At 41.3% G+C, this 288358-nt stretch overlaps 6 protein-coding genes across 7 annotated transcripts; 1 reads left to right on the forward strand and 5 right to left on the reverse strand.

The window, feature by feature from the left end:
* Positions 1-17088: 17088 nt before the first annotated feature.
* kcnma1a (potassium large conductance calcium-activated channel, subfamily M, alpha member 1a) lies at positions 17089-141979 on the reverse strand (the record flags this gene model as incomplete). The annotated part of the gene is made up of 30 exons (XM_079229511.1): positions 17089-17240; positions 20450-20478; positions 21590-21814; positions 22604-22722; positions 23179-23373; positions 25543-25673; positions 28674-28787; positions 32399-32591; positions 33131-33355; positions 34555-34681; positions 38774-38867; positions 51931-52007; positions 52106-52192; positions 55061-55072; positions 56453-56521; positions 56695-56804; positions 57327-57482; positions 58229-58298; positions 58380-58462; positions 58693-58798; positions 59018-59128; positions 64269-64360; positions 65924-66094; positions 67383-67458; positions 68050-68125; positions 74932-75043; positions 75636-75729; positions 86838-86899; positions 113170-113325; positions 141689-141979. 30 exons carry the CDS (start codon positions 141977-141979, stop codon positions 17089-17091), a joined length of 3615 nt encoding a protein of 1204 aa, XP_079085637.1.
* Positions 141980-148190: 6211 nt separating this feature from the next.
* On the reverse strand, positions 148191-182815 carry dlg5a (discs, large homolog 5a; the record flags this gene model as incomplete). Its single annotated transcript, XM_079230048.1, has 34 exons — positions 148191-150278; positions 150392-150501; positions 151021-151130; positions 151370-151497; positions 152528-152671; positions 152786-152976; positions 153499-153669; positions 154365-154513; positions 155501-155684; positions 155809-155973; positions 156539-156672; positions 157666-157828; positions 158834-158911; positions 159514-159682; positions 160252-160341; positions 160495-160595; positions 160878-161022; positions 161111-161231; positions 161777-162814; positions 162997-163089; positions 164309-164412; positions 164518-164693; positions 164781-164908; positions 165062-165194; positions 166022-166147; positions 166625-166809; positions 167129-167359; positions 168055-168367; positions 168650-168909; positions 169874-170057; positions 170952-171095; positions 171911-172085; positions 173093-173161; positions 182506-182815. 34 exons carry the CDS (start codon positions 182813-182815, stop codon positions 150175-150177), a joined length of 6126 nt encoding a protein of 2041 aa, XP_079086174.1. The 3' UTR covers positions 148191-150174.
* A 3414-nt stretch (positions 182816-186229) lies between these two features.
* On the reverse strand, positions 186230-196242 carry anxa11a (annexin A11a). 2 transcript variants are annotated; one of them, XM_079229421.1, is made up of 15 exons: positions 196132-196242; positions 194149-194484; positions 193625-193707; positions 192671-192865; positions 192472-192559; positions 192063-192157; positions 191707-191820; positions 191357-191447; positions 189821-189900; positions 189681-189737; positions 189457-189550; positions 189137-189232; positions 187796-187854; positions 187556-187678; positions 186230-187241 (listed from the first exon to the last, which is right to left on the reverse strand). In XM_079229421.1, the coding sequence occupies exons 2-15, from the start codon at positions 194480-194482 to the stop codon at positions 187182-187184; spliced, it is 1569 nt and encodes a 522-aa protein (XP_079085547.1). In that variant the 5' UTR covers positions 194483-194484; positions 196132-196242; the 3' UTR covers positions 186230-187181. The 2 variants fall into 2 exon arrangements, with proteins under 2 accessions (XP_079085547.1, XP_079085548.1); XM_079229422.1 differs by having other exon boundaries at positions 192671-193012.
* A 1825-nt stretch (positions 196243-198067) lies between these two features.
* Positions 198068-229696, forward strand: zcchc24 (zinc finger, CCHC domain containing 24). The gene is made up of 4 exons (XM_079229354.1): positions 198068-198457; positions 201781-201981; positions 222008-222172; positions 225182-229696. The coding sequence occupies exons 1-4, from the start codon at positions 198218-198220 to the stop codon at positions 225293-225295; spliced, it is 720 nt and encodes a 239-aa protein (XP_079085480.1). The 5' UTR covers positions 198068-198217; the 3' UTR covers positions 225296-229696.
* A 1236-nt stretch (positions 229697-230932) lies between these two features.
* On the reverse strand, positions 230933-233138 carry ppifa (peptidylprolyl isomerase Fa; the record flags this gene model as incomplete). Its single annotated transcript, XM_079229865.1, has 6 exons — positions 230933-231310; positions 231415-231490; positions 232426-232522; positions 232596-232684; positions 232826-232856; positions 232995-233138. 6 exons carry the CDS (start codon positions 233136-233138, stop codon positions 231148-231150), a joined length of 600 nt encoding a protein of 199 aa, XP_079085991.1. The 3' UTR covers positions 230933-231147.
* A 5208-nt stretch (positions 233139-238346) lies between these two features.
* On the reverse strand, positions 238347-267648 carry zmiz1a (zinc finger, MIZ-type containing 1a; the record flags this gene model as incomplete). The annotated part of the gene is made up of 22 exons (XM_079229413.1): positions 238347-238454; positions 238686-238973; positions 239478-239668; positions 240030-240307; positions 240384-240452; positions 240553-240620; positions 240735-240895; positions 241062-241167; positions 241331-241541; positions 241801-241942; positions 242052-242217; positions 242317-242385; positions 242577-242756; positions 243420-243701; positions 243849-244050; positions 244143-244363; positions 244473-244587; positions 246162-246297; positions 252287-252322; positions 261795-261900; positions 264725-264838; positions 267580-267648. 22 exons carry the CDS (start codon positions 267646-267648, stop codon positions 238347-238349), a joined length of 3318 nt encoding a protein of 1105 aa, XP_079085539.1.
* Between the last annotated feature and the right edge of the window lie 20710 nt (positions 267649-288358).

Consider the following 288358-nt stretch of genomic DNA (forward strand, 5'->3'; position numbering starts at 1 on the left):
CTGGCATTAAATTGTATGAGCTGGAATCCTTCAAGTGATTAAAACTGTTTGTCTGACATGTGTCTCTTGTCAAATTGCTCCAGAGTTTCAAGATACTTCCTTCACATCAAGTCTTTCTGCCACCGTAATGTACTGTATTCCTAATGATCAAATGTCCAACACATTCATATTTTGACTGTGTACAGCCTACACAGCCAACAGAGCCCATCAACATTGTAATAGCCTTGTGTGACTCATAATTACAACCTTCAAAAGTGGTTATGAAAGATGTCCCTGACGGACATCTCGGTTCAAGTCATGAGGCTTGATTACACTACCTGCTCCTATAGAGGTGAAGTACCTGGACAAACCATAGTGACGAGATCGAGACGAGATGTTTGCTGTACATGTATTTGGAATTTGAAAGAAGCCATGTTGAGCTTCAGTCCTACACGTCAATCATCCACAGACCGATAAAAAAAGGTCAGAGATAGCCTCATGCAATGTTTGTTCACTCTGTCTGTTTATTTCTTGCTTGTATTTGCTTAAAGATTGTATGCACGTGAGAGTATGCGTGTTCGCTCGCCTGAGCTTATGCCCTACTTCCTTCGGGACTGTGTGACCATATTCCAGCTGACATGCCGTTCAGGAGCCTGGTCACTAGTGCCGGCGTTTCAAAATGACAAGGTTTATTTGTCTGTGTTTTGATATGCTCAGAGGAAACCGGGGCTGACAGCCGGAGGAGGTAGGAAGAGGGGAGCCACAACAAGTTCCCCCCCGCACGACACAAAATGTCATCCTTCCCCTGGCTGCGGCGCACACCCAGCCATCCTGCTGAAAAGAGCAGACATTTAAAACTTTGTGACATGTGTCACAGGCACTGCCATTGAGCCAGTGCCACTGACAGAGCTGGAATTGACAGGCCCCGAGCCACCAGAGCTGGCTGGGGGACACACCGAGTTTGGTGCGTGTCACTTCTCATCCTCGTCAGGGACGTATCCTGAGCTGCCACACCAACACAAACTGCATTATGGGATGGGCGTGGAGTGCCAGAGCAGGTTGACATATGCTTGACGTGCACTTTTGTGCATGCGAAGGTATGAATGGCATGCCTGGCATCACAGAGAGAGGCTTAATTAAGGTGTGACCCACAGCCATCTACCTGTAGGAAATGACACCCTTGACCCTCCGCTCACTGCTGCTGCTACTTGGGAACTTCCTGGCTGAACCAATGGCACGCCACTTCATCAGAGCAGATCAGTGACATTCTGGTATAGTAGCCCTGCAGGCTATTCTACTAGTCACTGTACTATGTGTGTGCACGCTCTAAATGAAGGTATAATTCTGTACCTACATGTTTTATATAACCATAGCTGGCTGTCTGAGCACAGATGTAGTGAATGTTGGTGTTGCTTTTAATACGTTTGTAATATCTTATATGATAAAATATGACACAATGAAACCATTTTTTTTATTTGATTTCATACTACACACTAATTATAATCAAGTTTTAAGTATGCAAGGAATTCATATTAGAAAAGTGAAGAAAGTAACACTCAATCTGCATTATTTTTGAGTGTAATGTTGATGGGCACGGTTGTCTCGCAATGTATAAATCAGACGATTAGTTTGTACACAATGATAACATAAAAGTGTCCCAAGTATTTTTCTATAAAGTGCATACACTAATTCTGGACTGAAACTGTGACAATATCTTCAGATTTTGGATATGTTTAAATGTATCTACATACTGTATAATCTGAGCTCTCTATTACATTGGTGGCACAGCACAATTCACCTCCCCAAAAGGCACACTATTGTGTGACTCACTGTCAAAGGAACTAAGGACCAATCACCCTGTCACTACGTATCACCCCGCAGTCTGATGACTGATTGGCTTGAGCTAATGCAAATGTACAAGGAGGCAGAGGGAGGAGAAAGGGACTTGTCTTTATGAGTGACAACTGGCCACTGATAGCAGAGCAGCAAACAGGACGTGGTGAGATTTAGATTTAACTGTCCCCCTGGCTCTAGACCCCCGCGACATACAAACTCTTTCCCTCCTACACCTGAAGACATTTGGCAACATACCGCTGTCTCACTTGATCCAGAGAAGCCAAAGGAGAGGGGAGGTTGGGGGTTGGAGTGGCCCTTATTTCCGGGCCGGTCTTAGATGAGTAACATTTGTCATTCAGGGTTGTGCTGTAGTAATTAGCTTGTCAGTGGGCACCAGGCTGAGCTGGCTTTTTTCTGCTAAGAAAGATGGACAGACTGACACAGGAGCTGACAGCCAGTCGATAATGTGGCAATTAATGTCATAAATAATTCCACTGCCAATTATATCAAAATGGACTCTGTTCTTTCACCTTGCCCGGTACTCCCTTATCATTTCCTCTGATAAGGGGAACAACCGTCTTCATCCTCCCTATAATTATGGGGCTTTTTATATGGAAATACAAAATGGCCTCACTCTCCCCACATGTTTATTGCACAGGGGTGAAGAGTGGAAAGAGGGAGACATAGACAATAAATGTAACATGCTAATGAATCTGTGTTTTGTGCCCTTTACATCGGGTATTTCTACGGGTCATATAGCAAGACCTTGAGGCATTACAAATGTCATTGAATGCACAAAGGAAGAAAAAAAACTTGATTTGAAAATTCAGACAATTATGTGAGAGAAATCGATTGGAGCTGATATTCTAAAGGTTGAAAAAGCTTAACCAACAGTGAGAATATTGATCCTGACGCCCCATCACTCGGTGGGAAAAATTATATCCATTCTCTGTCTTCAAGATGCAGGTCAATCAATCGCAGCAGGTGAGAATACACGATGAGCTGGAATCAACAAGGGTTCACTGAATAGTAAATGTGCCGTATATTGAAGAGAAATAAAATGGGAAAAGTGTGAATTTGCTTTGAAATGGTTATTATCCAGCACCTCGGCCCGTTTCCTCTGGCTCATTTGTCTCGACAAGTGACTCAGTCACTGCGAATGGTCCCCATCAGCCTGACACTAAACTCTTCCTGTGAAATGTATGAGCAAATAAAGTGAGCTCAGCACATGTAAAGCCCTCCTAATGCATTGTAAAACAGCCTTAAACACATAAGATGTATCTTCGGGATGGGAAGGTCGCTCGGATGGTAATATATGGCCTGTGCTGAGAAGTCTCAAGGTCGTGTCAGATGTGCCTACATAATGCATGATTTCCCGTTACTCTTACAGACTCCAATCATGCCTCACAAGCCTTGAGATGAAAATTTTACTAAGTAAATCAACCACCTTGCTGGCATTTCTATTACCCCTCTGTGTGCACTGACAGAGAAGATGAATAACGCTAAATAATAACATGTGATAACAAATCATATTTACTACTCATAGAGAGAGAAGTGGCAGTGGATGTAAAACCGTTAGCTGGGTTTTGTTATTCTTTCATCTTGCCTGTATGGATTTTACTTCAGTTTTTTTTTTTTATGTGTGCGTGTGTGTAAATGTGTTCTTTGTACTTTATGGAGATGAGTGTGTCACTCCTCCACTTGTCACTGTCCTCTTGTTAGATTGTGTGCGTAATTATTGTGTCATTTATTGCACGAGGATTGCTTGCTTTGAATAAAGCAGTTAAATGACCCTGTTAGCATAATTAATTTAACCATCCTGAGGGGCTGCAAAGTCAGAGTCTCATGAATATTAATTATTGTCAGTGTCAGTGCTAAATATTGTACAACAACAATGCAACATGTTTTTGTTTTGTTTTTGTTTTGAAGTGAAACATTGTTTGATGCAGTTTTTGACTGAAATTTTGACAGTTTGATCCAGAATCACTTTCTCTAAATTTTCTTTTAACAATAACACATTCATGTGGAAGAAACATGTAAAATACAATATGTCCCAATGGTTACCAGATGAATATGAAAAGAGACACTTTCTCTTTTTTTTACATCAGCTAAATCATTAAAACTGTATTAATTTGCCAGAAAACATACAGTAATTATACAGAATGGTCTGGCAAAGGATATGCAATGTTGGTATTTTAATATACAGTATGCCCTACAGCTAATACTTAACATGACACAAAATGTCAACCCTTGATTTTATACGCTTGACTTGAACAATCAAACCTTTCTATTAAAAAGTCCTGGAAATATTGGCATTTAATTATTTTCTCTACCATCGTCCTGAGGGTGTGTATGTATGCTTGTACGTCCGGTGTTTATCTGACAACTGGACATGAACAACAACCAGGAAAAAGCCCTCAGGAAAGACAATTTTCACACATGGGCAATTCTGTATGACTCCATTGAGGCACAAGAGAATACTTGAACAAACAGTGTATTGTACATTGAGCTCAGTGATGTGTACCTACCAATGATATCGCACTCCATCGTGCAACTGGCTGCTGCAGTGCATGTGACTGCCATCGTGCATCACCATGGAAGCAGAAATTACTATTCAAAACGGAAAGAGAATATTTCCCATGAATGTCTTTAAACTGTAAACAATGTTCATACATTTCATATGAATAAACACTTTATGGGCCCCACAGTGGTGTGGCCTGAGGGAAGAGTGTGCTGTGTTGCGTGTCAGACTTGGTGGTATTTCCTGCGGCGCTCCGATCCTATCTACGGGGTCCTCTGGAGGGCAGCCTTTCAAACGGCTCAACTTGGCCTTGGCCGATGACAGTGACGTACAGAGGCAGTCGATTTTTGACACATGGCTGTGACTAATTGTGAGGAAAAGGTAAGGGACATCTGTTCTGGGGCCATTCTTAAAGACATGGAGATCCAGCCCACCTCCCCCGGGTATGGCTTAGCACAAATGAAATCCTTGAATCATGAATACTCTGAAGGTGAGCAGCTATTTACTGCAGCCAATCTTGCTTTTATGGGAGTAATATTGGTGGTCAGCTGTAGAGAGCTCATGTTTTAAGTATATGTGTCCTCTCTCTGTGTAGAGCATTTAAAGGAAGCTTAATGACTTTAATTTGTCTTCTAAAGTACAGCAGTTTGGCTTCCTGTAATATGTACAATTTTTGCAATGCACATCATTATTATTGGGAAAAAGGTGGTTAAATAATGCAGTGAATTTGAGGTACGGACTGGGATCAAAGGATTTGCTAAAAATAAAACAGTACAACTATAATGCTAAACATGGAATCAAACACCTATCACATTGAAGTGCAAGATCCGAGATTATTTTGATTTCCTCTCAATGGCTCTCAACATGACAACGGAAAGCTCGTGGTTCTTAGCTAAAAGTGCTAACAGCGCTAACAGTGTAAACTAAAGTGAAAGTGCTGAAAGAGTACAGTACCTGAGGGGGAAGCAGAGGGTGGGTATTCTTACGTGACGACACTGTTGGTAAGGAAGGCAGCTGTAACCGCCGTTTGAGAGCAATTTCACATCAGAGAACAACACACAGATGGAGAGCGACTTCATTGTCCAAGTACTTCCAGTATAATGTATCTTCATATGGGAAATAGTTGTTTGCTGCTGTTAATGTAAAGCAAATGTAATATGTACATCTCCTTTGAATTCAGTCAATCAAATAACAAGTCCAGTGGTTATGTCTGTATGTGAAGCTTCTGATAAGAAAGTGAAAGGCCCAAACTCACTATTGATTTACATGAGGCTATTAAGAATTAAAAAAAATGAAAATCAGTCCTTTGTCAACTTGTGTTAATCCAATAAGACTAACAAGACTCTTCAGTTATTCTAGCAGCTCTGTGAGGCTGTACTTGTTAAAAGAATTGCTAAAATGGACATCAGCTCACAGTGGCAATGCTAGCATACTGACGTTTAGCAGGTCCAATTTGTACCATGTTCACCGGCTTAGTTTAGCGTGTTAGCATGCTAAAATCTGCTAAATTCAGCACTAAAAAAAATCCGAATCTGATGGGAATATCATCGTTTTGAAGGCATTTTGTCCTAAACCAAAGAATTAGACAATGTCATCATGGTGGCACAGGAACATGAATGTCTATACAAAATGTCATGGAAAAAGGTATTTGTCTTTGTACATAGACAATCATTTGTGTGCTGATGTAGAGGGTTGAAAGAAGCTAACTTCAAAAATAAGTTAAGGGAAGGATAAGTAAAATATGTAGAATTAATGCATTTATGTATTTATATTTGACTTCCTGCCATGAAGTAAACCGCAGCTGTGTGTGTCTCTTCTATTTTTTTGGCCCATCGTGTTGACTGCTGGCCCAGGTTCCCAGAGACCTGAGAACGGCAATACTGAAGGTCTGTGAAAGCAGAGTTGTTCTCATATCAAACTACACAAATCATTCACCATTTCAAATACGCATATGGTGATTTAATGCCAATAGCAGAACATATTGAATTTCTCACAAGAGTTAGCTTGAATATCCCCGAGCTAAAGGTTTACTGGGCGTTCTTCTTCTTCTTCTCTATGTGTGGGTAAAAATCAGCCGTGAACCTTCGCATTTGGGTATTAGCAATGTTTTTGTTTTTTTCTCATTCTCAGACAGGCAGATAGGCCTAACCTTGTCTGTCTCTCCAAATATATTGATTAGCCTGTGAGAAGAGAGGCTGTGAGATCGACTGCAGAGGCTAAACTTGAAGTAATTGCTCACTACTAATAGCATTCCATTATTTCACAGAGAGGGTAAAAAGTTATTGTTGTACATGACTTTGAAGATGGCAAAGCAACATTTAATTGTTTTGAACAAATAATGAAATGAGTGTATCTGTATTATTATTATCAGTATCAGGATGATGATGGTGTGCAACATGACAACCCAAACTAGCTGATTTGTGAACATAATCTTGATTTCATGATACCAGCTACAATGACAGCCTGCTATTGCTTGGGTGTCAGAAAGAAAATCCAACCATCAGCGATGGGTTTAGAGAGAAAGACTCACCAACTTTTCCAGAGGAAAACAAATTGCAAATGGCAGTGGCAGGTAGAAAAAAAGAATAAAGGCAACCTCTGCGCCTTTGTTGTTCTCCTTTAATTCGGTTAATCGCCCCCAGGTAAAGATTAACTGCCCTTGCCAATTTAATTCAGCCTCAAATGATGCTGCTCCAAGATCACTTTTTCTTTTCTTCCTCTCTTCCTCTGTCTTTATTCACTTCCCCTTTGACCAAACCCCCCTCGCGTCTCATCTCCCCCTCTCCTCCAATTCTCTTCCGTGAGCAGGATTGAGTTGTCATGTAGTTCTAATAGGCAGCACAGGGAATCATTAGTCTACCTCGGCTCCCTGACTGATGGGTATTTCACTCCAATCATCTGAGTAACGTGCGTGTTTGCGTAGGTGTGTGTTTGTGTGCGTGTGGAAAGAGCGGGAGTAAACACCCCTCCTCCCTCCACCAGAGTCATCACCCCCACACTCCACCAATGCTTTGTGCCCCTTACTGCTATTGACGGAGTGTCAGAGCTGAGGAGAGATGTCTTAATCAACTTGGACACACTGGGCATTGATTTGACAAGCTGCTGTAATGACCTTCTTGTTTGCGTAAAGGATCACTGTTTATCTGGGCCACAACTGAAGCGCTGAGCATGCCTCATTGTCATGGAAACTATTATCACCGCTGAATTCGGATGGGTCTGTCTCTGTCCGTCTCCGTCACACGCACAAACACACATGCAGCCACATACATTGATATATGTTTGAGGTAACTAGATGTGTGTGAGTGTACGTGTATGTGTCTGTGTGCGTTTACGTGTGTGTGTGCATGTGTGTGTGTGTGTGTGTGTGTGTGTGTGTGTGTGTGTGTGTGTGTGTGTGTGTGTGTGCGCATAATGTACATGTGCTTGTTTTTGAGGGTTAACACTCCCCGTCGAAATCGTCAGGGGTCAAAGGGAAATGCTATAATTGGTGTCAACATCTTATACATCAATGTTATGGAAATCATTACAAACTGGATGGAGTGACCGAGAAGGCTCAATAATCCCAAGACAGTTGTTTTATATACCTGCCTCCCAGCTTTTGGAAAATTATTTTAAACGTTTAAGCTCATTGATTTACTATATGACCCATTAGGACATTTAAATGGACAGTTCATTCTCAATGTGAAAATTAAGAAACAAATACATATTTTTTTTACGCTTCTAGAAAAGGTCTGTTTGTAATTCTTTATGATTCTCCTGTTTGATTTGATGTCAGGCCTTATCTTTGAGGCGGTGTGAACTTGATTTTTATTTTTCATATGAATTATGATCTTCTATCAGCGAGTGCATGTTTAAAGATGAAGAGAAAGATTGCCTTTGTTTGTGTTCAGGCACTAGCACATAAATGGTGTTGTGCTCCATCACCTGGTTCATGGCCACAGGCGCAGCCTGTTGCCTTAAGAAGAAGACACTCTGCTGAGTCGATTTGCAGGGATCTCAGGTTCGGGCTGCTGTCAGCTTCTGTCAGTGCAATCAACAACACTCAGCCTCCCCTGAATAGCCCGCACAGCAGACGGTAAATATTATTGGCATTCTGACACCCTCTTGCTGCGACCAAGTGTGTAAAATTGTTAATAAGGAACATGATGGGGCCACTGCATGCTGTCGTGAGAATGGAAAAGCTTGCTCTTGTTGGCAATTATCCAAATAACAGGATGAGGCGTCTGCGGACAGGTGATTTAAGTCCTTAACAGAGTGGTGAAGAGGTTTGTTTTGGCAGGGAGGAAGTTAGGAAAAGTCAGAGAGGGCACATGGTAAACATTGTCCTTGTGCTTTACCCATCAATACACCTCCTTATAAAATGTAAGCAAAGACCCTTGTATGCACTGTTTGGAAAAATTGCTAAAGACACCGTCCATAGACGAGACACTTCAACACTTGAGGGCTATTCGACATTATGTATGATAGTCATCTTAACAATATTAAAACAGGTAAAGGTGGCTGGTGTGTCCGCTTTAAGAGGCTGAGAACGAGCTGCTTGTTTACTGAAATCCACTGTTATTAGTTATTTCTATGCCTCCCCCTGAAAGTCTCAATGTGACACTGCGATAAGGCGAAGCGTATTCCCTCCCTTGCATAGAGCGCGTAAGTCATTACTTTTAAAGGCATATAGTATCTACAAGTCACAGAAGGACACGTTGATAGCAGAATAAAGTACACAATCGTAAACGTTTATGCCAGTGTTCCTCACTGTATGATTACATTTTTATGGTTCATATTCTGATACGGCTTGTTTTTGCTGCCACTTTTAAAGCAATGAGACAGGCCCAGAGGTGGCATTTCTCCATTGCTTTATGGGGGGAGAGGTGTCGAGAGGAGAGTCCTGCTCGGTTTCGTTCGGTAAACACACTGCCAAGCTAAATGGCTGATCAATCAATTTCAGTGGGATCGATCTGCATCAGTTCTGCCTGCATGCACACACCCGGAGCCACTTTATTGTAAATCAATCATTTTGAAAACAACTCACATAGGGGCCCGTCCTCACTAACAAGCCATCAATTTCAGCACCCTTATCAGGCCACAAATCAACAGCCACAAAAACATCTGCTCCATTTCCACCGCTTTCCCCCTCTGCCTTTCTCCGTCTTTCATCCCCGTTCCGTCCCTGCCGCTTGTTGTGTTTTGATGGTGTGTCTGGCAAAGAGAAGAGAGGAGAGGTTGTGAATCTTCACCTCGCCACTTAAGATAACCCAAGGGTAATAGTGTTTGCACATTTGAGAGAGAAATGAGAACAAATGCCAGGGTGGGTCATACATTCTCCTTCTGACCGGCTGTTTGACGTTGGAGTGTGAAATTGCACACTTCGGCTGAGGGGCCTGTAGGAGGAGGAGCGGGAAGGGAAGGGCCCAGAGACTTACGAGATGTCCACTGATTCCTAGCTATAGGAGAGGACTGGTTCAACATCTGAGAAGTCAGCCGTCCCTCATCATAACACCTCAGAATTGGTGCTGCGCATGATGTTTAAAGGGTTCTCGGGAGATATCTCAGTACCCTTGACACAGACGACACAGTGTATCCAGAAGCCGATTATTTCACTTGAAAAAATTGTTGCGTTACATAAAGGTTAAAAATCAGCTTACTTTGATACTGTTTTAATGACATGCTTATCATGTTAGAATAACAGTATCTGTAAACCCAACCCACATTAAGAAGCTACCTATCCCGATGTAATGCACAAACATTCACAGCCCTGACATGACAGCACAGCACGATACCTGGTATGATGTCCTTTGCTCATCAGCTGTCACCGTCTCCATGGAGATTTACGAGCCAATGTGGAACGCATGTGATTCCAATGCTGTTCCTCCACATCACTTAGGATCCCTGTTGATTGACAGTCTGACTGGTGAAAGTGATGGAGCAGCTAATAGCATGTCAGTAAACATAAATCAAGACGAGTGCCAGTGGATAGGAGGATTGGCGGTGCGACTTGGGCCGCGGGGTCACTGCCCCGTCCGCAGATGGGGATTGGTAAAATACAATATACATTCATCTTAGGCTTCACATGGTGGTAGTCAAGGTCAAGCAGTACCTTTTTTTATGTATTTAAAGTGTGAAATGGTGAAGAAACATGGTGTCAATCCCAGAGGTGGACTGAAAGTACGTTGATCTGTTACTGTATTCTTCTTCTTTACTGTTTTTTTATTACTGTTACTGTTATTTATATTACTTGATGTTGTCTTACTATGTGTCTCTCTTGTGTACAAGGCTGCTGTAATCCTGCAATTTCCCCACTGCGGGACTAATAAAGGACTTTCTTATTTTATCTTATCTTATCAGCTTCTTACTAAGAGCAATGGGGTCCTTCATCAATAACAGTATGGGTAACGGTTATTATTGTTATTCTAATTAAGATATTTTTGCCTGTGCGGTTTCCCTGTGCTCTTCATGTATATACGACCACCTTTGTACATATATCGCCGTATGTATAGTGTTTTCATATTTTATATTTTGTATAGTGTTCTCATATTTTATATTTTTTCTCTTTCCTGTTATAGTGTGTTTTCTTATTTTCTTTTCCAAAACTGTGACTCAGAGAGCCCTGCACGAAAAAATTCAAATGTGTCTGGACTGTTGGTCTAGGCACAAATGGCCAAATAAAAAACCTTGAACCTTGATTTTACTTTATTTTTTAACTTCGGCTCTTCTATAACTGCCTTTACTATAACTTTTTCATGACATGCTATACTTTGACTTTTGCAAGAAACTTCTTGACTCTTTTTTTCCACACACTATACCATGACCTTTTCAATATACTATACTAAGAATTGTTATGGTATTCTATACTATGTATTTTATTTAAATAAAATACTATACTTGAATGGTTTATGACATTCTACACTAAAACATTATAATGGCAACTATACTAAGAATGTTTAATGTATTTTTCATGACGGTCTATACTAAGATTACGTTATTACATATTGGACTGGGACATTTAGTAGCATACTATACAATTGCGTTTTAATTGTACGTTTTATTGACATGCTAAACTATAATTTTGTTCTGGACTACTATGCTATAACTTTTCGAGGAACTTTTTACAACTTTTATTATGTACTAATACTATAACTTTTTAGGGCATATATAATGACTTTTTTTTATGATATGCTATAACAGGGCTTTTTAATGACATGCTGCTATGACCCATCCCTTCCACTAGGGGCCTGTGTGCTGTGGCCTGTTTGATGTCTTCCAGGATGTTGATCATTAGTTAATGAGCCACACCTGAGCCCTGTGCGTTCCAGCTTTAAAGTCTCTCAACCTGAACATTGACGGCTCTTCCTTGGCGAACACGCCTGCTGTTTTGTTTTGGTTGTTTCAGATATTTTAACATGGAGAGTCATATTACTGACTCTCCATGTTGATTTATTTTAGTTTATGTATGCTTTAAATAAATGTGTTAATTTATTACTTTGAACTCGACTGGTCACCCATTCATGTTGCAGCCTTTGAGTTTGGTTGTAATAAACTATGATTTATGTATGGCATAGTATACTATGATTTTTTTTGACATGCTATACTATGACTTTTTATTGCACATGTTTTGTTATGCCATACTCAATAACTTTTTCATACTAAAGTGTATTTTAAATGACATGTTATATGACTTTTTTAAGAAACATTAAACTATGAATTGTATTGTCATGCTATTTTATGGAAAGTTTTATTGTATTTTCTGTGACATACTATACTATATTTGTATGACATACTATGACTATTAAAATAATAATAAACAATGACATACTATACAATTAGTTTTTTATGACATCTTTCATGACATTTGTCAGTGACATAGTTTGATGTCTAATTTTTCTGACATATTATGCTATGACAGTTATTATTTAATGACAGTTTTTATGGCATACTATGACTTTTTTATGGCATCTTCTTCATACTATGACATTTACTTTAAGTTATTTGTATGACATTTGTATGATGTACAATACAATGGCAATTTTATGACATACTATACTTTAGTATGACATTTTTATGACATACTTTACAATGCATTGTTATGCTTATGATGGCCCATTATGTTTTTCATGGCCTCTTTAATGCCAAATATCTCACACAATTGTGGGTAGTTTAATTTATAAAAAAATTAACTAATAAGGTAGGAAGTTAATGATATATTTTGCATGATGCATCTTAGTCTGCAAAGTAACTATATAAGCTATAGCTGCAATATATATTATATAATTCTTTTAAATGGAAAATATAATATCATAAAATAATATTAAATTAATGAAGTTAAATATAGGTATAGTATAGTATATGAATAATCAAAATACTCATACCTCGAATTTGTACAGTAATTAAGTAAATATATCTTGTCTCAGGAATAAAGAGTGGTGGAAGGTGACTGAGGTAGTACAATAATAGAGGAAACATTTCTTTGTAGTTGAAATAATAAAGAGGTTTAGAACACAAATACATCCATTTTAATTTGAGAAAATACAAAAAGAAACCATGTACAATCTATGTACAAACTTTTTGTACAAGACAGTAGATTTATCAGCAGATTATATTTGACAGAGTCAGGTAGATCAACTCAGCACCATCAAATATTCAATGTATTCATCATATCGAGAATGCATACAAACTAATTAGACAGCTATGTCAAACTCCTGTTTGCTGCAATGACAATGTGCCAACAAATCCTTTCTGAGATATGCAAGAGCAATGTCCTGATTCTTCCTGAACTGATATGCAGTCAAAAGAAATTAACAATATTGTTACTTTTCTCAAAAAAAAACAATTGCTGAATGCAATTTTAATGTATTGTTAAGACTTGAGACCCCACCTCCCATTCCCACAAGTATTATATGTTCTATGATATCTATTACAATTCCCAGCAAATAATTTATCTGTCCATCCTTTACAGCAAAAAAAATAGATAAACAAGAATAATGCAACATACTGTAACAATTACGTATGACGCATCATAGTCTTTGATTTGTTCAGTGGACAACAACACATCTGACGTTACAGGCATGTGCCTCTACGTGCATCTTTCAGTCATCCATAACTAATAACACTACACAACATAAACCGTTAGCCTGTAACCAAGCACACATCAGAGACGATGTGTGTGGTTTAAGGACTAGCTGCCCCTCAGGCCTCCTGAATGCCACTTTTCGCTATAGTAGGACTTAATATGGGCCCTCCACTTGACCCCCTGCACTGCCTGGCACTATACTGGCATGAAGGCAATGATGGCTTGGATGTTCTCCATGCCAGTACAAGACACCATTCTCACAGTAGAAAACACTTGGACTTAGCTCCCTCAAGGCGAGCGTACGTCCCTGAATGACTGAAGGATGCTTGCTCAACAAAACTCTTCATGGCACTTCAAAAAAACACTCTAAACCTTTAGAGGTATACAATGCAAAGACCTAAAACATCTAAGAGACATATGACAAGGTGTAGGAAGGAGAGACATCTCAGTCCACTGTTGTGAATAACGCCAGCCTGAATGAGTCGCACAATGAGGGTTCAGGTAGAGAAAGCACAGTAATCAAGTGTTTTGAAAACACAATGGGGCATTACTTTGTGAGTTTATGTTAATGCCAGTTTGCAATATGTACCGTTTTATTTCTGAACAATTCTATGTTTAAGTAGCTCATAAAATACTCTGTAAACAAATAATAAGCAGTTGTGACAGATGACAAGCTGACAAAATGGAATGTAAACCCTGTAATAACACAAAGTAATAAAAAAAAGGAAAAATTAAGGATGTTGTCTCTTTTTATCCCCTCTGCTAAATTGGAGCTACCTTCCATCATTGTGATGGCTGATAAACCAGATTAAATTCCACCTGACTTTTCCCACTTGATCTTTCATTTTCAAAATACACATTTGTCTTTTTTTTTCTTCAACATAACAATCAGTTTGTCGATTGTATGTCTAATGAGTTACTGCCATTATCAAATGTTAATAGTTCCTTATTGTTCAGGCTAGCAAGTATGCCTTTAACAACCCAATTATACATACATTTTACTCACATATTTTTTGAAAAGAAATCTATTTGCTACAAAGTGTGACAACAATGTAATCACAGTTCAAAAGTTCACTTCAGGACAATGTGTGAAGCTCCAGTATAGTTGCACCACAACCAATAGACAGACATTGAAGCTCAGATCATTTTGTTTGAAAAAGAAATGCGGTTTATATAATGGGTTGAATTTACACAAACATTTCTAGAAACAATGTTTTTTTCCATATTTTATATCTCTTTTTTTGTGTGATTACTATTCCTTTAGAGCCAATATAAGAGAATAATGTCATCGTCTTCTGTCGTATTTTGTGGAAAACATCAGCACACTCGTTCTCCAAACTTGGAACCTAATTTAGGTTAAACACATTTAATGAAAGTCATTCAGTTCTGGCCTGACCACAGAGGGCTTCCTGTTATTATTACCACTCTGATCTGCTCTCCATCTAAACTACAACATCCACCCCCAAAATATAATTTCTTTTTACTTATCTTTCCATCTACATGTTTGCAGCTAGAGTTACTTAGTAGTAGATGCATTATTTAGATACGGCTCATCTGTGCAGCTAAAACAAATGAGCCTTAATCAATTTCTATAAGCACTCAACGGAGCTGAGCTGCCAGGCTGAAGATGGTGGTTTCACAATGCAAGTTAGCCTCAGCTTTATTAGCTCCAGAGTGATGCAGTTTTCTTAAAGACGGGGCATGGCAGATAAAAAAATATGTTTTTTAGTACAATATGAAATTAATGATGATATAGTCAAACACAAAATTAAAGATATTGAGTATTTGTATCTCCTATATAGTAGCTTTCACTTGGTTCTTGTCTAGAAAAATAATTATGTTTATGAAGACAAAATAGCTATGCTTAAATGTATAAATACAACTACACATTTGCATGAAGTTTATGTATTAGGAAAACAAGGCTACCACCTCAATCCTCCTCTCCTCCATCACAGATGGATTTGGATCTATCAGTGCCTAAACATGTGCAAAATACTGTATATGCAAACATCGCACACAGGCTAGCATAAAGAACACTGGTTCCTCTCCAGTATCCTTATTAGCAGTCTGTGTGGCATTGTTGCATTTACATCCAACTATGTTTGAGCTTTCCCCACGTTAGAGGACCGAACATAGCAGCTTAACTCCTAAGAGTTTTGAGGCGTGTGACATCTGGATTGGCAACAGAGAACATCCAAGCTCTTTACTGCCTCTGTGCCAACCCTGTGCCAGGCAGTTGCTTTGATCAATGGAGGGCCCATTATTGCCCACTTTTATGCAATATGTGGCATTTTTTTTACAGACAAAACATTCAGAAAATGCACCACTCTTCTTTGTGATCCCAAATTCTGCCGCAGTTATAACGGCAAAGCATCAACAGCGGGCACGCAGCTGCTGTTTGTGTTACCTTTGCTCAATCATAGTTGGAGATTTAGTTTTGATGCAACATAGTCATTTAGTTTATAGATCCAAACCCTGTAGATTTTTTGACAGTTTCTTTTTCTACCATGACTTCCACTTTTAGAGTAAAGATCCCCCATGTTGCTGCTTCAAAGGTGTACCATCACATACACGGCGATGGAGCAGATGACAGCACTGATCAGGATGCGTGGCTGCGATGCACGCACGCACGCGCACGCACACAAACACAAACACACACACACACACACACAGCGTGCACATAACGTAAATGCTTCTGAACACATGAAGGACAGGGTAAGTTGTTTTTCATCCGTCTCATGTCCTCGGGTTGATCAACAGCACTGTATCTGTAATAGAGGTGGCTCAGGCACATATCATGCAATAGGAGCTTAAAACAGAGTCACAGGCTTGATGATCTGACATATCAGCAGAAGACATTTAGGTACGGAGTTCTCTTTCAGCCTGCATACGCCAACAGTGCACCATTCTCTGTTTATAGACAACTGTTTTGCAGGATGACTTTGTTCTGCAGGTTTGGAATGCTCTCACTCAACATGACGAGTCGACGGTGAAGTAGCAAACTTTAAGCAATGACATGATTTATAACAACCTAAGAACAAGATTAGTATGCCTCCGAAACCAAGCAGTTCTCCCTCTTCCTTCATCTCCTCAATGACATATTATTGGGGGAGAATCTGAGGGTTCCAGTTGTTCTGTCAAAAGAAACTTGTCCAGTTTTAGTGCAAATAGAACAGAAGCAGACGGGGGATATGAAGTTGGTGAACCCAGTTGGTTTGACGTGAGGCCTCTGGGTAGATCTTTGGGAGATGATATGATCAGTTTATCGCTGCAACCTTCATCCTCCAACAACCAGTCGATGGAGTCTGGCCACAAAATGAGGTGAACTATTGCAAAGAATTACAGGAAGTACTCTTTTTTTTTGTCAACTCTTAAAATAATTCCAAAAAGTGCTTGGAGGAAGGGGCTGTACAATCCTTAGTTGATTGTCATTATGTACATCACTATGGATACATTAATAAATAAAACAATGTCCAAGAGCATGGAAGTAACATTAAAGGTATACACATAGGAGGTCCCTTCCAATTTGGGTTTCTGTCCAACCCTTGGTTAGAAGAATGAGTGAAGAGAAATGTGTCAGTCTTCAACATCCCTATCATCATCATCATCATCAATCCTCCATGGGTGATCTCCCATCTCTTTTGAAAGAGCGTATAGATGTCTGTTGAGTCAGCAAGAAAATGCTGTGCATTCAGCATTCATCTTCAACTTCTCTGATTGGCGGAATCAGACTACTAGTGGATTTGTATTGGTTTACTTGGTTGGCCATGTGAGTGCTCATGGGCTTGATCTGAATGTTCCGTGGGTAGGCATTTTCTGGTTCATCTGTAAACCATTTCTTTTCTGAAGGCGAGAGAGAAGAAGAGAAGACAGAGTTAGTTTGAAAACATATTCAACATTGGATTACTTACAACCATACTGCCTCAGATTAAGTGGTAGAGTTGAATGGCATTAACATCAAACCATGAGGTCCAATTTAAATCAGTTTTCAATGTCATGGTGTTGACATGGTGCCATTGTGTAATCAACTACAGCTGTGAAAGAATTATAATCTACTGTGCAATTAAATATTCCATTTTAGACAACAGAAATATCACGATGAGCTCTAAAGTGTTTCATGGTCGGGTCTCTCAGATTACAAAAACATGTGTCACTTTTTGGTGCAATCTAGCCATGCAAATACTTTTATTTACTTCAAACTAGATTATCTACCAGGTGCAAAGCAAAGCACATTTTTAGAAGTGGTGCCATTGCCTAGTAAGTCAATGCAAAGATGCAAGTGGAGGGCAGGAACCACAATGAGTTCTCCTGGAGCTGAACTGAGGTTGAAATTATTAGAATGTATTTTAAATGGGCTCCTGACTTAATTTAGTGCAAGTTTAGAGACAACGGAGAAATACTGGAGGAAAATAAGTTTTAAGAGTTTCTTGTGATGTTTGAGATGACACAGACGTCAAATGTTGTGTATGTTTCTGGCAAACTACAGGTAACGTCTGTACAGTCATTGTGCATGAGCTGATCCTGTGGTGCAGTTTATTTGCCCCTAAACACTCCAGCTATCAAATGTGTGGAGTCTTTGTATTCTCTCCGACACTTTCTGGGAAGCGATGTTGAAGAAGATTTTTTATTTATTTTTTAAACCTATTTTTTTAAATACTCTGAACACACACAATTCCACTCATATGAATGATGTTGTGGTGGAGGCAGAAATCTCGATACCACTACAGCTAATAAAGAAAGTTGAATGGCCTGACCCTTTAAACTGTATAATAACTTAAAAATATATATATTCTAAAAAGGAATATTTCATGGTAAGCTTTACTTTCATGCTGTCATTATGGGCTGGAAGAGATTTGAAAGATTTGGATAAGTCATTTTGAAGATAATCTCTTCATGTTTAAGTAGGCTATGAGAGCAATGTTTCTGAGCGGTGTGAGGGAAGGGAGAGGTGTGTGCCAGCTGTCAGAAGTTTGTAAACTCGCTCCTAGCACTTCATAGGCATCTGCAATGCCATTCAAGATGTCACTTCCTTTTGGGGGAAGTTGTAATGTAAAATTGTACCTTGGCTATGTGGAGCAAACTGTGTGTGTGCCTGCCGGTATGTGCGCGTATGTATGTGTGTATATGTGTGTTCATGTACATCCGGGCTTGCATGTGTGGAGATTCATTTGTGCAAGCTTGAGTGTGTGTCAGCAAGCTGAAGGCTGTAGGGCCGTGTGTTAAAGCAAAGGCATTTGATGTGTAGAATTGTGCCTGAGGTGAAGCAAGATGTCTGCCATCTCTCTCCAGAGTCTGCTGCTGATACGGTGAACTTAGTGATGTCGCCTCAAACCAACATATCAGGTGCACAGGGCTACAAGGAGGTAACTCGTATCCCCCTTCAATTTACACTTTAAATTAGTCACACCTCCCACTTTCTTGGTGTGACCGATGGCACAGGGCTGGACACACTTTCTTAAAGTTCTGTGAAGAAGTAAGCAATTGGCTGCATCAGGGGGATTTGAATCAGCCTGACCTACATGTGAGCTGGGATCTGGGTTTCTACAGTCGGACAACGTGTTGTTACTCTGTGATGTATGTTGATGCCGTGACAATAATAACCAGCGGTTCTCAATGAGAGCATAAATACAACATGTAAGGGTGCTTTCACACCATGAGTTTGGTTCATTAGGCTCAGAACAAAGGGGGAGAAAAAGATACATTGTTGCATTTCGGTTCTGGTCCGGTTCCCGTTCACCTAGAATTTTTACAAACAAATCAGAGGAGTAAACATTAAGTAATAGAGACTGACAGGTCACTCGTTGATTGGACAGTTTTGGCTATTGTCCTCCTTCATTATCAGGACCCGCGTGGGGGAATCAAATTCCGGTGACTGACTTTAATGCTTCTGATGTTTATATTAATGTTATTTGGTGTCACAACATCCACAAAGATATAAGTGATTTCAAGCATTACGGTATTAGTATTATTAGACTGCAAATCGACCATGTTTTATGATGGCTAATGACTGACAGGTAGGACCAGGACTGTACAAACGCCCCATTTGCGAGTTCCAAAATGACTGGTGCAAGCGTCTGGGAGCCCAAGGAAACGCGCATGAGGCGTCTCTACAATAATTATTCAGTCCTCATTACAGTGGTTTCACTGTCACACACTTTTTTTATGGTCTTAATGAACTGACAAAGCGCACTAAGTCATATTCAAGCTCAGCAGTTACAACATCTTTTGACCTATTAATCAAGGAAAATACCCATGCTGACTTGCATAAGTGTTCATTTGAATAAATAAGTTATGGTCTTATAAAAATCAATAGATTAATTCCTGAACAGCTGTCATGATCAGGAGATGAATTTATTGGTAGTGTAGTATTAATCATGCTAAAATAATGTTAGCTATCATAAAACCATATGGGTCGTTCTTTGGTTTACAAACCAGTCGCAACAGCGCCCGCTTGGAAGCGGACAAACATCCACCTTATCAGGCGGTCATGTTTTTTGTTGTTTTTTTGGACACACCAGCACAAACAAACTGTACCAACCAGGCAGGCAGACAGTTTGTTTTAATTAAACCAAACAGGTTAGGTGTGAAAGCCCCCTAAATGTCTGCTACAGTCATCTGTTAGCATTCAATAGGAGGGAAGATGCACAAACACACAGACCTCTCACACAATGCAAACCATCTCAAGTTGAAATAAATCATAAAAAGGCATGATAAATGACAGAAAGAAACTATGTGAAAAGGGATTTGCCAGGACAAAAAGAAAAGTCATATCATCATGTGAATAACTGAGTAAAAGCACAATGAAAGGGGGGTTTTGTCTCAACCTCATGCAAGATGGAGATGGACCTGATCATGGATCAGGCAGGAGCAGCAGCAGACATCTTGCTATCTAGGTGAAGGCAAAACTTAAACTGAGGCATGGTTTACTAAACATCTGAAGAACGTAATAAATAAAACAAACTCCCCTCGTCATAACAATATCCAGAGGACATGGTTATGATCAGAACCCCAGGATAGGTTGCTAAGTCATGCAGAATCGTTAACTTGCATACCTTGGCCCATTCTATTCATCCTTGTTGCACTTCAGAAAGAGAGGTAAGTAATCTACTGTAAGTGAGTAGTATTTACAGTCAATACACATCTGACAAATTTGCTTTTCACCACTAAGGCTTACATATTGTTACCACTACAGTATTTAGGCTATATCATACATCTTAACTATAAGATGTATTGAAGGCTTAACATCTACTATTTAAAAATGATTGAGTACGATCATAACAAATCTGCATGCTTTTAGAATATGTCACAATTTCAAAATTCATATTATCATATATGTTTATTTATCTATTTATTTTTCATTTCATTTTTTATTTTTTGGTGGGGTTACGAAATATGTAACATGTTGGTCAAATGTTGCCAAATCTGAAATAATCGTATAATTGTATAATAAACAGAACAGGAAAGAGTACTAGCAATATGGACATGCAATAAAGCGTTATAGAAGCACCAACAAAATATCAACACTGCTAATAATGGATGATGCTATGAGTCAAATGTGCCTTATAATCCATATCAGCTGCAGTAGGTAAATAACACATCATCCATGATCGATGCATAATGATCACATCAGTTAAATGTGCACAAATATCCAAAAACAACAGTTAAACAATACACAAATATTGAGAGTTAGACACAAAACGACCAAATATTAGACAGTACAGCGGGTAGATCAAACAGCATACTGAATGTGTGTTGTGTTGTATTATGTGAATTTGTTAGGTTGCGGTTGAGGCCTTTACTGTCAGCTTGCTTCCAACCACAACGGCTGTGCCGTGCAAGTGGTTTTCCCATTTACAATGCAACTGACTAGATTTGTAAAAAAAATAAATACTTTACAGTCTTTGACTATAATGAATGAGCGTTCCATAAAGCGAGTTTAACCATTGTGCTCATGTCACGTTATGATCGCTATGATGTGAGAGTGAATACCACATGCAGGTGATTATGAAGGAAACACACAAACACGGAGCATGGACACGGAGCACAAATCACACAAACAAACCACAAGCACACAATACACAGTAATTATCAATGAATGTGTCACCACAGTCTACATAATAACACAGAGACAGCTAAAAAAAAAAACACCAGGCATGCAGATAAAGCTCTAAAGGACAGCTGAATGTACATACTTCTGTTTATCGCGGGACTCCCGGGTCTTACTGCTGCGGTTCTGCCGGTTGGAGGGCGGGATTGAGTGGACGGAGGAGCTCTTTTTGCTGGAGGAATGGGAGGAATGGGAAGAGTGGGACAAGCTTGTCCGGGACTGGCCTGCATTGTGGTCAAACTGCATGAGGCAGAAGATCAGGTCTGTGGGCACGAGCTCAAACTCATAGGGTGGGTTCGTGATCACATACCTGCCCAGAAAAACAAATGTTAGATTAAATGTTTATGATCCTTGTCGGGAAGCAGCAAATACAGAGTGAAGGATATGTCAAAGGAAAAAAAATGCAGAGACTAATTCAAATGTATTTAATTTAATAAATAAAAACATGCATATGCATGTTTATATTTAAAACATGCGTGATGCGTGATAGTGTGATTTAAGAAGAACAAAAATAATGTATATATATATATATATATATATATATATATATATATATATATATATATATATATCAAATATACTGCAATGTTCAATCCATTCCATTTACAGATCAGAGGATTTTGGCTTTGAGGAACCATATTTTAATAGCATTGCATAGGCGTATGCATCATAATGAAAATGTATGTAATTAACAAGAGGTAATGTGATATTACATGACAAATGTCTTAACAAGACATTCAATTCTGTTTAATATTCAATAACCTTACTGTAGAGCTTTGAGCCATAAAAACTTGACTTGCACTAATGTACATTTTACTATCATTGAACATTATTTATTCAGTGTATGTTAGAGTTTAAATTATAGCCTTATCTTTAGTGTCTTGAATATATATTCTATTTTATTTAATCTATTTCAATTATTGTATGTTATTTGGCCTTTTAATTGTACTCATTATTTTTATTGATTTATGTGAAGACGTGGCTGTAACACTGCCAATGTACCCTTTGGGAGAAATAAAACACTCCATATATAACTCTAATTGTCCTTTTATCACGTAAAAATATTCATTTTGACATGGAGTGAAAGCAGATATTGTACCGTTTTGTACACGGGCTCGGTGCATTTAGGTGAGCGTCTCTTAATCTGTAGATTCCAAAACACAACATGTTGTACGTCTTCAGTGCTTTACAGAATAAATCCCCGTAGCATCCTCCATCCTGAAGAACAACAGAACAAAGACACCATCAGTTAGTTTGTAGGTCAGCCTGATGATCTCAACGTTGTTCTCTGTAAAATTGTAGTAAACATTCTGCATTGCTGAGGCTATTTTGCCTGCAAGGGAATACCAACTGTTGGCAATGCAGACTGTGACAACCCGCAACCCTTTAAATATCATGCCATAATTCTTTCAAGAAAAACAAACAAAATTCCTTCGGAATTGGAAGTTCGGAATAAACAATGACAAACACCTGTAAAAACAAGATTGGAACCAATTAAACTTGGATGCGTTCATTGTTCTTTCTAAAGTCCTCTTCCCTCTCCACCCACTAAGACCTGCTTTGCGTGATCACTGTTCTTCACATCGGATTAAGGGCCGCGAGGAGCGGAGGCGACCAGATGTGTGCTGCTGGGTAGTGCCAAAACGTGTCATCTTCGCTTAAACATCCACTTACCCCCAAGTCGGCAAACGGCCCGTCGTAGAGGGCTAGCTGGGCGACGCGACACCTGTCTCTATTTGCCAGCGTCTGAGGTGTGCTGTAGCCACCTCTGAGGGCGTTCTCCTCAGCCAACAGGGCCTCCAGCTCTGGTGTGGCTCCCCCTGTAACCAGTGTCCGAATCAGCGTGAGGATGTTGTCATTGAAGTATGTCTGGGGAGAAGATACATATCTGTAAGCAGATGCCATTTGAGTCACAAGTAGGGGGGTGGCAGATGTGGGAAGACAGCACAGCCTAGTATGTCAACCCACAGCCCGTCTCTTCAGATATAGAACTGACTGGAAGCTACGGGGGAAAGCCAAAGAAGTCTGCAGAGCACTCTCTGTCTAGTTCACCAAATAAAACGGATGTTGTTGGTGGTATTTTTAACATTTATTAGGTATGTTTCAACAAAATCTTTTAATTCAACAGCTGCATGTCCCATCACTTTGGATAACGCAAATGAATCGTTGTGTTAAGTTTGTGTTGTGCCTGCTTTCTACAGAAGCAATAGCTACCGTGAAAAACCCAAACATAGTAAAAAAAATGCTATGAAAAATGATGCTGTTGAATTTCATAAATGTCCGTTCCCCTCCATTGTTTTAGATGTTTTGGGTAACGCTCTCGAGTTGTCTCTTATCTATCTACATGACTTAATATCACTAGAGAAGGAATACATACATTTTAATATAAATAGGTTTAATAACTCTTTAGTTATTCACTATAAAAATGATCTCACAAGGTTTATTATACTGTTCATCAATGTTTCATATTTGAGAGAGACATGGAAACATAGACATTTTGAAAATCATAGCACATGTTGGATCATCACTTTAAATAAAACAGGTGCATTTAACATAGCACTATTCTTTCCTCTAGAAACACTGGTCCACACACGGCAGGGTATCTGCTTCTGAAACAACGATTCATTTGACTGCGCTCTGCGGGTGTCAGGTTCTCTTGTCCTTCAAGCCAGTCAGGACCTGCTTTTGCCGCGTGTGAAGACAGCCGATGTCACTCGGCAGCCGGGCCAGAGTGGCAGCTCCTCTCCCTGGGCCCCTGACAAGCCTGCAGAGCCTCATGATGGATGAGCACTGTCCATTAGCTGGCTTCACCTCTGACCACTGTCAGACTACAGCTGACGCCTGCTCTACTCCCCGCTCAGCTCGGCTCTGCATGCCTCTCTAACCCCTAACTCACTGAGAGGGCTGCTGGAATTAAGCCATCACAGCACCAAAGGGAAACCACAGTTGGTCATGAGAGGGAGGGGAGTTGTTTTTTTTTACCATATTTCCTATGAGTGCAGCAAAGACATTGTCGAACGCTGAGAGTGTGTTTTGCCTATTACAGCCTGTGTCATCGCCATTACACTAACCTTCAACACTTACTTTGTTAAAAGATCTCATAAAGCTCTTAAAAGTTGAATTCATAACACTTGAGATGAGGAGCGATGCCAACACTTTATATTTTGCTGTCAATGGAGCTGGCAGGCATGTGTGATGAATATACTGTACCAATCCGTTGACCAACTTCTGCCTTCTTGAAATGCCAAAATATTGCATTGCTAAATTCACCCTCCTCTTCTCTACTGGGGATTTAATCTCACAGTCCGAGTTTAGCTACTCTTTAACGGTAACGGAAACAAATCTGTAAAACCATCAAAGAAGCAAAAAGAAACTGCTAAATTTAGAGGCACTAAAGCAGTGGTCCTCAAATGGGGGTACTAGTACCCCTGGGGGTACATGAGATTTAAAATATATATATGTATATATATATATATATTGAAAATTAGCATAAATTAAAAAAAATCCTTTAAAAATAGTTATATATTAAATATTCAATAATATAAATGTAAGTTCATAACCAGTTCAACCCGAGGGTCTATAATTGTATGTATTATATATTAAATCAGACACTGATGGCACAGCGCTGTGTATTACTTTGTTTTTTTCAACCAGAAATGCTTAGTGCTAGTTCTGGGGTACTTGGCTGAACAACTATTCCACAGGGGGTACATCACTGACAAAAGGTTGAGAACCACTGCTCTAAAGTATTCTCAGGTCCATCTTTCGAGTCTGACTCACTTCGAGGTTGCTCACTCCTTTCCCTCATCTTGACGTTTCTACCATTGCAACAACATGCAATTGTTTACCAGTGGGCGCAGCATTTCCAAGTATTGTGTCAAACTTCTCTCTACTTTCTCTTTTTTTAATTCTGAATAAGACTCAGTCATAGCATCCGAACGCATGACACACAAATTATAAAAATGTGTTGCAAAATGTATGATTTTGAAAAGTGATTTTGAAAAAAACACAGAGGGTAAAGTGTGTTTGAGAACTCACTGCACTCATCAGGGAGTCGAGTACACTGACAGCAAAGGCAGTGCCGCAGGCGAAGGGCTGAGTGAGGTACAGCTCTGTGTCTGGGTCGTCATCATCATCTTGGTCCAGGAACTGAACATTTGAGTCGTTCACTGAGAGAGGGGAAGCAGGGAGTTAGAGACGGGCACTGTGAAGAGGCAAAAGCCAAACAAGTAGTCATCAGCACACCAGAGAGTTGAGAAATAAATACGTTTTTGTTTCGTTAAGTTACATTTGAAAACATTTGGATATATTATGGTAATGTAGCAGAAATGTCTTTATGGGTATCCAGGTTTTTAATATAATGTAACATTTGATGCACATTATATTTTGCATTTCTGCACATACTTTTAACAACAATAATTCAACTTTATTTCTTTTCCAGAGGTGAAAAAAGAGTTGTAGTTTTTTTTGAGAAATTATTCAGCATTTTGAATATAGAATCTGCTATATATCACATGCAGGGTGCATTTAATACATGAAGACAAACTATGACTCAAGAAGGAAATATATTGTATTATGCAAACACAGAGATAACCATTGTAGAAGTCACTATTTCTGAATAAAGCATACATATATCCTGCATAAGCCATTAGTACCTCAGTAGCCACTGTGTCTTTATATGTTGTAACACACACAAACAGACACACTCTCAGTCAAGAGACAGTGACCAGTCTGTGGACTGTGTAGCATAACTAGTTATTTTAGATATTTCTTGTCGTATTTAGTAAATATGGTAAAACAAATTGAGACTTCAACAATGGCTAATATGTCACATGAGAAAACCATGCACTTATAAACTCATGCTATGTTTTTCAGAGTGTTACTTGATGAATGTGTTTCTCACATCATCACCTTCAGAGAAATACATCACACATATTTACCTTTGCCCTGAAAGTCAAATTAAAGACAACACACATTTTTTTATCTCATGCTTAATAATACAAAATAGGTCTGCTAAATGAACCAAATCACAGTGTAAATGAAAATCACCCAAAACTGAAATAAGACATCTTTTTTTTGTCTCTGAAGTATGGAATAATTGGAACAGTAAAAAACTCAAAGTGCTCCCTGTAGTGTGTGCCTTGTTTCTCAGATTGTGTTTTTAGCAGCAGTGGGCAGTGAAGGGTCTATTAACCAGCATCACACAAGTTTTAGCTCGACTCCTCCGATATCTCAGCTTCAGAGATATGGTCTGGAGAAGAAACAAAGAAACTGGAAAATACATTTTAAAAATACAACTTAAAAGATGGTTTGATCTCAAGTTTTATGTTTTCCAAATCAGATTTCTTCCCAGGCTTCCTGTGCACTGTGGAACAGAAATGTCAGTCAAAGAGAAAAGGGGCTGATGCAAACAGGCCTGGGCCAAAGGAGTGAATCGTGGGGGGGCATATGTGTGTGTTTGGAGGAGGAAGGGGGATGAGCGGCAGGGCAGTGTTGCTATGAAAACAGCCACAAGGACAGACTGAGCATGATCAAAAGCCCAGCAATGCTCTGCAAATACAACTGGAGGGGGAGAAAAATCCCCCCTCCAAACAAACAAAAAAAAACTTTTAAAAGGGGCCAAAACAAGACAGTCAATTTCAACCAGAACTAAGAATAAAAATGTGTTCAAAGTGAAGTCATGGGAGCAGCAAAGGGCCTTGACTGCAGCCATATAAATCAAGACAAGCTGATGAGGAGCAGAGTGGCGGCGCGAGGGAACGAACGGCAGCAGAGGACAAAGGCTCGGCTTAGCCAGCTCTGTTATCATTTCTATATTGGTTCCACTTTTTTTTTCCTGACTGAGTAAAACCAAAGGCAGTAGTTTGCCAGGTTTAGCTAATGGTGATGAGGCAGTGCAGGGGAGAAATGGTGTTGTTATTGAAACAGTTTCAAAGACTGCAGTAAAGGCATTTCACTGCCTCAGACTACTCGTGTCATCCCCGGGATTTACTCATTCATCGTTGTCCGGTATCTAAAAGTAGAGAACCCTGGATTAAAGTGCACATTAGAGTGCAGAGTAGATACAAAGCCAGAACTGTCACGCTGCTGTACCACTACAACAACAATAAATAATTTCACGCTAAGACAGTGAAAGGGATAAACATGGTCTTATCCATAAATGCACCTACTTTACCCGCTATGCAAACATAATGGATCATGCAACTCAAAAGAGCTGTGTTTTAATGTTCCAACCAGACTTTAATCTGCTCCTGGCACTGTACACTGAACATATGACAATGTAATTACAGTATTTGGTTCCAGTGAGACATGCAACCACTCTCTCCTTTGCACATAACACTGGAGCTTCTAGACCAACCGATGACTCCAACATGGGGAGCATCTAGTTTTGGTGATTACGTATGCAGTCAACAGTCTAATGGGAGAGCCTCTCTATACAGGTAATGGTTGGCACGGGTACAAGTAACATTAGGTAGCTCTTTTCTCCTTCTGGCCTTTTCTTAGCTGGCCTCATGCTCCATTGCTCCCTAATTGGGTCAGGGGAGACAGAGTAGCCAGTCTCTGGTGCTTTAGAAGGCCCCTCAGAGATCTGAAAGTTTCATGAGTCCCCAACACCAGTGGGAATACAGCCACTGCCATTGTTATTAATAAATGGACCCATTTTGCAACCAGGGCATTTTTTCCCACTCTACCTTTTCACTTTCTTCCCCTTTCTACCCTTTCCCACCCTCCCCATCCGGCTGTGTTTCTTGTGTGCATTAGTGGACAAATGCAGGTCATGTAGCTATAGTCTTCAAAATGCCTGTCTGACATCCTTAAGTTCCAGTTGTCCACTCTGTCCTCTGAGCAACGCTATTTTCCAGTCCTTGCAGCTAACATTATCACCACTTGACAAAAGTGAGCCAGATCCAATAATTCACATATGAATATAAACTTGAGTAGGGCAGAAGCTACTAGCATTGTGAAAGGGGAAACAAAAATTCCACACCACACATTCCTCAAGTCCATTTGACCTTGGATGTGTTGGAACTTTTGGTAGCAGCATGATTTTTTAAATCTTGGATTATCAGCTCTATGTGTCTCTGTCTGCCAATGAGTAATGAGTTGATCTGAGGTTATTGGGTATGGCATGCAATATTTGCATTTGAAGTGGGTGTAAACAGCATTACCTAGTTCTGTGATGATGGGGATGTTGGCTCCGGTGGTGACAGAAGCCTGACGCACAAAGCCATGTACTGGACTGCTGTCTGGAGATGACCTGTCCATTCCAGGGGGCGTGAAACCTGGACACCAAAAACAGATGAATAGAGATCAGCAAATAACATAACAGGGTGGCATGAAGAAATATCCTCGGCCTGACAAAGGCAGAGAGCAGGAACGAAAGAAAGCAGTGGGGTGGAGAAAAAAGGGTGTTCAGGCTGGTCACAACCTGTGCAACAGAAGTAAAGCTTGTCACGGCGTCTTTTGCCTTTTTATACCCCAAAATCCATTATCATAAAACCATACATAATACCTAAAATGACAATTATTGCACTATGCATTCAGAAACTGTGGGAGGAAAATAAAGTAGCCAACCTAAAAACTTCTTTCTGATGTACACCATGTAACTAGTATGTTTAAAAAAAACATATTTGTCTTACTATTAATATGTATGTTGAATGTAAATACATTCAAAGTGTGGTATTCCCAATAGAGTCAAAAGCTGAGAGGGCCGTTATATAAATCAGCTGAGGTAGTTAGTGTATCTTAGCCATTGTGATTGCACTTAGCTACTGCCTCATTTAGTTATGTGGATAAACTACATGACATACCACGATGTCAGTTCATCATCAATTTTAACAGCTAAAGGGAAATAAAGCTGGTTTAGCTGAGCTAGTTTTAACTTGATATAGTTCTTTATTGTTTGGGAGTTATAATATGGCAGAATAATTTAACTATCTTATTTGTACATGTTTTCCTCTGTGTTGACTTTGGGGACAGTACTGTGTATTGGATTTTTTTTAAGGTACAGAAAATACAATCTAAGCAAAAACCTGCATGTCTGATAAGTGTGTTTACGACAGATGTATCGTAAGCATGTGGAAATGGAACTCAGTATCAATACCATTAGACATAGTGCATGTCAGCTTGCTCAGCATGAAGTTGATGTGCCATTCAAATGTGTGGACTGACTGAAAAAAAGGAAGGAGGAGGAGAAGGCTAAGTGAACACGGCAGCTGCCTAAAATTGCAATACGGATATTGTGCTTTTAGGGGTCAGCTAAGACATATTTAGCATTCACGTCCCTCCATCAAGGGGCAGGCATAAATTTTATATGTTGTTCATTTTGTCACAATAAAATTGGTGAAGTGGATCCTGAAAACCTTTTATCGGAAATGGCGTGGCTCAGGATCATGAAATACAAGTGCAAGTGACAGGAGGATGAATTCACATGACTTCACATTTTTGCATTTCTTCAAAGTGACAAGTAAACACCTTAAATCTGTGATGCTATATGCATAATGCATCAACTGTGTTTTGACATCCATCATTTAGTGCTGACTACAGCAAAATGCTATCTTATAGTGCCACCACCAAGGAAACATAATGCAGGGAATATATTCAGGTCACAAAGTTTTAAAAGGATTGCAAATTCTCTACATTTTTTGAGAGCGTGTGTGCCTTTCCTGTCAGAAACTCAATGAGCTGCTTACATTACAAAAGAGATCTCGCAGCCCTTTGCAACAGAAAAGACACCAAATAGTTTAGTACACAGCAGGAAGCACACACTGAACTGATGCATGGATAATCAGAACTCTTGTTATACCAATTATTGAACTTGGAAATAGCCAAGGTTTGACACTTCGAGTCAACCAGGGAGCACCAGCTCAGACAGTGCGAACATCATTTTGTCGATGTCCATAAAGGATGATGTTCACTCAACTGGAGAGTGACGGCAAGTTTTACAATACAGCCTCTAAAACACTGCTCTTATTGTTTCATAGTGAACATGAAGACAGCACAGAGATCTAGAAGAATAGCTTACGTTTTGCACGGAGAGTACAGCAAAAAGTGACTGTTGGTGAGAACAGCAATATATGAGGCCTGCTGCTGAGCTGCTTTCAAAACCTGTTATGTTACAAACAGCTCAAAAGTTGCAATGTGAGCTGGAGAGCTGCAAACAGAGAGCTGTATGTCTTCCTGAGAAACAGCTCGATTACTGCAAAAGCAAAGGAGCTCAAATGTGTTTAGCTACCTAGTTTGACTCAAAAAATGTATCTATGACATGCTGTAATATTCCTGTTTCGCTTTATGTAATTACTCCATAATTAAACCTTCAGCAAATATTGACTTTTTTTTTTTTTTTTTAATTGGCTGTCATAATTGTTACACACTTATAATGGAACATTTAGACAATTAGAGTAGAAGTTCCTTATTGGCAAAAAATTGAGAAACCAGAGTTTGAACTGCATGCCTGATCTCACACACACACACACACACACACACACACACACACACACACACACACACACACACACACACACACGTTCTGGCTCGCTGCTATTGTGAGGCTGTAACATTGTCTATCCTGCTCCAGTGTACAATAGGCAAGTGAGATCTGGGTTACATACCCCCTTATCCCTGTAGCCCCCCAGGCACCGCTATGCTCTGTGGTTGACTACATGCTACAGCAGCCGTGAGAAGCTCTCCCCCAGGAAAGCGCATGTTTACTTATTCATTTGCACCTTCTTGTTTTAAATTTCACAGGCAGTCTCTGAATGGGAGCATCGGTAGGAGGAAGAAATCCCCAAAGCAATACCTATGATACAATAGCAATATCTACAGTATGTGCTTGTGTTTCCTTGTGCATGCATGATTGCTTGCCACTCGGGCGTGGGTTTTCTAAAGTGAAGTATTTATCACTGAAATGGGTGGTTGATGTAAGACCCAATTATTGATGACAATAGGCTCCATCCATCGACCCTGGGAGAGGATATAGGCTAGGGGGTTTCCATATTGAGGTGGCTTTCTGTGAATACTGCTCCCCAGAGGGGCGTGCTCTAAGATTTACCCCTGCTTATTGTTCCTCGGTGGCACGGCTATCGACAGCAGATCACTCACTCAAGACTGGAGAAATAACAGCATTGGCATTCTCCTAAAACATGTGAAAGGGCTCTGCACTAAAACATAATGGCCTCTTGGACCTTCAACTTTGATTTGTATTTACAACAGTCACTATGGTGGCATTAAATAGTACTGAGCTCAAAGCATGTCATGCCTTTTGGGCATAAACTGAGGATTACCCGTTCCTGGATGTGCGTGGATAGATCACATCTACATGGATGTCTGCTATACTCGTGCACTGCACACACATTCAAACACGAAGGTGTGTGCGTGCATATGTTGCTGTTTTGTTGTGACTAATGAGGAGCAGCTGAATTGGCCTGCCTGGTGATTTGTACTGGCTGCTTAATGATGATGAGGCCTGATGGGATGCCAGGTTCGTGTGTTTGTCTGCAAACATCAACAATCTGTTCCAGACAATCTGACAGACACCAGATCAGGGGGAACACCATCGAATGACATAGTCATGTTGATTACATCATTAAAAAGTATTATCAAGGAGGTTTAGCAGCATGTAATTACCAGGGACAAGACTGAAATCATCAGAAAATCATGTGTAGTAAACACTCTTCAAAGACTTGATGAAGCATTCAACACTACACAGCATTGTGTGTAGACTTCTTCAGTACAGTAAAGTCAGTCATAGACATCACTTACCACAAACTAACAGTATTTCAAGAGTACTTAGCAGACACTGTGCATGACAAACTCCATTCACCCCCCCAACCCTACCCACCCCCTGTCACCTTTGGGCAGCAGTGCACATGGAGAGTAATAGGACACTCCTTACCTTGTGAATTAGCCTGCAATACCCCAATGCTGTCATCAAACTGCATAGATTTGATGTTGAGTGATGCCAAGATGCATTCTTTATCCTGCAGTGAGGTATCTTCGATATTGTTCTGATTGGCTGACAGTATTACGCACATGTCGCAGAGGTTGATGTTGACAGCCCTTAAATCTGCCCGACTTAATGGCGTACCCTTCAGGGTGAGGAGAACAGAGAGGAAAAGCAAGATGGAGAGAACAGACAGACATAGGGGAGAGAAAAACAAATTGAAGAAGTGAGCAGAGTGGAGCTTTGGGAAATTAGTTAACAAGTATTCTTGTTTTGAGGCGATGACATTCCACTGATCTAACTGGGCATTGGAGAATCAGATACATGGACTTTCTAAAGGCTAGCCTTCGCTGAGGGCTGTGTTTGTGATTCTCCTCTGATCATCAGTCAAGCCAGGCCTAACAAGCTCTAAGGCAGCAAGCCACGCCATCTGTGATGGGCACTGCAGCTGCAACACACATAAACTTCATTTTGGATGTGCAGGATGTGTCACTGCTCTGGATGAGGGGGGCTGACTACGCTCTCATGCAGTGATCATTCAATTGAGTAATGTGTGATCAAATCAAACTGACAATCCCTCTCAGGATTTCAATGTGCATGTAACTCAAAATGTCAATGCCTTGTTAGCTGAACAGAGAATCTGGTTTAAATGTATCTTCTATTGCAGTGAACTGTTACACTCACGGGTAAGATGGAGACCTTGGGGAAGTTGTGTAAAGTCTCCCACTCTCTCCGCAGGTAATCCAGCGAGCCAACAAAGACAATAGGCTTTAGCTCGTGGTAATGGAAATTGCTGGCTCTTAAAGGCATCACCAGGTTTCGCAGCCCCACCAAAGCAGACGTGACATCCCCAAATATACAGACCACCACATGGCCGCTCAGTACTGTCATGGAGGCTTCACTCCGGGTCTGTAGGGAACAGAGGGACACAGGGAAAGGGGAGAAGAGCAGAGAGAGAGGGATGAGGAAGAGTGGAAACAGAGAAGAGAGGAAGACATAAAGACAAAGACATAATTACAGAAAGTCATGAGTACTGGGAAATGTAAACAAAGTAAAACATTCTAGATTTAAGCGCGTTTAAAAGTTATAAACTGTTATAAACCTATATTAAATAGTTTGTTAACCAAGTGTTTGCTGCATTCAACATTTAATCCATCATAAAAACAGGGTTTACTATTTACACATGTACACTAGTTTGGTTAAGCACTATTCTGTTTATAAACAGTTTATTGGATAACCAGAAATAGGAAGTTTACAGAACAAAAACCTAACATTTGGTCTTTTCTGAAAGGACAGCTGATGCAATCAGGCTGAAAAATGCAGTTTGTAAGATTTTAGGCACATACAGTGTAAGACGAGGACCCTGTCATGAATCAGAGGTATAAATAAACAAAGCTTCTCTATTGTATGACATTTGAGTTGAAAAAAAACAATGCAATGCCCTGCTTTTAAGATCTGTCGCCTGTCGCAGCAGCTTGATGTGCATTTGATTGCAAGTTTGAATGTACGTTGACTAAACTAAACGCTACTATGATCCCAGTGGGTTTGAAGATAAAACTGTATCTTTCTTTACTGGAGACATACGGTGAAACTAAGAAAAACTAGGAACCACTGCTGCAAATTTGCTCATACCCTCAGATAATCTGATGGATTAAACATTTTCCATTATCTACATGTATAGAATTTTTTTTGGGTGACCCATCTCATGCAGGAACATCCTTCAGCCCCCGTTAAACTAATTAAAGCAACAAATAAATGTCAACTATATCGATGAATGCGTCTTCTATGTTACATTTGATTTAAACAAATTGTGCACTGACATAAATGCTTACAAACTGCCTTGTTAGAAAATCTGAGCAAACCCATGCGTGCTGTGTTGAAATACTGTTCACAGATCCTTGGAGGACAAATAAAAAAAAATCAATAAACTCACCTTGAAACAACAGAGAGGCAGTGAGAGAAATGTCATTACACATTAGTATGTGATTGTGTTACTACAATATTGAGGGGAAACTGGCTCCTGACAATACTTACTTTAACTTTTTTTTTATTGCGTATGCTATTATATTTGAGAGGTTTTGCAGTTCCACAGTTATTGTCCTACTCACCAGGATGACTTTTTCGATGTCTTTCGATGGGCACCAGTGAAACATCCCTGTCGAGTCATACCTCTTCACGCTCATGTCCATGCTCTCGATTTGTTCATTTCCAGGAATGAGAAGGGGGTCATGTCGACTGGAAAAACAGAACAATTTATTTATGTTAGACCATTTTGTTAAATGACCGCAGCTTTGTAAATGAAGTGGTAACATGAAAGAGACAAAAGACCACCTGGGTTTCTGGAGATCTACACTGTCTATTTATACAATGTGTCAAAAGTCCATCACATTCTCAGAATGTTGGACTTTCTATTGCACTACATACTGTAGGTCCCATAACTCCATTCACCATTCCTTCTTGTCCTTGATGTCAAGTCATCAGAAAACTCAAAGACCCTGGTGCTCGTAGTGGTACAGAGAACAGCACGATTTGAGTGCTACTGACTGAATGGCATGACAACACAAGGCCAATTACCAGCTTTTACCCTCTCCTCCAGCTTCTGACGCCATGCGGCGCAAATAGTAAAAGCTCCAACAGCCTCACACTTTAAATATTTCAGGAATTTGCCCAATCACATTTTGCTTTCCCAACTGATGGCCATTAATGTTTCAACAGCATGTCACAACCAAACAGGCTAATCCACAGCACTGGGCTGCTGAGTTTTATCCGGTGTAACACTGACCATGAAAGGGCTCTTGTCATTCCTGTTATACTGCCTCTCTTGTCCTTGCATTTATCCTACAAGACACGTTCTCACAGTTCCTCTAAAGACAATCCATGAAATGTCATGCAAAACACTGAGTCAGGACAACCTGTAGACATTTAGTGACGTCATTAAAAAAAAAAAAATGCTTGTTTTATAGCAATGCAAATGTAATTTATTTCCAATTCAACCCAAATAATGAAATCCTTGGTTCCATCCAGCGCTATACAGACTCCAAAAACAGGGAACTGCAGAGAGAAAGAGACATTTGAGTAATATGGGAGAAAACATCCCAAGAATTTGACATACATCTTTCTCAGTATCACTCTCTCTATCCTCTATCAACACTGTCATTCACTGACAAGGCTTTGATGTTGTCTCTTCCCTCAACCTGCATTTGGGTTGCATACCAATGCAGGAAAAGTTAAAAAAAAAAAAACACACAAAAAACTGTCAATTAGCCACGCTCTCTCTCCACCTCTCTTTCCCTCTTTCAGTTAGTGCAGGTGATAATAACACTGACAGCATTTAGTGTTTTTACACTCAGCCTGAATCTTTCATCCAGAGCCGCGTGTTGCGCCAATCAACTCCACAGAGCCCCCGTCACTTCAATCTGCTCAGCTCTTCTCGCCTCCACACAGGGGCTGACTGGCGCATGCAGGCGGGCTGCTGCTCCAGCTCTCTCTGCCAAGACAGCTATCTTTCACAGAGCTGTCAGCGGGGTGACTGGCAGCCTGTCACAGGCTCCACACACCTCTCTCTGCCTTCTCCCTGCCTCGGGTTGAACCTACCACAAGACTAAGGGAGAGCAGACATGATGTCTGTGCCACAGTGCCACGCCCAAGGGATATCAGCTGCAGATAATACTGTGACATCTTCGGCGATAGGATGCGTGTCGTCAGGCCTGACCCGTCAAGAAGGTTTGCGGGAATGGTGTTAATGTCATGGTGGCGATGCATCTCGTTAACATGGTGACACGTCATACTGGCAACTGGGGCATTTACAACACAACCATAGTACGGAGATTGCAGCCAGGATGCAAAGTGTGATTACATTTTACACATAGTGTTGAACAATATTACTCAGTAAATATGCAATGTCTGCCTTTAATTTGTGTTGATTGTTTGGGAAGTATATTCTTTATTAGAAGGTTCCCCACCAAAACTACATTCACTATATTTCAAAATGTAATAAATGCACAATTCAGATTGCAAAGCAAACATTCTCCCAGGGTGAGATACAGTATTTTATCTGATTCACTTTTATATAGGACAAATATTTCCCTTACAGCATGTCTCACTCCAGTGTCTCACCCTCTCTCTTTCTTCCTCCCTCCCTCAGTATATATTTCAAACAGAGTTGAGTTATTCCAGTGTATCACTCTGCAGTCACAAACTGGGGATGGGCCTGCTCCCCCAATCCCTCTCTGCCAGACTACGAAGGCAGCCTCTTGCTTTGAAAATTTTCCCCATCATGCAAACTGACAAAGGCATGCTTTTCAAAAGCCCAGAGCCAATCTGTTGATCATTATTTATTTACAAAGGCCTTCAGGCTGCAAGTCCTGTAAAAACCACACTTGATACGTAGGCGCGCTTCTTGCGAGCTCTCTACTGTGTTTTCCCCCTCCTTGCTTGTAGAATAAAGTATCCCTAAGGCTACCTCAAACAATCACTTTTCATTGTGCATAAAATCCACCTTGTAAAACTGTTTAATATATATGGTGTTATTTGTTGACGGGGGCAGCTGTGAAGGGGGGCTGTGGACTGTGATGGGTAATTTGATGTTTTGCTGAGGGCTAAGACTGAGAAAAAAACTACACCTATAACAGAGGACCTGTCATCCCAGTACCCAAGAGCCAGCAGAATACAAAAGCACCCCTAAAGCAGAGAAAACTTTGACACCGCTTTGAAGCGTTTTCAAAACTGAGTAAATAACTCGCAAGAATTATTATCACTGTGAGATCAAAGCAAAGATGCATATATTACATGGCAAACAGGGACCATCTCCTAAGCAAAAAAGGAAGAGAAGAAAAGGTTTTGTGCTCTAAGTTAGGCAAACTAAACAGCCTTTTAAACAAGCAGTTAGCTGGAAATGTGCCAATGTGTAGTTGTTGTTGTAACAGTTTTCTCCCTCTGAGCAAGGGCATCTAAAATGATGCTCTGTTGCAAACTAGACTGAAGGGTATGACTTTGTGTTGGGCTAATGGTTCGGCAAGTGTGAAGGATTATTAAGTGCTTGTTTTGTGGAGAACTGAGGGGGAGGCCGACAAGTATACTAGACAAAATCACAGGCATTGCAGTTCATAAGGAGGAACTCTGCCTGAGGGAAGCTAGCAGGACCAACATACGAAGAAATCGAGTTGAATGTAAGGAACATACACTACAGTGAAGAATAAAACAACACGTGATAACAGAATAAATAGTTAAAGGATTAAAATTGTATTTAATTTAAATTCTATTTTGTATGGAAATATAATCCTTTTTAGCAGAAATGTCCATTATATGTGTCATATATTGTATTTGTTGGGGTGGGGGGGTTGCTTTTTGGGATTTAAATTCTATACAAAATAATGTATTTTCCCACACAATTCAGATAAGGAGTTTCTACTGCAGTGCAGCTTATCCTCGTACATAATAACAGTGACAAGTGTTTGTGACAAAAACCACACAGCTCTCTCTTCAGATTTCCCGACTGTAAAGTCATAGAGATGACAACCATAACACTTACTCTCATTAAGAGTTGGGCAGCGTCGCTATGAATGTTCCTGTCCTGTTAGATCTTCGACGTCACTCCTTTATCCTGCCGTCCCAATCCGCACAGCTCGGCCTCCCTGTATTTTCCACGCTGTCGTGTTGCTAACCCCGCCTCGCAACCAGAGGAGCACATAAACCTACCCCCTTTTATCTTTCAAAATCAATTAACAGCAATTTAATTCCACAGGACAGGATAAAAGGAAGGTAATATTTGAATTCATATTTGATTGTGATGATACATCTCACATATGGCCTTAAGTACCAGAAACAGTACTCACAGGGGTTCCCACAATAGAGGAGTAGCCTGAGGGCAAAGTAACCGTGCAGGTCCCTCTGATTGGTTGCTGGTGTCATTAGTGCCAGCATTGTTTAAGGAGCACATGTGGACCAGACCGGAGGAGGTGACAGCTGGGACTTTAAAGCCAGAGGAGTTTTCAAACGACTGCTCACAGCTGCTTTCCATGACAGAAATATTATTTCAGCTCTGTCATTAACAGCTGACAGCATGCCATCCTAAACAGCCACTGCCTAACAGGGCACTTCTCTCTCTTTCTCTCACAGTTTCTTGCCTCCTTCTTCTGCCACCCCTAATTTGCCCCCTCCCATCCATCCAAACACCCATCATCTCACCATCAGCAGCATCCACCTCTGAAGTATCTCTCACACGCATCCCTCCATCCCTTCCTCTCTGCCTCCGTTCTTCCCTGTATCTGACTTCTTCTCACTCCCCATTTGAAGTGCTGGAAGGAGAATAAAATCAGCGTCTCTTACCTCATCATTTTAGGCGAGTTGTTGGGTGAGTTTCGCATCCCTCCGTTGCGCTGCTTTTTTTTGGGCGAGAGAGTGGATGGATGCTCGTCTTCGACTGCGAACACATGCAAAGAATGTCAGAATAGAGACAGATAGTTGGGAAAGTGTGCAGGACCTGACAGGATAAAAACATTGACAACAACCAATCAATCATTGCAAACAAAAAACTGAACAGAAAAAAAGGGGAAATTAATCATTCAGTGTGAAATTGAGGAAATATAGAGAAAGCATTAGTAACGGACAATGGTAAATCTGCAATAGGTGGGAGAAAAACACGGAGAAAAAAACAATTTACGAGCTAATAAGGTTACGGAAGGCTCATATCCCCAAACCCCCATATTTAGGCTCTTCAAAGGTGCACTTTTACAGGGCTTTCAGTAATACACTACTGCATCTGCTCAGTACACCCGCTAAAGTGTGCAGATGGTTGGACCTCTAGCGGTCTGCATCAGAGTGACCATGCTTACCTACACAATTAATTGCCATGTGATGGTACAGACTGTCATTGTCAGTGGGCCATGGGCAAAAGCAATGACAATGAGATCAATTAAGGTGATGGAGATGGATCTTGAGTGGGTAGTTTATTTTATTTTTTAACAAAACTATCTGAACCCCACCCCATCATTCCAGTTAAAGCGCAGAAACTTGCTCTTCTGGTCTTCCTCCATGCCAAGAGAACACTCAACACACATCACTAAGGACAGGCCACGCGAACAGAGTATGAATGAGTGAACTTTGAATATCGAAAGCAGCTAATAAATAAACATCATCCTCCAGAAGGAGGTCAGAAGGACTCTTAAAAGTTTAAATGAAAAATGTATTATTTATGGTAGATTTAACAGTCCATTTTAGATTTGGACGCTTTGGTCTTAAGCGTTTGCAGGACGCTGAACCATAGCCACAATGTTTCTTACGATTTTTTTAGTAGAAGTTCAGCTTCCTGTCAACTATACTTGGATGTGCTGAGAAATGGGGGGGGGGGGGGGGGGGCAACACTATTTTCTAACTTTGCTTGAGTCCCAGTCAGACAGAGGACGAGAAAGAGCAGCCAGATTGAGGCCAGGCCCAGTCGTCTGAAGACTTCAGGCAAGCGAACAGTAGTCTGATCTTCACTACTGTCTGTGAGTTTCAAGAGCTTTCAGACAGGCACCCAGATACTCTTATCCACTCTGCACTCTGCCAGCGCAAATGCCAAGTGCCCCGTCACTTCAAACCCGTATTAGTCCTTTGGTTAGGAATCAATAACACAGCATGATATTAGTGCAAATCAATGTGCACGCTGCAAGCCGTGACTATTCTAAGCATGTGGAAATTAATTATTGTCTGAGCCCCCGTCCGATGCTGTCACCTAATTCTGCTAATAAAAGATAAGAAATATGACTTTGCCTTCTAATAAAATGTCACTCCCTGACATTTCCTTTATGCAATTGGGCTTTCGGGAATAGCTAATATCGCAAGCACTTTACAATTTACAAATAATTCTCTCTCTAATGTACTTTGAAAATACCACATCAAATATATGCATTCCTCACCATATTGTTGAGACAGGCTCCTCCTGGTTTAAACTTAATTTGTTGACAGTAAAAGTACAACACTAAAAATTAAATGATTTCAAGCTACTGAGTAATAAACAAGATTAAAAACTAAAGTTTCTATTTCAGCTCGATATCCTCAGAGCTCACAACTAAATAAATAAATAAAGATAAGTAGCTCTTTTGTTTTGATTCTTAATTGACATGTTTTATCACTCCTTGGTTTGGAAGTCACCCAATGTAGACGGAAGCAGCCACTGCAGTAGCAGGCGTATCTGTGCAAAGCAGCAGGAGAAATAACAGCAGTAGCTCCAGCAGAGTGAACCGTCATGCAGCAAACAAGACAAAATGAAGCAACGGGACAGGCAGGGTTACTGACTGATGCATCCCGCTGAGGGGGCAACCTACAGTGCCTACTGTGACTGAGCAGCATGGCATTATTGGGGTGGTAGCGGTATTTCACCGGCAGACTGCGGGCCCGGTTCAGCCGACTCTCTGCCTGGGATCTGGCAACCACGTCTCCTGGACCTGAGATACTGAGGCGCAGTTGTGAGGGTTCAGACCCAGGCCTTGGCCCCATGGGGAGCAGACTTCCTTTACGGTTATTAACAAGGGGGATGTTGCGTTTGCCTGGGATGAACGGGGGGTCCTTGGGGTGCGAGTTGTCGGGAAGGAATGCATTTGTGGTGGTGGAGGTGGAGTTGCAGCCGGTGGTTTTAACTGATCGTTTTTGAAAAGACGGTCTAACTTCATCCATTACTGTCAAACAATGGAGAATAAAAGTGTGAGAAAGCCTGTATTATTGCTGAAAAATTAGTTAGTGATTAAACTCCAGAAGATTCCCTTGTGTTATTTATTGCTGAATTTTTTTTACATTATGTAATTGTTTTATCAAAGATTAAGGACAAATTTAAACTAAATCCAGCATTTTACTACAGGGTGTTAACAAATTAATTGGTAAATAAGAAAGAGATTAATTAACTTGAAACAAATATGTAAGAAAAAAAAGAATTAAAATCCTGTATGGAAAATCAGACACTTGGTTTGTTTTCTTCTCATTTCAGTTCTGATTAAGCCCAACAAATGAATGGCATGAAAACAGGAATCATTTATCATTACATTTTTCTAAAACTGGTGTTGAAACTTCATCTTTTCTTATCTACTTGGCACACGCTCTGACTGAAATGTTCGCAGTGACATTACTTTGCATTTGAGACAAACATGAATTAGTAAGAAGTCTCTTCGTTTTATTTCTCAGCTGCGCTTCACTTTCTGGGAGAACATAAACGGAGACACGGCTGAAGCCAGTCAAATTCAATCAAATATTGTGTCATTTCAAGCATAATGTGTTACAGAATACTTTCACTTCGAACAAATAAAAAACTAGAAGTAATAATTTATAATATTACTAATTCAAAAAACGTTGTATCATAGAACATTTATAGAGGATTCATTTTGTATTGTGTATCGAAATTTAGTTTGATTCCAGACCAAAGAAAGATAGTCCTATATTCTCAAACATGGTGAATTCAAATCTAACTTTGACTGTATTTAATATGAGAATAAATTATCTGAATGTAGAAAGTCGGGCACAACTGATGTTCAGCAAGCCGTCCCACCAAACACACACACACACACACACACACACACACACACACACACACACACACACACACACACACACACACACACATCATTTGACTGAGGCTGCAGAGTCAACCTGTATGTTTGCATGTATTGAAGTGGCTGTAAAGTTGAACGGGAGAAGAGGAGCCCTGTTCCTCCCTTTGGTAGAAGGGTGGTTGGTTGGTTGTTTGGAGGGGAGAGCATGCTTGGGTGGCCCCGGGCGATAAACAGACGTTTATCCCAGCCGTCAGCTGCCTCCTTGATTTACGGGGCGCTACCGATAGCTCCTGGATTCATCTGGCCCTTGTCAAACACGTGCAGCGTTAGAGAGCGCTCACCCGCCCTGGCAGGTCCACTGTGCATCCTGAACAACGCAGACGGCAACTGTCCCTTCCTGAAATGCTAATCACATGACGGTACTGTCCTGCATGCAAGCCTATCAGATTGTCGTGACCCAATGTAAACTGGATGATGAGGCAGAGGAATAACAACTACAAATGTTTACTTTTGTATGTGAGCTAAGCTGGCTTTGCCATCATAGTGTTTGCTGCATGAGCGTGTTTTGTTCTTCATCTGCATCGCAACTGCATGAAAAAGCTTTTTATGCAATGCGTATTTCTCATTTATTTGTTGGTTTTGAACATACAACTAAAACTAATATTGTGACAGCTCCAGATCCTTTTAGTTCTGCTTAGAGACAGCCACTATTTCAAAGAGGGCACAAAAAATGTCTTCAATATCAATATTCTTAAGGTGAACAAATACATTGAATAGCAATATACATATAAAATGTTAGAGGTGACAAATAGCAATTAAGCAATATTCTTAACCATTAGAGTAAAAAAGTAATGCATTTAACAATTATTTAAGATTTACCTAAATTGCAATCAGCTTTGAATCGAACGCCAGCTTCTTTCTGACCTCCACTGTTCCCTGGTGTTGTAGCGCCATCTGCTGCTACATGCAGCACAATACAAAAAGAATATTTTATGGAACTACATGGTATTATCAAACACAAAATTATGTATTTGCAGTTGCTATCAATACCAGGAATGAATTTACAATCAACATATGTTGAATTATTTAACTTATAAACGTAATAAACAGTCTGTCTGAGTTAAACATTGAATTTCACACTGATTAAACTGAGTTTACTTTGTCTCTGTATAAGATACAAGACAACATCAGGATATTCTAAAGGAATATGGGATATCAAAGCAAATACTAAAGCATAGCATCAGTACTAATTATGTTACATGACATTGTGAGGGGTCTACAGTCTAAACACAGAGTTGGGGCAGAATGGAGAAGGACAGAGAAACACACTTACGTGATCTGACATATCCATTATACTTATATTTGGCTGAGGAGAATGCAAAGACAAGTGGCAGGTCACACGGGGGGAGAAAGGATGTAATGAAACAGGCACATTAGGAAATAGAGACATCAACATAAGAGCGGTGTGTGGAAATGAAATAAAATGAAATGAAATGTAACTATGATGAAGTACTACCAGTGAAAGGCATGAGGGCATTAACCAAAAAATTAAAAAGGTACAATTAATTAAAATTAGGGAAAAACCTAATGGTGGTGATAATGATGGCACAAACTAGGCAGACAGGTGGGTGAAATGAACTGTCTATCATGAGATTGAGCCATGCTTTTGGAAAGGTTCACTCAACCTGTAATGGGATGTAATGACAGACTAATGGCTGATTTCTTTTTAATAAAAAAAAAAGCTAAATTTACGGTTACACTGGTTTCAGTGGTAGATCCAACAAAGTAATGTTTCTAATTTAAAAAAACTCATTATATGCTTTGACGTTTTACATTTTGATTTAAATGTGATGAGCATTGTGAGGTCTGTAGATAGAACAAATAAAGCCACCATGGGGTGCAAATACAACAACTACATACTGAAGTGCATGTAGACGTCCAGAACACAGATAGCGGACACTCGCTATTCAAAACAGTCGCGGTAACAGAGCACAAATGCAAAGAGACTTGATCTTTACATGCAGTCCACATCTCTTGCAATACATGTGATTTGGAAGAAAGATATTGCAACATGGGTTCAATGCTTCACTTTTAAATCTCTTAGGATGTTCTCTAAAAAGAGTTGACCACGGTCTCCACTTATGTCAGAACTAGTAATTATCTGGGAATTACAGTTCACGACCTAGACTGAGGAGGTACCGATAGAAGTACTGATACAGTGGGCATTTGAAATGAGCTCCGAACGGCTGACACTCCTCGCTCTTTCCCAGAGTCTCTTCCAGCAGTAAAGGTCACAGTGAGGGCCCAAGGCTGGCCTATGACACAGATCCTCAAACAGGGACCCACAGTGGCCCTGGCATCTGTCTCTAGCAATCTGCCCGCACAGCAGAGGCGGCAGACTAACTGGCTAGCATCTGGGGCGTAGCGAGGCGGCATAGGACAGGGGGGGGGGGGCAAGCCTGCCTGGTGGACAGGAGCTGTCAGGGCAAGTTTGGTGACAGACCAGCAGGGCTGGGAAAATGAAAATGCAAACATAATTTCCGTGTCAGGATAGATAAGGTCTCCAACAATGAGATGCAGATGCGCACACATGCACAGACACAGAGATAGAAGTGCATGTTGTTACACACACAAGATGTGCACATGCACGCACACACACTCTCGCACACACACAGCCAAAATGGCCAGGAACTAGCTGAAAGCATCTCCCGAGCCCCGGGCCTCCGACCCTTGTCCATAGCCCAGCTTTATAAAAGCTGTCAGCCTCTCCATTATATCACGTGTCTAGGTTTTCTCACTGAAGGAAGCTGGCTGCCTGTGATGAGGGTCTGGTCACAAAGAAAGACCATAATAACTATACAGATCAAAGAAATTAGTAAATCAGTTTACAATTCTGAATAACTTCTGGAAATATTTTAAAACATAAATTGTTGAAGACAAGAATCACACAACCACACAAAGGGGAACACTAATGGGTGCTTTGAACTATATTTTGTAACTATTCACAAGTGGTAAAAACTATTTTCACTCCAACAATTGTCTCACCAAACTGTAGGATTTATATATGAGTGATCTCTAGGAACAGAAGACTACATTCAATGAGTCAGCTCATTTGTCCATAGATTGCTCCATCAGCACAAGGGGTTTATCAATTTCACCAAATATCTCATGACTCACCTAACCCCGAAGATGAGTGTATATTAAAAACATCTATGAAGACAATATTGAATCATTAAAGACCAGAAAGCAACACAGAAGTGTTGCACTGTGTTTTATTAGGTGGTCCCAATGTAACTTGCATTAGAACAAAGGGTGCATTAAATGAATGAGTTCTATCCAAGAAATCAATTATCCAAGTACTAGGGCTAGAAAATTCTGGTTCAGATGTACAAGAGCATGAAGTCATCATGGATAAAGACGTCTTATCCTTTCAGTCTGCTGGGGGAAAAAACAGGGGAAATGGAGAGGAAATCCAACAATCCCTGGCTGACAAAGCCCAATGCACTCCTTTAGTAAACTCACTTTGTTCAGACAAAGTCAGAGTTAAAAAGGGAAAGAAATCTAAGACAGGGGAGGCTTTCCTGAAATCCTACAGGGGGTTGAGGGAGAAGTGAGATCAGTAACCATGTAATGGCCAGTAATTGGTACCAAGGGATATCAGCGCAGGCCGAACTACAAGAGGCCAAGCCAAACTCATCATGGTATGTTTGACACTAATCTAGGCTGAGTCGGCAGACGGTGGGAGAATGTTGAGAAGGAAATCGGATCTGTATGTCTGAACCAAAGGCTTTTATAGCTAGTCTACTGATGCCATGTGTAATTGACAGACAATTTAGTATTTCCCATCCACTCAAAAGCAAAATCGAAAGGAGGGTGATCTGCTAAGAGCTTTTGACCTGCGACCTTTTCTTTATCAAGCGAACTATCACTATTTTGTAGTTCTCATTTCGTGTTTTTCTCTCCTCTATTATTCTCTCCTTTCACCTTGTCTATTTCTTGTTCGTTCCTACCACACAAAGCCTCTCTCTACCATTATATTTGTCTTCACCTTACCCTTAGCTCTTATCCCTTCTCTCATGCAGTGTATGTGATATAGACTGTTAGAGACTGCAGGAGGTAGATACACTACATACAACAATTGTGATCAGAGGCTGAGCCGGACATTTTATACAATAAAATGTACCAATTGACACTTTCTGTTGAAAAATCTGTGTTAATTGTGGGAAGAATTGGATGTGTTCTTGCTCTTGTTCTTTTCTAAAAGCCTAAAAGAGTAGAAGGTCACTGCAGGTGCTTGAGATATTATTAGTTATAATTCCTGAACCAATGTCAGCAATAAAAATATGTTTTAATATCAGTGCGCTGCACCTCATTTATAAGGCTCGACAAGACTGTTAGAAATCTTCAAAACACCGTTTCAGATGTGATTTTTCTCTTATCTTCTGCATTAAAGTGAAACTAAAGACTCTGAACAGTTGATCGGAAAGGTTAAGTCAAAGGTAAAAGAAAAAAAGGAACAGAAGCAAAGCTGCTTTAACTGAAAACAGTGCAAACTGAAAACAGTGTTAACTCAGAGGTTTGTAAGGACCTTCAAATTAAATATATAAGACAATAATTTCACAAACACTATCAGTGCAATACAGGCTAAAACCATGAGAATAAAATAATACGTTCCATTTTTTTATATACAGATATCTTACCTTTACAGTTCAAAATACATCAGATCCAATAGGGATTTTATCACACAACTGCATGACTGATGCAGCATGCGTTAGCCACATGTCTAACACCTACAGTACTGTACAGTACAGCAGCACCACAGAGCCACACCACCACTAACCCACCACACGTAGTACACTCAGGAAATCAAACAAATAGTGTCCAATGAAAACGATGAATAACTGAAGAATACTGATGGAATTCAACTACAAATAACATAAGATTATAAGAGTAAGAGTTAAAATAAAATAATTGGAAAATCATAGATAGATAGATAGATAGATAGATAGATAGATAGATAGATAGATAGATAGATAGATAGACAAATAGAGAGACAAACAGACAGAGAGACAAACAGATAGATAGACCGACAGATAAGACAGATAATTAAAAAATAATTAAAAAATGTATTCACGACGCAACAGCTACACAGACTATGGAGTCACAGTCAACGGATCACACCACATAGACGACATCACAGACGTACACGTACAGTACCTCTGCATGGTACAATATACACAGAGCACATAGCACAAACATCTAACAGCATGTGTTGGGCGGTGTAACTTACAGGCACGTAAAGTGGTTGCGCAATCATGAACAGAGACAGAGGAAAGTGGGTAGGCCCTCTGAAGGGTGTCCATGTTACTATGTACACTGCCTGACATGCAAGAGCAGTCTTGCTCTGAACAGCCGCAATCAAAACAACATGCCAGTTTCATTTGTTTGTAGATGGACATCTTGGCTACAGTCATGTTTTGGGATGAGAGGAAAGGAAAAGCAGCAAGTTAATGGCAAAAGGAGAAATATTCATCCAGGGGAAGTTGGAAGGTAACTTCATCAGAAAGTGCAAGCCTTAGCCACCTGCTGCCACAGACTTAAGCCCTAAATTAAATTAACACGCTCCACGTGCCAATATTTATTTGAAATTCAAATAACTTTACCGAATCAAAAGTCATCCAATTATTATTTTGTATTTCTTGTCCGTAGAGTCAAATTAGGACACTTTACAATATAACAATATACATAATAGAATACTATTCCAGCGCATTAGTTATCATTTCTATTGACTGAGTCTGGAGAGGTCAAGCTGTGTGCTAAGGCTGTAACAGGTCAAAAGGCAAAACTATAACAGTGGGAAAGAGGGCTGAGGAGAAAGGAAAGAGGGAGGAAGGCATTCAGGGAAGAGAGGCATGAGCAATGTTTTCAGCAGCAACCTCATACAATGTTTCATACATTTGTACATCCTCTATCCATTTGGCTAAAGGAGTGGATCACGTACCTGTATCCCATCATGCAGCTGTAGCGGCTCTGTCCAAGGCATCACACTATTCTACTGGCTTGATGGGCCAATTCATGCTACTGTATAATCAAACCTGCAGTTTCACTGCTCCGATCCCCAAGGGAGGCTTCACTCTAATGTGCATGCATGCATACATGATAAGTCTGTATATGTTAGTAATTATTCTGTGATTCTTTGTCAATTTAAAGTGAGCATATTTAACTTTTGAAAGAGGAAATACCGTTCTTCATCTTACAGATTGATAGGTAATAAAAAGCACAATTGTTTATTATCCACATGCCTCAAATGCACGAGGTGAAAATACTGAGTAGGCATGTTTAATTGTGTCCACTCAATAAAATCAAAATCACAATCAAAGTTCACAGTGACTGTTAGTATATTTACAATGATCAACACCAATGCCATAATGATTGTATCAAAGAGTTTCATTGATGTTTCTATTTAATTATCATTCTAAAGAAAATGCAATTTGGAAAATAGGTGCTCTTGTTTGCTCTTGCTCTTGTTAAGAGTGGATGTGAAAGTAGTATTACACAATCAATGTGTGTGTGTGTGTGTGTGTGTGTGTGTGTGTGTGTGTGTGTGTGTGTGTGTGTGTGTGTGTGTGTGTGTGTGTGTGTGTGTGTGTGTGTGTGTGTGTGTGTGTGTGTGTGTGTGTGTGTGTGTGTGTGTGTGTGTGTGTGTGTGTGTGAAGCTCTGAACCCCAAGGGAAGCAGGAGTGAAAGTCCCGCGAGTAGCACATCTAGATTGCTATGACTCTGGGCAGAAACAGTCCCTGGTTCCCATTCTCTCATTGCTAAGGTGCAAACAGACAGCGGACTAATACCGTCTGGCACCTTTACAGAGACACTTTCAGCATCTTTGACTCTGAGTCACATCGGAAAATAAGATCTTGAATGAAATAATGTGTTTTAGCTTCTGGCCAGGGAAAGAATGGGAAGCGCAGATCATAACCCATGGGATGAAGGCATCAGGGACTGTTGTATCCTGTGGCATGCACATGTGCCTTATGAGCATGTAATAAGCATGCAGAAAACATAGTTTTGGTCTAAGCAACAAGAGAAGCTACAGAGATAACTGTTCACATTGTTGAAACAGTTTGGGGGTATGGTAGACATGGTGCAGCGATGCTATCACTTCATGCTGGAATTTCTTAACTTCAGAGTTTTTGCTCAGGCATTCAGACCACAGTACATGTTGTTGTTTTTTACAATGTAGATTATTGACACATGGAAGAGGGGTGATGGATAACACAAGACACACACATATACACACACACACCAACAATGTCTTTGACTTCTGACTACACAAATACCCCGATTCTGGCCTTGAACGAAAAGGTGTCCATTTCAGGGCATTCCTACTTGAAGATTCAACATGACGGCTGCCCTGATAAACTGTCTGCATGGGTTCAATCAGTCACCATCTTCTATAATCCACCAAGGCACGACATACTTAAACAGAAGCTATCAGGGCACTATGTTGAATATGAAGGATGTCCCAAAGAAAGCACCGTTCTGTTATATCCCCCTAAGACTTCCCTATTCAGCAAAGATTGCAAGGAAAAGTATTACAGAAGCTCAAGAGTTGAACTTGTGAGCGATAGCAAACGCAGTGCACAGTAGCTTATTGCAGTGGCGGCCAAAAAGAGTGCAGAAGACAAATGCTTTTGTCCTTGGAAAGGCAGACATTCTGCACAAACACAACGCCAACTACACCATATCATAAAAACAAAACATTAAAAAACTTGACAATCTTTAGATCTGTTTTTTATCAAATGTATTACCCTAATGCACAGAAACACACCAATGTCATCCTTGCGTTTTTGCTGAACGGGTTTCAGGGGGTTTAAGTTTCCTCTAAAGGCATCAGCATTTGAGTATTGTATTATTAGACTTGACTCTGGCATGACATCGCCATCTGGTGGCAATCTAACGCTATGACAAGTTACACTGTACTGCTAGTGAAATTAATCCAATGCAGCAAGTAGGGAAAAAAAGAAGAAGGTTGCCTAGATTTGAAATGCACAAGACGTGTGTGGTGACATTTCAACTCTGAGACGAACTGATGATCTCTGAAACCTCGGCCAGAGCAGGACGAGGACCCAACGTTTACAAAGGGGCTGAGATCACAGAGAAGTGGGGCAAGGGGAAGACCAGATTGTTTTGATTGTGTTTTGGCAACCTAGCTCGTTAGGATTTGCTGAACTTCCCACAAGGACATTTTCTGCTCTCTGAAAGTACAGCCACACACAAAACCTCCTTTGACGGAAAGCAGAACAATTTAAACCTCAGTGGTTCTTGTTCATTTCCTTTCCCTTGTGTTAGCTCTTCTAAATCTATGATTACTGTATGGCATCCGTGATTTTTAGTACTTTCCTTCTGTACTTTCTTGAAGCATTACACTATAGGGAGGTTAATCATTGGTAATGGCATAAGACTAGCCACAGATTGGCTTTCAAATGCCATATGAGATTGGTTGGAGGATCAAAAAGTGAGGGAAAACTGCAGATCTTGCCGGCCACATCCGATTAAGTCACACTAGATTGTCATTTCCAACGAGCATCGGCTGACTTGGGCTGTCATGAGAAGGCCTGAGTTTGTTTCAGCTGTTTTGGTTTTGGTCTGAGCACAGTACAGTAGAAATGGGAGGCGAGGAGAAGGATGCAGAAGCTACACTGGTACATGCAACATAGATACAGTATACTATTAGCTGAAGAGGAAAAAACTATTGCACTGCACTCTGGGTAAAAGTACAGCCATTTTCTTTTACTCACAATACATCACTACCAGTGAGTAGTGAAAATAAAGTGTTGTTTTCCAATGGCAGCAGGGAAGGAAATACATCAAAAGTGTCACTGGTCATAAAGAAACATGGGAAAAACAACAGAAGAGAACAAAACATGGTAGAACAGAACATACTGTCAGACAGATATCCCTTGCCGTAATGGAACTGTCATATTTCTAAATGCAACTCTCTTGTTGGGAACTAATAACATAAAACACAACGCCATGTCGATCACCTTGGTCTCAGACATGACGATGTTATGAAAGCAAACCGAAGTAAACAGTTTGTCTAAATAAAACCAGAGTGTGAAAAGCCTGATGATTCTATTGAGCTGGAAGAACAAGAGATTGTCTGAATAATTGAAATGACACAGACAAAAGAAGGAAATGGTGGGTTTCTTTTTGAAAACCAGGCTTTGTCTCTAACAGGCTGCTTACAGTAATTGTCTGTGACCTTTTGTGGAAATACGGGATATTCACCTGAATTATTTATCCAGTGGCTAACATGTCCTGACAAGTGACTACTGTGCATAGGTCAGGTTATATTCATGTGCTGTTCCTGCCTTAATGGTAATGTTATGTCTGCAGAATTAAAAAGGGAAACTATCCATTTGACAGGGGCATGGGTGTATTGTCTGAAATATAACAATTAAGAGCACAGCGGCTGAGCTCATTACTCTCATAGCATTTGCATGTCAAATTAATATAATACAGTGGGTCATATTTTCTAATATTTTAAATATTGCAGTAAAAAAGCTGATTGTCTTATACATTGTCTCTCTTATTGTGGATGACAGCTGTCAACTAACACAATTTAAACTATATCTACTGTATGCCTCAGGCCTTTAAAATGTTTTTTTAAATTGTGTAAATAAAGTAGAATAAAAAACAAATCATATATTGACTGATGGTCATAATGAAATTATGGAAGTTCAAATGGGACCTATAATAAACACTTTCCTAAGGGTATAATGGTGTGACAGCATACAGTATTACCTTTAAAATCAGATTGTCATGGTACATAGGATTAATGACACAATGAGAGGTACAGTTTAATATAAACCATATGAGACACACAGACTCACAGTTAGGTTTTGGAGCGAGAGAAGGGGAAGGAGGGTGTCGATGGGGCAAAATGAAGGCGCCGTTACTCACGTCGTTTGCAGGCACATTTCTTGATCCGCTTAGCGTCTGTGATGTCGTCATGACAAGCTTTGCAGTAGAAAAATGCTCTAAAAGTGACACCGTAAAAATGTTTAGCACTTAGAATAATCAAACTGGCCATTTGACATAATTAGTGATCAGCTGTTCATCAGGATTGCCATATTACCTCTTCACTTCCTTGGCATCACTGGCGATAAAAAATCCCAGCGTCCCTTCCTGCAGCTTGACATGGTTACCCGGGTTGATGAGGATGCTGGGTTATCAGAGAAATAGACACATCATGCTCATTAACCTCTGGTTAATACTCATGTTCATGAACATAACATGCTAATCAAGAGGAATGGTACACAGACTTGTTGAAGCCATTAATCGGATGTGCACTGTGCTTATCTGGACTTTTGTTTTGTTTTGGATTGTGGGCAATTTGCTGATGTGATACTCACATGGATGGACAGAATGTACAACAGTATGATCGCACATTGAATTTTAATTCTTTTCTTTATAGTATGGTATTGGTTTGCCACAGGGTGAGAAGGGTGACAGAGAGGTACGAGTAAAGGGAACAAGGGCAGAAAGAATTAAAATTATGGCCATGGAGTGGTTTTAGTGTCAGCACTCAAATGCAGTCATCTAGTCATGATGTCATGATGGCCACTGAGACGTGGCTGCAGTACAGAGAATGTACAGTAAGAGTTGTTATCTCGGTTAGTAATTGACAGTGGGATGCAAGGGAATGAACAGCTCTTTTTCCTGCCGATACAAAGTGGATGGTACTCTAGTGACCCTGCTATAGTTTATAGGATTGCTCTAGGGAAAAGTTACGTCCAAACGGGGATAAACTCATATAAAAATCAGTAGTGACTCTGCTCACTTGAATTATAGGGAGAAAATAATTACAATGCATGTCCAGCAAGATCAATATTGACTTACAATTGTACATTACATTAATTATATGTATAGCAAAAGACACAAATATGCTGGCATGCTGAAAAAAAAGCTGAACTAAAAAGAGATACGAAGGGATTAATTAGCAAACCATGTATATTTAGTGTGGGACTCCTGAGCACTTAAAGTGACTGGCTGTATCATTCCCCATTAATTAGACTGAGACAACGAGTAGACACAACACACGCAAACTGTACGTTCATACACACGCACACACACCCACACTGGTCATTAATGGTTACCTGTGGGCAACAATCATCAATGATGTAAGTGTGAACTAAGAAATCAAAACACTGAACCCACAAATCTTTAAGGGTCACACTCCTTCAAAATACGAGGAGCCCAGATGAAAGATGAGGAACTATTGATATTTTTATTTTATTTAGTCCATTTTAAACTCAAACCTTTGTAAATTTGTGGCAATAATACTTTCATATGGCTCACACAACTAATATCGGTGCCAAGGGTAACACGTTTATTACTATCTAGATTCAAATCTTTGTTCTAAATAACTATTTTATGACATTTTAGGAACTTATTTTGAAAAAGTATGTTATCTGTGTACACTCAGAGCAGAAGTGAAGTGGTACATCTGAGAAAACATCTTTCTTACTACATCTTTCCTCTGGGCTCTTGAAAAGGCTACATTGGAGAAAATAAACAAAAATATTCAGGGAGCAATTGAATCCATGCACATGTCGGGCTGTGATCTATCAAATTACACCAGTCGATTTTTCCCTCCACATTTTTCTTTTCAATAAGTAAAATAGAATCTAACATTCTCTCAGATTAAATGGCCCCCAAAGAAGTAAAGAGGCGTTGCGCCTGGCATGCTCTTTAGTGAAAATAAATAAACAGATCAAAGATCACAGTTCCACAAACATTGCTGCCCAAATCTGAGATTTTACAAGAGTATCTATCCAAGACATGTTTCTTCGTTCAGGTGTAAACTGGTGAATAGAAGCTTAAAAAGCATCAAAACCTCATATTGTGAGCAACAAAGCAAGCATCAAACACTGTGTGTGATAGTGTCATAGCATGCAGTTACAGTACCATACAGCATGAAGAGGACAATAACCAAACAGAAAGGCATAGCCACTGTAGAACAGGTATAAGGACAGGTACGTAGATGCAGACGGTTGCAGTAACTTCTGTGCAGTTGGATTGTTTCTCAAACACCAAACTGACAGGAAGTGACCTCACTTAGGAACATCTACTCGAGAGACACACAAGCATGACTGAACATAGTGGCTAAGACACACAACAATGCACGCTCATTCACACTTAAATTCTCCCTTTCGAGGTAATTACACATAAACCAGACATACAGACGTGCACAGATGGATACACGTTTAGCACTGAGAACTTGAGAGGGTGATGGAATGCAAAAGTGAAATGTGGGACACTTGTGAATATTTTAGCCTGTGGTTATTATATTTCAGCTTGGATCAACTTAATGCTATCCAACATCCAACACTTCCATGCCTTTTACTAGTGTGTGAATTGATGAAAAGAAAACACAAATTGGTGAGGTGCTGCTGGTGTAATGAAACCATGAAGAAAAATATGTCATATCGTATTATATCAGCCACTGCCAACAGCAATGGTGGATAATCAGTCAATGTATTTCAAGATTAAATCCATAATGTAGAACAACAGATTATCAGTGTTTATCGACACATCTGAGGTCCAAGTTATGTGTAAATAAACTCCTCACTGGTCCTGAGTCTAAGAACCATGAAGTACTGATTTAACAACACCATGAGTGGAATAACTAGCTTGGCAAAGTAAACATACAGTAAGGTAACAATTGGGCAACACTGAAAAATAACTGAAAGTGAGAAAAACAAACTAAGCAAAGGACTGGTAAAGGACAAAACTCAAAAGATCAGATAGGAGGTAGATATGGAGAAAGGGTGAGCGTTTGGCCTTGGCACACCGACAACAGCAAAGACAAAGAAACAGCACTACAAACATGTCCAATTTATCTACCCTCTCTCTGCCTGCAAAGAAGTTAGTGCGTTAAGCACAAGGGACACCATAAAAAAGAGTGAGAAATAGAGGCCTGTGAGATAGTGTTTGGAAAAATATCCTTGGGGAAACTCCCAAAGTCAGAAGCTTTAAAGTGGTGGAGATTGGGTTGAACTTTGGAAGTAAGATAAGGTAGAGGGCATACCGCTTTCGGCTTCTGCAAACAACAAGAAAACATCTCAAATCAAACAGTTGTCATGAACATAAAAGAATAGGAGAATATGACTGTTTCTAATGTTTCTCTTGTTATTTAGAAGTTACACCTTATACGGCGGCACGAGGCGCAACTCTGTACAGACACACAATTAAGTTATTTCATGCTTGTACAAAGGTGAGGTCCCTGCACCAAAAAAAAGAGATGATTAAACTGTACTGGCACTGCACATTTGTTGCCGTACATCTTCTAGAAAGGTATGAGAAAAATTATGCCATACTGTGGTATCATCAAAATCACTACAAAAACCTATTTTCAATAACTTAACTAGCTCAAAAAGAATTAAGACCAAAGACAGAAAATAGCGCACTGGGATACATGTCAGTGTAGGATCAAATATGTACAAAAAATTAATTAATTTAATTTTGGTTTTAATGTGTAATATCAAAAATGACCACAATTTAACATGCAACTCTTTCAGTACACAAAAAAAACATTTGACACAGGTGAACGGGGAAGAGCGAGTGAGATTTGGCAATTGAGATTAGTGAAAAATAGGACTTCATGTTGTTATTGGTGATAAGACGGACACTGATGTAGAGGTACTTGTTACCACACAGACTGAACAGAGAGACAAAGGAATCAAGTTAAGGAAAAACATGACATGAAATTGGAATGTGCAGCAAATTGGTTATTCAGGTGTGAATGTATCTCTGAATTGACGGCACAATATAATCAACAACGACAAAGACATGTTGCAGTGCCGTTACCTACAGTAATAAACCAAGTAGAAATTTCAACCAGATCTTTATCCTTTATCCTGCATACCTGCAAGGTTTGGTAAAAGTATCAGACTTGTTGTTATGTAGTTAGTACCACCGAGAACATAAAGTCAGTATTATCATTCCCGTTTATTTATTTGCTAAATAGCATGAAATTCCAAAAAGTTGTCATCAGAATGCAATTCAATTTTGAGAAACGTGAGGTCTTGAGGGCAAGGAATAAGAAAGGTTTTGGTGCAGATCCATATTTTTCTGCTAAGTAAAAAAAAAAAAAAAAAAGAATTGGAACATTTCCACAAATGTCTTATGTATGACTTCTATGAAACATTTTGGCACATTGCAAATGAAAAACCGAAATTCAAGATGACTGTGCAGCCTTGGCAGAGGTTTGTGCTCTCTGAGAGCTTTCTGTTATTGTGTGTAATGATGTTTACATTGGCATGCTATCCTTCACATGTCATTCACAAAATCAAATGTAATATGATTATCAACTGTTATTAAAGCTACAAAAGAGGATTTGTGGGTGAAGCGAGGCACACAGTAGTTCACTTTTAACACAGTTATACCTGACGTTAGTGGAAGAAAGATGCAATAAACAAACCTGCTCTCTCTTTGCTCCGATTTGTATTCGATGGCAATAAGTAGCAGCTTCAACTTCACGTAACACAGTCTGAAAAACATGTGCACTTATTAGAGGACAGCAGTGTATGAGCAAGTGACTGATGTGTTCAAACGCTTTTTGAAATGCACATCTCGTGTTTCTTTCCTCACGTCAGAGTTGTTAGCTACAGTATACCTACCACTGACAGTGGGCTTGCTGAGCGAGGAAAGAGCGATACTTACTCGCAGACAGTAGGGAAGGTGAGGCCGACAAAGGCACTGGACAAATACTCTGTGTACATCTCATTAGCCACCCCTTCTAGGTAATACTTCTGCCATGTATCCTCCTCAATCTGACAAAGAAAAAACAAGCACGGAAACGTCACATGTGAGGAGAAGACACAAAACCAACACTGTTTTTCTTCAAATAGCCGCCCAATGTGGTCTGCAGATGTTCCACCGCACAACATCAGCCTGGTCATTATACGCCGATTCATCATCTTTATGACAAGAGACCAGTTCTTTGATGGAGAGAAGCACCTCTTCAATTTTAATCCACAGACACACTGAACAGATTCCATATGAAATGTCACAGTAAAATATGACGTGCCAGGATGACTGAAATCATTCTAATGGAAGTCTTTCTCTGGACAAAGATGTCAACATTTTGCGGGAAATGTACTGTGTCTGACAGATCGAGTTCATCTGTCAGCAGAGAACCTACTGTATCCACGTATCGTAACCTCGCCTTCAATCGCTGAATAAATCATCTAATTTACAAAAATGCAATGTGAAAATGCATTCATCCCAATTACTTCAGTCTGTTCAGAAGGAGCGACTGAGACAAGGCACGTTAATCTTGTCCTCTGTGTTACCTCAATGAAGGACCTCATAGAGAAGAGGTTGGCTAGCATGGTGGACAGGCCCTGAGCCAGACAGCTCTGGGCAATGAAGCCTGCCTTCAGCTCCGCCAGACAGATAGCATCGTCACCCTCCCTCCAGTTCCAGCTTGGAATGTTCAGCAGATGGGCCTTCATCACATGACAGAAAGAGGAGGTCACACGACACAGAAATCTAAGTAAATGATTCATATGTCTTAAAGGGTGAACATCATGCTCATTTTCCGGCCCATACTTGTATTTTGAGCTGGGTCAAATACACAACAATTTCCTAACACTGCCTGTCTGAATAAACATGTATTCACCCTCTCTCTGTAACGCAGAGGCGTTTCCTTAAAGCGGGAAATATTGAAGCTGTGTAGAAGACAGTGATTTATAGTAATGAAAACTTAAAGGTACACTGACTGTACACACTGTACCAACAGCGACTCCATCTTTAAATGCATGTGTAAATGCTATTTAAATTGCTCTAAAGGGAGCTACAGTGTGCAGACTTTCATTTATGTTTTTTCTTTGCTTTCTTCTCTGAGTCCAGCACCTGCCAACAAAGGATTTCGGATGTGTGCGACCACTTGGCATAGTTAGTGATTTTTGGTGAGCCAACTCTCAACTTGCTTTTTACAGAAACAAATGGTGTATCAATTGCAACAATTGATACACTATTTTGTAGGTTGTCATTTTCCAAAATGCAATTCTCACGTTATACATTACAAGTCCTTCTGGAGTCAAGGGAGCAAGTGGTCACTCGTATAAAACATGTTATTATGAACTACCAAATAAACTACTGAAATGCAGCAGACATCGCTGTGGGTCATCCCCTGATTTACATGTTTAGTCTTGTGAGACAAATAAAGAGCATCCAGATGAAGCAATCTTACCTTATTGTGGTACTGTAGCATCTGTGTAATTATTCTGATCTTGGGATGGTAGTTCTTGATCGAAATAACCCTTGAAGCAGAACAAAACGGCACAATGTAACACACAATTAATTCATTTTCCACTGATTTCAAAGTCCAAACAATACAATACCTCATGATGTTGGAGGCATCTTCAGCATCAGGATCTGCACAGTACTTATTGGCTAGGATTAGGCAGGCATCTGCTGACTCGATCTATGTGTAGGGACCAGAGAAACAGATATGTTAACATTATACTCAATTCATATTAACAAGCATTTAGTGTCAAACTAATTGTGTCTTTCTTTTTTTTCAAAAAAATAAAAAAATAATAAAAATGACCGATCTTTGAAACTGAATTTTCTTTTAATGTGTCCAATTTATTATACACTTTAATTCAACAATTTGTATGTGATTTCATCTCTCATTGATGTCACTGACTGTACCTTCACTCTGGCGAGGTCGTGAGGGTTGAGAACAGATCCCTGGTAGAACTCTACTTGGGTAAAATGGCGTTTGAACAAGGCTTCCAGCTCAAGATTAGGGGAAATACTAACACACACAAAAAGATGAGAGGGTGTTAGCATACCTAGCGTATATACAATATATATATATATATATATATATATATACATATATATATATATATATATATATGTATATATATATATATATATATATATATATATATATATATATATATACACATACTGCCTGTGTATTGTTGCATTGTTTTGCTACACATGGTGAGGACGTAAAAAAAAAACTTACTTATGGAGAAAAACAATTTCAACATTGACATCATCCCTGTCCTTGTGTAGGAAGTCTTTGAGGAAGTTGGAGACACTTTCGAGGGTAATATGACCACAGACCACAATATGCCTGGAAGGGGGGAAGAAATCATCTTGAGTGGGCAACATAAATCACTGCAGACACTGGCATGTCTCCCACAGATAATCAGTCAAACCAAAGCACTCTCACATCTCAAATATAGACTAAAAAAAGCTATATACATGTCAGGAAATGGCATTTCAAAGCAAACAAGTAACTGAATTATATCTTCTTTTTTTTGCCATAAAAGTGAACATTTTCCCCCATGTAATGAAAGTGGTTAAATTCTGCACAAGAGCAATCAAACACTCAACTCTGAACCACTTAAGAAAATCTAAGTTATAATCACACAGCCCACAGTGGTTGGATTGTCTTCCGTTCTCAATATAAAAACTGTCCCTTCAGCCAAACCACCCCTTTGTGATCTGAGTGCATGTTGACAAAGACATGCACATCAATATGCTTGTGCTTTTATACATAACATTACTAAAAACTTTCAAAGTGATTTGGAGGCCTGTGGTTGACACAAAATCTAAACAGGACCTCAGAGTTTTTGATGGCCCCGCTGGCAAAACATGTAGTGTATTACAGCAGGGGGATCTGTCAGAAGGCGCATAGGGCTGATTACAAAAGTGAGGAAGTACGAAGTTAGATTGGAACGATTTGGGCGTTGAGGTTGTGACCCTGTTTGTCCTCTGACTGCGCCGTTTGAACACCGTTCAAGTTCAAACATCAGCTTCACATTTACTTCATGAGATGAGAGTAATTTGGACAGTTTGGATGGTCACTGACTGACACATTAAACTTTAAACGTTCAATGATTTACCATCTCAACAGTGAAACTTCAGTTTCAATTCAATTCAATCATTGTTCATGAAAATTGTCAAAATGAATGTTCAGGTTCTAGGTTATCTTGCTCCTCAAACATTATTGTTGCTATTTCTTAAAATAATTGAATGTAGTAGAGAATATTGTTGTTATTACAATGGTTGGAACTCAACCATGATATAGTTATGATAAGCAATTTAATCACACTAATCTGGTGGATTTAAAACAATGTATATGCTTAATTTGCACTGTGGTAAACTGAGCTGCCCTTCTGGAGTTAAAGTTAAATGTCACTAGGTCTTATTGCCAAAACCCTAAATGAGAAATCCAAACATGCTGAGTAGAATTCCGCCCTTATATTGACATGGATTAGTGTGGACATTCGGCAGACATCCTAATTACCCTATGGAGACCTGTAAGACAATCTGTGTAATGACAATGGCCTTATCCACTGCTTAGCAGGATGTGCCAGGAGACAAATGAACCACTTTAGTTTTGAGTGCTTGGATACTGGACAGCTTTGCATTGAACACTATGAGTATTGGGTTACTCTTTCCTAAAATAAAATACAATCTGTGGTCCTATTTGTTCACTGTTCAAGTTCTTATGATCAAACTAGATTTGTCTGAATACATTACTTGTGTACTCAAGAAGCAGGCTCTGACTCACACATTGACCTTTAAAAGTTGATGTCTAAAATTATAGAATATTACTGAAATCTGACTAAGTTTGGCAGGCTTAAAGGAAACAGATATTTATTAATGTTAGATGAGAACCATAGTTCAGATCACTTAATGTCCTCCTACTCTGTACCAGATGGTCCGGGTACACTGAACTGAAGTGGACTTGGCAAAGTAATGTGACAGACATATTGAAAGAAAGGCAGTGTGTGGATGTTGCAGGACATAATGGTCTCCGCAGATGTCGCCCCTGTCCTTTAAGAGAATCTAATGAGCAGCCGTGATGGCATGGCTGGCCAGAGTTGAGCAAAGGACCATGTGGTCTTACAAGCTGATGAGCTGAGATGTCTGTGGGCAGCCGGCAGTATTTGGCACAAGATGTCTCTCATTTCAAGAGATGGAAAAACATCAGTTACGTTTTTCTATTCCCAGTATCCAGATGCCCTTTGACAAGGGTAGAACGAATATAGAGATTTATAAGGGGTATGTGTTCAGCATTAGATTATTAATTCCCCCTCCCCCCCACACAGTGTAGTGGGTGATTTATCAGCAAAACTAAACTTTCTTCCTCATGTAACAAGCTTTTTTCCTCCCCCCCCCCCCCCCCCCCCCCCCCCCCCCCCCACACATTTAAATCTCTGCATTTATTGTTTAAATATGTTTACTTGATAGACGCAATTAAAATTGGCATGCCTCTTCTGATTGGCATCAAATTGAATACTGAGGTATTTGGCTGAATAGTATATATATATATATAAGTATAGCTTTGATAATTCAAGCATTTATAATTTCTTAATAAACAAAATACCTTCCCTCTGGGACAATCAGGTTGAACCGTACAGTTTAATCTATGGACATTACTTAAAAAAAGAAGCATATTTTCACAAGAAAACCAAACACAACCCAGAAACCAAACAAAAGAGGGCACACAATCACATTAAATACCAAGGGGTTTTACAGAGCGTGCACACACAACATGCAGTCAGGCAACATCCCAGGGTGTCACTGGGGATGCACTGAATACAAAATGAACAAGCAGAGAGCTCAAACATCAGCAACAGAGGTCACTCACTTGGTACTGCTCAAATCCTTAGGTCAGTAATGAAACTTACTGCAAGAATCATCGTCAAAATGTTGCAATTATACAACTTAGCGCTCATTTTATTTTTGTATTAAATGAAAAGGCTTCTCTTGTAGTCAATTTCAAGATATGTGCAGATATATACTAGATAATGCACTTTGTATTTACAGTGCAATAGCATGGGGATTCTATGAAAACTCTGACAGATGTACGTTTGACCATTGAGTTGCTCGCCCTGACAGAGGACTTTCAAAGGTGTGCGTCAAAGTTCAGCCAGTGTTGAAGCCAGTTTCCATGCCAACCCCTCTGTAGAATTTGGGGCTAATGGAAACCATAAAGCCATAATGGAAACCACAGAGCCTCGACTGCACTGGGCGCCAACAGAATACAACACTTGTCATTATTATATCAGCGTACGCAGGCTGAGTGCTGTCACTGCGCTCATGGGTGTATGCTACACTGCACAGAGTACCATAAGCATGAAACAGAAATGTTGTACAGATCCAATGTGAGTCCCTCTCACTTCCAAATAGCCTTCAAGGTCTGTTTCAAATGACAGCGGCAGGCAGCAAGATGAAATAAGGGATACATTTAAAACAGTTCACAATGTATCCATGATCTCATTGTTTGTGAGCTCTGTAATCAGTCGGATACTCGTAATCTGCAAATCTCATTTCCATGATAGACTTTTTTTGACAGCTGCTAAATAACTGAACCCCGATGGCAAACCTAAACCCACATGACAAAGCGGTTTTATCTATGTGTCAGGTCCTATACATGTAAACACACCGAACAAATACAAATCTAAATGATTATGCAAAGAGCCTGGTGCCACCCTAAACCTGTGTTTGGTGGGTATCTTCCGATTGTTACCATATGTTTGCACTGTATGTCTAACCAGAGACAGAAATGGTAGGGGGTGCGGAGAGAGAAAAGTGTTTTGGAGAAACTATCCTCGACTTTGACAAGGGCTTCTCTCAACACACATCAGTGAGTCTGGGCTGAGGTCACTGGCCAAACATAACATTTCATCAATCTTATCTCAATGACAGGCAAACATTATCGAACAAAAGCTTTTTTCCGATGCCTCGTTCTACTGCTGACTCGCTAGAATCCGCCCCACTGAAAGATGTAAGATACAAAAAGAGAAACAGAGTGAGAAAGAGAAGACTGCAGATGTTGAGTGCCATCGCAGAGAATGAGAAGAACAAAGAAGAAGGAAAAGGAAGTCTTACCCTCCCTGTTCTAGACACACCACATCTGGATTTAAGTATATCTGTGTGCTGAATATCAGTAAGGTTTGAGCCAAGAGGGGAGAGGAACAATACTGGACAATAATGACTGTGGTGAAATGACCACAGTGCCACACATACTTCACAGTGCACTGGATCCTCTGCTGTGAGAGGCCAATTACACATACACATAAATAACAAGTTTTTGGAGACAAACTCCACCACCACACAAACACGAGAACCAGGCGAGCATCAAGAACCGAGCAGGCAAAGCAAGCCAAAAGCAATTGAGAGCCTCCACTGGGAGCGAGGCATCCAGCATTCAGGGTGTGGGAGCTGACTGAAGATCAGGGCCAGAGTCATGTCAAGCGTTGATGATGCAATGGGGTATTGTTGACATACAACAGGAAGATGGCTTTTTCATGGAGTGTTGCACTCTATGAAATAGGCTCGTGACTGCAGGTCATAGAGAACATGCCCGGAAAAGATGCAGTAAAAGCAAAGTAATTCCAAAAAAGCGTGCAAAAATAAAACTCAAGCAAAATGAGACAAGAAAATACATTATATGTTGCAATGGTCATTTAAATTGATGATGCTTAAAAAGACCACCAATAATAATGCACTTGCAGATGTTTAAATCATTCTATTTTCTTGTGGGGAAAAAAAGTCCATTGAAAGTGGATTGTAAGGGGTTTCATGACAATTTTTTTCCATTTGGAAATAAGTAGTAATTCATCCCTATGGGCAAAACTGTATTAATGAGAGACTAGAGAAGAAATGGGACAACACAAAGTGCACAGATATGTGCACCACAGATTAGTACATTGTAAGTCTAAAATGTAGTAGTCATGAAAGCTCTATTTTCCAAATTAAATTAAAACCAGCACAGGATGTTTCAAGGAGGACAAAGAAAGAAAATGAACGGCACACAAATGACGGACAGATAGAGGCAGATATAGAAGAGGACGAGGACAGACCCAGAGAGACAGACAGAGCAAAAGAGAGAGTAAAAGGGCGTGGACATGTGACTCCTAATGGCCAAGGTCTCCAGTCACGCAGTGTGACTTGATGTTATAAAGTAACTTTACTGTCCTAAAAAAAAGTCCATCTAACTAACCCCCAGTAACTATAAACTCCAAGGGGGTTCACTTGAGTCACACAACCACACCTCGTCTGGATTTGAACTTACTTTCTGCCTCGTGTCGAGTTATAACTCCCTCCGTATTTCTTCCGATTAAGGATGAGAGCAGCAATTTCTGGCACGTAGCGAGCAAACATGGCCTACATGCATGGAACAGAAAAAAGAAAAAGGCATGCAGAGAGGGTTCTACCGCACACAGAAAAACAGCAGAACCATCTGGAATACTTACTTTCTCCCATTAACCGCACTATAGGTACCACCATATTTCTTTCGGTTTCCTATTAACTCTATGATTTCAGGGACGTAGCTGGCAAACATGGCCTAAGGAGAAGATAGAAGACAGAAGAAGAGACTAAAAAAGAGACTACTACGCCGCAGCAGGATGGTGGGGAAACTGGTGCATGATTCCAGATTTCTCAGGGGGAAAATATTCATTTGCTATTGAAAATCAAGTTAAAAACTCTCTCAGTGTCTGAAGAGACTTGATGAACTTCGAAAATTGAGCAAGATCTTCATATACCCAAAAATCTTGTTTTTGCTGTAAAAAAAAAAATAGCCCCCGTTTTTTTAAAGGTAAAAGTTTCGGAACAAGTTTGTTCAGTGGGCAAGAATTTTGTCACAGCTGCTGAGTAGTCTGTGATATCACCCAATACCTTTCTGGATAGCAGACTTTTAAAAGGAGAATAAAAACCTATGTGCCATGTTTTGTCCAACAAACACAGAGGATTTGGCAGGTTGATTTGAATAGGCCTACCTGATGGTCCACAGCTGCAAAACACATTAAGACTCATTTGTTGGGCTGGAACATGAGCTGGATGCATTTTGCAAAGTGTTACAGCCTAGTGCAGGGTTGTGTTTACCAACTAACACTCACTGACACTACTCATCTGGGCTAACATCTGCATTAAGAAACAAAGAAAGAGCCCTTGCCCTTGTAAATACATACTTAACTCATACTTGGAAAAGTGCACATATCATCCATCAGCAGGAATAATGTGAAATGATGTGAGTTTAATATGATCCCTGGCTTTAAAATATCTCAAGCCTGAAGTCATTACTCAGCCACTGCTGGTGATAGGAAGCAGGCTGAGGTACGGGCCTAAAGACTTCCAGAGCTCTCAGCGCTGAGAGAAAACACATAACCTATCACCATGGCCACAACAAGGTACACATCCACACAGCTGCAGGTCATCAGTGCAGAGTGATAGCTTGCCAAATAAATACAGAACTCAGTGACTGTGATTTGGCTAAATCCTCCACGTCTTTGTGAGAGAAGTTGGAGGCGGCAGGGTCTTTAGTATGTGTACGAGCGCTCGCAGGTGTGTACACCCATGTGCTTAAGTTATTGTACATGGGGCAGCCAATCGGGACGCTACATCGAAGGAAGGTGAGCGGGAAAGGATTTAGGAGGATGCTGTTGCTATGGTAACAGTCAGGCTGGCCTAAGCCTCATCTCCCTGCCCCTGTGTTTGTTGGAATTGTGGGAAGAGACACGGGAGGAGGGGTGTCCTGAAACCGCAACTGCCTTTAAGAGAACAGCAACAACATTATCAGACAGAAACTCTGACTCTTATCCAACAAATACAGGAGTGGCACGTAAGGGGAGAGAACAAAGGAGCACATAGTACTGTAACTACAGTAGACGGGATACAGCAGGCTAAACAGAAGGGTATAACTTCACTTTGACAAATAAATAACATTTACTGGTCCAGGCAACATAGTTCTAACATTTAAGCACTATGCTAAAATATCATACAGTATACAAAATAATGAATTGTTCATCAATGTATCAAGTTCAACAGATGTATACAGCCTATTGATGGGGACAGGCAGGATTTAGGAGGGGATAAGGGGAGCAAGGGAGAAAGAAAAGCCTGATTTTACCAAACCACCGAGGATGAAGAAGACCATAAACAGCCGCCCCAAGGTGGTTTTTGCATAGACATCCCCGTAGCCCACTGTAGACATTGTCACCATCAGCAAATAGACACATTCCCAGTAGGAAAGTGCCTGGGAATTCTGGAAGTTTTCCCATGGGTCCCCAGAGTTTTCCACCTAAAAATGGAGATGGGGCGGGAGTGAAGGACAATTAGAGATGACACTCACCACAAGTCTGTAAACATTTTATAAAATAGGTTCAACACAGCTGTGTGTTAATAAAGACACAGCTTGCAAAGATAAACTATTTGATCAGGTTTGATTAAATCCAGCTACAAGTGCTCATGCATTCATCTTTGTTGAATCATCCAGTATATGTATTATGTACACATATTGAGCTAAGACTACCATCTAGTGGTAAAACAGTTTGATGCTTTATTGAGTTGTTGGGCAGAGCTACAAATACACAATAAATACTATACAGATTTGTCACTCCACAAAATATATATCTATGTATATATATATACATAGATATATATATATATATTTTTTAATAATAATTTTTCCTTGAACAGTTTGATAGTAGAAAAATGGGGAGGAAGGAGGCATACAATAAAAGTCTCCAGCCACACTTGACTTAGCAGTTCCTTGCTAGGTCACCAGCAGACCCAACCTTTGTTTTTTACATTACTAATGTTATCTATTTTCTGTAGAATATATCTCATATCTCGTTCATTCAAAATCTTAATGAAAAACATATTTATCTTTTTGAAAATACAATTTATCATTGATAAATAAAATGTATTGGCACATACAATAGTGTTTGTTTGCCTTCCGTTTATCATAATTTAACGCAAATACTAACTTTACTATGCAGATTGGCCTGTACACAATAAAAACACTCACTTCATCAATGTCATTGTATAATTCAGTGTCTCCACTATGACTCATTCAGTCATTGTGAACAGTCATTTTACTAGAGCACAACAATAAGTGGTGTCCATGGCACACAAAGTACTGCTGAGGGGCTCTAAAGCCACCTGTGAGGAGAAAAATCAATATGTGACTAGTATGATTAGTAAGTGTCAGAAATATATTCACTGCTTACTATTGAGTGCCTATTATAGAGTAGAAGTTGAGTGAATTTGAACACAGCCAATACCTCCAATGAAATCCGAAAAGTGAGGAAAAGAAGATTTTAAATTTGGGGGAAAGAAACAGAGAAGTAGAATCGGATCAATACGAGGTATTGGCAGTTCCATGAGTTAAGTTTCTGCAATCGGTTTTGGGAGAAGTTGGATCAGTGCATCCCGACTTGATACTAGTGTGAAACATTACAATATACTTTATTGTAGTTCATTCTGAAGTCGGATAATTGTTTACAATATTAATAATTAGATTATTAGACAATTTGATGTTGAAATGTGGCACTAGACCTTACTGGTCCTCACATCTGTCCACTTACCAAATGTATGAATCCAGCTGCTGTGAGCCATGTGCTTATGAAGATGGAACACAGGTTTACTAGCTTGATGGAGTTGCTAGGATAAAGAAGAAGAGGAACCATAACACTCTTAAAGAAATTAAACCACAATGACAGAAAAACAGAGACCTATGAGCTAATGAAAGTAAGCTGTCGTGGCTGACAATAAACAACAAGTAAAGTTGAGCCAGGATTTTAATAGATTATGTGCATATCAATAAACAAAAACCATAAAAGCCCAATGAGGAACAGAATGGGAATAAAAGCTTGAATCCAACTTCCAAGGAGGACGATGCTAAAAAGAGGGCCACTTTCTAAACCTTTGTTATCTTATCCTGTGTATGTGTACAGTGTTATACTACACAAGTGTAAGTACAGTGTTATGTTCACATACAATGTGAAAATGTTATTTATATATCGCAACATAAAAAAAACATCATCATTACCTTAGACATACAATTATGATACCTCATAACATATACATGTAGATTAACACAAATTTAAGCAATTACTGACACATACTGTATACTGACAATGGTATGCAAATCAGCCTCACTTTTAACTATAGCTACTGGTGGGAATAACAGTGAAGATAATATTCTATGTGGATATGATTATTGTCAATGAAGGAGGACAGCTTTATTCTTACCTTGTTTTCAAGATATTCAAAAATTGAAGAATTTCTGAAAACTGTATCAATCTTAGTGCTCTGAGAAATCTTAAGCCTGTGAGACAGAGACACAGAAAGAGAGAGATTAACATATACGTGCATAAAGAACAACTGATGGCAACGTCAAATTCACATATAATCATATAAATTGGATGTTTTCTAAAATAAATTTACAGTAGTACCAGAAAGACATAACAGTGGCAGATATGAAGAAAGACAACATGTATGAGCCCTCCGACAGCATGGCCCGATTGTTTTTCTGAAGCACTTTTGGCACAGCACCATATGATTCAAAATGTAGTCTGTGACACACCAGGATATGAGACAAGAAAAGTAGACACTTTATTCTAGATGATGTGTTGGAATTATTTATGCACTCAAACAAGTTATGAGGAACATCATGTGGCCTACTTTATATGAGCCTCAGTCTGCATCCAAGAGCAGCTCGCTTAGGGATTAGACAACAATACGACACCTGCCTCATTGTCCTTTTACATAACACGACTGATCCAAATGGAACGTATGTGTGTGTGTGCGTGTGTGTGTGTGTGTGTGTGTGTGTGTGTGTGTGTGTGTGTGTGTGTGTGTGTACGTACTTGCCAGTTGCTTGTGTGTGTTTCCATTGAGACAATCTTTACGATCAGTTTACTAATTACAAATGTAGGACAGTGGCCTTACGCTTGTCATTTTTTAAAGATCAGCTAACTAATGGAGTAACAATCTCAAGATCTGCATGAATAAGGTACGAAACGAATGTTCTGCTCCCTTCAGGATAACGCCCTTACTCCAGTTGGAGAGGAGGCGCAAACAGGACCACACTGAATGATACAGTCCCGCCTGCCTTTCCTTTTGCGCCTGTCCATGATGGCCCTGCTTAACCCAGTACCCATTCTGAAACAGATTGCCACAGGACTTCTTCCGCCTCCACGTCTCTCGGATGGTCTCCAAATTAGCATCACTGTGTGTACGTCGATATATGAGTAGCTTGGGAGGAATCATTATCTTACAATCCCTGCCAAGGAATTCCTTTTGCTTCTTGCCAAGAGAGGAATTAAAAAACGCTGATCCAAAAGTATTTTGGGCCTAGTATTTCAAAAGCACCTCCAGAAAATGACAAGAGATAATTCCTAAGACTTTACGTTTAAAAAAAGCTAATCTTCCTCAGTGCAGCACCACAAAAGTAAAAAGTTCCTTGTAAAGAAAAACAACTATAAATACTTTGAAATCGATGGTCACTGCTGCAGACAGACGAGCTAACGAGACCGCTAGAATTGTAGTGTTTGTTTAATCATACCAGCCTTGCCAGGGACTGTGTCTCAGTGAGCAAAATGTCAGCTCTAATATAGGTGATTTTTTTTTCTTCATTTTTGTTAGAACCAATCAGATTTACCTTTCCAGGCACCTTTGAGTGCTTTACTTTTAACCCTTTTGAAGTTTTGTCTCCATCAGCACACGGCTCTGTCGAACCTATTTTTTCTTTTTAAATCTGAACCTGGCCAGGGATTAGCAGAGATGAAGATAAAGTGAAAACGGTGCAGAACAAAAACATTAATCCTGATTTATAAATGAGTGTCCTATTTCCGCATGAAAAAGGTGAAACAGCTCTATGACAATTTGATGATAGTTAAATTCATTGGACAATCTAGGGCTGAGATCATTTCAACTACAGTAGAATCAGATTTTGTCTGATATGAAAAAAATCTTCTGTTAGATTGGGGATCCATTCTTTCATGAAAATCAAAAAATTCAAAAGGTATTTTTTTACATATTTTAGAGACATATTACCTCAACTTTTTACAACAAACCAATCAAACAATCACAAACACAAAATCTTTATACAACTATGTGCTGGCGGGGGTGTTGTTGGGCTCAGCTGCAGAGGGAAGTGTGAGAGGTGGCTCAGGGAACAGTGCCGGGAAGAGGCCTAATTGGCCTCAGTTTGATGAAATTGTGTCTCTCCCTGATAAGCAGGTGGAGGAACGATGGAAGGAAGGTACGAGAAAGGTCAGAGGCACAGTCGTGACTCATAACAGTGCAAGTTAGAGCCTTAATCACAGGCCTTTGGCAGTCAATAAACCATTTGAGAACCTCCCATACAGTTGTGTGCTAGTCTTTGTGCGAGGGGAAACAACATGGGGGTAACGGGAGCATGTTACAAACTAATTCTGTTACTTTTTCTGTGTAAAATTGAGTGCAATCCCATGAATGGCTTTGGGGACAGATTGTCCTAAAGTGTGCCCATTTGTCCAAATTTGTAAAATGTTTTGCGTCTCTGTGACGACAGGCTTTTTTACACTGTCTTCAAGTATTGGTCAAACCTATTTGTCTTGAGACAAAACGTTGGACAACAGGTTATGCTCTTTTGTTCATTTCAGGCATACCCCGAATAATCTGCCAAAATATTGTCAGTAAAATGACTCGGCTGCAAAGAATTTACAAAAGTAGATTTTTCTCAATCAGTGTGCTATGTATTCAACACTTTGCGGGATAAATCTCTGTAATGCAGACTTTTCTCCAAACTGGGGGAAATAAATCTGGTCCCACAACATAAGCATGTATTTGTATTTCATCAATAAAATGTCCTCACAAGCATTGCAATACATGTTTGTGTGTGTTTGTGTTGAAAAACTGTCAATGAAATTCTGCTCCCATGAACACGTGTTTATGCAAGAGAAAATCTCTTTCCCACATATGCCAAAGCCTCTTGCACACACACACCCACACCCACACACTCAGCTAGCCAGATGCTCATTCAAAAAGGGTTTTCTGGTCTGTGCCCACTGTTACTTCATTGAGGATTTGCGAGCCAAAGTCACATGTTCTAGCAGAGCAGCCTACTGGGATCTTTTATCAACCACCAGTCTGGGATGATACATATCGGATTGACAATCAACAAAGCCATGGATTAGATTATACGATGCTATGCAGCACAAACACACACACACACACACACACACACACACACACACACACACACACACACACACACACACACACACACACACAGCTAGTGTAACACTGGTTGTTGATGGATAGACAGCACGTGCATATTAAATTCAACACCAGCAACACATTCCAATCTTATAACACAACTGCAATAATGTAACATGCAATACCATCATGACAAGTGAGACACCTGGCTGCAGCAAAGAGGCTTAAACTTCCCAAAACATTGAATGTACATGGTGGCTTCCTGCCAGCGTCTGAGGGCCATATAAGGCACATGCACTACTACAGTAAGCCTCTTTTAGCAGAAAAAACAAGGGTTCGTGAAACAATATACTAAAGCACCACTAGGAGGCAGTAGCAGGTTAGAATCAAAACCATGCCTAAAGGCTACCAGAGTATTGTACATTCTTAAAGTCAGGGCAGCTTCACCTCAATATTTAGGTTGCGACCACAAAATCAGAAAACAATACATTTCAATCTCTTTGGATTACGAAAGGATTTTACTATAAACTTATAATGCTATTTAATATCAAAAATGGTTCTGTTTCAAATAATAATCACAGCCAGCATCGCTGTTCCTTGTGTTTTAATGACTAAAGAGGGAAGTGTGAAGTTAACTAGCAAGGTGTGAGAAATAGGGTTTAGTAGTCAGATGAGCTACTAGCATCTTTCAAACTGCCATATGCTAATCTTACATTGCTAAAACTCTCTTGAGAGCAATGCTCAAGTATCAAAAAGGAGATTAATTCCTCTTTCCAATGAAGAACTTTGCATGACCTCTTACATTAGCCGCGCGTTGTTCTCCTAATCAATGTCCAATTTGCAGAGGCAGGGAGAACATATCTTGAACTGCATAAAGCATATACTTCCTCTGGTGCAGAGTGGGCGAACACTCTACCACACAGCACAGGGCAGAACCCCTATTAGTGGTCCTTTATTATACACCTTCACTGGATGTCCAACAGTCGTCTCATGCAGGACCACAGTTGATGGTGAAGCAAAAGGTACTGTAATTAAGATGTATTACACTGGCTGTGGTGTGTATACCCCAGCAGTGAATGGAAAGAAAAGATAAACCAATCCACTGGGAATGAGGAGTATAGTACACGGTGTTAACAACCACCCTGGCTTCCACTTAACAAAGCCTGTTAAAGGACAGTATATTACACACATAGCTAAATTAAAGTAAGACTAACTATGGATTAGTCTATTGCTTATTAGGACAGCCATTATGGCCCTGTCAAGCCTAAGGATATATAGGGGAAATCGCTTTAGGGGAAGTGTAAATGTAATTTATTCATCAGCGAATAGCAAAGGTTACTGAAGAAAAGCAGCATCAGTAATATTGCACTATATCTTGCCATTCTCTCCAAATATTATACTGATTAATTGTGCTTATTTTCCTGTCACAACATGGTACTGTATGTCTTAATTCCATAATAATAGAGGATATAAGGAGCTGATCATGATTCCTGTTCTAACTCCTAAGAGTCTGGATATTAACAGACACTTTTTAGCACCCCATCAGTATTCTGGAAGCTATCACCAGCCCGTTAGGTTACATATCCAAGTGCAGACACACACTGTTAATGTTAAAACTGAGGCTTTGCAACACTGTATGCAGCCTTAAACACATGGACAAGTACACCAGCAGTGAACATACACATATATGCCAGTGGGAGTTATGTTACTATAATGCTCGGTGGTTACAGTACTGTATGTCCAACACTGCAAAAATAAACATGCTCTAATGTTTGAAGGAGATGCAACTGGATATATGATCCTTGCAAGAAAAATAGTCTTCAGGATTCTGCCCTTTGCATAATAATAGTTTTGGAATCTAATCTATAGAGCGTCTCTCAAAAATAATAAATTCACACTCTCAGTTGCTGTTTATACAAATACTCACACTGCAGCTGTATTGTATATAAAAGGTGTTTTCGCTTCCTACATCAAGCCCATGTGCAGGATATTTATTGAGCACAGGTAATTAATCACTGCAGAATGTCAGGCAGCAGCCAGACCATCATTTCACAGTCTTTCATCATCCTCATCAAGGCCTAAAGACCGATAGCTTTCTGGGGATGAGATGAGGACGCCTTACATCATGAATACCAGGAACCAGATTACTTGACTCGGCCATATCTAATTCATTACACAGCTTGTTTCATGTGAGATTCATGGCCACAGTGAGCCTCTTAAGAAAACTGTATCACCACAGAGATTAGACTTTCACAATTTCATATGACTTTTCATATTAGTAGATTTAGTGATTCCAGGGGTCATGTGAAAACAAGATCATAGAAGGAAGACCTTCCAAATACCTGGATCTCTGACAATATAGTCTAGTTTATATCATGTAATTACCAAATAATTAAGGTTTATTTCAACGTGTTGTTTGGCCATTTCTATCAGGTATAATAAGATTGTTAATGCATGTAACCAAAACCAGAGTTAATTACTCTCATGTTTATTAATCTGCCGAATATTCTTACAATCAATTGATTTAACGATTTAAAAAAACGGTCAAAAGTAAATATACATTTTCTCAGCGTCCAAGATGAATCTTATTTTTGTCTGACCAAATAAGTAATCCTGTATGATCAATGTGTGGCTCATGTTTCCTTCCCAGTCTGACCCTTTTTTTTGCAATATTATTCAGTTTCCAGATCTCAGAAATTAAGTTATTGCTAGTTAATAATGTGGACCTTTTTCACAGCAGACATTTGGACTTGCCATTACAGGAAAAGCACAGAAATTACTAATAGCATTGACAATGGGTCTATCCTGTTCAAGTGTCCCTGTAAACCATGACAGCGTAACAGTGAACCAGCAGGACCCTGAAACTGAGGCGCCTAATTGGAATTCAGCCATCATTCATTGTAATACTTCGACAAGCTTTTCCTTGTATCTAATAAGACACATTTTGAAAAAAGATGAGAACAAAAACCAGGATCTTTACATGTCTCTAAATGTGAAAGATATCTTTTTGAGATAAATGTCTCCGTATGTCTAAGTGTTTTCTGCTTTGAGAACCTAAACTCCTTCAACTATATTTCATATAATAGCTCACATTCTGACATAACAGCCTTAATGGTCCAATGTCATCCTCAGCTAAACATTGGATTAGCATTTAGCTGAGTTGTAAATTGTGTATACAATGTATACAATCGTATATAGTTATGAAAGTAAGTTTTAAAAGTGGCAGTGAACTCAAAAAAGGATACAGCTACAAATAAACTATTTTTACTGCAGTGTAATTTAGGCCACAATGCTCTGAATGCACTGAGGAAAGTAGGTCGTTATGTAAGGCAGGTTAGGGTGTTTTCCAGTCTGCTCATGCAAGAGTGTGTGTGTATGTAAGTGTGTACATGTGTGCATGGGGAGAACACATGCTTTTGCATGTGCATTTTTTGTTTGAGTGTGACTGAGCCATTATATGGCAGTTATGAACTGCTGTGAGGTATTCCAGGTGCAACGCCTGAACGCAGCAATTACCAATGACACACACACACACACAGACACACACACGGTGAGCCACAGCCCATTTCTGAGTTACTCTCACTCCCATTTGCCAATCCACTCTGCTGTGTTCCCTGAAACATCAGAGGAACCCAGCCCTGTCACTTTCAATGATGAGGGAAAGTTGACTGCCGCCCAAAGCAAGAGGGCCTTGGAGACACAGTCCCAGTAATGGGGAGACAGACGGGGGACTGAGAGGCAAAGGGAGAGATAGGGAGTGATAAAAGGAGGGGTGACATGTGAAGATAGAGGGGGGAAAAAGAAATGGAAAATGAGGAGTGGTAAGATGGAGAAAAATTTAAAAAGCAGTGAAAGAAAGCAAGGAAAGACCAGGCTATGCAGTGAGAAGTGAGATAGAAGTAAACAGCTGAAAGAGATATGCAGACTTACCGAGCCAGCTTCTGTTCAAGTAAACAGAAACAAACACGGGAGGAACAGTGAAGAAGTCGACCACTGAGTTGACCTCCAGCCAGAACCACAGCTTATCATTTGCTGCTATAAACTGTCAAAAGAAAAGAAGATGGCGTCACGATAACAATCACATTCTGATTTTATACGAAAACGCTCCCTCTCCACCACAGACCACCATTCAAACAACATGTTATGTCTTATTTTAGCATCGCTGACACACTGCATAGAATGACAAAAGCTTCACCCCACTTGCTGAGTCATGCAAATGTTTGGTGGTGTAAGCAGCTTATGAGTTTATTTATTCATTCATTTAGGACGGCAAGCTTGCGTTTGCACCACTGGAATGCTGCTCTGGCATGGCAGTCATGCTAGCAACAGTATTACAACAGTGTCAATTCAAACGAAAGGCATTGTGTGTGAGTATTCGTTGGTGTCTGTCTGTTTGCAAGCATTGTTGGTTGTCCTGTAAAAATGCAATATACTGGGATATCGGTTGAAAATAAGATGCCATTAAATATACTTTTGTAGGATGCTGTAGATTTTTATTTATGTAAAACAATGCCTGCCTGCATGGTTGTGTGCTTATTGTTTGTGCCAGTCTGTTTGACAGCATGTCTGTATACGTGTACCGTATTGTGAATGTATGCTTGTGTGCATGTGTGAGAATACGAGTGCCAACTTACCCGCAAGCCAAAATACAGAAGGAAGAAGACGTTGAAGGCCATATCGATTTGTAACGTGAAATCTTCATAGAAGTGCTGGCAGGATTCTATTGGACTAGAGAACAAGGAGAAAGAGAGAACGACATGTTTACTGTCATGAACTGATACTGATGACGGGAAGAGTTTTTCATCTCTTTCCTACCTGAACCCAGCCATATTTTATAAATCACAATATTCAAATAAATAAATATAAAATATCACACTATTTAAAAAAGAAAATTGCGATGTCACAGCATCCTTAATATATACAGAACCGTATGTTTTTCATTGTTTTGCATGCCAGACAGAATTCAGCCTAAATGTAACTAATCACAGTTTATTTTTTGTTTTTAACCAACAGAATTTGGTAAAACAACAATATAATATAATTCAATATTTGTATAGGTACTGAGAAAACCCTTGTTAATGTAAATTAATCTGTACAGAATATCGTATTTAAAACACTATTAATGACATAAATTGTGTGATATGCTATTGAGTTTCACTGTCATTATGCAATTCCTCCTCTAAGTCTTAGGGGGTACAAGACCCACTGTTAACCAAATATAGATGAAAATAATCAACATGCATACATTATGCAGCATCTGTCAAACACAAATATTCAAACAGATTTTCCCTCATATGACAGAGACTCCCCACGAAGAAAGAGACCGCAGCTCTCTCGATTTAACAGAGTGGAATAGCCCGGTGTTGCTTAAAAAGAGGCAGATGATGATAAATGAGTCGTGATCTATCTGCTCTGTCATGTAATCCATCTTCATGTTTACCTTGTGATGATTAACCATTAGAGGGGCTGCCCTTCACACACGCAATAATAGTCAGTTTGCCCACCCTATTCTTTACTTGGTCATGGGCCGATAGCATTTTGCTACCGAGTAATGAGGAATCCCACTGCGGGAAAAGCATGAATATGCATTATTGTTTGGCTGACTCTAGGCGACCTTTGGGAATGCACAGATAACTAAGGAAACACACACATGGCTTTAACAAGAGTACACAGTTACAAGTCCCATATGTTCTAATTCAAACATTGAAGTATACATTGGTATGCATAGAGCCCATAGGGGCACAGAGGGAGATCCTGAGCAGAGCTTACTACACAAGGAAAATCTCCATAGGTAGAGAGGAGTGAGGCTTAATCATCTTCCAGTTAACATCAAACATTTTATCTCATGATGATCCATTATAATGGATGACTGGGTACAGACATGCCAGAGAGGAAGTATTGCTCCAAGAGGATGATCCGACTTCTAATTCCTGGGTCTGTCTCGAGCATATCCTAAGGACTGATGTGATCTTTAAGATGATGTAAAACCCTGGCTCATGTCCAGGCTGATTAGAATGAGTCTGGTTTATGCAGCAGTTGTTTAAAACTAAAGTGACATTCTTTTGGTTGAAAGGCATTTTCTCATACAGTGTGCCATCAGACCTCGGCTAATTTGTTTCTGACTCCTAGATGGAGTTAACATTGATCTGGTCTAAATACTTGATTAATGACTCACCACCGGCATCCCTTCGTGACTATGTAGGCATCAAACTAAACGTAAATATTAAATAAAACCTACAGCCTAAGCATGCACAATATGGCTCACATCCGTCGACACAACACACAGGCTCATGTATTCTCACTCACAAAATCGGAAGCCACAACCTGAGCGAACCTTAAAGACAGATAGATAGATGTATACTTTATTTACCCCCGAGGGGGAAATTTGTTTTTCACAGTAGCAAACAACTTACATATTCCTGTATCTGTCCTTGTGACAGCGGAGCTGGATGAATCTTTTGGAGAAAGTGCTCCACTGTCCCTGCAGTAAGTGGTGGAGAGGGTGGTCCGGGTTGTCCAATATGGACAATAATTTCTTCAGTGTCCCTTGTGCAAGAGATTGCACACACTTACGCTAATACAAATGCACTTACGCACACACACACACACACAAATGCACTTACACGCACACACACACACACACACACACACACACACACACAGATGGTGCACACTGAAGACACCATTTGGAGTGGTCACTGTGGCATTTTCCCTCAGGCCCAGCTCTGGCCTAATTCTGTATAACCGCTCATCTACAGTCACGTGACCCAAAGCATTCTCAATAGCACAGAGGGAGCATGACGGCACTATGGATACACGCTGAGAGCTTTAATTTAGTCGTTTTTATAATCATTATTTGAAAGTACAGCTTATCATTAGCTAAAGTAGTGGGAAGACACATCAGGCAGACATATGGTTTCTCTCTTAAGCTCAGAGGCACAATAGGAAATTAGGAGTTCATCTGTGCAGGGTGGGAGAGGTTTGCAGTCTATTATTGTGGAGCTGCTGTATATGTGTTTTAATAAATGTCTATGCGGACTGAAAAGTAAAAAACAAGGATAAGTTAGCTGCTGTTTATGTGGCAAGTCATCGTGGTTGAATGCATCATCTGGCATGATAAATACTTCATAAACACAACTCTGCATTCAAAGGAGCAAATAGAAGAAGCAAAAAAAGCAAATAGATAAAGATCTGATGTGCTGTATGAGTAGAGCTGTGACTCGTCACCTGTACACAATCAGTTAAATAGTGAGCCATCCATTCTCTGCTAACATCAAAGCCATATCAAAAAGGGGTTTTAGTCTAATCTCATCTAAATTAATAAATAATTGTATATTGCCAATGTAATATGTGGATGTAAAGATTAAGATATTCCCTTTGAGAGTGGTTTGATATTCTGTAAATTGCTGTGTCTACTGGATGTGAAAAAAATCTGTTTGCCCAACAACTGCATTTGTAGTGGGCTTGCAGGTGGTTTGGGGCTGGTCGGAGCAGGCCGATTGCTTGGCCACAAAGAAGTGCTGCTTGCAAAGTTGTACGAAATCCATTGTTCATTGACTCCAGAAAAGTGAGGAAGCAAGAAGAATCCATCAGCGAGTAAAAAGCAATGAATGAGCCGCTGTCGGCTCGCTGCAGACGCCATGTTCAACACAGACTACAGAGCCCTGAAGCCCCGCCCCCACTACTGCACAAAGCGCCCTTCACTTGTTTATTCAAAGTTGATCAATACTGACCACATTCATTAAATACTTCATTAATGTAGTCTGAACAAAAACTGAGCATTTTTAGCCTCTGAAATGTTTTGTGAGATGCATGGCTATGGATACCGTTTAAAAGGGTGTTTCTGTTTCTCTTTCCAACACGAAGAGCATGTAAGACAAGCAGAATTCCTAATTCCTGTTTTTAATGTCACTTCTCATTCTTCAATCACAAGGGATTCCTGACCACATGCTGCCAGCGTCCTGCAGATCTGCCCACCACTGTTCGTATTACTCCTTCAGCTCTGGCACAAACGGGGGTTACAACATCCTGCATGACAGGAAAAGGGAGGGAGAGAGGGAGAGGGAGAGGGAGAGAGAGAGAGAGAGGTAGAGAGAGAGAGAGAGAGGTAGAGGTAGAGAGAGAGAGAGAGACACAGCGAGATAAAAGAAACAGGGAGAGGAGAGAGGCAGTGACAGTAAGAGGGCGAGGAAGAGGGGAAGATGTGACCGTGACAGAGTGGGAGGGGTACTGTGTTCCCAGAGGTATGCTCACTGCTTCTATGCCATTGTTTGACGATAGAGACTGGATTCACATAGATCAACAGATCAGTGGTTTCATGCCCTCACAACAGATTTTTTAAATTGTTCTTTAAAAGAGAAGCTACATGGTATCACGTGTGGTGTGTTTTGTGCACCACACTAGATGGTACACTTTAAACAATGTATATTATGTAATAGCAATACCTTATTTCAGTCTATTGGGAAAAATCTGTCAAAACAAAAAGAAGATGCCCAAATGGCAGGAGAGAACTTTACAACAGCTTGACGTTCTCAAAGTTTAAGAGGTACACCTGAATGCACAATGAAATCCCTGTCGGCGACACACAATCGATTTGAAGAAGAGATGCGTGACCTCGGCTAAGATCGCTAAACGGTTCTGTGAGACCTGTTTTCTTTGCTGTGGTCTCCTCTGGTTCCTGCAGTTTCTATTTCTTCTGCAACCAACACACTGTAGTTGGTTTCTGTCAACGACATGCTCATTGTTTACCCAACTCACGTAAGAAGTGGCCTGGGTGTCTCGAGAAGTTCAGCTTCAGACTACCAGAAAGCTTTGTTGTGTCGTCTTTGTTTTTGAGGATGGAGAGCCAAACAATACTGGGCGAATCGCAGGTCCTGCTTTTTACTTCAAAAGGTAGAAATCAAAAGCTTAATTTGTTTTTTTCGATTTTATATATTAAATATGTATAATTATAAAAATATTTGTTATACATAAAATCGAAAAACAATCTAAATGAGTTTTTATCTTAACCTTCTCAGTTCAGGAACTCTGCCTCAGACAAGTAAAACTCATTTGTTCATAAGAGCAAAGTATGTTGATGATTTTGTTCTAAAAATAGTCTGAAACACCTTCAGCCAGTCAGCAGGAGCCAGCCCTTTGTTAGCCCGCACATGACCTTGGCTAGCTGCAGGAGCAACAGCAAGGTTGCCCCCTGAGAAAACAATAACAACTGCACACGTCTCCCAGCTTGACTAATGCTCACAACCACAAAGCAACGCACCAAATCTGAGTCATTCTTCATATCTCACAAACGTCTTCTGCTCTAGTAAGCTCATAAGCATCTTAGAATGCATAGTCTCGTTTGATAGTGTTCCAGTCACCACATACAATCCACACAACCCAAACAGAAAAATATTAATGCATTTAGAATGTGATTTGAGCACAATAACTGAATGTCAAGCTTACATGCAGTATTCCTCCTGAGGGTAGTGCATGTAAGTTTAGGGGATACAAGCAGGAAGAGGTCTGTGAAGCGGAAAGAAGGCCAGGTTAGTACTTAAATGACTGATTTAGGCCAAGGCACCGTTACTAAAATAAGAAATGCTTTAGCACCTACAAGGGCAATGGACAAATAAAACCTCTCCACGGAGGCTAAAAATAGCGAACTCAATTTTTTTCATCTGAATACAAATGACTTGCATCCTGCTTCAAGCATTTCCTCTACAAAGACGTTATTTATTTTAAAAGTCCAAAGGAGTGGTTTGTGAGTCAAAATAGCACATCACTAAAAGAAACCAAAACTCCGTACAATATGCTCAGCAGTGAAACATATTTGACATTAGAATAAAGAGAGAGAGAGAGTGAATAAGACAGCAATGTAAAAAGAAGCTCCATCTTTGCAAGAGACAAATTACACTTAGGTTTATGATTAATTTATTCAGAAGCTAAACTGCACACATCATATCACTGCTCTTTTGAACACAAACCAATTAAGAGATAAAAACTGTAATGATGTGCCATATTCAGTGGTTATCAGCACGTTGATTAACATTGTCAAGCAAATGAAGTGTATTATATTTTATTTATTCTATTTTCAGGTCATTAAATCAGTGCATTTAGATATCCTCATGTAAAATCAAAGTACAAAAACCAATCTACAACCATGGGAACTGTAAACAAGGCAATTTGCTAAATATATAATTATGCAACATAATTTGGTAAAGGCGGTGGGAGGTGCAAAGTGGCATGTTTGCATGCTGTTTCTAGCTGTGCATCATTATTCATAATATGTGAGGTCTAGTTGCATTCATAAATATTATTTTAAGTGGTATTTTTTATGAATTAAAAGTGGTGCACTTGGCAACAGTCTTCATAAAATGTTGTGAAAGGCTCCATAATCATAAAACAATAAAACAGTGCTGCATTGTTCCATTGCACTTTTTAAAAAAAGCGTATTGTCTATGAGTGTGATGTTGACATTTCATATTCTCTTTTTTCTCCAGAGAAAATGGTAATAACTGGCTCATTTAGATTCTCCCTACAAGTGTGCGAAAAACAATAAAATGACATGTTAGGAAATGGCTGAACATTTGATTTTGAAATGAGGCATTTCTTTCTGCCACTGTTTGTGTATTTAATCTGTAGCCACTTGGGAATGGTATCATTTACAATGTAACACTACTCATGGTTACATGGTCTTCTCTGACCCACTTAGAGGTTCAATCCATCCAGATCAAGGACAGGTATTTATACAGGTTAGCCTTAACCGACACAAAGTCTGCCAAGCCTGTCTCACCGCTCAGCCATATTTCTCACCTTACCCCATTAATTAGCCACTAGGCACTATTTTTCAGTGAGGACATTGATCTCACACTACTGCTAGAGTTACAGGCACAAGCACCTGCTTATGACGTCTCTTAGACAAGAGACAGGATTTGTGTGCGTCTATACATGACTATGCAAGTGTGTGCATGTGTGGAAGGAAGGGGTCAAGAGAGGAGTGACATAGAAACAGAAGTGGAGCAGGAACAAGGGCATCCCTTTAACAGCAGCCTGCAGAGACTTTGTCCTACATTCCTCTCTATTTGTTTCATGGGAGCACAGAGGAGGAAAAAGAAGGGATGAAGGATGAGCCAAGGTATTGAAGCAGATTCCGAAGGTAGGAAGCAGTATCCTCCCATTCAAAATGTCCCCAAAATAGCATCAGTTTGGCAAGTGAAGTCTGCCGCAGAGGAACAGAAAAGGCGGCATCTTATCATACATTATCATGTGTCACGCAGAACTGTGGTAAACAAACAGATGGATGTTCATTCTCAGGGAAGCCACATATTCATTCCCATTCATTCAAAAAAACGTACGACAACAACACGGTTGCCAAGTCAATGACCAGTAATCTCTGTGCTCAACTGGGAGGGCAGCCAATTAACAATTCCCTCCCCTCAAACTCTGTCTACCTGCTTCCACTAAAGGCTTTGCAGTGTTTTTCTGTGGATCTTTGCTGCAGGATTTTGGCCAACAGAGTTCCAGCTAGAAAACCCCCACCTGTCAAAAGCTAGGGAGAAAACAGCTCCTGGGAGACTATTGCCTGGCCACCAGAAAGGTATGTTTTTCCCTTGTAGTCAGTGTGTGTATGTCCTTGCCCCAAGGGGTTACCCGGCTTCACTGAGGGAGACATCAATAGCTCATCGTTCAGCCCCAGCCTCCCCAGATCCAACCCACATGCATTTATTCCACCGCATGACTCTTTTACCACCAGGGACTCAACCTTAATTCTTCCCATTATTGTTGCTTTTTTTACCGCCAATTTGAGAATGATGCTCACTTCATCTGATGGCCAAAATAGCAGTTTGACCATAAACCATTCAGCCTGAATAGTTCATGGGTCTGTAACTGAATCTTGAACAGCTGTGGTGCTATTACGTTCAACAACATCTGTCCACTGGTAAAAAGAAAATGTATTTGTCAGTAGACAGTATATAAAGATGCAGTGTCGTCAGTTTAATGAAACGTAACAATGTGTCTAGAGCGCATAAGAGGCCCCAGCTGTTGTAGTGAAAGTATGTATAACACAAGCCTGCCTCCTTTTAGGATGTCAAAGCCCCCCTGAGTCGACCCAACCTGCTCTGGGTTGATCAGTAGTCCCCCTGAGAGGACGTGCACACACAAGTGACAAGCTCGAGCTAATCACGATGATGAGGGCAGAGAGAAGGCCTCAGCTTAATGGGAGCACCGACAGATCAGGGCAATGCCTCAGGGAAGCCGACTCACATAGAAATACACTCATAGGTGCACAAGATACAACAAGGAAATATTACGTTGAGAGAAACTACAGCTTTGCACCAAACAGTGCTTTAAATTGTCTCCCTTTTTGCACTGCAGGTTTGATGTTATGGCATGTACATCTCTGCAAACCTTGAGTTTTCAAAAGTCCTACTTTGGTATGTCTTTCTTGTGGACAGCTTGTTGTTTACACATCTGTCAAAGGAAGCAGACTCAACTGCCAAAGTCATTGTAGGCCTCATTTCAAGGCATCTCTTACAGATGTATTATTACGGAAGCGCATTGCATTCACTGGATGAAAAAAAATAGACCCCTTTTCTCGTAGTTACAACATCCTGATCTCGTAATTACGAGAAAAGATAAAGAAAAAGGAAACGTCTGTAAATTCTCTCTCAGTGGCAATGATGGGGCTATCGCAGTTAATCTGCTATTAATACCTTCTCGGTTTGAGACACTGGGAAATACTGATGTTTCTAAAAAATGAGGATGGTATTAAATTGAGTATGTCAACACAGCGCAGGCATCTCAAGGCGTTAGGATTGTTCAGGCGGAAAGCCCAGTCTGACGTGCTGGATGTCGCTCTGTTTCTGCAGGAGCAGTTGAACCAACACGGGATGCTTCATGGATACAAATTCATGCATTTGAAATGCATCCAATCTGGTTTGGTAGTGACTGTAACGGACCTCTGAGAGTTTAAAGTATTGCAATAGTTTGTTCCTTTTTTGTTGTCCTTTATTTTAGTCCGTTTTGTTACTGCAGTCGGTGCATTTCCGGTTGCGCTCTTATTTTGAAGGTACAAAAAACGGAAGTTTTTAGTAAGAAACGGGCAGAAAGGAAAAGTTGCCATAACAACGGAAAACAGTGATAAAAAGGTTACGGATGTATTAGTTTAGCACCTGGCTGATATGGGCACAAGGTTTGCACCTGTTCAAGTTCATTTTTTGAGAAAATATTGTTTTAGATTGTTACGTTTTTTGTCTGTGTCAGAGCTTAAGCTAACCAACTGCTATTTCCGTTTTTCTTCATAGTTCTTACGGTGAGTTCAATAAACCTTGACGAACCATCACTTAAAGACTCCAGACTATAATTCTGCCGGAGATGCTACAGTGACTCAAAGAACTGTGCGGCACCTGTTAAAAATCCTAGATCCTCAAGGAGTAGCTAAGGTAACGGAACCGTCTAAGAAGACGCCTGTACACATACATGCATACAGACGCCTGTACACTTACATGCCATACAGTGGCCAGCATGGCACCTTTCGTAATCAGGTCAGGATGTCGTAATTACGCGATCAGGATGTCGTAATTACGAGAAAAGGGGTCTATTTTTTTTTTATCCAGTGAATGCAATGCGCTTTCCGTATATTATAAACTTCCCATAGGGGAAGAGCAGTGTAACTTATAAAATACTTGAAATGTACAATAATATGGATATGTGGTCCGATGTTCCAGTGCCTCCCAATGGGATAACTCTAGTGTTTTTTTTTGGTTTGCATCACAGGAACATTAATTGTAACAGTATTGTACAAGAAGCCATTTACCCTAATTACATATTATAGATTTAACTTCACCCTAACTCCAATAAGTGTCTGTTGTCTGCATCCCAAAAATGTGGCTGCTATTTTTATTGGATTTGAATTAATCATTGACTCTTAATCATTCACATGGTCAATGATTGATTGGGGTAATTACTCTACATCCCTAGTCATCACTATTAATTATACACTTTCATATGAAGCATATTTGTCTCCAGAACCCCTTTTTGCTTAAGAAAAATGCCAAAGGTAGAGAGGAAAGGAAAGAGGCTGGGATATAGGGATAAAAGAGAAGAAACAGTGATGAACAGGAGGAAGAAAAGGTTGATATCCTGAGGTATACATGGATGACTGGAATCATGCCAGGAACAATTTCCCACCACTGCTGAGATAAGACTGTTGGATTTCAGATTAAGTTATTTTGACAATTTTACATCTCTATCCCGGTTTTAGACTCTCTGTTCCCGCAGGGACAGGATTTCAAAGATATTGTATTAAAGCTTGCCATTACATAAAGATATCATCCGGCACGACAGCCAACAGTGGAATGAATATGATGAAATAGAAAGATACAGTACCAGGTCAATATGTTACGGTCCTTTTGCAATCAACATCCCATAACTGCAGGCACAACAGCAAAGTTTGAGGCTTCGTTTTGGTAAATCAGTGGTGCATGAAATATTGTGAGTCAAAGGCACAGAGTTAGTGTGTTGAGCAAGGCAAAACATCTTTGGTTATTGCACTGCCAGAGGCACATGCGGCAACTTCTACATAATTGGAAACAATAAATTGCCTCTTTTTCTTTGATTTAAAATCAGTGCACTCTGAACCACGGGGCTCCAAAACAGCTACAGAAGCTTTTGATAACTGCAGTCAGGAAGTGGAGAATTGCTATGAGCAAACATACAGTTTAACGTAGCACCTTGTGCCTGAGAGAGAAAACACCTTTTATTGTGTTCTGCTGTTTCTTGAGACAAATCAACAGAAGAAGCAGAAAAAACATGTAACCCATAGCATAATAGATATATATCTTTTTTGCATGTCGTGGTACATGTCAAAATTGTTTTTCTGTTGAATATAAACTTAATTACATCTATACATTTAATTTGGTCTCTGCATTTAATCCATCCATTGCAATTTGGGAGCAGTGAGCTGCTGAGAGGTGCCTGGGGGTTCAGTGTCTTGCTCAAGGACACTACGGGGAGACCAGGGATCGAACCGTGAACCTTGCGGTCGCAGGACGACCATGCTACCCATGAGCCACAGCCACCCAACGTATACATAAACTATTACCATACCACACCACACATCAAAGTGAATTAAGCTAAAAAAAATGTCTTCAGCTGCCTCTCTTCTGTTTATTTTGACCTGATAATGGAGCATCTCTCCAGTATAGTCTGATCATCGGACTCACTGCCAATAATTATGATTCAATAATTCGGACCTCAAAACATTAAAATAAAGAGAAATAATTCAAACTATCTCTTTCAAAAGGTAAAGTTTGGGTCTGGATGGTGTGAAAGAAGCTGCAGTGGTTGTCGGAGAGATGCCAGGCCTGTGATCTGTCTCTGGGTGAGCGCCAGCCAGGGATATGCATAAACTGACAATTCACACACACTCACTTACTCACACATAGAACAACTATGCAGGATCTTCCTGTCTCTGTTACCATGGAAACTGTCAGGCCTCCCATTGAAAAAATCCTCAGATGCAGAGCGTGTGTGTGCGTGTGTGTGTGTGTGTGTGTGTGTGTGTGTGTGTGTGTGTGTGTGTGTGTGTGTGTGTGTGTGTGTGTGTGTGTGTTATATGTGTGCATCACGGCTTGTGGGGGAGTGAATACATGCAATTGCATTTCAGAGATTGCAGTGTGTGGAGATGAGTAAGAACTCCTGTGCACATGTATCATCCAGATACAGTATGCAGGCCAATATATATGCATAGAACAAATACGAGCAAAGTTCATTTCTACCTATATTTCATCAACAGTAAATCGGTGTGAAATTTCAAATAATTGCAGAAAACATGTCATAAAATGTATACTTACTCTGAGGAGTCTATGAAGTATATTCCAAGGGCCCCGATGCTGAGCGCAAAGACTAACACCACCTGAGGAGAGAAAATAACAGACAAAAGAGAAATTACTTTCATGGATAGAGCAGCAAAAGTCTTCTAACTGTGCTCATTACTCATTACTGTACTCCGTAGTAAACAAAGTATTCAGTTGGGGACACAATAGAAAACACTAGTTACAGTGTATGTAATTAAACAAGGACTTTCCTCCTGTGGGTTGCAGAACATAAAAAAAAGCGCTGAATAACAAATACTCACCCTCATGTCAGCAAATACAGCATATTAAATACAGGCAGAGTCAAGTACAATCATAGGAAGCAAAGAAAGGACACATGTGTAAGCTCAACTGCACGGAAGAGCAGCAGCAATGTGTTGGGGGTGTTGAGAGGAAGTGCTTAGACAAGACCACAGTTATAAAGTGTTGACATGCACTCCTCAACGACTATACTGAGTCAGTGCTTGCATTGTGTGAGATTGTGGCCCTGCTGGACGGTGGTCTATATGGAGAAAAATGATGACCTATTTGGATATTGTTTTCCGTTATCATGATCATCATCTTCGCAAGAGCTGACCAGCGTAGCCATGCACATCAGTTCCTCCCCTGCAGGGATCATTTCTGCCATTCAGCCATCGCACAATAGGAGCCCACTGTCCCTGATGATTGTGCCATTCATTATTGATGATGGGACCTTGATTACTTTCATGTGATGGTCCTTTGGATTGATCCTATGCATTGTGACTGAGGTATTAAGTAAAAAAACAAAACATCCCCATGCATTTTTAATCGTTTGCTGGTTGAATGGAGGACGATGGCAATCCTGGCAACATGGTTGTCCATTATCAGAATAATCTTGCAAGTCAATGATGTTCTACACAAAGGAGATGGGGAGAAGGCTCAAGCTGAAACTCTACGATAGCGTTAGGCTTTTTGAATGACGAGCCTCCACTGGTATGATTAGGAAGGGGGCTAGTTGACTGGAGGACATTAGCTGATCCAAACAATGCCCTGTCCATACAGGAATACAAATATGTATTGTTTCCCTTAAGATGGCATCGTAGCATTATTATGAATCCCCTGCATAGCTGAGAAAGGCAGAAACGATTGATTGAGTAGTTAGAGTTAGGATAGGATAGAAAAAAATCAAGTTACCGGAACCTCCGCAAGCATGGACTCCTGGCCAATCATAGCGCTTGAAAGTTGCACAGGGCAGGTCTTACCACCAAGAAGAACACCGGGATTCATAATTAAATGGCATACAATGCTTATATGAGATAGTATTTTTTTTAGGTGCAGGGTGAACGCCAAAGACTGAAGACTACTCGTTTGAAAATGAAAAGTATCTGGAGTTGTGGAGTCAGACAGCGGTGGTTGATGTTGCATTGTAATGTAGACACCAGGTTTTGTCAAGGTAGAAGAATGCATGGAATAAATAGGATGATATCTTTGGATCTGAATTTTGCCTTCTTTTTTTACTGAGAGTCCTACAATGTTGCCCCATTTTAGCTGTTGCAGAGCGAGAAGAACATTGTATTGTCATATTTAAGTTGACTTGACTACAAACAAAAGCTGTCTTTTTCTGTGAATCTTGACCATGTCAGACCCCCTCTCATGGAGAAGCCCCATTTCAAGCATTGCCCTGAAATGTTATGTGCAGACAATGCATATAGATGCATACGCTGACATTTCCTTGGAGCTAGTGCTTGTGGTAGCAGCAGGGTCATAAGGGTTGAGAAAGAGAAAGGGAGAAAGAGAGGACGGGAGAAGAGATCAGAGCGATGTATAGCTGAGCAGTGGTTGGTTGATGAAAAGCTGTGCAGTGAACAGTGAACACCCAGCGATGAGCTGAGGAGATAAGAAGCGTCATCATCTTAAACTGACCCAGTTATTCAGCTGTGAAAGCTGGTCCACCCCTCCATTCCATCCCCCCACCCTGCCTCCCTCTCTCACACACACTCACTCTATGTCTACCACTCACAATGTCTACGAGGGCTAGCTGTCGACCTCAAACCCACAATCTACAAGAATGGTAATGGCAGAGGGGCATTCCCTCCGCCTACAAAAGAAAGTGAGAAAATAAAAAAAGATTGCTAAGTATAGCTGTTGCTGCATCTGTAGTAGTTGTAAATGATTTAATGGGGCTGTTTACAGTATGCAGATTAATGATTCACATGTGGTAAAATGACACGAGTGAGACACTGTAGACAAACTGGTCGGCATCATGTCAAAGGAGCAGCATTCGGACGTGATGTCTACGTTTTCTCGTTAATAGCCGTGTAGGTTTCTTTGGCTTATCCCTTTCTATATTTAAAGTGCAAAGCTTAATATGTCAGTTGGCTTCCGAGGTGCACTTTAGCAGCCATACTAGAAGAGTGGAAGTGACAAATTGTGTGTGTGTGTGTGTGTGTGTGTGTGTGTGTGTGTGTGTGTGTGTGTGTGTGTGTGTGTGTGTGTGTAGTGCACTTCAATGTGTGCGGGTTTCAAGTTCCCATATTGCAAGGCTAAATGTGGCAGCTCTCACATGACACTGTTAACGCATAATAACATGTAATGAGTTACATGTTGGCTAGTAACACACGTGCAAGTCTGACACTTTATTTGGCAGTCTAAATCACTTTCGAGAGCTCATAAATGATGTGAAGTGACCTAAAACTGAGTCAGAATTTCACACAAGACTTCCACCTCCTATCCTGTCTCAAGACTTCCTCTGTCTCTTAAGTGCACCCTTAAACCAGGAGAGAGCCTCGTCTCATAGATAGGTGATGCAGGCTGACAGCGTGCGGAATAATCGCTTCACATTTAGGACTACCAGGCCAAGAGAGTGGTGACTCAAACCTCTCAAAGATCCCATGTTGTAAAAAGTTTTTTTTTATTTTTTTTTATTCAAAAGCAGTTCTAAGTGCTGTATAAATACCATGAATGTATTGAAACACTCAGTTTCTGGATATAATCCCTTCTGGACTGTGCCTTAAACAAGCAGTAAGATTTTCACAACTATAAAAAAAAATATTGCACAATTTCAACCGTAACAAACCCGTTTATTTCCAGTTGCAATGTATGTGAATGACGTCAGCTGACAGATATTGAAAACAGGTATATTCTATATATATTGTACATATAAAAATAAATAAATTGTTTGTTCGATCAACCTGAAAATGAGGACAAAAGGATCTTGGCAGAAGTCAAGAGAGGACTAAAGACACAGCCTTCTTTATACACACCTACATCCAGGGGATAGGAGTGAACCTCTTAACATTCCTGTAAAATTTGACGAAAAACGCCTATCCAGGTATACCCAAAGTAAATTGCAAGCTGTACTTGAACTATTTGGAGTAAATGCATGGTCTCTTTTGAAAGGTAACAATCTGAAGCTTTTTTCCCTCAATAGTCAGAATCACTTTAAGTGCTGCTGACACTGAGTTATATGAGTTTGAACACACTAAAGTATAAGGTTTTTATTTCCATCTGAACATTTCTTTGTAAATAGATGCCTGTAGATGACTATAAATGGGACTTATGGACGGAAAACACAATGGAACCATAGTCTGAAGCCTTATCTAGTCTAAGTAAAAAGTTGATAACAATATCACAGAAAATGAATATTTTACACATGTTTTTCTAATGAAATGTCTAGGTGTTTTTTCATTTTGACACTGAAAATATTCCTGATATATATACTATATACCTATTAAAAAGGCTTATAGTCTTGCAAACGTATAGATGTACTATTCATATATACTACCAGTATTGCTGACACAGAGAAAATGAAGTATAAATGCATTTTATGCTAATTCAATGACAGACTGAAGCTCTATCAGCAGCTGTCTCTTCTCATCAAATTGAAGGCTGTTGGGATTATTTGCCCCCCCTCTTCCTGGTACTTGTTGTTTAGGGAATTTCATTGGCTGTATGAAACGCCTGTCATCTGAGCTGTACGACGCGACAGGCTTGAGCCACGTAAAAAAATAGAGGCTGAGCCTGAACTTCGACGTAGTTTCTGGTTGGGTAATGTAGCTTGTCAGTCAGGACATGAAACTCCAAGTGGGGTCTCATTGGAACAGTTAGATTTCGGCGGACATTTTGATAGCGAGTTTGTAGCTGTGCTCCCATGCAAACATGACTTTCTGCTAAAAACAAAACTGCTTTCGTTCATAACTTCCAGCTGCAATGAAATGATGCAACGCCAGTTGGTGAATATTTATGGATGTAATCACGTGGTTTGGACTTTTATGGGATTTATTTTTATTGGACCTTTACGACGTAACAACGCCGTTTTTGTTGGAATATTATGGATTTATGGATCAATATGAGGCGTCATCGGTGAGTTGTCTTGATTTTCAAATCGCTTGTTTGTTTGTTGTTGTCTGACAAAAGTATTGATTGTAGCTGCTGTGGTGGTCTGGTTTCCAGAAACATATGGCACTCGTACCAAACTATAAATAGATGTACAGTGTACAACGGAATGTACAGTGTATCGTTGAAAAGGACGCCCGCATGACAGCAGAACGTTAAGAGGTGGGCAAACCAGATACAATCTTTAGGTGACTTACTGTACATAGTATAAGTAACTTCCCCAAAACATTTTGTTTTTATGTTCAAGTCCTCTAGCGTTAACAGTAAACTTGACTGTTGTCCGTCGGACACAAAGGAGGAAGTCAGGTGAAGTTATTGTAGAGCTACAAACTGCGTAAGGGAAGAGGTCGGGGTGGATGGGAGGCTTAACAAAACATGAGTACACTTACCTTGGTAGAGATTACATTACACAATTATCCCCCTCTATAATATATAATAAAATAATCCTTGTGGTTTTGTTGGTGAGGTCAAGGGGCAAAAATTGCCTGTGTGCCTTTTCAAATTAATTCCCCGTTCATATACCAACTCCATTAATGCCTTAAAAAGCTATTTTAGTTCATTCACAATATAAATAAAATCCAAAGCCGGGTGCTAATGAGGCAACTCTGAGCTGCTATTACAGAGCTAGAGGTCCACATCAAAGGCAGGAAAACAAATATCCTTGAAGGCATGTGTAGGTAGGTGTGAAATGAGAGGAAATCTGAACTAGAATTTAGTTTTTCTGTCAAACACTGAAATAAATACTTTCCAAGAAACTTGATGGGTTCCCCAAGATTACGTGAGCGGGAATCCTCGGTGGGGAGTCAAGAATGCCCATCAGTACTGTGTGGCATCGGGATAAACTTGTTCATTAATCTGGCCCGGCTCCCTCGGTTAGCTAGGAAGATGAGCTCCAATATGTTCGATTGATGCCTCAGCCAAGAAGCATTTCAGAAGTCCACAGCCAAAGAAAAGCTCTGGCGTACTAGTGTACTGTCTCTGCTTTCCTTTGGCTTTAATCCCTAAACATACATCTGCAGGTTTCAAACAAATGAAAAGAGCTGCAGTCAATATTAGTTAATATTCAATATGCTTTTTTAGAATAATTCCCGTCAGTGAAACAGAAAGCCGCCACAACTCTATAGCATACTTTCACTCATCAAATTATGTTTGCACTGTTGGCGAAAACATTTGCATTCAAGTTTTTGCTTTAATAAAAAATACTTGTACTGAAACTAATGGATTAATTGGACATGGGTCTAGTGTTAATGCGGACTGAGACACAAAGAGAAACAGAATCACGTGTCACTGCAGGAGGTGAGCAAGTGAGCTCTCACCGGGGAAATGTCACATGAACCCAACATTAAACATTGATGGCATACATCCAAACATCAGCACACATCGTGATCGTCCCTTTCCCTCCGCTTCAAATGGCAGGGGGCTCGAGACAGGCTCTGAATGTGTAGGAATGATCTGACAGTCTGTCAGACTAACACACTCTGTATTCCAGTCACACGCTGCATAACTCAACACAGACTACTGATTCCTACAGAGCCATCGTGCAGACGTGCCACAGGCATACCAATTCATACGAGAGCATTCTTACCAGTTGGACAAGAATTATCCAACGTTATTCGATTAATAATGATTGGAACCATACACAACTCTGTGTTCAGAATATGAAAGGGCTAACTACTATATAAAGGGTGGATATATGTTATTTCTAAATATAGTTCAAAATCAAAATAAACTTTATTTAAGACAGAAAACCAGATTTTGTTCCCCCAAATACTGGAAAGTCTGCTGCAAGGTAGCTTCCTGAACAGACTTTCCAATGGCATGATTGCTAATTGCCACCTCCATTCAAATTGCACTTCTCGAATTAAACATTGTCCCTATGTTTATAAATACAATAGACAAGCACAATCATTTAGCATGTTTGACTGTCAACAGTGCAGAGCCTATTGTACCCAGACTTGAAATATGTCACGGCTCGTCCTTTTTTGTTTTTTTCCCTGCGTCTCCCCTCTGTGTTCTGTGTGTTCCGCTTCCCTGTGTCTTTTGTGTCCCCTGTTCTGTGTGTGTGTGTGTGTGTGTGTGTGTGTGTGTGTGTGTGTGTGTGTGTGTGTGTGTGTGTGTGTGTGTGTGTGTGTGTGTGTGTGTGTGTGTGCGTTCGTGCATTTGTGTGCACCTGGGCTAATCTCCGCACCTGCACGTCATCTGCACCTGTCTACAATCCTCTCATGAAATCCATTCCTTCACCCTACCTTGCCGTCCCAGTGTCTGCGCTTGAGTCCGAACCGTAACAAAAGTATATGCAATTCATAAATGGTGATAGGAGCAAAAGACAAAAACAGGCAGGATAGAATTAAGCTATGGCCGGAGTAAGTTGTGCATTGGTGTCAAATCTACTATTGACTCACAGTGAAGAGTGCAAGATCTAAAAATGACAGAGAATAAATACGCAGGACAAAATGACTACGTTCGTTATTCTTCTGTAATGAAATGTGCCACCTTAATGGTATTTAGAACTGCCATTTATCTCTTCTCCTGCCCGGCCCTGCTACAACCTGCTCCTTTTGTGTTGCCGCCCAAGGTCATGCAGTGACGGCCTCTGGAGAGACCGGTTGAGGATCAGTTGAGGGATTTTATCCTATATCCTTTAAGAATCCTTTTATCATTCATCCAAATTCTCATTATTCAATGTGCAGCTAAGGATAATGCTTCACAAACAAATGAAACAATACAGCATTGTACCGTTTGAAATAATAGAACAATTTTAATCATTTTTCTTCTTTAGTTACAAATAATGTGATTTATAACAGATGACCATCACAAACATTATCGGAAAACGGCCTTGGGTGTATTTATATAAAACAAATGGTACATTTTCACTGTTAATAATATTGCTGTCATGACTAATAATTGCCCTGAGCACTATAGAAGCCACTTCCTATTTTCCTCATGTCCCTGCATCGCAATAACTTCCTGTCACTCACTTCCTGCTCCCGTCAGCCACGATGACCATGACAGGGAGCCCAAAATACTTTCCTCTCTAAATCAAGAGGGATTAATTCAGCTGCAAAGAATTGTCTGGGACTGTGTTTTGATGTAAATGTGGAAAATTATAAAACAGTTCTGCAGACAGACTGCATTTAGCCAAACATGATTCTGTGAGCCGATCCTAGAAGTGGAAAAGGCAACTGTGTCTCTAGCAGAGTTTGTGTTAAAAACTATTCATGTAGGTCAACACAACACTGCAAAACTCAAAAGGCGAAACTACTGGGACTATGCCTGATTTGGATGTGTGAAAATACAAACATGGTGGGAAATGTAACACTTTCAAAATGCTGACTCTGCTTAAAATGAACTTTGGGATCGTCAACAGGACAGGTGCAAACCGACAAGCTACAATAAGCAGACAGTGATGGCTAATGTGATAGATTGTATGTTTTTTGATGCCCGATTACAAATATGTACTAAAAAACAATAGAGCTGCAAGATAAGATGGTAACTTGTAAATTATAACTCAAATTGAAGTTTCCTTAATCTTAATTGTGCTCTACATATTTTGTTGGTTGTCCAAAATAAGACAATTAAAGAAATTGAGATTTGGGAAATTGTGATGGGCATTTTTTTGCTATTTTCTGACATTTTGTAGACCAAAGGATGATAATAATAATAATAAAATAATCATCAGATTAATCAATAATAATAAAATAATGATTATTTTTAGCTCTAGAAAAATACATAAAGAGCTGAAAGATACACAGCTATGGCCATTTGCATTGTTACCAATTGAGAAATTAAGAACTTTACAAACATACCTTACACTCCAGACAGAATACAGCGCATGATTTATTTTTACAGAATAATAAATGATTGCAAATAAACTGGCAGGCCCCCACAATATATCTTTTTTTCATCTCTGAAAAGAAATACAATATCATAAATCAAAACACAACCCCTGTGCCGCAGCTCTGTAAATGGCTCCATTTAACCCTAGTGGCCTTTATGAGTGAGATGCCCATATAGTGTCGTACCTAGGCAACAGAAACAGTGATTGACGGGGTAGATGGTGGGGAGGGGGTCGGTATGAAGGAAAGCCTCTCAGGTCTGACAGAATGACAGCTCCTAAAATGAGTAGCTGTCTGTGGGAGATGAAGAGGAGGTCTGTGGGGATTTGTTCCAGAGGGACAGGACAACCTGTCTGAAAAATCCCCTCTCATCGTTTTTTCTATGGTATCATTAATTCATAAAAATAGGATATTTTTGCTATTTGTCCACAATTTGAGATGCTGCTGCATTAAACAATCCGAACAGACCATGCAAGATGTACAGCCTGCTCTGGATACTAGAAGGGCAGGGCTCCCTTCCTCCACAGCATCCTGTGTCTGATGGCATCCTTCCAGAAGGGCCGACAGTGTGACGGTGACCTTGAATGTGCACCGAGAATTCCAAAAGGACAAAAGAGATGGAGAGAAGGAGATAGAGGCGATAGAAAGATGGAGGTGATGATAGCAGGAGATGGAGGGATGAGCGACAATTAGAGATAGCTCTCCTGTGGGACATGAGGAGCGTTGATAGGTGGCAGAAAATGGCTTGTGGCTGAGACAGAATGAGAGCGAGAGAGAGAGAGAGAGAGTGGAGGGATGGAGAATATTAGAGCATGTCCTCTAAGGCACAGCAAGAGCTTAAATGCCACAGCGTGTGCACGTCTGTGCACATGTCTCCACCTCTTTTTATGCGAGTGTACGTTTTATCGTGTGTATGTGTGTGTATGTCTTCAACATTTTGTGTGTGCGCATTTGTGCGTGAGACAGAAAGGAGGACCCCGACTGGGATTATGCCAGGGCAGAGAAGATGAGAGGATGTGACCAGCCTGCAAAGAGGGGAACATTTTTCAACTCATACCCATTCTCCACCCAACATCCTAAGCTTATAAATTATTCCTTTTGAAAACTGCAGTACATGTGCAGACTATCACATTGGGACTTTATAGAAAGCTGCTGCCACTGCCCTGAGTTATCACAATGGACATTATGCATGTGTACAGTGCAGTTGGTGGAGGGCAACATATTTTTTTTTTAGAGAAGTATGACTGTTCAGCTGTTACAGCGATGCTAACTCAGTGGTAAGCTAACCATGTATGAACGATTTAACGAGGGAATTCAGTGGAGGCTCTCTGTGACATAACACCACAGACTCTGGGTGAAGTGTTGCGTTTCTCTGCTGGATATCACAGGTCCACAAACTTGTTCCCATACCTCAGGGTACTGCCCTCAACTGTGCCGGAAAACATGACAAGTACAGCCTCCAGCACCCTGGTTCAATTTAGTTTTTCACTGCTGAAAATACAATATGATTCTAAAAAAAATATATATATATATATAACAATAATAATAATATAACAATGAAAGATGTGTAAGGTTGAGATGTCTCGCTATTAACATAGGTTATTCAACATAGGGGCTCCCAGTTCCAGAACCGCATTATAGATAGTGTCAGAGCCTCTAAGAATGAGCCTGCTGGATCATGATCAAATCACCATTGCTTGATAATTTCTTACTTCCATAGGTGAATTATGCATCGTCATCATTTAACAGTTTAAAGAGCCCACCACTGTGTTCCCTCTTGTCCCTCGATAATTTGCCTCTAGTGGTATTATCTGAAGAAAGTAACTAGATTCGGTCATTTATGAATTTGCATATTATTTTTGCAGCACTTCTCAATTTAGTGGAAGGAGGAGGCTACATTTGCTTTGGAAGTGTTAAGATGTTGAACTGTTGGGGGGAAACCAATGTGATGACAAGTATTTCAGAGTCAAAACAAGAACAGCATTCCCCGTGGTCGCTAGATTTGTCATCGGTTACTCTGCAGATATTAATTATGTCAACAGGAGATCTGAAAACGTACTAAATCTAGCACTGCCATGTTCGCATCATGATCATGCCTGAGGTGGTGAATACTCCAACATTTGAGTGAACTAATAGAAGAACCGACAGGCACCAGTATAAAAATGTTCCTGAGCCATTAACAACCCATACTATTGAACCTTTAAAAGATAAGAACTGTTCTTAATTCAAAAAGATAAGATAAAGAAGAGTTTTCACTTTAATGAGTTTTGAAACACAAATGTTGTAGGTTTTACTAGATAATGTTGTGTTACACTATAAGCATCAAGACGAACAATATGTCAACATTACATACAAATAAAGTGTGTGTGGTAATACTTGTGAGCTAATTGCTACTAATGTATGAATAAAGTCTCCTGCTTCTGGTAATTCATTCACCCCATGGCCTTGGTCGGACTCCTCAAAATGTCCTCTCCCCTTCCTCTTCCACTCCCTGTATCCCATTCAGCTTCAATAAAAAGAAAATACTCGATCTCCCACCTGACCTCAATGCAGACTTCTGCCATGGAGGGAATCCTTTCAGCCTGACAACATGACACTGAGTGGGGCTGTTCCTCTAAGGTGTTTGTTCACAAGCTAACCCATGAATGAAAAACAAATCTGCAGGGAATTTCCCAGGTTTTGTGGGGAGCCGTCGTGGGACACTGTGACTTGTAACCACCGCCCACGCGACTATTAATTCATGCCTTCACGGCTGTTTTATTCAAACATGCATACATGTAGTGGATGCAGTATTTGATGGACAGCACAAGAAAGAACATTGTATGATCTGCAAGAATAATGTTTAATTCCTACTTTCATCCTCTAAATGCATCATGTGTGTTCGTCATAATATGAGTCAATCATCTGGTCATCATATGATGATTTATTTATGCTCAATCTTTTCAATTTATTGCAGTTTGTAAACACTTTTCTCACATTTATTTTGTCCCTTTATTTTTCTATCTCAATAATATTAGGAATGTAATTGTGCCATGTATCAACCAATAGCCAGCTTGAAATGTACTTAACTGGTGCAATTTCCCATCAGAACAATGAGAAATGAGCACTCTATCTAAAGTATAACGAATTTGGAGAAAGGGAAGTTTGCTGTGTGAATACTAAAATATTGTATTTAAGTGGCTTATTCTCCATCTGCTCTGCACGTTATAATGTATTCAGGTCACACTGTTGTCCAGGCACCAGTTACTGCAACACAATTCCATTATGTGCCTTTAATCATACCATAAATCATCCCTGCCATAGTTAATCATATCAAAACTGTATCACACCAACACCATTTATATTACAATGAATGCAGAGCAATTACTTTGTCTGATTTATATTGTAGAATTCAGCAGAAACTCTCATCCTCCTGCAAATAATGTCATTCTGTATTTGTCAGCGTAAGGAACAGCCAAGCGCTGCCAAATATTGAATTAAAAGCTTCAACTTACCTCCCAATGAAGCGAATGGATCGACTACCATCTACATGATAAACAATATAGCTGCACCGCATCCTGTTTTCTCTTTTGTTTCTAAAAAAAGAAAACCTTCCAAGAACACCCCCCCCCCCCCTCATCCCTGATGGCACATACAGTAGGTTTCATCTCGGAGGAGACGCGGAGGTGACATGATCTTTATCTAATTAAATCAAGGTTTCGTTTAATTTCCTGAAGGTTAATGAGGAGTTTATCACCCATGCAGAAACCCAATGTAGTGGGTCCTGATAAGGTAGAACGCTTGCTCACAGCAAGGTGAAACATGAGACCGGGATCCGCAGGATAGGAAGAGCTTTATTAGTATTCTGTGTTTGTTGGCAGGCTATGAGTAAAGGGGAGAGCAGCAGCATCTCAGTATATCCTCCTCTGTTTGCTGTCTGCCACATCAGATCAAACCCTACGCACAGCTGTCCAGCTCAGTCAATAAGGTGGGTGGATGCCTGGAACCTGCCATACCTTAACACAATACCTTCACCCGTCAGCAAGAGGGGTGAAGGTGTCACATTAAACCTTTTGCCAATTGCTTTCACTAAACTAGCCCAATTCGACTGCAATGAGCTGAAGTTAGAAAATTTCAAACAAAGCCAACATATTTTATATTCAATTTCAGTCTTACTTGGTATACGTCTGTATTTTGAGATATGACAGAGAAGGGAAAGAGGGGTGAGTTGCAAAGGGTTTCTGTTCCTTTGGCTTTTGTGGTATACATTATTAATTCCTCTTAAGTCATTCAGTTATTCACTCACTAGATAACTAAAAGTCTCCGTGGCAAAAGCTAATCCACCTCCAACAGAAACAGAAAGTGAAGGATTTTATTCAGTTACATTAAGTCCATTTTAAATACATTTTTACACGTTGAATAAACATCAAATCAATAAACCTTTTGTGTGGTTTCCCACAGAGCCCTGACCCTTACTAAGGAGACAATGAGCCAAACTCCACTTCAGTGTCAATCAGCTCCACCTCTCACCTTTCCTCTGATGATAGTCTGCTGGTTTGATTGATCGTTGACCAGCACTGACACCCACATCAATATTCAAAACCCAACACAGCTGCCAGTGACCAGTTCAGCTGCTTGCTGCCTGAAAGGCAGTCCATTCCCCTGAGACTGAGGATTTTATAGGTTTAATATCAGTCACAAGCGTTTTACAATCCACCTCTACATTTTAATGTATGATTGAAAGTGCCACACAGAGCTGCTGTATTAACCCACATCGCAAGCACCTGCATACGTTCCTGAGTTCAAATGGGACTACTGATAAAGCTGTTGGAAGTGTCCATCACCTCAAATAGCTGAAAAACTATATTTACGAATTTAAAACTGTATTTACTCAATCTCTTTCTTGCCTAAATAAGCAGCAGTCTGATTACGGACAAGGGAGAGGCTGTGTTACCTTTTGTGGAGTGGCATCGGATTGAGTCTCTCTGATTGAGTCTCTCTACATAGTTTAAAAGCTCATTTTTCTTTCTCTGTGGATCACTTTAAGATCCCAATCACTGCGACAATAGTTGCTTAATTTAAAAAAGATTAAAAATAGTAAAACAAATAATAATACTAATAGAAAATATCTAATATACTATATCATTATAAAGTTAAAGTTTTGATTTTGAGTTTGTGATTATTAATTCCAAAGAATTACCTTTCAGAAGAGTTCAAGAACTGTAAGTGCTTGTTGAGGAATTAATTCAAATCCTAAAGGCTCAGTTTATCCAAATTACCCAACAAGTCTCCCTAATTAATTGACAAATTACATTGTCGGTCCATGCCCTCCAGAACAACACAAATTAGCATTTTCTCCTCGGACACCATTATCAACAGAGCAACACTGCCGTTTCAGTCATAATTCCTATTCATAGTTCATAGTTAAGAGCAACAGCAAACCTTACGATTTGTTGTTGCTCTTAATTGAACCAGATTCAAGGATATTAATCCATTTCGGCATCTCACTACTGCATTTTATTTATTAAACTGCACTGCAACTTGTATTCTATTAGTTTGCTTTTTGACTGTTTTTAATGTTTTAATGAATGTTCTGAATTGTTTTTAAATCTTGTTTTCTTCTACATTATGTTTTGATGCTTTTAATGGTTTTATGTGAAGCACTTTGAATCACCTTGTTGTTGAAATGTGCTATACAAATAAACGTGCCTTACCTTGCCTTATGGCTGTTACTTGAATGATAATAATTTGTTGGACAATTATAAATTACAAAAAACATATTTCTCATGTAGATGGTTTTGGTTTCACTTGGAACTTGATGTCTACTATACAACTCTAAGCTATCAGCCGCCAACCCAGTAACCAACTACACCTTATAATTTGGGTCGCCAGGATCTTCAAGCTCATTGAAAAAGTATAGAGAAGTAAAGAAGCACTCAGTGATAGTAGAGAGAGAGAGAGAGAGAGAGAGAGAGAGAGAGAGAGAGAGAGAGAGAGAGACACAAAAGGAGAAAGACAGAGGGCACAAAGCTCATTCCTGTGAATAAGAGATGTGATGTTGCCACGGTGATACACTACTTGTGGGAATTACTGTGAAAGCAATGCCAGAGAGACACATACAGCAGCAGCAAAGCAATAAAAGGGGATCACGAAACCAAACCATCATTCAGTCTTCAGAGGCTCGGATGGCCTGGCCCTTTTAGGCCTTTGTCAGAGGGAGTTTTAGGCTTTCATTACTTCATCCAATTAGCCCCATGACGTTTGGTGTGCAGGATTACTCAAAAGACAAAGTAAATAAACAGATCATGTCATTTTCAGCTTGGTTGCCGCTGTTTACCAGTCAGGTATTACTTTATTTATTAGAATGGATCCAACCTGAAGGGTAATTTGTCCTGTCCTTCACTTTGACTGTGCCTGACCGCAACATTAAGTGCTGCCGTGTGTATATCACATAATAATAACAATGGGCAAACAAGCACTCACAAACAGTACGCTACACATTACTCATGCAAGCACATGCTTTTGTGCATACAGTCAAATACAGCTGCGTCCTGGCACGCAGGATGTACAGGTAAGAAGTTTAGAAGTCAAAATGTGTCAGGTGAGGAGAGGAGAGGAAAGGAGAGGAGAGGAGAGGAGAGGAGAGAAGGAAGGGAGCAAAGTCGTACTGCTTCTTTGATGCATTGAGGCTTTGAAGTCAATACTGATGCAATTTAGGCCCGGAGGCAGAGACAGGCCCATAAACCATGTAATTAGCACCTCGCCATGGCTCCTTATATGAGAGAGCTTCAGTAACGAAGCTAAAAAATGTCTCCACTACGCCGACTTACTCACAGGCAAGCTAGACTTTGTTAGATGGTTCAACACAAGATGTCAAGTCAAGTAGATTGAAACTTAAAAACAGCTGAAAATATGAGTTTCAGCTTTTACAGGAATCCAGAATTTTCCTCTTGCTTTTATTTCCTCTCATTCCCTTTTTCTACATATCTCACTGTCACCTGCCCTCTCATGCAATACATTTCCTCCCTCACTTCCTTCCTGTACCTGTTACATCACCTGCGATCGTCCCCTAATGATCTCATGGAAACTTTGAGCTGGTGGAGGCGATGTGTTTTAGGGACACTGCGTGGCCGTCATATCCCAGGAAACAGAATCCCAGTGGGGGTAAACGGATCTGAAGCCTGGCTTAGCAGATGGTCCCCAATGTGCTGACTCCTCTCTCAATTAGAAGCGCAAACATGACACGAGTGACAACAGCATATTGACGAAGGAACTTGAGACCATACTCTACGACCGTGTCTGATACTGCCAGAGGAGTCATAGGACGGTCAAAAAGGATCAAAATATGAAGCATATAATACAGCCCTGCCTACACACGCTGAAACTCAATCATTCACCTTTCAGAATCTGCACAGCACAGGAGGGAGGTGTTTGCCATCAATATGAAACCTTATGTGGCAACTGCTTTTTGTTGTGTCTTAGGTTACTCTCAGGAGGAGTAGAACCATATCATCTATCTTCCACCACCGATGTTGCTGCAGTAATAACCTGTCCACCCTATAATGCAGCGGTAGATCCAGTCATCCCCATCCTCCGATGATCCTTTCACTCCCACACTATCTCTCTGTGTGACTCAGTCCTGCTGATGTATAGATGGTGAGACAGACTGAGAAGAGGAGGCTGCTCCTGCTCCACAAAGCAATTGACATGCAGCACATAAAGCCTGCACCAAGAAAATGTTAATAATTTGATACTTCATCAGCCCCCACTGGGACATTCTCTTAATACTCAGCCCACTCCAGAGAGCTAAGAGCATAACATGAGTTAGAGAGCAACACCTACAGGATGGAGCTGGGAGATATTCAGTTCCTTCCTCCAGGACTTCCAGGTCAATAGACCATCATTCAGGAGCAGATGCTGATTTATCGTTTGCTTGTACTAAGAAATCTCTAACTGACATCACACATAGTCTTCTCTTTTTGCATTAAAAAAACATGTTGAGGAGGAAAAAGGGTCTTTGGGAATATGTGAGAAAAGCTCCTTTAGTGTTTAAGCCTCTGAATGGATGAGTTAGTGTGCAAACTTGGAAAGAAAGAGACTGGTGGACACTGACTTACTGTATTTAGATTTCTGGAGGCTACTTTATGTTAGTTTTGTTGAAGAATAAGCGTATGTGACCTTATTCTTTGGAGATGTTTAAACTAGTTTTACGATTGTATTCTTGAACAGAGCAACAGACGGCTCCCCGCTGGTTGCCCGGATCTGAATCCTGTCTTCCTCTTCATTTGACACAACAGATTAATTTTTAGTCAGACTTTGGAAGGAATTTTTTCAATATGATGACCGTATCGATCTTTTTTATGACCTCTCCATCCGTCCACTTACTGGTTACTGGAGAAGGAAACTTTAACTCAATTAGTTCAAATGCAAGTAAAAACACTGAAAGTAGTCGTCAACCTATGACAGAATGGTGCTTAATGCAAAAAGAAGAAATTATTTTCACTTGAACTTGTATTCATGAGTAAGTATAAAATGGAAGAAGCCTTTCTCTTGCTCTACAATAATGCACTTCTGCATCCGTAGGAAAACAAAGGAAAAATCCTGTTTAATCAGCAGAATTGCCACCAAAGGAATGTTCATTATTTGCTAATCTTGGTAATGTCCTCTGTCCCTAATGCTATTTTTGGAAAGCTTTAAGAAATGTGTCTGGCAGTGGCAGCGGTGTTAGATGTGGTTTGATCAATGTGATGCTGCAAGTTCTGATCCATTAGGTGTGCGTCATTCCAGAGGCACTGAGTCACTCAGCTCTGCTCCCGAGACCGCACCAGGCAGCCATGACAAAAATGAGACAGGAAGAGTGTCGTCTTGGAGGTGACAGGGGGCTCCAAATGACAAACAAGAGAATGTCTGCATCCTCCCAGTCTGCACCCACACTGCCTGTTTGTTTGCCTATTTGCCTGTTGACTTTTTTGCTTGGTTACCGTCTCCCTCAAACTGTCTGTCTGTCTGTCTGTCTGTCTCTCGCCTGCAGTCTAATGTGCTTGTGACTCTAAAAGCAATCTCATTTCTGACTACCCTGTCACTCCCCAGCCTGAGGTTTCAGCAGAGCATAAATAATCAAATTGTAAAAAGTAAACAGAATAATATTACTGCAGCCACTTGCTGAGATTCACGAAAGGCAATATTTTAATTATCTAATAGCATGGACAAATTGTTTAAAAGCTACGGCGGGTCTGTTGTAATTAGCTAAGTGATTCTGGATTTCTTTACGACATACTTCAAGGGTAATGCCACCAGACAAACAAAATATGAAACAAATTATGAAATACAATAATTTTACTTCATCATTCTCATTAAAATGGCTTGATTTGTTTTGAGAGTGTTTTGAGAATAAATGTGCTGAGTAACATCTCTACGCCTGGACTAAAGGAAACAAATGAACTTGTACCGCCGCCACATTGCCTTGAAAGTCACAGGTGACTTTGATTTAATAAGGAGGAGGCCGGGTAGCCAGCTAAGTGAAACATCACTCCTGTGTCTGCTCTCGACCTTTTCCTTCTTCAGAACAGTTTGAGGGAGGGTGGGACACACAAGGAGACCCGGGGCTGCAGCGAGAGAAGACGGGTGTAGGTCATTGGCTCTTTAGCGATAGAGGCCCAGGTGGCAAATGGATGGCTTAATAGATGGAGGAAAGAAAGAACAAGCAACGATGCGTCATCCAGCAGAACGGCTCAGAGTTATGACGGCCCTAAAGCAGGGCTGCAGGGAAAATCATTCATGAAGACAATTTCAGAGTTGTAACACTCTTCTTACTGTGCTGCAAATTCAAAAGCAGTGGGATACGGATCAATTAAATGGAACAAAGGAGGAAATTCAACTATAACTCTACTATTGTGTGATCAGTCAAATCCATTAGGCAAATCAAACAATTTTTTTCAGCTCTGGTGCATATTTCAAATGAAATGTATTGAATCTTGCTGTATTGAATCTTGCTTCTCTGGTCTATCTGTTTAGGGAGCTCTGGCTGTAGCTGTAGTTGTTTCACACACTCTGCACTCTGACAGAATGTTTTCTGGATAATATAACACTATACGCTGTGCCTGTATTTATATATGCATGCTCAGATGTGCAACACTATGTCTGCTTGTGAAGTGAGAAAGCGGTGTGTGAATTCATAGCAGCTATTATTATGCAGCTTGATGGTTGCTCTTCTTTCCTCCTTTGACACCTGCTTTCCCTCTAATCCCCTCCTCCTGCTCCACACTTATGACACGACTTGTGTTTCTTATGTGGCCGAAGCCCTTAAAACCTAAGCCAGCACGGCTGCTCTAACACAGCTTGACGTGTGGCCATGGTAGGAGAATACATTCTGAACATTTATCTCTAAATCAAAGACTGAAACCGATAAAAAAAAGCATGTCGTTACAGAAAATGGTTAACAGAAGAACACACATGCATTCATACTTGTTATACACTTAAAATACTTACTTAACCATAATATCTCAAAAAATACCTTGAAAACTAACTACTCATCTGTGGGGATTGAAATGCATTTGTGCCTTGAACACATAAAAGGCTGAATATTAAGTTTGTTTTCAATACTTTGCCATCAGAATGAAGGTAAAAATAAAAACATAGTAAAACGTATACAACACTAAAACATAACAAGACAAGAAATCGACAGCCTTGTCACAAGCCTGGAATAGGCACAGTGTTGTTTTGAGGTAAACGGCAAATGAATCATGCTATTATGCTCGCGGTAAAATGGTAACATTTTGTTTATAAGGATAATAAATAAACATAAAGCTGATGGCTGAGGCTAATGGGGATGACAGCAGGTATTAAATACCTGACAATAAATACCTGAAAAATGAGTCAGGGGATGAAAGCTATTACAGTTCTTCCTGTGCAATGTCTGAGTTACATGGCAATTCATCAAATTAGGGCTGGGCAATAATATATGCTAATATATCATCTTTCATTGGAATCATGTCATGATGAAATCATATATCGAGATATCTTGATACACAAATACATCCTCTAAATTGATAATAACAAGCACATACTAACTAACATTCCTCAGAAAATCTGATGTAAAATATTTTGAGGGAATATAATTTTTTACATCACAATACCAATCAATTCCATTTGATTAACAAACACTGTTTGTATAGACATTTTTTCTTTTTCTTCAATAATTTCAATAGAAATTGTTATGTTCATTTTGCAATTGAATTCTTAGTCAACTTAGAAAATACTCAGTACTTTTCAATTCTCAAGAATATAAAACACAAAAATACAAAAATAGGCTTTACCATGTAGTTATTTCATAGAGCATATTTACTTGCTACATTGTGATATTTAGCGTAATCAAGATATGACACAACCTAAGTTGTGATAGTAGATTTAGGCCGTATTGCCCAGACATCCAATAGCTGTTAAAATATTTCAGTCTGGACCAAAGTGGTGGAAACTAAAAGCCGGTCCGACCAGCAATGTTATCCCTGGAGTCATGATGTAAGGGTGGCTAAAAACTAAAGACTGACAACTAAATCATTGCCAATAAATATACACACACCCATAACTCATGCACTGTATAATACATTATGAATACTCTCTACAAAACATTTTTGCCAATGCCTTATCCTCAAAGTGCCTATTGTTGTTGTGGAGCATTGTATTCCTTCTTGCATGTATGGCTGGAGACTTTGGCTTGCACCACACCCATCTCTCTCCTCCTCTTCCTCCCTCATCTCACTCGCTCTGTTACAGTGCTTGTACCCCGTGGTCCCTCCAGCATAAACAGCTATTCATCACCGTTCAGAGGATTTAAGTCAATGCCAATTGGATTGCCATCGACTGAACTGATCAATTATGGCAAATGACAAAATGAATAAGCTGTGCAGCTCGCTAAACTCAACAACTGGGAGAAAGGGGAGGGAGGCAATGAAACAGCTATTGCTATTGTTTTACAAATGTATGTTGTAAACTGTACACAAAGAGTCTGGTCTCACCTATTGACATACAGATTCAATATTTATATGATTTTTCCATATCAATCAACCATCTCCACGTCCTAGTTCAGTGTGTACTTGCATATGTGTCTGTATGTGTGTGGGCGGACTGCACAGATTCCTCATTCATCAGTAACAAAACAAAAATCTTCACTCTTGAGATAAGATCCCTTGTCCTACTGAATGCATATGAAGAGACATATGCGGCCTGATACTTTTAAGTGTTGAGGCAATTGCCAGAGAGGAGCGTGACGCAGGAGATGGTGCTGTGTTGACAGCTGTATCCATGCTGAGGAGTTTACTGACAGCAATAAATTAGTTCCCCGCACTCGACGGGAAAGCGTAATTAGCCAACACAAACAGACACAAACAGACATGCATTTACACATTTGGGCATGCACACAATAACACATCCACACACACACACACACACACACACACACACACACACACACACACACACACACACACACACACACACACACACACACACACACACACACACACACACATACAGCATGGAGAAACATACCCAGGCAAACACGGATCACATACACAGACACAGACACACACACACATACACGCACACACACATATGTTCATGGGTAAACTCCGGGATGAAAACAGACTGGCGGCTGCTGTAAAAAAAAGAAATTGATGAGAAATATAAAATGTGCTTCTGCAAGCCCAAAGGAATATGAGTACAACAATGTACTTACAGCGGTAAATACACACTGCACTAACATAAACAATGGCAGTCTGAAAAGTAGAACACTGTGAATGACGGCTGTTCACTGTGCAGGCAGTCACAGGGGGTGAGAGAGAACACATTCACGCTTATTTTTTTGAGACCAAAATTGAACTTTTTGGCCTAAATGCAAAACGTTATGTGTGGCGGAAACCTAACACTGCACGTCACCCTGAACACACCATCCCCACTGTCAAACATGGTGGTGGTGGTGGTAGCATGATGCTCTGGGGGTGCTTCTCTTCAGCAGGGACAGGGAAGTTGGTCAGGGTTGACGGGACGATGGATGGAGCCTAATACAGGGCAACCTTGGAAGAAAACCTGTTGGAGTCTGCAAAAGACTTGAGACTGGGGCGGAGGTTCACCTTCCAGCAGGACAACGACCCTAAACATAAAGCCAGGGCTACAATGAATGGTTTAAAACAAAACATATTCATGTGTTAGAATGGCCCAGTCAAAGTCCAGACCTAAATCCCATCGAGAATCTGTGCAAGATCTGAAAACCGCCGTTCACAAACGCTCTCCATCTAACCTGACTGACCATGAGCTGTTTTGCAAAGAAGAATGGGCAAAAATCTCAGTCTCTAGATGTGCAAAGCTGGTAGAGACATACCCCAAAAGACTTGCAGCTGTAATTGCAGCAAAAGGCGGTTCCACAAAGTATTGACTGAATAATTTTGCACACTGCACTTTTCAGTTTTTTATTTGTGAAAATTTTTTTAAAACATGTATAATTTTCTTTGTACTTCACAATTGTGTGACACTTTGTGTTGGTCTTTCACATACAATTCCAATCAAATATATTTATGTTTGTGGCGTGTAATGTGACAAAATGTGGAAACGTTCAAGGGGTATGAACACTTTTGCAAGCCACTGTAAGCTGGGAAATGGAGAAAATCAGATGAGAGGGCACAGTCACGAGCAAAGGTGTACAAAGTGAGAAAGCGTGAGAACAAAAAAGCAGGCTTCCCGTCAGAGGCTCTCTTGCACAATCTGTTTTTGAAACAGCTGGATTGTGCTGGATTTGTTACAAATACAGTTAGAATCCATGTGCTGTCACTCTACTTCAGAGATAGACAGATGTTTTGTATTTGCAGATGACAGGGGTCAGTATGCAGAGTGCCATGCTGTGTGTGGGAGGATGGGGGTAGGCAGAGGGATGACCACAGGGTTTAGGGAGTGGACCGAGTGAACAGATGGTCCCTGGTTGCCACCCAAGATCCCATTAAGAAAGATGGCAGGGCTGACCTATTTCTGGACCCACCATGCCGTGCAAATATACTGCACAGAGAGATATGGAGAATGTCTGCATTCATAGGTTATAATCCTTGCTGTTTATGTTGGACATTATGACATTACATACATTGTCACTGTAGCATTAAAGCAGGAATCAATCAGATCAGATGCTGTGGTAATGCAGCACAATTCCACCCACTCATAGTCCTAGCTGTTCAACTAGTCACTTCCTCGGACATTGTGCCCTTGAGTGCTTAATGAGGTCTTTCTACAAAGCAACCGGGGTGATACGGTTGTCAAGAGACCGACGAGCCATCCACTGTCAGACCAGAGGTGCTCTGCCTTTCACCTACAGTATGTTCCACATGCAATGTCTTTGTGAGGACAGCTGTCTCATCACGCGGCTCGGAGGGACACTTCCTCCCGAAGCTGCAGCTGGCACCAAGTCGCTTGGTTGCTTCCTGCTCTGCAAAAGTCTCCAAAGACTGATTTTTTTTCACCTATCGATTAATTTCCAAACAGTTCTCTCGGCTGTAGCTCACGGGGAGAGTGGTTGTCCTGAAAGAACATGGTAGCCGGTTCGATCCTTTGTCTCCCCATAGTTTGCATTTCAAAGTGTCCTTGAGCAAGACACTGAACCCCCAGTTGCTCCACACTCTCTGGGCGCCTTACGGCAGCACACTGCCCCTTAATGCTAAGGGTTCAAATGCAGAGTATACATTTCCCCTTGTGGGACTAATGAGGGATTTAAAATAAACACAAATAAAATAGATTACTGCAAGAACATGTTCTCTTACAATATTTTTGACAAATGCAGTACCAGCAGAGGATTGCGTTTGAATACGTTTGAGTTCACTACTTCTCGTGTTTTTTTCCTTTGACCTCGAGCTTAGTGTCAACTGGAAACATGACTTGAGGAAGGTCATGTGGGAGTGAGGTGATACATATTTGAAAAGGTGATATTGTAAAAGTGATGGGTGATACAAAAAGATAATGACCCTCACAAAAGACTGGCTCATGCTAGCATAAATCATTTCACCCGGTATTTTATAACGCACATAAGGTGACACGGAGCCTAATCGAAACTGGATATATGGCTCTGTGTGTGTGTGTGTGTGTGTGTGTGTGTGTGTGTGTGTGTGTGTGTGTGTGTGTGTGTGTGTGTGTGTGTGTGGTGGTTGGAGGGGCTCATGCATGTAGGGTACAGAGGCTAAGATCGCACAATGACAGGGGGCTTTGACATACGACCAGTCTGAGGAAACAACATATTATCAGCACCTTTGTCTCTTGAAACCCCATAAGGTAGGATGATGTACACATACATTCTCTCACAGACACACACACACACATGCCTGAGTGCACCTGCTGCTCTTTGTTTACTGCTATTACATGGTCTGAGCAATGCCATGAGCCATAATAGCTTTCTGCTCTGGCAGCCTGTAGCTCAGCGATGGGACTCCTTTAAGACAAGTCGCTAATGATCAGAATGATTCCCATGCAGCACATGTCTGGTCTTAATGGTTTTGCAGTGTGGGTGGATGTGTGTTCATTTAATTCCTTTCTCATCAGGTATCAAGTATTTTGGTAAAGTCTTATTAGAGCAAAAGCACCAATAGCGTGTTGTTATTTTTGGTGCCTTGCTCTTTGCTCAACAGTGATTCAGCCCAGCATGGAGCATAAATCTGGGGACTCCTGGGCCAAGTCGCTGCCACGGGTGGGGGTACACTCAATCTTTCCCTGGCAGTGAAGTCATCAAGGCAAACGAATGAATGAGATGGAGGGTTCGTCCTTTCTGCCTAGCAGAGGCTATCTGTCTAAATCTGCTTTGGCACGTCCACCTTGATAGAATGGAGGCTGTATCAAGCTTTAATCCTACCTGTGTGTGTGTGCGTGTGCGTGTGTGTGTGTGTGTATGTTTTCTGCTCTGCCCAGCCGGACACCCCCCTAATGTCAAATGACTGAGCGCCACTACACAGCAGTTGCCATGGTTACCAACACAGTTCTGTGTACACGGATACTCATCGCAATTTTGATCTGCAGTGAAGCACTAATGGGACAACCAGAGTCCCACAAAATTACCCACCCACGCGCACGCACACACATATATACATTCTCGCAAGCATAGCATAGATTAGATACACAAGCTGACATGCATGCACTGTATATGTGGAGAAACACTAGCATGCATGCATCCACAAATATACACATTCCACCCACATGAGGAAAGAACTTTTTCACTTACGAGTGCTCATCAGTACATATTGTGCTACAAATCATTAGTCTGAGCACATAAGCAAACACAGCCTGCTTGGCAGAATTATCAACCCTACCAGAAGTAGAACAAATCACAGTAGGTGATACACATCTCCATGCCTGGAAACCCCTTTCAAGAAACCAGTGCCGTATTTCTCACTGACTCTCACAACCGCTCTGTTTCACTCCCCATCTGCCTGTTTGTCTCTCTATCGGTATGTCGGTCTCTATGTTTCTTTCCCTTCTCTATCTCTCACGCGGATGTGCACACACACACACGCATGGCAGATTGGGAGTGCTCAGTCAGAGCAGAAGATGAAAGTGAGAGGGAGCTGTGTCCATGCCAGCAGAGCTGTGTGAGTGGGGAAGTGATGAAAGAGGGGCTCATTTAGTAAATTGACAGATTCTTCATCTGCTTCACAATGAAAGGCCTGAATCCTTCTAAACTTCCAGCTATTCTCGCCAGGCGTGAACAGTGGCAATGGCAGTGTTAGTATTTTAGTCTGAAACCATCTCTCTCCTGACTTCCACCGCTGCTCCATTCAGTCCACAGCTGCACTGCGGCTGATACTCTGATGCAAGTTAAAGCTGGATAAGACCGCCAAACCACACCCTAACGTTCTCAGCAATAACAGACTGTTTCAAAGTGGTTGTTTTTGTTGTTGAAGAGCAGCTGATGCAGAGACCCTCAATATCTTATCTCAATGGGAAACTCCTCAAACTGATTAAGGCACAGAAAAGCGGTTGTCAAGGTGCATGTTGCCCAGCATTGAAGTGATGGGATTAACTTGACTGAGACCCCAGTTTTAATCAGACGCTGTGAAGTCTTTTCATAATCTAGGCAGCTAATAAAATGAGACTAGCTCAACTGCTACGTGGCAGACATCTTGCTATGCCGAGACATAGAAAATACTGTTGACGGGAAGACAGTTTTTAATTTTAATTGAGTGTTTTTGCGAGAGCGGGGTGGTCACATGAGGCAGCACAGGACAGAGGAGACACGTTTGAGATTGAATCAAATGTTTACAATGTGTTTGTAGAACTTCAAACTGTGTCCTTATTACAAGCTGGGCTTTTGGGATACGTATCCTTGAGGTTATCCAAGTCACTTGGTATAACACACATCAGACATATTGCTGCAACAATTTTCTTTGTAACCATCAATACATAGAATGAACTGGCATTATATTTTATAGGAAAAAACTAAATATGGGAACAGTCTGAATAGCAGCATAGCATCATATTTATGAGTTAGACCGTTGTAGATATATCAGGAGTTGTAGAGCGCAGGAGTAATTCTGGGGGCAGAGTGAGGGATGAAGCTAAAGAAAGGAGGGTCAGTGGGGGACAGGGGTTGTAATTCATACCGAGAGAAAAGCCACAGTGACAACCTCTTACCTACTGCACAAACACCATGCTCCCTCTCGTACTCCACAGATAAATCTCCCCTTCACATACACAAAAACGTGTGCACGCACGCTCATCTGTTCAGCTGGCAGAAGCACAGCAGAGTGAGTTACAGCGTGCTGCACAAAGACCATCGCAGCAGAAAGAAGGCTGGACAGTGCCAGCCGACTGAGAAACATCGAGGACTCCGCTCGGTTATGTGGGGAATCGGCATCAGATGAATTGCGCTACTGTATGTTTCAAGTGGGTATAAAACAGGTGAATACATGTGTACATGGCAGAGGGTTATGCAGTGGATTTAACTGAAAGGGCTATTTGGGTGTGAAAGCCAGTAGCAATCTGTGTGCCTGAGGAAAGCCCAAACTGTTGCACTTATCTAATTGTGGGTTGGGCAAATTAGTCTGAGTCAAAAAAGTTCAAATGGCTTTGAGTCTGGCTTTGGGATCCCGACATTTATATCCACTCAAAGAGGGAAAACTTACCAGAACTCTGCCAGTGAGTGTCTGTGCGGAGATCATGACACCGGCCCAGTCTTTGACTGAAGTCATCCATCCCACCTCGCTGATTGGAACCTCCTTCTCATCGCCCTTTGGTTTATCTGTTGGATTGTTGGCGGGATTGATCACCTTCTGAACCTCCTGTAAAAAAAAGAGATAATAATCTGTGAGCAAATAGAGCATAATAAAAAGATAAAGAACATAAAAAACATGGTCTGCTTTGGGGATAAGGGAGATCTACAGGGTAGAAGTCAAAGGCACCCACTTAAAATGACATGTAATAGTGAGGATAGAAAGACATAGTTAGCTAAGGGAAAGTCGATTCCTCTTACAACAAACAGGAAACAATGCGCAGACATCAAAACCTCGAAGAACACCCAATATTTGCTGGATATAATGAATTATAATTCCTGATATCAGCCACCATTGTCAAACAAAATCCTGTTAAGTGGAAGGATTCTGTTCTCCGGAGCTCATGCTCGTCCACATTCCTGACAAGCTACAACCTCGGAGGGCAAAACAAAAAAAAAAGCCTCCGATTGAAGCCATCACTCCATGATGGCCTCCATCTGCTACATGTTGAACATGTATGTCTGAGTGCCTTTGAGTGCGTGTGTGTTAGATAACTACAGAATGTATGTGTAGTCCTTCTGCCAATTTTGCTCATATGGCGCTTTAAGTTAATTGTTCCGCAGGGTTGAGAGAAAAACCCTGTTGTTCTCATGCAGGCCTTTCAATGTTCTTTATTGTGTCCGACTGAGTGAGCAGAGTTGCATGACAGTTCATTGACATGCTTTGCTTGGCACAGTCATCACATGCAGCTGTTCCTCTCCAGCCATTCACTCACTCCTGATTTGACACAAGCAGGCACTCAGTGTCCCTGTCCTTCTGTCAGAAAAGGGGAATGAGTAGATATCCCTGTGTTTACCCCTTTGAGGCAACAACATCTTACAATTGGAAGCACAAAGACGCATAGGGAAGGTTTGTGTGTGTCACTCCCAGCCTCATAAAACCACGTAGTGAAGCCCAGCAAATGGCGTCCACGAAGAATCCCTGGAATTACAACAACTTTTCGGCCCTCTTCATGGCGGCCCGCTGCTTCTTTCCAAGGAAGCAGGCTTGTATTACAGCAGGATACAAATGTAGCACTTGGATTTGCATTTTACAATGTCCCTCCTCACAGCAATATCTGACAAGCAGCCATCAAAGCAGATTATGTGCTATGTCAACAAAGTGGAATTTGCTTCCCTGTACTGTATGTCACATTGCTACAGTATGTCAGGATGACCTCAAAACATTCAAAAACGATGACGTAAGTTTAAAAAAAAAAGATGTGTGTTTACAGTTTATTTTGTTGCTGCACAAGACACATTTCGATCCAGGAAGAGAACGCAATGGAAGGCCAAACAGACCAAGACTGTTTGTCCATAACATGCAGCACAAAAACAAACCAGACTGCAATTTGACTATTTCTGCAGGTCTAAAGAGCAGCGCTATTACAGATGAGCCCAAGAGAGTGCTCTGTCCAGTTCAAGAGGATTGTCTGGTCAAATTGGATTACATTTCATAATGATATGGCATGGACACAGCTGCCATTTTCCTAATTTGATTCCAACCCCAGAACAATGCCAATAAACTGTCCCTAAAAAAGCCTGACTTAGTCATAAGATCATTATCTGCTGCTGCCGCCAGTCCTCTCAGTACTGCGATGGATAATTCAGTTACTTGTGCTTCATATACTTGTTAAACAGCTTAGTGTTATGAGGCTAACAAACTTTTAAAGTACCTATCATGAGTGTGATTTGAACCATTTAGCTTTGTCTTTGAAAGTCACACACCTAATTATAAATGTTGCCATTAACTGGAAGCAGACTGATCTTCTGATGTTTTGGGATTCATAGCGTGTCTGGTCCACAAGCACATTAACCCCCGTACAGAAAAAGTGCAAATATTATTTGCCAACAAAAGGAGTATATGAGGAAGCCAGGGATCCGAAAAGTTGGTGCAAAGTACTGTGTTTGCTCTAAAGGATGTTAATTACCTTCTACTCCAACAATTTGGGTTACATTTTTTGCTGAAACCAATAAATATTTAGCTGTGACTGCATTTAATTTTTTAAATCTAACTTTATCTGTTTATATATTTACTTTAAATAATGGAAAAATAATAAATGAATCCCAACTTTAATCTATTTATTTCAAAATCGCAACTATTCAATTGTTATTTCATACATACAGTATAATAAGATTGCCACAAACTATAAAAATATCCACACCTCCATGTTCAAGCTCAAATCACAAAACCTTTTATGAGATCCTATTGCCTGAAAGCTGGAGGATATAGTAAGATGTAAATAGTTTAATATGCATATCTAAAGATTCTCATCCATACTTCAGTGCTGTCTCGACTACGTAGCCAGCATGCATCTCATCTCGCCTGTCACATGCTGCAAATAGTCAGCAAAGTTTCTATGCATGCAGGTCACAGTACATGTCTCAGGTTTCACTCTGATTGGCTGTGTGCCGGCTCAATAGCACTCCAGGCATGTTGCGGTGGTGTAGTAGTATGTGCTAGTTTGTGCTCGGCAGTTACTTCTTGGCCAGAGGGCCCCACCAACTTCACACTCCATACACTTATACCGCAGTGGGAAAACACCACATCACATGAGAGCTACTGTATGTCAAGGTATGTCTCACAGTAGCAGTACCTGTTCCTAGCTCTCTCACTACTTTCCTTCAAATTATGGTTTCAGACATTGATCCTAAACGCTGCTAACTGACTGACAGGGTTGCTACATCACGGAAACGCCAAACAAGAATTTCTTCATCAATTTGTTTGTTTTTAAAGAAAAACTATAGCATAGTTAGACATGGATTGTACAAGGATTTCAAGACATGAAGAACATATCATGCATAATGCGTACTCTGTGTCTAGACCTCCATGGATGCCAGGACGAAAATGGGAATAGCAATTCTCACTGGTACACCCCTGAACATGGAGGCTATAAGAACACATTGAGCAGCAGTAATGTTTTACTGTGTGCGAGTGTAGTGTAGGGGAATCCATGAATAATGGATGCAGTCACAAACTGATGGTTGGGCAGATCAGATGAGACAATGTAAACAAGGAATTTCTTCTAGTTCATTTGAGGGGCCGGCGGTAGGCCTGAGCAGAGGGACAGAGAAGCAATGAAGCCATGGGAGAATCCATCTGCTGGCTATATATACACACCTGTGATGTCAAACTGAGAGAGAGACAGGCTGAGAGAGCGGGGTAGAGAGGGAGCAGCAGGGGTATCTAAATGTTTTTCTAACAAATCTCAAGAGAGGGGAAAAGGGATATGATGCAAGAAACAAATATTTCTAAATAAAGAAATATCCAATCAAGTGAATGGTGTGTTTATGCACACCTGGTAGACAGGTTAGTAGGAGAATTAAGTTCTTGATAACACTACATTTATTGAAAATAATCAAGTTGTCTTTTTTTTTTTAATCAATGTTTTTGACCTTTTTTCTGTAATGATGGTGGTAATTGTCTTGTTGTCTTACCAATACGTATGGTGATTTGACTAATTATTTTGTTGTTGTTAAATGTGTATTCATATTTTTCAATAAACAAATGCATTAGTGCTGATACAATACAGCAAGTTACCTTCTTCTAAATAAAAACACAAATGTGATATGAGAAAGACTATGCAGCACTCATGTACAGTACATACAGTATTTAGCAAGTATAGACCATTTATTGAGCCAATAATGTGAAGTGTGATGTAACATTATATTTAATTTTTTTTTCTTTTTTTTTATGTAGTTCAACCCTCCACTTTAAGGAACCTTTTTATAACATAACAGATGAACACAGTTAATATTAGGATTGTAGCAATTAACAGAGTACACAGGGGAGGGCTGGATAATAATGAGAAAGACAGAAACATCGTGACACGGGACCGAGAGTCAGAAATATACAGGACAGGGACAAACACACAGAGGTTATGGTCGACAAAGAAGGACACCTACTCAAACAAAAAAGCAAAGAAGATAGAATGACAGCACAATAAAGCAAGAGGGGCAGGGGCAGTGACAGAGAGACAGCAATTACAAGACAGCAAGAGAGACAGGAAACTGAGCACCGCGGCACAGACAGGGAGACAGTGACAGAGAGACAAAGATACGTCAAGGCAGGGAGATAAACAAATAGGGAAAAGACAGACAGCGGGACAGATTGGGAGCAAGAGAAATGGGAAGTGAGGGTGAGGGAGACAGAGAGCGAGACAGAAAGAAAAGACAAGAAAGAGAGACAGGAACATGCCCATGTGACTCCGCTGATCTAACAGGACTTGGCTTAAGCGCAGCTGTTCCTCTGGCTTTCGTCCGCATCGCTGGGGAAAACTCTATTCCAGTGTGAGAGTCTATTTATAGCCTCATCCAGGGAGACGTGAAACTAGTGAATCTCATAACATGCTCTGTTCCCCGTTTGCTATTTTAATGCCGGTACAGTTACCCAGTGTCCCTGGGTTACAGAGCGACACTGGGTCAGAGCAAAAAGTGAAGATGGAGAAAGAATAAGGAGCCTCTTCACATACTAATGAACACATGCACAGGTGTAACACTGATTCTGACGAATACCATGTGGAGAAAAGATGTTATTTCTGTGTGTAGGTCAGGTCTGCTGAACCATGTAAAACTAAAGGGGGCAAAAGGTACAAGTCACTTTACTATCAGGTCATAGGACGTGGCATGTGACTTCAGTGATGCATTGCTGCAACAGATTGTAAATCTTTTAATTTGTGATCCTGGGCTGTACAAAATAAACTGAATTGAAAAAAAAATGTAGTGAATAGAGATCAAAGTGCAAAAATAAAGAGGAGCATTCTGATTTGAGATGATGGGACTCTGTGGGCCAAAGCCTGTTGATCCAGAGGTTAAGGGTTTACCTGCCTTGTGTTTGATTGTTTGATTTCGGGATTACACAGGTACAGCCGAAAATGCAATCTGCTCCGGATGGCGCACATACATGCCACCGCTATCAACGCAATGCTCCTATCACCAGCCTCTGATGCAAGCTGCAGAGCAAATCTGCACTTGTGATATAATATATCCAGAGTCTATGCTCGGGGGGTTGTGTAACTTGTGTTTATAAAGTGCAAAATCATTTTGAGAAAATCCCAAATTTCAGCATGAGGAGATATTAGGAGATTGAGTTCTTTCAATCCCTCCAAAAAAAGTCCAAACTATCCAAGAGCAAATATGTCATCAGTGTGGGATCATTAGTATCAGCAAGGATACCAAAGCTGTCAGTCATTGAAAAGTTAGTTCATCATCAGAATCCCTATGCCCCTCTGTGCCAAAGCCACTGAGCACTGCAGGCCAGCGTAGGATGAGACGATTTGTGGACACTGAACTAAATAGATTACATCAACAATGTCGGCAAACAGGAAGACAAGCCAAACAGTTTACATCTCTCTGCATCACCACTGAACAAGGACACCCATCTGCACAACTCATTCCTGGAACTACTTCCTCAAAATGGCTGCGCTCCAAGTAAACTTTTTTTGTCCCAATGTGACGTCTCTCCGGCTCGCGAAGAGAAACAATATGACAGCGGCATGAAAAAAACATAATGTAAGCCTGGCAGCGCATGCCATCTATAAAACGTACATTCTTTCATGTGCCTCTGTTCAAACCAAAGAGGACAGAGGAAAGACACATCTGCATTAGTGTTACTTCCTTACCACTGGAGGGAAGATGAAAGAAAAAAAATATTTGAATGTACTGTCCTGTTGATTCATAATGCTGTACTGCACATCTTCCATTGATGGAACATTTCAAGCCCCAGTGGTCCAGGATAAAAATAGATGAAGTGAATTGTGGTGAGATTGAAAGGTCTGTACTTGACATCCGTAACGTCTTTGGCCGTGTATCATCAGCTGACATTAAGACAAAACACCTGAGTGGATTAAATGAGGGCATACGAGAGATGTAGGCTATATAATAAAATAACTTGAATGAAAATGCTTCATCAGAACATTTCTGGTGTTAAAAGCCCGGCTAAAGAGTGCAGAAAATGAGCGTCTGTATCTCTCTTCCCTCTCGTCGTTTGTCAGCTGAATGCTGTAGGAGCTTTAACAGTCGGGAGAACAAACACAGTTTTTACTTACTGCAGTTTTTACTATGTGGCTGAGCAATGTTATGCTAATAAATGGCACAACAGCAGTTTCAGGCCTCAAAAAGCGGGAGGTGGCTGATACCACATCATAGCAATATGTAACCAGCAGCCACCTCTGCTCCTGTCTGTTCACCCTAAACATGGCAGCAAGCTATCAATCAGGGTCTCCACTTTTGAAGCTCATCGCTTCTTCCGCTGATCTTTGCTTCTATGTATTTGACTGCAAGTAAAGGTAATTATCTCTTTAATCACCACATAAACCAGACCGGAGAAAGATTAATGGCCTCAGACACAAAGACCATGAAAACAAATAAGACACAATATAATGAGTTTAATGTAGATGGAGTGCAAATTTAACAACTGCCTGTTAGAGGAAATGTGAGGTCATTACATACCACACACGCAAATCAAATTCTACTCCACGTGTTTTATATGCAATAATTGGTTGTTTAATTCTTGACGGGTGCAATTCATTTCATTCTTCTTTTCTTTCTTTTTTTTACTCATCTAGAGATGCTTGTTACTATGGTGATGCACACAGGCTCACATTCTTGTTCGCTATGCAAATTAGGTCCGACTTGAAAGGAAATGCTTCAAATTGGTCCATTTAATAAACCAGACAAATGCCCTTCAATGTGTTTGCTGACGTGCAAAGAATCGAGAAGCAGAGGTTATTGCACCAAGGGCGTAAATCACAGTTTACATACATTACGTGAAGAAGTTTTTGACTCTTTGTAGCATGAAATAATCATACATACCTTAGAGTAAACCACAAAGACGTGCTCTGACCCAAACTATAACCTACAATATTTGTTCAGAGGGGGGTTGCATACCATGCTGTCCTATTGGGAAGTAGGTGGAATGAAAAAGAAAGAAAAAAAACATGCTTGAATGACATTAGCCTTTATAGCCATAAGTGGAACAATAACCTGAGGCCAATTTCCACCATTTTGTCAACAGCCTAATGTACTTCGGCATGACCAGATGGATACATCTAGAGCACTCAAGACAAGCGCCCTTAAAAATGACCAAGCAAGGTCCAATGTTCCACATATTTGAAGGGGGGAAAAAGCCTTAGAGTTTGCTGTACTTTGACCATTTTTCGAGTAATTGACTGTCATGCTTGCACTAAATGCTATAAATGCTACTGTGTCTCTTAGAACCACCAACCTTTGTCTGTTCAGCAGTGAAGGTTGAATCTATTTTTCTATTACTGCTCTAACAAACGGATATTTCATTCATTCAAGGACGCTGGAAAATGTTGTTTGTGTGTGGGTGGGTATACGTATCTACACACATACATACATATATATATATACACACACACACACACACACACACACACAAACACACACACAGTATGTGTGTGTTAAGAGCAATGATTGATTTCTATTTCATCTGGGTCTCGGTTGGTGTCTGCATCGCTTAACACACCTATGAATCAGGGGTAATAGTGTGCCTTGGAGCTTGCAGTGTGTCTGGACCTCCTAACCACGGAGCCGGTGGCAGAAGAACTCATACCTTCACTAACAGAGCAGCAGCAGGACATTCTCAGCTGCACACAACACCACAAAGCCCAAAACGGAGGTTTGTTGAATACTGCATGTGTTTTAATCACATTGCAGCATTGCAGCTTTATTGTGAGATATTCTATAACATTATTATAGTAGTCCAAAGCTTGTGGAACAAAATCTGGTTCATCAATGTTTCTCGTCTCAATACATTTCCATCATGTTGGCTAGAAGACTAAAATTGACTTTGAGTCTTTGATAGCGCTTTTCAGTCGCCCTTGACATTTTCAGTCAATTTAAATGTTTAACAGCCCATAAAAGACTAACCTTGCATTCTATGGGCAGAGCCTTACAATTATTTAAGTTATTCTTTACTTATGTGTCAACATTTATTTTTTGCAAAACTTACAATTACTGTAAAGTACACATAATATACAGTGACTGACTTTCAGCAGATTGTAGTCTTCAATTTTGGAAATTAGGGACTACAGTAATGCCCTCTCTCAACAGAATCAAGCAACAATGGACTCCATAGTTCTACAAGAGGGCAACAAATAATGTAAACCTTGTAAAAGCCTTCTGAAAGCCTTATTATCACTTATTGTATCCAATATATCATTATGCTTGATTATATTCAAGCATACAAGAATAAATATATTATGAAAAAACACATACTCTTGATATTAATGACATTGAAAAGCATAAATGTGTTTTAAGAGGGATACATTTTGCATTTAAGTGATAATCATCTTTGGCTGTCCTGCTTACATTACATATTTATTTGATTTTTTGTATTGGTAGTTTATATAGAACCAACTACATCTATTTCCATATTCAATCATTATTTAGTATAATACTTTTTTTGGAGTTCTATAAATAAGGTTTTGTTGATCCTGTTTAAGAACTTTATGTATGAGCCTTTCTTCTCCACGGTCTTGTTTCTTCCACGCCCCTCGGTGTATTTAAAGAGCTGCAGCAGCCGCAACTACAACAACAGTCTTATCAAGCAGTCACCTGTCTTTGTCCTGATCCCCGACTGCCCTCAGAAAACTTTAATGAGCATTTCTCCTGAATGCAGACGGATGAAAAGATCTCTGTCAATAAGTGACTCAGTGTACAACAGACACATACAATTGGGGGTCCATCACTTTCTGCAGAAAAGGCCGTTGTTTAAGTGTTTTCTACGAACGGAAAACAAATGAGATGGTAGTTAATGCCCTAATTGCCTCCTTGCTGTCCAACCGGCACTGATCAATGACCCCACTCTATAAAGAGCAACATCCAGACATAATTGCCAGAAAAAAAATTGAACAGCCAACTTGTAGGGACGGATGCTAGTTTTAGGGACAGATTCTCATATATTAAAAATCAGTCAATGACAACAGTTCAAATTGTTTTCATGAAAAATATATTTATTGATGCATTTATCTGTCTGGAAGTGTGGACTACTGTATCTTCCTGTGTGATTGATTCTGGCAATTAACGAAAAGGAGCCTTCATCTTCCACAGCTACCTTAATAAGAGCTCCTACATTGGTTTACCCTCTCCTCACTTCCCAGCATCCAATCAAACCACTGTTATGCGCAGTCACAATTGGCTAGATACAGATACAGTTTGAACTGGTGCAACCATATATCTGCCCATGCTCCATTTCTTCTCTTCTACCTTCATTTTCATCTGGCTTCCTCTACTTTCTCTTCTGTTCCTCCCTGGTTCTTTTCACTCTCTCCTCTCTTTTCCACTCCCCGCTGCACCACTCCACTGGCTTAAGAGAAGCCTGAAGAGACCAAGGAGATTAGACTCTCTCTGCTTGAGAGACAGGTCTCATTACCTTTATCTTCTTCTGATGCAATATTACTCTCAAAACTCTCGCTGATGCCAGTCGGTGCACAGGAATATGTGAATTTATTGAGGCAAGCGTAAGCCACACGTTTGATGTGGAACAATAGCAAAAAAGGTATGCATGGTTTGAGGTTTAATCAACAGTCCCCTCCCAGTCATTTGTTTGGTAATTGTACAGCAAACATTTGACTAATGAGGATCATAAAACAAAGCTGGATTTAAATTCTTCCATTTTCTGAGAATGTGTCGACTAGGCCCTCAAATTGCACGAGGCTACACGATAAAGGGTCAACAATGTTATTTGGGAAATAAAAAAGGCAGTCATCTGAGGCCTAATGATTCAGAGACTTGCCCTTGATTTGAGAACAGCTCAGAGGCTAACAAATGAAAGTGCAAATGATTTTCTAACTGGAGGCTCATTTAATCAGTTTGAATTTAGATCTCACGCCTCCCACTGGGGAAAATAAATCAGCTTCCTTCAGACAAAATTTACATGTTTTAACCCTGAAGTTAAGAAGAGGAAATGGGTGGAGGACACGCGGGGGATTGTTATGGCTTGTGTTGTGCTCAGCCCACACCAAGACTCCCAATGTGTTCCACAGGGAAGCTTGTGTTTCTTTACTGTGACCCTATCAGAGAGGACTTTGACCTCAACTAACAAGATCCATTAAGAGGGACTGGAGTCTGGATGAAACATTGCAGCAAGTGTGTATACACGCTCTGAAGCCGAAAGAGAATCTGTGTAATTATGCAAGATGGCAGCGCAGCAAACCAATCTGTGTGTTTATGGGAAATGTCATTGCCTTCGGAGGAACACTGGGTCGTATTGCGCAGCATTAAACCCCTATGTGATGCCAAGTGTAAAGTGTGCTGCCGGGGAGGACTGAGGCATCCCCTCTGCTCAACTTTACCACATGAAAGGATTTATACTGTGGAATTAAACATCCACAGACAAGGCACACAGAGCTCAGAGGAGGCACTCTGTATTCAAGTCGGAACATGTTTGTTTGTTTGTGTTCGGCGTAAGACGAGCGGCAGCTCTGATCCGCCTGTTCCTTCTAGTGGCAGTGTTGTGTTTGGAACAGGTTTTAGGATTTGAGGAGCCGACAGAAAGTATTGCGGTATTGCCTTTTGCTCGAGGTCGAGAGAGGCATTCCCCGTGATGGCGCTGCAATGTGGGGATGGTTTGGGCGGGTAGGGGTGGAGAAAATCGCCTCCCCAGAGTCAGCAATTTGACCCTTACAGGCTTGGTACAGGCTGCACTATTTAAACTCAAGTAAACAACACTGAAAATTCAGCACAAAAATAAAAAGTGTTGTCAGGGTGCGTTAGAGAGCGAGCTGGCAACAGCTTTCACATGGGATGATGTGAAGACTGAATCAGCTCTCCTCTACTTTCCACACAGTGTGCACTTGATCACTGCAACGTACCCAAGGACAAGTCACCGGAGGGGACACACAAAGTGTTATGGACGCATGAGAGGGGGATTTACTTCATGAAATTATACCGAAGCAACAATGGAGGCAACAAGGGAGGAGTGTATGTGCGTGTGTGTGAGAGTGAGAGTGAGTGATTACTCATGAAGCAGCTAAAAACTCTTCAAAGCTCGTCAGTATAAGATGATCACTCGCTGTCCTTGCAGATGACAACTACAATGATATACTCCTCGGCTCTGTTTTGATGTGTGCGGACAAGGAAGGGCGGTCAGTACGAGGCATGTCATTCTTAAAAGAACTGGCAATATACAAAGTGGTTGCAAATATATACAATGTTTTCTCTTTTATGTCAAGTGAGCGTCACTGAAAGGGTTTTATGTGGATTACAAAATGTGTGTTACATCATAATATAGACAGTTTACATTTTCACTTCATACAGCTATACAGCTAAGAGAGAGCCTTCTTAATCCACCCATCTAGATGCAGTGAAGCAACCTCCAGTTCATGAGCTTCCCTTCAAATGCAGCAGTGAGGAAATCCACATCACTAATCCTTAGCGCCTTTATTCAACAGGCTCTGGGTGGCCAGCAAAGGTTTACTGTAATAACATCTTCACTAGCTAAGATCCACTGTTAATCAATACTGTTGTAAGTGCTTTTTAGCACTCAGCACCATGCTCATTTGTCAAAATAAAAGCTGCGAGAGCCCAAAGGACTAATCAAAAGGGATGAGGCAACAGGGAAATTTGCAGCTTGGTAACATGAGAAGGAGTCAGGGAAGGAATGGGGAGGGGCACAGCAGCAGTTCAAATATGTTCAGCGGTAGCTTCAGATTATAGCTGACGTGAAAATATTAATACAGCTTCTGTGCAAAATGACACCCTCCGGTATACATTTTTTAATTTTGCTACAAAAAACTGGAAAGATACTTTTTTTAATTCCCAATAAATGCGCTGATCGTGAGAATAAATGTCCAGTGTGCAATTTTTCTAGTGTGTAATTGAAATGCACTAACAGCACTAATCTCTCTTCGGAGAAACCCGCTACAACTCTATTAGGAAAAGTCCAGTGTTGTTGCATTATACAGCGCAGGCTAGAATGAGATCATGATGGACAAACGTCGCTCTCATAAGAGCAGTCCATCGCTCATCGCTTGTCGCTTAGCAACAAAGACCTGGCGGGCAGACAGTAGGTGTGTGAGACTGAGTGTGTGGGAGGAGAGGTTTGGAGGAGGGGGGAGAGAGAGGGACCGAAGCAGAGCAACAGGGAGGAAAAGGCACAGAGGCAGGCGGAGGAGAGATGTGATGCAAGACGCTCGTAGGAGAGATGTGGCCGATGTCAATACAGGAATATGTATCGAGCGATCGGAAAAGTGATAATTCAATGTTTAAAAAGTAGAGGATGTAGACACTGGTGTATGTCTTGTAAAAAAGTTTGAATAATGAGCAAATATTCTCAACTTCAAGCCAGTTAATACTATTTTGAGTTCATTTATATTTTCAGAAACTGCTACAACAGAAGATAAGGAAGTTAAAGGGACTCTCTTCATGTATTTGAAACCACTTTAACGTAAATTATGTTACCTCCCATTGAGTAGTAGAAGAAATTAAAGTACGGTATAACTCCACAGTACTGCAAAAGACTGATAAGTAATGCATCATAGGTCTGTTGATCTGACTGCATTTGCTCCAATGTCATAGTTATTATAATCTGGTTAAGGATTTGACATGACAGCTGCAGTACTCAGAAAATAGCTTTAATCTTGTTATTATCAAATAATAGTGTGCACGTGTGTTGTATGGATAGCCTTTCCTTCACCACCTCCCACCAAATAATCCAATCCTAGAAATCTAATCCTGAATTCCTAGAAATAAGTAGATATGGAAAATAAATTAACACTTGCGCTGACCAACAACTGAAAAGGAAAAGCAAGTCAAACATTTAAGAAATTTGCAGGGAAGAACGGCAGCACAAAGCTGTCTAGCAGTTGGCCTTGCATTTAAGAAAGTGCAGTCTGTGCCAAAAGAGGGACAAATAGAAGGGCACGGATTCAAGCACAAGATTATTTTACCAGGAACACACAGAGATAAGATAACTAGATAAACCAGGCTCTTACATACTTTCAAAAAAAGTCAAGAAACAGTAATAGTTAACATATTTTAAACACCATTGGAAATGTCAAGGTTACACATCATAATTTATTTCCATATTATAAGGTGCTGCGGTGAGCATAGGAAGGGCGTTCTAATAATGCAGGTGGCAAAATACCAAAATACCATCACGTTATTTTTGGCTCAGTTGGGGGTGAAAAATAGTCCAAGTGCAACCTTGGTACACACTCAATCCCCGCGGCATGGGCTTTACAAGACATATATTCTCCTGCATTGGTCTAATGTCACCAACAGCAGCCAAGTCTCAAGGAAATCTCAATGACAACCACAGAGCTGTGCTAGGGTAACTTAGGAATGTCACAATTCGTATTTAGCTTTAATGTGATCGTACTTGAGCGAACCACAATGAGTAGCCAATGTGTGCTCAGAGTGTCTCTTGAACCAATATAGACCCGCTGCATGCTTCACATGCTGTGTCATTCATTCTTAGGGTCTTTTAGTTGTCGATCTCTTTAATGTGCTGTCAGTCAAACCTGTCCTGAGCTTTTCACACCAGCATGACTTGTTTGGAAATTCTCTTGTAGGGGCACAAGCAAACAATATTCTTGCACACTATACACTGCAATAATCATGGGCTCCGGTTGCATTTCATCAAACCCCATTATCGGTGACTTTTGTTTCAAATAGCATACTTAAGTAAATCATGAGGCAGCATGTGCCAATCGATCAGCATAGCGTGGTTAAACACTCCAAGAAAATTATTGTAACACGAGACACTCTCGAGACCACCTTGCTGATGGAAAATATCCAAGGGATCTCTATAATGGACCCAACTGACAGCCCTCTAATTCAATCACGTGTGTTGCAGTTGCAACTAAGCTGCCTCCAAATACCCCTGTCTATTTAAAACCCCGTTCAACAATGACAGAACGCAAAGACTCCAGTATGCCTGAAAAAACATTATGCAAAAGGAAAGAAACACAAACACCCCGGGCGCTCGCATGTGTAAATGTGCATCTGTGTTTGTGTGTACATGTACAGTACGTGCAGGGTACAAGCCTACGCGTAGCCATAGAGACCTATTTTTTGTGCTTGTCCTATTACACAAAGCTGTGTTCAGAGTAATCTATCAGAAAGAGTAATGGGCACACGGGAATGTGATTCTGCACAGAGAGTGTTTATACAGCGTCTTTACAGCAGACATGGTTCATTACCTAGAATGCAGATAAAGGAAATAGCAAAGCCACAGCCAAATTCAATCACCTCATGGACAGAAACATCTAACTGTATATTGTTATCTTTTTCCACAGTGAACATGTAAGAAACAAATAGGAGACCTATTTGAATAACACTCGGGTCATTTCTTTTCCTTCTTAATCAGAGCACACTGGTGCCCTACAGCTGTTGTTTACTATCAAAGCAGGATTAGGGCCAAGTTTTGCTGGGTAGTTCCAGGAGACGGCACTGATTGCATGGTTGTTTCCAGGATGCCTGGGTTTTTCCAGATAATTTCCTGCAGTGTCAAGCTAGTGGGCACAAAGGCTCTCTCCTCCTCTGCTTTCTAACGACAATACTAGAAAGACAGTCATAAAGAAAGACAGGTACGATTAATGTCATTTACAGGTCAGGTTATTGCCAATCTTCCTCCTAATTCACGTGTTTATTTCTACAATTGACCAGGCTTGTAAACAACTAAGGGTAAATGCTGGGGCCCTAGGAACAAGAGTGCTGTAATGTGCTGTACATTGTGAAAAACAGCTTGAGGGATTCTTTGTAATTGATTGATGAATATCAGGGTAAAGAATGCCGCCTCCCAGCTCAGTCTTGATCCCATCAATAATGCAGCTACAGTATCCGTGTCCACACAACAAATGAACAACACACAGGTTCCTCCATTATTCATGAGGGATTCCACCTGTAGCACCACAGCTGCATTAGACGTGTCCCATAGGAAGATTTGCAGCAGCTCTGTGCTAGCCATCAAACGCTTGCACAGTAGTAGTGGCATGTTCTAATAATGGAGCTAAAACACTTATAATATAACATATAAATCATCACAGTCCATAAATAACTAATGGGAAATGTCTCTGTACAGACTTAATGATTACCATTGATGCAGCCGAATGATGTACATAAATATGGAATTATGTAATAAATAGAACCTGTAGTAGTATTTCAACAACATAAAAAAACTAAACATTATTTTGTGCAAAAATACAGAGTTGAAAGAACAACCATTTTCTGGTTTCACGATATCTGGTCAGAACAAGAGTAGAGTCACCTTTAAAACCAGAGGGAGCTGCAAGCTGTTCTGTGTCGTTGTGCTTTCCCAGAACAGAGAGGACAGGAAGCATCTATCCCCGGCAGTAATTAGAATGGGAAAACAAAAAAATGCAATTTGCCTCTGAACACTGTTAACACAGAAATAAATGAGTTCTGAGCATCAAACCCCTTGGTTGGAAAAACTTAATTACCTCATTTTCTCCTGCAAATCCCAGAAGTCTAACTGCGTGTAAGGGCTATATATGTTGTGCAGAAGTGAATATGAATACAGAATTATATCATGTTTTGGTGTATAATACCAGGGCCTTGGTAGCTTGATTAAAGTAGCTTGATTCCTTCACCCACCGTTCTCCTATGTAAGCCCTCCAATATGGCTATTACTTTCACTGTGTCACAATAAATGCTGACTAATGCTATATATATATATATATATATATATATATATATATATATATATATATATATATATATATATATATTTGTTTGCAACGCAAACCACCACCTGTGTGCCATGCACAGCCTAAATGTCAGACGGCTCGTGCTTTTATTGGTGAGTGTGTGTCTGTGATGTATGTGTGAATAAAAACAGCAAGGCCAAGGCTGGCCCTGAGACAGCAGTAAATCACATTATGCATTGCAGTCTCTATATATCACAGCCACTGTCATTCTGACCACTGGCTTTCCATTGCTGTTCCACGTCTCTTCTCTGTATTTCACTGCCCTAAAAAGACTGACAAAAACTCAAGCCAACTGAGGCTAACATTGATGAATTCATAATGTTTAACAAAGAGGCTCTCTTTCTTTGTGTTATTGGACCGGAGTGTGGAAATGGACGTAATGACTAGACTCTAGAAAGCCGAACAAGTCTAAGAAAGTCCTCGTTATCTATTTATAACAAGGAGGGTATGATATAAATTGTATTTCATATGTATTATTATCTACCCGAGATCTTCATTATTGTCAGTGCTTTGGTACATTTTGTAAAAAGAAAACAAAAATAAGTCCAGAGGTATAATTAAAACACCAAAGTATGGTTTCTATGTTGTACTACCGTGTCATTTGCAAATGCCTTCATAATTTCAAGTGTTGATTATAAAAGAAAAATTTAATTTTAGAAGGCCAAACAAGGCAAAGAAAGATCCTCTTTATCTATTTATAACCAGGAGATGTATTTCCTGACTTGTGTGTCTTTGTTCTTATCGTCTAGCATGCATTTTTAAAATCGCATACACCCTGTATTTCTCACACCCACATGCACGCCTCGCCAAGAATGGGTTACTTTGATCGACAGAGAGCATGGCAGTGATGGTCAGAGGCTGCGTGTTAGAGTAATTACAGAGCAGCCATGTTAGTAAGTCAGTACTAGTCCCACAGGAAGAGCAAACAGCAGCAGTGCAGTGCATAGGTAGGGTTTCGAAAAGGCAACCTGCCTTTGTTTTGTTCACTGGGCTGTCATATGAGAACATGCAGACGGCTAATTTCTCCTGCAACCCTTGTCAACTTTGACACTGAACCCGTTCGAGACAGGTGACGCTTAAGTCACAGTTTTCCATTTCTGATCCCTTAAGCAGGGGTCAATTCCCCAAAGGGGAAGGGTGAATCACCTGTGAAATAAAGGGCAATTCATGTTGTCATGAATGGGCAAAAACAGACAATCAAGGATTGTATCCATTTATTCCCTTTCTGCTGTCCATCTTTCTCCTCTTCATGTTTTACCAGAGCTATGTTTGTATCAGTAGTATCCAACACTGTCACCAATGATTTTATTGGCCGTCAAAGTCTTAACAGCAACAATTTTAGAGAAGGATTTACTACAGTAAGTGTTCTTCTCACTTTGGTCAAGACAAATGATTGCACTCAAGAGTGTGTTTCTGAGTGATAATGCCCCTATAAAGTGTTAATTAAATGGATGTGTGGAATAGCTATTTCAATCACCCACTCCCTCAAGATTTCAGACCATTACTGCCAACCCACTCCTGATGCCCGCTCCGGAGATTCTGACCCTCCCTGCTGGCAAAAACGTTTGTATTCAAAATATCTCAGCGCCGTCCCACAGGGAAAACAAGACACATTAGTCCTAATGGGTTCTTTTAATGTGTGTGTACTGTTACTGAAGTGTTTAAAAAGCCATCTTCAGAGGAAAAATAAGCCTTGCTGTCAGATGATTCTGTTATGATTCATCATCAAAACTCATATTAATCAATATTTTATAATGCTACTAATTGTTTACAGCCATTTAATGAGTATAACTATACTGCGTTGATCCAAACAAATCACTATGATTAGAGGTGTGCCAGTGCAACACCAGTTTTTTAAAACATTTGAAGTAAAAGATAAACTCACCATCTTCTTTTCACAGAAGAAAATTTGACTTGGCATGGCAGGAAAAGCACAGGTGGAACTAATAACATTAATTGTGGATCTGTCCCAGTAAGCCAACAATACCAAAGAGCAGGGCATGGTCAATTTAAACAGAACACAGCCGTTACTAATGTTATTAATTACACCTGTGCTTTTCCTGATATGACATGTCAAAATGTCTGCTATGAAAAAGGCCAATTGGCAAAGCATTCAGCTGACTGCTCCAGACCGGCCTGTGCCTAACTGTGGCAGTGGTTAGGATAGCGATACCGTCTCGAGCCAGACTCATAATTCAGTGAGAGATATATTGTAATGGCATATTAAATGTTGGCTGACAGGAAACATGAGAAAAGAAATGCCAGAAATGTGTCTTTTGGTAATGTAACTGGTGGTGCCTTAAATATGTTTTATAAGCAAAGACAGGTTTATTTCATGAAATGTAAATTATCACAATCTTTAATGACAAAATGTATGGATTTTGTTGTTTATGCTATGTTAGAACATAAATTATCTTTTCAGATTCTTCCTAAATAACTATCATATGGACCTAAAATCTGGGGAGTTGGGGAAACATTTACCAAAGTCATCAGTTATTTTAGCCATTTCTTGCCCTTTTACTTAAAACATAATAACGCGTTGTATAACATTTAATGCATGCATTTATTCTCCCCAAAGAATTAATCCTGTCGATTCTGAACGCTCATGAGCTTTCTACCAGTGGCACCCCTCAGGCCAAAATGTCAATTTTGCACATACTGTAATCTAATATGCATAATCAAATAAGCAGTTTGCCATGAAATGTGCTGAGCAAATGTTCCCAAGGAGATGAACCCTTTCCTTTAGCCTCACTATTATGACAAAAGTTACGTTTTTAGCCCCACTTCTGGTAAGCATGCATCATCAGAACTCGTCTGCAAGGCAAGAAGAAAACCCTTCCTTTGCTTTTTGACCAGTTTTCTACCAGATACTGCACTCCTTAAGCAACACTTACAATATAGAGTAAATGTACCACCACATTACTGCTATATTATCAATGTGTTCATATTCCTGCTTAGTTTCAATGCAAACAATTAAACCATGCTTTTGAGATGTGATAACTCCAACTCATTGTTCATTCCCTGAGCATTGGGCTGGGAGCTGCTCTGGTCTGATCTGAGTCGAGTCAAAATGTTCATCAAAGTCTGTTGCTGCAGTTTGACTAATGTCAAAAAAGTAAAGATAGAACTTTAAGGGAACACGCAATTGGATTATTATTTTTTATTTTCCATTCATTTAATTTTTAATAGAGAAATCTGTAGAGCCATCTGTTTTTTTTTAGATATTAGAAACTGTAAGATGTTTTTACATAGAATGTTTAAACAAAGATATAAAGTATCTAAAAAAAACTTTTTCTGAAGTACTCAACAGCACCGACGTAGCCCCACTTCCTTGTTTATGAGCAGCATTACTCAGGCTCCCTTCCTGAGCTCTCCATGGTGCTGAAAGGCTTCACTTGTGTAGAATGTCCATTATGTTTAACACATCCTGCCAAAACTCTGAGAAGGAGCACAACTGCTGTGTGTGACCATGGCCAATGGATTCCATCTCAGATGGACACTCCGAATATTAGAACTAATCCCTGCTGCTCCCCTCGTCAACATCATAATTGAAGCACACATTTCAACACATACTACAAACTCCCCAGAAGCACAGGGTGTGAATTCTGGTTGACAATAGTAAAGAAAATACCATTTAAATAATATAGTGAGCAGTAATGACCATCAGTGCTGAAAGAATGTTACAAATGACTTTCGTATCACATGCATCTGCCTGCTATTCAGAATCAATTGTGTTCACACATTTGATACATTTCCACGCTGAGTGTCAACAATGCCGCAATCTATTTTGGATGTTTCAAATAATTACCATGCTGCTACATTTCTGGAACTTGACCTCCACTAAATTGATATTACCACACCATTTGCAATGTAACACAGGACAACCGGCTCTGCAATGAAAGCTATGAAAAGGAAAAGGAGGAATGCACACTTCCAAGCCTTATTATGCAAATCCATATGACAAGACAGGATCAAAGAATGAGTACTGAAGACGTATCAATAACAGATACATGAATTATTTTTTTAAGTACATACCGACTAGTTACCACCAGACCAACTAGTTCAGGCAAATGTGCACATTTTTCCTATCTCTGTGTGCAGTTTATTGTACACATTTACATAAACAGGAATATGCAACTATCTATGAGACTCACTGACATCATCAATGAGGGAAACCATTAGTCTGAGAGTTGCATTTGTATCTGCATTATATCTCTGCCCCCTCAGGGACAATTAGTCAACTAATCGGTCCTTTTGGACGAAGTCAACTAAGATTTTCATATATTTATCCATTTTCATGCTGAATGATTTATTTCCAAAAAACTCATGAGCACATCGCTGGTAAACATAAGATTTAAAGTGGTGCATTTATGTGATTATTTGTGCGGGAACACAGTTTTACAGTTGTCAATTAAATCAACTAAGCTATTAATCGGAAAGAAATCATGTTGATAATTTTCTTTGGTCGAGGATAGCCCTACTGCACTGTTTGTCCCTCTACGATGTTTAAAAATGATTCCGTTAATATGACAAACACAGATCATTACAGAATAAAAGTATCTCCGAATGTTCCCCTGGTGGGCTGACCAATTATCGCACTGCGTAATCTCAATGGTATAAACTGTAAAGGAAGCAGCATGGCAGCTCTACATTATCATCCATCTTTAATGAGGCATTCAATGAACCCATGCACTCTGTGCATCATCTGTATACGATTGTCTACACGTGCTGTCATTCGGGGCTCACCGCTCGGCGCATCATCTTACAAAGCTCATGTCACTCTGAAATTGGTCTCGCTTGACTCGCTGCTTGGTTCATGTCTAGATACATTTCACAGCTCTCAGAGCAATGCCAGGCAACACACGGAACCTGAGCGAGACAGCACCTTCTGGGATTTCAGTTTTGCAAGCATCAAACAAGGCTATAATTGACAGCTAGGCTATTCATCCTGCGTAGCCACTCTGGAAAATGTCAGAAGAAGTCAAGAGGTAAAATCATTGTATAGCAAGCCCTCGCACTATGGCTGAACAGAATACTGCTTGTAGGCTAAACTTCTCTGCCAGCCAGACCCATAAAAACATTTTATTAGTGCCTGGTGCTCACTTAACTAATATACACTGTTTGGAATGCTGCCAAATGGGGTGCAATCTTAGCATTGTAGCATAGTGACTATGAAGGCACATTACTGGCACGCAGAGAGAAACCTGAGCCTGCTGTTGTTAGCCTGCGAGGAGAATGACAATTAGCATATTAGCCTAGCCTTCTTGGAGGTTAATTGAGACAGGTTGCTGAACGGCAGTGGCTCTGGTGATGGTGGTGCTGTGTAATCCTAACACCTTCCTATCTGTCTCTGAGAGCTAGTATGTGCTTGAATGTTCACCCAAGGGGCTGGCCTCACAGAGCCATGTATTTTGCTAAGAGAGAGAGAGAGAGCTGATCTCTAAATAGGAAGCAGAAACAGCGCCTGCTGAGATCTTTGAAGGTCACTGCCGAGTCCTCTACACACTCCCTCTCTCTCTCTGTCTGTCTCCGTCTGTCTCCATCGCTCTCTCGCTCCCTCCCTCTATCTCTATCTCTCCCGCTCTGTGCATTGGTCCACACAGCTCAAAGCAACAATTATAATGGTAACCATGTTTTGATTTTCACAAATCAATGCTCCACTGGCTTCTCTGATTTCTAAGGGAAGCAAAGAATGAGGAAGAGAGTGGGAGATGGCTGGCTCTGCCTGATAATCCACACCAGAAAAGACTAGTCCCAGGGGCTGTGCTTCTGCTGGTCTGTCTGCTTGCTGTGAATCCATCCAGTGGCATGGAAGGTTGGGACATTTCTAGTATTTCAACACCTCTGAGTGAAAACCCTAAAATAAAAAATCTGACCATCAGACTTAATATGAAGATATCATTTAATGTATAAAATTGGTGAGAGAATCTCAGCGGTATTAGACTATAGACAAAGACTGCATGTGCATGTCGACTCTATATTGACAAGAATGCTTCTTTCTGTCACTCTCGCATACAAAAGCACAAGCATTTGCAGATTTAAGAAACATAAGTGAGCATTCAAATGAAAATGCAAAAGAAAAAGCAAGGCGCATACAGACTAGTATGCAGTGGAACCATTGCCAGGTAAGGAAAATACATGCTCCTTTTTAACTTACTAAAATATGTCTAGTGTTAACTTAACAAGACATATCCATGTGATTAGCAAAATAACATAATTGAACTCTCTCTAATAGCTGAAATGGCTGCAAAAGCATTTAATATAAATTGTATGGCCGGCTATAGAGACACACACACACACACACACACACACACACACACACACACACACACACACACACACTGATGTTAAGCAGTTTAAGGACTACAACAGCTGAGAAAGAAAGATGGTAGAAGCCATAAGCCATTATCCTGCTGGCTAGCCAGGCACTAGCTAGCTATCTCCCTCTTGCAGGCCTCCCTTGCCAGCTTAGCCTAGCCGGTCACAACCAGCAGATCTATATGCAAATGATTTTCCATGCCAGTTTGACGAGGCAAGGATCAGGTGACTTAGACCCTATCGCACATTTAAAATGATGGGAATGTCTGTCTAGCACTCTTCCCCCATGTGGAGCCAGGTATACCCTTCCCCTCTAACCTTTAACCTCTGAATAGTTCCTTGGGCGTGGAAGTCCTTTTAATAGTGCGGTGACTGGCCAAAGAAGACATAACGGCATGACAGCAGGGGAGCACGGTTTGGCTACAGGGGGGTTGACCTCTGTGTCTGCCTCATGATATACATAGTCTGGCCTGATATATAGCCTCTCCTTGTCTGTGGATTACCATACATCAGCATGGCACACTACAGTTGTCCCTAGATGGCCATCAAACCAGGCACAGAGAATTAGGGATTAGGGCCTTGAAAAGGGAGGATCTCCGCTAAAGAATAACTTATGAGTCACATATTCCATGTTGGAGAAGTATGTGCATAGAAAGTTAATCAGGGATGCTGGACTGAAGTTTGTAAAAGCTTACATCAAATTGACTGGTTGGTACTGCTTACATCCATTTTGTTTCATTGTGCACTGAATATCTTTGGAGTTTGGACTGTTGTTTGGACTGTTGTTAAATTGTTCTGCCATTTTATAGACTAAATAAATAATCAATGAACTTACGATAGTAAAAAGTTATTCAGTTGAAACCGTACTCCAGGCGTGTCTGCTGTGGTGGAAACTAGTCACGCTTTGCCCTGGGACAGCTGTGAGACATGCTCACTCCCAGCAAGTGTCAACAACACATGACAAGACACATGGAACTCAACTATTGGTCACAAGAATGTCGTAGTCCTCCTATACACACATTTCTGCGATGACATTGAAAACTAAGCAAGAGAAATGTGCACAGCCAATCTTAAAGGCTTAAACATTTGCCTGAGGAAATTCACGGTTTGACCACGATGTCAAATTGTCTTTAAATTCCAGCACTCCTCCTGGGGGCTTGGCATAGTCCTGCTTGGCTAAATTACGAACCTAGCAGCTAATGTACAGAGGTTGCATTGAGTTATATCATGATGTGTTTAAGCTCTATTAATAAAAGTTAGTATATGGCGAGGGTCAATTCTAACGTTATCATGATGTGTTCAAATGTAATTTTGAAAAATCTAGGTTTTGGCAAGAGACTTGAATACATAAAAAACTAGCTAAAAAAAGGCCTATAATACATCATTAAAACTAAATAGCCTGCATGGATAATAATAACCATGTAAAAGGACAGTTTACACTGACTTTGGAACAGTTGAGTGGAAACAGCTAGTAGACTTGAAACCCAGACTATAATAATACGAAACATTTAGTAAATTTAGTAATGCACTAAATGGATTCAGTTTTGACAGATTATTTTATGAGCGAGAATAATTGTTAGCATACTCGATTACTAAAATAACCAATAGCTGCAGCCCTACAAGTCTTTATCAAGCTTCTTGTGTGATCATTTCTTCAATTAGCTCTGGAATTCAATAAGCTAGTGTGGGCCGAGCTGGGCAAAGTTAGGCTCAGGGTAGTGAGAGCGACAGCTGATGTCAGGGTGTGTGTGCTCGATGCTGCTCTGGCGAAATGCAGCTGGTCCGTTGCCAAGCAAAAAATAATACACAGGCCCACAACAGTTCCTCCCTGCAGGCACCTCCGCAATCCAGTCCACTTAAAGGTAAGCGCAGTCAAGAGAGTCCCACCATACCTCTTTCGCTCTGCCATAGATTTGGCTTTTCTTTGTCACATCGGCCAATACAAATACAAAGTGAAAGCCAAGCCATCGTGCGCAAAAATCAATCACAATCTTAATTTATGGAAATGTTTTGTGATCATTTAGAATTCACCAAGGCTGCCATTACTCATAAAATGGCCGATGATAAGATGGATTTGTCCTTGTGGTTTGAAAAGCAGATTTAAAGAACACTTCTCCACTTTTACACTTAATGTTAGTCGTTTAGTGATAATAGGCTTGCTTTATCATAAACTGACAACGGCCAGAGAAAAGGGAGCCTACGCACCACATGTTTCCTCACCCCACATCTTTATTAGTCGCATCACAGGAGCAGAGTCTGGCCCTCAAGTCAGGAGATCCAAGGCACAGCACATCAGGCTCTCATTAGATATGATGAAACTTTAATGATCCCATGATTGCCATAGGGACACTAGGCTGGTAGAGCAGCAAACAACATGAGAAGACGCATGAGCGAAATACAAATGATCCTGGAGCAAAAGGGGAAAGTATAGAAGTAAGTAAGTACTTGTTAAATAGGAAATTTATGTTTTTTTCTTCGCATTAAAACCTGCAGAAATTAGATTGTACAGGCGGAGCAGGAACTGTAGCTCCCTTTTGTTGAGCTGTTCGGAGAGAAACAACCGTACAATCCTGTCGGCTGTTTGCTCTAAAGTGCATTTAAAACAGTCCACGTTGCACCTGAGGGGGGTGAGGGGGAGGATGTTGTACTTTTGTACAACAAAAGTACAACAGGTGGAGGTGTTTTTGTGTAGTCCTCATTTATATCTCACTATGACACAGTGATATAATGTGTAGTTTGGTGCTTGGATTGAAACACTTGGCATGTACCGTGCCTCTGTATTGTTGGTTCAGACCAGTTTGCAGCTGATGTGTACGTTAACTAATTCAGGTACATTAAAGAGTGAATCATCTCCCTTCTTACTGCTCTGTGACAGGTGTCAGTTATCCACTAACAGCTCCTCCTCTTACTGATGCAGAGCTGTAGACTGTTCGCCTCCAGATAAAGTGGTCTTCTAAACACCCGTCAATGCTCTCGTGTAAAGTGACACAAACTAGTTGCAACCCTCAGCTACATTATATCCAAATTTACGCAAATCACTTTAACTTCTCGGTCAAATAATGTTACCAGTGCATACTATAAATTATTGTTAACGACTTAGCTGACATTAATCTACTTGATATACTCTGTCTATGATTATTCTTTTACGATCAACTATTCCTGTCAGCTCCAAGAAAAATGTTTTATTTAGAATGAGACATTTCAAATGTTCTAATAAAGCCACGTTTTCAGGGAGCCATTGTGCCATTCATGTTTGAATAGAGATTGGTGCCACAAATGCAAAGCCTCAATGCTCTTCCTCCCCACGCATCCCAAATAACAGAGGCATCATATAAGAACTCCTGGAGGTGGCATGACGCAGAGTAGATAACTAGACCGTTAGATAACCACACAGCAGTGAAGCAGCACAGAAAACAGCACAAAACTCGAAGAATTCAACAAGACCACAAGTAAGGGAATCTAGAGCAGATGTATATGCCAACAAGCCTTGCAACATGAAAGTGGTTTCCTCCACTTCAGCGTCACTGAGTGGCTGTGCTTCTATTCCCGTCATGCATATGCATTAGCATTGTCTTGAGTGAGTATTTCCCTGAGTAGGAAACCCCTTATTTAGAACGTGTGAAGCCTCGAGACTGCACTGTGAAAAGAGAGTGAAATAATGAAGCTCATCCAGACAGCCTGGGAACTGGTGTTTGCAGAGGGACGTAGTGTAGGAAAAAATCGATAACAAATGTGTTTTGATATGTGGTTTAAAAATGGCACTTGAAAACTCTGAAACACCCAGCAGATAAATAGTGCCATTAATGTTGCCATTACCTACACAGTGTTTAAAAAAATAATAATCTATGTGGGTTTGGTGTTGTTTTTTTATTTGATGTTGCTTTTTCAGTCCACCCAGTAGGCAACACCAGAACTATAAAACATTGTGTTGTTGACTAATACGATTGTCCTGTCTTATCTTAGAAAGATAGAAGTAAAAAGCAGATTATATCCAGTTCCTTGGACTTGTGAAGCACAAGTCCTCATCAGACCCTTGTCTTTTAACAGTCCAGAAGTCTCAAAAAGTTGCACTGCACATTTTTTCTTTGCTGCATCCACTTATCTCACTCCTTCCTCTTGTATGATGTATATGACCCATGACCTCTCCCTTATAATCCTGACAGAGAAGAGGGCCATTTAAAAGAATTAGGACACAGCTGTGTGTCAATGACAGAGCACAGGAGGACACTAGGCAATGCAACACCCCCTCTCAAACCCTTCAGACACCCTCACACCCCCTGTTTCCACTTCCTACTGTTTCTCTCTCAAGAGTTTTCACCTCCATTTCCTTGCCTCTGATTCCAGGTTCCCAGTACTGCCAGAGAAAGCCCACCACCCCTCAACGCCAACTATGCATCCTGTTTCTGACACATGCCAACTGAGTCAGCCGCACTAGTCAGCTGAACACAGATCCAGTTTCCCCTTTTTAATACTCCTAACAAGCCTTTTCCCTCTGCAGCCAAGTGTCAAGCCTACCAAAGTCACCTAACGGGATGGCTCTGCCTTCCACACACAGCAATACAACAGCCCAGGGAGGGAGTGCAAACGGAAACATGCTTTCATTTTCTTCCGTTTCTTCCTTTTACAAGAAATGAGATGCAACCAGATACCCACCAGCAGTCACAAGATGGATACCTCATTATAATTGCATGGTTTACTTCCATCACTGTCCTAGCATGATGGTTAGAAGTATGCGGGATGGCATATGGTTTGGTGCCATCTCGGATACTGGGATTCATGACCATAACAAAATGAGGCAGACAAGTAATAACCTAAATAGTATATTAGGCAGAGTTATATCTCAATGTAAATGAGAGCCGTTTAGACGAGACAATTTTTTGTCAGCAGAAAAACATGTTTTTCAATATGCAGCCAAAAGCCGGGCTGGACGATCTGTGTATTTTCACGTCCTATCCCAAATCTAGATCCATCACTTTTGGTATGTTTTGTTTGTTTGTGCAGATGGGTGAGTGTGGGGCTGTGAGATATGATTGAGAGATATTCTAAAACATAGTGATATTTCAATTTCAGATATCCATTTATATAATTCACAAATGTATACAATATCACATTTGAAAAGGATCAAATTGATGTGCAATGGCTTCAAGCAGAGCAATGAAGGCAATGTCCTGCTGTTATTGTCAGTTAAGGATGATGACTCTCCGCCCTGTCTTCCACCTGTTATAATACCAAATAGAAACGGGCAGAAAAGGGCCAAGGCCACAAAAGGACATGGCAGAAGAGCAGCAGGAGGGGCTCAGCTCATCCATTTGAATTTAATGCAACCCAAACATATCAAGGGATGAGGAAGTTCACCGTTGCTCCCTCCTTCCTGCCGTCATTGTCACTACATCTTCTTTTCAACCCCTTTGTGCTTCATGCTGATGACACTCGCACTGTCACAGCACTTGCCTTGTCCTACTTTTTGTTGTTGTTTTGTGTAAAATATTCTCATTCCAAGCAAGAAAAAAAAAATCGTACACTCTAAGCAACATTACCCACTGTTCAGCCACTTGCACCATACGCAAGTGTATGAGTCATGCATGAAGCAGGCTTTAATACACATATGAATCAGCCATGATTCATCGTTGAAGCAGGCCACCCCAAGCAAAGTAAAGGGTAGTCACCCTTTTTCATCCTATTTCTATCTCAGTCCTGCAGACAGGTTACTTTAATCATTCCACAAAGATAATTAATGTGCAGCAAAAACACATTTATTAACATGTGAAAAACAGACAGAAAAAGACAGAAATTGTGTTTCCGAGGACTTTATTTTGCAGAGTTGTTGCATACTATGAAAGCAACAGCCTTCATGTCGTCGGGTCTGCATGAAAAGTCCTAATGGATGTAATTAGGTCTCACTGGTGGAATGTTACGTTGGTCCATGAAACTACTGAGTGGCCCCAAGAAACGTCTATTTTCACCATAGAAGTCAAGAGCTGATGTGCCATAATGATAGGCTATGATGTGCGTTGAAGAAAAAGCTAAATAAAATGAAGGAGCTGCTCTTCTCTCATCCCACCCACATCTGTCATGCAACACCACCCCCTTCATTCAAGAGTGGGAGTTGGTAAACACATCCAACGGATAATAACAATCGTATCCAAGGGATGCATTCATTATAAAGGCACTGCAGTTGGCACTTGAAATATGTTTGGTGGGTGCAGATGATGGGGAAGCCATCAAAGTGGCATGTAATTTTCACAATAAAGGCCATTACAGAACAAGAAGTCAGGCCAGTGTCACATAAAAAAATGTAATAAACACATTATGTGCATCGTATGAGGCGTTAAAAGATATTTTACATATACAAATTGACAGTGGACAAACTAGCGGCCATACCTTGGGTTTGATGTTGCAGTGGCAGCAAACTGTATACATATATTTGAGTGTCCTCCACAGCAGGATGATGAAGAGACCCCCAAAAAACGTCACCATGGAGGATGCGAGGAATGCCCACCACATGCGCTGTCCATTGTTGTCGCAGGGCACCTCGGACGAGAACGGGATGACAACGTCTACCATCTTGGATATTAAGATTGAAGAGTCCGGATTGATATTCTTATTGATATTGCTTGTCCTCATAGAGCTGGCGCTTCCATGGGGAACGGTGCCACCTGCCTCCGCTAGCATTTAGGAGCCTTGGAGAGCCTGTGCCAGCGTCCCCAGCTCCACTCACCAGCCATATTGCTTGAAAAAAAAAAAATCACCCACTTCGCTGTAAATTGTGTTCACCCACCCGATGGAGTCTCTTTCTATACTTTAGCAGCCTATGAATCGTTTATTCGTGACAGCGTGAGACACCGCACACGCGAACCTGACCAAAATAGCGGGTCGGTGGCCCTTGGACAGAGGCATTTAAATCCGCAATACTGACGAATCTGAACCACGTCTCAGGCTGAGGGGGTTTCTGGCTCTTTCACGCCAAAAGCCATGGCGAAGACGGCGTCGTTCGCAGCCCGTCGACGCTGCCAATGATACGTCGAGTAGTAGTAAACACAAGCAGGGACAAATGTTCGCAGCCTGTTCTCGGCGAGGCGACCTCTCTCTCTCTAGCCGTCTTCAATCCAGGGATCCTGTCGATAAGCAGCCGGAGAATTCGATCGATATCACTTTTCGTGAACGGCGGGCAACAAAACGAAGAAGAAAAAAACACACATATAGATAATTGGATTCTACATGTGGTTCACTGTCTCCGCAGCAATGAAGGCTACATCATCTTAGCGGGCGTTTTCGTGGTCAGTTCTGCGTAAAAGGGACGAGCGCTCGGGTGGATGTCACCGCCTCCATTCGATCCCCTGCAGCCCTGGCACGGAGCGGCCAGCTGAGAGCGCGCGCCTGTCAGATCCGCTCCAGAGGAGAGTGGGGAGATGTACAGGTAGGAAGGCGGAGCGAAGCGCGTGTAATAAAGATAGACAGAGGGCAGTAATACTCGACGACGATGTTTACTCCGAATGCCGACCGGTCTGCGCTACCTCCTCGGCGCATAAAGGAGGAAGGCAACAATTGCGCCTTTGCGTCTTTGATGTGCGCCAATGAGTGACGCACGTCGCAGAAACGAGGAGGATGTGAAAAGCGAGCTATATCTATCAGTGATGCATTTAAGGATTATAGCAGGCTATATAAACATCACAGCGAATGATGTGTCCCCATGGGAAATGCTGTGATGACAGTGTGGATTTAACACGAGAATAAAGTGAGGTTACTTTTCATTTGACTCCAACACTGTCGGTCGCTGTAGGGATCATATTGCCCTGACTTCTCATTAAGGATAGTAGTCCCCTTTTTGAGTTACTGCTTGTCATCATGGATGAAGGGCATCCCATGTTTTCATTTTGAGAAATGGACTTGATAAAAGGCCTCACACACACACACACACACACACACACACACACACACACACACACACACACACACACACACACACACACACACACACACACACACACACACACACACACACGGGCAGTATGTATATTATTTGTATTTGAAATACGTATTTCAATTATTTTTGAGTATTTTGTCATTTGTATTTGATAGGGCCGATAAAAAATCTAACATAATTTGTAACAAAATACTTTAGAGTGGACTAATTTTGTATTTAAAATACTCAAAATACTTTCTCCACAAATCAAAAAATTGTTCACTTATCAAGCTCCTTATTGTTCGCGTTAGCACAACCCTCCCCTCTTCAGCTCCGGTTGAGAAACTGTTCTCGCTTGCAGGAAGAATATTCCATCCGCACAGAAGGCGGTTAACACCAGAAATAGTTGAGAAGTTAGTTGTTCTTAAAGGCAACTAAACTAGCTACTCAGTGGTTGGGTCTCAATAACCAAAATGGAAGGATTATTATGTCATAAAGATGTCAGTGTGAACCTGTATGAGACACTGTAATATAGAACTATGTGGCCTACCATGCCACTGGCCGATGAAAGAGAGAAATAAGTAGGTATGTAGCTTTTTTTAATTATTAAATTATATATATATATATAATATATAGTTTTTCTACTATAAAATAGCACTATGTGTTAACAGTATCTCTGCAAAGTTTGACTCTGATTAAGTGAAGTTAAATAGTTTTAGTAATTAATTTAGTGCAGATTTCGTGTACCGTAAGTTTAGGTCCCTGAAAGCAAAAATGCCCTAACTTTCTTTCTGGACCTTGGACGCCTTTGGTTCCACAACAGATGGGCTCTGCTCAAGCAGATGCAGCAGCACATACCAAGTATTGTTTCCATAAGCAAGTCATATTTCAGTTTTTTGGCTGGAGAAAAAAATGCAATGTGGTTGATATCTTACTGAGGCTTTGTCTGACTGGTTTTGGCGCAATTGGCGGAATCCGTAGGTCGTAAGCTTTCCAGAAAGGTGCACCAATCATGTGTGTCATCAAGCTAGGGATATACAAATTGATATCTTCATAACTTGGGGAACTCTCTCAAGTCACTTTTGAGTCCTCTCGAGTCATATTTATGTTTTATGTTAATATTTATGGTTGAATTGTGTTATAAACATGTAACATAGACTTATATACTCTTGCATTTATAAAAATATATACATCATCAATCAAGTTGTAGTCTTTTAATAGCTTTGCACTGACATTCTGTGACTTTTCTTCCTTTTGTGGGGTTCACCAAAGCTTTGTGTACATTATATAGTCCAAACCTGAATGCTCTGCTATACCAAATTGTGAGAAAATGGAAAATCTAGAAAAAAGTATTTCCTTTCATTTTAAATACCAAATGCATGCATTGTATTTGGTTACATTTCCTGCCACCAGTATTTTGTATTCTATTTTAATAAATTTATTTGAGGGGAAGGGTTACTTTTTAGTTTTTTAAATTTGTATCAAAATACATTTTGATGTATTATTGCCCATCTCTGCCCACACGGTGCTTGTTATAAATGCCTTTTCCGGCCAATTACTGTAATATGCTTACACTTTTAGTTCACATATTAGGTCAAAAACAGGTGTGAATTGGTGACGAAGGTGATGCATGACTAGCACTGGTTTATGCCCCTCAAGTAGTCAGCCAGACCCAAGGATATGGGGAAACAGCTGGCTCGGGCCCTGAATAACCACTGACCCCCCTGCACTAGACAAGGCAGGTGCACACACCACCTGTGTCACAAGGCCCCAGACTTCTTGGAGATTGTTTGCAATAAACCCTCAATAATCTGTACAGGCTCTGTGGTCTAATCTAATGTGGTATCCGATATCAGCAATTATTTAAGTATACTCATAAGTTACCTAATAAATGTCCCATTCATTTGGAATTATTATTATTACTCAAGCACAGATGATTCGGAAAGCAAACATGCCGAAGTAAGGTGTGGCAAAGATGTGATTTATGTTCTATGACGGTAATTTATTGTCTGGGAAATAGTAGCGGTTCCACAGAAATAGCTTCTGTAACAGAATCCTTTAGCCTGGGAGGGGGGGAGCTGTAAAAGAGCGAAGACAAGGAAATCGGTAAATTATAGCACAACGTCAGCGTTATGAGCGTCTATGCGAGCATTTTGACTTTGACAGGTCAACACTGCTGTCCACCAGATTTACAGAATAAAAATAAACTCAGATGCAACAAGTTTTGAATGTTTGTAACATGATCTTTGTTACATAATTTCATCTGCATCATTTACATCAGGTTTGCTTCAGAAAGTCCCTGCAGCCAAACACTAAGAAGGAAATCAGGTCGTGTAAACTTAGGTTTGACCTTTATCATAACTATTAGACTATTAGAATGGGCCTTGTAGAGCAGCTCTGAAGATGTCCTCCTGCTGGTAAAATTGTGAACTGGTCATATTACGCACAAACGATGCTGCTCGACAGCAGTGACATGGAGCACCTACCTCCATTTTTATTTTTTCAAGCACTGCAACATTTTCATAAAAACAAATTACATTCAAGCTAGAACCAACATGATACAAGTCAGGAAATATTAAAGAAGATAGTTCAATGCCTCATGAGTATGCTCATCTTTATTCAATAAATCATATTATTTTCAAGAAACAAGTGAGGTGTAAATCACAGGTCAACAGAGGCATTCTCTTGAGAGTAATAATGTTAATTCATGTTGCAGATTCACACAGCATTTACAAATGTATTGGCACATCATTCATGCTGTAAACATCTTACTCTAGACATACTCTGAGAACAAGTCTATTGAATTCCAAGGTCCAATGCAACAATACGCCCCTAGAAAGGTCACAGAAAGTGAGAGCATCAGCAGCACATGCCACATACGTTGTGTCATAATAAATCTTGCTGGCGTTTATTGCTGGCTAAAGAAGTGGGGACTTAAATTGATCATCCCCCATGAAAGGCCAGCTGTTGGGCGGGCGGTTCCTGTGGGCCAGAAGAACTTTAACCGTAGGGGCTCGGTGCTGACAGATGATGAGATTAACACAAGAGCAGTCAGGTGGTAATCCTGCAGGACATTTTGAGATGCTGATGAGCTAATGTGCTGGAGAACCAGCAGAAGGCTGAACCGGACAAATTCATCCTATCATACTCAGAGATGGGAAAGGCCACAGCTTGCCAGTGTGGACTAGAAAGATCCGTCGCTGTCAGACGTGAGACTTCTCAAGTTCAGTTGAGCCGTCAACAGCTGTCTTGAAACAGACACCTCACCAGGAGATCTGGAGACCCTACCTCTTTCTAAAACAGGGAAGCGGGTACTTCGAGGACATTAAGAACAGGAGCATGATATAGCAGACCTGAACTTGAAGTATAGTGAAGAAGTTATGACCCAATCATTGAGCGACATTCTCTGGAGAGCATTGACAAGCATGAACAATTAGGCCTGTAGCAGGATGGAGACATTGGTGGATGTTTTGGAGACACTGGGTGCTCTCTTGCCCCGATGAACCCGACAGGCAGCTTGAGGGTAGTCATCCACTGTGCAAAGTGACATCATCGGCTGGAGGACCGTGTGACCCCTGATGCGGCACTTGGAGGAAACAACCTTAGGCTAAAGGTGCCCAATCAACCAGCAAGATATGGTGTAGCTACAGGCTGTCCAACTGCATGGAAAACAACTCTCAAAGAATATTGAAAAGTTGTTCTTTGAGTGTAGACCGAGTATGTGTTTATCATCCAGCAAAAACCTATATGACTTTTGAAAAAGGTTCTTTGTGTAAATTCCCTGAATATTTCCAGGAGGCAAGAAAATGTAAAATGAGCTGCAATTGAATACATTACACATTTACAATTGTACTATTAAGTAATAGATAACTAAACTGGAGCAGGAATTCTGCTGCTGGTAAACGACATTCAGACAGATCACATGAGGAGAATTAAGAAGCCCACAGTTCTGAAAATAAAGTATTCACAGTGATGGCAATCAAAAACAAAACTTTATTGGAGTAACATACTTTCAAGCATTCAACTCTAATAAGGCTGAAACTGCTATGCTATATATATTGCTTTACATAACAGCATTCATCACCAGGGATATTTTGTACAATCACTGCAGAGCATGTGCTCACACATCTCTGTACTGCAGACATCAACGCTCTACTCTTAACCAGCTTAAGAGACTTTGATCTCAAAAGTACCCGATTAAATAAAGTCACTTAAGTGACTTAGAAATGGTATGCCTTATAGTCAAAGATATCGTAGGATCAAGATAATTACCAAAATCCTTTTGCGGCACGTTGGTCTCAATGTTCTAGTGTGAAGACATCAAACTGCAAAGCCTGATGTATGATTGGAGTGCTGCTAAGAAAAACAATTAAGTGTTTATAGTGTATAAAAGTCTATATAAACCAAGGAATGCAGCCGCTTCTTTAATGCTGAAGCAAGGCCACATCTTTATCGCTCTCGCTCCCCGATACGCTGGCAGATATTGTCACACTATACCTTATCTCAACTCAGAAAGGCCATTTCATCTGACATTTTTTCATTTACTGCCGCTCTCAGCTAACTGGATTCACTTTCATCCTTATGGGCTACATCTCTGAAGGACACTGTCACATGTCAGTGAGACGTTTACAGAAAATTTGCTCCCAGCACTGCTTTCTTCCTCTTCTCGAAATCATAACCTAAATAAAAGGCAGAGACTGAGTAGCCAATTCTCTCACTTTTTAAACCTTTATTGGTAACACTTTATAACGCAGCCATGGTGGGTAACTTAAAGTGAAATATCAAATACAATACTTACCAGTTCTAAAACCGCAGGACAAGGGAGTAACAATTTTAGAGGAAAAAAGAAATTATCTTACAATGTCAGAACAATAGACTATAGCCTGTAAGGGGCGGGCTGTACAGTTTAATGTCACTCAACAGGGTGTTGAGAAATATATCATTACACTTTCAGAAACAAAATCTCAGACTTAGTCCGTATCGTGATACAGAAAACAAGTTTTATTCTCATGTTAATGTCTCAACATACAAATCACATTCCTTTTAATAAAATAAAAGTTCATCAGTACCTGGCATCTACAGTAGACTTTTTCTAAAAATACAACAATTTCACGTTGTATTCCGCTCTCGCTCTACCATATGCTATCTACTCAGAAAAATAGTAACATTACAGTTGGCTTCTGCTTACTCTTTCAGCCCAATAGTCAAACTTGTGGACCAATTTTCCTTTGAAAAACTGTGCAAGAATAGATCCCTTTTTAATAATTCAAATAAGAAGTGATCCTTTTTTCCAATTAAGAATAAAAGGCCATCAATGAAATGTAAGGAACTGATGTGACAGATAAAAACGTGAATTAGTTACAGAAGAAATATAGTACCTATTTGTAGTCTACTGGAAACCTAGGAACAGTTACATGTTTAAGGTTAACAGATAAACAAGTGCAAAACAGAAATATAAGGATAAAGTTGCCTTAGTGGATTTTGGCACGATAAGATACAGGATATGGTTTTGAGGAAGGGCAGAATATCTTTGTCAATATTTTTTGCCTCCTGAATAAAAAATACAATTAAATAACAAAGAAAAGTCACTAACATTTAAACAGATCAGAGGAAAATCCTTTAAGATATTACCCTGCAAATTTTGCTTCATAGTGTCTCTTTTAATGAGTACGTCGATAAGTGACTGATAACCAACCACAAAAAACAAAAATAAATTCTTTAAAAAACATGCTAATACCTGCTAAGACATGACTTGACCGCCAGACGTTCCTAGGCGTATGACCTAGTAAAAATACATGTAATATATATTTGTTTCTTTTTTCCAGATGTATCTGCATACTGTATATGTTATACTCTATATTGTTGTTAAATATATGTTAAAGAGATAGAATGATAGTTACACAGTGGTCTGTCTAGCCCTGGAGTGCATTCTGAGGAGTTAACCCGTTGGCCGCCGCTTTGGCCTGCCCTCAAAACCTCACCATTGTCATGCGCTCTCCGCTGTACTGCTCTAAAATCAGCCCCTAAATCATCTAGTCCGCCATGGGTGAAAGAATGCATTGAATCAAAAATCCTCTTAATGTTCTGGCTACGTGACCAGGGGATGGTTTCAGATCAGTGTTGTTCTCCAAAGGCACTTCCGAAAGGCCCATAAACTGTGCGCACACCCAGCTGCTATAGAAACACAATGCATAGAGCAAACATCGATGCGTTTTGCGTTTTCATGGCCGTCACCGGTGGCAGTCAGACTCAGTGAGACCACAGCTACATACTTCAGGAGGTTTGATGCTTTTGCACATTTGTGATGAAACACCACGAGGAATGTGATGTCTGATCCCGGCATTCCATTTCTATAGCATCGTATTCATTCTAGCAAACAACCATGATGCAACTTAAATTGTCATTACAATTGTGAACAATGTTTTCTCACTCTCTCAATCTTATTCTCACATACATACAGACACAAACACACACACACACACACACACACACACACACACACACACACACACACAATTAGTTGTCAGTCATCGTCAAAATGGGTGCATAATTGTAGGGAAACCATAAATGTCATTTTGGTACATGGAAGGGTCAGGGGGTGGCTGAGCTTCAATAGTGTTGAGGTTTGTGTACACAGGGGGAGGGACACGCATTCAAGCAAATATTGAACACCAATAGTCAGACTCGTCTTTTGACTGTAAACGGACGCTTATAATGCAGCATTACAAATACACCACCAGAAACCCTTAGGGAAGACTGACTGAACTTTTAACGTCGAGATCCTGTGCTACTAACCCGCTCCGGAGCACACTATGAATCAAGACAAAGACAAAATAAAAAAATATCAATAATTTACATAACTAGCTCACTGTAGGGTACCTATTGGTATAGTGTGAAAGGGTTAATTAGTGTTTGGGGAATGGAGATGAAAGCCACAGCTTGCTGTAGTGGCAGCTGGTTTCCTCTAGGGGCAGCCGAGTGGAGTCCACAGGACTTTACTTTGTTCTTGATCAACTATAGTGATGATCTGAGTGCAAATGTAAGGGAGGGTGCCGCCTTGGACAATACCTGAAAACAAAGGGAACATTTATTACAGTGCAAATAAAGTTCTGACTGACACATAATGGGCATATTGTCTGTGATCCATGTTTTTTTGTTTTTTTTTTAGAGTGCATACGAACCTGTGAAGAATTTGCTGTACTCTTGCTCAATCTTCTGCGCACTTTCAAATTGCTCCTTGGAATGTTTTTGAGATACTTTGTCCCGCAGATAAACCGGATCTTTCTGCTCCCTGTGAAAAGAAAAATAAGAATTGGAATAGTCATGAGAGCATGTAAGTTATGAATCCAACACCGATGAACACTTATGTTCCCTGTATTTTGATTGTGTCTAATTAAGCTTCATTCAGAGCATCTAATACTTAACGGATAAAAGTATGTGCTCAAATTTAGAATTCACCTGTTACTTATTTTGCCAGTGAGGGTCTTGGGAGAGAAATCTTTTCTGAAAATCAGTCACAAATTAGGCAAACTACATCTAGTGTTGATCAAGTATTGAATTACTTATTTTAAATATGTAGCAACAACAATGTCTGATGAATCTTGACAAGAGATAGATAACGTACAACAAATACAAAGCGAATAAGGGATACAACACTTAATTTGGAAAAGAAAGAACAGCTGTTTGGGATTATGTCCGAGTTTGTTGTGGGACGGGGTGCTGAGACAGACGCGCCAAAGGGTTCATTGGAGGATGGAGAGCGAGAAGGCTTATACACACACACACACACACACACACACACACAACTTACTTTATCTGCTTTGCGTTTTTGTAGCGGACGAAGACAACAATTGGATAAATGTGAACGCTGTGGAGCCTTTCGATGGCGTGCGGGGCAATGTCGAGCAAACAGTGACAGCCCTGCATCCGAAAGAAAAAGAAAACACGACCAACAAATTCAGCTCTCAGTTTCAAAAGACTCAACAACAATTGACACCTGCTGTTACGAGCTGGAACATTTTCTATTTCCCATTAATCGCCATCTAAGAATGAAGCACTGCAATAGCGATATCTTATCTTGAGCAGAGATTAAAGACAATTTAAAGCTACTTTATCTTTCCCGATACAATCTTATGAGAAAGAAAAGCTCTGGGTGATACCTTATCGGTTATTTCTTTTATAGAAGCAACAGTGGTCACATCAAAGTGGCCACTCCTGCGCTTGTAGTCAATGAAGAGGCAGTCTTTGACGCCCCGCTCGATGGCTTGCTGGGAGGCCTTCATCACCTCTGAAGACACAACAGAAAGAATTCATATTAAATCACATGTTCAAATTACATTTTTACCAACTACTGTACAAACCCTCCCATTTAAATCAAGCCTTATACAAGAGGCAGAAATATCCAAAGTTTTTTAAGAATGTAGATGCACTGTTAGTCTTTTTTTGATTGGCAATCGGATGTATATTGACAATTGAAGGGATGATCGATGATTGGTTGTTTCAATGCCAATATTATTGTGATTTTAACTTTGTTAGACCATCATCAGAAGTAAGATATTAAAACAATCTCTACAATCTGCACCTTACTGTACATTTAGAGATGTTTAAATAATTCATAAAATGTTCACTCTCTTTTACACATGTAAATTCACTATAAGTGTATTGCTTGCAGAGAGCATGCAGGTTGATTTTAAAACAGCCAAGCCACCCTCAATACAAAACAAGTATTTCATTCACTCAAGCCAGATTTTTAAGCTGCTGTGAGGATGATGTCACAGCACTATAGGGACGGCAGGTTTGCATTGCACTGGTTACCGAGACTGGTTTTGGCATTATTGCAGTGGCAAACAAACCTTTATGGTAGTTTTGTTCAGAAAGATAATATTCACAAATTAATGTAATGATTTTCTAAGATTGAATACAATCGCAAAAAGTAAAAAGCTAAGGCTGACTAGTCGGCCTGAGGACGTTTAATGTCTCCAACAAACTCTCTAGTCTCGTTAACCACAACGTTTTTTTTAAGACATGTAAAAGATTCAACTAAAATTCAAGAGTGGGGTATTTACTGAAAATAGCTAACTGGATAACTGGTTACAAAAGGGAGTTTAGACGAGCCGAACCATGAAGTGGAAATGAGGCTAAAGACCAAGTTTTCATGAGCATGCTGTGACATAACTCTCCCACCCCCTGGCAATCAAATAGCCTTTTGGCGAGTAACCACGATCTGACCATATCAAAATAGAAATGATGACCAACCCTACGCACCATATATTTCCCCGATTTGTAGAACTGACAAACATCTGATCGGGTGAACTCACCCAGTATACATCTGCAGAACTTCCCAGGAGACTCTTTGACCAGCATCTCCTTGACGGCGTCGGTGAGCGGCCCAATGATGAGCACCGGTCGGGGAGAGGGGCACTCCACCTTCTGGACCCGCTGGTAAGCCAGACTCACACAGTCTGACACAAAGAGCACGCAGATCAATCAAATATTATGTTTGGCGAAGATTTACATGATGCCATTTTGATTATTTCTGATATTTTTTATAAAAACATCTCAATGTTTCCTCTCACCATCAAGGAAAGGGATGGAGTCTGTGCTGATGGCATCCAGAGCCACCATTTCTTTGCTGTCTTTGGAGCTGCTGCGTTTGTGTTTCTGTTTCCGCCTGAAGAAGGATCTGCGGGCCGCCGCAGACAGAGTCTTACTGGAGTCTTCCTTCATTTCTGTCACACTGTGTCTGCGGTAAAACTCTTGGTCCATCCTAGACCCCCCCCACACACACACAGATTTAATTGAAGAGGATCCGCAAGGAAAAAGGCTGTGAATGCATCAATGTAGAAAAGGAGGACTGGTGACTTTTAAAAACATAACATTTCCACTTGTGGGGATTGTTTTAGTTTGTTGTACTAAGGTTGGAGCAAACGTTTATGTTAGGCATGTAGTTTCTGAGAGTCGAGGTATGTTGGACAAAATAATAAATCTTTATTGATTTTAGCATTTGTTTAGAATGTATTGTTATGGACTACTGGCCCTTCTGGCACAGTCTAAGAACAACCACATGAAAAGAGTAACATCAATGCATGTTTGCAGAGACACACTAACAATAAAATGTGACCTAGCAGTTAGTGAGAAAGGGGCAGTCTAAAACATATGGAAGAGAAGTGGCGTTACATATGATTCCTATATTGCAGCAGTATTGCACAGCTTGTTGCGACAGCTGTTACAAACTGTCCCCTAGCTCAAAAACGGATGTGTGTAAGCGTGCATTGAATTCTCCACCCACATGTACTTGCTGGGGATCTGCCCCCTCTGGATCTGCTGCGCGTTCTCATCGAGCTGCCAGGCAATCCACGTCCCAAAGCTGCCCTTTGGTAAAGACTCATCCACGTACAGGATGTCATCCTTCTTAAAACTGAGGTCCCCCTCGGCCTCTCCCACACGGTCGTAAAGTGCTCTGGTGAGAGGGAGAGACAAAGATAGATGGGGAGTTATGAAGAGCAGGGCAGAAAGAGGGAGCAGAGAGTTGATGAAGTGAGAGAGCAGGTGAGGTACCAGACAAGAACGGTGTGAAGAGGGCTAGAGGGTAAGAAAGATTAGAGAAAGTTTATTTACTGACAACATAAACCTTGCTCGCCTCTTATTGGAGCCGTGTAAGTCATTACCGAGTAGTCTGTGACAGTCAGGCAGGCAGAGTGTATTTACTGCAGATGACATCACAAGCCCACTTGCCTATATGACAAGTGACTGCGGCAGCTGAGGCAACATGCCCCGACAGACACCCAACAACAAAACGTGACATTTTTAGCGCTTCATTTTCCATTCATTTACAGAGTACTTTCTCATGGTTGAGAGAACACAGAGCACTAAAATGGATGAGGTGTTGGTCTGCTGCGTAGCGAGCGCAGAGATTAGATACTAAATTTGTGGTGTGATTCGCAGCATTGCAGTCACACAATGGATCTGGGATAATTGGTTAGATGAGAAAGATTCCAACTTGTCCAAGGGGCACTCCAGTGGTGGTTCTATAAATAGTAACACAGACAGAGATGAGGCTGCTAGGGGAAATTAGTGGTCCTTATACAGCGCTGTTACAAATAAAACGCCTGACAACGATCTGTGTGCATGTGTAATGAGTATATATGTATGTACCGAATATAAAAGCCATCTCCTGGAACATCCTTGAGCGTGCTGAAGTCATCTGGCCGATGCTGAACCTTAAATGTGACCGTCTCTGCAGGCTTCAGCATCTCGACGTACACCTCCTCTGCAGTCTTATTCTTCATATTCACCGAGTTGTACTGAAAGACAAGAGGGAATGAGAATTACAAAAATATTTAAAAAAATGATTTAAAAAAAAAAAAAAAAAAAAAAAGGGAAAGTGAACTTCACATGAAAAATCTCAGAGGAATTTGCTCATCTGTATATTCAGCCGCAATGCCTGTGAAGCATGCCTGCTAACAGCTACATTTTCCTCCAAGCTTTCAGCTGGACTAAAGTGTCGCAGTATTGATTTGTGCCATGTATGGGGGGGGTGGAAAAGAAAACAAGATGGAAGATTGAAGGACAGGCTGATGCTGTGCAGCCTAATGACAACGCTGCATTGCAATTTGGATAGCAAGCCCTTTGTGGCAGAGAGCTAAGTGGGAGCATGCCATGAATTGTCTGTTCAGTTTGCGGTGCTCCGGATGGATCACCAACGAGGAGCGAGAGAGAACGCAGACGAGGAGAAGATCAATGCGGAACAAGGACGGGCAGGAAAATAGAAATGCCAGCAGCTTCTGGCCGTGCTCGAGTCCACAGTAACAAAAGCATGCAAAGCTTTGCAGCGTCTTATTTGAAGAGTTTAGCTTTGAGATCACTTTAAATAACCTATAGTTCACCAACAATTCCATTTGTGAAATCAAATAAAACTCCCACTTAAAAAAAAAGTCTCTCCAGCTCCTTTAAATCCAGATTGAAGACTTTTCTGTTGCCTTTAATTGGATCAGATTCAAGAATATCAATTTCTGCATGTCACTACTGCATTTTATTTCTTAAACTGCACTGCAACTTTTATTCTATATTTTGCTTTTTGACTGTTTTAAAAACAATTAAGAACATTCATTTTAGATCTTGTTTTTCTGCATTATGTTTTGATGCTTTTAGTGGTTTTATGTGAAGCACTTTGAATCTTTTGAAAAAAATATATTGGTCAGTTGATAAAGGTGTTAGTACATTATGACATTCTGAGGCAACAGGTGTCTATGCATGTGTGTTTGAGTAAAAGCAGGTGCACGAGTCCACACCTCTTGAATGAGGTCCCCAGGAAGCAGCCCATCAGCCCCTCTGGCAGGACTGTCCTCATCCAGGCTCTCTATGTAGACGCCCCGTAGGTTCCCTCCGCAGAGAGTGACTCCCACCTCCACCCCAGGCCTGCGCACCGTCACGAGCCGTGGCTCATCCGCCATCCTGCTGCACTCAGACGGCATTCTAGAGGACAAAAGATAGTTTTAAGAGATGGTGTGGCATGGAGCAAGTGTTTCTTCCACATCCAACTTACAATTAATGGTGGGGTTGTTCTATCTTGTATTAATGTTTGTGTTGGGGTTTTTACCTGATGAAATTGTGAGGACTGGTAGTGGGTGTGGTCTGCTTGGATGAAGGAGTGAGCGTGCCCTCGTCCTGTTCACTGAGTGTATCGATGGTGGAGTGATTGTCGGGGGTGGCGGCTCCACTCCCCTGGGGAGTCCACGGAGTACTGACTGGCTCCAGACGGGAGCTGCATCGAAAGTCAAAAATAGGAATGTGTCAATAAAATTACACTGTAAATGGCTTCAAGTAATGTCCTTCACAGTAGAGGTCAATTAAAAACAGTGTTGCCTTTGTCCATCAGAGAGCACAGACAGGTTAATGTATCTTACACTGTTAAAATGCCTATGTACAATAACCAAAATCAACAAATATTGGCTGACGTTTTTCCCCCGTCAAATATCAACATCGCAATCTAAATCCCAACTTAAGTATCGGTTTGACCTAATTATGAATAATGTTGATATTTTAAAGATGCACAGCTAAAGAGTTAATTACATCTTTATTCTTGACACATCTGTTGTTTCAGAGATCCCTTTTGTGTTTATTCAGCAAAGAAAAAGTGTGAATACAATTAAAAAGTATCATCTGTCCTCACTGCAAATGCATTTTGAGAACTCCTGGCCAGATAACAGCATACATCTCTTTTGTAGATGTCTTTCTTAAACTGAAACTCAGGAAGTATCCGAACAGCACACCTCGGGCTAACCCCACACTGAACATTAGACACAGGTGTACAGAAAACATCACGTTACCTCGAGCGAGAGTGGTTGCCCAGCTGGTACATGTGTGGGTTGTACTGGGCCATAATGGTGATGGTGTCACACTGCTGGCCGATGATGAGACGAGCTTGCTGCTCCGTGGCGTTCCGCAAGTTGATACCATTAAACTAATAAAGGAAGAACAGCGTGATTAGTGAGGGCTTGAGGAGAGATGGAGTTACTAAAAGAACATGGAGATATGAACACAGTATATGCTCAGTCCATTAAGGGTTTCAGGTCATTAGTCGTACATGGTGGAGAACAGACAGGGGATTAGTTTTAGATCCATTTTTAAAGTCTTTAAAAAAAGAAAAAAAAAAAAGAGTGCATGCTCAAAACAAAGTAAGACTCGTAAGTTGCAATGCAAGAAATGGCTGCCTGGTCTTTTATAATCTATATGATTCATGCACCTCAGCCATTCACAACACATCGTGATTATAGTATTAACAGTATTTGCATCTTGCCACCACTGAGATGAACATCTGCCTTCATTTAATGTTTTAAATATTAATAAGGGGGTCAAATACTTTCCATTTATGCTGTAGTAAAAAAAGATGTTGAGAAAAATGATTTGTAATAAATTTACATTCGTTATGTACTTTGATCTCTGTAAAAATTTTAAAAGTGCTCATTGTTCTGGACCAGGCCACTTAGATCATGGCTAGCTTATTCAAGGGGGAGTGACTGCTGAAGAGTCCACTACGACTACGTTATGTGATAGTGAAGCACATCAAAGCTAGATAAGATGAATAGAAGTTTTGGTCGGATAAATTCAGTTCAAAAACAGTTCTACTTATTCTCTTTTAACGACTACCACTGTGTAGCATCCACAAGAGAAGCATGTCCTCTTGCTGTGACATTGCAACAGAATTTCAGCTTGTGCAGCCATATTTTTTTTATGTAGGGAAAACACCCATTCAGCAAATGCATTTCAGCAATTATTAAATAATGGGAAGCGTGACCGTGGAAAATGCTATGGCAGCCAGTCGGTGTATTCCACTGTGTTAAAGGACTGAGCCTTTAAAGCAAACACATATTATCAGTATTGTAAGGCTCCTTCACAGGCATCCAGCAATGTATTTTTTTAAATTATGCTGCTCAAGGCTGTAACCTTTTCATACCTCCAGTAATTGGTCTCCATACTCCAATCCTGCCTGGTGGGCGATGCTACCTCCAGTAACTTTAGAGACAAAGATTCCTCCGTTCTCCCCACTGACAATGGAGATGCCTAGAGGCTCGGCGCCTTTGTGCACAATGACATTACGTGGTTCCTCCAGGTATGGCCTGGTGGGAAAGAGTGAAGTGTATACATGAATAGTATCCCAGAAAAGCAGCAACAGGGTGTCACACAGGGGCAAGTTGAGAGGGTGAGGTGACGTCACAGTTGAACTGACCAATTTATTTTCAGCTCTTGAGAGTGTGGCTACTTAGTCTTATTCTGATCCAAATTATAAACGTATCAATAGAAAGACTGATTCGTGTTTCAATTACGTTTGATCCCGAGCTTACATTTCCCTCGAGGTCTGTAAATTGATCTCTCCAATCTCTCCAGAGCGGCACTTAACGCCTGGTTTACAGAAGAACCTGGACAGGTTTAGAGTACAGCGACACTGTGTGCAACATCATAAAAGCACAAGCAACTGAAATCCCTTGACATGAAGGGGATTTGCATGAACTTGCGCGTCTTCATAACAAGTTGGCTTTGGACATGGCATACGATTCCATGAAGGCAGATAAGAGGAATGGATTAGCAGCCAGAGACGGGGGTAAACATATTGGTGGTGTACAAACAAGACCATGTCCCAGAAGTTCCAGGCTGAATAACAACACCATTGCATAACATACATATTGCGGACTCAAAGGTGACTTGACTGAAGGCCAAAATACAAACATGCATGTTGACCATGTCGTCATCATGGGTATGGACACTGCATGCAATATCTGAGACGCAAGTGGGTTTTCCGACATGGAGGGAGACATTGAAGTGCAGACATTAACATAACACTGAACCTTTGAAGTTCAGCAAGTGAAGCTAATCAGGTCTATTTTGGTGATTTCCTAAAGGCACTAATATTGTGCATGCAAAAACTAGAGATTTTTAAATTAAACCACGCTCTGGTGGAGGGAGAAAAAAAGGAGACAATTCTTCTTCTGCATTCTGTAGAGTGCACAAGACTATTCTGCTCCTCTGTATTATCTATCCAGCAGCACTGAAGCATGTGAACGACGTGAACTTGGGAGAAGGATGGGGGCATTCCCTTGTTTGTAGCACTGCGAGGGAGAACGAACCTGAGGCTCCTGAGAGAGGAGAACCTCGGCCTTGCAGCCAGAGGAATCCTTAGAAAAGATCGGTTACGGTAAAGAGATCTGTAAGCGGGAGGTTGCAGAGAGGCGGGAGGAAGATAAAGAGCAGAATGGAGGACAAATATCATACAGAGACAGCAACAGTGCAATAGACAGAGGTGTTGGCGACACAAAATGGGACAGATGTGTTGGAGGAAAACATATTGAATCCCAACACAGTGGCAGATCACTTTTCTTTTATAGAAACAGCAAGAGGCTTCCACGAAAATTATTAAGAGTTTTAATAGGATTTAAATCAGAATTTCGATGAGGGACTGCAAAGCGCTGACCAGGATAGACCCGTTGCCTGGCAACGCCTTTTGAAATAGCCTCGGCGGATCCCTGAGGGCAGACGTAGGCCATACGATACCGGCTTCTGAAGTGATCCTTATAACCATACTCCCCATCATTCACCCAACATCTACACCATTTGTAGAGCTATTTTCTTGGTCCAATAACAACGGCCGCACTGATCAACGTGACACCAATGAAAACCATGTGATTAATATTCTGAAGTCTTCAGTGATGGGCAACCTCCAATTTTTAGTTTGGAGCGTCACACTAGTACAGAAAAATTAAATCATTTTATTTGTATATAAATAGGTGAGCACTCGTTTCTATCCTACCTGTCTTTCCTGCGCTCTCCAATCGGCAAGGGGCTGACTGATATCCGAGGTAAAGTAGAAATGGAGCCTTGTGATTGGCTGCTTGCAAACGAGGAAGTCTCCAGATTGAGGGGCGATTGAGGAGGTGTGATCAGACTGGGACTGCTACACTCAGAGTGCGAGAGGGAGCCTAGATTTAGGAGAGGAGCACAAAGAGACAGAATAAGGGTGTGCGTAGTCGGATGATATTTACATCTCACTTGTAGATACACGCCTAGAATACACACTGAAATATCATAGCAATTTACACCACTTTTTGTAAAAGGGCAGGAAACACATCTCACTCGTCACACATTGAAAACTGTCATGCAACTTTGACAAGGATATTGTAATCAGATCTTGAATTAATGGAGACAATTTCCACCTGAACATTATCCGACCTCTCAGGATGCAAATTACCACCTTGAGCAGAGGAGACAAGTGTCCTTTATCTGGTGGTAACCAAAGGCTAAAGAAACTGAAGGGTTCAGACATGTTGACAAACTGCTTACACTGATGACCAGAACTGACAAATTCAGGTTTTTCAATGAGCTCTCCACAACTGAAAATTACATTTAAGGTTCTTATTCCATCGGTGCTGTAAAACCTTAATTTAAAAACATGATACGACATTAATCTTAGACCTATAGTGGCTGCTGGGCTGAGTTTTAATACTTGTGTGGAGAGTGTGAAGCATGTTTTTAAAAGTGAGTGCAGTACCTCTGTCTGACCCCAGCATGGAGCGAGGGTATCGGGGAGTGGAAGGGATTTTGATCCTCTCTGTGCGGTACTGGACATTATTGGATGAACCTGACAGAAGGATGAGATGATACAGGAATAAATGCTGTGACATAATATGCAAAAAGAGAAAGGGCACCGAGTCTGTGACCTTTATGTGCGTTTGCGTGTGTGCATGAGTGTCAGACTGACCGAGTCGTGCGCTGGAGGGCAGTGAGTTTGTACCGTGTGAAGCTCTGCTGCTGCGTGACGATGATGATTCGGGGTAGTCAGTCGTGCGCTTCTGCTGGCTCAGGTCCAGGCTCAGATGACCCTGGTGTTGTGGGCTACACACAACAACAAAAAGCTCTCATAATTATGCATACAATTATTTGTAACATGCAAGATAATTCACACTTCAGAGTTAAGTAAATTGATGGTGCTGGAAAAATAATTTTTCATCCTAACCCAAATCTAAATATGTGCTTTTGCTTTTAGGAAATAGGCCCATTTAGAAATATTAGTTAACGCAAGAGGCCCCAGCCGATACCGACAATTAAAGAACCTTTAACATAAACCACCAGTCTTACAACAGGGGTCTAGGAAGCGTGAGTATGAAAAGGACGTACCTGGTGTGGGTGTGCTGGTGACAGATCTGGGAAGCAACAGATGGACAGTTGCTGGTATGAACGCGGTGACTGCGCACCGTATACACCGGATTCCTCATCACGGCCGTCACAGCGGGGCAAGGAGACAGACCCCGGTGGGCTGAATCTGACAGACCCACCACCATGTTAGAGAGGGGGGCTACGGTTATGGTGAGAGCATGCACACGTGTTTATGGAAAGGTTTGAGAACTCACTAGGAGGTAGGGAGCCATTGTAGACTGTGGGAACGAAGCCGACGCTGTGCCTATGGGAGCGGCTGGGGGAGGAACGCAGCATGTCCCTGGGCTCTGGTGAATGCTCATCGTTAGAGTAGCTCTGTGAGGAATGACAGAAACAAATGGTTACCATTTTCCCTGCAGGGTAACAAAACACCATTATGTCTTTGGAGAAATCCTCTACCCTTTGCTGGAGACAAGCACCATATGAGAAAAATGACAGCACGAACATCCCACTACAGTAAAATGAACATTTATCCCCAACGCTTCGGGGCCTGAAGAAGAGGTAGCCAGGCAAGGTTCTGAGCCCCAGGCACTGACTCAGCTCCTGGGCTGGGTAGCTGTACCAGTGCAGAAGCATCAATCACTCCGACACGCTGCTTAAGAGGCAAGTCCCAGAGGCATAACTCTGACGGAGCTGTAAATTCTATTACAAAATGGATGCTTTGGCCCACTGGGAGGATTTAAAATGTTGGTTTCATTTTGAATTCAAACACTTCTCAAACATCAAGTTGTTATCTCTTTATTAGAGAGGCTTCGAAACAAACTGCTTTGAATTGGTGCAGGCATCACGCAGATCCCAAAAATCGCAAATAAACCACATAAAGACTCTCGATCAACTTTTGAGGCGTTAAATGAACTTACTTGGAAGGAGGGAAGTGTGATAGTCTGCGGGGTCATTCTACGTCGAAGGGCCGGGGCAGATTTAGGGCGCGGCCTCTTCACCTCTGGCTCCTCCCCTCTGGTTCGGCCGATGTCCTCATCACATGACTTCCTCGAAGTCAGGACCTTGCCGTCCAGAAAATAGTGGTTTCCATTCCTGTCTCTTTCTCGCTCACTCCTCTCTCCGGCTGCCATGGAGATGGCAGCCTCTCCCTTGCCGTCTGAGGTGATCGTGCAGTCAGAGGCAGAGCTGCTTTGATGTTTATGTTTGAACTTAAAGGAGTCACTGCGAGTGGGTGGGGTTGGAGGGGTAGGAGTGGACGAGGAGGAGAGGGACTCCATCGTCTTCAAAGGCTGTGGGGAGTGGCAAACTGCAGCAGCAGCAGCTACTGCAGCAATCTGATTGGCTGCCATGTACTCCATCTTAGAGGAAGGTGTTTCGGGCCGTTTGAAAGTGTCTGGGTCAAAGATGGACTTCCTCTGCTTGGGTGATTTGTAGATGGAGAGCTGGGTGGCTGCTGTCAGTGGGCTGGGGTTATCTGGTGCAACAGACATACCTCCCACCATCATCTTGGGCCACGTGCCCCCACTGTGCTTCTTCTCCAGAGTTGTCTCCATTGTGATGCAGTCCGAGGCAGAGATAGGGTCAAAGGGCAAGGAGGAAGGCGCCTTTGTGTAGGTGCAACACTCTTTGAAAGCACTGGGCCCATAGCGGCCAGTGCCCAAGTCAGAGGTCGGCCTAAGGCTAGTGGCATGGAGGGAACCTGTGGAGAACGGCTTGCTGATGCCGCTGTACACTTCAGATTCACCTCTGACCTTCCTCCTCTCCCCAGAGATGCTACTTGTGCTGGTGCTTCCGACATCCGGGCAAAAGATGTCAGTCTGTGTCGAGCTGTTGTGTTTGAGGTTGCGGCTGTTCCGGGAGTGAATCTCAGACAGGTTAATGCGGCCATTGGACTTCTCTGATGACTCACGCAGACTTTCAAAGATGTTCTGGCCTGATGTGCTGTGAGGGAAGAACTGTGGGGAGGACAGAAGTAGGAATGTTGTGATACACTGGCAAATTAGGAAATGCTTCAGATAATTGAAATCTCACAAAACACACAGTTGAAGCTGTAAAACTTCTATGTGGGGCATGAAATAGTAAAAAAGACATGTCTTGAATTTTGGTGTAGGTGAAGTAGAAAGAGAACAGGGCCCACCTTCATGAGAGAGAGGCTAAGAGAGTCCCTGCAGCTCCTCAACAGAGCCTCACACTCCGTCACAGACTTGTTATCCAGAGCAATGCCGTTTATCTGAGGAGAAGAGAAAGACATTGGCAATAAGGACAGGTGACACTAAAGAAATCTACGTTGTCTTTTTCTCTGGGAGGTGTGTATGTGTGTTATTGACAATGTAATACAACTAAATAGATGCACATCTCCAAACACATACAGGTGACATATCTCCTGAACATGAGATGGCCTGGGGCCTGAGATGCGTCTCGATGCTGCAGTGAGGAAACCACAAGAAATCTAGGCCAGCACTTCAGCCTGAAGAACCCTCACACTGCAATCCCCACATTTCCATCACAATGGGCTCGACTTGAGGATTTTTTATTTCAAATGGTCAGAGATATTAAAGAGCAAAGTGGGTAATATATTACAACTGAGATTTATTATGAAATAAATTCAGGAAAGAACGAAAAAGAAAGAAAGTTTTAATCTAAAACAAGTCGGATACACTGTATGAGCATCTCAGAGCTCACCTTTTGAGCCCTGGAGTTCAGCTACTGACATTCAACATCCCATGCATATTTCATCGCAGATTCAGCACTTTAGACCCTTTTTTAATTATTTTTTGCAAACGCAATCAAGCATTAAGTTATATACAACCTGATACACTAATTTAAACATTCACAAGGGCATGATGAAATACGATACTCTCCCACAATTAAGATCTCTTAACACATCATCTGTACTTACCATTGCTAATTGTGGTTGCAGCTGAGCTGGTATATCACCTCTCTGGCTATGTGGAGGAGACTGCTGCACTGCTACAGTAAATGGTGAGCAGAGATATATCAGGGCTCTGGGATTTAAAGGTAATGAATAGACTTCATGCTTAAATATAAACAAGCTGGGGAGTTATGCTAATCTTAAGAGGCAAGGTCACTTTTCAAAGATAAGAGATGCAGATGCATAGCTCTATTTCTGCCACTTATCTGTTCTCTTCCATTCCCTTAAGTGTGAGTATACTGCAGCCGTGTGTGAGGACAGCTCCACCTAGCCCTCTAGAGCTGAAAGTTTTTTGAAGAAATAATCAAAGCAGGAAACTTTCTTCCTTCTACTTCACATACTCAACCTAATCCCACTTTATCTGGGTTTGGAGTGCGGATACTGCAATTGAACGAGGCCTGGATTAGAAAGCCAAAGCAACCTGTGTGAGCTGTAGTGTAGTGTGTAATAGTGTAGAGGGAGTATATAAAAAAAAAACAATAAAAGAGGATTTCAAGAGGAACTGAGAGAGACTCACAGCAATCAGTCTGTCTCCAACTGTGAGAGAACCTTCCCTGGCTGCTGGACTCCCCTGGACAAGTGCAGTGACAAATACGCCGCTCTCCAGACCAATGCCACTGTCTAAGTCACAGAAGGGAAAATGAGGTGAAATAACACATTAACAGCCACAAGGCATAGCAATGAGACAAGACAAAGCAAGCTCAATAATTTAGCGCTCTTATATACCTTTGTGTCCGACGAGGTTGATGTGGATAGGAGTGACGAGCCTTCCTCCCAGAGACTTCCTTCTTCGTACCACCATGTTGATCAACCCGCCACCATTAAGCACAGCCTTCACCACCTGCTTCCTGTCCTTATTGGTCAGGTCCATGTCATTGATCTTCAACAACCAATCATTCACTCTAGAAACAAGAGGATGGACTATGAGGCATTTAATAAACGGTTAGTTCAGAAGGGGACACAGTATAGCTTCATGAGGTAGCTCATACCTTAACCTTCCATCTGCGATACTTCCTTTGTCCACCCTCGTAACAAATATTCCACAATCTCCTGGTAAATACGGATCGTTTACCCCCTCAGCGATATCAAACCCAAGTGCCTTCAAATCCATGTCGTCCTGTAAAGGCAATAACATAAATGTCAGTAAATTCATTCAAGTTGACCAATTTATTTCAATATGTTGGCAGTCTTTACAGCACCATTGGCTTTCAGGAGACTGGCATGTCACCAAATCCCTCACACAGTAATAAAAGCTGAGCACTGCTCTTACCCTGTTTTTCTCAAACTCCACCACCTCTGTCTCCCACTCCAGGGAGTCTGTGTCGATGGCCGAGTCGTGAGAGCTGTGGGCCATTAGCTGACAGAACCGGGCCTCTTTTTCCAGCTGGCTCTCTACCTTCTCCCTTTACAGAGCAAGACATCACACACAGAGTCAAAGATCAGTCACTTGAGGATGGATGGGCAGAGACAACAGAAAGAAAGAGTCACACAAACAAACTCAACTATTTTTTCTAACCAAAAGCACAGCATGCATCAGTCTGTGTAGAATCCAGCCTGATTTAAAGAGGGGTTTCATGTACAGGGAGAAATAACAACACACAAATTTAGAAAGTATACATGTTTATGTGGAATTGGCCTTTAAAACTTTTTTCTGGTTTAGGGAATCAAATTTATATTTACTCATAGGAACTACTAAAAGTAGAAAACACACAATGGCCAACTGTCAGTAAGATATGTGTGACCCAAATCTTACTTCGTTCTTTACAGAGAATAGAGGAAGAAACTCTGTCACAGCACACTGCATGTTCCATGCAGTGCTTTGACTCAAAAATGGCTGTCATGTTGACTCTAGCCAGCAGAGGGAGCTTTTAACATGCAATATATAAGCATTCATGGTGATAGGGCCAGTGAGAATCCAAATGTGTGTTTCCAAAACACTGAAGCTTGTCGGGATTACACTTTTAATCTGGGCATGTGGAAATACTGCCAGACAAACAACTGAGCTTCATGGCGCCTCAAAGGGCAGAATATCACAGTTTACGCCCTGCCTCACACAGAGTACAACAGCTTACACGGACAAAGACACTTTGACACACTAAGTTGGCCCAGTAGAGGCAATGTTGTTCTGTGTTCCTTTAAATGCAGGAGGATTTCCCTTGGATTTGCTTGCATTAGTCTTTCCTTTAATTTGCACCCTAACTGAGGCTTCAGAACCCTTTTGAAGACTCACTTGAGTTCTTTGAGCTCTCGCAGCGAATCGTTCTTCTGTTTCCTCATGTCATCCAGATTACGCAGGGCATCAGCCAGATCGCTGACTGCCCGGTCCCTCTCCCGCCGTAGGTTATCACACAGAGTCCTGGGGAAGGAGACGAAAGCCATGTGAGAATAAAAGGTCAGTGTATTGGGAGGAGCAGGAATTAGCCAGTGATTCTCTTGGACAGTAGTTCTTCTACGTGTATCCCTAGGGGTACGTGTAAGCACTCCAAGGGGTACGCAAGATTTTTTTCTTTTTTCATCTATTTAAAATTGACATCATTCAAAATTCTTTTTAAAATAGTAATTATTCAATAAATATTCAATAAAATATAAGTAAGTTCATAAACTGAATTGTATATATTCTATATTAAATCAGACCCTGATGGCACAGTGCTGTGTATTACATATTTTGATAAACCAAAGATGATTTTGCGCTGTTTAGGAGGTACTCGCATGAGAAAATATTTCGCAGGGGGTACTTCACTAAAAAAAAGGAGAACCACTGCTCTACAACATACTATGTATGTGCCCTACCAACTCTGTCAGGAGTCTTTAACAAACCCAAACACAGACTGACCTTATGCTCTCCCTCTCCGCCACGATTTTGTCTCTCTCCTGAAAGGCCCAGTCCCGTCGACATTTGGCCACCTCAGCCTCCTGTGTGGCCTCCTTCAGTTCCTGGGACATGGCCTCATACTGTTTCCTCAGCATCTCGATCTCCTTGTTGGCTCGTTCCATGTCCAGGGTGGCCGAGTCTTGTTTCTATGAACATGTGTACAGGAATCAGATTGTTTCTAGTGTGCTACATGCTGCATTTCCATTTGTTAGCAGTGTGTGAACTTTGTGACTGTGACTTTCAAACAAGCCACAGCTCATCTTTAAAAGGTCCTTCAGGTTTAAGTACATGTGACCTGCAGACATGCTGTTAAGAGGGCCATCTAGTGGGCAAACAGAGGTGTGATATAAATCCACCGAAGGGTCCTGACCTACTGTAATCCACCAATTGACAGCTCTGGATGGACTCTGCTCTTTATCATGTGTCTAACCTTTGACTTTATCCTGTCAGGGAGCAGTTTGTTACCTGTCTGGCCTGGTAGTACTCTCTGAGCAACTGATCCCTTTGAACGATAGCCTCCGTCCTCTCTTTGCGGGCCACGTCCCTCTCCTCCCGGACCATCTCGATGTCCTTGCAGGCCTGGCTCAGCTCTTTCTGAGCCTCTGCCTTGTCTTTCACCTCGTGGCAGTACTTCTCCAGCAGCTCGTTTCTCTCGCAGATGGCCCTGTCGCGGTCCACCAGTGATGAGTTCAACTCCTGTGGGGAACAGAGGAGGGCAAAATGGAATCTCATCACCGAGTCATTAATGCAATGCGGGAAAAAAAAAATTGAGGCTGATCCAACACATCTCTTTTGAAGAAATATTCTTCAAAAAGCAGGCAGTGGAGCTGAACTATTTCTGTGCCGTGTCATCTGAGAAAATGGTTTGATCCACTGACTGAAAAGTAGATGCCTGTTCTCAGTCACTAACAGATGCAGTAAAAACCTGACAGCTTGATATTAAATTCTCACCAAGGAAATAGTTCACTCAGTAACTGTCAGTAAGACGGTAGGTATCTGCGTGAAGCTGTGATTGATTGATATATTCCATTAAAAAAAAAATTTAAAAAAATTACTTTAATGAAGTCCTCCCTGTTGCCAGTCTTTATGCTAAGCTAAGCTAATTGGCTGCCGTCTCCAGCAGCATATTTACCGTAGAGAAATGGCCTTGGCATCAATCCTCTTATTTAACTCTTAGCAAGAAAGCGAATAAACCATGTCCAAGTCTTTCATTCAACAACATGTAAACATTTTAGTAATCATGTCATTCCTGAATTTCTGTTTGATGTTGTCCTAAATATTTGATGATACACAAGTATTTTTGGAGCAATCGTTTTTTATATTCAGGCTCCTTGCTGGCCTGATGCATGAAGTAAAGTTGTGTCTATTCAGTACATTCTGGATCCTCAAACCTGTCTGAGTGCCTCCAGCTCTTCACTGGCCACCACTCTCTCTGAAGAGGTGTTTTTCAGTCGGGCCTCGGCTGCCTCCAGTTCAGTCTGCAACTTGTCCAGCTCCTTGATCACCTGGTCCCTCTCACTCATGATGAGACGATACTCATTGAACACGGAGTCCCTCTCCTCCTTGAACTTCTCGCAGTCCTTGGTGGCCTTCAGCTGCAAGTTCTTGTAGCGCGTCACCTCCGACTGCAGGCGCTCCATCTCTCTTTGCAGCTCTTTGTTCTGAGAGGAGGACTTGTTCAGCTCCTGCTGCACTGAATCAAACCTGGGAAGGGCCAAGGCAGATGGTGAGCATTTCAGTGAACAATTTTACGAGACGCTCATGTTGAATTATGTACTGGCTGCAGCTTGAGTGTAGCTCATATGAGCTCTAGTTCCATGTGTGTATACAGGTGCTTAGCCATCATCTCCTCTGTGGACTGATTCAAGCCTCTGAAACCACCACATTATTTTCTACATACCAATATATTTTTGCTAAAATATACCAGCACTCCATTTCATCCCATGTTCTGTTCTCTGTGTGTGTCCAGGTGATAAATGCTCTCACCTCCTGATTGAGGTGGAGTACTGTTGCTGGTAGTGCATGGCCGAGTCTCGCTGTTTGAGCAACGCGTCCATCTGTTTCTGCAGCCTTCGGTTCTCCTCCTCTGCCTGCTCCAGGCGGCTCAGGTCTGTGTTATGGTTAGCCACCTTCTCACTGTAGCGCTTGCTCAGGGCATCATACTCCTTCTTTACGCCCTCCAGCTTGTCCATGGCGGTGTCATACAGTTTGTTTAACACCTCTGATGAGCCCTTCTCTCTCATTACCTGGTGAGGACAACAAAAGCCACACGATATGCCATTATAAAAACTACTTTGTCCAAAATGTTGAGCCATCGGATGAAATCTAACTGAACCTGTATTTGCTGTGCCCCACCTTAGCAGCAGATGGCATCAATGTGTAGGCATGATTCTACTCTTCTAATTCAAGCAATACCTGCTGCAAGAATTGCTTGTATTAATTGTGAATACATTTCAAACTGCATTTATACACAAACTCTAAATTAAAGGGCTGCTAAATTAACTGTTTTATGTGCAGAGTGTGTCTTTCAGAATGCATTATTCATTCTCTGCGAGGATGGATGTGTCGTTACTGCAGGTCTTGCTGATGAAGCTCTCCCGATTCCTGACAGAGCTGCTGTGACCCAAGGGCTGTATTGACCTCCTCCCCACAGTATACACTGCATATACAGTGATATGCAGTGTCTGGCATGCCCTTTGCCCAAACCAGAGCCCTTTTCTTCTGCGCTTGCCCTTTTCAAAGTGCTCTGTATGCATTTCCCTCTGCTTGGCCGCCCTGTGCTCTTAACCACTGCACTGCTCCCATGGGTGCTGTGTTAGACAGTACTGCATAGTAGTTCAATACGGGTCACAGCATCCTTGTGCTATTTAGAACAAAGTATGGAAATATTGGTTGATGCTCCAAAATGTATGACCTCAAAATATAAGGTGAAAACCTCAGCACTAATTACAAATATGTGATGCTGTAGCAAAAGGAATACAATTTTTTTTTGTGAAAAAGCAGTTGATTGCATATATTGGCTCCAGCATCTGTGCCATATCAGTAAATCTCCAAAAGCAATCCCTGCCCTCATCATCTGGGCAGCTACAGCACACACACACGTGTGTGTGTGTGTGTGTGTGTGTGTGTGTGTGTGTGTGTGTGTGTGTGTGTGTGTGTGTGTGTGTGTGTGTATGTGTGTATGTGTGTATGTGTGTGTGTGGATTGTACCTGCTGTTGTTGCAGTTGAAGTTCTGCTAACTCTTTCTGATCCTGACTGTGCAGTCGCTTCAGCTCCTCACAGTTCTGTTTTAGGTGGTTGTGCTCTCGGACAAGTTGGCCGTTGTCCCTCCTGAGTGTCTCCATCTCCTCCTTCAGCTGCGTCTGTTCGCCCAAGACGCGGCTGTGCAACATGCTGGGGGGAGGAAACACACACATGTACATACAGGGAAATGTGTTGTACATGCTCATATATGTAACGGAGAGCCAGCTTTCATGTTATTTGGTAAACAGGGGCTTAAAATCCAGGAGCAGGTGATACGCAACAGTTAAAACAAAACAAAATAAAAGTAATTTCAGATTTAGTCATCTTATTAATGGATAGTATCCAAGTCGGGGACAGTTTCCTCTCTAGACAGTGCCTCTCTAGACATTTCTGACCAAAGACTTTTTTTTTGTACTTTATAAGTGGCATACCTTGATTGATGAATCTTTGTTAGAGTAATTTCAACCCAAAGTGTACAAAGCATCAATGTTACCTATTCCATTTATAAAACATCTCATTAGCAATGAACATCAACTTAATTTGACAACGTATCTTTTGCTTCCATCATGTTATCTAAACACTCCAACAGCTAATACACCGCAAGATCAGTCTATGCTCCAGAAAGTTTGCCTCGGCTTGTGAGGCTGAATAATTCAATCACAAAAAGACCTCAATTTCCAAGCTTTTATAACTATATTTTTTTGTAGTGCTAATGTGAAAGCCAGCTGTAGCTCCAATGGATTCTCTTTCAATTAGGTTAATTGCAACATCAAGCCAGTATTTGCTACAATTCCAAAAAAACAATGCAATCAAATTTAATTATTTCGATGTTGAAAAGCAGCAGGTGACAAAATGTTCATCCCACGCTTCCAAGATTTGCGCTACAATAATGAGTCCGACGCACTTTCACCACTGCTTTTGAATAGAAATCTAAGCAACTAGGTGTATTGCATGTATACTGCATAATGCAGGTTAATTTTTCAAACTGAAGGACTCCAAGAGTCCAACGATAAAGGGAAAATAGGTGTCACGAGAAATACTTACTGGTAGAAGTCAGCCTCTTTCACAGCCTCCTCGCACCTCTTTAGTGTTTTCGTGTGCTGGTTCTGGAGAGACTGCAGGTCTGCCATGGCTCTCATGCACTGACTTTTCAGACGCTCATAGTCATGACTGGCTTTGGAATTTGGCCTTAAGGAGAAAAACAGCCAGGAATCAGCCTTGTACAATAATGTGCTTGAATACAGCTCAGATAGTAGTATGTAAAAGACAGTGTTGACCTTCCACTTGTATGAAAAGAAGATAGGAAGAAAATGTCTGACTAACTGTAAGCAACATTTAAAAAAGGTATGCACCGATTTAAGAAACACAGCCTTTGTATCATCTGTTGCACAAGACACATCTGGTATCTAGAGCACATTAAACGTAATTAAGCAGCCAGTGTCAGTGTCATCTCACTGCAATTTAGAGTCTGCATTACTCCAGACAGCAGAGAATTAGTAGATGAAAACACGGCAGCCAGCAGTAAGGACACTGACATCATAGGGACTTTAAAAAAGGTGCACTGTGTAGGCATCAGTGGCATCTAGCAGTCAGGGTGCAGATTGCAACCAACTGAATACCCCTCTACTCACCCCTCCCATTCCAAGCATGTCAATGAGCTATGGTGTCCTTCAAGTACCATGAAAACACAAAAGCCCCTCTTTTAAAGCAAGTATTTGGGTTAGTGGACTCAGTGACGACGACCCGCTCCCTATGTAGGTATGAAGGGCTCATTTTAAGGAAACGAAAACACGATCATGCACACTGGAAACCTGAAAATGTATCAAACTCCTCTGGCATCCAAGGTAAGAGTCAATAGTCGGATCTTATGCAATTAATTTAGGCAAAAAAGCATCTCTGATCACAGTGGGCAGATTCATAGACAACAGCCAAATAAAAGTGTTACCAGAAGGTTTGAAAAAAACAAAACAGTAACAACTTGGCAGGCAGGCCAGGATTTGCACCTGCAGTCGTCGAAGGTGGTCCCGGGCGATGCCAACGCGAGACGCTTACGGAGCTCATCCCGCTCCCTGGTCACCTGGCGGAGCTGGAACAAGATGGTGTCCAGGTTGTCACCGGATGGCCGGTTGTCGTTGATGGCTGGGGGTGGAGAGGATGCTTCACCGTTAACGGGCGAACCTGCGACAGTGAGCACATTATCAGAGACTAGTACTATTGATCAAAACACACACTGGAAACAGATACATAGGTAGGCATAATGTATGTTAGCTCAGATGCTAATGGAGACAGATAACTTATTGAAGAGTACCCTTGCAACAAACGGCTGCATTAATAAGTAAAATTGTTTTGTTTTGCTCAACGCTTAAGGCAGCAACTGCCTGTTATATAATCTGGGCGGGGTTTTCCGTGACAATTTGTAGAAAATGATCTTGGCTTTACGAGGCTACACCATCTGTAATATCCGACATGAAAATGAAAGGCAGAAAAATGGGATTTGGAGATGCATCTCTGATACTTAACGTGTGGTATAAACAAAGGTAACCATTAATTATTTGATTACATTTGTAGCACTCATGTTTGGACTGCCAAGGCACCCAAGTCTTTATAAAGGAATAATAACTACATTTATAGCAGTTGTTTTGAAGGAGACTTACTTTTCCCTGGCCTTATGTATCTATAACAAGCTCTGTTCAATTCTGCCTGTCATGACAGAACACACCTGAATGATTTTAACAGCATAATATTAAATATAACAAGGACTTTATTTTTCAATGTCGGTCCTTGACACTTTGTCAAATAGACAGAATCTGACATTATACCTCATTAAAGAATCGGTTTCAGGGTTGTTTTCTTCTTAGAAAAGAACACCCACGGCAGGAAATCTGAGGATTATGTCAATATTTGGCTCAATGTTTGGCCTTTTTGGAGGTTTATGTAACACAGCTGAGTCATTTGGACCTTTGTCAAAACTAGAGAAAGGCAAGCATACTTTCCTTAAGGAAAGAGAAAGACATTGCGGAAGTGTTTAAAAGGAACAATAAAATTCCAGACTAAAACTAAGAAACTTTTCACAAAATGCAGCCAGTCCGACTTTTTTTTTGCACAGTTATGAGTGATTGGAGATAGTATAGAACCTGTCTGGCCTGGCGCACACACACACACACACACTTAGTCGTTATACATACCAACACTACTGAGGGAGCTGCTGCTTTCTGAGTCAGAGGGCATAGTGGAGAGAACACTGTATGTGGAACCTGCCAAGAGACAAAAGGCCAAGAGATACATTTAGCTATAAAACACTGATAGATTGATTAACCAATTACACATCAGCCTGAATTGATTGCCTATACAATGTGGAAAGGAATGAATATTACACAGTCAGCTGCATATTCCCTGCACATCTGTGCGTTAGATTTGGTGCAGGGGTTTTACTTGGAATAATAACTTCAACACTCCTTCTTAGCGGCTCTATATTATCACTCCAGACCACCGCCGTCATTAAACCTTCTTTCTCTCACTGTGCACTCTGCCTTGCTTTGATGTATAGTCCCTGTATGTTTCTGCAACACAGGCAGAATGTCACGGCTGAAATGGGATTTTCTCTTTTTATGTCAAGCACACAGAGAGAGAGAGAGAGAGAGAGAGACAGAGAGAGAGAGAGAGAGGGGAGAGAGAGAGGGGAGAGAGAGAGGGGAGAGAGAGAGAGAGAGAGAGAGAGAGAGAGAGAGAGAGAGAGAGAGAGAGAGAGAGAGAGAGAGAGAGACAGAGAGACAGACAGAGAGAAAATGGTTCTTTATCTGAATAGCTGTACACACTGTTAAGCTGGGGGATATTTAACACGGGCGACCACAATCCATAGGAGAGGCTATGCAGATCCCCATTATACTGCAGAGTTCCTGCTCCAAAAGGGCAACAGAAACATTGACAACACGGACAGAATGTTTCTAAAGACACATATTAGACTTGTGTTTAACGCAACGTACACCAAAACCTCCAATTCTATCCATATTTTTCAAGAGGAGTAGATGGGTTTTACCCTGATTTTATATTCTCACACATGTAAACTTGGTGTGTTAAGAGTCCCTTTTAGTGAGTAAATTAAAATCAATTCATACTTTTAGGACTGTAACTAATAAGTATCTCCATTATCTTATCTTCTACTGATTAATTTCTTGATTAAATTATTAACCATCAAGTTAAAAAAAGAAAGAAACGAGGTTAAGACAACGTCTTCAAATGTCTCGTTTCATCTGATCCAAAACCCCAAAGTATTTCATTTACATTAGTACAAACAGAACATCTTCACATTGGAGAAGCCAGAACCAGATACATGTTTTGCATGTTGACTGTCTGCAACTGATTCAATCAATCGACCAAATTTAAACTTGCATAAAAGCAGCACAGTGATGCACAGATAATGCTAATCTAATGTGATAAACGCACACCAAACACAGGGACAAAGTCTTCCTGTGTACAGGGTTTAAGAGAGCAGGGGAATGGAGGCTGGCTTTGTCAGCAGCAGGCAATAGATTGACACCAACTGTTCTAGATCTCCATCTCTGTCCTTGCCTCCCCACTGGGTTTAGCTACAACTCTGGCTCTAGCCCTCAATGTGTGACAAGGCCAAGCCTAATTAACTATGAGCTCTGTGCGACTGAGCCACTCCATCTTAGGCCCGACAGACAGAGGAGAGGGGGGCAAAAGGGGAAACCAGGGGAAGGCATAGAGCAGTGGAGAACAGATGAAAGGAGATAGTCTAACTAAGTCGCAAAAGAGATAAGGAGGGAGGGTGTTTGAGGGACAATGGAGGGAGATACCGTGGACAAAAAAACAAAACAAAAAAAAACAGAAAGAGGAGCAGGCAAAAAGGCTTTTAATCCGTTCTGACATTCCCTGATGCTCAACACTTTTACTCTGCGAAGGGCTCGGAGCAAACAGCTTTGATTTTTTCATATTGTTCCATCAGACGTGATGAGAACCACTCTGGGGCTGCACAGCATTAGTCCTCTATAATCAACACAGCTATGTGAAAGGTTCATGCTCATCTCCATGGCTGCATGGCAGAGCAAAAACTGACGTCTCACAGTAAAAGACGTGAGCCACCGAGAGGTATTATGCCATCTCGGCTGGAGGATTAAGTCTTCTTTCAGGAAAGCTCTGTGCCAGAAAAATCTATAAAATGTAGCTTTCTTGAATGTTGGATTTTGTCATTTGGAAACAAAAACACTCAGATAAATTAAAACCCCAGTAATCTCTGCCACAGAGGACACTCGCCAATAAAAAGGCGGCTATAACTCCCACAAACGGGTCAATTCCTGGACAATCCTCTGTATCTCACAACCTTATTTGTCTGAGAGGTTAAATATGTGCACACAAAGTCATGGGCTGATTAGTTAACCCCCGGAAGCGCACCAACAAATGCAGTATGGATTTGCATGTCAAATACAAGTCAGCTATCTGGCGGTCGATGGGTCAGCCGCATCAGACATTTTCAACAGGCTTTTAATCATCGATAGCAATTAGCACCAGCCACAATCGGGGATGCGGATCATTTGTAAACAGGTCCACTGCATTACTAAAGCAGGCATCCCTGGATCTGATAATCTACAGTGGGGTGGGGGTGGGAGGGAATCCACTGGTCTCTGCCAAAAAAAGCAGCCAAGACAGAGCAAACCTGAGAAATCATACCCAACTCTCACGTTAAAGTGTCTAACAGATGGATACATCGTGGCAGATTTCATGAGGAAGAATTAGACATGAAAGGAATAATGGGGAGTAAGCATACCGACTCCCATCAGGAGAAAATATTCCAGTGGAGGACCGAAGGCAACAGTAACAAACAAAGGCCTGTCGCTGTGATCTAAATAGGTCAGGGGAGTACTCGCCCTACCTAAGGGCTTCCAGCCCCAACCTCCCCCTCCTCTTCTTCTACTTTACTCCCCTCTTCTTTCCCTCCCCATCATGCGATGTGCTCAGCAACCAACAGTTGCTTCAGACAACCAGATTATGTTCTCCAGCACATAAAGCAAGATGACACACGTTGCCATGGTGAAACGGGATGAGAGGAATAGTAAATTCTGCAGTGTGGAGAAAAAGAATAAATGAGAATTGGGGAGGCTGTTGGAGGAGAGCCCTTATCAAAGAGAGATGCAAAGTCTGGCGTGTGGGAATAAATTATTTATCAGTTCCAGAAAATTCTCTTATCGGACAATGAGAGCGTCTCCCAAAACATAAAACTTGTATCATTGTCAGCGCGATTGGACTATGCTGCTGCTGCTGCTGCTATAAACTCCCTTTGTCATACCATGTCGACGAGCCTTAAAACTATGGATTCAGAGCCGCCACGGAGTCTGTTCCATTTCAAATAACATTAAAGACCTCATTTTCAGGACCACTTGGTACAAGAACAGCGTTAGTGATCCCAAAATAATACTGTGTGCTATTCTTTATTAGCCACTGTCAGCGAGAAGCAGTGATTATATTTTTATTTTTCAAACAAGAGGCGAGCAAAACCTAAATAGCCTTTGTGGTCAATCTCCTTTTGTGTCGTCAGCCTCACTGCCATTAAATTACAGAAGGGCAAATAATAGCAACACTAATAGTATGGTTGAAAAACCACCCACTCATTGTACAGTGCGCTTAAGTGAGGCTGAGGGATGTGTCAGCATTAATCTAGAGAGAATCTCAGACCTCTAAATCCTGGCTGTATGGGGGATGTAGTCTGAGTTAGTGATGCACACATTTCACCTACTCGGTCTCAATATCTAAACTCAGTATGTTCACAGATACTGGAGAGATGACAGGGAATTTGGGAAGAGATATAGATTGTTATGCAACAACGGTCCACAGCTGGAATAGAACCAGGGACGTTGTGATCATAGTATTTAACATGCAGGTATACAGTATATGCATTCAAAATGTTACTTAAAGTAAAATTATTATAGTATAGTACATTATAGTATAAAGTATTGGCAACATAATTAACTTGAAGCACTTTTTTTTATTTTAACTGCCTTACATACAGTCAGGTAGTATAATATATAACAATGTGTCACACTCTAAACTCATATGTTGTAAGGAAGATTATTATCTTCTGAAAAGTAACTATACCTCTGAAATAGAATGCAAAACTTTGTCAAATCTGCAGAGAAACACAATTTATATTCCCTTGTCAAATTCCCTCCCTATAATCTGGGATGTCCAGTAAACCATGTAGTGGGTCTCCTCTGGGGCAGGCAGTGACTCCACGGGCCAAGACTCCGGGCAGTGCGCCAGTGAAGGGGTAAAGGATTCATCATCTGATTTAAGGAGTCTACACTACGCATAAACATGAAGACATCCAACATGATGATTCCACGAGGCAAGATTATTCCACCGCACGCACATCTGACTCACAGCTCCGTGTCCTTTGGTCAAACCCTCCCACCTTTGTTTTACTCATAGGTCCAAGTCTATCATCTCAAAATAAAATCTGTTGTAATGCAAATTGAAATGCAAGATGCAGATGCAGCCTTGTAGTTATTTGGAGTGTGTAAACACTCTGGGACATGATGTGCATGAAAAACAAGGCAATGTGTAGAAGAAGACCTAAGAAAAAGGTCCTGGGCCTTCAACCCAGAAGACATGTCAGAACTGCTGAGCAGCAGTCCAAAAAAAGCCCCTTGAGTGCGATCCCGGCCTATTATCAGCACACCATAATGAGTTTCCTCTCTGTAAAGAGCCCTACGTCAGCATAAATGAGACATAATGTGGTTTTGAACAGCTTGCCTGTGCCATGGGTTGGGTCAAAAGAAAAAAAAAAAAAAAAAAAAAAAAAAAAGGTGAAAGATGTCTGCAACATGTCCTCCAAATGCTTTGCTACTAACTGTAGCTTAGTACTAATATGAGCCAAAACTCTGCCAAAAAGCCTGTCTGTGTAGAATAAACCCACTGCTGGAATTTGGGCAATCTTTGTGACATTCCTTTCATGTTTAATCACAGAGGAGGCGATCTTGCTTCAGACCGCATTGTCATAGTATGTTGAGATAATTCAGTGATTAAACTGCACACACATTATTTTTTTTTAAAGATCTCCAAGAGAAGGGAATCTTGTGTAGAAGAAAAGAGACTCATATGTCTGACAGGTGAATCACTCGGATGCTTCAAATCAACCAAGCAGACAGGAACCACTCATTCAAAAGTCTAAAAAGAAAAGAAAAAAAAGAGGAGGTACCAAATGCAACAATTGTCAGCATCACCATCATTGGTTGGGAATTAAAGGTCAAATTTGACCAAGCATCAAGTGGCCTCTCCTGAGATTTGGAGGAAAAATGCCTGCAGGTGTAGGGAGGACAGATAAAGAGTTAGAGAATTAAACATATGGAGAGACAAGGCAAACAGAGAGTGGCAGAGAAAGCTAGGGCACCAAAATGGGAGGAGAGGAGAGATATACAGAGAAGACAGCAGAACAAAGCAGCAACAAAAAGGCCTGCTAGAGGTGGGGGGTGGCAAGACAAGAGAAAAAGCTGTTTATTTCCATGACTTCATAGCACTGGTAAACATTTAGAGGCTGGCATTTCCTTCTACCTTGTGGGGTAATTAGAAAGTGGAGGAACATGTGTAAAATGGTGATGAAGTCCTATTCCACGGTACAGCCTCTTAGCTGTGCATCGCATATTCAAAGTGTAGAAAACTCTGCCATCAGATATTAATGCTAAAGTAAAACAAAAATGCACATATTGTACATTAAAAGCATGTTGTGTTAGAGAACAACAGAATTACGCTAGAGCAATAACACCAATGACCCCGTGAAAGTACTGGAGGTCAAGACTGCATCTCCGGCCTTAATGAGATAGATTTATTGAGCAGCATTTCTGAAAAGAAATCCTATACCATGAACACTGCCAGATACAACTCAACTGAGGCCACAACTGATAGACTAGTTATTTTTTCAATTGTTTAAAATGACCAACAGTCTTAAAACCCAAGTACATTCAATTTACACTGATAATCAATTATTGCACTACTCTGACTTTAATGTCTTTTCTTTATATTTATCTTGTTTACTGTATATAATATGTATATATGTTCGACGAGAGCAATGTGTAACCAGAGTCAAATTCCATGTATGTGTACACACACGGCCAATAAAGCCGATTCCAAATTCTTCTGATTCACGTCAAATGAGATGAATACGTTGCATTTGTAATACCTTAAATTAGTTTTACTGTCGATCGGCCGCTTGTTTAATCCACCGATCGTTCCAGCACACTATTACCTTGCTTACAGTCACAATATAACTTGGCCCATTTCAACTGAAAGCCTGCATTGCTGCAGGTTGTAGAGACACTGCGACGTAATTAAACTCACACCGACAACTCATAAAATGCGTGATCTACTCAAAAGCACCTAAGCAGGAAACATTCGCTTAACGGCAGATGAGTCGATGGCTTCCTCGACACACCGAGAAGGGGAATTAAGTCAGACTAGATGTGCAAAGAGTGGTGAGGGGAAAGAGAAAGGAGTTATGAGGTGAGTGACAGTGTGCGTCACAGGGTGACAGACACCGAGAGAGAGAGAAAGAAAGTGAGGGCAGGTCCTACCCATGGGAGATATTTAAGAGCAGCGGTCGTGACGACAACGTCAGGGTCATAATTCAGTCTGTCTGTCCACTGTGGTTTATGGAGTGGGACAGAAACTGGTTGACAGAGAGGAGAGCAGCAGCAGCCCCCCCTCCAACAACACACACACAGGCCTATGTCCTCGGCTGCTGTACACAGAACAAGCTGCTGACCGGGCACTTTGGGCCTGCTCAACAAAAGGCCTGTTGTCCCCCTCTCTCTTGCTCCCTCTTTCTATCACCCTCCTCTGTCTCTCTGGCATGTCCCTCTCTCTGTTTAAGTGTGTGGAGAAACGAAACCACTCAGTGGGGGGAGAGAGAAAAACATAATGAGTCAGAAAAGCAAGAGAGAGAGAGAAAGTTAAAAAAAAGGGATGGACGCCAGTGAGTCAGAGAAAAAGACAACAAACAAAAAAAAAAAAAAAAATCACAGGAACGAGAAAACAGAGTCAGACCATGAGAAAATAAAGCCAAACAGACAGCAGAAGAAGAAAGATTGTAGACGCTGCATCGTGTCAGGCAGGATTGCGTTGCCCTCCACTCGGAGTGACTTTAACTCAATGTAACAGGCCTCTGAAAAGAGTGGGGATGTGCAGGTACATCTCTACTACTACTCTAATCCTCCAGGTATAGTTTCCTCCTGCACAACTCAGATTCTGGAATGAAATCAGCCACTGGGATTTATATAATTAAAAAAAAATGGTTTAAGAGCACAGAAACGTGCGCTGCAACGTCACTTCAGTCATACCTAATATGAGAGAATGAGCTTCACTGCAGTTAATCAGAGTTGGAGAATTAAAAAAATTAAAAAGAGTGAGCCACATTCGCATTGATGCACAAAACAGGCTACATAATGAATGATTTGTTTGCATGTTCTCTGCAGCAAATGAGTTGGAATTTGCCAGCAAAACACTAATAATTTACAGAGCCTGAGCTTTCAACAATTGCCCATCTGTATACTTTTCCTTTGGGGCGAGGATGTTTCTTTGGAGTTTGGATGATTTCATAACATGTGCGTGTTTAGAGGCTCAGCTGGCAAAGGAGGCGTATCGGAGAACAAGAGCAGGCAGGCAGCATTAGACGAGGATGAGTTGAGAGCAGGTTGCTATCAGCAAGAATCATATCTCATAACTCATCAACACTCCAGGTCTTCTTCACACAGCCTGCGTCGTTCACAGACTCGGGGATCTGAAGAGTTCATCCCCCTGAGCCGCGTCTACTGGCCTCTTTGGACCCGGAAGTACCACACTCGGTTTCTCGGTTAAAGTTAATGACTCCCCTGAATATATAATGAAAAAACACAACACTTCAGTCCAAACAGAAGAGGTCAAGAGCGTGGCGGTAGTGCAGAGGACTGTGGACGCATGATAAAGCGTGTCACACAGAGAGGAGAGCAGGGCCTAATCCTCTGTTGAATAACCACAGGCTGACTTGCCAGGCTCACTGCTGGTACTAACACTAGTACTGGGCAGGTCAACGCAGAGGCCGGGCGCTACGGTCTATTATAAAAAAAAAAAAAGGCGTGTGTTGAAGCCCAAATCCACATTGCCACGTCCAGCTGCTCACAGGTAAACAACTGTGAGCGTATTTCAGGTTGAGTGTTATTCCGCAGCAGTGCACTCAATACAAGGAAGTAATAAAGCTTGAGGAAGCATTAGAGATCCAGTCAGCAGAGCAGTAACACACCGACTCAGCATTACCTGCTACGGTCCGCTTGATGGTAGTAGACAGAAGCACGCTACAACTTGGCAGCTGTAAACTATAGATCACATGGTGTTTTTAAAATACGCAGACACGTCTCTTTGAAATAAAGCTTTAAAATTATCCGCAAGACAGCCGAACTGGTGGTTTTATATGTGGAACGTCTCAAAGAGGAGCGTTGCTCTGCATCTCCTCCCCACTTTTGGATCTCAAGGCTCATCCTGCATTCAGGCCCTCGGGGCATGACGCTGGCTGCGAGTAAGCCACTGGCTTCAGTCATTCACACAAAGTAAAACAGGCAAAACTAGATAAGGCTTTTACACTTGGTTTCCTTTTGTCTCTGCAGCAGCAGCAACAACAACCAACACCGCTGACATGGAGGCAGTTGCTTCTGCAAGGACAATGCAAATCGAATGACTATGATGAATAATGGGAGAAAAATCTGGTTAAATAAGAATACAAAATAGGTGGACTGGTCTCAACCATGCTTTAGGTCCGTATGCATGCATGCATGAATGCATGCATGCTGCACACAAACACACACACACACACACACACACACACACACACAGGTCGATATGGACCAACATGTCAGTGGTACAACTGTTGTCATGGAAACAGGTTACCTAATGTGCCATAACCATAGCATGCCACTGATGACAAATTGGAGCTAATGGTGTTTATCAATATATTTATCCTGGGTTCTCTCTTAACGATGAAAACATTTACCATACCTGGCCTTCTGTAATCTCTGGGTTGCAGTGACTGGCTTTTTTTGGGGGGGTGGGGGGAGGTGGGGGCAGCATGGCTGAAAATAATGACAAAATAGTCCTTGGCAGAAATAACCACAAGCCGTGCAATGAGCCTGCAGGTCTTAGTGAATATTCAGTTTAAAGATGCAGTCTCGTGCATCATGACGCCTGCTGCATCCAACAGAGCGTGTGCTGTTGCACTCAACACTACACATGTGGAAACGCTGTGGCGAGGGACGGCGTCGCTTTGCCCTTGCAACCTTCACGTAAACCTCCATTACCATTTCATACAGATTTCGGTTAATAATAAATCAGGCTCCAACGCCTCTCTGTTGTGCAGCCATCCACACACACACACACACACGCACGCACGCACGCACGCACACACACACGCACGCACGCACACCCGGGGCTTCTTGGGCCAGACCACCCAGCTTGTAAGCTTCTCGCGGAGAGAGGGCTACGCTGAGGCCGGTGCACTCGTGTTTTTATACATTTTATTGAGCTCCCAGTGAAAGCCCGTTGAAGGAGTAGCTCGAGCCCTTACCGGTGGTGTGGTCCACGGGTCCGCCGCCGTTGCTGCTGCTGCTGAACAGGGCAGCGTACAGGTCAGGGTATGCCTTCTCCAGGGCCACACACAGGTCGAGGAAATGGTCGCTCTCCTTGTTCATCAGCATCTTCAAAAGGTGGTCCACTTTCTCTGCGCTGGACGAGCAGTTCTGGTCCAGCTCGAACCTATCGAGCTGGCTCAAGGTGCCGGAAACTACGAGCAGCTCGATGACTCGGTCCGCGTCGGTTATGGACTCCAATAAGTTCTGGTGGCACTGGTCGAGCAACTCTTTGTGCTTTGGCTCCATGGCTATCCGCTGTAGTTCCGTAGCTTCCCCAGCTAACCCGGACGGGTCTAAGTGGATGCGATATCCTTCCACCGAGCGAAAGTACCGAGCGACTGTTCAACTTAACTCCGGAGCCACCACGGCATGAGGTTGCACGGGAGATCTTTTTTTATAGCATATTGGAAAAGGCACAAGAAGCCATATTTGTTGCCCAAGGCTGTTGACTGCACTAAACAACGATACATTTTTCCATCTTACTCGTGTGTGGCAAGTTCAGGTCGTCGTCTGCTTCCGCTCGCAGCCCGCTGTAGCCGAACACATTGTCCTCCTCTTGTGTATCATTTAAGGCGCCCTTTGACGACCCAAGTGCTGGGAAAACTCACGTAACTCCGCCGATGAGCCACAGTTACACTGTATCCTCCGCCATGTCTGAGCAACTCAGCAGCTGCTGCCCGCTGTCAATCAACGTGCAGCACTGTGACCATATAAGGCGAAACGGGGCGTTTTATTTTTTTACAAAAACACACCTATTTCATCAATGGGCGTACACATCGCCCTCGTAGTACGTCGAATATCCCAGGCGAAGAAAAAAATGAGAATGGAGAAAATTTGCATGAAAATAGAGATTTATCAGAAATATAGTGGTAAAGGTGGGTAAACTATTACCTAATCCAGTAAAGCAACCATTTATATTCTAAAATATTTCCATTTCTATTCTAAAATGTTTTCATTCTCTACAGTGGTGGAATGTAACTTACACATTTACTCATATTTGAGATAAGTGTATATTTGATCAATATACTTTTGATTGCATTGCACTTTACAGTTAACTTACTTTCCAGATTTTTATTACATACATTGAATTATTATTAAATAAATGATCCAATACAGTCTATAATAGTATAGCACTCAATGGAGCACTTTTTTCTGTTTAGTGAGTATTTTCACTTTTATACTTTATATACATTTTACATTTTCAATGCAGGACTTTCACTCGTAATGGCTTATTTGTGTATTTCAGTATTTCTTCTTTTACTAAAGGGTCTGAACACTTCTTTCACCATGGTTATCTGTTGTTATATTTGTGTAAATTCCAGTGTGATGCAACTCACTATATCACCACAGATTTACATAATAATACAAAAATTGTAATAATTGTTGATGAACCAAGCAATAGTGATCCTTTCATCATACTCCTTTCATTTAATACGGACACATCCAATCACCCCTCACTGATTACATCAAGTCTTCTTCTAGGAAAAATGCTAATGCAGTAATAAAGATACAAGGGTTTCATTCAATCCCTTGCATAATACTTGATGCAAGGACTGCTACAGGCTGCTACAAATTCTAGAGCTGCATTGCAACCAATTTCAATGTACTACATCTGTGTGTTGGATTAGATAGAAGAGAGCAGTGAGCCATATGAACAAGCAATATGTGAGGTTGACAATTGAAATGTGTGTTTGAGTAGGATTTGTGAAATATAATATGATGATGATGGATGCACTCAGCTTCCAGTCTGCGGCTGAATAAAGATTGTTGGCACAGAGGCAGGCGTCTGCAGGCATACCTCTCAAACCGTGACCTTATTCATACATGCACTGAATCTCATTGTGACATCTACAACTCTCTCTCCCCCTCGCTCTCCCTCTCTGACATGCTGGCTCCGTATAGCCTGTGGAACCATGTGCTGTCCCTTTAGATGAAAAATTAATTGCAATTCATTCATATCAAAGGGATGCAGGTCCCTACTACTGACACAGATTGGACGTTTGTGTCTGTATCCTGTTTCTGGGGACACACATTTGAACACATTTGGTGCTTTTTATCTTGGGGGTATGAATTAGTTTATTATTTAAACAACAAGGGGTTTTTCTCGCTGTCTGATAATTTACTGAAATTATATGTTGTAATTATATGTTATAAAGCAGATCTGTTTGTCAGCCGGGATCAGGCTCGATAATAGCTTTGTGTTTTATTCAGGAGACCGTCAGCATTATTTATTCTGGTGAAATTGACTAAATCTGAAAATGTTGCTAACGGGGAGCTGGCTAGGTGGCATCACTATTTCACCTCACAACTTTACAAGCCATTCACTTTTTAATCACTTTTATTTACTGCATCTACATAATTAACTGTATATCTATTTATTTATTTTTACACCACCTTGGAAGACTGGACAACACACCCCAACAAATTAATGTAATAAATAATAATAATACAAATATGACAAAGGAATGAGGAATAAATTAAACAAAAAATGACAACCACACGGTAAAACAAGATTTTACAGCGATTCTGTTATTTTTGAGTTGCAGCTATCAAGTTATATTTCTTGTAGTGATGCTAGATTTCCTATTATACAGATTGAGATGTTTTGCTCTAAGCAACAGGAAAGCAACAGCGTGGGCACCAGTGAGATTCAGATCTCTATTTCGAATGCCCAAAACTGCCAGACTTGGCTGTGGGTCTATGGCGTTGTCACGCATGTAGAAGAGTGTTTTGCAGACCATAGCCCAAAATAGTTTAATATTTGGGCAGGCCCAAAATGAATGAGTAACAGTTGCTGGGTCTCAGTTGCACCGTTGCCACGTAGGGTTGAGTTGGGCAAGCTCACCTCTGGACAGATGCAATCTATGAAATATTTGAAATGGGATCAACCTAATTGTGTTTTTAAGAAACATTTAATCTAAAGCCAGCATTTCCCTACAATACCTTCGACCTCTAGGCATGGCGAGAGGATTCCCAAATGATTAGGTCAGCTATAGACATTACATTAATCAATTCATGGTTTTTAATTAACAGTCAAATACACAGCCTTGAGCTGCATGCCAGCAACAGATGGAGGTTTCTGATCATAATGATATCAAAACTAAAATCTTGGCAGAGACATGCTGAAACACTTTGAAATTACCGTATGGAAATCATAATGATGCCTAAATTATCCTCTCAAAACTGATATAATCTTCATTAAAATTCTAGTTATTGTAATCTTAACATCTATCTCATGCCCTTAAGCCTTTTCTGGTCAATTTTAACAGGGTGTGATCAAACATGATTCTTCTAGCATGGCGGCTACCCAAGGATCCCTGTGGCAGCACTGCACACATGCTAGACTTGTCTAACGTGACCAAGGCAGCTTTATGGATGCCATCAATTCCTCGGGCTCCCCCCCTCCTCACCTCACAGAGTTATTGATCATAGTGCAGTTAACTCACACATGCTACTGTAGCCAGCGGAGCGCAGAGCCACGTCTCTACAGTCAAGTGTGTTCGACAGCATTTTAAGTAAAGCCAACGGGGCGTAATAATCCACGGAGAGCTCCATGTGCAGCCACAGACCCCTCAAGGAATGATAAATGATGTATGTGTATTGATTGAGTAGAACGGTGTGCATTTAAGGGTCACCAGACTTCCATGACAATGACAACTTCCTGTGACAATTTTTATTGATCTAATTCCCTCTGATAATGATCTATATTCTTCCCAGCTGAGCATTTGTATGGAACTCTGCTTGTTGGGTTGGACTGAGACTTCACTGCCCTCTACTGGCGGACTGAGTCTATTACCAAGTGCTGACCATCAGAGCAGACATGAGAAGGTCATGACAGTTTTGGAAGATATTATAATTGGTTAATGTGCCATCTGATGAAAATTGTTTGTATTATACCTCGGTATTCATTTGCTTGTTAACCAGTGAAGGGATATAGTATACATTGCTTTCAATTTTAGAGGGACATATGCATCCTAATAAGACCTTCCAGCGTGAGCGCTCAATATTTATTTTCTGAGACTCAAAAAGATACAATCACCAACAATTTAAGAAATGTGATGCTGAGTTTTACATGCAATAACAGGAACTAAGAGTAAAAACACAAAAAAACATCTGATGTAAACTATGATGAATGAAAAAAAAGAGGGTAAACTAAATATAGAATACCTTATGCAATTGCAAACATGAACAGACAACTTTGGTGCTAAGCTGCTATGTATTTGATGTGTCATACTTTATTCAGCATTGCTGAACGATACAAAATTAGCTGATAAACAGAGATCATTAGATATCTGAAAATATTTGGCAAAATTGATATAAAACATTGTAAAAATATAAGAACTCTAATTTTTATCTGTTTCAAATCTATTGTATGGTCATGTATATTCAACCCAAATATCCAGCAAAGATATCACCTGTGAAAAAATATACAACCTTTTCGTGCATACTATATTTAGAAAAGAAACAAAACATAGCAATATATACTAGATTCATTGCATTGCGAGTACTGGCATGGCATGCAGGTTTGTAGTTTATGTATAGTGCATATAGATAAGGCTGGGAACAGATATTTATAGAACAATTCTATAATGTAGTAGTCACTGTTTCGTTCTCAGTCACTGCCCCCACAGAACTTCAGTAGGAGTTTCTTGTAGTCTCCGGATGTGTCTCCCTGTCAATAAAACAAATGAGTCAGCAAATTATTCAGACCCATGTCTCCAAAAATAAAAATATATATATATATATATATATATATATATATATATATATATATATATATATATATATATATATATATATATATATATATATATATATATATATATACATACATACATACATACACATATATATATATACATATATATATACATACATACACATACACATACACAAGAAAAATACTATAGAAATATTAAATTAATATGATAAAAATATGTACAAGAAACAAATAATAAAATAAAAATGCTATAGGATGATACTTACAGAAATGTGCGTGTACAGCGACTTGCCGTAGTTTTTGACATACTCCTGGCGAATATCCAGCATGTCAACCTCGGAGCGGGAGACCATGATCCGGATCAGGGTTGTGTCTTTAGTTCCAGCGCCCTGAATTCATTCACACATGCACATACACACAATGAATGAATGATTAGTTAAATATTATGGTACATTTATTTGGTCATATATAGAAGATTACTGTCCACAAAAGACAGGGTTTCTCACCTTCATGGCCTTGTAAAGTCGCTCAGCAAAATAGGCACTTGTGTTCTTAATACACTTCACTGGAAAAGAAAATACTTCCTTATTACCAAATCCAGCACAGTGTACTCTCATTTTGTCTCTTTCGTTTTCATACCAAACAAGATCACTTAATTACTATTAAGTGCGGTGTAAAGAACACTGTTATAATATCCATCACTGCAAAGTAAGGATGATGAAGACAGCAATACTTTACTAAAGTGACATCTGAAAATTGAACTATGAAAAAAAAACAAATAAAATCAAGCTATGCGTACACAAAGAGAATATTACGCGATGGCGGCAAGCCAATATAAAGCAGCATTAATCAATATTTTCACATTTCATACAATTACTATATGGACTCTGAAGGGAGTGTCACTCGTAAGGATTTACCTATAGAGGATTATCTGAGGCTCTGCCTGTGCTTTTAAGCCTGTTTGAGCCCAGCACAGTTACCGTCTGTTTGAGACTATTTTCTTCAACCCAACACTCCCCCTGCCAGCAGCAAACACGCTCTGCTGTGCGCTACCTAGCTGATGTAGAAAGTTGAGCATCTAAAAGAGACCACTTTAGTTACCACCAATTCCTGAGAAAAAAAATCTAGGCTAGAAGGAGAATTAATATTAGATTTAAATTAATCAGGTGGCAGGAAACATGGCCGCCATAGAGGGATGCCACTCTGTGTCTACTAAATGTTAGACATAACTTTGTGATATGAAGGGCTGCGCTTGCCAGCTTGTTTCTGGGATTATCCACTAGTGGCTACATATTGATTATTGCACCTTTATTTCAACTTACATTTAGAAAAAAAGTAAATATGAATTCAGAAACAAAAACAGAAGAGTGAAACAAAACAGCTTAAAAACCAATGGCAAACATAACACACTGCACTGCACCACCACACAATGAAATCGTATGGAAGGGTGTGCAAAACCATTGAAAGGATTCAAATAAACCACATCTAAAAACCGGTTACTGTACCATAACCCTGAAAGATTTTGGGGAAAAAAAGAGGGAGGGAAAAAGAGATTATGCAACAGCGCCCCTTCCTCCAGTTCTTTTTTAAAAAATGCATTAAGATAGCCGTCATACAAAGTGTAACACAATGAGCATGGAAAATGTTGAATGATTGAACGTAATGTCAAATATGTGCTGCGTGTACACTTGTCATTAACTAATTATGTGAAGCTGATTCTGACTCATATTACATGGGTGTGACCTGTGTGTGTGTGTGTGTGTGTGTATATGTGTGTGTGTGTATATGTGTGTGTGTGTGTGTGTGTGTGTGTGTGTGTGTGTGTGTGTGTGTGTGTGCATTCTTACCCACTGCCAACATGCCACTCTCAAGGTCTCCGGACATTTCCCTGTTGAGGCTCTTCTCGATATCCCTGCCACACATCTGCTGGTACTGAACAAACACTACACACACACACACACACAAACATGCATTCACACACCATCAGTAACACAGATAACAAGGCACTAAAGTTGCATTTGGGGCCTGATTCTTAATTATCCTTGAATGTATGTTAGATATTTAACCATATGTTAGTTTATGCTTGTGAACATTGTTATGGGAAAATAGTGTTGTCATGTTGTGGGTTTAATAGAGTTTAAATTGAATATGTCTCCGTAGACAATACCTGCTTTGAGATGGGGTTTGCTCCGAGCACACAAGATAGCATTAAACTTGGACTCGTCTGTTCCAAGCTTGTTTTCTCCAGCAGCATACAGGGACTATAAGGAGAACCGCAATGCACACAGGTTGGCATGTCTTTGCAATCAATAGATCTAGTAATTAACAATATAACAAAAAAACAAGTTGCAGATAAATCCTCAAACATTAATCATTAATGAGTTACCTTACCTGAGCATCTTGTTTAGCCAGAGAGATGTCAACATTCGGCCGCTCGTCACGATTACCCTGCAAAATACAGGTCATCATATTCCTAAGTAGATGCTAAGAGACAAGTATACAGGCAATTAATTTGTATCATGTATATGTACCTGTGCGAGAGAGATCAGGAGCCTGCGGAAGTGACCTGAAGTATCCCCACTGATGGCATCCTCCAGGGACTTCTTGTGTTCTGTAATAGTAAAAAAAATATATGAATGGAACCAACATAAATGCTGAACATGGCTTTAATACAAAGACATAGGTTCAAGTAACAGTGACTTTTGAAGGCTGATCATTAATATTGTTGGATTGAAGATGTTAATAATGTGAATATTTTCTTTAACACACATTATACAACTAAATTCAAATTATAAGGCACTAAAGATTTTCTGATATACTAGCAGCTTCTCAGCTTCAAACTAGGACCCTGTACATCAGGGGTCTCAAACTCAATTTGGCTTGTGATCTCATAGGATTGAAACACTGAAAGCGCAATATTTTTGAAAGTTTACTTATTTATTTACTTTTACATTAATAACATATTTTCGTCATACTTAACAAAAAAAAAGGCAACCAGCAGTTTATTTACATATTTATATTAGCTTTTAACAGTGCAAACATATTTGATTTTTTTTTTTTTTTATAACTTATTGAAACATTGCACCGAACCAACAAATGCACTGAATACTTTTGTACTTTATTCTATTTCTTGCCAGACACCTGGCAGCGCTTCTGCTCACACAGCTGAGCACATTGACCCTGATCCAGGTCAAAGTGAAACCCTGATCCAGGTCACAGTGAAAACCTGATCCAGGTCACAGTGAAACCCTGATCCAGGTCACAGTGAAACCCTGATCCAGGTCACAGTTGAAACCCTGATCCAGGTCACAGTTGAAACCCTGAGTACAGCTTCACGATAGGCATCACTTAGCCTGGACCTATACTTGCATTTATTAAAGTTCATAGTCGAGAAAAGTTTCTCACACAGATATGTGCTTCCAAAAAGGCACATTACGAACACTTTTGTCTGCTCAGGGAAGGATGGAGGCAATTCTCTCAGAAATGGTCCAGTCATGTCTGTTGTCCTTGTGCCTCTCTGACTTTAGCTTTTAGACCACTGTTGCACTGCAAGTCAATACGTTCCATTTGCAACATACTCGGGACACTCTCCACATCCTGAGAAGGGGTCTGCAAACAGCTGCCCCGCGTAACCGGCTCGCTTCTTATCCAAAACTGCCCGGTCAAAATTTTAATAGAATTTTGTTTTTTATTTCAATTGTAAATTACGGGGTAGTTTGAATTTATATGAAGAAACAAAAATGTGCGGCCCGGAAAAATGATAATTGTAGCATTATGTAGCGGGCAGTTGGGAGGGGGGCCACTAGTTTGAGACCCCTGCTGTACATACACATGACAAATAGGGGTTTCAATAAATAAAACAGAAGAGTTAATTGCACATTGTATAATGTCTTTCTGTAGTGCAGTTATGAAACCTTGATTTTAATGTGCATTAAAAAAAAAAATGTATAGTGGTACCCAAATCTAGATAGACTGATCTTATCCATGAATGCAAGAGAACATGTTTAATCCAGGTTTAAGAAGCTGTGTGATAGAGGAGATCACAACAGTGCCCTGAGGCATCTCACCTTGTTTGAAAATACGGTTTATCTCCTTGATTTCAGCGTTGGAGCGAGAAGACAAGATCTCTATGAGACAGGCTTCATCGGTTCCAGCCCCCTATTAGGAAGACAGAACAATGATAATTTAACAACCTCATCCTCTGGCCCAATAGCAGTACAACATTCTTCCAGTTTATTTCTGTTCAGTGAATACTATTGCAATTATTTACAACACTTTATAATAATGCAACATGTATATATCCTAGCACACAAAAAATAACATATTTTTAAAATGTAAACTACATAATAACCTGGAATATATTTTGACAGAAAGATAATGAAAATGATCGATTGGTTTTGTTCTTTTGAGTTTTTACCTTCATGGCACTGTAGAGCTCAGAGGCATCGAACTCCGCTGGGGTCTTCAACGTGGCCATGACCAGCTTTCTGAAGTCTCCAGACAGTTCTGAGTGTAGGTCCTTAACCAGATCCTGAAAATAGAAACATACTTGGCATAACTCAAAACCTTCATAAACTACTGGTGTAAAAAAATCACAACAAGAAGCTGTGAGGCATAGCTTTAATGAGCTCTGTGGACATCCAACCCCCTCAACATTTTACTGGCAGCACTAGCAGCTGTTGTGTGCTAGTCACCATTATGCACTTCTAGTATAATGCATACTGAGCCACCTGGAATTAGATAGTGAGAAACAGCTAGGGGAAGGAACGTTACCTTCCCGTAGGCTGTTTTGTAGGCTCGGAGCAAAGGCACACGCTGCCTATTGGAGCGACTACCCAGTAGCTCAATGATGGCTTGCTCGTCAGTTCCTGCACAGAAAAGCCCACAATGTCAAATCATAATGAGATGACAGATGAAGAAACATGTCAAAATGTCTAATTCAAAACAGTTCTTATGTACCTAAAAGTGACATTTATACTTAAAATGACAAATATCTTTCCAAATACAAAAGCTATGATCTAAAAACATTTAAGGCTGCACGTCCTTGACTAATGGTCTTTGACAATTAATAACAGGCAGCCAAAAATATATAAAGTTGAGACACAACTTCCACAATGGATGACATCCAGTGAATCATGTGCATCCGGAGGATATTATCAAAATATCCGCCCATAGCACTCACCAAAGCCCTTCATGGCCTTCCTCAGGACCTCCGAATCTCTAAGTTGGTCAGCTCCAGGAAAGTCCTTGATTGTTCCCCTGAATCCTCTCTGAGATAACAATACAGCAATTTCCACAGTTTTATTTTACCCAAAATGTAAAACCGCTATAGACATTATATTTTTACATTTAAAAAAATGTGTTCTTTCAGTGTTTCTTACATTGATAGCTGGAGCTATTGGCATTCCTCCTCCTCCTCCGCCTCCGTAGGCTGGCATGGATGGATTTGGGGAAGGGGCCTTAGGGTAACCTGGCATAGTAGTTGGTGCTCCTCCATAACCAGGCATTGGCTGCCCAGGCTGACCAGGATAGGCCATCCCTGGGCCTTGAGGGTGTTGTTGCATGTTCCCTCCTGGCTGTGGGTACAGGCCATATGACTGTTGGTTAGGAAAGGGGGCACCATACCCACCAGGCTGAGTAGCAGGTGGGTACCCCCCAGAGGCTGGGGCGAACATGGACGGGTTTTGAGTAAAACCACCCATGCCTGCAGTGATCTGGTTGGCCTGCGATTTAGAAAGATTGATGTCCCATAATATGTACATTTGAAGAGTATATCATGCAAAGCACAGGTAGCCGGTCACACCTTTTTTGGATTAGCTTTAGATCTATGTGTCATATTTATGGAATGAATCAATGTTTTACAAATTTCAAAATAAATGCCTCTCATCTTGGATCAAACGTAAAATGAGAAACCAAAGTCAATTCTCCTGATGTTTTGAACTTCTTTCAGGGACACAATGCATAATCATCCAAATAAAGTGTGGCCATGCTCTTAAATAAGATGGAAATGTATATAACAGATAATGACAAAACAACATAAACAAGACAATGACTCAGAAAAGTAAAAGGGATTAAGACAAAGCTACATTCGAGTGATAGGTTTAAGAAGCATGAATAAGAATGAAGTATGGGATCTGTTTTTCTCATGCAAGAGATCTAGAAAAAGAAGCAGATGTTTTGAAAAGTCTTACCGTAAAGTAAAAAGATGTGATATTCCATGAACGGCTGTGTAATTAATTCTAACTGGAATATTCAACGCAATAATCTGATGAGGTTGTAATTTTTATATATTTAGAATTTTCTGGGTGCAGGTTATTTTTTAAGGCTAAACTTACCATGCCAGCATTGTATCCAGGGTTGGATAAGTTTCCAAGACCAATCGTGGGATATCCACCAGCAGGGCCACCTCCCCAACTGCCTGCAACAGAAAACAAAGACAAGACTGTTCAGGAAAGCCGGCATGCATTTTGCTCCTATATGCCTAAAATAATTGAGACAGGAATGACCCATCTTACTGGAACTTCCTTTTTCTCACTATCCAACGAGTTAACGGGGAGGTGAAAGAGAGCTGCACAGAGAATGGGAATACTATGTGGAAGATAGTGTGGGATTTCCTTCTCTTAGCAACAGTAGATGTCTACTTTGTTTCTGAGGGGGAAAAATGTACTCTAGTCTCATAGACCCTGTTGCCGACAAACACAACATAACTGACTCGCCCTTTCTAAGATAGGCACCAGAATACTTTCACTTCAACTTACTTTTTCTGCAAGTACTTTTAATTCATCTAATGGGATGATTGGAGTATGTCGCTCTTTTTTTGCTTGATGAGAAAGTGTGACAGTGCGGCATGATGGCTTACCTTGTGGTGGTGCCTGTGGGTAGCCTCCAGCCTGCTGTGGAGGATAGCCACCAGCCTGAGGAGGATAGCCTCCAGCCTGAGGAGGATAGCCTCCAGCCTGTGGAGGGTAGCCACCAGCCTGTGGAGGGTAGCCACCAGCCTGTGGAGGGTAGCCACCAGCCTGTGGAGGGTAGCCACCAGCCTGTGGAGGGTATCCACCTGCTTGAGGAGGATAGCCACCAGCCTGAGGAGGATAGCCTCCAGCCTGAGGAGGATAGCCTCCAGCTTGGGGAGGGTAAGCCCCAGGCTGAGGTGGGTAGGCACCAGACTGTTGTGGGTATCCCGGGTAGCTCATGGCTTTAAGCATAAAACAGAACGGTCAATCAAAGGGCTGCCAAACATGACCAATTAATACAAATTTAAGAATCATCTTGGGCAGCCAACTAGACAAAAAGGGTAATTTATCTGTGGGTGAAGCAAAATTAGATATTAACCCTTAGATATTAAAGGTATATTGAAGGCAATCCAGAGAGTTGAAAACACACACAGCGATAAACCTGTATCAACCTGCCCCCTCTCGTCCAGGGCAGAATTATTGCCTGACCAAAACATGAATAAACAACATTTTCCAGAACTAGCACTCGTCTATAGTCTGCTTTAAAAAATGTAGATCTGACTTATAATATGTATATAGTTTGTTGTTATACAGGACATTAAATAATAGTCCACTTTTTCTGTAAAGTCCTTTGACTCAGTCTAATGCTTTGTAAATGCCCCCATATACACTCACCAGTCTTTGCTTTTGAATGTAGCAACGTAAGTGTCACTCTTTATTACATGAAAGTTGGATCACAGCCATTTTTAGGTGAGTGGTGAGGAAACTTTCTTTTTGGTCAAACTTAGTATGAAAAGCCTGTGTTTCAATGTAACTGCTTGTTCCATGGGAAGTCTGACTTCAGTGGAACAGTCTTCCCTGCTTTGCATTTTATGGACACAGAATAAAGAGATGTTGCCGTGTTTGAATAAGCACGCAGAGCAGCGAGGCTACCGTATATAATACAGAGGTCAAATCCAAACCAATGTGTAACACAGTAGCCCTGATGCTTGTCTCATAGTCAGACCTACATCGACCAGGCTGATGCTGACTCAGAGGGGCATTGTGAAACACTTCATGGCCAGTAAAACACATTTGGTCAGAACAAATGTTTTTCTACGCCATGTGCTTAAGGTGTTGGGGCGCTAGTAAAGACATTTATTATTTCAGGTTTCAAAGTTCTCCCCAAAAAATAAAAATAAAGTCACCAAGGTGAGGTAATTACAACCTCCCAAGGTGTCGTCACAGGACCGTGACAGACACCATCAGATCATCTTTATAACCATGAATGTTTCGCCTTCATATTGTTCCATATTGTTGTGACGATGGGTGTGTCTGTTCACACTTAAGAAAAATAATGAAACACAAGACATTACAAATAACTTAATCTTGGTTAGTACACTGCCCTGATCATTTTACTAGCCAAATAAGTAATGTTAGTCAATGGAAAACAGACATTAAGCTCTTTTATAACACAAACAACATGTTTCGTTTTCTACTTTGCACGACGCTGCCTCGGGCCTGTAACGTTACAAATCTCAAGTAGAAAAAAAGCCAAGTTCTCCCTCCACTCCATTTAGCTACATAATATGGATAGATAACCGCGCAACTTGAACCATGACAGGCGTCGTTCATTAGCGAGCCCTTAAAATAATGATAATAATGAAAAGCTCCGACCGAGACGGACACCTCGTAGCCTTACAGCTCGAGCTAAAGGCTCTGCTGCTAGGAGCTGTGCCTTGACGTTGACTGCGTCGACAGGAGAAGCGGCGGAGACTGACGTTAAACCACAAAACGACTCCATAAATAGTCTCCACTTCTCCGTACATGTAACTTAAAACGTAAGATAACGCACGATTCGTAATTGTAGCGCGGTCTTGTTCGAGTCGTTCCGTGATGTTAGCACTTACTTTATAGTCTGCTTTCAGTCTCTTCCTGAAGGAACTATTTATTTCACCAGCCGCCGTTTTGACTGTACTTAAGTAGAAATGGGTGGGACTCATACTTTCCATTTAAGGCACCCACCCATCTGCGCTACAGCGGTGACAGGCAGCCGTCCTCTCACCACGTGACGACAACAGATATGCGTCCGCCACTAGACATGAACTGTACATGTTCATCTGTACGTGGACGCGAATGGCACGATGGAAAATGTGTCACACCGACGTCACCTATTGTCACAATAGGTATATTATTTCACAGGTATGTTGCGACCGTAACATGGAACATAGTTAAACTACCTATCAGTTGTGTGTTTGCTGACGTACAGATACGTTTACCAATTCTCAACAATCTAATAAGATTATATATTATCGTTTTATATCAACAACAGTTACATACACATGACTACAATGAGGTCTGTAAATAAAATAAACAAGTCATAATAATAATAATGTACTTAATGTATGTAGCATTTTTCTTTCCAAGTTTAGAAAGTGCTTTAAAGAAGAAGAAAATAGCAGATAAAAAACAAACACAGGGATCATAACACATCAGGAGATGATATAAAGTTAAAAAGACTAAGACTAAACGTTATAATATGATTCCTCATTCTTATTAATAATAATAATAATATATATATATATATATATATATATATATATATATATATATATATATATATATATATATATATATATATATATGCGTGTGTGTTTTACCAGAGTAAAGCTGTGTGAGTGTACTATATGACTGGTTATTGTTTATATTTGTGGTTGTTAAGTGACGATAAACACCAACAAGGAAGCGTTATATTAATCTACATCACGTCACTGATCCTACCTTTGCAAGAAGAAAGTTACACAAGTGCACTGTGTGCCTGTGTGCGTGTGCGTGTCTGTGTGTAAAGGACATTTGCCACAAGAGGGAGCCCTTTGTAAAGCTTTCTCAACACCAAGAGACCTGCCTGCCATCTTCAGGTTGGTCAATAGAGAGGGCTGACGTTGAGGTGTTGATTTCACTGATTGATTACCTTTATTAACTATACTATTAACTATTCTACTTAATCAGTCTTTTCTGATTGGCGCTTACTCACCAATGATCCAGTGTTGCTGGTGTTGCGGCTGTAGCTCAGGGTGGTAGTCCAGTAACCACAAGGTAGCCGGTTCGATCCCCAGTCCCCCTCATAGCTCACATGTCGAAGTGTCCCTGAGCAAGACACTGAACGGGCGCCTCACAGGGCAGCCCACTGCTCCTTAACCAAGGATGGGTCAAATGCAGAGAATAATTTCCCCAAGGGGATTAATAAAGGATAATCTTTTCTTTTTAACCCAATTTGGAATTGAATTGGAATTGGAATTAAGTCAACTCTATTGACTTAATGTTAGGATTTTACTAAATTAACTCAAGTCAACAAGGACACTTTACATATTAGTCAGTTAGGTGTAACTACTCACCTCTGGCCCTGAATAAACAAAACATCTTTCACCACCCCTCTTTCTCACACTACATGTATAGACAAACATATGTTATTAATGATACATGTTACAAGTAATACATATTTTCACAAGGCTCTGAGATAGTCTGTTAAATTGTCTAGTGTTATTATGTTATTATGATGCGGCAGTGTATTTATAAACCTCTTACTGTTGGGATGAGGAGCTACAATCAGCAGAGGAACCATTTGTCTCATCAAGTGGGCCTTCAATGAATATTCATGAGTACCAGTCGCTGATTGGCCTGCGTCCTCGGTGACGCAGAGCCGTCCTCATTGCATATTCAAAGCGCCTCTCTCTGCCTCGCTGCAATAAAGGCAGATAGCGGACCATGGGGAGCAGGGGGGGACTTTCTATACTGACATGTTAGCGCAATGACTTTGAGTAACATCTAACTGGGACGAGGCTCCCGGCGTGAGGAGGACAGGGCCCTTTTTGGGAAGAAAAAAGGAGCACTTGCCAACTGCCGGCGAAACTGGAACGAAAAGCAAGACGGCAAAAGAGTTGAGACTAGTTCAAGAAACAGCGGTGGAAAATCCAGTTTGGCCATTTGAATTGAAAGATGAGCATGTTGTCTGCCATAGACACGAGTGCCTCCGTGTACCAGCCTGCGCAACTTCTCAACTGGGTCTATCTCTCCTTGCAAGATCCCCACCAGACCAGCGCGTTTGACGCATTCAGACCCGAACCCAACTCTTCCCACCCGGATCTCACTTTCAGCAAGACTGCCGCAGCGGCGGACTTGAGCTCGTCCCTGAACTCCAACTATCTCAACAACTTCTTTCAGCTGCAGCGGAATGAGGTGAAAGATGGCATGTAGCATATATATATATATATATATATATATATATATATATATATATATATATATATATATATATATATATATATATATATATATATATATATATATATATTGAAAGTGTTTCAGACACTCTCTAGCACTGATTGAATTTACTCGACTATTGTAATAATCCGAGTTTGGTTGGTTGATCAGTGGATTGTTGCACGTCTGTGCAGCAAATGTTTTAGCATGTACAGCATGGGCTATTCTGGTGGGATTTACATAACCCCCATGATACTTCTAATATGGTCAATGAGTTAAATTAGCCTTATTAAATCAACATTTCAGGGTATTATCCATTTGAATAGTGTTGAAAAAGACTGTATAGGCCATGTATGGTCTAAATTATATAACACAAGAAGTAGTGAGATAGCCTGCTGAAAATATATCACTGTAAACAGAAATAGTGTATGTATATACGTCATAGTGACACTGTTTTACTAACACCAAGGCAGTGTCACTATAAACTCACATGAGTACCTCAGTTATACCCTTACTGCAGGAATACATTTGGGGAATATTAAAATGTAAGCTTAAATAAGCACATAGGATCTCACAAGATAGATTAATAGCTAAATATCACAACACTGTTTCTATGATATTCCCTTTCTTTACAGACAAATGTTGTTTAATAATCTAGGGTAAATTTGTTATGGTTCAAATTAAATGTGTTTTAATCAGACTTGTCTGTGATCAGAGAGGCACAGATGGAAATGTATCCCCTGCACGCCTCTGTCTGGAAAGAGCAGGGCACTGCAGCCTCCTGCTGAGCTCTGCTGCCTCTGGCTTCTTCAAATAGACCAGGTCGTGCAAACAAAACCAATCCCTGTTTAAATATTGTCTATTTTTGTAGCTGAGTGTAATTTTAGGGACAAACATGCTGATAATGTGTGCAGGGGCAAACCTGATACTGCAGACCATACTGTGCAAAAAGGAGACTCATACATGGACACAGAACAATAATCACACACTGTGGTCCAAATGGCCATGTAAAGACGATACAGCATGCCTCTTGGTGTGTTGATTACACTGCAGTTGAGTTTCTTAGATCTATGTTACTATGATGCTCTGTGTTGGAAACTCTAGTTAACTGAAGTGGTGGATGGATGGTGTATCTACCATCTAGAGACAGCGTCCATTATTATGGTGGTAACCATAGAGGGCCTTTGAAGTCCTTTAACATGAAACAGTCCTCTGAAAAATGGGTGTGCACATTATACATTACACACAATTGTGTAATGGCATTCAATCCGCATGAGTATAATTGTTTCAAACTGAGGGAACACATATAGTCTGGAAACAGTTTAAGGGGTGGGGGGGTACTCCTGTCGAAGCCAAGTAAAATAAACCGAGATTTGATGATGAGATGAGTAATGCAAAAAGTGATTGTTTTTGCAGCGAAGGATCACAAAACGACTTAAAGTAAAATATTGATAAATTAATTAATTAGTTTTTGATTAAAACGTTTGTGGCACAAGTCAAGTATTCTTGCCATAGTCTCATCCGCCGGCTTTATGTGACTTTTGAAAGCATTCTAGATTAATCTAACCCGAAAGTAATTTCCTATGAAATTACTACCTCAAATCAGTCACCTTAGAGTCTCCACCAAACACCCCAGCCCTGGTTTAAACATGTAGGTGTATGATTAACCCCTGCAGTGGGACACCTCATCCTTGGATCTGTGAAAATAGACACAGATCTGCTACAGTTGTCCACCCCACTTGGACACGCACTGACTGCTAATGATACCAGATTAGTTCTCATTGTGTTGGCCAACGCATACACACACATCCATCGCCACACACATAAACACACAACCTCCTGCTGAGTCTCTCACTCACTCACTCACTCACTCGCTCACTCACACAGACACACAAAATAAACAAACTCTCTCCCTACCATTAGCAGATGTGTGTGAAATCAGTTTCCTTTGGGCTGACAGAAGGACATTTTCAGGCCAAATCGAATAATATGGGAGAAGAACACAGACTGAGAAAAGTTTCCATTTGTTAAAATAATTTTACAGCCTGCATTCAGATTTCAGTTTAACAAATAAACAAACATGCACATTTCCTGAAGGAGAGGTAATATATAACAGTAATACACAGAGCTGAAACACATGACCGATGAAAAACTTGAGAAAGTACAGAGCCGTAATACTTGATTTACGACGACTACATATAATAAATGAACCTGAGTTTTAAAGTTGGAGCGGCAAGACAATCTCACAGCCTGTAGATAAAGATTTGGCTTTCAGCCCTGGCCAGGTTGTCAAGTCTAAGGTTTCTGTGCTGTGCAACTTTGAATGTCAAGAGCAACATATTTCCCAGACATAAACCTGTGCCCCAAAAAGAGACATGACCGTTAGTGGAGGAGGAAGAGTTTATCTGTGGCTTTCATTAGCACTCACTGATGTGTTTACATGTGGGCGGTGTCTCAATTATTTGTCATTAGTGTAGTAAAACTATTAAGTGGCAGGGCAGGTGACGAGAGACTGTTTGTTTAGCAGCTTGTCAACAGGGGTTAATCACCTGACCATCTGAAAAATAAAAATGCCTGTGCGTAAATCCCGATTATTTCACCCAGAGGATTCTAGATTGTATTTGAACAGAGGAAGACACACACGAGAAGGGAGATGAGGGACTGCAGCTGATGCTTTCCTTGTTTTTAATATTCAGAGGGCATCTTCTTCTGGGCCCTGTGGCATGCAACGCTGCGCTCTGAGGCTCTGAGCAGACTACAAACACCGACCATAGCTAGTTTACCGCCAACAGTGCATGGTGACATTGCTGATGTTCCACAGGCTGGCGAGGGAACATGCCTCCCATCTTGTTTACAATGAGTCATCCTCTGTAAAGTCCTGTCTTTCTCTGTGGACATGTTCAGTACTTTTCCAGCTCATGAGCACAGCTGGGCCTCTTGCCAGATGTTCTGAATTTAATGAGAGAAATGATCATGGAGGGATTTTTTTCTTCTTCTTTTTTGGGTGCAACAGAAAATAGGACAGAGAGCTCTCGAAGATAACTGGTGATTAATCTTATCATTTTTCACACTCCAAAAACAGAAATGCAATATTTGATGGAAATACTATTTTGTATGTAGTAATGCTCTCCAGCAAACTGTAATTCAACCACTCATGCTTTATGAAACGGAGAGTTGGGAATTCAATGGGAATTGAGTGTGACGGTCTTCAAGAATGTTCTTTATCTTAATTACAATGTATAGACAAAAAATCTGAAGAATAACAATTTAACCTTTTTTATATTCTTCTTGCTTTTTAGGCCTTAAACAACAATGTGTATAAGAATGTGTCACCCTATGGCTCCCTGAACAACATCGTGGATGGACTCAACTCTCTGACGGACCATTTCTCAGACCTTTCCCTTTCTTCAGAGACAAGAAAACCAAACAAAAGACCCCCTCCCAACTACTTATGCCACCTGTGCTTCAACAAGGGCCATTACATCAAAGACTGCCCTCAGGTGAGACTCATAACACACATATCTCACACAATCTAAGTCTTGAGATGACACAAATAGCTGATATTGACATAACTGTGTGACTTTAGACTTCCTCAGTGTCTTTTCATTTACAAGCCAATGATGGCACTAAAAACTGTGCTTGCTCCAGCCAATGTCTCTCTCTCTCTCTCTCTCTCTCTCTCTCTCTTTCTCTCTCTCTCTCTCTCTCTCTCTCTCCGTCTTTGGCTCTGGTCTGACCTACTTGTTAAACAGGCTGGCCTCTGTCTTCTGTAGTCATGTGTGTGTGTGTGTGTGTGTGTGTGTGTGTGTGTGTGTGTGTGTGTGTGTGTGTGTGTGTTTATGTGTGCCAGTGTGCATCTTAACTGCCACAGCATTACACTACAAGAAACCATCCGTTATAACCATAACTTAACTTGTTGGACTAGTTTGAAGGTCAAAGGTCATTGAATCATCGTCTTAGCGTGTAAGTAATCCACAAAAATCACATTTGCCTGGCAGCTTCCTATGGATTTTGTCTGTTAAGATGCAGGTTTTTGTGAGACACATGTTAATCCACCGTGAGGTCTAACATTGAGGTTGCGAGCACACTATGTGTGACAAACGGGGTCTCAGCTGTTCCCAAAATATAAACTCATCTTGGAGAGCACCTGGACAATTTGGGGTTTTGAATGATCCTGGACAATTTACTTTCAATAAGATCTGAGAATGAATGCCTATTTTAAGAATAAGGCCCTGGTTGGGAGCCTGACTGACTACTACAGGTTGATGCCGGTGTGCAATCACTTAAGAATTAAGAACTTGTTTGTATTAGTTGTGTGTTCATGCAAGGGAACTATAGCCCCAGTAGAGTGATGGAAAGCAGGAGTTGTTGAGGAAGGAATGGACTATGAAATTGCTGTGGGGGATCTGTCATTGTGGAGTTATACAGCGCCTTGTAAAAGGCAAACGCAGCCTGGAAGTGATCTGATTTCATAGGAAGAATACAATGTCCCTCGGAATTGAGGGATCTTTGTTGGACCCACGGTGCCGTTATAATCTCCCTTCTCTCTCCGTCTCTTTTTTTGTTTCTCTTCTATTTCTTCTCTCCCTTTTCTTGGGTGAGGTGCAATAGTCCAAGCCCAGCTCTGAGTTTATTTTGCATGGAATGGTAATGAGGAGCAGATGTGAGATTAAAATGCTTTGACTTGCTTTATGACATATGATGACGGGTCTCGGGAGGTCTGTAAATGACCTGTGCACTGATGAAATATCTCCTGGACAGCGTCAAGCTGCAATGTGAGGGAATTAGATCATCTAAAGGGAATTTTGGGTCGTAGTATATCATGCAACATGTAACTTTGTTTTTCCTTTATGTAATGCCATAGTTGTCGATGTGAGCATTGATCAAATGATACTCAACGTGGGAGCAGGTGTGCACTAAGTAATACATCATCTGCCGTGTTAATCGCCTTTTCTTAAACCTGCTGTGTACAGTTAAAATGATCTTCTTTACTGTCCTATTGTAAAAGGAAAACATTAAAATGTTGCTGTATTAAACAAAATACCCTCTTCACAGTAAAGGCTGTGAAATCAATCATGCTGTAGATGTAAACATTCATGGGTGGAGCTCAAAATCACACTCAGCCGTCTTCTGGTTTTATATTCAGCTGTTCGTTAAACTGCCAAACAGTAACTCAAAACGCAGAAAAGGCTCCAAAAGGCCTCCACACCTACACAGTTCAACACCATCTCAGTTATTTAGGTCTCTCCTGGGCTTTTTTCTCTCCATAAATTGACCTTCCATTTGTGCTACATTGCTTACACTTTTGCCCAGTCACCTGTCATTACGTGCCTCTTCTTACTTCATCAGCTGAGGACCCAAAGAACAGACACTTGTCTTGCAATTGAAACATTGTTTTTAATGGCAAGAGTTTTCAAATAAAACATTAGCCAAGACTTGAGTCATTTTCCGGACAATATTTTCTTGTCCTACATTCTCATAACCCTTGTTAACAAGGTGCAGTGAGCACTTGTGTGCTCATTGAGTTCCTGGTATCTACCTGCACTGGAATGCACTGAGGATGAATGTGTCCCTACTAAAAGTGTGTACTGTTCAGAGGTGCTTTGCCAATGAAAACAGAGGCTCCGGCTTCACAGAGCGCTGCTATGTCTTCTAGGTCCAGCATGGAGAATCACATTCTGAGTATTTTTCTCTTCTTCACTTCATCACAACAAGTTTGTTTGTGCTATGACTTTATCAGTGTAGTCACTTTTTAAAATGAGTACAGTTATATGATAAAGCTGGTGATTTTCTGTATTTGCTCTCTGTCAACAAATCACATGAAAAGACAACAACAATGTATTAATACTTACAAGCACTGTCTTTGTATTCCTCTGCACAAAAACCTCCAAGAGCACAATGATGAGCCACACTGTTACACTGAATGACAAGACCCTTGACTACTATACACCTGCTTTGCCTTTTTTCCTCATCTTGTTCAGCCACTCTCCATCATGAACCGCTTTGCACTAAACTGTTGTCAATTGAGGCTTGGAAAATATATATATTTGATGAGGTTCAAACGTGTTGCTCTTATACTTACTGTTAACAGGACAGAATCGTGTTATTTTTAACAATATACATTTGAGTTTAGATTTCATTATCAAAATATATGCTTTAAAACCACCGTATCTCTGCCAAAGTTGTCTCTTTTTTGCAGCTGAAGGAGAGTCAAGAATTTAGTCAATGGTGGATCCATTACATTAATCACTATGGTCAATGGTTTCCCCAGTCCTTCCACTGCTTGGCTCTGAGAGAATAAGACACAGGCAATTAAACGGTTGAGGTTATCAAAGTGTTTATGCATTACTTGCAATTTAAGACACTTTTTTAGTGATAACATGTTAATATTGGACTCACACAGAGGAAGCCTGTGGCTGTGCTGAGAGAATAATTTTTCAGGGAACTCTTGGTAGTTGAGTGAAAGCCACAGGCCTGGCAGCAGCTGCCCAATGCTCCCTGTCATGGGGAGAGAGAGGTGTTATGTAAACTGGCTTTTATTCGGAAAATGAGGTCGCTCCCCCAGTTATGAGCAGAATGCCCCTCACTGCCACGCTTTGGCCCCCGTCCAAGATGTCTTCCACTTGCACTCATGATTTGGTTCTGCTCACTGGACTAATCCTCTCGACAGTTGGCCCCGCCTCTGATTTGAGAGATCAAAATGATTGACTGACATTGTCTTGCTATATGTCTCCCTGTAGAAAGATTAACTCATGGAAAATGTCTTTGCCGGAATGCAGGTTTGTGGGTATGTGGGGGTGGCTGTTGCTGTTGCTGTTGCTGCTGCTGCTGCCGCTGGTGTGTGTGCTGCTGTGTGTATGTGTGTGTGTGTGTGTGTGTGTGTGTGTGTGTGTGTGTGTGTGTGTGTGTGTGTGTGTGTGTGTGTGTGTCTCTGACAGTTTCTCTGCCCAATTCCTGGTTGCAATGCATTCCCCTGATTCAGTCCCTCAGAAACTCAGGAAACTATTATTCCTGGACATGTTTTTTCACTCTTCTGAGAAATGTCAGCTATTTTGAAACTGGTAGAATACTTATTCTTATAAAAGCTTAAAAGCCAAACATAACATGACATGACATTTATCACAACTTCTGCTTTTGTCCTTTTGCATATTTCTGTCAGAGGTATTTCTCTTTTTCCGTGTTTAAAAGTGCAGCAATCTAAAAGTGCAACAATCAAAGTTTACGTTAAACAATAATAAATAAAGAAACAATCCCACAACCATTATTTATATTCCAACGTTGTCCTGATTGGATCAAAGTGGTATATGATATCCCGTCCACTTCAAGCCCCTGAGAAACATTTTGAACTGTTTCAAACTTTGGCAGAACATTTTCATGTAGGAGCTTTTTAGGAAACATGCTTAATTGCTGTCATACCATGAGTTAGATGAGAATGTATTTTACTTTTTTGTAAAGATCAAACATGAAATGTTGAGTAGTGAGCTTTATAGGACAGAGCCATGCCAGCCCTTTGCCCTTGTTTCCATTCTTTGTGCTCAGCTAAGCTAACCAGCTGCTGCCTGTGAACTCATATTGAACTAACTGACTATCAGTGGTATCAATCTCATTTAACTCTCAGCAAGAAAGCTACTGAGCATTTTTCCCAAAGTGTTGAACCTTTGCATTAAAAGGCCATCAATGAACCTGGGCCTCTGCATATTTTTCCTTGTTTAGATTGCATAGATACGGATGAGAAAGACCATGACGACAGACAGATTTTTTTTTTTGCTCCGCCATGTAACAAATTGAATTTATCATACATTACGCCAATGACTATACTTAAACATGGAATGTGCTGTTTGTATCCATATGTACAGAAGAGCAGGAGCAAAAGCATCAACTGTACTGTGTACAGAAATACAGAGAGCTCATTGATCCACATACAGAGCATAATAATGTGCCTTTTGTTCAATGGGTTTGACAAATGTGTATGTCACACACACACACACACACACACACACACACACACACACACACACACACACACACACACACACACATATCGGTGTCAGACTTTACTCTTCATTTGACCTCTCCTCTACTTATCTCTGTAGTTATATCTGACTGCAATGTTTACAGGTCCCATGATAAATATATATGCTTATATGTAACTGAATCATTCAAGTTACTGTACTGTCCGCATTGCATAAGGATGGAGTTCAAAAGGAACTCCCTTTGATAAGTACAAGTGCTGACATGTCCTCTCATCTCAGTCCCTGTCAACGAGTCCTCGTCTTGAATGCATCTGATCTGTATCTGTGACCATATGCCAATAACTGACGGACCTCACACCTAATGTGGTGGTAATTTCAGCAGCAGCCTGTCCTTTGTGACAAATGGTCACCATAATCTCCCATAACAGTGTCAACACGGAGACCTGAGACGAGCTGTGAAGTGAGGGCCTCTTCACACCAGAGGCAAATCCCACTTTGAGTAATGTGTGACTGGACAAAATGTGTGCTTTTTCTTTGGTTGTGGTGATAAACCGAATGACTCATCATTACTGCAGCGCACTTTGTCCATCACAAACACCAGTGGTTGTTGTTTGGTTAAAACTTCCACTGTTTGCCTTTGACAGAGCAGTGATCCATTTCCGAATTGCTTAGCAGTCATGCTGGGATAATTGTGCAACCACTTTGTTTTAATGTTTCAGTTTGTTGTTGAACTAGGGGATGGGGGAATGTGTCAAATCCGCATTGCTAGTTTATAATTGACCAGTGTTTCATCTTTTCACAGCGCTATCTGTGTGCTTCACTCTTGGAATAAACATATATCTTAGGGGAGCAAATGGTCACTTCCCTGCTTCCTACCCCCCTTGCTCGGACCACCCACCTTCGAACATGGCCTTTATTTTGATCGGAACCACACATCTGTAAATCAGGACAGCATCTTGCGTAATCGTGATACTATCACTTTGTCAAAATCTGTCCACATACACAAACAGCTGGCGAAGTACACACAGGTCTCTCTGTGGTAGTTCCTGCAACAGTAGGTGTCTCCATGAGCACATTTGACCATTAAGACACACACAGACTCACAAGGTGAGAACAATACTAGCCACACGCTGGCACGGCTGACACTTCAAGTTCTAACTGAATCAGGTTGAGGTCTGATGAAGAGTGTCAAATTAATCATGAGCAAGACTTTTCGAGTTGTAGAATAAAGTGTTTGGGGCACAAATAGATGTATACAACTTCAGAGAAAATATAATTGAAGATAAACTAATTCCTTGAAAAGAAAATGCTTACTTGCTTCCCCCAGGTCCATTTTTTTCCCAGCTGGCTCTGGTATTTCAGCAAAAAAATGCCTTTCTCTCTCTTCGCAGTCAATTTGGTTCCTAATCTGTAGCTTCCTGTAAAATTCAAATTGTTTGATCATAATCTAAAGTCCCCTCTAATATTCCTACGTGGACTTTCTATTCCATATTCAGAACAACTCCGCCTCAGTCTCTGGGAAAACATGTAAAATATTGTATTGGAAACATGCTGTTAAATGTTCTAGAATAGCTCGCTTGCGCTGTTTGATAGTTAGCACACTGCTGATTATTCAATAGTTCAACAGATGATGTGGGTTTAATGGAGACGGAGACATTAGCTGTCACCTGGAGGCTATTGTTCCTGGGAGGAGAAAGAACATAGCATCTACATCTGTCCTTTAGCTTTTGTAATCTCTATTTAACAAACCTCCTGCCTTCACTGAAAGATATCTTTAGGGGAATCATGTATTTACATTTTCCTCTGCCTCCACCAGCTGTTTTCTGTCTTGTCTTTGTTTCATTTTCTCTCTCTGTATGCATCCCGCAGTTTGTTAACCCTGTCAATAAACCATCTTTCAACACCGCAGTCACACTTCAACATTTGTCATGAGAGAATGTTTCACATTTTACCCCCGTGATCTCTGTGCCCATGGGGCCAATTCTAACATGGCTGAAGGTATTTGCTGCCGCAGGCAGGGAGTTTGGATGTGTCACTGTCCTGACATGCAGCTCTGTCAGACACAGAGAAGGTATATTTCAAAAGCTTCAGATGGGCACAAGGGCTGAGAGCCAGCGAGCTGGCGAAAGAGGAGAGGGCACTTCCCCTGAAAGGAAATCAAAGTTAAAAGAATGATGAAAGTGCAGTTTCCTGCCAGCTGGTTTGTGTTCTGTACAGAAATCCCATTCTTCCTCTGAGTTTTTGCTGAGACAACAATCGCACCATTTCCTGTTTTGGTAAACGTGACACCTATAACCCCATCTCTGGGAGGCGGTGCACTGTAACATGTACCATAGTCAGGTGAATTTAGCTCTCGGATTAAATGTTGAAATGACAATTGAAGCTCCCAACTCATCAGGAGAGAGTTGTATGAAGAAACAATGTATTGACTTCAAGCTGTCAGCTTTTCCTCAATCAAAAGATTCAATGAAGCTTCTTTCTAGCTTCAGACTTCGGATGTATTGTTTAAATTATGCCTAATTTGGAACTGCTGATAACATTCTTTGTTATAAGAATCTTTTTTCCTGTGACATTGCTCAGCCAGCACTGAAAGGATGGAGTTAATAAAAGGAAATAAACAATAATGTGTTTGGGGCAGTTGCTCCTCACATTGCATTATGTAAGCTTGTCTCTGCAGCATGAGAGAAACCAGGTCACCGTTCATTTTAGAAGCTAGTCTCCTTATGTGCTTCCTCTATTATTTTCTTTATGTCTAGTACCTTGTCACAAACCCCTTTAAGAACGCAACATTTTACCTCTCTGCTAGATGTCAGTCCATTAAAACATCAGGCTGTTAGAAAAATGCACGCAACTTTATTAATTCCTTGTACAGCAACAACACTTTTGCTACAACTACAGTGTCATGAGGGGTCAGCAGCCATACACTGAGGCCTCAGGATGGAACTAGAACAGGATGGTTCCCTCTTTACTGAGGGAGGACGGAGGGATCAGAGGGTCAGACATCAGATTTTCACGACAGCATGATGTCCTGTTAGGGTTTTGTTAGCTCATACTAAATGCTAATGTTCCCCCGATATAAACAATATAGGTCCATCATTTATAGTGTACAGTGTCCAGTACATCACTACTCAACTTTTGATGGTTCTAACCTTTCAAATTTGATATTTTGCTGCATTTCCTGGTGTTACACAGTACATTGTATGTCTTTGGGTTTTGAGTAAAATAAGACATTTGAAGATGTCACCATGGGCTTTTGGAAAGTGATGGGCACTTTTCATTGTTTTGTGATGTTTTATTCATTTTTTCTCTTGGCGTTGTAATAACTTAAATACTAAAGGACTGACTGCCAAACCTCTTTTACAGCTGACGAACGCAGCTAATTGGATTTGGAACTACCTGATTAAACTTCTCTACTTACAGACACTTTACATGAAGTGTTTACATTATCCTCTACACATTACAACGGTTACCATTTTCTCCACCTAAACTTTAATTAGCAAGCTGAGAAAAGTAGAGAGGAAAAAGGACTTCAGAATGGATTGGAGTTCGACACACCAAACCACCAGACTCATACATCCACATCAAACGGGCAACTAAACATCAGGCTCATCTCTACAGGTTAATTGGTATGTGGTCGAACTAATTCCTCCTCATAGCAGCACCGATTCTCGTCACATGAACCTCAGAGATTCTTAAGTGATGTGAGACAGACTGACAGAGAGCACGGACAACCGGACAGACAGACAGAGACACTGTGAAGCTGCGAGTGCTGGCCCACAGGACTGGATTTAGTGTCAAGAGATCAGGGACTGACACTGCTGGCTTTGTGTCACGCTTGAATGGGCACCTTCGGGAGAGACTGCGGTTCTGAATGGGCACCATTGGGGAAAGCCCAAGTGGTGAGAATGGAGGCTGGTAATTAAGGCAGTCATTGTATGTCTGTAAGATCTGCTAGACAGAGAGGTCAGGAAGGCAGGCCTGTATTGTTCACCCAGCAGGGCCCTCACTGCATTACAGGGGTGCGTCAGACTCAAGTATGTTTGGATAGAGCCTTGGATCTTACTGAGGTAAAAAAAGAATTGCAACAACAAACCATACAGGCGGTCCTATATAGTCTGCTTGTCTATATGTCAACATATAAGGTATATATATATATATATATATATATATATATATATATATATATATATATATATATATATATATATATATATATACACATAAAATAACTGAAATAAAACATGAAATAACTAGAATACCTTTATAATATGACCACTTTTATTACGGTCATGATGTGTTTTATTAAACTCAAGTTTAATTGTAGGTCTCATGCAGTGCTTCTGTAACTTTCAAGTGAAAATAGATTTTGGTGACTGTCCCTTTACTTACCGTAAAAAACAACAACCTGCATTTAATTTAGAAAACTGTTTAGAAACTGTTTCTGTCCCTCCTCTGTCTGTACGCAGTGCCCTGTAGTGTGTCGGGAAATTTCTGGCAGGGATGAGGGCTGGGGGGAGGTGGGAATGTTTTTACAGGGTGACCCCTGATCTTCCTTCCAGTCGCAGCAAAGGCTCTGACGGCCCTGCGTCTGTCTCTGACATCGAGTAGGGACTGCCCTGTAAACAGATAAGGCTTATCAGGGATGCTGGACACATCTTGTATCAGACAACTTTTCTCTTTCATAGTGTCGTAGTAGATAGACAGCCATTCTCACTGTCAAAAACCGATGTGGCCACTACCTATTTTTGAGGAGTTATACAGAGAAAGAGTCTTCATAGCAAGAGCACTGAGAACCCATGTAGGGCCATAGGTCCAATATAGCATTGACACCAAGTGACACTGAGATTAGCAACACACGTGTGCAGTATATCTGGCAGAGGGACTTTACAGAAATATACAGACACACACAAACACATCCACCACAGGCTCACACATGCAAACATAGACAGCAGCAGTATGAACTTCCTGTGACAGATGACAAGATGTTGTGTGCACCTCTGTTTGGCCCGGTCCACCACCAAACCTGCTCTTGTCATTCACTGAACTGGTAACCTAATGCTGCTGTGCAGCTGCACAACTCGGCTTAGTGGGGCCGTGGCTAAGTCCAAGGCTCGGAGAGGGCAGGGGGGAAATTCACACCCACGGCCCCACTTAGCATTAACTCGTATAGCGCCCTGTAAATATGGCGAGTGTATGGTAAACTTATCCTATAATTTTACAAAAGTGGCAGCCTTCATGTCAAGCCTTTGGTAGTTGGAAGCTTCTGGGTTCAACCAGGGCAGATTCCAAGGCCTAGTTGGCCCGTACTTGGGTTTTCTATGAATGAATAATGAAGAAGGAGAATGACTTCTGTCAAAAACATCAGTTTTATAACAAGATATTGTTTTTGGTATGAAGTAAAACACCCACATGCTTGACTCTCAGAGGTATCCATCAGTCATCTAAGAACATGACACTGAGATCCGTGGCCGATTATGGAAGCTGGGTTGTGGAAATCTAGGAATCTGGGAATAGGGTTTTGGCACAGAGCACACTGGCATGAGGATATCTGCAGCTGTCTTGGACACGAATGACGTGGGTCTGTTACTGAGGAGAACATTTGACATACACACACATAAAAATGTGTGCACACATGGCATGTCTATATTGCCTACATGCAAGCCCGTCAAAAGAGCTGGGGAGTAAACTAAGGATTTAGAATAATACTGGTCTGTTGGGGCACCAGGGACATTTCATAGTAATCAATATATATTGGGATGAGTTTCCTTGAAAACAAATATCCTCTCATTATTTTCTTGGGCAGAATCAAACAACAGCCCATAATACAAGAGCTCCACCTCCAGTTTATGAAAACAAGCACAAATTGCAGATCACCAAATTTCATCTGTACGCAATAACATTATTAAAGACGACTTAGCTGAGATTTATTTTAATCTAAATCAACAGATCTGCATATTGTGTCAGCTTTGCCAAGTTTCTTTCACAATATAATAATTGAAAGCTGCATGTTTTCCCACTAGTATAATTTTTTTTATGATCCTTTTACCAAGTCACTGACATAAAATATATTGTCCAAAGTCACAAACACATAGAAGTTAGTGAATAAAAAAAGAAAAGAAAAGAAAACTAATCTTATCAAAATGATGAAAAGTGCTTTTCTGGGTGTATTTTCTATGTTTTGTTTTTTTGTGGAAATTGACATCTAGTGTGTTACTTGCTTCATAGTTTTTTTTTTATTACTACAAAGGTGTAGCAATCCTACCTGCATTTATTTTCTATTTGTTCTATTTGAAAGGGACAACCACAAAAAATTAAAACAATAACAATGTTATGATCCAGCATGCTGTTCTCGTAAATACGTTTTTACATTGTCTCAATGGGCAATTGATGATATTTTAAAGTACTTTTTTTGATATTTCCTGGCACAGCCTCTCCACTTATCATGACTGACAGCTGTGGGATGTTTTATATTTGGTACAGCTGTCTTGATTTACCTTTTCCCTGTGTGATATCTCAGCATGTCAAAGAACAGACTAAACATAAGTGATATGCTCGGTACTGTTACAGCACTTCACTAGTATTTGAGAAAATTTTAAACCTAGAATCTCGTTCTGTTTTAAGATCATTACAGAACGCATTTGTGTGTGTATGTGTGCTGTCTCTTCAGTAGAAACACACACAGACATAGACTCACAAACACAGTGCACTTACCCTGTCTAACAGAGACCATTTCCTAGAATTAACTGTTTTGGCGCCCCCACAGAGCTGGAAATGGACTTGTGGTTATTCTTCAAAACAGTTGTGAGATTGGTTGTCCTCTTGACATCCTCCTCTCTGTATCACAGTGAGATAACTCATGTATAATGACTCGTGATCTCAGTGGTTAAACCCAGAAACCCACAGGGGAAAAACTTGTAACCCCAAGTGTGGCTGTGCACTTAAAAATATTTAGTTTCAGGTCATTTCAAATGTATTAATTTCCAACCTAAATAGACTGCACTGGTGCTATTTGATGCACAGTTTCACGTCCATGTGGGTGTATGATCCTTTTAAGAACTGTTGCCTGTTGAGATTGAAGTTTTTAAATAGCTGTGGATTTGATTAGATACTACGGTTGTTATAGTTCCTCACTACATAACACTTTACTTCACCCTGTTTCTGCTGCTTCCCTCACATGTTAGACCTGCTGGATACACGAAGTAAATGCACAAATGCCTCACTGGCATTTTTATTCTTGGAAACAACTGGGATGTGCTATTGTGAGTAAATCGCTTTTTATAGTGTAATGAAATGTCAAGCACATATGAATAGCTAAAATAAAGATCTTCGTGAATATGAAACCTTTTTAAGAATAGCTCCCTGACCCACATGGGTGCAATGCAGGTTCAGACGAGTGCTAGCTGACTATTGATGGGAAGTCTAATGAGCTCAGAGACCATTTGTTGACTGTCATTAGAATAAATGATATGTATCTGTCAGTGAGTCTGTTTTATAAATGCATAAAACATTTGCACATTATTGACAGTTAACATGTTAATTGAAGTGTCAGATGTATGTGTGTGTGTGTGCATATTAAGCTCCCAGTCGGAAGGGAAGTGTTACAAATAGCTTCCTGAAAGTAGCACTGTTGTGCCAGCTCTCTGCTTGTCACCACACTTGCAATGCATTACATCTAAATAGCTTTAAATTGATTAAAGTACCACTTTTTCTCCAAATGTAGCTCAGTGATATCAAAATTAATGGACGTGGATGACAGATTATATGATTCATTCCATTTGACATTTAAGACATATGCTTTATTTCTCAAATGTAAAATGTAATGAATCATAGTGTACGGTTGAGATTATGTGCAAACATCTGTCTTTTAAAATAGTATGGTTTAAATGATAATTTCTTCTATATCACACTGTGTGAGAAGAAGTTTGTGTGTCCAATAAATGCATGCATTTGTGCGCTTGGTGGCATTTTAGCGTGTGCATAAACCCAAAGTGTGTGTTTTTGTGGTTCACGATTGTGTAATGCTGAGGTTTATATTTAGAGGCAACTGTGCAAGATTAGAATGCTTATCTCAGCAGTTGTAGATGTGGAGCTGTGAAGCAACCGAAGAAGTACGAGCCACAGTGATCTCCACCATTATGGTGAACATAATTCACTGCTGTTTTAGAGTAGTTAACCAAATATTTAGCCCCGTAGCCACACATGCACATGTTTGTTGATTGGGAATATTGTACGTCTGAATATTTACTCAGGAAAAGGAATAATGCTATATAGTGCATGAGCAAAGTGAAAACCACATCTCTGGTGAAAACATTCATGTCCTTAAAGACTGATAACAAGGTTTCTTTTCTGCCGTAACAGGTTGCAGACACAACAGCAAAACCCAGCTTTCTTCTGTGGTGTGTGTTTACAAGCGTCGTAGTTTGCTTAAGTGCGAGGTTCAGTATTTAAAAGCTCCATGAACCACATTTTTAGAGGTTTTAGCTGTACTGAAAAAGGCCAAACCACATGATTGATAGATATATGGTTACTGAAACACTATTATGAAAAGTTCAGGAAATATTTCCTTGTCGTGTCTCCGAGAAGGATCAGGCATGATTGATGCTTTGATCTTTCTTGATGTTTCACAGAGGAGAAGCAGTCCTGGTTTAAACCACAACCAGGTTCCTGACTCTCCCCCATGAAGCATTCACAGACCGCTAATGCCAAAACGCTAACTGAAACCACATTAAAGCAATTAGAAGTCTTATCAGAAATGCTACGGTTAATGAGCAAACCAAACAAAAACTCCAAAAGGCTCAAAGCTAATATTATGGAGTGAACCCCATCCACTCTATCGGTAAATCTATCTCTTTCTGTGCTGCAGCTAAACCAAATAAAGATCCTGAGATGAAGACAAAAGAGTAGACACAGATATGTGCATGGACACACTTGTGTGTGCGCTCACACGCATGCAGAAATGCAATACACAAAGGTTCTGGGCTGGTTTGGTGTGCTTGTGTTGCTCTCTGAGTGATGCCCTGGGGGATGCGGAGAGGCAGAGCGGGGCCTGAGCTCCTCCGCTGCTCCTTTGTTTACGCTGATGGTTTCCAGATGCTAGCTAGTGATCGGAGCGCTACGGAACGCTGGGGAGCAGCCCAGCAGTTTGGGGCTAGTGCCAGCCGGCCAAGATTGAGGCAGCTCTATCTGGGATACTTAAAAAACATGGCTTCGCTTTGTAATAACTCTGCAATTGTTTCCAATGGCTGAGAAAGTTTGAGAAGAGGGATTATGAAGCATCATTGCGTGGTGATCCGAGATACAAAAAGTGTCTAGGTCGACACACATCATGCACAATGTTGTCTTAGGTCATTAAGTGTTTTAAAACCGCAGACGCCTCAAATACTTAACTGGGTTAATGTCAAAACCACCCAAAAACCCAGAAAACTGCATATTCAATCAACACAACGGACGTTCTCCAGGCCTCTAGGGGAGCGCTAAGTGAAATAGCTTGATTTTTGACCTGAGGAAGCAACCACTTTTTTGCAGCACGTTTGTTTTTCCTATGCAGAACGTTTCCGTTGTTATATTTGTTTTGGACTTTTATTTGTGTGTGTTTTTTTTATTGCCATCGTTTCTGAAGCTGCAGCAATGTTTCTCCCCTTAATGCTCTTGCTGGCCACCGTGGATTGTTGTTATAAACTGAGGTGCATTGTGCTCAAGTGAAGGCAAATTTATCACTTAACAGCACACCTGTTCCTCCCATCACTTTCAGCCTCAGCCAGCTTTCTTTACAGGCATTAGAAAGAGACAGCTGCACCAGCAAAGGAGCCGTCTAAAGAGAGGGAGGGAGAGAGAGAGAGAGAGAGAGAGAGAGAGAGGTGACAAAGATGGCAGCAAAAAAGAGAGACCCACAGAAAACAGTGGCTGTATTTAGAGCTTGTAGTGCATGGTGGGATTGATAAATAGTCCCCATAATGCACCTGGCTGAGGTTCTGGCATGGTGTTGGAGCTGTTTAGTCCAGCAGCGGAAACAGCCAATAAAAAAATGCTTGTTCTGTGTGCAGTGAGACACAGCTGAGATAGTGACAGTGTCATTCTTGTGAGAGACTTGAAGCAGTGGCCATCTGCACACCCTCACTTGGCCCTCAGTTCTGACTGACAGGGTGATGACTGCATCCTCAGATCTTAAGATGCTGTGATGTCAGATCAGAAGGATACGAAGATTTAACTGAGAACAGTTTAGATAAAATAGACTAGGTCAAAGAGTGTTTTTTCTTATTTTCTCTATTTTTCTAGTTGCCACAGAGAGAGGATTACCTCATCAGATCATGTCATGGGTGAAAGTATGTGCCTTTTCATGTTCTGAATTGCCTTGATATGGTCAATCCAAAGCAAACTGTGGACTTTAAACCTTAAAAGTATGATTTGCCTCGAGTGACCCGACAAGCATTTCTGGTGTGGCCTACAAACAACCCTCAAGCTGTTCCTTTTACATTTCTTTTATTCTGTGACTCATGACCTGTCTGGCTTTCAGTTATCAAGCAACTCTACAGTGATGTGATGGGAACATCAAATCATCCAGAAGAATCTCACATTATCATTAATAACATAAAATCTGTGTACTGGAAGAAAGAAACTTGGCTTAGATACGAGGCGTTACTTTGTTTAAGGTTTATGTTAGGACGGGTTCGACACAAGGACACATTTGTATCCTTTATGTTGCACTTAAAGCTTTGGTTTTTTTCTTTATCTAGAATCTAACAAACTACCTATTTGTTTTTTTTAATGTTTAGGTTTATTTGAAGACATTTCAAACATCTAAAGACTTGGCATTATTCATATTAAAGCTGAGCTGCATTTGCCAACAGACCCTGCTCTCCAAATGCAGACCAGAAAAGTGGTTGCATACACTTACTACCCACCGTTTCCCAAAGCCTCAATGTTGTTTTACCCACCAAATCCCTTGTTTTCTCATAGAGGCAGGCAGACAAACCTCTGAATGGCATCTAGCATTCACATAAAAACCCAAGCTTTGCTGTCAACGCTGTCTCCTCGTATTTGTCTGTGGACTGACTGTGGGCAATATGTGGAGCCCAAATCAACTGTAGGTAGATGTCTCCCTTAATATGACCAGTATTTATGAAATCCCATATCCATAACCTTGAAAGAAGCGGTCTTTTTACAATGATTACTCCTAGGTTTAGCTTGGAAGGAACATCTAATATTAAACTAAGGATAACCTATCCTGTTGCTGGAGACAGAGGATTAAGGGTTCAGGTTTGTGTCTGGTGTCTGTCCACTGGTCATTACTCTTAGCCTGGAATGTAAGCTCAACACAGATGCAAGATCACCTTTAGGCTTCAGACAGTGGTCTGGACCACAGTTTTTTCCCCAGTGGTCAGCAATAGACATCTCTTTAAGATTTACACAAGAGAATAATTTCAAGATGCTTTTGTGGCAAAATTATATTCAAACTGCAATTTCAGAGTCAGATGCCTGGGCTGCATACCTTGTAATCTATTTCACGGTATCACCTGAATTACCCTTCACAGTGGGTGTCGTCTAGACCGCGATCGCTCACTTAAACACACCTCTTCCAATTCAGTAATCTAACTGCCACAAATTCCTAGTATTATTCTGTTTGTACAACGTATGTGTCTTTAAAATCGACCCTCCCAGAGAATCGTCTCCACATTCCTCCACATGATAATGAGTCCAATCCACTGTAGTTGGGGCCAAAGCTAAAGCGGTTAGTTAATGCTCTCTCTCCCTCTCTCTCTCCTCTCTACCTACACCTCTCTCTCTCTCTCTCTCTCTCTCTCTCTCTCCCTCTCCCTCCCTCTCTCTCTCTCTCCGAAATGTATGTCCTAATTTAAAGCAGAGCAGCAATTTTACGACGGCTCTCGGTGTTTCTCGTGTTCTCCCCCTATGGAGGCCATCTGTTTTGGATTTAGATTTTCTCCTCCGCCTCCTTCTCTCAGTTTCTCCTTCCCCTCTCCACCCTCCTGAGAGGGGCTGATCGGAGGGTCTCTCCACAGTTGGCTTGACCGACTGTTGGACTTGTGGTATTTGTCCATTTTTCTTTTTCTGTGTGTGTGTAGATGTTGGAGTGTGATTCTAGGAGCAGGGGGCTGTTTCACATCCAACTTTAATTATTTCTCAATGTTAATGAGCTTTCTTCTGTTTCTGTTCATCTTGTTCTGGTGTCCCATAATTGTCTCCCTTTTTGTTTTGTGGTCTCATGTTATTCTATTTAATGCAGTTTGTGAGCTCATTAATCCTGCAATATAAGCCAAAGAATGATCTGTGTCCTTGTAGCAGGGCTAAACCCTGAGTGGGAGTAGTGCAGGAAGCAGTGTGCCGAGACTTTCCAGTTGTGTCTCAAGAGTGTCTGAAACCTGTGGATGTTGAATTTGTTGTGTGTGTGTGTGTGTGTGTGTGTGTGTGTGTGTGTGTGTGTGTGTGTCTGTGTTTGTGCAAGTATCTCTGAGTGTTAAAGGGGACAAGAGGAGAGAACGACATTGTGTGTGGCCATGTTTTGCATAGAGATTGCATCAGTAAACGTGTGTATCACGTGTGTATATGCTTCATTTACCAGTTCACTGACCCGAAGTTTGTGTGCATGTGTGTGTGTGATAGGATGGGTCCATGCTGTGGTTTGGACCAAAGGAAGATGTGGTCAACTCGTTGTGGTTGTGGAGCTGCTCTGTCTTTTCTGTGGACACTGTCCTCGACCCACACACTGACTCTTATCTTACTAGCGGGGCTCTAGCCTCAGGGACATAAACAAACATTGACTCAATGCAAAGCCAGCACTGGGAAAGTGATAAGACAAACACGGCTCGCCATCTCCTGGCACAAACGGCATCAAACGATTCGCTGTTTTAAAGCTTTGCTTCTACTTGACGGACTCAGATATGTCCATTTAGCTCTTACCCTGGCACCAGCTTGAATGGCTTTATTTGTAGAGCGAAAGGAAAAGAAAACACATCCTCCTGTGCCGGCTCATCTCCAGAGTGTTGTGTGATGTGATGACGCAGTTCCATTAAATCACTCATTGTACTGTGTATTGTGAATGGTTTGTAAATGTTACTCAGCATGACTTATTTTCCTGAAAATCAAGCTGAAGTAAAACATTTGCTCAGGTTTTGATTTGTAATCTACTGCACCATTGTAAATGGACAGTTAGGCCTTGTGTGTATGTATATAAGTGAAGAAAAGCTTCCTTCGTTAGCTGCTGCCCTGAATCTAGCCCCAGATGTCTTAACCTGCCTCAGCTAACAGTGGTGGCACAACAGTCCAGATGTTATGGTGACATTCGTTCCCTCATGTTTGAAACGTGCAACACCAACTGTGCTTGAAAGGTTTATTACTTCAGAATCGAAACTCGCTCTTCATCTCAGACCTCCATGAGAGGCAATGTGTTGCAATGCCTGAAACCAACTGACCACAATGGGAGTACAATATAAATGTCCAAATAAAGACAACTTATTGGACATTACTTTGGATTTGTGCAAACAAAATATGTGTGTGCAGTATATAAGGCAGAAGTGATATATTTTACAGAAAAAATTGGCTCATACAATGCTTTTTCCCTTTTTTTTAACAACTTACAAGTGTATTAATCGCTTTATCAAATGCATTCATTTGATGTTACTCAAAAGTATCAGGTTGCTACTAATGATTTTATGTTTTTATGTGACTATCCGTCTCTCTCTCGCTATATATATGTATATATTTCTTGTATTTGAAAACTTTATTAACCTCTTTTGGACATAACTGAGCAACCTAATCACCAAGATTGCATCTATTCCCACATCTGGACAGATAATTAATGTTCTGTGTGTACATCAGGGGCATCTTCAAATTGATTGCATACGGGGTTGTATCTAATCTGAAAGCACTCAGCTGCAGACAGAGCGTGACGTGCAGCCAAAGGCCAAGGCCAGACCCTGGAAACAGCATGGAGCTGGAGAGGAATGGTCATGAGTGCTGTTTCTGTCCTGCTGAATCCTGGCTGCAGTATCAGGGAGAGATGTTTTTTTCTTCTTCATTTGAACAATGGCAAATCTGACTATGTTCACATTTCCAAATGAATAACGAGGGTTAAGGCTAGACCACCTGGGGTAGTACATCTGGTGCTCTGATCGTAGTTTATTTTTAAACTTAAAATCAATCAGATTTTATTTGAGTAGTGGTTTGTTTCACCGCAGCAAAAAAACGAGAAAGTTATGTTTTTTTTAAGCGTTTGCGTTTTTATAATTGAAAATGGCAGAATGTTTGTTGGATCATGTTGTAGCTAGATAATGTTCAACAAAATGTTGCCATGCCGTTGTCTTTGAGACTGCGCATTGGTTGTATCAAGACAACCCTGTCAGTGTGTACACCGGTGTTCTGCAGGCCAGCAGAAGTCAGACTTTCCAGCCAGCGTGCTGTCACAGTGGGAGCTGCGAAGCTGACAGTGGGGTTGAGGTCATGCTGTTTAGGGGCCAGATTGAAGCACAGCCGCTCACTTGCTGGTGCTGATGCAAACTGCTGACGTCTATAAGGACAGCGCCAGATGCTCCTGATTAAAGTTCCTATTACTCACACATGGGTTGGGACAAATAAAAGGAAGACCAGGGATACAAATTGTACCCCGTCTCTCCCTCTCACTGCCCCATTACCTCTACATCCCCTCCAAATGTGCAGCCAACGTCAAGGGGATTCTGAAAACAATCTGCAGGCTTGCAGGAGAATCATGAGTGGAGCGGACAGATCTGATTTCACTTTGAACGCAGATAAAGACTTCCCTAACTTTCTGGAAGGCTGCCATCAGTTTCATGCTGTGCATTAATATTACTTATTTCTGCTATATCAGATTTCCGTCTGTACATGAAAGCATATTTAAGTTTGACATAAAATACCACGATTTCACACAACTCAATTCCCAATGTTTATCCTCCAAATTGAAGGATTTTGCTTAGCAAAATGACCTCTACCCTATGATCGTGACTAACACTATGCAGATGTTCGTTTTGGGATGATTTTTCTGTGTTTTTTTCTTATGAGGGAGCTTTAAATTGATAATGACGAGCCCCGTCAAACTTACTAATCAGTATACATTTGGGTTTCTTTTGGCAGGATGGAGGACAGTTTGTGATTTATCCTTGTGATGACATCAGCACTACGTTTGTGTGTGGCATACTTTTAGAGGAAAAAACTGACTTTTCACCCAAAGCTGTTTTCGTGGCCAACATGAAGTCATTGAAGCGACTCCTCCCAACAATATTGCCCTCAGGCTCGTGCTTTTTCATGGCTGACTGACAGTTTGTAATCATCTCCCTCATGAGAATCAGAGGAGTAATTTAACACAGCTGCAATAGAAGTAAATGTCAATTACACGGCCACATAATGTTCCAATATTGTGTGTAGGAGTGTGCTCTATGATGATTTGAATATACAAGCACAACAAGGAAGGACACACCCGGCAGTCAAAGCTCGACATCCGTTATTGTCCAAGAGGTTTTCTTAAAAATGTCACTCTGAACTTCACATGTGGATTCATTTTATTCCCTCATACTGTTCTTTACAGGCCAGACCCAAAGGTGAAGGGCTGACCCCCTACCAGGGAAAGAAGAGATGCTTCGGAGAGTATAAGTGCCCCAAGTGTAAGAGGAAGTGGATGAGTGGCAACTCCTGGGCCAACATGGGACAAGAATGTATCAAATGCCACATCAACGTCTATCCACACAAACAGGTACCTGCAATATGACATTCACACCCTGGGAATTAGCAGTAATGTCTTAATGTAAAAAAAACATACACATTCAAGTGGTAGATTGAGTAACCTCAAAAAAGTCCAGACTCTGGTTTGCGTGTCTGTGTAGTCTTGAGGATATTCCAGATGGAATATAAATCATACCACGAAAATTTGCTTTTTCCACTTTGGTAATAAACCAACACTGAATAAACAAATCAAATGTTCATGACTGATAAAGGTTTTGGATTGTTTACTGAATGTCAACAAATCTTAAAAAAAAAACTTTATTAACGTCTCACAGACACAAACTACCTCTCGGGTAATTGAGGCTTACAGCTTAAGGAATTCCTCTGGCATTTAATAATACAAAAAAGTTCATTCATATTAAACAAGACACTGTGAAGTGTTATTCAGAACAGCAAACACTCGGAGGGAATTCATGTGCTTGTGAGCTGCCTGCCTAGCTTAACCTCGAACTTTCCTCGCAGCCTGTTGACTGAAGAGATGGATCGCCTGAGAAAGAATCCACTCTGCTTTCTTCAGCTAGAGATATATTTATCCTCAACCCTTCATTCTTTAATATTTATGCTTTTCCACATTCTTCCAATTCCACTTCGTGAAATAAAGTTAGGATTACTGCTTGAAGACCTGCTCATTCTCTTAATACCACAGAGGACTATGCACCACTCTGCTAACACTTACAGAAATTATAGCGGGGAAGGGACGATGCTCAAATTTACCAGAAATCTCTGCCAATAAGTCAAAACATTTCCCAATAATGGAAAGTTTAAGGTGAAATATTTGGGATTGGGAGCATTTGTATGGCCCCTTAACGGCTCTCAACATGGCGACTATGTCAACAAAGCAAGGAAAAACTCGGATTACAACACAAACAGAGGGAGAGCGACTTCATGGTCTGCTCTAGAGGACACTACTCAACTATGACTTTACACAGACAATAGTTGTTTGCTGCTGGTGCTCTGAATCCAAACGTTGCACTTTTAATGCTTAATTTACTACAATTGTTAATTATTGCAATCATTACTTAACCAAGAACATTACTATGCTCTTAAGAAGCATGGGTGGAAGACGGCATGCATTTCTTTCTATTGAGGTCACTAGTGAGAAAACTTCACTCTTCTTTGCTTCTTTTTTTCTTGTGGCAAAGCTACAAACAGGCAAGCAAATTCCATGCATTTGCAATGTCACCCACTTAACATATTTCCCCCCTGTCAGCGTTTGAAATGGACCACTAACCTTTGTGTCCTCGAGTATCAAAGAGTTCAGCTTCCCAGCGAGACTCCCTCCTGCCCTGCGGATTCCCATAAATAACCTGAATATGTATTTTACAATCCACATGCATAAAATATCTGGTGGGAAAAATATTTCTTTGACGCCCGCACTGGGTGTCCAAGAAATATTTTTCCCACCAGATATGTGGTTTAAAACAAGGGAGCAAAAAGAGCTATATTGACTGACTAGTGCTAGCATGTACCTGGCTTGCTCACGTGTTAGCTATTAGCTCGCCAACTACAGTCGTTCACTATCTAGGGCTGAGAGTAGACACTACGTCACAAGGCCTCGAGCACAGACAATTTCACCAAGATGCACAAACAAACTCTGCTTTGCCACTTCATGTTGGGACCGGGCCTTTGATCTTCATGAGCAGTGGGTTGCAAGAGCTATTTTGTTATACTGGATTTGCCTTTCAGGCTACATAGATGTTGTCCTAACCTTGTGTTCAGTGGAAGCTTTGCAGACACTACTTAAGACTTAAAAAAAACCTCATCACCACATATAAATATTTTGTTTGTTTTTGTCTGGTTAAACAACACCCCTGAAACCCTAAACAAAAAATTGTGATTCCTGCTTCAGTGTCAAACAATACCAGACAAAACAACAGACCATCTTGCAATGCATCACAACAACCGTGACAGCCAAGTCTTTGGGAGTAAAATGGGTGGCAAATGGCCCCTTCCACATTATCTAGCTCTTGCTCAGACAACTTCCATCTTCAAACTGCCTTTGGTTTGATCTCAAATACACATCTGTAATGTTTTGTGCATATTGCGTCACAAAATCGGCCCACAGACGCATCAACACCGCCTCTGTGGTAGTATTGGGTGGCTCCAGGACCATATTTGCTATGACGACACACAGACTCGCATTGCTGTCGCAGCTAGTAATTAATTTGTAAGTTGTTGTACACTCTCTTTCTCCAAATGGAAAGAGCTCAGACTGCAGCTTCTGCTACACAGCTGACTCGACTGAGCTTGAGTTTCTTGCTCAAGGACGCTTCAAAAGGGCAGATGCCTGCAGTGCAGGGACTTGAACCCAGTACCTTCTAACTGCTGACGGGACCCCTTAAAATATACATCAGATTTTCCAGCTTTTCTCAAGGACCTGAAATCTCCTTAACGCGCCGCGCCGATAGTAAAGTCTCAACACTTCCTGGCAGACTCATTAGTGGACCACTGAAATATCTCTCTGTAGTGACCCATGGTAACCTGGTTTCCTTTAGTTCGACCACTTTGAATAAATAGTGGTTTTGTGAAAAAAAAGAAAAACCAGGACCAGGAAAAGAACAATAGACGAGAAATACAATTTTCCAGACAGTTAAAATAACCTTGAAATGTGCTTGCCCAGATAGATTTCCTTCGTCCTCGATAATTATTCCAAGAAAGCCGTTGCTGCAGCAGTTTGCTGATATTTCCATAAAGGCCATCATGATCAAATGCAAACTGGATTTTTTTCTTTAATACCAGGTTGTTAAAATGTGCTTCAAGTTTCCAGAGCTGATGTTGTGCTGCCATATCTCTGCAACTAATTGTGTTTAGTACACGTCTGGTCTGTGAAGAATACGCGTAACATTGGAGGCCTAAGTAGTTAGGCGAAAATCTGGTGCCAGAAAAACTATTTGCATAAGAGGTTTATGGGTGTGATGCTTGGTTTGCTTTCTTCAGTGTTTAATATGACTCATTATTGGTTCTCTGTTTGTCTCCTCAGCGCCCTTTAGAGAAGCCGGATGGCCTGGATGTTTCTGACCAGAGTAAGGAGCACCCGCAACACCTGTGCGAGAAATGTAAAGTCCTGGGCTACTACTGCCGCCGTGTGCAATAATCATCTTTATTCAGAGTCAGAGAGCAACTTTTGTGTCCAAAGTCCTATAGCTCATCCTCCATCAAGGCTGTTAACTTCCTCTCCTCACTTCAGGTTCCCCTCATCCCTGCCCTGCACACAACATGGCAGCCTTTCCTCCTCACGTCTTCCCCTCTTCTCTAAGAAGACTCAAATATAGACAGTAGCTCTAAATCCTCTCTGTCCCTCTTCTCAACCATGCTTTTTATTTTTTTAATTTTTTTTTTCAGTGACAGTATTGAAGATTACATCCAGGAATAACAGGAACATGTTAATTTAGGATCAATCTCTCCAAGTGCTCTTCATCAAAAGCAAAAACTTGCCAAAATCAGTGACTTTTTTGTGTGCCTCACGTATCAGAATCCACATAACCCCATTGATCCAATCCGATGTTTAACAACAACAAATCATGCTTTGATAATTTAGCACGTATTTCAATGGTGTCACTGACATTATTGGTCTCGATACATAACCTCACCTTGAGGTTTGTTGGCTTTGTGTTTACAGAGATCAGCCTTCCATTTCCCTGTGAAGTGTGTAGTAATGTGACGAACGTTTAACCCGGGCCTCTCATGATGGTATAATGTATACGAGGCCTTTGATGTCCTGCCGTATTAGGGTCAACAGCACATCTTATTAACTGTGAATTAACTGAGGGACAATGTGCCATACATCCCTCGCTTACATTTGGCCTATTTATTTTCTTGTTGTTTAAGTGTGCAATTTGAATTTTAACTGGGACATAAAGAAATGTTTTTTTTTGTATGTTTGTATATCACATTATTGTGTAACTGCTTCCACGTGTCTTTAGAAACTACTGTAGGTTCAGTCGCTCCTTGTCTAGATTTAGTGCATCGCTAACAGAAAAGGTTTGTTCACCCATTCAAGACTATTTTTGCTGCCACGCAATTCCTTCATTATCTATAATGTTATATATGTATAGATGTTAAATAGGCCAATTGTGTTCATTTCAAAACCCGTAAAGGTCAACTGACAAGGAGCTGTAGGAAAACACTAGTTTTAGTAGCAATAATCTTGCCGTCCACATAATTTCTCACCAGTGTTGAATATTACATTTTTCAAAGCACTTAAAAAATTATTTGCTGCTTGCAACATTTTGATTAGCATTGCAAAACATGATTAAACTGGTCACATGTAAGGCCTGACTAGATTTTAACCACACATTAGTAAAATACAAAGGATATGTTGGTTTGAAAGAGACATCTGAGTTCACATTGGAGTGCCAGCTGATGCCTGCAGCCTGAGTTGAGTCAGTGAAGCTAAATGGAAACTTTCCCAAGAGCTTGAACCCATAAAAACAATGTCCAACAGCTGATTGCAGAGTAATGAGTGTCTAGAGGGAGGTGACGTTTTGGAGAACTGCGGGGATTTTCAGGTCGGTTGAGAGAAACAACAAGATTAAATATAGGAGGATGGATTTGTAATGTGGTAATGCTGAAGATTCAAGGACGTGTTGAAAGTGATGATGAATTAAGTTTACACCTATATTATTTTGTATGATTATAAGTGCCTCCTATTATGAACCAATGTCTTTAAAGGAAGAGAAGTTTGCATCCTGTTTACATATATCACCGTGCGGTCGAAATTAACTACAGCGGAAATTATTGTAGCTTTGACTTTTAGGAACCTGCCTTTCGAGGAACCTTGTGATAGAAATTGTTAAATATTTTATACGTACTGTATATCTAGCCTTATAAAAGCTGGTTGACGATATTTTATATTGTAACATACTGTATGTGCCTTAAAAAGATTTAAATCATTCTGAAGTATCAGGACTATAGGAGGCCATTTGAAATTGGAAAAAGACGTGCGGATAGGGCAGTATACGTGCGTGATGTAACTGTGATGTATCGTAAGTTTAAATGCAGGTTCAACATGTGACAAAGGTCAAGAAAACTATACAGTTCATCTATTAGTTTGTACTGGCATGGTGGGTGTTCGCTTCAACACACTTTGCAGAGTTGGAGGCACAGGCTGAAACAGCATTTCCAGCTGGCAAAAATAATCCTACTGTGGTCTGTTGTCATGGAATATCCACAAAGATGTTATTTCTTAGTCGATCCTCACAACAGAACAGAGTTGCTCGTGAAACTGTGGACCTCACTCTTTGTTGTTTTAATCTATTGTAGTTGTGTTCATCCAAGGAACCATGGGTTTTGTAAAAAAAAATAAACATTCATGGTGACACGCCTTACTGGGAAAGATTGCAGTGGCAGATGATGGTACCGTACAGTTTTGGGATGTTTAGCTCAATTCCATCTGTACGGTTAAAGGGGCACTCCAGTGATTTAGTAGTGCAGTTCCACAAAGTTAGGAGGCTCGCCAGAGACACTAAGGAATAGTTGAAATTAATGCAGCATAGGCTGAGCTAACCAAACTTGTATTCCCTGTTGTGGCTAAAGCTCCAAAATGCTGGATCCTACCTTTCCCATAATGCAACTCAATCGCATCTTTCAGAAGACATCCACTGCCTGGTAAAATGCCCACATCTTGCAAACTCCACACTCTTTTTAAAAATGGGTCTTCAAGCCCAAGCAGAGATAACTGTGATGACATCACCAGGGTTATGTACTCCTCCAGAGCTACAGAAGACATTGTACAATGTCCGAGAAATACTCCCTGTGATGAGTAAACTGAGCTTTATGAGTAAAATGCATGGAGTGCCCCTTTAAAAGAAAGAATTGGGTTAAAGACCGATTCTGAATGAAAGATTCTCCTTTTTGTTGGGAACAATCCATTTTTCTTACTGTTAACATCTTATTTATTTTTGCTCTGTTTGATGATACTAACCTAACAGGTCTGACCCGCACTGTCCACATTGCGCCATGTGGCTGTAGTGAGAGAAATAGATACCAATGATGCCTTATGAACTAAGCTCATAAACAAGTAACAATGGTTTTGTGATTCACAGAGTTCTGGCACAAGAGTTTGAGTCAGCCCAGAGATGTGTTATGAGAAGGCCATTTTAAATGGAAAAGTAAGAGCCAATGGAAGCAGTTGATAGAATACATTTCAGAAAAAAATCTCAGCTTTCAGACATAATGTCTTGAATGCATATACTTGACTTTTCTAGTACCTTTTCAGTTCAAATTTGTTATTTTCTATGAATGAGATGTGTATTGTGGAACACTTAATAGATGTTGAAAATTTTACAGCAATCTGCAAAAACTCAAGAGTTATTTCCCTGACAAAGAAATACTTTTTTTATGTATATATTTGATGGCCATCATTATCAAGGATATTAGCTCTTTTAAAGTGTTATGCAATATTGAAGTGTTTTTCATGTGAAGAAGGGCCTATTGCTGAGAAATAAACAAAGCTGGGAGTTTTTTTTTTCTTTATGTTTTACAATAATCTGAGGGGTTATCCTGCAGAAATATTTATGGAAAGATTTTTTACAACACTTTTTGTATAGAATATGCAACAAAGTTACACTAAGAAGGAAATATTGATGTCTACATAGAGTATTATAATAAAAAAAAAGCTGGTACATAATTAATACCCTTTCTCAATTGTAAGCCATTGTATGTTTATGTTTTGTAATGTTATCAATGTTGAATAAGTCACAATGTTATTCAGTTGCTATATGTAACTAATTATGAGCTGCCATTTACATCCATACAGTTGCATGTATTAAATTTGTAAACAATATTATGAAGATATATATTGTGTTACCATGCAGAAATCTTTCGGAATTAGTGACGGATACTCACCACTGTATTAGCACGTTAAACTGTGAGATGTAGTTTGCTTAAAGCAGCAATGACAAGAAACTATTGTAAAATGTTACAGTGCTATTCATAGTTTAGGGAGTGTATACTTTTGTCAAGGAAAACGTGTGTGACAAAGAACTATTTTAGAGTTTGCATGTGCATGTGTTTGATTTTGAATTAAATATTATTTTGTGCAATGTATACTTATTTAAATATTTTTACAGTAGTTTGCTACAGTACATATTGTTTTTAACATTATCAGCAACTTCTGAGTGTTATTAGTCTTGAAGTATTTCATTTACTGCTCGTGTAGCTTCTATGAATAATACATATTTACTGAATGTAATGTGTTAACACTTGTGTGGTCAATTTGGAAAGTTATGTATGTTTTATTTACTGTCTGTATCACTTGAGATGTTTGTATTGCAATATCGCAATAATGTTATACTTTGAATTGGACAGAACACAGGCGTGAGGTAGGAACGACAATGATTTTGGGAAACAAGGACAGTCATGGTTTCGAGAGTAGACCACAGGTCTGTTTTTCATGTCCATGAAATGGCATTCCAAAATGTGCCTTATTTGTTAGTTGGGAAAACATGTTAATGCTGTTGAGAGTTTGATGAATTAAAGTCATATTGAATTAGGAGTGATTGTATTATGTGGTTTCATTTGTTTGGGTCTTCTGCTGAAGTGTTGTTCAGTTACCAGTAACTGGGAGTTGTTCGCTCTGGAGCTCGATTCGTCATAAGCTGGTTTTCTGAGAGCTCCTGCCTGTATCATATTCATTACAGAGTATATGTTTTGTATGTGTTGTTTTTGACTGCAGGCTCCAAGATTTACGCAAGACTGAGCGTATAGATTAGTTTAAAGAGGTTTTTAATGGGTTATCCATGGCGGTTGTGTAACGCATAGAGGGGGTGGCTTGTAAAACTTGTTTTTCACTCTCCGTGAAAGTGCTGAAAGATAACAGACACATCGAGCTGACAGGACTCCATTTCAACACTTTGAGTCAAACTGCGGATAGGAAAACTAAAACACAAAAAAAGGACACACCAGCTGACATGGGTGCTGTGTGATAAATGGAGATGTTTACAGCAGAAGAACCAGCTTGTACCAGTTGTAGATGTCATTGTGTTGCATGTGTATTAAACGTTGGCCACAGCACTGTCGTCTTCGGAGCCAAGTTTCCATGAGCAATATTGGACATGCATTCCAAATAACTAAAACTAAACCAGAGGGTGGGGACCCAAATTATATCAAGTTTGTTACAACATCTCTTGCTCAAACAGAGCGAGAGCTGAGAAGTCTCTATAGCAACAATGTAATCTGAGAATTCAAACAAACGGTGGAAGGTCAGTGCGCATATGGTTTCATTTATGGGCAAGAGCTGCTTTTTTGCGTGGCTTCATTATTTTCTTTCATAAAGTATTAGTACGATAAGCAGCACCACCCAGTCTCTGACTTTCAGATATGTCCTCGCCTCCCTTTCCCATTCTCTCCTCCAGACGCTCTGAGTAAAGGAGCAGTGAAGCGAGAGCAGCCCACGTACGAGCTAAAGGCATTTTCAGTTTCCTTTATGGTTCCAGCAGATGAAATCATCTCCATGCACCGTGTCCAATGAGGCTTTCGCCCGCAGCTCTATCATCTGTCAACTGCATTCAAGTGATATTTCAGCTCCACTGTAGGTGGATGTCCAATGATGTCACATCCTGCTCCGATGGACAGGAAGTCAGTCGCAGTGGAGAGGCTGCGTCTAAAAAAAGATGCTGGATCATTTCCAGGAAGCTTTAAAACCAGCAGGGTCGGTGGCACATGAGAGAAAATGTCCTGTACTAAGACTAGAGCCAGTCAAATCTGAAAACAGTCATTTTATTGGGCAGTAAATGGAGAGTAATTACACAGTAAGAACATTTTACAAAGTAAATGGTTCAAAGTTCAAACTCAGAAAAGCGAGATATCTTCTAAAATCGTAATCAAAAGATGATAAAAATATCAGTTTTTAGGGATTAGCAGGATCACAGGTGACGGTTCCTCATTGAAAGCATCGTAACCACACGGATGAAAGATGGAGTAAATACAGACTGGTTGCATTCCGGGTCATCCATCAGGAGTCCTTGTGTGATTTGGGACGATCTCCCCACTGTCAGTGATGAGGATTTTTTTAATCACACCACCATCGTGTAAACCAAAAGATTCCATCTTGGTGACCACGTCCATGCCGTCCTTCACCTGCCCGAACACCACGTGTTTACCATCAAGCCTGTCGAAAGAAGAGACACAATGGGACCTCAGCAGCTGTGAAGTGACTGGATTTGGATGTGGTGAGATGAGATGACGGATTAAAAAGTTCTACCAAGTATTCACCATTCAGTTTTATTCGTACAGATGAAGAACTGGGAGCCGTTGGTGTTTGGCCCTGAATTTGCCATTGAAAGTGTTCCTGTAAAGATCGAAAAGCCAATTTAACAGTCAACAAGATCTTGACCTCGTTTTGACCACTAACCCAATATGATTTAGACCGGAGGGAAAGAGAAGCATGACACTAGTCTGTGTCTAACTGTATTTGGTGAAAGGCTGTGTCTCCCTCCTGAAAACCAAACTGTGATAATGCCACACTTTAATATTGAGCAGCAAGTAATCAGCATATGGATTAGGTTTATTCAGGAAAAGGAGTTATTTAATAATTTAATTTTGACTCACTAAAAAGTAGGTAATTCACCTGCGGATTCCAAAGTCCCAATAGACAGAGGGTCTTTAGTGCTGCATGAAATTATGCACTGCCATCTAGTGGAGAGGCTGCTATATTCAAAGCTATAAACCTGGGAAATTCTACTGTTAGGAGGCCGTGGATAGATACACAAACCAGAACCAAGTAACTAAGTAGCTGTGTTTTTGTCTTTAAGTTTGCCACTTAAAACACTATCATAATACAAAGTAGGGGTGACAAGATATTTCCGTATTTACATTTGTAGTTTAAAAAAAGGAAATATTGGATAACATGATAATAATAATAGCCCAGCGACTCTTAAATTATTGCTGTATTTTGGTTTCTGATTCCTTTCTTGCTTTGTCTCCCTCTCCCACCACCCCACATACAAATACATGTTATTAATTTGCCAAGAAAAGACACAAAACGCACAATAAAATAAAGTTGAAGATTATAATGACTTTTTTTTTCTCCACATTTTTAAGAGATATCATGATAATATTGTTATAAATACCTTTGGCCATTATAATTGTGTTGTGAAAATCTGATAATGTGACAGCCCTAATACAAAGCTACATGCATTGATAAAGGATTGTTTGTTTTGTCCTCTCAAAACAGAGATAATGTAGTATAATAGTAATTGTATCAGCGAAACTGTGGAGATGTACCTGGACCAGTGTGTTTTAATATGAAGTTTTCGTCTTTGAATGTTTTTCCATATATAGATTTCCCTCCTGTGCCGTTGTAGTTGGTGAAATCTCCCCCCTGAAACAGGAAACACAGCAACAGACAACATGGCCAACACATCCACGTGCTCCATCTTTACTGTAAGCCTTACCTGACACATGAACTCAGGTATGACCCGGTGGAAAACAGATCCCTTGAATCCAAAGCCAGGTTCCCCTGTGCACAGTGCTCGGAAGTTTGCTGTGTATTAGTTTTATTATTGATTAAATGAACATTATAACAAGTCGAGCACAGATAAAAACTTCTTCAAATGGTGAATTAAACAAATGTAAGTTACTGTTATGCAGCAGCAGAGTTAAAATAAACATGGTTGAAACATACCTGCAGTCTTTGGCACTACATCTGCATTCAACTGCAAGATAACACAAATCACATTCAAATTCATGCATGCATATTTAAGCTCTTATCTGCCCTTATCTGAACATATTTGAGAAGTGTGAGACCAGCTGCAGGTAGATTGGGGAGGGAGGGGCTAACGCTAGCTAGCTACCTCAATGGTTATCCTCCCAAGAGGCTCACTGTCGGCCTCGATGTCCAGAAACACGACGGGGTTCTTGGCGGGACCGGAAGAAAACAGCCTCGCGGCGACGACGCCCGGCGTGCTGTATCTCAGGCGGTACCGTATTTGTAACATGGCTGCTCAGCTGACTGGGTCAGGAGGACCTGCAGGCCATGGGTGCTGGTGGTGTTTACATGTGACGTCACGCAGACCGACAAGAAGGACCCGCGGCGGCGAAACAAACAGCGACGCCACGTGGGAGGTTCCGGAAGTGCTTTATTTAGGTTGACGAAACAGGTTCACTATAAAGCAGTGGTTCTCACATGGGGGTACGTGCACCTGTGGGTACATGAAGGCACTGCAGGGGGGTACGTGAGATTAAATATATATATATATATATATATATAAAAATAAATGTGCTTCCATTCAAAACTCCTTTAAAAATAGTTATTTCATAAATATTCAATACAATATAAGTGTAAGTTCATGAAGGGAACTGTATTCTATATTAAATCAGACACTGATGGCACAGCGCTGTGTATTACATATTTTGTTCAAGCAAAAATGATTTTGCACTAGTTAGGGGGTACTTGGCTGAAAACATATTTCACATGGGTGTACATCACTGATAAAAGGTTGAGAACCACTGCTCTATAGGTCTTGTTGTCAAAATGTAGAGTCGGTTATTATATGAGTAACATTTTATACTTCAGGCGATGTGTTTGCACGCTTCTAGTAAGTGCTCCTTCTATGAGATGTATTCCCTCAAATTGCTTTTTCCCGAAGCAATTATTGGACCTTTCAGTCCAACTATAATTGGGTTTATGGAAATATTAAACATTTCAAAACGATGAAATCTATGAGGAAAAAAAAATACAAAAAGCTGATTTTTCAAATAAATTCTTCTTCTGCTGAACTAATGTTTCTGGTTTTATTTATTTATGTTTTGTCTGCAAATAATCTTGAGTATTGTTTTTTTCTATTAACATGTACTCTATTTGGGATGACTGATTTTGCATTGCAAGTCTCTGTGAGTCATATACATTTTCAAAGGAGCTTTTTCCATTTACTTACCAGTTTTGCATTCATGCGATTTGCATTGCTGATTTCTTGCTTTAAACTACTCGCTGTGATGGCATTTATAATTTGAATACTCATTTGCCCAAAGGGGCTGTGCTAAACCATCCTGCTTTCATTTATTTTCAGGTGCAGCATTGGTTGGTTGTGTCTGAAGGTTTTTCAACTTGTTTATTTCCGTGTAAAGTGGTCATGCTGTAAGTGAAAGTATACATCACGACAGGGTATGATGATAAGTCCAATTTAGCTTTGATGTTGCTTCCCCAAAAACACAACAATATTTTGTGATGATGAACAGTGATGCTTTTAAACTGCAAATGCATGTCTCTTTTCAACATTTCTAAACCACAAAGAGGCGTTTAATGATGTCACACGTCAGTATTCTCAGTTGATGCTCCTAATTATTGAATATCATCGGTTGTTGCAAAATGAGGGAACTTAATGATCACATCATTAGTGACAGGCAGCCTTGTGACCCCGGTACATTGACCTGATTCAGCCAAAACATAAGAGTTCATAAACTCGTGTTTTTGGCTGTCTGGAACACTCGCAAAATTCACTAGTTAATTGGAAGAAAGATTATTACTCACTAGTTAATTGGAAGAAAGATTATTTGCTACAGTATTCAATCAATATACCCAAATAGCTCCCCAAGCACTTTACACTAGTCCAGTGATCCAAACTGCTTAGGATGGGTTAAATGCAGAAGTCACATTTCATGGATGTAGCTGTATGAATATGACGATTGATATCAGGACCCTGATAGCAGAAATAAGTCATTTGATCAGTTACAAATGTTTTTCCTACTGTGACATGCCAAAATGTCCTCAGTGAAAAAGGCCTATTGGTTATTCTGTGCTATTCCAGCCATTAAAAAAACACTATTATAACTTGTGTAATTATATTTAAATAACTGCACTTGCAAATTCTATGTATAGATAGTTTAATACTGTACGTATCCTATGGATTATGTAGCACAAAATGACAGTCCTTTTTAATCTTTTTGTGGAATATGTAATGGTTTAATATATGCTGGTTGCACTTTGCATGTCAAAAGACACAAAAGGCCATTAATTGTGTTTCATCTGAATACATATTTATTAGATAAATATTAGGATGTCACGTCATCTAACTACATACAGATTTGCAAGACTAAAAATCACAATTTTTTTCTGACCAGTTTAGAATATGAAATGATTGTACATAGAATGTACAAAACCAAAGAAACAACTGCCACCTGCTGTGCCAATCTCTTCAGATTGCACCTATATAGCATATTTTGCCAAATTGCATAAAAATGATAAATTTGACTTATTTTTTTACAAAATTTGGAAACAACCCTTGAGCCACTAAAAGCTCAACGTCTCCAAGTCCCAATTATACCCTTAAAAGGTTTCAATAATTTCTTGGCACCTTTATAAAGTACACAGGTAATAGAGAAATACACAGAAGTTTAATATTACACAAAGGAAAAATGTCTTTTTTTCTTTGAAACCCCATGTGGAGGGGTACATAAAGTATCTTCCATAAATGAACAGGCGTGATTAGAGAGGTCTGCACAGACGCAATCGAACACAGACTCATTTTGCCAATTCAATGTCTGACAGGAGGATGCAAGCTTTACAAATTCTAAATACACTATGCACACTCCCCCTGGAGAAAATGAATACATTTCTGTTAACGTGTCTCTATTTGTCATTTACATTATATACACGTATCCCTTACATCCCCGCCCCCGACCATCTGCCACAACCGCCCCATGTTATGCAAACAGGAGGGGGTCTCCCCCAAAATTCCATTTTACAACATTAATTGCATTCTCTTTTAAATCCTCGACTCAATTTCAAGTGTCTGCAATCAGACAGTACAATTTGTGTCGCTCAAATTAGTAGACGTGATTTTGTGAAAGTTTTCAGTTACAGTTACACACTGTGTAGGGAAATAAAACATCCCAATGCGGCAGTGCATTGTCTTCAACAAACATATAAACAAACACATACAACATCTGATCCTTCAACTGTGTTATTTGCAGGTGATTTGATCAGTTTTGAAGATCAGTAAATCCATATTTGGTTCTTCAAATGGTTTACAAATCTCAAATGGGGGAACTTTTGTCCGATAACATACAGTATGCTTTAAATTCATTTAATGTACTGCATAAAACTGTGTAAACTAAATTATACTTAAAACTGTGGACAAAAATAATAACTTAAAACAATATCAATGTGATGAAAATCCACAATTCCCAAATTTGAGCAAGGTACTGTTATTAAAAACGTATAATTAGGCCTCAAAAAACAATCAAGAGGACATTTAGCACATTCTCACTTTAAATAAAGAGGACGAGGTCACTTGTTCCAATGATATCACGCAAAACAGTTTTTGGAGAAATTTGGACCTCAAAGCTGCATTAACAATCTTTTAGACAGATAACCACAAATTTAAAGCTGACCAATGACCTTTTCCCTGATGCATTGTCACAGGGTAATAAAAAACAATACACAGGTACTCAATACAAGTCCAGTGAGAGTGCATTTGGATCAATTTGTTACAATATTGGACTGGTTAAGAAGGGATTCTGTGTGTGTTTGTGAGTGTGTGTGTGAGTGTGCGTAGTCCTTGACAGACATACAGTACCATGTAGTTGTCAGTAATAGATAGGTACAGTACTGTACAGTCACAAAGTATTCACAACGGGTATATACAACAGCTCCGGAAACACTGTTGGATCATGCAGGATGTTTTTCCCAAAAAGATGCAGTTCAACAGTAACAAAACGACAAAAGGAAAGATCAGAACAATCACACAGGCGCTTCTATAAAACACAGTGATTTAAAAACTTCTGCAGACGTCTGTAGGATGTTGAAATCCTGCTCTTGCGTCAACATAATATCCAGGTCCAACCACTTACAAAAAGCATAGGACAACTTTGGTGATGTGTATCTGATTAATTTCAATGCGGGATGAAGATTAAACACATAAAAAAGGACGACGACAAAAAATTTAAATTGATGAATTTGAAATGAAATAATAAATATAAAAACAAGAGAGAAAATGATTTGATCAAGCACGTTTAGGCTGGACAAAGACAACAGGAGCCATTGGCACACATGCACTTGTGGACAAGATGGTGCTGAATTTGATGAGGAAGAGCGAAACATTACAATAAATACACAAGAACGACTACAGACTGGACAAAAAGTACTGAAACAGCTCTTAAAGTGGATTGTGTTATCTTTCTTCCATTCAATATATTTCTTCCCTCCTCTGTCTCGAACTGTCTCTCCCCGCGGTCTTTCACGTACGCTCGCAGGCAAACAAAAGAGGACATGTAAACATACACACACACACACACATACACACGCACACACACATATATACACACACACACAGACACACTCACACACTCGCACACACTACATTGCACAAAGTGCGCTCGTTTTCCTCTGTTGGCATTTGACCACACTCACACACCGAGAAGCCTGGGAGTCAAAGGGCATGATGGCATGTGCCAAAATTTTGGAAGAACACATTTCAAATAGGATAAAAACACTCTTACAAGACAATGTTTTTTTTTCACAAAAACAAATCATAATAAAAAAACAAAAACAAAGCTACAACACTTTTCCTAAAGCCCACAAAGGCTCCTGTCTCCTCTGTGTTGTTTACACATGATGATTATAGCTGCACAGTTTTCTGTTAAAAAGTCACACATATAATATATATATATAGATATATATATATATATATCTATATATAAATATCTATATCTATATCTATATATGTATATAGATATATGTATATATATATATATACATATATAGATATATGTATATATATATATATATATATACATATATCTATATATGTATATAGATATATGTATATATATATATATATATATATATATATATATATATGTATATGTAATATCACTTTAGTGCCCGCCAACATGGCTGGCTGTAAATGGTGTGATTCGAGTCAAAGGCGGTGGAACTGGTGCGTGGAATCTTTACACGAGGAAAAAAGGGAGTGCGGGGATGAGTGGCGTTCCTGCTCTCTCCCTTGGAGTTCCCAAAAAGACGTCTCTTTTCAGCCGCGCTCCTATGCCACACATTATCTGTTGATAGACTGTGTATGTGTGTGTATGCATGAGCATAGGAGGCTGCTTGAAGTATCGATAGGAGGTCGGTGAGGTGTCTGTGGACGGACAGTCAAACACATCACGACTCCTGTCGGTGCAGGAGGGTTTCTAGGGGGGAGGAGCTAGTTGTTCTCGAAGAGCGAGAGAAGGTCGTCGTTGCTGTTGGTGGGAAGGTCGGGAGGGTCAAGGTATGATAGTAACTCGTCGGGGTTGGCCAGCTCTGGAAGCAGCTATAGGAAAAGGTAGAAAGAGACAATGAGTTGCAAAGATAAATAACCTGAAAACATATTTATCTTTCTGCAGCTGGACAACTTTGAGTCTGCTGAAGCCGATGTGTACATAAACAAGCATAGAGAGAGTCAAACACAAATAGAGGACACCCCAAAGAGATGAGAGCAGTTGTAGCAGATAATGTTAGCTGTTAACAGGTAGCTTAGGGTGCCCACAGTGGACACACTTACATCCAGAGAGGGTTCAGGCATATCCTGGCCCATCTGCCCATCTGAGGAGGGGTTAAAGTTCAGATCGCTGTGGGGGTGACTGTTCTGCCCGGGCTGCTGAGGTTGCTGATGCGGCTGATGCGGCTGAGGCTGCGACTGGCGAGGCGGCTGCGATGGTTGGCCACTGTGATGCAACGGCGGCCCTGAGTGGCCACTGTGATGTAAGGGCTGCCCTGAATGGCTGCCAGGGTGGGGAGACGCATGCAAGCTCTGCTGCATGGAGTTATGGGACTGATCGGTATGGGACATCTGCAGGTGCGAGAGGGAGACAGAAAGCGACAGAGATGGAGAGTGAAAAATAGGAAGGAAGATAAAGAGAGTGTTAAGGTAAGGGGAGGATGCGAGGGAAGAAAGAAAGGAAAAGCGAAAGGAGTTCCAGCGTGAATAATATGGAACAGGCCTTTTAAATGGAAGCTGTGATCAGCAGACATGTACAGCTGCAACATTATACGGCGACATGAGCATGTGAGCATGAGTGAGCACACATGCTGGCTACAGGCGCAAGCTGCACCTTGTTCAGATCACAAATCTGAGCCTTTTTTTTCAGTATGACTATAATGTCTAGAGATATTCTTCTACAAACTAAGGTAACACATTAGGCTACAGGACAAAATTGCTGAGCAGAATATAAATAAGAGACATAAAACCTCAAATTAAAACAATCTAATTGACTAAATTGCATAGTTATATACTGTTCCCATAAACATACTGTATTAGTATAATGGAATGGGAAAGCAAGTTGACCCTACTTACTGCATCATTAATGCCATGGTTGAGGGGCTTGTCCTGGGAGAGGAGACCACCAGGGCCATCTGGTGGGTGGGAGAGCTGGGGGCCATGGATGAAGTCATTCATGGGGGGACCTCCTCCACCTCCTCCTAGTCCACCACCAGAGGGGTTACCATGAGGGAAGTCAAAGGTCCCTTGGCTGTGGTAACTGTTGCCTTGAAGGACAAAAAAAACAAAACACTTCGGTCAAAAAGCTTCCTGCAGTTTGGCCTCGCTGACTTGTCTGATGAATCCTTCCTGTTGCAAAAAAGTTTTCTTTTCAAAGTGGTTACGTAAGGAGATACATACGCCCCACTTTTCATTCACTGTTATGAAACATTTATCAGAGCAATGAGCTTACAATATTTTAAAACAGGTTCAGCACAAAACTCTCCTTGAGGCTTTTTCTTTGTTTAATGCACTGGAGACACATCAGTTGTTCCTGCTAAAAAGAGCCAAACAGCTCACTTTTCCAACAAATGAGCTGACGATCCTGTTATTTTTCGTTGCAGTCGGGTCTTGGCTGTTTTTCTTTACCTGCTCCGGGGTAATCTCCCCCGTTGCCACTAGGATGTTGACTTGGGTGTGGGGGGTAAGGGCTGGGACCAAGTACAGAGCCAGATCCAGGTCCTGTCCCGGGCCCTAGCTGGGCAATCATCTCCATCACATTGGGCATGGTCATCTGACTGGGGCTCATGGTCTTAAAGCGCTTGGTGAGTGGTCCGTCAGGGTCCTCTTTGATGTGTAGCTCAGACTTTATAGGGACAGGTCGCCAGCTACATGTAGGGTCTATAGTGACCTCCTCAAACTCTGAACTATTAAAGGAGAAAGAGTTTAGTTTTTGAAACAATAAACTCAGAAGGAAAAAAGAAAGGAAAAAGAAAAACGTACTTTTGGATGGCATTGAGGATTCCCCACATGTACTGGTCCACCTCCAGACCTTCTAATAATGCTGTTTTACTGAAATAAGAAGAAAGACATTAGATATAATCCATTAGAAGCAAACCTCATTAGTAATCTCATCTTTACATCCCAAAAACTAGAATATCTTTTCACTTACTTGCACACAGGACACCTCCATGTCCCTCTCTCACAGTTGAGCTGCAAGTAGGACTCCAGATCAAAGCACTGTGGAGAAGAACATCAGAAATGCTCATTAGAATAATCTCCCATTCACAGCGACATATGACACCATTTTACATTAATAAGTAACGTTTAACAATTCTTTAACTCTGAGCAGACCTGGACATGTTTGCAGTCATGCCCTCGTGCGGGTAGCTGGATGCGTCGGAAGGTAATGGGACATTTCAGCGACACTTTAATGGCTGTTTGCTCCACACCGTCTTCCCCGTTCAGAGTCGTACTGCCTGCAGAGGCTGCCACGCTGCTGAAGTTCCTCTTAACTGAGAAAAGAAAGTGTTTCAGAGGGAGGGAATTACTTTGTGAACTGTTGCAGGTATACTTCAGTGCCTATTTGAAAGCACACCATAAAGAGAAGCAGGTGGGAGCTTGTGTAATTAAGATGTGCTTATGCATAATAACTACACTAAGAGACTAAATGAGCTATACCCTTGGTGATGCAGTGTTCTGCAGGAAGGAGTCTTTTCTTCAGGAGCCCCTGGAGGACGGATCGCACAGATGGCCGGTGGACCAGCTGCAGCACAAACAGGTGGGACTGCGAAGCAACACAAGAACATGGAAATAAACAGGGATGTCTAATGAGCATATGAACACATATAGTAAAAAAAAAAATCATCCCAGCTGATCTTTTTGTTAAATGAAGTAATTACATCTATGTGCTGATTGTAGTCCACATTGTCCGGATAGTGTGTACTCACACAACAGCAGGCGGTGACCGTTATCTGTATGGTGTTTCTTCCAGGTTGGCATACGTGTTTCAGGTGCAGGGGTTTGTGGGAGGTTTTGTTGTCTCCCCTCTCGATGGTGAGGGGTGTGGCATTGACGCTGACCTGGACGGAGGCGGGCCAGTTGGTGTTCATCTGCCTGTCTTCATGGTGGTAGCACTTAAACTGTAGCTCCAGGTCTGACCTATGGGATAGGACCAGAGCAGTTAGCGATAAAACAAAAAAACTGTCTGTTTGCATTTAGCTTAAAGACTCTCACTGTAATAGTAAATAATAGTATATGACAGTATTATGAATCCTGCCATGAAAGATGTGTTATTTAAAATGTATTTTCTATAGTTTACAAGAGATGATTACATAAAAAGAGAAACTATATCCCTAATATCCAGCCAGAGAAATTCTCTCTCCATATGAAGTAGTGGAGGCCTGTGCGGTGGTCGTACCTCCACATGAGCGTCTGGTGGACCGAGGGTCGAAGGTGGAAGACGTGGTTACTGACAGCCAGATTGTGCTCCAAGCGGAACGGCTCCAGCACCACTCCATCCCTAACTGGGAACGTCAGCCGCAGCTCCTCATTGGGGTTAGCTGGGAGAGGAGAAAAAAACGCAGGGTGAAGTCAGACAATGCGCCAGATGAAACAAAAGAGCACATAGATAAAAGTAACCACTTGCTTCAGAACTGCCGGGAAACTCACATGGAGGGGGCGGAAGAGTCGTCATATTTGGTTTCATGTCAGGTGGAAACGGGGGCTTCACATCCTGGTTTGGCGACAGGTACGGAGGGATACTACTTCCTGGGGTCATAGGGGGTGTGGGGTTTCCAGGGACTGGGGAGTGGGGGTAGTTAACAGGCCTCGGGGGCTGTAAAATGCAGGAAAGTGCAATGATGAAAACATCTGTGTAACTCATTTCACATATACGACTAAGACGTATTTTGCACAAGTCTTACTGAAAACATACCCCATTGCCTTGGCCGTAGGAGTATCCGCCTCCAGAGAAGTTGATGCTCTGACCATTGAATGGCTCTTGCTGTGAGGGAATAAAGAGCAACAACAAATTTATCTAGTTTATTATTGCACCATGTAGTGTGCTCCAAGATGTGTGACATAAATATGTGCTATGATCTGGCTGTCCCTGCCTTTTCCACAGTGCATGCTGGAATAGGCTCTAGCCGTCCTTCTGACCCTGAGTAGGAGTAAGTTGTTGGTGGCATGACAGACCTTGTAGTACTGGCTCATGGGCATGCCAGGTGGGTACTGCCCTTGGCCCTGCTGCCCTGGCATCCTTTGGCCGGGGTAGTTAGGAGATGGCAGCGGCCTGGAGGCGTTTGATGTGGGGTACTGCCCCTGCTGAGGTGGGAACTGACCGTTCGGTCCGTACTGCTGACCCCCGTAACTTGCCTGGACAAAGAACAACAAATGTTAAACATCTTTTCGGTGCTTCATAACACGTAGGGCTCTATGTTCCGGAAATAGGGCGCAAACACAATTGGGCGTGACCAGCACATTTTTGTGAACTCAGATGTTGGTGCAGACTAGGTGCAGCTCAGCACAACAAGGAATCTGCAGGGGGAGTTGGGGCGAGTTTCAGTAATGACCAACAACATGAGCTGGTCTCATTTCCTTTAAAAGTAGAAATGGGGAGTTCCATCAACACCCCAGATATGTTTTCAATGTTAGTGAGGCTGGTTATTTATCTTATACAACTAATTAATAAAACATTTACACTGTGTTGTTTATCTCCTTCCCAGCATATCTAAAAACACTCATTTATTTATTTCAAGTACAATGAACATAAATGGGTCTATTTGCTCAGTGCTTTTATCAGTCCTCATTTATCCAAAATAAATTCCAAATTAAACAGTCCTCATATCAATAAACAAACAATTGCAAAATAGTGTTTGGAGTTTTTTTTCATGTTTGTATGATGCCAGGACAAACCAAATACCAAACAGGCACTGATGCAAAGCACTTGTTAAACTGTGTTTGCCCTCATGTTGGGCCTGCAGGAAAATACAGCCCCTTTTCTCCAGGTTGTTTTAATCATCAGATCTTTCCACTCACCTCCCCAGGATACGGCCTCTTCATCCCCTGCATGGGCATGCCCTGCCGAGGTCCTCCAGGATACCCCTGCTGAGGCATCCTTTGGCCGTGAGCCCCAAAAGGCACCATGCCTGGGGTTCGAGCCTGGTTCATGCCCATTGGAGGTCCACTCATATTGGGGTTGTTCATGGCTGAACCCATGCTGGCGGGATTCATACCTCCAGGGGGGCCTCGTGGGCCCGACTGGTTTATGAACTGGCTATTATAGGTCTGCGCAGGGCCCATTTGGAACGAAGAACACATCTGGAAAGCGAACAGAAGGTTTCAGTGTTAAAGATGATTCTTTTGGTCTCCAGCAGGTGGTTGGATAATAGACTTCTGTGTAAATGTGTAGCTGTAGCCTATTTGTGTTTACAACTGTAAACATCTGTTGGCAGATGTGTGCTGTACCTGTCCATACTGGTTCATATCTTTATTCTGGGTTTCCTGCATAGCTGCCACTGTTGCCGTTGCTGTGGCTGTTGCCGTAGCAGCAGCGGCAGCGACAGCAGCAGCTGCAGCGGCGGCGGCGGGCTGAGTGAAGTCACCAGGAGAACGTGTGTGGGAGCTCAATCCCATACCTCCTTGAGGAGGGTTTGGGCCTCCAGAGTAACTGTAAAAATACACCGAGCGCATGTTTTAATAATCATGATCATTTTTATTGCTTGAGTTCTTAAAAAAATAGAGTCGTATCCAGTCTCTTACCTCCCGCTGTATCCCCCAGGACCTCCGGGGTAGCCGGGCCGGCCGTACATGCCCTGCTGCATGTACTGTTGGTTAGAGCCTCCTTTGTTTGGAAACTGTTGCTGCTGAGCATTGAACTGGGGTGAGTTGAGCCCCCCTGCGCTGGCCGACAGACCCGATCCCATAGGGTTACCTCCAGGATTCATGGGGTTATTGCTATTTGCCATTGGGTTACCCAGCACCTGTTTTTAACAAAGGAAGGAATATACACATATATATTCGGCTTGTAAAATGAACAAAGCAGACAAACCTTTCTGAGTCAAGCCAGATGCTGTTCCTGCATGGACGTACCTGACTCTGTGACGTGTTGGTCACGCCCCACACTGTTGTAACCACAGACAATGACCCGGGGGGCTGGTTGGAGTTTTGTTGCCAGGGGACAGAGTCATAGGGAAAGGATCCATCACTGGAAAGAAGATCAAAACACGAACACGCCAAATGTCACTCAAAGTTTTGTTTGGCTTAGAAAAGAGTCAAGAGAAAGCCAACAGAGTTGCATATGCATCCAGAAATGTGAATAATTTGGGAACTCTTCAAACTGCGAGGCAATTTTCGAATGTTTGGCGAATAATTTCAAAACACATTTTCAGCCAGGATATCTGCTCATGGCTGCACATGAGTAAAAAGCAAAATGAGCCAATAAGGAGTTGCATGTCGACACACACAAGTAAATGAAAAACTACATATGATAAAAATGATTCATTGGAGGTGTTGAAAAATCTTTGGATATGGAAATGAAGAGTTGGAATGTATCATTTTCAAATTTAGAACAAAACATGAGAGTCTGTTACATATGATAAACAAGCTAATTCCTCATGGGGAGAGGCAAGCGGCCAGTGGAGTGGGAAGAAACTGCTGTTTTTGGAGAGCAGCTTGTTTTCGCTCAGACGTTAGCTCTTGGAATGAACGACTTGTTCAATATTTCCTCACAAAGGCCCCAAACTTTATCCCAAGATCCTCAGCAGAGGAAAACAGGACTCGGTTAACTCTGAGCTTTCCTCTTCTTCATCGAGAGGGAAAGTGAGGCATCAGCACACAATGTTCTGCAAAAACATTACTTCACTGCTCTCTTCCTGTGTCCCTCCACCCCAAATCCAGCTCCACAACAACGGAAAACCACTGCTTGTGTTTTACACAAGCACTGAATTCAAGATAATACCTTAATAAAGACTCGGGGAATATATCATTAATAAAATCTAGGGAAAAACTGAAAAATGGGCTACCATGAAAAACCTCTGGGAACATAACAGCAGGAATTGCATGCAGCCAAATATTTTTCTTGTCTTTCTGCCTCATCTATTTACATTGTTCTTCTCTACATCTTTCCTGACTCCTCCAGCTCCCAAACTCCCTACACACACATCTAGAAAAGACACCACACCGTCCCCAGCCAGAACATACTCTCTTCTTATACACTTTAGAGACTAGTATTGTCCCTGTATGTGTGTGTGTGTGTGTGTGTGTGTGTGTGTGTGTGTGTGTGTGTGTGTGTGTGTGTGTGTGTAATGGTATTCCTCACAATAAAAAAAGAGTTGGTGTTGCTGAAGAAACATGTTGGATGTCCGCTGTCTATTGAACTGTGATTATTTTGTATTGATGTCTATTAAAGGGCTTAAGTCAGGCAGTTTATTTACAAATGTGATTACAAGTACCGGATGTGTCTGATGTGTATCACATTCTAGGGAATAACTAGAAGCAAATGGGTAGAAATGATAGTATCAACCTAATTTATTCAAATGCAAGTCACTCATATCTGCCAATTTACCGCTGCACTTCACTGATTTCATGCTGTTCAGCTGATACTCCTCTTTTTACTCATTTTTTTGGGATACATTATGACCACAGGGGAAAAAAAGCTTAATTTCATTGATAAAATGGAAAAACAGTCACCTTGAACTGGATTGAGAATTTGAGTTCCCTGTGAGATAAGCACAGTTTTAAATCATCTGACAGGTAATGTCTCAGGGACTCCCCACTGACCTGTGTGTGAGGCCGGGCTTCATGCTGTTCATACTGGGCTGCATGGGAACTTTTCCCTGCGGTTCGTTCTGCCGGCTCTTCTGGTGACGCAGCAGGAGGAGACGACCCAGCTCCTCGCACCACGACGACAGCAGGGCTGCAACGGAAACACACAGACACAAACATATGCACAGGATGCGTTAGTCTCCCCACAGCATTCACATGGCTCTGCACTGTGTGTTCATGTGGCATTAAGTGCATGTTTAAGGTTCTTTGTGCGAATCATCACCTCGAAAACAACAGAATCTTCTCGTCTAAAAAAAAATTCTTCACACTTTAAACAGTGGCGTGTACTGAACCGTACGCGTGTGTCCAGAGCCCTCCAGCTTGAAGTTATTGCTAGACCCTGCAGGGGGCAGCCTTACTCAATAAACCTACAATGATTATTTGCCTGAGTGGATTTCACAACAGTTACATCACATCATCTCTACCTGCAGTGTAAAATATAAACTGAAATCTCTCAACAGCACAAAGGACCTCCCAGTTTTTGTGCCACAGAGAGGAAGAGGCTGAAATGGCATGAGAGGCAGACGGAGACAGCGTGAATGGGGTTACAGATACAATTATGTTGGATGTAAGAAAGTGTGATTTCCTCACTCTCCTTCACTTCCTCCACTCATCACCACCACTTCATTATTCCCCACACTTTCAATGTCCTCTCATATCTCTCAGGAGTAATCAAGTGCAGCATTCTCATCCTCTTCATGAAGACGAGGGATATTTTTCCCGTATTGTGCCAATTTGATTTTTTCCCTCTGCCAATCAACTTGTCTTTCTTGAATCGATCAGCCGTGTGGTTTATTTAAACACACTGCTTCTTGATTTAGAAAGTTGTCTCGACAAACCAACAAAAGAAAGGTTACAGTGTTCACTACTTAATTAAATAATTTAAGAGATGCTATTTTTAGCCTTGTAGACCCAGATACATCAGCTTTCAGGAGGAGCTGTTGCCAGGTTTGGGGTTTCAAGATGTAGAGCTTTTGAAAATAGTTGTGCCCTGAAGAAATTGTAAGGTTTAAATAGTGTGTGACATTAAAATTAGCATTGAATTGCGAAGATTTACAAGGCCACAACAAAGTGCCCCGTAAATGAAGTGAAAATAAAAACATAAACATAATCAATTGTTGTGATTTCAAAATTGAAACCTTGTCAGTGAGTGAGTTGTGCCTTCTGTAACCTGGACATTAAGATACACAAAGTCTAAACTGCTTGAGCTAACAATAGATCATGTTTTCTGAATGATTAATATCCAATCGGACAAGTTACTAAGAGACACAAAGAAATAATGACAGGAGAGAACGTAAGAAAAAGAGAGGAAATGAACGAAGCAGAGGAGCAGTAACATATCCTTCTGGAGGGTGGAGAGAGCCAAGCCTCCTAGTTAAAGAGGAATTATTCCACCCTGCCATTACGGAGCGCTTATCTCCCTACTAAATCACCACCTCTGCACCGAGGGACTGTCTCTTCAACTGGAAACCCACCATTTAGACCTAAAGATCAGCTCCAAGCACAAGTGATGGAGTTGCTCTGAGAGGGAGAGAGCGACAGAGAGAGGCAGAGGAGAAAAGAGAGCAGTGGTGACTTATCATATCAGTGTGGCAGAGCCACCAACGCTAACATGCTGCCAAGGCCAGCAGTCATTCTTAATAAGGTGAGGTACCGCTCTGGGCAACGTGCATATTTTGTGAGCCTCGTAAAGTGTACATGACCTTGTTTTCACCTCAACATCCTGTGGGTTAAAACCCCTGCCAACACTGTCACACAGCCGCAACTACGCTACCATGCTCCACTGCCTTGATCTCTTTACTCTCACACACTGGACACGCCCATATTCCTCTCAGGCACCTTTCTACATGTTGTGTTGAAAACTTTAAGTTCTATTGTGATCTATCTGTCTGCACTATTATGAATTAAGATGTTCTGTTAACTTAACTAATGGAGGACAAGAGGAGCGGATGCCAAGAGCAAAAAGACTGCCGAGTCAACAAAAAGAAAAGAAAAAGGAGAACGTAAAGCGAGGTCTCTTGTCTTGTCTTTCATCTTTCCAATAATTCACGTTTCATTTAAGCGAAAGCCTTGTAGGTAAATCATACATTTTCTGCTGAAGGCTAGAACAGCTACCTGGCAGAGACAAGCCAAGGGCAACTACTTAATGGCTCTTTGTTAAAACCATATTCACTGTATGCTGCCTTTACATTGACGGCTTCCAGTCGTAGAAACGTTGCTTTTACAAAACGCAGATTATAAACCGAAGAGGTACATGATGCTAAGTCGAATCACTGCAAACCTTATCCTGAGAGTTTCTATCACAAGCTATTGATTTACAACATTGTAAAAAATAATAACGTTGGTTCATAATGAGCAAACTCTGCCAGAGGCGAGATCAAAGAGAGAGAAGGCTCAGCTTTGGGGAAACGGTTTTAGTTTCTCTCTTCACACAGAGTGGGTGGATCTCAAGGATGTTTTTCTTATGTCTCAACATGCAGCTTGAATTTAAAAATTCAGCCAAGCTTTGCCCAAACACTGAATATCCAGAAGATCAAGAAGCAGCTCTGCAGAACGTCAGTGTCACTTGATAAAGTTTTGACACGTAACTTTACAATTGGTCAGAAAGCAGAGAGATTGTAGATATAGAGTATGAAACATTTGTCAGCGTTGCCTGAAGGCACCTTCTCCAGCACTAAAGGGTTGAGCTGCGAGTCTAATACCATCAGTTTTTTCTTCATGAGTACTTACTAAATCCCAACAACAACAATACAGTTTGCAACAACTGCAGGGGCCTGTAAAGATGAATCGATTAGCAGTTACTGTATATGTAGTAGTTTTGTATTTGTTAATAACATGTGTCTGTGTCTATCAAATCATGGAATTTACATATAATTTACATACACATGCCATCCCTGTTTATAGATATTCAAAGATGTATTTCCCTCCCTTCTGAGTGAAGGTGCTGATCCCATTTAAATCCAGTAATTGAGTTTATCTCAGCTAATCTCACCACGCATACCTTTAAACTGCAAACAGAGATGTCAAAATGCACTCATGACAAAAACACGGGTATAAAAACCGCTACTGCTCCGGTGACTGATGTCTACAGACTGCAGTGACACCCGAGCCTTAACCTGAAGCTGCTGTGTTACGTTGAGGTGTTTTCATTGGATTCTCTGTAGTGGGACTTCGACACAGAGACCTCTCACCAATAAGTGGTCTGTTCTGTCAGAGAGACAAGCTGACCCTCTTCGAACAGCTCAATTTCTGAGAAGCTGCGGCTTTTAATTGAGTAATGCCCAGAGACATATGGGCCCTCCTCACTGAGGCTGTAAGGCTGACTGATAGCAGGAGCCTTGGCTCATTCTCACCTCAACTCAGCCCCTCTGGGAGCAGCAGCGAGGGAGAGTAAGCCCTGGTACCAGGCTGCAAGGCCCATTAACTAATGACAGAGTGTTTGTACATTACAAGTCCTCTTTTACAAGGAAACCCCAATGCTAATTACTCTGAACTCTGATAGTGCAGTGTGTGGGCAAGCATGTGGGCGTGTGTGTGGTAAAAGCCTGCGAGCAGATCATTTGCCTGTTAAATCATGACAGACTATTTGAACCTGGGACATGAAAAACGTGTGCACAGCAACATCGTTGAGTGAGCCAGATGGTGGTGGCTCCACTTTGTTGATAAACACATGAAATTATTTAAGTGTGAAGCCCGAGATCTGGGAACATCAGGGTTGGGAAGGTGACTGTGACACCCTCGCCTTCACATGAACTGTCGTGTCCTTTAGCAAGGTAGTTAACACTCAACTCTTTCAAAGGCCTGCAGCAGAGTGTCATTGTGCTGGACAGCTCCCAGGTGTGAATTACTGAACAGAATGTGTGTTATATGGCTACATAGAGAAGCATCCTTTTAATTTTACAGAGCAATTGGCCTCGAGAGTTGAAAAGAGGCCTCATTTTGAGCTAGTGCACGTCAAGTGCCAGCAACGAAGTGAACTCGACACACTGAAATGGCAATTTCAGTGTGTGTAAACTGATTGTATTCTCTCCTGCATTCCATCAGTACTTTTGTAGCTCATGACATCGTCTGTGTTAAAAGCGCTGCAGTGCAATTTTGGAATATATGAAAAAAAAAAAGGCCAACACTGTCTTAGTGCACATGCTGGCTCCAAACTATTTATGTGTTTTTGGCTTGCACAAAGTTGCACAAATTGGGATTGACACATTTTGTATCTAACTAAGTGTGACATAAAACCTCTAAAATATGAACATGTGGAAAAATCTTTAGTAAAATCCTTTTATTAAGCTACAGAATGATATGTCTTTCTAAATGTGGTTAATATGAATATATTATTTACTTTTTTACAACAATGTCATCACAAGTGTCATCCAAAAAACATTTTCAAGAGCAAAATATGAAGTCATTGACCACAGCAATTGTGCCAGTGCATGTGCATTACCAAACCCAACATTTTCAAAAGCAATTACAGACTTGTTTGATTCCCAAAACCAAACACAAGAAAAAGACGAGACTCAAGTGGTCCTAAAATAAAAGTATCTTGGTAATTTCGGCCTGTTAACTATTTGGCAGACAAAATAGCTGATGAGCTTTCAAAGCCTTAATCAGAGTGCTCTCGAGTGGCACCTTTATCCGGAATTAGTTTTTTACAAATTCCACCTCACTGAAATTCAAAGCAGGAGACACCTGGTTCCTCTTAAGATGTACTCTGCACTACCATGTCATGATAGTGATATGGCATCAGTGATATGTTACTGATATGGCATCATGACGGCTACGCTGTTGGTGCATTACAGTATCTAATGCATGTCACTTGTAAAGGAGATGTTTGGATAACACAAAGTAAAGATTGGTGGCAATGTATGGCACGGAGGAGGTTTTGTCAAAAAGAAAAGAAAAAAGAAGATCTATCATAAAACTGCATCAACTACTATATTCACTGCGACCTCGGGACATCACTGTGCATTATCAAAGTATAAACTTGAAAGCTCAGTTACATGGCTAACTAAGACGGTTTGCACAAAAGCCCAGAGAGACATTTGTGTTGTATTCTGCGAGCGCATTGTGTTACTTAAGCAAGGTAATACGTTATATTATAGTAGCTAAACCTTTAGAAGCATTGCACATCTCTGCCTCTGGTCTGAAATGACCAAAGATCTGGATGTCATGCCAAATTCTGATCGCCATCGCTGGACAGGCCAGGCTTTGATAATGACATGTAATACTGTGCATGCAGCTCTTCTGTAGTTTTCTTGGTAACAAGACAGACAAAGGAGGAAATACTACATGAAAAATTACACTTTTTGAGCATGAACACTGCAGCACTTGACATAGAAGCCTTCTGAGACAATGTGTGGGATGATAACAAAGAAGCAATTTATAATATATATCAAAGACAGCGGTCTGTAAAACACTAGCAGGTAGGTCTATGCTGTGCGGGTACAAAATATTATGCAAAAGACGAATATGGAGGGTATATAAAATCCTGCAAAATAAAAATAAAAAGTCATGCTTTTTGCAGAAGTGTAATGGAAGCCATTTAAGCAGTCAATGATATCCCCCATCCTGCCCCCTCTCTGTTCAGCCAACTTCTTCCAAGAGAAGAGCATATCAAATGGGCTTTAGTCTCAACAGCTTAGAGGCAGAACAACTCAAACATGCCCTGCAGAGAGACGGCTCTGTGTCAGAAATCACACTCAACCAAAACCAGGCCGTAAACGTAACTAACTGTTCACAAGGATCAGAATATTCCAAATCGGAAACAGCCTCCAACTTCAAATGTCTTATTTTGTGTCATTTGATATTGTGACTTTTTGTTGTTAATTCATCATAATTGTTTTTTGTCCCGTTTGCATTGGTAAAACAATGCAGTTTTCTTATTTGGCTGGTTTGACAGAATTTCATCCACGACCTCTGGCAGTACACCAGACATGAGGACAGAGGGGGGAGAAGATGGATGGAAGGATGCTAGACAGAGGACAGGTGGAGATGGAGGGAGTGGGCAGATCCCCTCCTCCCCGGGATGTGTGTGGGTCACAAGCCAAAGAGATGCTGCAGCCCAGAAGGGAAGGTAGCTCTACCTGAGTCACTCTGACATCTCCTGCAGGTGCTGGTTTCTGTGGGGTTCAAATTACACATTTTTAAACGGGGCAAAGTTATAAGAATCAGCATGAACACCAAACATAATGCAGTATGACGGCTGGATCGGACTAAAGGTGCAAAATGTTGGAGCTCGGGTGGGAAATGTGGGCTCTCCGTGTCGCAAGTGGCCACAAAAAACAACAACACAGTCTTTTACATTCCTCATGTGCTGTGGGGCGTGCCTAGTCCAACTGAGCTTGATTGAGGCTCACTGCAAAGATTAACATGTCCTAGCATAGTATTTATAGCAGCTTTAAATGGTCATTCTCATGAGTAAGATACTCTCAATTTACAACGACTCAAGGACTAGAGCGGACAAGGATGCAAAGCTCATATCCTAAGTATATTACTTAATCCATTTCCAAATATATTTAGGAAAGGAATAAGTGGTCTTTAACGTTTTCCCACATTTATTTATAATCTCTAAGCACACTTACACCCTAAAAAACTCCCTCTGTAAAGTAAAAAAAAGTGTACCCTTTCCTGAATTCCTCCCATTCCCTGCAAAGTCTCATCTTTCTAGTCTTCCGTCCACTCAAGGTGTTGCACACTACATGTCAACATCCACCCGTTAACACGCACATATACATATACTGATGGCTGAGGCTGCCCTTCAGGATCTAAACTAATGCACACACACACACACACACACACACACACACACACACACACACACATACACACATACACACACACAAACAGCACAGCATACGGGAGCAATTTGGGGTTCAGTATCTTGCCCAAAGACACTTTGCCATGCAGACAGGAGGAGGCTTGTAGGATCAAACCGCCGTTCTCCCGACGAGAGGATGATCCACTTTACCTCTGCCCCCGCCACTTTAGTCTGACCAATGGTTCAAAACCCAAAGGAATTCAGTTTACAATGATGTAAAACAAAGAAAAGCAGGATTGAAGGATGAAGTATTGAGTGACCACGTCAGTTACAAAGCCCTTCAGGTTTGCTTCTGGTACATTTGTTACGACAGAGGTTATGGCATTGACCGATGGATTTGACCTACATCCTCGCTGGGATATGAAATTCAGGTGGCCGGTGTATCTGCGTCAGATACTCTGTGAGTCAGAATGTCCGGCTTACGGTGCTAAGCCTGAGGTCACGGCTTTCCACATCTGTATCAGAGAACAGTCGCAACACTCACAATGACGCTACAAATGATCACGCACACCCATTATCCACATCCGAGTTACGCACATGGTGCTGTAAATACGCACATTTGCACTCAAAGACATGGACAAGTAAGAGGCACAGGTATGTGGACACAAGCATATGTACAGAAACAGCACAAAAAGAAAAGAAGTGTATGTTGGCGAGTAAACACACACACAGTTAGATTCTTTGTGTTAAGCGCCTCGCACGGCGAGAAAGAGCATCACAAAACAGAAAGCTGTGAGTCAAATGCTCTTATCAGCCACACACAGCTTCTCACCACTGGAGGGGAACTGGTAAATATCACATGCCTAATTATAGCCAGACACACTACTTGTCTCAACTTCCATAATATGTCTTTTATCTCACACTGTTGTTCCTTTAGTGAAACCATCAGGGGGAAAAACACAATCAAGAATTCTGAGCAGCTAACAGTGATTCAAAAGTTACGGAAATTCCAGCCGAGACATCTTTACCGAATTTGTAAAGGAAGAATTTCTTGAGGAGAGGCCACGAGACGATGTCAACACACATTGAGTGGCGCTCTAATAGGTATGGAGGTGTTTAACAAGACTGAAGAATTTTACAAGTGTTTCCTGAAACACATCCTGCAAGAATACAGTGTCGCCCGGGGCCCTGAGAGCTCCACCCTCACTGCTACCAATACCTGACATCAGTTTGTGCTACCAGAAATTCCTCTCTCAATTCTCAAGCAACCACTTCAACACAACTTAACATTGCTACTTTCTTTCAGCGGGAGGAGAGAGGGATGTCAAGCATGCCAATGATTCACAAAAATAGCAGAAACAAAATGCAAAATAAAAACAGTGTAGGCAACATACATTTTAAAGTCAAATGTCATGAATGAGTCACTAAACAGACAGGAAGTAGTCAGAGAGCAGTCACTGGAGGTCACAGAAGTGTGTAGCATAAGCAACACAAACAAATCTTTTGAGAGTGAGGAAGAAGGCTTGAGGGGGAGCAGCTGCATGTGACTGATGTTGAGGATGCAGACGGTTTCAGCGGTTTACACCCTGCTCAGGCTAACAGGAAGTGCTGTAGCTCCACGACAGCTCGCTGGAAGTCGTATTGTGTTATAGCTTCCTACATAGGTCAATGGAAGATTGGGTTATTGTTTGCAAGAGCCATTACGTTGTCAGCTTTACGGTTAAACACTGATTGTACACCCTGCAGCATCGTGTTGCTTGTATCGCCCTTTTATGTGAAGGCAGTGTTGTTTTCCTTTATGAGATACAGACACACATTTGACAATGCCAGTTATATTTCATACTTTTAAACGTCACTGAAAGAGTGAAACAAAAAGCAGGCCTGTGTGTGCGCTGCTCTAACTACATTGTGCTTCCATGACTACACTGCCCCTCCTTCTCTCCTAATGAGTGGACAGGCAGACAGGCTCTGGCTCCAAGCACAGGTCAACAACTTAAAAAAGGATCCACAGTGGAAAAGTGGGTCATCTTCTCCTGACATAGAAGCACATCCACTGACGCACATCCACTTGCAGTCTGAACACCGACGTGGAATAGCGCTCCTCGAGGAAGATGTTGTTGAATGTGTGGTGCTGCTCAGTCACGAGGACTTAATACTACCTCTTTACAGTGGAATCATTATGGCATTTGTGGAAGCGTGTAATGTCAAATAAACTAAATCAAAACCAAACATACTTTGTTCTTCTATCTTTGTGAGAACTAAATAATTATTTTACTCACTAAAATCAATCATTTCCATAACCCTAAGCATGACCTACAACTCAAAAACACAACCACAACCTCAACTGTAACACTTACCCACAGAGCCCAGAAATAAGCTAAACAATTACCAGTGCACACAGACCAAAACCCATTCAGAATAACCCTGTGACAGACCAGCATGTAGGTCAACCTGTGGTCAGCTGATCTGCCCTGATCCTGTCTTGTGTGAGCAGCCAGTGCTTTAGACTACAGTTACACTTGCACACCAAACAAGATAAATGCCCATGTTATTTATGGCCCAAAGTATAGTTGCCACAGACACAGCAATGGAAAAGCACCGTTGAAATTAAAAGTTTTGCAGACTATTTAAGAGTATATAATATAGAAGAAAACAAGACAAATTGTGCTTCAATCACTGCATTTCTAATTGTGTCATCTCAGACCTGAATCCACTTCTCAATTGGCCTCCGTTAACCCCTAATCTTGCCCCATGCATGCAAACACACTCAAATAATACACCAGACAACTTTGTGCACACACACACACACACACACACACACACACACACACACACACACACACACACACACACACACACACACACACACACACACACACACACACACACACACACACACACACACACACACACACACACACTTACCCAGAGCCAAGCAAAGTCCCTGCACATCTCATCTTATTCCCTTCATAGCGCAGAGAAAAGACTCAAGTGTCACAAATGCTCCTGTTCCCACAGAGGCCAGTGGCAACTCTCAAAGCTTTTGCTGCTTCCAAGCCTCCTGCCTGCGCCTTATCACTCTCACTCTCTGCACATATCCTTTACTCTGCTCACTCTTTCGTTCTTACTTCCTCTCCTGTCTTTCTCTCTTCTTTTGCTCACTCTCTTTTCTCCCTTGCTCTCTGATCTGTCTTTTTCCCTTGTCCAGCTTCTGCACAATGCACATCAATTATTCAGAGGCAGTCTCCCGGTTTCTCCGGCTTATCCAATCAGAGCGAAGCTCTGCACTAATGGGCTCCTGCTGTACCTGCTACCGGCTCCAACACACTCTAGAGACTGCAGGGGGGGAGGGAGGGAGAGTGGGAGGGAAGGAGGGAGAGAAATAGACAGAGGGAGCAGAGGAGACAGCCAAGGAGGAGGGTGGATGAGAGGAAGCGATAAAGACAGCGAGCCGACGCAGACAAACAGGAGTAGAGATAGAGAAGGCAAGATATTCCAGTGCTTCTCACCTCTGTCATGAGCTGCTGTTATTGATGTGCTCTGCTTAGTCTGTGTAGCGCTCCGTTGCCCTGTTTCTCTAAGCTGCCATCACACACTTAAAACACAGAAACACACATGCACACAAGCATAATCTGACAGTGTGACTGCCATTAGTCAGGAAGGGTAAAAAAAAGAGGAAACAAACTCAGATCGCAAACTTGCATAGATGGGTGGAGCTTAGCTGACTGAAAGCCAATGGATGAGCAATGAAGTGAGAGAAGAAGAAAGTATGAGATGTAAAGATCAATGTATTAAGGCAGACATATGGTAAATTATTCCCCCTATCAGAGAGGGGAGTCCTGCCTGCAGAACAATCTAACCTGACAACGTCCCCTTGTCTTTATCAGAGGCCACTTTGTAAATCCAACTAACAAGACACATCAGAGACTTGCAGAATTTCTGAGTGCAACTGAATTAAAGAAGAGCCAAGATGAGGGTGAATCTGAGTTCATCTCATTCTTCGCCCACCCCTGACACAAGCCAACAAGGTGAATAAACAATCTGGATGGATGAACAGGAAAGAGCCAAGCTGTCATTGTTCTCGCTCTCTCCTTACCTAAATGTTGAGCTGTGCAGTGAAGCTGAAGAGCGGGAAAGCCCGCTGGCCTTGTGACATCAGAGGCAAGTTGTCTTTTGTGTGGCAGACACACTCATTCATCAACGGTTTCACAAATGTCCCACGCAGAATTGAAATACAGACAACGGAAGTCATTGTTGGACAGGAATATGAATTGAAAAGGGTGTATCTAAAGCCCCTGGGGGATGATGTGTGAGTGGGGGGGCAGTCCTGAGGTGTGGGTGCCAGATCAGTCAACCCTGAACAAAAGAGGGATTTAAATCATTTGCTCATCCGGTTTTGACAAGAACAAAGTCTTCTGTGTTTGGAGAGCAACTGCACTACCAGCTCAGTTGGGATATTACCAAAATGAATTTACTTGCAACTGTGTAAACCAAACCAATTAAGTTGCATGTGATAGAGGACCTAATCAGCCAGAGGCAGCAAATGCAGCTACCCTAATAAGTATTTTCCCATGAGCTTTATTTCTATAAACTTAATAGTGAAGTTCTGAGGGTAGTTTTGGGTTGCAAAGAGGTTTCATCATCTAAGGCAAACCACTGGAGAGTGTCAGAGGAGAGGCCCGCCTGCTAAAAATAAACCCTGTTTCCTGTTAATAATTCAGCGCGCTGCTCTTACTCAGCAGTAATCAAATATAAAAGTCTGTAAGGTTGATTGGGTCAGTAACAAAGGATGCCTACACCTTCCTCTAGTTCTACACACGCAGCTCAAAGTTAGAAAGAAAGACACGATGAGAAAATCAATCAAGTGAAAGTAAATTGAGACAGATAAAATGGAAGACATGTTGTAGGCCAAATGAGAAGACAGAGGAGGTGTGTGTGTGTGTGTGTGTGTGTGTGTGTGTGTGTGTGTGTGTGTGTGTGTGTGTGTGTGTGTGTGTGTGTGTGTGTGTGTGTGTGTGCAGGCACTCACACACTGTGACATGAGTCTACACAAAGTACTTATTTTCAGCTGAATTATAGGAGTTATGAGTCTGTGTTTTTGTAAGCTCTGTGTGTGTGCGTGCGTGCGTGCGTGTGTGTGTGTGTGTGTGTGTGTGTGTGTGTGTGTGTATGCGTGCGTGTGTGTTTGTGAGTGATGTTCACGGAGCATGGAGAGAGTTACAGCCACACCCCGGAAGTTTTGTGCCACTGTTGACACAGTGGAGCGGCTGTTTTCCTGAGATCACGCTTTGTTGACTGACCGAGCGCTGATAATCAAGCAGTTCTGCTGGGACAATTTCATTTTAACGTCAAATGTGAGTGGGCGGAGAACATGTACAAACCAGCCAGAACAAGGCTAAACTCTTCTCATCATATTTATCATGTTTGATCTTCTTCAAACACTCTTCTTAATCAGCTGAAGAAAAGAAACTAAAAACATCAAAAGCATTTACCCCGTGTGTAGATAAAGGGATCTCAGAAACCACCCGCTGTTTGACTGAAACGATAAGCATTCACTCCTGAAGCTTAACCTTCTGATAACATGAGATGTCACCAGAAGTGATTGAATCATTCTATCTTTGAGCGAGACAGATGAACAACAAGCAGAAACCTGACTTAAACATTAAAATAGGTTTCAAAGAACATAGCGATCATTCCAGGGAGCAGCTACCTTTAATCCGGAGCGTGTCAAGTCATGTTGAAAACAAAATACACACACTGAGTCACACTTAAGATTTACCTTCATCTATTTTAAACTTATAGGAGGGGACATCATCAAGAAGAAGAGGCAAGAAAGTTGACATAAAAAGTGGACGTCTTGTCATAATGACAATTCTGTAGGTTTATTATTGGCGCTCATGCTTCCTAAAGAAAGAGAACAAAACGTTATTAGCTTGGTGACAGCAGCAGTGACAGATTCACAGAGGAAGGAAACGCTAAAACCTTTGACAGATTATTTGCCTAATCTGATTTGGTGTCTGCTGAACTTCACTGTAGCCCAACGGCTCAGAGTCTATTTGGCTTTGGTGTGTTTGTAGGGCAACGGCACACCTATTATCTAATGAGCCTCTCAATTGGAGGTTTTGTAGATTATTATGGGGAAAACATAAATTTAAAAAATAGACTATGGCTTTTAAAACACTGCTTTTGACACCACATAAAGCAAAACCTCAAAGTTGCTCTTTTCAGGAGAGTGAACTAAAAAAATGCTAGCTGCTACTATGCTAACAGCGTTAAAGCTGTGTATCCCCGCTGGCACTGAGAGTTAACAGTGCTAATGCTAGCTCGCCTCACGGCAGATAAATCTCTTCACTGCCTGATTCCAGATTAGAACAGCGCGCTAATCCCTAAGGCCTCACTGCAGGGTCAGACAGCTCTTCGGCAGCAGTCTGCTATTGCTGAAAATCTCTCCAATGCGCTCGGCAGGTCTCACAGGACAGCAGTTTTATGTTGAGAGAAGTGCATTTTTAGGCATTTGTAGTTTGTCCATGTCTTCTCATAGTGAAGACACTGACCGGCAAACACACACAAAAAGCTAATTATAAACATGGGACTTCAAATTCAAGATGTCAAATGTTCTTTTTACTGAAGATCTGTTTATTCTCTAGTCGCCTCTCTACCTACTTACTGGAGGTCATACATTAAATTGTTGCCTGATTTATTTCTGTTAAATTGAGTATTGTGTAGTTCAACGTCAAGTTAACTTTGCAACATCTCAAGTTGTCAAAGTGTTTTTCTTTTTTTTTTAAAGTAGGGTAGCCATAATTGTTTCATCAATTTCCTCTTTAACTGATGCTCTGAAAGAAAGGGTCAGTGGGATTGATCTGCAGTCTTAAGAGTCTGCCTCCTCCCCAGAGGAGCCTGAAGAGAGCATCCCAGACTGCTTGGCCCTCGTCTGGGCTCTCAGGTGTCAGATTCACGGCCCTCTGTCGCCATGCAGGCTGTCAGAAGATTGTGCTGAGTCTGCACAATTTAACACACATTCATGCATGTGCAGACACACTCACACAAACACACACACACACACACACACACACACACACACACACACACACATACACACACACACACACACACACACACACAAAGACAGTAACAAATATGACCATACAGACAGATCCAACAGTAAAAACCTAATGCTTCTCTGCATCCTTGTCGATGCAATGTGAGCGCACACATGTGTCTCTGGAGTTGAAATGTGCATCATGTCTCCTCTGTCGCCCCCGCCCCAAATCTGCTTTCTCAGACAGACGTCCTTGTAAGGGAGGTAAGATCTGCCCTGAGTCACATCTGCTTTCCACCCGACAGCCTGCCTGCATCGTTTGATGACTGGCCGCATCATACCCCCACCCCACCTTATACCCGCATAATTACACTATATTTCCCATTTGTCCGCTGTGCATAAACAGCTTTTCCTGAAACCCAGTGCTGTCTTCTATTAGATCCCAGAACCATCAGCAGGCCTGAGGATGATTCTGACTGTCAGTCGGGCTCAGACAGGCAGCCAGTCCGAGCCATGCCTGGACAACAATCACATTATCCCAACACAGGAACACAGACAGAGAGAGAAAGACAGCAATCAATATTGTACACTGACGTCTGTCTGACCACTTAAGTTCCTCCCGACAAGATGCTTCCCACCACAATTGAAAGAGGATATTCCGGTGGAGCAAATGTTCATATCATGCGATTGTGTGAGCATGAAAAAACAGAAACTGATTCATTTCTGCCTTCTGCACATCCAGTAGCGACACATTGCATCTCGTGTGAGGAATTATGGGATGATATTTACGGTTACTGTCACTGCAGTTGAAGTTATGAAACAGTGACATATTCGCCTTGTCAGAAAAAAAACAACAACATAGAAATCAGACAGTTTAATCAAAATGTTTGACTCTCGGTACGGCCACTTATGTAACTGCAGAACCGAGGGTTCATCTGCGTTCTGACTGGCTGGCTACGGCTCCGTCAGGCAGAGTGAGTGGTCCAGCACACATCAGCGACACCTCCCCAGCCATCCATCTCTTTCTCTCTCTCCTCTCTCCCGCCTCTGCACATTTCACTTTGACAAATGTACAAGAACAGGCCGCTTCTGCAGGACTGTGGGAGGCAGGGAGGGGAGGTATGGATCGGGGGGGGGGGGGGGGATTGGATTTGATAGATAAATGTCTGAGGATAGCATCACTGCTCGCTCTTTCTCCCTCTCTCTCCCACTTTGTGTGTGTGTGCATGCACATATGCACATGTGAGTGTGGGCTCCTGTGGACAGACTGTTGAGTAGACTGGTTTTGTGAAGCTACCACCCGGACAGCTCATCTCAATAGCACATTAATGTTTAATGGGAACTAAAAATATCTGACATTATAATGCTCTATGGGCTTTTGGTGTGATGTCTGTGGTGGCAGTCGCACATTCACAAACCACAGATTCATTATAACCTTATTTGTTTTTAAGCATTGACGAGCACAAAATAATATGCAAATTAAACTGACTGTTAGTATAATTACGAGATTCTCTGTGACATCCTAATAACCTTTATATAGTGCTCAAAACATAATAAGCAGCTACGTTATATGTATTCATAATCTGAGCAGAGTAATGAAGGAGGAAACACTTCTGACTGGATCGTGACTTAAGCCATACAGCGATTTGTTTAAATTGCTTTATTTCGTGAATAATTGCAGCATGAAGAACAATGAGCACTGTGTCACCACTGTCTCGCAAGTCAACAGCAGTAAATGGGATGATGTATGAGCATGCGTCTGCTGGCATTTTAGTAAAGTGCTGGGTCTTACCTGCAGACTTGGGAGTGAATTTGTCCCTGTTGGCAGCACACACAGCCAGCAACCGGTAGCCCAGATCCAAGTCGTACCCCTGCTGAGCAGCAACGCGGCTCACCACCTGCAGAAAGAGCGATGAATCCTTTAGGCTCTTTCAGATTAGCATTGTATCAATTGTTTTGAAATCAATACATTATTATAAATACATGTTTTCATTGCAAATTAGTAATCTATCTGTCTATCTATCTATCCATCCCTTTCTTATGCAATACCATACAGTATTGATGCTAAATAAGCAGTAAGCCATAGCTAAATCATCTTAATCCTACCACTTTTCTTACTTGTGTTAATATTTTGAGTCACCGCTATCACTGAACTCCATTTTTCTTCAGACAAACGCACATTCGAAACAGACACGGTGAGATTAATGTGGAGTCTGCAGTCTGGATTGCTCCAGGGATCTACAGTCGGGACGAGTCTGATGACTGCATCAAGCTCCAAGAGAGGTGGGAGAGCCAAACCACAGTCGCTCTGCAGAGCGAGCAGAGTCTCTGAAAGGTTATCATCAAACAAGCCCACTCTGGCCCTAAAGTGAGCAGAGCTTGTCCCTGACTAAAGGTTGCCAGTTGAATTACCCAGACAGACCAGGAAAATGTGGAAATAATAGGTATTGGGATATCCAGCTAAACTGACCACTTCAACTGTGTGCGTGTGTGTCAGAGGATAGTGTAGAAAGAAAGTGAGTAAAGTACTTCTCAGCAGCATCCCCTGAGGGTACAAAGGTTAAAAATCCTCCTTTTCCCTCCAATTTGGAGAGGAACCAGTCCTCAGCTGTAAGGTTTTAATAATCCTTTGGTGCTAATGACTTCAAAAAGAGGTTGAACATTTATGGGACATGAAGCAGGAGCCTCCCAGACTTTAATATAATGTTAAAGGGGATGCTGAGTGACATTAAACAGGACTCAGGAGACAGGGGTAAATCACTATTAGAAAGGAAACCCCTTTGCTTTTATCTGCGTACAGATGGCAACTCCTCTGCTGCCTCTGACCTCAAAACACACATTACCGTTAACAAGGTCAGCTGGGGTGCCTTTTAGAGAGCCAACATAACAGCCAGCAGTGATCATAAAGTGCCTTTGTCACAAGTAATATGGCTGCTGAGCACTGAATAAAAAACTGTGGCAATTATATCAATAAATAGGGTTTATTTGATTATCTTAGTTAAGAGATGGCAATATAAAATTCTGCAGGTTCAGTTAATCATAGCGGATTTATTTTAAGCTGTTAAGGAGGCATTTATGCCTGCGATAAATTGCTCACAACATAATCTATTCAACCCAACCATATTATGCAAACAATGACGATTCTGACAAACAGTCGAATCATGTTGCTGTCAATCGTTTAATTTCCTGCGTGAGTGAGTCTGCCCTGCAGTTTGTACAAGGTAGGCAGCCAGCTACAGAGGCTAGCATAGATTCAACACGGATTTAACAAGTGTTTCACCTCATAAGCCTTTTTCAGCATAATCTCCCTCTGAGGACGTACATCCATGCCCATATTGCTGTCAATATGAGAACAGGGCTCTAAGCGGTGCTGGAGGGTTACCGGGCCTCTGATATTCTTGTTTATCTATTTGATGGAGGGAAAAATAAGCAGTAGTTTATTTCTGCTTGCTTTATGTGAAATACACCTCGTCGTGAACTAAGAAGCAGAGATAAGGTTAATGTCTGCCTGCACTGACATTACCCTCACTCACAATACAGTACCGTTATACAAAAGAACGACAAAAAACACAAATTGTTAAGCAGACAGAGCTAATCGTGCAGCACTCACAGCTCAGTTATGTCATCTTTTATTGGCTCTGGAGCCGATACTCCACCAGGGATCGGAGGATGACCTCCAGATGTACAACATGCCACAGGGAACATGCGTCTCCGCATTACAAACACATTCAGTTTCATTCGGCTGCAACACATTTAACGGGCTGTGATTGAACCAGTGAGGTAACGTCACGGAGATAAAATCCTTCAAAGAATGCAAGAACTTGTTGCGCACTGTAATTCTCCCGATAAGGAGCCATTTGCTCTCTGAGTCTTTTGAAACAATTTAGCTGATGGAAACAGCCCCATGCTGAGAGGGATCTCAGTGGTGGGCTCTATTGTATAGCTCTTTATCAGCCTTTAAGCCTTTTATTGTGATTTACACATTAATGAGCATTCATCTGTTTGCTCACGCTACCACTTCAGCCGGGGACAATGTTCCTTCAGTGTTTCAAAGGCTGGTCTTAGCGATAGACGCGTGAAACTTTCAATTCTCTGCTCTAAAGCCTCTTTCACACATGTGACTGCATGTAACTGTGTGTGAGCGTCTGTGTGTGTGTGTTTTGACACCTGGTGCTGGCCAGCTCTTTGGCCCTGTGCCCAGATCGATAAATGGTAGCTGGTGAACTGTATAGCAAAAGCCAGGGGTGACTGGCTACCCAGTCATGTTCAAGCCTTATTTTTAGTTAGTGTGTGTGTGTGTGTGTGTGTGTGTGTGTGTGTGTGTGTGTGTGTGTGTGTGTGTGTGTGTGTGTGTGTGTTTGTGTAGAGCACAAAGTGGAGAGAAGCAGTGGGTGACAAGGACTTTAACCTCTGTCACTGGCCCCTGACGGCCTGAGCAGCTGCCTTGGATAACTGCTGGATACAAACATGGTGTGACTACAGCCTGCTACGAACAGTTTTTACTCAAATTTGAGAGGAAAGAATAGTATAACCAAATAGCAAATGTCAATATGACTATGGCATGAAGCTTGTTTCAGCTGTTGCACCATCTAAGAAGGCGAACAGTATCAGATCTGGACAAATCTTTTCTCCTAAGTTTCCAAAATGTAATTATTGTTTTGCTCACGTCTCCTAAAAAGCACCTGAAAAACCCAACAAAAGCCATAATTACTGTTTGCATACCGTCAGACATCCCATGAGACTTTGCTCGAAAGGTCGCTGGAAGGCCCGGGGATCTCCACACCAGTCGAGCAGCTCTGTGGCCGCCGAGTGGAAGTTGGCCGGGTTCTGTAAGTGCTGTGCAAACACAGAAAAAGGAGACTGCCATTAGAAACAATGGGAAATAATGAGCGTTATTTTTTTTTCACATCAAGTACAAATTGAAGAAACACTGAAAACCAAATAATTTCGCAGCCCTGGGCTCTCGCTCCGAACTGCTGTGATTTAATGTCTTGTGTTTCTGCACAACCCTGTGAGGACCTTGACTCCTTCCAATGTACGCCCTCTCAGGGCTCTGCTGCATTGTGGGAAGAAGATCACACCCGTATCAACAATGATGCCAGTGTTTCCTGTTAATCTCTCTTGGCAACACCCAGCCTTCACCCCCGTGACCCACACAGCAACCAAATGTTCCCTCCAATCCTCCTTCTCTCCCTCATTCACTGCCTGTTTTCAGAATGTAACGGAGCCTCTGCACCAGAGGTCCACTGGCTGGCTTGGCCGTTCACAAAGAAAACAACCTTGGTCCTGGCAGCTATGCATGTAGACTCAATATGCGGCGTTGGTGTGTTGTCTAATCTCTTTCAGTCTCTGTCTGTCTCTCTCGCTTGTTCGCTGAGGCCTGAAACAGTTGAGTCTTTTCTTCCCAGTGTCTGAAGGCTACTCAGGCTGGCAGGACACAATAAGCGGTTTTAAAATTGGGCTCTCTTTCTTCATGGCTCAGGAGGTTAATAGCTCTGAAATGGGGCATAGCTGCAGCTTGTTCAATCGGCGAGATTGAGCCCACTTGAAAGCGTTTATTATTCTCATCTGGAGCTGAAGCGTCTTGTTTTGTGTGTTCTTGGAGAGAAGGTAGGACTATTGTCTTTAAGGGGCAGCAGAGGTGAGCGCTTTTGAAAGGGCAGCTTTCTGGCGGTATGTGACAAAAGGGCTCTTGGGTGCAACCGCTGCCTAGCATGTCGGGCCCGGTACTCGCCCGCAGAGAAAATCTCTGAGGGCTTCCAATGATATCATGAGCTTCAAGAGAGGCCTTGAGTGGCTCATCTTTTTGGATGTGAAGATTAGCCATTATGGAGCTAGTTGCGGACTCTCAAAGGGGTCTGGTGCATGATGAAGAGCAGCAGTGAGAGAAAGTGATAGATGCTCTTGTTGAGCAAGAGGGCGAGGAGAAGAAACTGTTCGAGATGAGTGATATAATCTGGCATTATTGCTGCTTGATAGGAGGCGTATCAGCCTCCAGCGCGAGAGGAATCAGAACTAGCACAGCAGGGGCTGTCTGTCTAGATCTGAATTTACAGCTCCTGCCGCCGCAGCGCTCGCCACCGACTCTGCCTGACAACCTCGACTCTGGTGTGAGGGGGAGGACAGCAGAGTGAAATAGCTCCACTGAGTTTTTTTGGAGGAGGAATGGGCCTGGGCTGTTCTTGTTGTTGTTGCTGTTCAGGGTTGGATGAGGACAAGAACGGGGAGGTGGGGGGTTTGGGGTTTTAGGCAGACAAAGAGCCAGACGTTTGACAGACTGTCCTCTGTGAGATGACGGACCGACTTACCCCTTTTCAGGCCGGTCTAGGCTCAGGCTGTTCAGTGCCTACCTGGCTGCATGAAAAACACCTGGCTCTGTGCCAGCGGCTTTCCCCAAACCAAAACAACACCCTGCTGGCAGAGCCGCCACGAGCTCAGAGCTTACTGACTAACTCACCGCCTTTGAAGTCTGGTTTACTACGAATTCTATTACAGAGTCGAGGAGTATATAAACCGAAGTGCAATTAGTGCATTTATTAAGCTAGACGTGTTAACTCGGGCTATTTAGGGCCTATCAGTGACGCCTGACAAAATAATTGTGGAGGCTTTGTGAAGGGAGTAGTGTCAATTCTGCAAAACTTCTACTCATTTGAGAAAAGCTGACATTTTGGTTTGACACTATTTTTTCCCGACGTCACGCACATCACTACACGCAGTAGAAGTAAGAGCACTAAGGCAATAAGAGAGGCTGTTGAGATAAAGGTGATAATAGTACCCAGGAGTTTGGGAGGGGGTTGTTCAACATCCAGCACAGAGAAAAGGGATATGTCACCTCATAATCGCAAGCTCAAAGCCCCATCATTCACTGATTCACTGTACGGCATGGTGTCGTATGGATGTTGGGAGATATAAAGGATCACACCCACATAGCATAAACAAATAAGCCCACAGACTGCCAGACAGCCAGTGAGTTCTTGTAGACGATTAATCACAGGCAGAGGCGGTAGCCCTGGGTTATGTCTGACTGTCTTTCTGTCTGTATCTGTCTGCGAGGAGTCTCCTGAAAGCTGGCAGTCAAGGAAGCATTTAAGCAAAACCACAACAAGGGCCGGCATTACGTCAACAGTCAGGAACGTGATGTAAGGGGGCACAAGACCAGGAGGGAGAAAGTAGAGGCTGCTACGTTGCTAGTCTCTTTGAAGTCTCTTCTTGTAGTCACTGCCAGACTGGCTTCTCTCTATCTCCCTCTCTCTCTCTCTCTCTCTCTCTCTCTCTCCCTCCCTCCTCCTCTCTCCCTCCCTCTCTCTCTCTCTCTCTCTCTCTCCTTCCATCCTCCTCTTCTCTCTCTCCCCCTCCATCTCCCTCTCTCTCCCTCCCTCTCCCTCTCTATGACCCTGTGCAACATGATCTGTGTGACTGGAGCTAATGGCCAGAAAACCGATGCCCATATAAGGGTCTGAGAGGAGAAAGGACTGTAGGAGAAGAGAGGAAATGCAGATTCTTGTATCTTTGCCACCAATCCATGTCTGTATTTTACTGAATGAAGTTGAAGGAGGCCCACAGGTCTTTATACACACCTGTTTGATGCACAGCAGCCTGTCATTGGTCTGCTGGATGTGCCGGTCCATTGATGGTAACGTGTTCATCTTGATGTCTCTACCGGGACGCCATTAAAGGTTCTGTGCTCTGTAAAGGAAGTCGAGGAGAAGAGGTGCATCTGTTAGAACAGGTTTTTTTGCCAGGTCACCCATGTAAACAGTTTGTAGCCTATGAAGTTCAAACAGTCTTTTAGTAGCTTGAGAAACTCGCAAGCAGGTAAGACAGCTTGTTTATGCACTGACTCATTGAAGGGCTTGATGCGCCTCGGGCACGTGTCATTTGTTGGCAAATGCATGAAACTGAAATGTTTCACAGCAGCGTGTTTAATGACAAACAGAAACATGATGAAACTGAAAGAAAACTGCATTGCTTTATGTTACTTGTTGGAGAAAAATCGAACACACACTGAAACCAACAAAGGACATAAAGTGCTATCTCTCTGTAAAAGAAGCACACCTCACAGTCAAGGTTATCAGTGTGGCAGAGACAACACATTTATACCCACATCTAACAGCAGATAAGGTTTAGCATCTCTTTCTTTCGGTGTATATCTTCTTCTGATCCAACAGTGAGCAGCAGAAACAAGAACAATCTCAGGCCCATGGTCATCACTACATCTCAGAGAAATGGAGGCTGGATTAATAGGCATCGTGCTGCTTAACCAGCGAGGCCTCCGTCCCTCACCATCCCTCTGTGTTTATCTCCATCAATGTTGGTCCGCCTCACATTCCTCCGCACAAAAGGCGAACTGAGAGACCACAGGTGGGGGGAGGGGGGTTCAGGGATCTAGAAAGCTGCTCAGTACTGATAAAGGGTCCCCCAAGATCCCCTGCTGTGAGAAACAGGCCGAGAGTATGAATACGATGAAAGCATAGTGCTCAGCCAGGGAGTTTTTATGTGTAATGCTTAGTCTGGTGGGCTTATCTTAGAAAGACTATTGCACACACTTTATGTCTCTCTCACTCGAACAAACACACACACACACACACACACACACACACACACACACACACACACACACACACACACACACTTAAGAGCATGTAAACACAAAAGCTTGAATTCTCACTTTGATTAAGCGTAAAGGTAAAACTTCAAAGGAACACTTTGAGAATAAGAGTGTATTACTAATCCTCTGAGCTTAAGCATTACCAGAGTAGAATTACCTGGAGTGCACTTGCACAAAGTCTTAAACACCAGCGGATACATTGCTCGCATGAGTAAGAGGGGAATTCTGGAGGTCTGTGGTCAAACGGTGGGCAGCCATGTGTCTCGTGTCAGGTTAAATGGGCAGTGGCTGCTGCAGTGGTTGCTGTGAAAAGTCCCTACAAAGCAGCCACTACATTCTGCAGGGCACAAAACAAATCAGACCAAGCCTAATACGACCACAGCTTTGGGTGGGCGGCCTAATTCTGCGGTGCTGTCAGCGTCCAGCAGATGTCTCCCTCTCCTGCTGCTAACCAGCATGTCTCTTTCACACACTACACCCGGAGCAAGTGGTCCAGAGAGGGCTCCTTTAAGCCCTGACAAGTGCTACAAATCCCCTTCAGCGGCCAGGCAGCTCCACGGACCGCTAACAGGGCACGCTCCAGCCCAGAGCTTGCCGTCTGACCTTGTGTCTATTGATTAACTGTTTCGTCTTCAGCTCCCCTTCCTGCTGTCCCAACACACCCGCAGCCAAGACTGAAGAGGAAGGAGGGAGATTGGAGGGGGGTGGAGAAATCTGCCTCTTTTACCCAATAATCTCTTTCTTTTCCCCCCTCCTTCCCTCTTTTGTGCTTTCACAAAGTCCAACACACACACACACACACACACACACACACACACACAAACACACACACACACACACAGTGCTTTTGTTAGTCGATGAAAAGACGGGCCCTCAGGTTTTGAAAGGAAAATGAGTTAGGTGGAAATGCGACTTGCGTGGCGTTGTAACTGAGATAAGAAGTCAATCCACCTGACTGACTGACTGACTGACTGTCCAGGCGGACAGACACTTAAGTGCCACACCCTCTGTTCAGGAGAAAAATGTGTTGCGTAACAGACGATGCTTCTGTGGAAACATGGCGGAAGTCCTGCCCTAAAACCTTGTTTCCTATCAAAAATATCAAAAAATAAAATCAGGAGTATCTGTTAAATCACCATATGAGGATAAACAATTGAATGTTTCAACAGAAACTGTTTTTCTCCTCTTTACCAGATTTCTTTGCTTTAGACTTTTTGGGGCTACTGCTGTTGTTGTTTGAGCATGCTGAAGACGGGCCTGCCTAATCTTTATTGTCTCCAAAACATCTTAATCAGCTCCACTCAGCACTGCTTACCAGAGGTGCAAAGCAAAGGATTACACATCCAATTATGCTGTGCATATTACAACCCCCCTTCATACAGCAGTGGGAGGATGCTGCTATGAATTAGAGCAGAGTAACAAACCACAAATAACACTAAACATCCGAGGAAGCCTCCGTTTCGTTCTCTCACTGTCTCAAAATATAACAACAACACACACACATATCCACGTTTTGTATCCCCCCTTCTCTCTTTCCTTAGCAAAGTGGGGCAAGAAATAAGTGCCCAGAAACAAAGGCAATGTAATATGAAAAGCACTGGAGTATGGCAGGAAGGGGGACAAGAAGAGCCAGAGTCAGTGGGGAAAAGAAACAGAGAGAAAGAAAAACAAAGAGTATTGAAATTATCTCCTCGTCATCAGCAGCAGCAGCACACACACACGCACGCACGCACACACACACACACACACACACACACACACACACACACACACACACACACACACACACACACACACACACACACACACACACACAGAGCGTGATCACTCATATGAGTGATTTCTCATTTCAGACAAATGACTCCCATCTTTGTGAAGTGCAGCTGGCTTTGTGAATGGGATGGCTGGTGGGGGTTGCGTGGAAGCGGTTAGGAGTTCATAATGCACTCCAATACTCTGTATTGTATAGGAGGAGTACATTAGGAACAGGACTGGGAAATATGGTTGGATCAATATATTCATGTGTATTGTCCAAACATCAACATATAGAGATATATTATCAGGACAGTGCACCTATATGCTAAATCACCTAAAAACTGCCCAATTTAACTAATTTTAAAATACTATATTTATCCCTTAAGGGGCAATTTGAGGCAAGCGATTTTGCACAATTAATTTACACACATAATAAGATGATAATAGTCAGTAATAAGTTGTGAAAGGGCAACATAGCATTAGGGGTGTAACTATCCACGGTTCAGTTCGGACACTGCAGATGAGACTGCGGATGTTTGCGTCGGTTCCAGAACCGTACAGTTCCTGACCAAATCATTTCAGTGGGATCCTGCTGAAAGTTGATCAACAATTAGCGCTATTAGGAAGTACACATCCTGCAGCAACAAAGAGTTGTGCGTCTCCAGGCTAACATACTGTATTTCTTACACATTACTACATTTTAGTTCTGCCGGGGTTTGAATTGGCTCCACAAGCCCTGGGGGGATACAAAACATAGTCTATGCATAAAATATATTCAGTTTAAGTTAAATAATTATGGCTTAGCATGCAAAACTATGGAAAATAAAAATGTTGGTGCTGTTTTATTGCTTAATCTTCTAAGCAGTCTATCCTGTATGTAAAGTGTAGAGGGCAGTGCTGAACAATATAAAGGAGCAAGTCTGGCCAGAGATCATCTTCATTATTCAGCAACGGTTTGAAAAGGGAGAACATAACTATCCCTTCTTCTCTCTGGACACAGTGGGTGATCTTCCCTCCTCCTCCTCCTCCTCCTCCTCCTCCTCCTCCTCCTCCTCCTCCTCTTCCTCCTCCTCCTCCTCCTCCTCCTCCTCCTCTTCAGTTATATGGCCACAGCTTTTCTTTCTCTCCCTACTATGTGCTTTTTGCTCCCCTTTTCTATAGCCCTCAGACATCATTAGAGCCACCCAGCATGCGACTCCTTTCCACCACCTTCCATTTTCCGTTCTATCATTTTCCTCTCCCCGTCCCTCATATCTCAACCCTCCTGCCACTCTTCCTCCCTCCCCTCCCTCCTCCCTCTCCTTCCTGGGGCCCCGTGCGGGAGCTGCCATAACAGGAGGTGGAATGGATTCATTTGCTCTAATGTGGTTTGGGCTGCAGCGTGGCACGGCACAGAGCGACACTTTCTCCCAGAGCACAGGGCTTCTCTCCCTCTCTTTCTCTCTCGGTCTGCAGTTCATGTGTTTTCAAACAGGCCAATCAACACCACTCAGCTGTGCTGGCCTCTCCCTCCCTCCCTACCTCTCTCTCTCTCTCTCTCTCTTTTTCTCTCTCTCTCTTCCACAATCTCTGCTCTCAGTGTGTCTCTCTCTCTCTCTCTCTCTCTCTCTCTCTTTCTCACACACACTATTACTGTATCTGTAGTGGCAAACTCCCATAGCCAGAGAACCCCTTTTTGCTCTTATTGGCTTTATTTCCACCGGTCCACTCCACTCTGTCCTCAGCTACCGTTTCTTCATTTTTATAAAACTACTTCCACCATCATATCCCTGCTTTTCTGCCTTGTTTCGTTCTTTGCATTATTTTGTTAATCCTGTCCTCCACTAATCTCCCTTTAGACCTTTTCTCTCTCAGCTAAGCCAACTATTGGCCACATCGCTCCCTACGGCCTTTATAAAACTCAACAGCATCATAACACCGGCCTCAATAAAAATGTGAAGTGACTAGTCCTGGGGGATGGAAAAAAATAAACTCTAAATGTTGCTGTTTGTTTATCTTCTGTTTTAATGTGACAACCACAGGAGCACCGGGCAGCTATGTGACACCCAACACTGCAATGCAAACAGCTGTGATGTGGGGATATGTGAGCTGCTCTGCTGCCGTCTATAAATATGGAGCTTTAGTTGTGGAGTATTGCAGGTATGTGCCACCAGATACCCCCGGGAGCAGCCGATTATTTCACCACTCAATGTGTGAGATCAGAAAAAAGCATCATGTACTAAGTGAGTACAGAGGTGCCCTCTCTTTCAGCTAATAGGGACTGCAACATGAGGCTTCAATACAACAATATGTCATTTTCTATTGATTGTTTTTGTTATATGAATTGATTCATGGTTCATCAATAAGATCTCTGTTCTTAAGTAATGTCTTCAAGTTGCTTGTTTTGTTTACGATCCCACTGTATTAAGTTTACAGTGAAAAAAAAGCAACAAATCAAAGCAAGTGGTTGTTTTCTTGATATTTGTAACTGTCAATCAATAATCAATATGCTGTTGATAAAAGTTGGTTGGACATATTTTTGCCACAGGAGTTGGTGGGCAAACTGTTAACAAGTGCCAAAAAAGTTAGTTTTTGCAAGTTTGAGCTGCCAGAACTGCTCATCTGATGGTAGAAAAAATTCCCCCCGATTTCAGATCATCTGAAGGCGAGGGTTGCTGTTTAACTATTTCTGAAACTTTGCAGAACCGATAAATGGACATTATCTCCACTTCACACTAAAAATCGGCCAGCTGTGGAGAGGCGAGAAAGCAGCCAGGGTTTGAACTTCAAGCTCTCTGTTTTCATTCTTGACACACAACCACAAAGTCCAACGCTCTGAACGTCTTCCAGGAGAGAAAAATGTACCATGCCCCATTAACGCAACATTTTCACCACATTTAAACCATATCAACTCTCTAAGACGGACGTTTTTTTTCTTCACACTTTGAATTTCCGACATGATCTTCAAACTAGTACTCAACCATAATCCGCCCCTTAAACTCTATTTTAACCACAAAGAACCCCCTAGATGATGTCTTCAATCACATCCTGAATCGTGGTACAATATGTTATCAAAATAATCTTCAGCAGTAGTGTCAGTAGGCTTCGCTTTCTTTTTGTAAAAAGAGAAATTTTCATGTTTTTGTTTTCCATTGTCTTAATAGGGAAAGGCCATCTTTCTAAATCTTGAGATATGAAATCAGGTCATCCACGAGCAGAACGGAGCTTGAGCCTCACATGATGAATGAATGAACTCCTTATTCCATAGAATGTTCCAGTTGCTGAGAACTATAAATACCAGCTGGAGAAGATTGTATGTCCTGGCTGCCACATACGATTTTCCACTGTCACGAAAGGCAAGATTTTATCACTCGTGATGCACAAGGGATGAAGAAAGTGAGTGTGTGTGTGTGTGTGTGTGTGTGTGTGTGTGTGTGTGTGTGTGCCAATGTGTAGCCTTTATCACTGTACCAGGCCATCATAAGACTGTCTTAAAAAAACTGAGCCCTTTTAGTGAGAGTGCATAACTCTGAGAGGCTTTATTAAGTGGAATAACAGCAGTCTAGTACATTTTTGAGGAGAATATATGAGGAGAGGACAGTGTATCTGAGGCGAGAGGAGGAGAGTGATTGACAGTGCAGTCTGACAGGCTTGTGTAAAGCTAACCTTATGGGCCTGACTCCAGCAGAGCTGTTAGCTAACACACCGCCCCCTGTGACTGCTGAATGGGTAAACTGACAAATTCCATGTCCTTCGGTTTCAGCAATGGCAAACTGCTGACCCAAATGCAATTAAACAACATCCACTGGGGTGAGTGTAACACATCGATGTACGGTAGCATATGAATGTGCATGTGATAGGTCTATGTGGGGAGAGGGTGATGAAGTGTGTGCAGAAAAGAGAAACAGAGAGACAGGCGCAGAGAGTGAGACTTACAAAGAGTGAGTGTGATTCAATCTGCTCAGTAAGCCATGAAATGGTATTGGTGTCATTAGGGAGAGCAAAAATATATCTGTGCCAGTCTGCCCTCCATTCCCCTTGTCTTTGACACTCAAAAAGCATGATCTCTGCTAAAAAAGCAACCAGCCTAGCCTCTCTGCACTTGGTGGAACAAAACGACCTACAGCGCTGCAGCTCCTAGCGAGCAACCTTTATTTCTCCCTCTGATCTTTGACGGAACAAATCCCATGAACCATTAATATAAAATAGAACATCGCAAGCATTTCCAATTAGAAATCATGCTAAAATCACAAACATTGCAGCCAGTACAGTGCGGAACATGCCATTCGTTGAAAGACTCTAGAAAGCTGTGCAAGGCTTGCTGTAGAAAATAAAAAGGTATTTAATGCACAAAAGATGATAACAAGATTTACTCATCAATCTCCACAAAACTGATCAACAGCACTGAGTAAATTATGTCAGTGGATGACCCATAATCGAACAATTGGTGCAAGTATCTATTGCATCAAACAAATAACACAGTTTAACCAAAATGCTGGTAATTAACTATCAATAAAGCAACTAAAAATGGCCACCTAATATATTATCTAATTCTCGCATTAAAATAGGTGAGTGGTATAGTCTAAACTGATGGCAGGTAGTGGAGGAACACTCTTTGCACACCATCAAGCCGTGTTTCTGTCCTCCAATAAACAGAGTATCCAACTGAGCTTTTCAAGTGTTTCTCTCTCACTCTTTATTGATTTTGCTACAACCCTGCCTACAGTAGAGCAGCCCGAGAGCTGGTACAGAGTAAGGGCCTCGTTCAAGGGCACTAGAACAAGACTGATGTTTGCTAGTACATTCACCAGACCCTCTGATCGCAGAGCAGTCTGTGACCAGCAATGCAATAAACACAAACATATCCTGTTTTCAAGCTTTGCACACACGAATGAAATCCTTTGACGGCGGATTTTTAGTGAAACAGCTAAATAACCTTCGAGACAGCGAGATCTCCCGACACATGTTGAGAGGAGAACGATGCGCTCATTCATCCCGCTCTGTGTGTGTGTGTGTGTGTGTGTGTGTGTGTGTGCGTGTGTGTTTGTTCACCACTGTGTGTCAGTGAGGGTATGAGTAGCAAAGAACACAAAACATCTGCTTGCTGTGGAAATTAAACAGCCTAATGGCATACGCAGAACACCAGTTTCATTCACTGAAGGGACAATCCAGACAGGTACTATTTGGCACGGTGAGCACAAAAAAAAAAGCGGCGTTGAAAGGCTAATGTGCTTTCACAAACACTCTCTTAGTGCTACAAAGTACCCCAGTAGTGTGTGCGTGTTTATTTGTGATCTCAAGCATCGTTATACAAAGTCCATCCCATCAGCTTATCTTCACGCAGGCATGTGTGCAAAACATGTCGAAATGATGTTGACATAGCAGGCAGAGAGAGAAACACACATCTTCAAGCCTCGAGAGGCATGTGAACTGATGTGCTTTTGCTCTAAAAATGTTATCCTACTGCGGCTCCGCTGTTTGAGATGCGAGGTATGTAGAAGGGAGTGCAGGCAGACGAGACAGGCAAATAGACGGGAAGAGAGAAAAACACTCGTACAACATATTACATGTAGTGGGAGGCAGGGAGAGACGGGCACGGAGAGATAGGGGGGAAATGGTTGCAGAGCAAGGGAGAGAGATGGCGAGAGGTCATCCCCGGGTAATTTGTTTTGGTCCTCTCAGAGCGCAGACACACAGGGAGCAGGTAAACCAATTACAGTGTGACATGAATCACTAAGACCTACAGGCAGCCACGAAGCCGGCCGGCCGGCCAGCAAGCCGGGGCGGCCAAACAGCGGACAGTGTGCACGCCGTCTCTTTCCCTAAGTGCGGGTCAAACCCCGAGCCACAGCCAGCGCTCCTCTCCATGAACATAGTTGCACATCTGGAAGCAACCGATGAAAGACAAATGCAAAACATGATTTCCCCAAAGCTGAGAGATCCTGTGACGTTCCGACAGCTTTTTAAATGTCTTCAATAGATCTGGATGTTGCCATTGATCCTGACACAAAAACTGAATATGCAACGCTATGCAAATTTACACAAACTTTCTACGACGGCTTCATCAATGAGTGATACAGCAATCTAATCTGACAGATTGTTTTTTGGCATCTAAATTCCACCCCATCTCCAAACACTCCAAACAATAGCTGCTTTGAGGAGGCACAAGGTTGGATGTCCGATCCCGATGGATGTCAAAGCCAAAGCTAAATTCTCCGGGGGGACGGTTATGAATGTTTACACGACAACGACTTATGCAATTATTTTAATTTCCTTAATCGCCCGACGGCTGTCAAAACGATGTTGTGTCAGTCCTCAGTCACATAAACGCCACAGGCTGTAATATAACTGAGATGCAGGCAACAACTTTAAATCAACAATCATCGAGGTCCCTTTCTCTGTGGCGAAAGCCTTAATCCTCAAGTTGATGCTAAACTGACACCAGTGTCATGAAAATCTGCGAGAGAGAATGAAGTTGACATGGAGCGGGATTGGACTGGATTAGATATCGCCTTGGCACTTGGTTTTATTTGATGTGGCCTTGGTGCATGTTGTAGATTCAGGAAGAGTAAATATTTGATGAAGGGCATTATGGTGTTGGGCTTGCTGCTGCCAGGGGCTGTTCTAAGGGAGCAACTAATAAAGACAGCAGCAGGCAGATTGTCGATCACTGGCTGAGCTGAAGTGGCCGGAGAGCGGAGTGGAGCCTGTCGCCCCCTCAACATGTTTACCAAAGCGCCAGGTCTGCTAATGTTAGCTCAGCGGGCAAAGATAGCTCTTCCCTTGACTGTAGATCTGTACTCTCGTGCATATATATATATATATATATATATATATATATATATATATATATATATATATATATATATATATATATATATACACAAACATACATGCGGAGAGCAGCAGTGGGACACAGTTGGAAGAGATTTCCGAAGATGTTAAATCTACCATGTTGCTGCCCCTTGAAATTAATAAGGGCCTCTGAACTGCTCTCTGAGAGCCACTAACTGGTCATTTGCACTGCCTGGCTCCACTGGAAAAGACACTCCTTTCTTATTCTATTATTTTTTTTCTCCCTCCGTCTTCACTCCATCACACCCGCTGCTCGCTTTCCTCTCTGTCTGTTTCACCCCACAATTTCCTATCTTTCTTCCCTCCATCTCTTTTGTCTTCCTTCCATCTCCACCCTCTTCATCTCAGTCCCCTCTCTCCTCTCTTTCCAGCAACCCCCCCTCCTCCCTCTCTCTCTCTCCTGACTCCTTGTTCCCTCCCTCCCATCTCCTCCTCCTCTTTTCTCTCTCTCTCTCTCTTTTTCTCTCTCTCTCCATTCCTCTGGCCCTAAAACCAGCCCCTCGGCCGCCCGCTTGCGCTCACTCTGATGGCTGTTACCATGACAACCCTGTTCTTTCAGCTCTTGCAAAATAATGAAGACAATGTGTTTTCCATTTAGATGAGTTTTCTGGCGCAGCGGGTAGATATGGAGTGTCCATCTTGCCTCCTCTTTCACTGCGGAGGAAATGTAATAAAAAAGGGGTTTCTAACCTCTCTCTCTCGCTCTCTTTCTCTGACACTCCTTCGCACTGTCTCTCTCCCTCTCTACACACTTGCGCGCACACATACATAGCCAGCTGGGTGGTAAAGTGAGCTCAGTGTTTTTACCACGGCGGAGAGAATAGCAGCAAAGGGTATGGTCTGGCTGGTGTTGCAACAAAGCACATCATCTGCAGCATTTGCTTGCCTCTGCAGTGTCACCATCAATGTCGGAAAAAAAACCCTGATTGACAGGCGATGATAGGACTTCGCTGATTAAAAGAACTGCAATGAAACCAGTGGCCAACTTGTCTGCGATAGATTTCAGAGTCCTGCACCCGGTCATCAAATTCAAGCTCTGACAGTGATAAACTGTGAACATTTCAAGTCTTATTTGGGATCGTTGGGACTTATTGATGATATTTTCACAGCGTAACGCTCCAGTGCGGTAATAAATGCCATGACAACTAAAATTGATGGAATGGGCTGGCTTTCTTTCTCTCACTGGTGTGGATTCATTTACTTGAACAGCACACGAAGGGAACTGCAATCCAACCACTTGTTAATGACTGGAAAGAAACATTTACGCTGCTCCGAGAGACAATTCTGTTGCAACATCCAGCCATTTTTTTGGGGGGATTCAACGTAAACAAACGAATCCCGATCTGTTATTGCTTCCTTTTGAATGGAAGCAGTGTTGCAATGAAAAGCTTTACCTGTCAAATACAGGCTGAATGGAGCGCTTTTGTTTCTGGTTCCTAACAGTTTCTGCTCATTTTTCGAGTTTGCAAAGTTTGAAAAATAGCATGGCAACATTTCAACATTGAGGCAGCTGATCAGCGGAGGTCAGGACTTGGTTTTCTGGATCGCACACTACTTACTTACTTACTACTTACATACTGTCTACCTCTTTGAGGAAATATATAGCCCTCTGCCCGAGAAAGAGAAAAGACAGCTGAGAGAAATAGAGAAAGGCAGCAGTATAATATGTGTATGTCTGTGTGTTTACAGTGGAAATAGTGAGTCTGGGACATTTTCTTTGGGTCTCTTTTCCAGTGTTTATGGAGAGCGGTGAGGAACAACACTTCCTGAGAGGAAAGCCAGCTTTCCGAACCCAAACCCTTTTCCAAGCCCTGCAGACGGGGAACGCTCTGTCTCCAATTTATGTTTTCCACCCAGTGCCGCGTAAACACAAGTGTTGAAAAACTGGTGTGCATGTGCATGGGTGTGTTTCAGATAATACGCACACACAAAACAAAGGCAGAAAGGCGGACTAATCTCGGACAAATGAGCCAAAACAGACCAGAACGCAGTGACAGCCCAGCGCTCCCAGTGTTTACCAGCTCTCAGGGAGCTTTTTCATGAAGAAACTGCGACAAGAAGTTGATATTAAGAGGGTCAAGCTTCATCTAAAGCCCACTCCACTGACCTCCTCTTACTCCTCTCTCAACTTTTCTCTCTACGGCCTGTCAACACTGATGACAGGGGGATTTAAAAAGAAAGCTGGGAGGAGAATCTCTCGTACTCTCCTTCCTGTCTCTCTCCCTGCCGCCCGCCCTCCACTCATTCTTAATTACATCCAGATCAGACTATTAAAAGTCAGTTTGCTTTTAACAACACCTACAGGGAGTGAAGGAGGGCTATCCTCAGCCAGTGAACATATCAAATTAAATAAGGCTCCTGGCCTTCACAGATTTTGTGGCCAATTAAAATGGCACACTAACTTAAAGCTAATGATTATTTTCACGGTTGACTCTTTTTTTCTTTTTTTCTTAAAAGAGTACTAAAAGAGTACGATGCAGCAGAACCAAAGATATCATCTTTTGTATTCCGAGCATTCTTCTCCCTTGTCAACAACCTGGTGCCTACATTACCCACAATGCAACTCGACTGCCAGCAGGTCAGTCCAAAATCTAGATACGATATGCTCAAGCCCCAGAAAGAGCGCCGGCTGTGAAGCATATTTTACGTAGTGGCCAAACGGTGGAATTACAACTTCCGTGTCCGTCACGTGATGGCGAAGGGGCACAAAAACACTTCTTCCCAGAGACTTACATTGGAATAGAGACGCCTGGATTTTTTTTAAGCATGCCAACTTAACAAACACTTGAATATCGCCTATTTAAATCATAAGGATCTTGAAACATACTGATAGCCGAATCCAGAGGTATTTTTACTCCTCCTCAGAATGAAGCTCAGAAAAAATATTTATAGTGCATTCATACAAAGCTAAAAAAACAAAACACATTTGCACCATTCGGAAGCTAGAACCAGTGAATGTTTGGCATTTTTGCTTCACAAATTACTATAACACGAATTGATAATCAAAATTGTTGTTGATTAATTTCTCTTGTCTCTTGGCTGCAATTAATAATAGACTAATAGATTATGATTTCAGCACTAATGCTGATTTCAGCTGAGAAAATCCCTGTTTGTGTGAAGGTGTTTGAGCTGGATGTATCATCCATCAGCTCTCTGCTGTTTGAAGTGCAGGGAGGTGGTGACAACTCTCCATGTGTGCTGGTGTATACGTTTAAACAAACCTAATAATCAGCTACAGAAACGCCGTCATATCGCCTTCTCTTCTTATGTTGTTTACTCGCCTGCTGCGAGATAAAACTACCCGTGTTTGATCCTCAAAGGGTACACCGCCAGTGATGCTCATAAAAGCACATGTAAAAATACAAGGTGGGGTGTTGTACATTATATAGTTCCATATGTGTACAGTGATGGCAGCCTTTTGATGAGAAGGTTCCCCATACGGGCAAGCTTTAAAGTGCTCCAGTGGCTTCCCACGCACATCCATTTTTGATGTACAGCATGTGGCGGGAAACAGCGTCTGTGTTCCAGGCTCTCTGATCTTCTCAAGACACTCCTGTCAAAAAGCATGATGCCAGGATGTGCGACTATAACAGTCTCATCTATGTGTTTGCACATGTGAGCCCATGTGTTTGTGTGTGTCACCAGGTGTTTGTTTTTTTGTCTGGGTGTACTCAAATGTCTGCCTCTATCTGTAATACCATTGTCCATTGCCACCTGCAGAGCACAGCAGCATCGAGACCCCACCTTCCCCTCCATACACACACAAATCCCAACAGATCAAAACACTGCACTCCATCAAATCCAGGGAAAGCCTGTTTACCGATGATCTGGTGTGGAGACAACAGGCGGTGCGAGTGGGAGATGAAGAGAGGGAGAAAGCGAGAGGTGAGGGGTGAGAGTGGTTGAGGGAGTGAGGCTATAGGGGAGCGGCCAACTGCAGGGGCTTTTATTATCAACCATTGTAAAGGAGCTAGGTGGGATAATTGGTCTCCTAAGCTCAAAGCGCAGCATGCATTTTTAATGAGCTCACACTGTTGCTCATTTAATATATAGCCAAGAGATTGCGGATAAGGAAGAAATGCTGATGTTTATAGAGAAGGGATGTTTAATTATTTCGCTGGTTTGGCTTCTCTTGTTAATTTTGTTTAGTAGTTTGTTGCATAATTGATCTGTAACTGTCTTGTCGTGCAGAACGATTTCTTCTGAATCAACTGTTTAAACTGAGAGTGACACACCATAGTGTGTGTGTGCAATTCTGAGGTACATGTTCATTTCACGATATGTATACACATACAGATACAGACTGTACTACAGTGATGCTTTAGTGTTGTGTTTGTGTTGTTTCATGATTCGCCGTGTTTCCTGTAGGGTGTAAATAGGGTGTTTTAAGTTGTCCAATCGATTGATTGTATGATCAAATTATTGTGTAAGTTTTTGTTTTGAACAATACATAACAGATCAGTATAATCGTTTTGGATATACTCATAATCGACTAATCTGCTGATTATTTTCTCAATTAGTAAAATAATTGTTTAGTCTACAAAATGTCTGACCGACAGTCCAAAACCCAAACATATGATCCAGCCCTTGTCTTTTGCTTTAACAGTGAGGTGATATCAGACCATTTTTTCTTTAAATTAAATAAAATAAAATCTTTCTTATCTTATCTTCAGGGGGGCAGAGAGGGAGGTTTAGCTACTATGAACTTGACTAGTTAAGTCCCTAAATTACACTCCTATCCAAATTCACTGCCTGTACGCCGGCAACTCAGAAAGGCCAACCCTCCTCAGCCAGACGCTGCGTGGAAGTACAGCGAATAAAACACCCACCGGCCCCAGCCAAGACTTCCGACCTGTCAAAGCACCTCTTAATGTTCTTACTGACCTCAAAGCAACAAAAACAGCAACTCTTCGCATTACAGCAGTCTCAGGCGGGCATTAGAGGGCTGCGCCGACCAGGAAGTTAAGAGGCTAGTTGCAGGGAGCAGCAGCACCCGAGTTTAAGTGAATTAAGAAAACTAAGTCGTGTTTAGCCCCGGCATGAGTCCATCGCTCCTTGTTGGAGAGCACAGTGCCTAGGCTGCCACCTCGTAATAGCATTAAACACCTCCCAAAGTGATGTTTGGGAGCAAGTACACCGCAACCCAACGGCTGTGAAAGGGCCGCTTTCAAAGGAGGACTGCACTTGGAACAAAAAAAAATGGTGAGGAGGAAGGGGGGGGAATTAAAGAGGTATGGCAGGAGGGATAAAGAGGACAGGAGGCCAAGAGGAGAGGTGGCAGGTGGACGGAGGTTGATTAATGGCAGTTCTTTGTTGCCCCCCCCCCCCTCTCTCTCTCTCTCTCTCTCTCTCTCTCTCTCTCTCTCTCTCTCTCTCTCTCTCTCTCTCACTCTCACTCAGCCCCCCTTCCAACAGTACTTCCTTAAGGGACCTCACAGACCTCCTCCAGCATCCTGCTCCGAAGCCCTCCGTGAGCTCTCCAGTCTGGGTCCATCCATCAACCCCACTCCCATCCTAAATGCATGAAGTAGCCGTCACAACAGAGGACCCCACTCCCCTCTGAAGTAACCTTAGCCCAACCCCTGTCTGCTCTCTCAGTCCTCTCTCCACTATTTCTCCTCTCATTTATAATGATACAAAACGTTGAAAATAAGTTTTCTTTTTTGAAAGACTTGTGAAATGTTTGATAATAGTGCCGATGCCAGCTTTCATGACTTTCGCTGAGAAATATAAAATAAATAGTTTTAATACAAAACCATTTTTACATTAAAATACACACAAAAAAGTCTAACAAAACAACCAAACAAGAGCTTTGCAGCTACATTAAATAAAGTTAAAAACTGGCAAAATTATGATTCATCAGAACTAAAGAAGAGATGATATACAGTTAAACATTCCAAAAAACTTTTGAAGAATGAATTCAATCATCCACTCGAATGATCAACTTATCCTTTTTAGAAATAAACGCCACCAGTCTTTCATAACGGGTTAACTTTTCACTTGAAATCAAAGAGTAGAGTTTCTAGGAACGAACACATGGTGCATCTTTAACTGCTTTAAATATCATAAAATAATATAAAAGTGAAAGGCTCAAGCATTTCCCGCAGCCACACTGTGCTTTGTACATGTGTCGGTACACATTTCTGTTCATACTGTACTCTGTCGGGGGGGTAAACAGGGTACGTAGTCATCAGGCCATGGCCGTTCTCTTTGATGCGAGTACAAAAGCTGCCAAGCGGATGTGAGCTCGCCCCCACCTCCTCCACCAAACACCCCCGCCCCCAGCCAAGCGGCCAATCCTCCCCTCTGACTGAGCAGCACACACACAAAAGCAGAGACGCATAGAGCTGAGCATAAGCATCTGGATAACCCAAATGAATTCTATTTTCTGACGGCAGACAGACGGACCTGCCGGATGGCCGCCGCTAATCTGCCACCTCCTCCTCCTCCTCCCAGCACCACCTATAATCCCTAACAGAGAGACAAACAGTGAGAAAGAAAGAGTTTGGGACAGTAAGAGACAGTGAGAGGGAGGGAGGGAAGGACACTTGCATAATGGTGGAAACAGGCTTGATCCCCGTGTCTGAAATAAAATGGACTGGCTGGCTAAATAAACACTTGTTGGCCACTTTGCTAATGCTGCTCAACACACTGGAAGACAGATGATGTTTCATTCACGCTCTCGGCCTCCTTGTTTGATTTTCTGGCACAGCAGAGTGTATATAGTAGAAGAAATAATAAACTGTGCAGTCCAATGAAAGCGGCAGCAGTGTTGGTCGCACTCAAGTCTCGTTAGGTGACAAAAGACTCGGCTGCAAACACGCTCCGAATGATGAAACACATATTGAGGGCCATATTTCTTCCAATTAAGTGTAACTGACTTGTAATTTAGCCCAATCTCCTGTGGCCGTGCCACAGTGGTAAAAGGGGAGTGGACATACAGACGAGGTGTATGAGCATGTGCCTTGTGCACTACAATATGTGCTTTGTATTCATTGCAGATAACAGGAGGCCGTTGGAGGAGAGAAAACAGCAGCCATTGATTTTGTGTGCTGGGCAGGCGTTTCTCCATTCCAGAGTCAGGTCGATACACACACACCGAGAGCAGAGAGCACCGGTAGGGTGAGAGGGTTACACACCACTCTGGACACTGCATACACACACTGGCGCATATCGGCAGTCAGCAGTGAGTGGACACAAGGCCGGTCAAGTAATCACAGCTATCTTATTACCTGCCGGCACATTCACAAACACACAAACACACACACAGACACACACTATCAGAGGCAAATACCGAATTAAAGCAAAATGAAGAAATGGACTCTATGAGGTAATTTCTTTACTGTGAGTGGGGAAGGAGAGGGTGGGGGGCATGTTTCAGCTTTAAATCCTTTATCAAGTAGCCGGCAAATCAAACATTGATTTCCATGAGCCAGTGTGCCGGGGGCAATAAGGATCTCCCACATCAACAGAGGCAGCGCTGGCCACACACACACACACACACACACACACACACACACACACACACACACACACACACCAACAACAACCAACAGCAATAATAAGTACAAGAACACGCTGACAGTAGGCACTAAATGAACTTCATGTCGATTAGTAATTGCCGCTAATCTTAATAGGAAAAACATTTGAGAGGTTATTTTTCGTTTGTGGTCGGCCTGGTTTAGAGCCAAAGGGGAACAGCGGTCAGCTTTGATCAAAGATGCACCGCCTCAGCTGGACAAGTGACCATTAGAAGGGCACACTCACAAATATGACAGTGCTTTCTGTTTAATGAGACAAGGATAAATAGCACTACTTTCACTAGAAGCTTCAGTTTTTGTATATGTTAGTATCCTAAAAACATTGCAATCTGTGAAATGAAATGTTTAGTCATCCAAATAGTAAATTAAATTGCTCTTTTAAGTTCAGGAACTTGTAAATAAGTACATAAGTGCTCGTTACTTGTTGACTACCACATGTTTATTTATGTAGGTGTATAATTAGCATAATAAAAATGTCACCCCAGAGTAAACAGAAAACATGCAGTGCTTGAAGTCCTGCTGGGAAAATCAGCAGACACAAAACAAATCTGTCATCACCATGTCATTGCAGAGTCATGGCAGAGATACAGAAAGAACTGCATCTCTGCCATGACATGAAGTTAGATGTGAAAAAATTAGAAAAAAAATAATAAGCTAAATTCGTTGTGATGTCAATGGAATAGTGTGAAACCATTCGCAGCAGTGGGCATCTTTTGAGTTGCATGCACAACAAACAAACAAACAAAACACTGGCATATGCGTAGGAACATTGCTCCAGAGCTCCAGGGTAACTTTAAAAAACAAATGTTGTACAAAGTCTTCTTGCATGAGGTCCATGTTTTATGTACTACGATTTTTTTTTTACTAATCTGTCTGTCAAACGTGACGATATAACAGAATCAATAAAGTGTTTACACAACACCCAAAAACACGTACTTGGCTGTAAGAGCATCAAAGCTGCAAACGTCACAACTTGACTCAAACTCCACTGAGCACACTAGGTCACTCTCAAACCAGCCCGCTCCCATGAAATTAAACTGTTGTGACATTTTAAGCTGTTAGCTGAGAGCCAGTCAGAGAGGGAAAGAGAGAGGGAGAGAGAGGGGATGACGAACAGGCACACACAGAGGAACAGAGAAACATATGCATGTAAAAGATACACGCACAGGGAAGCAAAATGGAAAAACAGGCTCAGGAAATTGGCCAGTTCCTGTATGAGAGAGGTAGAGGAGGAGAGAGAGGAGAGGGGGGTCGAATGGAAGAAAACAAGAGGGAGAGAAAGACCGTCAGAAAAAGACAGACAACGTGGCTTATGTAACTTCAGTGTCACCGTTATTCTGGTTTTCAGACACAGCGACATGTCAGATTGTCCGGAGTTTCCACTAATTATTCAATTAAAGAAACTGTCACATGTTACAATGAAGTACAAGTGGGGGCATCTTCATTATGTGAAAGTCACTTATTGTATAGAAAGTTCTACATACATGGTCCAAATTGATCACACATTTGTTCGATTTGAAATGTATTTACATATAAAAAAAAAAAGCTTCGGTGGGAACGCTAAAAAAATGCTCAAAATAGTAGCAAATTAGCGTAATGGCCCTCCCTAAAAAATTTCATTTAAGGCAAAAGAAACCACCTGTGTTCATAACCTAATCTAAAATTAACCTGATCTAAAATTCAATGAATATACGTGTTGCAGAAATAAATTATACATTGCTGATCTGAGTCACAAAGTTCTACTCAGATTAAAAACAAGAACAGAGACACTAAAAGTTGGATGAAAACCAAAATGTTTTTGTTCTTCTGTAATGTTTTAGTGGATAGAAATATATTGGAAAAAGCCAAATAATAATAATAATACTTTAATTTTATATAGCGCTTTTTCTGAATACTCAACACTTAGCATTTATTATTGAAATAGTAGGGATAGTGACTTTTTAATAAGAATACTCAATAAATGAATGGATACGTGTGTCCACAGTGTCTGAAAGGGATAATTAAATTACTCATAATTATATTAAGAATATTCTTGGGTTTTGGACTTCTAGTTGGGCAAAACTGAGAATTTGAAAACATCCCTTTGGGTTCTGAGAAACTGTGAACTGTAACTACTTGATCAATTGAGAAAATAAGCAGCGGATCAATCCTAGAATGAAAATAATTGGTATTTGCAGCCCTGGGACGGTTTGTCAAAATGCAAACACGAGGATGCTTGAATGTAAAATCATTTCACCAATAACCTCTCGCTGATTCACAATATTACAGCATTTGTGAGGGTGGAATGGTGCATGCGTTATTTTCCTTGTAATACTTTTAGAAGTGTGTGTGTGTGTGTGTGTGTGTGTGTGTGTGTGTGTGTGTGTGTGTGTGTGTGTTGTGTGTGTGTGTGTTTGTGTGTGTGTTTGTGTGTGTGTGTGTGTGTGTGTGTGTGTGTGTGTGTGTGTGTGTGTGTGTGTGTGTGTGTGTGTAGACCAGTCCCTCCCTCACCATACCTCAACAGAGTCAACTTTAACCTCAGGGACCCCTCGGAGCATGACAGATGACCCGGGCTGAAATCTGAGCCTTTGAGTTTCCACTCCAACGTGGAACCAGACAGACACCTGACCCTCTGAATTCTCGCTGATGCATGTAGGCTCACACACAAAACAACAGACATACATGCACAGAGAGACAAACAAAGCACACAATCATAAAAACACCTGTTCACCCCACATAGACACACACTAAAGTACACACCGGACACAAACAATTCAACAGGCGCATAAAGGCGCTTTCAGCAACGCACAAAACCTGCACTCAAGTGAGTCTTGTGTATTGTTTTCATACACAGAAGCAGTTCTCACTTTAAACAAGCATAGCTGCTGCACTGGGCAAGTGTGTGTGTGTGTGTGTGTGTGTGTGTGTGTGTGTGTGTGTGTGTGTGTGTGTGTGTGTGTGTGTGTGTGTGTGTGTCTGGAGAGAGGAACAAAATAAGCACAGCTAGTATGCACTGCTCATATCGTAATGAAAAGAGTGTGAAGTGAGACTACTGTGTTTGCAGCTCTCCATGAAAGAAAAAAAACAGACTCCTAGTGTGGTGGCGTATGCATATGTTCATCTGTATGTGGCGTTGTGTGGGTGATAACCTCCACATAAATTGCGAGAGCATAATTCTGAAAAACAAACGAGCAGAGAAAGAAGTCTGCCGATCACATGAGAGTCAGGGATCAAACTTTAATAATTGAGCATCAACTGAGATGAGTCCACAGAATCAATTAAGAAAGTTGTTCGTCGTGTTGTCGGAGTTATTTATTCTTTAATTCAACTTATTATAGGAAAAAAAATGCATTTTGGACAACAATGGAGGGATTTGGCCACACAACTTGCAGGATCAACTCGTTGTTATTTGTCTTTTTATGGGATTTGCCAAAAGCAAGAAAAATATATAATATCACCAGACTTACTCTTATCTGTTGTCTTGTATTTTTTGTCTCTGTTGCCTTTAACGTCTTTTTTATATTTATCTCGTTTATTGTATATAACATGTATATGTGTACGATAAGAGCTACGTGAAACCAGATTCAAAGTCTATGTATGTGTAGACACACATGGCCAATAAAGCTGATTCTGAAATAT

The sequence above is a fragment of the Taurulus bubalis genome (genome assembly GCF_910589615.1).
Source record: "Taurulus bubalis genome assembly, chromosome: 14".
NCBI classification, from domain to species: Eukaryota; Metazoa; Chordata; class Actinopteri; order Perciformes; family Cottidae; genus Taurulus; species Taurulus bubalis.

What these genes read in the sequence shown, in the direction of transcription:
- zcchc24 (XM_079229354.1), top strand. Translation starts at nt 198,218, where the DNA reads ATGAGCATGTTGTCTGCCATAGACACGAGTGCCTCCGTGTACCAGCCT. An exon ending in TTCAGCTGCAGCGGAATGAG is followed by an intron (nt 198,458 to 201,780) that starts GTGAAAGATGGC and finishes CTTGCTTTTTAG; the next exon opens with GCCTTAAACAACAATGTGTA. An exon ending in ACGTCTATCCACACAAACAG is followed by an intron (nt 222,173 to 225,181) that starts GTACCTGCAATA and finishes TTGTCTCCTCAG; the next exon opens with CGCCCTTTAGAGAAGCCGGA.
- anxa11a (XM_079229422.1), bottom strand. Translation starts at nt 194,482, where the DNA reads ATGAGCTACCCGGGATACCCACAACAGTCTGGTGCCTACCCACCTCAG. An exon ending in CCCACAGGCACCACCACAAG is followed by an intron (nt 193,708 to 194,148) that starts GTAAGCCATCAT and finishes TTTCTGTTGCAG; the next exon opens with GCAGTTGGGGAGGTGGCCCT. An exon ending in CAATAGCTCCAGCTATCAAT is followed by an intron (nt 192,560 to 192,670) that starts GTAAGAAACACT and finishes TTGTTATCTCAG; the next exon opens with AGAGGATTCAGGGGAACAAT.